At 44.9% G+C, this 243,338-nt stretch overlaps 1 protein-coding gene across 2 annotated transcripts; it reads right to left on the bottom strand.

Moving 5' to 3' along the window:
* Positions 1 to 3,550: 3,550 nt before the first annotated feature.
* HOMER3 (homer scaffold protein 3) lies at positions 3,551 to 128,538 on the bottom strand. Of its 2 annotated transcripts, XM_066604547.1 has the most exons (10): positions 128,102 to 128,538; positions 75,413 to 75,592; positions 60,372 to 60,528; positions 60,154 to 60,285; positions 52,648 to 52,755; positions 49,342 to 49,463; positions 20,886 to 21,042; positions 18,836 to 18,940; positions 17,865 to 17,945; positions 3,551 to 6,445 (listed from the first exon to the last, which is right to left on the bottom strand). In XM_066604547.1, the coding sequence occupies exons 2-10, from the start codon at positions 75,430 to 75,432 to the stop codon at positions 6,257 to 6,259; spliced, it is 1,071 nt and encodes a 356-aa protein (XP_066460644.1). In that variant the 5' UTR covers positions 75,433 to 75,592; positions 128,102 to 128,538; the 3' UTR covers positions 3,551 to 6,256. The 2 variants fall into 2 exon arrangements, with proteins under 2 accessions (XP_066460644.1, XP_066460643.1); XM_066604546.1 differs by lacking the exon at positions 75,413 to 75,592.
* Between the last annotated feature and the right edge of the window lie 114,800 nt (positions 128,539 to 243,338).

Raw genomic sequence — 243,338 nt, 5'->3', positions numbered from 1 at the left:
CTTGTTACCGTCGCAGTCCTGGGTGTAAACAGATCACGGGAGAGATCCTTGTGTTGTCCCCTCATGTACTTATACATGGTTATTTGGTCGCCTCTTAACCTTCTTTTTTCTAGAGTAAATAGTCCCAATTTGGATAGCCTCTCTGGGTATTCCAGTCCCGTCATTCCATGTATTAGTTTAGTCGCTCTTCTTTGAACCCCCTCAAGCACTGTGACATCTTTCCTGAGCACCGGTGTCCAGAATTGTACGCAGTATTCCATGTGAGGTCTGACAAGTGCTTTATATAATGGAAGGATAATGTTCTCGTCCTTCGCCCCTATACCTCTTTTGATGCACCCCAAGACTTTATTTGCCTTTGCAGCGGCTGACTGGCATTGGTTACTCCAGTTTAGTCTATTATCCACTAATACCAGGTCTTGTAAGCACATGGCTGCTGTCCGGTTCTTCACTTTATTTAAAAGAAAAAAAAAAACCTCAGAGCCCAGGTGACTGATCACAGGTACTGTTTGTCTGCTGTCAGGCCATGCATGGTTTAGGACCTGTGATGACATCACCATCATGTGATCAGGATTCGGAGCATGTAACTCACTCACGGACAGGTGGTCGTTTGTAATTTTAATCAAAATACTAATTGCTTTTAAAGGGGTTTTCTCATCAGAGGACTCTTTTTTTTTTTCCTTTCGAAAAGTGCTGGCCAGCTTTATCAGCTGATTGAGCAGGATCCTGAGCACAGCATCCCAAATCTATCAGCTTTTCTTTTTGCTAATTTTAAAGACCCTCAACTATAAGACTACATATAAATAGTAACGTTACCACTTCATGTGCTTACGCTTTATACCGTACACGACTATGGACTGTCGTCTCCGGACCTGTAAGGTGTTTCTCAAGGAAGTCTCGTAAGCAGCACAAGCGTAGAGCTACACCTCAGTCTTCTGCTGCCTCTTATCCATTAGATCCAGTCTGCCCTCTTGTGGACAGCCGTTTATGAAATATTCATGGTCTTGTCGGTTTTACATTTGGAGAAGCTTTCATTTCACAACAAGCTGTTGGTAGTGAAGGAGGTTCACAAACTAAACGCACACATACAATTCAAAGCTGCAAAGCTTTATTAAAATTGACAAAAGCTTCAAAATATCTAAACAGTTCTAAATATAAGAAATGTTGTTGTTCTACTGATAGGAGAGAAGAATAAGGGAGATGACAAACAAAGTTTGTGCTTTTAAAAAAAATCAAACCAATAAATGGATGGCTCAGTGTCAGTATTTCACCTGATGGGGGGGATAGGACGGTTCAACGAACCCTGTAATCCTGTAGTTAAAGCGGTTTTCCAGGCAGTGTCGCTGCCCCTTGTGTAGTGGCCAGCGCTTGTAATTGCAGGCGCAGCCCTCATTGAACTCCAATGGGACCCCAGCCTGCTTCCAGTCCGACGCCTGTGCATCGTGGCACAGACAGTGGGCACTGCCTGGAAAGCCCCTCTAATTCTCTGGCAACATACATATAATGTCCATTGTTTCTCAGTATTGATTTTATCTTTGCATTCCTGAGATGCTGAGACTGGAAATCCAAGTGCTTCTCTGACTTCTGCGGGGGTGCGCAGGAACATTGGCAATACAATGTATTGGCTTAAAACTAAATTATAGTCATTTCTAATGCGTGTAAATTCGGATCCCTCTTGATGAGTGGCTGCACTTAAAGCAGGAACCTCCATTCTTAACACTTATCTACTGGAAACCATCAAGAAGCAGATGAGCTGCTGTTGTCTGAGATAAGGGCTTGACTTTTATTCTAACTCTAATGGCTCACTCACACGGCTGTATTGTATTTCGGTCAAGCATCCAAATTAATACCAGAAGGTGGTGCAGGAGATTCCTCCTGCCTGTGTATCATGCGTATTTACTGCTGCCATAGACTTATATTGGCTGTTTCAGTCTGTATTACGGACCAAAATAGGACATACTGCAATTTTTTTTCATGCGTGTAAGAGAAAAAAAAAAACAAAAAACCACATTTGAGTATTCCAATGCAAGTCTATGGGGTTTCAGTACTGCGGATTAGGACAGTAAAAAATATGCACATAATACGCAGCCAAAATACACTTTGTGAGCCCAAACACACGTGCTTTCCTAAACTGCAGCTCAGCTGTTATAGTCTGACGATATACGACTAATGCTCACATTTAGTAATCGCGTATTAATGAGCGGAGTTAAAGGAAAACGGTAAGCTTTCCTCTGCCGTAAACATTTTGAGGTGTCCTCTAGAGAACGCACTTTCATCTTACAAATCCCCATGCTTCAAGGCTGGTTACACAGCCGATCAGAGACCTGACATGTGCCGATATCTCCTCTGCTGCGGACCCGGCAAAGCATAAGTCACATGGGCTCAGATCTCCCTCTACCCCAATGTATAAAGTAGCCAGAACTCTCCAGAGGATCTCTAAACTGGTGACAGTGGTTTTTTTAATGAGCCCCAAAACCCTGTCCTCATATTACACCATTAATACAGCAGAGGCCCATAGGAAGGATACAAGATCCACCAACAGCAGCATCTTGATTGTTTCCAGAAGATATACAAGCCGTTAGATTACACATCCCCTGACTACATAATCGGCGCTCGGGACACGTGATGCTTCATATAACGGCACCTATTACACATTGGCTGTGGTTCTGGCTGATAATAGGAGGCTCTGTGTCCACGAACTATGAAGGGGGTGTTGCTTGTTTGGTGGCTGCAGCCACGAGTTAGACAGCGTTGTCCCACCATAGTTCGGCCAAGACTCTTAGAGGAAATGTGTGATTCCTGCTGACCAGACCCACAAGTGATGGACGGCGCTGCATCAAAAATCTGCATTTTAAATTGATCAAAATCTGCGGTGTGTTTTCCAGTGTGGCAAATACATTGTGCAGCCAGCTCCACGCAGTCAAACCATGCCCAGCCGTGGTGGCAAGTGGCTGAAATCAGGGGAATAACTGTGTGGCCAATCGCCACAACAACCAGGCGGGGTTTAGCCACCTGCAGCACCGACCCATGTAGCCTTCACACGGCCGTATGCAACATTGTGCACACCTTAGCGGAACTTTGTTTGCACTATGAACGAGGCGTTTTTGTGCACGTCTGCATATTTTACCGCACGCAGGGCATGTTGTTTTTTTTTTAGTGTGGGACACAAACATACAGATGGAAATGCCTAATTCATCTAATGAGCTCCAGCTGTGTTCCTATTCACACATCTGCTGGTGTATTGCATTGACTTCTGTGGGGACCTTTGGTGTGCAGAAAAATAGAACAAGTTCTACTTTTTTTTTTTTTTTTTTTTTGTGGGACCGAAATGCGCATGATATAATATAGAAATGTGAACAAACCCATCGACAGTAATTGTTTGTATTCTCTGCGTATGGTTTAAAGCCGGCCTGAGGCTTACTCTATGAATTCCAACAGTGTTTAGGGTAGATCCACATGAAGTGATTTTATTTTTTAAATTTCACTACAGTATATATATATATATATATATATATATATATATATATATATATATATATATATATATATTTTTTTTTTTTTTTTAAATCCAAAATTGGATCCAACAGGAAGGAGAAGTACAGATATCTACTTGAAATCACAGCTTTTGTGCTCATCCCGTATAAGCTCTTCCTTTATATATCCTACATCACACAAATCCACTTCAGGCTTTGGCTATAAAAAAACAAAACAGTTGCGTTTTTTTTTTTTTAAACGATTGTTTGGAAACCATTTCAAGGCTCAGGCAAAACAGGGACAATGTTATAAGACTGGTATTTCAAATGCTGGTCTTAAGAGTAATTTCCGCTGGTGTACAATGTACCTAATACATTAAAAAGGCCCACCCCTCTTCATGCATTAGGTGCATCCATAGAATTATTCGGCAGGTCTGACCTGGCGTACAATATAAATATGAGAGGTGTTACGAGTCAAAATCCCCTTTGAGATTTGCGACAAGAGAAGTGGGCTGTAATCGAAGCTGACACTTGAACAGTTTACGGACAGAATAATCCGCGTTTGCACTACTGTTATCGTGCTGAGGGCAGATACATTGATGAGAAAAAAGTTTACAGAAGTTATCTGGGACTTTTCTGAGTTTTTTTTTTCTATTGATGACCTGTCCTGGGAGCAGTGCCTGCAATAACAACCGAGGCTTCTGTGCTACAATTAGTTCAATCTGCTTCCTGTGTTTTCCATAGCGACAGCACTGCTGGTAATCAGCGGATCGGTGGGGATCCCAAGCGGTGGACCCCCAACGATCATCTGTTGATGAGTTATCGGGCCAGAATATTCCTACAAACTCTCATGTGCCATTCAGGCTGCGTTAAAGAAGAAAGCAATCTCCTTGTTTATCGGCTGATTGTGTCTCTTAAGTGAGCTTAAAACACTCGCTGGTCGGCCACTTATCTTCCCGAGAAATCAGGAGATTTGCAGATGATCAATGACAACTGTATGGGAACGAACAGCCTTGTGAACAATCGGTGGTCCTCAAAGAGCAGACAATCTGCCCATGTACATGGAGGAAACCAGCACCGACCAGCAGGCTCAATGTCGGTCAGTGGTCGCTAGCATGGGCACATTGTTTGCCTTTATAAACTTGCCATGTGGGCATTGCTCACGGCTTTGTTCAGATGACTGCATTTTATGAGAATGTGGAAGTACCATTCTGACAGGTTTGTCATCATTCCCATGATGGGATTTTGGTCACAATTAGAACGAAGCCCAGCTATAGAGAACTTCAGTATAATCCTGCGCTGCCGTTCGTCACTGGTGTACTCTAACCCATTCACAAGTGTTTCGATAGGTGCAAGCGTTGGGTCCACTCCACCATCTATTGACACAACCGGCGGCTATGTGTAAAGTGCACTAGTCTAGTCTATGGCAGAATGTTGGCACAAGTGGCTTGTTTGCACAATACCTTTTTCACCAGTGATTAACTGAATGTTTTAGAAGCTCATCTCTAGAAAAGACCTCTATATATTCACTAAGCCTCCTACCATCTGATATCTGCACAATAAAGGCGAAGACAGAGGTGCTTGGAAAAACATTTTCCTACTGCTGACTTAAGGCGAGCTCATGACAGATCTACTTCTACAAGTGTATAGGCAACTTCTATTTTATGGTACATGTACTTGAGTGATTATTTTTGACGTATGTGTGCCCCAATCTCTAATATGAATATTTTATGGATCGGGCCAGGAAAGAGACAATCTATCCGCTTACGTATCTTTTCCTACTGTCGTCCATCCGCTATTCACTACAACTGCCTGTCTGTGTGTCTTCGAGATGAGTGTTCTGCACTCAGCTTGATCCAACGCAGAACAGGAGAGCCTGTACATGCTGTAACATTTATGTATATCATACATGTTCCCATCCAAATGACAAGTGATTCATAATGGTAGCTGTTAGTCCTCTGAAGCCACCAACCCCCTACATAGTCATTTAAAAACTGCATTGCAAGCTAGAAGTGATGGCATGTACTAAACTAGTAACTAACAACCGTAACATTCATATAATCGCTTTCTATTCTCCTTGCTGCATTTCATACTATAGCTATAACTAAGGAGGATTATCCCTGAAAGCCAAAGCCGTTGAGATGTATCTGATTATAGTGCAGACAATATCATTATCCTCTACCCTTGTGATGAGAAGTACCTTTAATGAAACTGGCTGGGATACAATACCTGTGTCTATGTATGTCCCCCTTGTCGGAGAATAGTAACAGTCCAGTTAGAGATCTGATTAAGGCATTGACTTAGCTGGTCCCAGATTTTATGGGATTTTGTGTTGGTTTTTGCCCTGAAATGCACAGTGAATGTATCCTATCAATATCTCTCACCGCAGGGAATATTAATCGTATTGCATGGACATACATATAACCTGGCGAACAGTCCACATGTTGCTTTTGGTTTTGTCTCATGGCTTATGTTCCTAGTTATAAATTGGTACAAACTGCAGAGAAAACTAAAAAAATTCTATTTTCAATTAGATTTGCAGCGGACGTATAGGTAATAGCAAGTAAATCTGCTGGACTTGGACCTGGTTCTCTACCTCTACAGCTGCCGGAGCTTAGACATCTAACATTATTTACGGACACAAAGCCGGTAAATAGAATGAGAAGTGGTGACTGTTATACTCCGGGTGCATCTGCCCCTCGTTAGGGGTTACGAGTGGCCCAGCTGCCATCCCACTAGATATTCACTTATAATCAATCGTTGTACTCGGAAGCCTCCGCCAACCTTCAGTTTCCTTCTAAGAGCTGGGAAAGCCCCAAACGCAATTCATTGAGCTGACAGATTTTGATATCCAGCTCGTCTCCAGCTCTGCTGATTTCTTCCCGTATCCTGTCTCTCTCCAAGTGTGTATCTTTCATGTTCTGCTCCGCCTTCTGCAGTTCTTTCTCCAGTTCCTGGTTTCGATCCTCGAGCTCCTGCCAAACCACACAGTAAAATGAAGATTCAGTGATATTGTACAGGGCTTGACTTACAGAGTAACACAGCAAGGTTGAAAGGACACAAGTCTAGTTCTATCTACTATCAATGGGGAGAAAAAGGCAAACCTGAAACATAAACCTTTATTAGATACAATTAAAACTAACCAAGCCTCATCCATCCAAGTAAGTCACCCCAGCGATAATACATTGTGTAGCTGATCAGTACAATAGCTGAGATATGTGCATGCTTATACTGGGATGCCAATATTAATCCCTTATGGACTAGGCACAGTAAATGTACAGCACTTGGTCCTGGGCTTTAATCCTGTCTCATAGTAATTAGCTGTCGGAGGCTGTTCTGTATATGTATATATCAGTATACAGGACAGAGCTCTGATGTCAGAGGTTGTTCTGCATATATATATTACAGGACAGCGCTCTGATGTCGGAGGTTGTTCTGTATATGTATATTACAGTATACAGGACAGAGCTCTGATGTCGGAGGCTGTTCTATATATGTAACAGTATACAGGACAGAGCTATGATGTCGGAGGCTGTTCTGTGTATGTATATTACAGTATACAGGACAGAGCTCTGATGTTGGAGGTTGTTCTGTATATGTATGTTACAGTATACAGGACAGCGCTATGATGTCGGAGGTTGTTCTGTATATGTATATTACAGGACAGAGCTCTGATGTCGGAGGTTGTTCTGTATATGTATGTTACAGTATACAGGACAGCGCTATGATGTCGGAGGCTGTTCTGTATATGTATATTACAGTATACAGGACAGAGCTCTGATGTCTGAGGCTGTTCTGCATATGTATATTACAGTATACAGGACAGAGCTCTGATGTCTGAGGCTGTTCTGCATATGTATATTACAGGACAGAGCTCTGATGTCAGAGGTTGTTCTGTATATGTATATTACAGTATACAGGACAGAGCTCTGATGTCGGAGGCTGTTCTGTATATGTATATTACAGTATACAGGACAGAGCTCTGATGTCTGAGCCTGTTCTATATATGTATATTACAGTATACAGGACAGAGCTCTGATGTTGGAGGTTGTTCTGTATATGTATGTTACAGTATACAGGACAGAGCTCTCATGTTGAAGGTTGTTCTGCATATGTATATTTCAGTATGCAGGACAGAGCTCTGATGTCGGAGGTTGTTCTGCATATGTATATTACAGTATACAGGACAGAGCTCTGATGTTGGAGGCTGTTCTGTGCATGTATATTACAGTATACAGGACAGAGCTCTGATGTCGGAGTTGTTCTGCATATATATTACAGTATACAGGACAGAGCTCTGATGTCGGAGGTTGTTCTGTATATGTATATTACAGGACAGAGCTCTGATGTCGGAGGTTGTTCTGTATATGTATATTACAGTATACAGGACAGAGCTCTGATGTCGAAGGTTGTTCTGTATATGTATATTACAGGACAGAGCTCTGATGTCGAAGGTTGTTCTGTATATTACAGGACAGAGCTCTGATGTCGAAGGTTGTTCTGTATATGTATATTACAGGACAGAGCTCTGATGTCAAAGGTTGTTCTGCATATGTATATTACAGGACAGAGCTATGGATGTCGGAGGCTGTTCTGTATATGTATATTACAGTATACAGGACAGAGCTCTGATGTCGGAGGAGGTTCTGCATATGTATATTACAGTATACAGGACAGAGCTCTGATGTCGGAGGCTGTTCTGTATATGTATATTACAGTATACAGGACAGAGCTCTGATGTCAGAGGCTGTTCTGTATATGTATATTACAGTATACAGGACAGAGCTCTGATGTCGGAGGTTGTTCTGTATATGTATATTACAGGACAGAGCTCTGATGTCGGAGGCTGTTCTGTATATGTATATTACAGTATACAGGACAGAGCTCTGATGTCGGAGGTTGTTCTGTATATGTATATTACAGTATACAGGACAGAGCTCTGATGTCGGAGGTTGTTCTGTATATGCATATTACAGGACAGAGCTCTGATGTCGGAGGTTGTTCTGTATATGTATATTACAGGACAGAGCTCTGATGTCGGAGGCTGTTCTGTATATGTATATTACAGTATACAGGACAGAGCTCTGATGTCGAAGGTTGTTCTGCATATGTATATTACAGGACAGCGCTCTGATGTCGGAGGCTGTTCTATATATATATATTACAGTATACAGGACAGAGCTCTGATGTCGGAGGTTCTGTATATGTATATTACAGTATACAGGACAGAGCTCTGATGTCGAAGGTTGTTCTGCATATGTATATTACAGGACAGCGCTCTGATGTCGGAGGCTGTTTTATATATATATATATTTATATATATATATATATATATATATATATATATTACAGTATACAGGACAGAGCTCTGATGTCGGAGGTTGTTCTGTATATGTATGTTACAGTATACAGGACAGCGCTATGATGTCGGAGGCTGTTCTGTATATGTATGTTACAGTATACAGGACAGCGCTATGATGTCGGAGGCTGTTCTGTATATGTATATTACAGTATACAGGACAGAGCTCTGATGTCTGAGGCTGTTCTGCATATGTATATTACAGTATACAGGACAGAGCTCTGATGTCTGAGGCTGTTCTGCATATGTATATTACAGGACAGAGCTCTGATGTCAGAGGTTGTTCTGTATATGTATATTACAGTATAGAGGACAGAGCTCTGATGTTGGAGGAGGTTCTGTATATGTATATTACAGTATAGAAGACAGAGCTCTGATTTAGGAGGTTGTTCTGTATACGTATATTACAGTATACAGGACAGAGTTCTGATGTCGGAGGTTGTTCTGTATATGTATATTACAGTATACAGGACAGAGCTCTGATGTCGAAGGTTGTTCTGTATATGTATATTACAGGACAGAGCTATGATGTCGGAGGCTGTTCTGTATATTACAGTATACAGCACAGAGCTCTGATGTCGGAGGTTGTTCTGTATATGTATATTACAGTATACAGGACAGAGCTCTGATGTCGGAGGCTGTTCTGTATATGTATATTACAGTATACAGGACAGAGCTCTGATGTCTGAGCCTGTTCTATATATGTATATTACAGTATACAGGACAGAGCTCTGATGTTGGAGGTTGTTCTGTATATGTATGTTACAGTATACAGGACAGAGCTCTCATGTTGAAGGTTGTTCTGCATATGTATATTTCAGTATGCAGGACAGAGCTCTGATGTCGGAGGTTGTTCTGCATATGTATATTACAGTATACAGGACAGAGCTCTGATGTTGGAGGCTGTTCTGTGCATGTATATTACAGTATACAGGACAGAGCTCTGATGTCGGAGTTGTTCTGCATATATATTACAGTATACAGGACAGAGCTCTGATGTCGGAGGTTGTTCTGCATATGTATATTACAGGACAGAGCTCTGATGTCGGAGGCTGTTCTGTATATGTATATTACAGTATACAGGACAGAGCTCTGATGTTGGAGGCTGTTCTGTGCATGTATATTACAGTATACAGGACAGAGCTCTGAGGTCGGAGTTGTTCTGCATATATATTACAGTATACAGGACAGAGCTCTGATGTCGGAGGTTGTTCTGCATATGTATATTACAGGACAGAGCTCTGATGTCGGAGGCTGTTCTGTATATGTATATTACAGTATACAGGACAGAGCTCTGATGTTGGAGGCTGTTCTGTGCATGTATATTACAGTATACAGGACAGAGCTCTGATGTCGGAGTTGTTCTGCATATATATTACAGTATACAGGACAGAGCTCTGATGTCGGAGGTTGTTCTGCATATGTATATTACAGGACAGAGCTCTGATGTCGGAGGCTGTTCTGTATATGTATATTACAGTATACAGGACAGAGCTCTGATGTTGGAGGCTGTTCTGTGCATGTATATTACAGTATACAGGACAGAGCTCTGATGTCGGAGTTGTTCTGCATATATATTACAGTATACAGGACAGAGCTCTGATGTCGGAGGTTGTTCTGCATATGTATATTACAGGACAGAGCTCTGATGTCGGAGGCTGTTCTGTATATGTATATTACAGTATACAGGACAGAGCTCTGATGTCGGAGGCTGTTCTGTATATGTATATTACAGTATACAGGACAGAGCTCTGATGTCTGAGGCTGTTCTATATATGTATGTTACAGTATACAGGACAGAGCTCTGATGTCTGAGGCTGTTCTATATATGTATATTATAGTATACAGGACAGAGCTCTGATGTCGGAGGTTGTTCTGTATATGTATATTACAGTATAGAGGACAGAGCTCTGATGTTGGAGGTTGTTCTGTATATGTATATTACAGTATACAGGACAGAGCTCTGATGTCGAAGGTTGTTCTGTATATGTATATTACAGGACAGAGCTATGATGTCGGAGGCTGTTCTGTATATGTATATTACAGTATACAGGACAGCGCTCTGATGTCGGAGGTTGTTCTGTATATGTATATTACAGTATACAGGACAGAGCTCTGATGTCGGAGGTTGTTCTGCATATATATAACAGTATAGAGGACAGAGCTCTGATGTGGGAGGTTATACTGCATATGTATATTACAGTATACAGGACAGAGCTCTGATGTCGGAGGTTGTTCTGCATATATATAACAGTATAGAGGACAGAGCTCTGATGTGGGAGGTTATACTGCATATGTATATTACAGTATACAGGACAGCGCTCTGATGTCGGAGGTTGTTCTGTATATGTATATTACAGTATACAGGACAGAGCTCTGATGTCGGAGGTTGTTCTGCATATATATAACAGTATAGAGGACAGAGCTCTGATGTGGGAGGTTATACTGCATATGTATATTACAGTATACAGGACAGAGCTCTGATGTCGGAGGTTGTTCTGCATATGTATGTTACAGTATACAGGACAGAGCTCCGATGTCGGAGGTTGTTCTGCATATATATTACAGTATACAGGACAGAGCACTGATGTCGAAGGTTGTTCTGTCTACATATATTACAGTATACAGGACAGAGCTCTGATGTCGGAGGCTGTTCTGTATATGTATATTACAGTATACAGGACAGAGCTCTGATGTCGGAGGTTGTTCTGTATATGTATGTTACAGTATACAGGACAGAGCTCCATCGAGCACCTTCTCCATCTATCATTACAGAAAGTAGAAATGAAATTATTAGAAAGTCTTATTATATAAATGTATGTTATATCCATATATTTACACGTGATCTTTCTGATATGTAAGACTCATAATTCATAATTACATATTTAAAAATTGCTAATAAAATCCTCATTTAAGTTCACTTTTATGTGTTTGTTGGGTAATTCCAAGGAATCCACAATGCACTCTCTCATCCAAAATAAATAAGATTGTCGGTGGTAGGGAAATTGCATTGGAAAGGGTTAAGGGGTCTCTGGACCCCTTAAAAAGGCTTTCCAGGGAGAATACTATTGATGACCCATCCCTAGGATGGGTCATCAATACTTGATCAGCTGGGGTGCATCACTTGAGACCCCGACCGATCAGCTGAGCGGGCGCATGCTGTCAGCACCGCACATACAGAGGTCAGACCTGAAGCAGCAGAAATCTCGGCGCCGACCTCTGTGTAGTGGCCGACGCTTGTAACTGCAGGCAAAGCTTGCGTTGATTTCAATGAGAGCCGTGCCTGCAGTTGCAAGCGCCTGTCACTACACAGACATTAGTGCGAAGACTTCCGCTACTTCATCTCCGACCTCTGTATCGGTTAGGGTTTGGATCAACTAGCGATGACATATCCTGAGGAGAGGCCATCAGTGGTATTCTCCCTGAAGAACCCCTTTAATATTATAATCCCAGTATAAGACCTCTTTCACACAGGAGTGTTGTGATTTTCAGTGGTCCACATCGCGGGTGAAAGTCGCATGAATGAGAGAAAGTCGCAGCTAAATCTCACGTTTGCTTGCCAATTCACATGGCCTGATGCGGCGTATATACTCTGCAGGCCGGAATTATGTCGGCCAGGGGCAGAGTGTTTAGAGATTCTAAACTCTCTTTCCCCCTCCATTTGCCGGCTGATCGCAGCAATAGAAGCCTATGGGAGCTGCTGGCAAAGGGAGGGAGTTGAGCAGCTGGAGCTGCTACTAAAGTCCCTATGCCTCCCCTTACTGGCAGCTCCAAAAGGCTTCTATGGGAGCTACTGGCGGTTAAAAGATAGAGCAAAACCTATCTTTCTCAGCCATGTGTAAAACTGGCCGGCCAGCCGATTTGACACGCTGTAAAATCGCTCATTTGAACAGATGCATTGGAATCCAAAGCTTCAGATGGTCTTGACTTTCATCGCAAGTTTTATCGCGGCAAAACAGCCGTTGGAGTGAATAAGGCCTGAGGATGCACATATTATATAATATCAGCTGTTGGACGGATCAGCATTGACAGATGAGGCTTGGTTAGTTTTATGGTATCTAGCCTTTTTCTGTGATTTGTTTTTGTTTTTGTCTCATGTACGGTCTTCCTATATTTATTTTGACTTTTCCGACAGTCGCTTAGGGTACTTTTACACGTAGTGAATATCGTTTGTCCGAGGGAATGAGCCAACGATGGCACAGTTTGCTTGTTCATTCAGGCGGTTAGTTTAAGCAGATAAATTGCTTATTTCACTTTTTTTACAGGATTGTTCAGTTTGCTGTAATTTTGACTGAGAAGGACTAAACCATTGTTGTTTAAACGAACTATTAGCGAACGAGCCAACGATGATTTTTATGCTAGCATGAAATTAATGATGAAGATGAGCGAACCAATTATCGCTCGTTGCACAATCGCTGGCCGCACAGGCTTGTGTGTCATTGCCAACATTTTGAACTAAATTCGCTGGGCAATGGGTAGCGGGTGAAGGGACTGGGAGAGGGAAGAGGCAGAGGTGGAACGATAAAGGATCAGCTGTGGTGGTACAAAATATGGATGCTACATGAGGGACAATAGTACAAAGCCCTTCTTTCACCCAATCCTATGTGTTCTACAGACTGAGTGATTACTACACATCATGTTGGCTTTCTCCTCATAGCAACTGATCTTCGCAAAGTAGTTGATAAAATGAAAACGGAGCTCCAATTAATTGCTGGCATCTGTAATATACACACATTTTATTGTCTGAATCAGGGCCCCAAATGTATAGAACTCCCCCCAGATCTACTGACCCAGACTATGGTGATAGAATTCCGGTACAGTATTTCCACAGGAGGTCTGGCAATTGTGGGCATTTTATGGCCGGCTCAAAGTGGTCTTAGATATTTTTGATAAATGGACCCATTATTATATGTGTGAAGACTTCTAAAAAAAAGCTCTTATTTTGGTGAAGAACATCGTGCAAATGGTATCAGCATGTTCCTTTATTTGTGCAAATGGTATCAGCATGTTCCTTTATTTGTGCAAATGGAACAAGGAACAAGAGGTCTGCAGCACCACCTATTGCCTTCCAATAGGTGGCACTTCAAAGGTATTGTTACATCTTGCCCCTGGAATATTCCCCAAAAATAAGACAGTGTCTTATATAAATTTTTGCTCTAAAAGATTTAACTTTTTTACATGTATCGCTGCCTGGACACTATTTATATTGTCTTTTTTATTGAATGTAACAAAATCTCAATTTTGGAGTAGGGCCTATACTTCAGGCGACCTCAAAACTCCTGGAAAATCATTCTGCACCCTCAAAAATTCAGAAAAATCATACTAGGCTTATTTTCAGGGTAGGTCTTATTTTCAGGGAAAAGGGATAGATAGCCTTATAGGTCTCCTCCCACTCCCACGCCTTAGGCTTCCTACACGCAGCAAAGTGCGATATTGGGCATAAAACCTGTGCATGTGCAATGTACCGGGGGGTGGAGGTGTTTTTTTTTTTTTTGTGAAAAAAGACGCCCCCCATCATTTTACTTAGGTTGAAGTCCTCCGGTGCAGTTTTCAGTTGCATCAGAGGATTGACAAAGTGTTTCTCATTATTTTCAATGGGAATGCAAGCCTCGCACATTTGCGCACATCAAACGGCATCCGATGTGTTTTCCTGTCCCATTGAAAACAACGGGCGATGTGTTCCGAGGGAATGCCGAACGATGGGAGATGCCGCAATTTATTCCTGCACCACAATGCAGGAAAAAAAAAAATGTTCGTATACATGACCCTATTCAAAAAATTTGTGCGGGATTTGTATTCCCACGTGATTTTCACAGCCGTGTGAATGCTGGGCTCACGTGGCCGTAACCCTTAAAACGCTGTGGGGTTCAAGCAGCATTTTATAGCTCTGCCACGTAGGGTGACGAAATTGTACTGAGTATGACAGCGTATCTCACACACGCTGTCGCACACAGTTCACCTAATTTTATTTTTGCCCTGCGTTGTCACTTTGTAATTTAGGATGTGCATAGCGAATAATGGGCTCTATCGTGCGTGTATACGAGGCAAAATAGAACATGTTGTGTTTTTTTTTGCGCTCGCGTATTACGCAATTTTGGACACACTAATGTGACTGGAACTATGTAAGGTAATGTAATTGATGACATGCGAGTTAGAGCTTGGTCACACAAGCGTAGATCCGCGCAGAAAAAAACTGCACCACAGGTGAAGACGGATCGCCGCTTGTGTGACTGAGCCCTTACCATGTAGCACACGGGCTTGTCAGCCCAGTCTAAGGAGGAACGGTATGCTTCCTGAACCTTCTTTTGTGAAAATCCACCTTGCATATGATTAAAAATAAGGATTTGCAGGCTGCGATTAAATAAATGGCAGCTATTTGGACAGTCCCTCAGGAGGGCAGATGCACCTACATACGGGACCTATCATTTTTGCAGCATGAGGCCATGATTTTTCGCATTCCTTCAAGCTCCTCCAGGACACATACATATCTCTCCTATCTCAAGGTCTTCAGCAGTGCAGCCTTTTAGAGAGATCTCGGTGCAGAGGAAATACGGTATACTGCTCCCCCCGTATCCACTGACTTTTCCCTCCCAACAAGCTAGAATAACAGGGAGCCAACTGTGTATCCTTCAACAAAGCAGCAGGGCAAAGCATCTCCATGGCAACCGGCGGCACGCTGACAAAGAGAATCCACACTGACAAATACCCACATGTACCTATAGTGTATAGCATGCAAGAACGCGCTATACGTATCTACTTATATATCTCTTATACATTGCTACTGTCTTCCAAGGCAATTTATAAGGATGCACAAACACTTAGAAGGAATCACACGTGCATTCCCCCATTCATTCCTTAGCCCTTTCCAATCCAATTTGTATCCTTGTTTTCTAGGGGGCTTACTCTTTTTCTGCTGTTATACAACAGCGCTATATGCTGGCTAAAGCCAGTACTGCATGAGGTGACACATTGGATAGGCTCCGACAGCAGAGAGGCTGGCAATATACAGTAAGAGAGCCCTGACGGACGTCTTCCAACATCGGAGCTGTACAGCCTTAAATCATAATGTCTTCACACGTCAGACAGCGGATTGGAAAGGGTTAATAGAGGAAAAAACACCGTAATTGCCAAAACAAGCGCTGCGTCCTGCAAACTCTATTTTTAGGCTAATTTCATAAAATTTACGTTGCGTAAAAATTTTTTGAACCAAAATCTGCAATGAAATCTGAAGATGGTTTTGGCGCAGATTTTCAGTATATTTCACTCATTGCAATGAAATGAATGAAACTGGCAGTGAAAGTCCGTGGCGTACCCACAACAGATAGGGCGTGCTGCGGATGTGAAAACCTGCAACATAATCAGAATCCACTAAAGATTGTTTTCCGCTGTAAGTGAATGAGATTTGCTAATATCCGATTCACTAATATTGTCCAATACTCAATTGCGGAAATTCGGTGCAGATTCTGCAACTAAAATTCAACAACTAGTAGGCAATATCTCAAACCGGCCTCACTGACTGATATTGGTAGTGACATCAGTATGCCACTAGCAGTACTTGTGCCCCAAGCCCAGGGAAGGTGAGCAGCATAGGGGACACCTACCTTCTGTGTGTAAATGATAGGTGGTTAGGGCAAAAACACAGGGGTGCATGTGATAATACGCTCGCCGCTACGGAGAGTGTTAGCGTATGAACCATAGTTTTTTCTTTTTACTATTCCAACTCCATGCTATTGCGCACGGTTTGGAGGATAGGTCCTGCTCTATCTTTCTTGCTCATAGTATTAACGCGCGAGAATCCCGATAGTGAAAACTAAACCATAGAAATCAATAGTTTGATTTTGGCCCGTTATGTGGCCGTGATATTTATGGCCACATAACAGGACTAAGACACGTCCATCTGTTTAAGCCCATAGTGTGTCAATCAAGAAAAAAAATGATCATCTCACTTACTTGCCGTAACGTATCCCTGCCATGAATTATATGAATGGTATACAGAACTGTTCTGGCTACAGATGCCATGGCATTGGTAAAGATGGCCATGCAGATTAGTGTAAACATCGCCGCATGTTCAATTTTTGTGAGAGTCTTGCAGAAGCCGGGAACATGCAGATTGTGGTCTCCCACATGGCCCACGGACAGAGTATCTGTGTGCTGTGCGATGTGCATTGCGCCCGAGAATGTCAGATGCAACTCGCTCTCTCTTGTATGAACGTGAGAAAAATCTCGCAAGGTTTGTGCGTTGTGAGACGCACAAATCTTCCACGACTATGAACCTCAATCTTTTGAATGGGGTCATACACATGAGCAATTTTTTTCCCGCACTGTGGGAAAATATTATGGCACGTCCAATCTTTGGGCATGCTCTTGCATCACCCATTGTTCTCAATAGGGCCAGCATCTCACCATGAGCTAGGTGCGCGCGGTCCGATACAAGGTCTCCCATTGAAAACATCGGAAGGCACTCTGCGAATCTCAGCCGCGGCAGAGGATCCTTGCTTCCCAGAAGTGACGCGAGGTGTTTTTTTTTTTCCAAAGACCTCTCACGTCTGCAGCAAAATCGCATGTTGGTGAGCACGAGTGGAATGAGCCTTAAGTAGATTTCCAAACCTGAGAGCATTGTAGTCCAGATTTATTAGCCAGGTGTTGCTTGGGTCTGACAGTATAAAGAGTGCTGGGGTAAGATGGCCAAATTCCTTAAAAGGCACAAACCTCTTTACAAATTAGGCACATCTTTTGGCTGTCCTGTTTGTACAGCAGAAAATCCAATCCCCACCAGCTATGAGCCAGTTCCTGGCGTGAATTATAGTAAATCATCAGGCCAAGGGAAGCTATAAAAAAGTGTGCACCAAAACTTGTGACTCTTATGCCCGATATCTGGAGCAAGAGCTTTAAAAGGAATTCTCCTTTTAAGTTTTTGCTGTTGATGAACGTTCTTGTAAATGCCTATATGACTTCTTATAAAGACAGCTGTGCTGAACCAAAACACCTGGGTTAAACCCAGCATAAGGGGTCATCATCATTGGACATTTTCTTACTTGGAGTTTCTGTAGTAGCTCATCTCTTTCACTCTCCAGTTCTGTAAGGTCGGGTCTCTGTCCTTTCAAATGAAGGATCTCCTATAGCCAAAGCAAAAAATAAACCCATGAATATATTGTGTAACTGTTGGGGTCTGTTCAGCTTAGGTTTCAGGCTCTATCCCAGAGGTTCTGTCTGCATCCCCGAAAAAGAGATTCAGACGGAACCCTGGAATGGAACAATAAGGTCTCCGTTTCACTAAGTCTCCATTCGATTCTGGCATAACTACTGAATCACATGTTTAGGAATACAGATGGAACCTGAAACACAGTCTGCACACAGGCTGCTGTATATAATGGGACTATATAGCTTTTAAAAAAAAAAATTCTTATATAATAATAGTACAAGTAACTGTAAGAAGCTTAGACAAATGCAAAGATAAAAGTGCCCCTTTCTCCACTTAAAAGCCACTTCTTCACCCCTGCACTTATCACTCACTCTGAATGTGCTGATAGTTCATAGTTCATGAGCTGCAGTTCATAGAAGTCTATGGAGAAAGGAGGAGGAACTACTGGAGGGAGCCAGAAGCAGAAAGAGACGCTGCAGCAGTGGCTAGTGAGTGTTTTATTTCACCTTAGCGCTGAATTCACAGTTACAGTAGTGCTGTATAATGCTCTCCATGCAGCTGTGCTATAGAGCTAGAGGAGCAGGAACTCCCCTTTTCTATGTTCACTGTGTATGGGACACATTATAACTGCTAGTCTCTTTACGCTCCCTAAGCGGAGTTCAAGGAAAATTGAAAATTAGAGATTGAGCCTACAGAAGGAGAAATGGCTAAAAATGCAGGATATAAGTCATAAAATGGACAGAAATAGTATTCCTCATGTATATACACATGACAGCCTATTTTGAAAAGTCATCTGAAAATATACTGAAGGCTAAATTAAATGTAATTGCACAAATCATTTAACTATACAACCCCCTTAATTACCTCTTCTTTGTTCTTCAGCAGCGTCTCAAGCTCTTGCAGTCGCTGAGAAAGTTCATTTTCCGGATCTGTGCCACTCGTTGTAGAATGAGTCTCCAGTTCTGTAACCTGCACAACGGGGACAACAAATTATGCTTTTGTTCATTGCCTGTAAAACGTTCTCAATAAAACTGAGCAAATATGGTTAGATAGAGCGGTGTTCAATTAAGGAAGAATAGAACTGCAAGACGCATAACAAAAGTGAAATAAGACGGTGGAGAAAGTTTTGGCAGATGACAGTTGCATGAAGCATCACCATTAGAGATGAGCGAGCGTACTCGCTAAGGGCAAATACTTCAGCAAGTATTGCCTTTTGTGAGTAACTGCCCACTCGTCTCAAAAGATTCGGGTGCCAGCGGGGAGGAACGGGGGGGGGGGGGGGGGAGGAGATCTCTCTCTCACTCCCGCAACTCACCGCTCACCCCCCCCCCCCAACCCCCCCCCCCCCCCCCGTCATCTGAATCTTTTGAGACGAGCGGGCAGGTACTCGCAAAAGGCAATACTCGCTCGAGTATTTGCCCTTAGCGAGTACGCTCGCTCATCTCTAATCACCATCGTTTTCTACAGAACTAGTCACGAAAGCCAGAAAATACTGGACTGTAGGCACAACCCTTATAATATATGGCACATTTAGACAACGGGATTAACACAATTCTTCTTTATGTTTCTGCAGGGGAGCTAACCACACTTTGGAGGCAAGAAGAAGTGACGGTTAGCTCCCCTGCAAGAACATCATCGTACTCTATCCAGCCGTTTCTGAAGAAGGGTCTGTGTCCACGAAACGTGTCCTATGTGCTGGCTCTTAAGCGAGTAACTAATAAAGGGAATACACTGATTCATCTTTGTGTAAAAGTGCCTAATATTATTTGGGTTGTGCCTATGGTCCATTATTTTCTGCCTTTCATGACTAGCACTTTCATGCCCTGTTGCCCACCTTAGCTGTATTTGGAATGGCGGCACCCTACTAACTAGGTCTCAAAAACTACTTTACAGATTGGATCACATCCCTAATAGTAGTTCCTCCACACTTTGCTTCCTTTTCTTCCACTTCCTAGAGAGGACCTTGCATGTAGTATGTAAATCACCCATTTTCTCCACTCCCATTTCAAACTAGTACTTTCTCTAGTAAATTGCACATTTCCTATTACTGCTGAGTCATGAGCGGCACTTCTGCTTTCACAGCGAGGGCAGTTCTATGCTTTAAACAAATGAAATCTCAGTACATTTTTCAGTACACAAATAACATTTTACGACTTCTTGTGTTAAGCATCGGCAAAATGGGAGAGAAATGGTTTGGAATCACAATGCTAAGTACTTTTACCAACATGACATTGAAAACAAAATCTCAAAGCCTAATTGAAGTCCTGCACAGGTTGACGGCTAATTGTATTGGTTGAGCTAGTTGCCTTTCCGCTATTTCTGCAGTTTTTTTTTTATTATGAGCACTTGTCAAAATACAGGTTGTAGTTTGCAAAACGTACAATTACTCCAGATATACGACACCGTGGTCTTAAAAAGTCACCCCTTGTATGAAGGGAAGATAAGTGAATCTTGAGTCTTTTAATGGGTTTTCCAGGGAAACATGATTGATGACCTACCGTCAGGATGGGTCATCAATAGTTGACGTGCTGGGTTCCACCACTAAGGACCCCAGTTGATCAAGTGCTCGCTGTCGCACCACAATACACAGTGGAAGCTGCTGCTCCGACTCCTGTGTAGTGGCCGGCACTTGTAAGTGCAGGCAAAGCTCTAATTAAACTCAATGACAGCTGTACCTGCAGTTGCAAGCACCGGCCCCTGCACAGGGGTTGGAGCAGCAGCTTCCACTTCGTACCCCTGTATGTAGTGGCGCTAACAGCAGGCGCTCGATCAGCTTTTCATCCGGGGTCAACGCAGCCGATCAACTATTGCTGACCTATCCTCAGGATAGGTCATAAATAGGACTTCCTTGGAAAACTCCTTTAACATATATTTGCAGCATAACTTATACAATGTAAGCATTAGACGTCCATACCCTTTGTCGTAACCTTTCGGCCTCCTCCTGATATCCGGCAAGCTGCTTTTTCCACTTCTCCACATTGGCATTTGCTTCCCGCAAAGCAGCTACTAACTTATTGTTGTTGTCCTGAAGACTGAAAAACTCAGCTTCCCACTGCACCTCACACACGGATCTGCGGAAGAGATTCATTCCAAGATGATGTGTGTCTACAGTATAACATACTCAATAAAGGCATTCTCACTGTCTATTCAGATAGATGGCAGTCAAGCAACTCAATTTAGATATGTGCAGGGTAATGTAATTCTTTCATTATTATATGCTATAAAGACCTTCTTCAACCACAAAGCCCTTTCTTTCTGTTGCTCCAAGAGTACAGCTGGCAGGGTGATATGTTATAAGAAATACACCAAGCAAGTCACGATGAGAACCATATCAATCTGCCATTATATATGCACTATACTATACAAAGACTCCTGCACATGCCATACAGCTGGGATGGTGAGAAAAGGAAGAAGCTTTGCAAGCGGTTGCCAACGGTCTGCATGTCTGTGGATTGCAGTCATGATAACGTCTCCTATAGCCAGTATAGGGATATCCATTCTACATCTAGTTATAAATACTAGTAGATCTCTCAGTTAAGGGTGGCATCAGAATATGACCTATTATATAAATCACATTTTGTGCTAAACATATTTTTTAAGAATTTTTGATGACTTTTTTTTTTTAAACTTTTGATCACAATTTGTCTTTTTTCAAAAAATCCTGAAATTCAGTTTTTTTTCCCACTGACTACAGAGCCTAATGCTAGTCTGTCACTTTGTGATCTGCAGAGAACTTTTCAGCAGTCATCCCACTAACATCAAAGGCAGGATTACACCGAGAGGTAACAACTGTATGTAGATGAATAACACAGGATCCACCATTCACAAGAGGCGATCATCACACCTCACCTTATGTTCCTCCCTGCACAGGTCACAGGACATGTCTAGAACAGTCTCCTATGCAAGTCAACGGGTCCCCTAACGTCCATTGTATGTTATGACCCATGAGGCTGCAGTAAAGATTATCTGTACATTCTCTTTCGGCGGCTTCAGATGAGTGTATCCGCACGTGTTTTTGCGTATGTAAAAAATGCACGTGCAATACTCAGAGAATGCAACCCATTGATGTCAATGGAAATGCAAACCAGCTTCTCTGCAGTCAGTCCAATGCAAGGACTGGCTGGAAACCACAACAGATGAACAGGAAACCGGAGTAAGCCCAGCATCAGGTAAAAACCTTTTTTCTTTATTGAAATATGCAGACAGACATAAAGGAACAAGAAGCCATCTTACATGTTTCCGGCATAGGTCTGTGATGAAGGGCAATATGTTTGCCTGAAACATGTAAGACGGCACATGCTTCTTGTTCCTCTATGTCTGTATGGATTTTTCAATAAGGAGAGCGCTTTTTACTTGACGCTGGACTTACTCTGTTTTTCTGCGCATTGATGTCAATGGATTTGTTCACATTTACGAATTCTGCATGCATATTTGGGCGTGTGCTAAAAGTTTACCATGCTGTATGGGAGGTGCGCACACAACACACTGCGCAATTCTGTGAAAAAGAGAAGACATCTGGACCTCATTAGGCTAAATAGCCCCTGAAATCACAGAATGTGTTCCTTCAAACAGTAAGGGCTGTCACTAGACAAGCAGATACATTTATTTGTGCATATGCTCAGGAAAGTCGTCTGCCCCCATAGTCACGCACAGACAACAGAATACATTAAAGGAGATTTCCCGCGCCGAAACGGGTTTTTTTTTTTTTTTAAACCCCCCCCCCCCCCGTTCGGCGCGAGACAACCCCGATGCAGGGGTTAAAAAAACCACCCGCACAGCGCTTACCTGAATCCCGGCGGTCCGGCGTCTTCATACTCACCTGCTGAAGATGGCCGCCGGGATCCTCTGTCTTCATGGACCGCAGGGCTTCTGTGCGGTCCATTGCCGATTCCAGCCTCCTGATTGGCTGGAATCGGCACGTGACGGGGCGGAGCTACACGGAGCTACACGGAGCCCCATAGAGAAGAGGAGAAGACCCGGACTGCGCAAGCGCGGCTAATTTGGCCATCGGAGGGCGAAAATTAGTCGGCACCATGGAGACGAGGACGCCAGCAACGGAGCAGGTAAGTATAAAACTTTTTATAACTTCTGTATGGCTCATAATTAATGCACAATGTACATTACAAAGTGCATTATTATGGCCATGCAGAAGTGTATAGACCCACTTGCTGCCTCGGGACATCTCCTTTAAATTCTACAAATCAGAAAGTAAAAGCAGATTAGAAGAATGGAAAATGTTTCACCATCTGGTTTCAATTAATGCAAAAAAATGTTAGCGATCTAGTCACTGTAATCAAAGGTCATAAAGACTGACTATAGAAAACAATAGATTGAGAGCATAATGTCCCTGCGCTGAGCACAACTTTAGACCGGATGGTCTACCATTAGTGAGAAGTGTCACTGAAGGATAACGTGGCAGCAGAGCTGTCATATATGGTTGTAAGGCAGACTTCCTGATTCTCTAATGCATAATTCTAAGCTCTCTGCTCCGTCTTCTCACAGTTCTGGGTGAAGAAAAAAAAGCCTGAATGTGAATGAGTCATTAGGCTTTTTTCACATTTGCATTCCAGGCTCCATTAAAAGCCTCCTTTGGCAGTTCCATCACTAGTTGGTAACAATAGCACAGCATGCGGCGCTTTCGTGCTATGAAAATAACAAACTTTGATGGGAAACTGACAGACCCTGTAATAAGTCAATGGGGTCTATTAGGCACCGTCTGGATGTCATGTGACAGATCCAACACAGCATAGTGGCTTTCGTTATGAACAGAAGTCACAATGCCAATGTAAATAGAGCTTCATTCTAAATATGACTTGAACAGAATGTTAACCATCCACATAAGTGATTAACGTTTGAAAAATGTACGGTTATACAACATGCTATTGTTTGACCCGTTGTTTGTGAAGTGGTACTGTGGGGTGTTACTGCGGTACCCTCCAGCATAGGGGCAATGTACTTTGGGACTTACACTCGGGTGCAGGGGAACAAGTAGGAGGGGAAACTGGAAGTTCAGGGCCTCTGCTGGGCTCGGTACCTATTTGAGAAGGTGGAAGTCTCCTAGATATTCCAGTACCGATGACAAGGTCTGAATAATAAACAAGTGCTGAATAATAAAACACCTTTGCATCTGCAGTCATTTTGCATATATAACCCTAGCTGGTTCTGGTGTATCTTGTCTCCACCAGAAATATGGGTGGAAACGTGCAGAATGACAGGTAGCGCACCTAAGTTGTGGATTGGCTGACGTTCTGCTGGAGGGCACAGAGGGCCAGAGCTTCCCTGCGCTGCTACCTTGTGGCTTGGTACTGGTGTATCTTGTCTCCACCAGAAATATGGGTGGAGACCTGCAGAGTGACAGGTAGCACCCCCAAGTTGTGGATTGGCTGACGTTCTGCTTGAGGGCACACAGGGGCCGGAGCTTCCCTGCACCTTGCAGCTTCCTTGACTGGAGGAGATGTCCACAGCGTTATTGAGACCGGAGCAGAGGTGATCCTATCTTCAGCGGAGAAGGCCAGCACAGGAGCGCCGACAGGACAAGGCAGAGCGCCAGGGTGAGTGACAGCGCTGCAGGAGGACTACAGCACAGCGGTGGCTCACACCTCAGTCCCCCGACGGCTCTCTATCGCTGATCCTGCTGCATTCTGCTGCCTATAGTTACTGTGTGTTGGGTCAGGCGGCGCAATTGCCTTGCAGAGGGATAAATCCATACAGGTGATCCAGACAGTCCATCAGCCAATCAGAAGCCAGGGGCGTGACAGAGGTGTCAACTCCAGCTAAGCTCTGTCAGCCCCTAGCTTCCAGTGTCAACAAGATACACCAGTACAACCCTAGCTGTCATATATTGGGTACCTATACAAATATCCTAGTTGTACAGTAACTGGCTGTATTAAAGACCTCAGACTGCTGTTATGGTGCCAGAACAATACTGCAGCTTTGGTAAAATGTACAGTACTTTATCCTAGTTTCCATCTTGACTAATACAGTATGAGGCCGTTGCCTTTGTATTACAGGGTTTATCAAAATAATGCAAACGCCTAGATGAGCATTATCGATCCTAGATGTTTCCATTAATTTGATAAATCTCTGTACATACTATACATTTTAATGTAACCAAATACGGTATAAAAATAGATCCTATATATTGTAATGCAACCCCATATATAGATCCCATACATTACAACGTAGTGCGTATTGTTACTATGCATCCTAATGTTGTATAGGAATGCTATATATTGTAATGTAACTATAAATGACATATATACAGATGTTATACCTTGTATAAGAGATACTGTGTGGCGGAAGTACAGAATGATTTAGAAGGGTGCTGCCAGCCTGGGGCGCTGAAGGGTCAGCGGTAGAGATGAGCAAACGTGCTCGTTTAGGGCAATTACTCGAACGAGCATCGCTTTTTTCGAGTAACTGCCTACTTGGGCAAAAAGATTTGGGGGGGATGGGAGGCGGCGGGGTGAAGCGGAGGGGAGCAGGTGGGAACAAGGGGGAGCTCTCTCTCCCCCCGCTGCCCCCCGAAAACCCCCGCTCACCCCCGGCGCCCCCCCGAATCTTTTCACCCGATTAGGCAGTTACTCGAAAAAAGCGATGCTCAATTGAGTAATTGCTCTAAACGAGCACGTTCGCTCATCTGTAGTCAGCGGTCGAATTACATGGTTTATAAACATACAGGTTAATATCAAGACCATCTTTATTTTCCTACATATCACTAAAATTGTTAAACCCTGTAACATAATTCATGCCTTAAATACACCAATATAGGGTTAAGCATTCCTGACTCCTAGACCAGAAATCTCATTTTTGATCAAAGGGCAGGCAACATATTTATGTACAGCAGGCAAAAAAACGGAAGAAAGCCCCCCCTTCCCCCCAGAAAGTGAAATGGGAGATGATTAGGCCTTCTAATCTTTTCCATAATTGCAAGTGATTTACTGAGGTCTCTGCATACTAATCTCCCCCACTGTAATCAGAAGATCACTGTCAGCCGGTAGTCATGAAGTTACACGGACAATCTGTGAAGCCAATCTTCGGAGACGGTTGATACTTGAGCGCTATGTTATTAGCTGCTATTGTAATGTTTAAAATGGGTTAATATTCAAAGGGAAATGTGCAGAGCCTCTACAGATACGAAAAGACTAAAATGTGTCGCCGAGTTCTCTGTAATTACGGAGTATTTTAATTGGCTTGTGGCAGATGGATGGGGGAACTAAGCCTTGAATCTGGGTTATACTAACACGTTTTCAGTAATGTTATATTATCTGTGTCACTGTAAATCTACAGTTATTAATTTCAGGAATGTTTAATCTGTGGTGTGCCAAAACCGCTAATGTAAAGCAATATACACTGACTGTCCATACTGATGCACAATGTATGTGAACCTTCTACACCTTCTACATTGTTTATAGAAGGACCACATTGTTACAATCTGTATGCCCATTATAAGGCGCGTTATTATACCAGTAGTATATATGGGGGGGGGGGGGGGGTAGAAAGAATGGAAACACCTAGGATTGCTCGTGCTCATTTACGTGTTTCCATAATTTCGACAAACAGGGCACAGAATTATCTGGAAGACCCACATGTCATTAAAAGCCATTTTTAATTAAACCGGGTCCTTAATTATCATAAATGGTGACAATGATTACTAAACAGCACAAATACAAATCTGCAGTCGGTATTTTTGGCCTTCCTGCTATGGTGTCTGAAATACTTGCAGGTCATAGAGGTCATATTCCCGTATGGCAGGTAAGGCAAATGCTGTTTAAATTGACTGCATGTTATAAACTTTTAGTTCAGTCATATCTGCCATGGAAATCATATAGATCTGCTGTGAATGTCACTTATTGCACTTTAAAGAGAAAATTCACATGATTTACCTTGACACTGGCGTGCATAGGACATTTTGTAGATGCCATTTAGTGAAAGTGCAAAAGCCTAGAGGACCACCCTACTTCCATTGTACCTACATGTGATATCATTAGGACTCTACTGCTGCGTGCCAACTGCGGTCTGGAGGGGGGATCCGGGTTGACGTCATGTCAGCCTCAGCCTATATGACTGTAGAACAGTGCATGCCCCCTGACATTAAACGCTTTGCGCCAACATGAGCACACATCTGCCTATGTAGGGTTTGATTTGTCAGAGGACATCAACTATTTATCTACTTGGTGGAATTTTAGTCGGGTCAGTGTTCATCTAGTGTCAAAATCTATCAGAAAAGTTTGTGGTGTTATCACTTATTGGTTAGCATTATCACCTCTGCCTTATACTGATGTGTCACCCCCAAAGCTGCCCCAGGTTCCGGACGTGCGGCTGCCCTCGTCAGGGTGATTGCCCCACTTTAAGGTAGTGTTTTTCTCCTATTAGTATGTATGGGTGAGTTTCCCCCATTCTTCTCATTTGTTTTGATAATCATACTTCTAGTTCTCTGTGTTACTGATTGAGTGTATATTCAGGACAACTATTATGTCCAATGCGGGCGAGGTGTTTGGTGTCCGGCTGGGACGTAACAGAATAACCAGACAGATAAATTCTATGAAGTAGTCTTCGAATTTGGTGTTGGTCATGAATCCAGTTAAAATGCTTGCTAATCCGCTTCAGGCTCCCTCACTTGAAGTTGCGGAAATCAAACAAGCCGTTAGGTTGGTTTCCAATAAGGAATTCGTAGCGGAGCCTAAAGTATATCTGCCTGACCGCTTTTCAGGGAAAAGACAGAATATTGTCTCCTTTTATGAATATTGCAAACTATATTTGAACCCCTTCATGACACACATATGGCTATAGGCTGGACAAATATCTGTCTGGGATGATTTAGTGAATCCTGCACTGAGCAGGGTGTTGGGCCCGATGACCCTGGAGGTCCCTTCCAACTCTACCATTCTATGATTCTATATACGTCCTAACTGTAGTTAGCACATATATAGCTGTCCACTATACCCACCGGCAACAGCTGTGATCAGAGAGAACTCTGATCGTGGTTAACCCTTTAAATGAGGCTGTCAGTTCTGACAGCGGCATTTAAATGCCCCAATCCGAAACCCCCCGCCGTTCAGGTGTCATGGCAGCTTGTGGACTTTTGAAAGTCCCCAGGGCTGCTATGATCGTTTGCCTATTAAAGACATGCATGTGGCCTGTGTTTAATATCCAGACTGTTAAAATACAGTATAATGCAATACCTTCGTATTGCATTATACACTGTATAAGTGACAAAAAGATCGCAGGTCCCCATATGGAACTAATAAAAAATGAAATAAAAGAATAAATCTTTTTTTAATTTATTATAAAAATAAAAAATATTAAAAAAGTGAAAAAAAAGAAAAACCTTTACCCAGTCATTGTAAAAAAAAATCCAAGAATTGGTGTTGTTGCTGTGGTTGAAGTTGCACAACATTGTTGTTGGTTGAGATCTGCGGGAATTATTGGTAAGTGGAATCATGGTTGTTGGCATAATTGTATGTCTGTAAATATAGTCACTACATTTTACCAAATTTTAAGATTTTTTTGGACATATTTTCTAAAGAAAGAGCTGATAAACTGGCTCCGCACCGGTTATGTGATTGCGCAATTAATCTTGAGTCTAAACTACCAAAAAATTGTATTCATAAGTTGTTTGGACCTGAAAGACAGGCTTTAACCCCTTAACGCCACAGAATGTAAGTTGTAGTTAACACATTAAGATGTGGATGGTGTGGCCTTCGAAGTGAGCCTGCGCCATCCCGCAGCGGGAGATAGCTGTGCCTGCTAGCTGGGCTCCTGTTGCAACAATGAGGATCAATGAAAACACCGCCCCCCTGCCCCTTTAACGTCTTATATGCCATGATCAATGTACATCGCAGCATGTAAAGGGTTGACAGTAAGAGCATGCTTTCTGTGATATCATTGGCCCTCGCAATGTAATCATGGAGGGCCACTGGGTTGCTAAGGCAATCGGACGCCGTACACTGGTGTCTGGGCCTGCCATGGCCTGTGATTGCTATTGTGAGTGATTGCAGTGTGAATGCACTGTAGTATAGAAGAACTGGTAGATTCCAAGGACCTCTCAGAGGGCCCCCGCAGGTTATTCATCTGTCTGGTGGAGTTCTGCACAGCACAGCGTCCTCCTGGCAGTGGTAGGTGTCTTCTGTTTTCGCAAAGATAAACAGGAGTAGTAGTGTGCGATAGGACAACATCCGTAAATGGTGGTCAAACCAAATATTGATTTGATTTTTATCTTTCTTTTGCTTATTCACTTGTTAAATGATAAAAATTAACATTTCTATTTTTGAAAGCATTCTTAAGGCCCATTTAGACACAATGATTCTCGCTCAAAATTCGCTCAAAAACGTCTTTTGAGCGATAACTGTTGCGTCTAAATGCACGGACATCGTGCAGTTTTCCTGCACGATTCGTTCCTCACTCAATTCTAGTTTTCTAAAATAGAGTGATGAATTCTTATCAGCGGTGCAGGCTGTTATCACAGTCGGCAGCGCTGGTAAGATTCTTTCAGCTCAAGTCCCGCTGGTAATTCACAGCTGAAGGACCGAGAACAATGCAGCTGTTTGCTTATGCAAAACAGCTGTATTCTTCGCTGAGCGATAGCGGCGGTGTCCCATTCCGCCTGCATAGATCTTTAGTAGCTCCTTAGCTACTATAGACAATGCAAAGATGATCGCTCAAAACTGTCACTCAAACTATCGTTTGAGCGATTTTTCAGCGATCATCTATCAGTGTCTTACTTCTCATTTTTTCCCCAGACCTGCATATAACGTTTGCACAGTACTATATATAAGCATTAAATGGATACACAAGAAGTCGGGGACAAAATACAAGGCAAGATGGAAGGCTCATCTTGTACATGAGCCACTGATAAATTAAAAGGCTGTGTCAGTTCTCCTAACATGTCTCTTTTAGTGAAAACTTATAAGGGACCTTTCACACGGGACTGAATTAGTCAGCGCAGACATAATGTTAGCCCTATGAATTCCAAACCTTCAAAAATCACGTCTTTACTTTAAAACCGCACGTAAAGACTTCAAAACTGCTGCGGAATTAAGGCCGTCTTGCGCGTTGCAGATCAGTATAAAATATCCAACGCTTTCAAAACCTTTTTAGCTTCAAAATCTGAGACATCATCTCTCAACTTTTAGAGAGCTACATCTCTTTTACATAGAGTACAATAATGGTGTTGTTAAAACTATAGTAACTTTAAGGGTACAGTCACAAGGGATGTACAGGGAGTGGACAAAAATATAGAAACACCATACGAAATGCATGAGAATTTAATCATTAGTGCTGAGCTGCCCTTTTGTCCCCTGCTCGGCAGAGAGCTTTCTTGGCAAATTTGTGTTGACTTTACCTCTTGCCCTGCTCTGGGTGGTTTGGGGAGCCAGCTGGTAACAGCAGCTAAGTGGCTCAAAACCCTGGCCAGTGGAGCCTTGTTCCTCGGGCAGATGTTCACTTCTGCCTGGCAGCATCTGTGTCATATTACCTCACACTTAAAATCGGTCTCTACATGTCTTATTGAAATATGCCTTATAATCCAATGTAACGTAAGGCATTTCGTATGGTGTTTCCATGTTTTTTCCCACCCCCTGTAAATGCTGCAGGTTTTCCACAGCAAAACCTTTAAAGGGGTTGTCCCGCGCCGAAACGGGTTTTTTTTTTTTTCAACAGCCCCCCCGTTCGGCGCGAGACAACCCCGATGCAGGGGTTAAACAGGACAGCGCTTACCTGAATCCCCGCGCTCCGGTGACTTCTTACTTACCTGCTGAAGATGGCCGCCAGGATCTTCTCCCTCGGTGGACCGCAGGGCTTCTGTGCGGTCCATTGCCAATTCCAGCCTCCTGATTGGCTGGAATCGGCACGTGACGGGGCGGAGCTACAAGGAGTCGCTCTCCGGCACGAGCGGCCCCATTCAGAAAAGAAGAAGACCCGGACTGCGCAAGCGCGTCTAATCTGGCGATTAGACGCTGAAAATTAGACGGCTCCATGGAAACGAGGACGCTAGCAACGGAACAGGTAAGTGAAAAATTTCTGATAACTTCTGTATGGCTCATAATTAATGCACAATGTACATTACAAAGTGCATTAATATGGCCATACAGAAGTGTATAGACCCACTTGCTGCCGCGGGACAACCCCTTTAAGGATTTCACTCTGTAATTTACATACACTGCGGATGTAATATCCTCAGCATGTCAATTGTTTGCTGCGGATTTCACCCTGTGCATTGCAAAAGATGGAATCTCCAACAAACCCATGACAAAATCCACACAATTATGTGTCTGCGCATTGCACTGTTCTATTTTGCACACGCAGAGCCTGTTTATACCTGCAAGGCAACACCCACCCACCCCCTTCCTGCTGTGATTTAAAGTTATTTAGCCTAATGAGGTCCAGATGTGCTCTTTTACCTGTAGTTTTGCACTGTTTTTCAAGCATTCCCCTGCATATTTCGTGTGCATTTGTGCAACCTCTCCCCCCCCCCCCCCCCTCTATAGACTTCTATGAGGTCTTTGGTACGCAAATTCACACAAAGTAGAGCATGTCCTATTTTTTGCACAAGAGAGGTGCGAATGCAAAAATGGGAACAATTGCGAATGCAAACAAGTACTTGTGTCCAGCTTGGAACATTTACTGAGGTTGAGCAGACACAGAAAGACTCTTCCATCGGAAACGGCAGGTGGCGCTATTCAAACATTACTCCTGGAATATCAGAGGACAGAAACTGTTTTTGGTAAGTGTAAATACAAAAACTGTTTAGAATTATGGGCTGTATTGAACTATAAACAACATTTTTCAGTGGTAATGACTTTAACCACTTCTCGACCTCCCAGTGTAATTTTACGTTGCTGCTTGCTGGGCTGTGCACAGCAACGATGCAAATTTATATTCTACACTCAGTGAAAAATTGCATCCCACCGAAAACCCAAAACAGGCTGTTACTAACAATCAGGACTTGATTGGTTCACGGCCTGATAACGCCATCAGGCTTCTTTCACATGAGCGCATATCAGACGGACGGATTTCAATGCATCAGATCACATGGGCGTATTTGTGAGACATAAATACGCCCGTCCAGGCCAATACAGCAAGGGGCGTTTTTACATCAGACCCAAAACATAGTTCTGGCAGCGGCCGAAGGGGGGAGGGAGTTTAGCAGCGTGGCTGCTGAACTCCCTCCCTCTGTTCCCCCCCCCCCCCCCCATCCCATGCAGGCTCACCTCTCTTCCTCCCCACTTGCTATGTGCAATACGAGGGGGCTGGAGGGGGCGGAGCCAAGTGCCGGTCCTCCCCGCCTCCTCCCATTGATGTTATGGGCAAGGGGCAAAATGGGGGCAGAGCTAAGTGCCCGCCCTGTTCCACCCCTTGTCCATAGCCATCAGTGGGAGGAGGCGGGGCGGACTGGCGCTTAGCTCCACCCCCGCTCCACTCCCTCCCATTGCACAGAACGAGCGTGGAGGAAGAGAGGTGATCCTGCGATGGGGAGGTAAGGGAAATGGGCGATGGCCTGGTGAGCTCGGCACATTTACGCCGGGCTTACCGGGCCATCTGAACGGGCGCACAAACGTTTGATTTGTGCGGCCGTTCACCAAATTTTTCTCAACCGATGTAGTGTATATCAACTGGCCGTGAAAACAGACAGACGATATGCGTTTGTGGGAAAGAAGCCTCAGAGTGACAATCACTTGTAGCACTGGCTGGGAAAGTTTGTTGTAGAAAACTTTCCCAGCAACTCAGCACTGTAACAGCTCCTCTCTCCCCCTCTCTCCTGTCAATGTGAGATCGGAGGAGAGAAAAACTGAAGCATTGGAAACACCACACATTAACCTAAAAAACCCTTCTATTACAATCACTATTTAGGTGATTATATAGTGTAGAGTTCATTTTTAATAATTTATCTAAAAATAAATTAAATCATAAGGATATGTTCACACTTTCACGCCTCTGAGGGTCTTCCTTTATTCCCCCCCCTCCTTTTTTTTCTTTTTTCTCTTTTTCATTTGTTTTTTTAGCTATCCTTTGTTTTCTTTGATCTCTCTGATATTGGTTTCTAGTTCTATTTTTACAGTTTAAGTTATTTTAAAATGGAATTATTGAGGCAAGCACACGGAAGTGTTGGATCTGGGGGCCCGGTATCATGCTATAACATCATCTATGCAGAGGGTCATTTTCCAGATGTACTGGTGGTTTTGATTGCGGTCCTGCGTGACCTGCTATGAACCGGACGACCCATCCCTACTTTTTTTTTTCTCCTACTTTTATTCCGAATGTGTAATTAAAGTTGAAAATTCCAATAAAATATATTAAACATAAGGATATGTTCACATGAAGCAGATATTGGTGTGGATCAGCACCCAAATCGGTAGCATATTTTGCACTGCAAATTGTGATGCAGATCTACACTAAAATCTGCATCAAAGGCCACACCATTTGATGCATTGATATTCCATGTTTTTAAATGAAGAAGTTAAATCTTTTCCAAATCCACGTCAACATCGACGTCAGAATCCGTACCAATGGTGTAATGTGGAATTTGGCGTGGAGTTTTCACTACGAAAAAGCTGCACCGATTTTGCTACATGTGAATACACCCTTACATCAATTAATTTAATTTATTCATCAATACCATTTATAAAAATTAGAAATGAAATGGAAGTGAAGAGCAATATATCTCAACATGTAAAAAATTAAATATTAAACCCTTAAGGACGCGGTCCTTATTTAAAATTATTTTCAGACTAAAGAGTTTACCTGCACACTGAATGGCCACTTAGAAGCACCTGCCCGGGCGTGGCCAGCGCATGGAGGAGTGAGGACGCTTCCTTGATACCCCCCACGGCACCTACCCGCTTACAGACTCCAGACACCAGCACAAATCACCAGCAAACCCTCAGATTCGGGGATGGGCAGACGCAGGACAGCGGCAGAGGACAGCAGCTGTGGAACGATGGAGCGCTTCCTCAGCAGCCCGCGCTCGGTCCCTGGCAGAACAAAGATGGCGCCGGAACGCCATGTGAAGGAGACCCCAGCGGCTCAGGTAGGAGCGGCGAACACCTCCGCGGCAGGCAGCAGCTCAGCAGAGGCAGAGGGATTCCCCTCACAGAGTCTCCAAACCTCCAAAAACGGCGCCAGCAGCAGTCCCAAGGCTTCTTCCAGCGCCCAGGGTTGGGCACATGTGAGTAACAGCAGCGGCTCTGCTACACCGCAGCCTCACACATCTTCCCCTCCACATGACCAGCAGGGACTCACATCAGAGGGGAGTTGTAGTCCTCCCTGGGACATGCACCAATCTCCCCCAGACTATCCAAAAACGACCTCAAAAAAAGTCAGAAGGGTGCTGCCTGCTATGTCCCCATATGACACAGGGGAGGACACATGGAAAACCCACATACTGGAAATCCCTACTAGAAATGAGCTAAGTGCCCTATTCTCTAGATTCGAAGCCTCTAACAAGCAAACCATGGAGGCCATCCACACAGAAGTACACCAAATAGGTCACAGGCTGCACCAAGTAGAGGAGGTGCAGGAAGAGACGGCGGCCATCTTGGAGTCTCAGATGAGCAATACAAACCCAGGCAGACCAGATCGCCACTCTCACTATGCATTTAGATGACTTAGAGAACAGAAATCGGAGAAATAATATACGCATTAGAGGCCTCCCTGAGGAAGTGGAAGGGAACCAACTAGAACCGTGGGCGCAAAATCTTTTTATGCGTTTACTGGGCAGACCACCTGAACGCCCTGTCGAAATAGACAGGATTCACAGAGCATTGGGCCCCAGAACAACCGATCCCAACCGCCCACGGGACATTATATGCAGGATACACTTTTTCCGTGATAAAGATACAATAATTCGCAAAGCGAGGGAACAAACAGAACTTTTAGGCCTCATGTCCACGGGGAAAATCGGGCCCGCTACGGATTCTACATGTAGAATCTGCAGCGGGTCCCTCCTGCCCCGCGGACATGAGAGCTGAAAATGCAAATAAATGAGAATAAACTTACCTCCGATCCGCTCCGTTTCTTCTCTTCGCGGCGGCGTCATCTTCTCTCGTCGCGGCCGGATCTTCATTCTTCGGCTCGGCGGATGTGCACGATGACGTCGGAGACGTGCCCCGCGCATGCGCCGGGCCGAAGCAAAATGATCCGGCCGCGGCTGAGAGAGGATGGCGCGGCGCCGAAGAGAAAAACCGGAGCGGGTAAGTAAAATGTGATTTTTGTGTCCCGCGGATCCGGACGGCTTCCATAGGCTTCAATAGAAGCCCGCGGGAGCCGTCCCCGCGGGAGACCCGCATGAAAATGGAGCATGGTCCGGATTTTTTCATGCTCCATTTTTTTTTAAATCACTTTTATTGACGATCCGCGGGTATTTATCTACCCGCGGGTGGTCAATGCATCCCTATGGGGTGCGGATCCGCGCGCGGGAGAAGAGTTAAAATCCGCTGCGGATTTTAATTCTTCTTTTCCCCGTGGACATGAGCCCTTATCATACAAAGGCAAAATTATCATCATTTTACAGGACCTGGCTCGCCACACCTTGCAGCTAAGAAAAGCTCTGGGTCCCCTCTTATCGGCACTCAAAGAGAAGGGGATACAATACCGCTGGGGATTCCCGTTTTCTTTATCAGCTAAAAAAAGATGGCAGATCAGCAGTCTTCCGTTCACTGGGCGACCTGCCCAAATTTTTAGGAACATTTGAGTTACCATTAATTGCACTTCCTGATTGGCCTACGGCCCCCAACTTGCTCACACAAACCACGCAAGAGCAGTGGCAGATAACACAATCTCGGAGACAGAGAGAGAGTCGCAAAGGAGGAGATCGCACGACCTGAAAAAAGACCTTAAAGGGGTTCCATGAAACGGAACTTTTGTTGGACGTTCACGTGCACGGCCTGACGGGTTCGGTCTCTGACTAACCAGCTCGGAAGCGTAACTCTCCTCCAGGCTCGGAGGGTTTGGCCCCTAGAGGGCAAGAAGTTTCAAAGTTACTAAAGTTCTTGGGATGTCGGTGCTTGGGGTTCAATGTTTTCCCTATCGGAGACCTCATCGAGGTCACATTGTTATATATTTGTTGGGTGGGTGCAGCCCGGAGGGGGCCTCCACTCCCTTGTTGTGCTTCCACTCTTCCTATCGGGTGACAAGTCGCTCAAAGGAGTGCGACATCTCGCTGGAGTCTCGGTTTCACCACATTATGGCTGCTAGTCCACATTTAACTCTCTCTTTTCCTTCTTTGTTCTCTTCTTTCACCCCCCCAGTCTTCCCTTTTCCCTACCTTATGTCTGACCGACTCCTGAAGTACACCCCATGGAAACCACCTGATGGCTAACCTCACAGTTGGCTCCTTCAACGTGAGGGGCCTAAACAAACCAGCCAAAAGGGGGCAGATATTAGACTACCTACACAAACAAGGTATAATGATCGCACTAATCCAAGAGACCTATTTTGAAGAAGGAAGTATACCCAGCTGCAGACATCACCACTACACGACGTGGTATCACTGCCCCCACCCGCGGAAAAAAGCGGGAGGCACTTCTATAGCTTTCCACAAACAGCTACCGTACAGATTTCTTTCGTTGGAGGCCGACCCTGAGGGGCGCTACCTATTTGTAAAAATCCAGCTGGGCGTAGAGACCTTTACCATCGCTAATGTTTATTCTCCTAACCAGTCACAGGTCCGCTTTGGGATCCGAGTGTTGGGGGCCCTGGCGTCCTTCGCAGATGGCTCTGCTATAATTTTAGGAGGCGACTTCAACGCAGCTATGAACCCCAGCCTCGACTCGTCAGGGGGTAAGTCCAGTATTTCACCCACAGCGACACGTAGACTAGCGAGAGAACTGACGAACCTACGGTTAGTAGACATGGCGCATACTACATCCAAAAGTCAGGGACTACAGCTATCACTCACCAGTACATAACAGTTACCATGGACTACTTGTTCATCTCGCATAGACTTTTAGATAGGAACCCTAGGTGCTCCATAGGGGCATTCCTGTGGTCAGACCATGCTCCGGTCTGGGGATCCTTAGATTGGGGTCAGAGAGATAGAACAAACAGCAGCTGGAGGCTAAATGACAACCTCCTAAATGACGGAGCTTGCCTACAAGAGATCCAACAGGCAATAGAGCAATTTAAAACAGATCAAATGGGAAGCACTCAAGTGCGTGTTACGGGGTATTTTTATTTCCCATGGGGCACTGGAGAAACTAGTTGCTAAATTGGGTCTCCTGGAGTCAACCAACAAGGCTGCCCCATCGGATGAGAGAACAGTGGAGATTTCTGATGTCCGCGGTCAGATTCTGCAAATACTAGACCAAAGAGAGACAGAGCCAAAGGGAGCTTCTATGAGTATGGGAACAAATGTAGCAGGGGGCTGGCAAGCGCCCTTAACCCAAAATCCCCACAGACATACATCTTTTCCATCCAATCACGTAACGGGGTACAAGTACACACCAATGCAGAAATCTTAGACAGTTTTTACTCATACCACCATAAACTATATAATCTACAGAACGACCACATGAGGGCAACTGACGAGGCAGTAGCATCACAAGACGCCTATTTAATACAGAATAGCCCTAAACGCATTCCTGAGGCGGATCGGTGCTCATTAGAGGAAGACTTCTCCCTAGGGGAATTAACTGATACAATCAAGACCCTCAAAATAGGCAAGAGCCCCGGGCCTGACGGCTTTACGCCGCGCTTCTTTAAAATATGTGGAGAAGCATTGTCTCCGATAATGTTAGATGCCTTTAATACTGTTTCGGGCGAGTGCCCATTCCCCCCACAGGCCCTACAGGCCACCATAACAGTCATTCCTAAACCAGGAAAAGATCCCCTGGCCTGTGGCAGTTACAGGCCTATTTCATTGCTAAACATCGACACCAAGATCTACTCTAGCATGTTAGCGGCCCGTTAGAGACCAGGTGGGATTTGTCCCCGGGAGGGAGGCAGGGGATAACACAATCAGAACTCTGGCTATGGTGTCCAGGGCGCGCCGCTTCGGGGACCCACTGTGCCTGCTATCCGTGGATGCTGAGAAAGCATTCGACAGGGTGAACTGGAGGTTTCTAGAAGCGGCTCTGCGGATGGTAGGCATAGGCCCACGCTTCTTGGACAGGGTTCTGGCGCTGTACAATGGCCCTGTCGCTAGGGTACGGGTCAACGGGCGGCTATCCCAGCCAATCAAGATTAACAACGGCACCAGACAGGGGTGTCCCCTGTCTCCCTTCCTTTACATATTAGTAATGAAGACACTGGCGAGGGCGTTGAGAGCTAACCACGACATACAGGGGGTCAGGGTAGGCAGAACGGAACACAAAGTCGCGCTATATGCAGATGACCTCCTGGTGTATATCACCAACCCTAGAGTAGCTCTCCCATGCATACTGAAGGAATTCGAAATATTTGGTAGGCTGTCCAACGTTAAAGTCAATCTCAATAAATCAGAGATATTAAATGTAACATTGCCCGAGAAAGAAACAGATTCACTACAATCAGCGTTTCCCTTCGCATGGAGAGAGGATGGAATTAGGTACCTGGGGACGGTTATCACGGCAAATCCCGATAAGCTCTTTGAAAAAAACTACACTCCGCTGATCATGGCTCTCAAAAAGGACCTAGACAAATGGAAGTCTCTTCCATTGTCCTGGTTTGGGAGAATAAATACAATTAAAATGAATTCCCTCCCCAGGTTCCTTTCAAACAGTCCCCATAAAAACATCTTTCAAACAGTCTCCATAAAATTAGCAGGAGCATTTCTCACATGGATTCGACGGTTAGTCATGAGATTTATATGGGGCAACCACAGACCCAGGAGGAACTGGAGGGCCCTTTCCAGCCCCAAGACAAGCGGCGGGATAGGAGTCCCTAATTTCTTCCTATACCATAGGGCATCCCTAACTAAATGCGTGCTTGACCTGCTTCATAGCAAAAGGCGCAAAAGATGGGTAGAAGCTGAGCATGACGCGACGCCGACCGAGGTACAAGGGTGCATTTGGATCCCGGGAAGGGGCGGACACAGAGACTTGGGTATGTCTCTTTTCATAGAAAATCTGCTCAGCACCTGGATCGGCCCTGCTGGTAAATCAGAATTGATCACTTCTCCGGGTTCGCTCACCCCTCTGGTGGGTAACCCAGGTGCAGCAACGTTCTTAAGGGGATCCTCTTTAATAGTGGGAACGACAGACTCGGTCCCCAGAATCCGAGACATTATGACAGGCACGAGACTAAAGACCCTACAGGAGATCCTAGATGGAAGGGACCCCCCGGCCGGAGCATTGGATTTACAACTATGTCACTATGTGAGGTCCTTGGGTAGCTTACAACGGTTAGGGAGGACAACTACAACCTTTGAGAAGATTTGTTTGTCAAACCCTGACCCCCCAATAACTATTTCCTCAATATATAAACTACTACTAGAGAGGGACACGTCAGGAGGGAACAGGAAGCTAGAAATGACCTGGGGAAAAAGAACTGGGGACAGATTTATCAGTGCAAGAATGGGAGAAGGCCTATGTCCTGACCCATAAATCGAACATTTCCAGCAGACTTCAGGAACTTAACTACAAGATCCTGACCTGATGGTACAGGACCCCGGCGGGACTAGGCAAAATATACCCCCAACACTCGGATCTCTGCTGGTGGTGTCTCTGCGAACCAGGGACCGTTGTCCACATATGGTGGTCTTGCACACAAATTCAACCATTGTGGCGCGAGGTAAAGGCTTTATATCTAGCTACTTGTAAAGGCTCGACCAGCTTTACCCCTGAACTGGCATTGCTTTCTATGTTTCCGGGGTCACTGTCTGGTACAAAAAGCTCCCTGCTGCGTTTTTTCATATTAGCAGTCAGGCAGATCATTCCTAGAAAATGGAAATCCACGACGCCCCCAACACGAGTAATGTGGTTGGAAGCCACGGACAACTTAAAACAAATGGAGGAATTGTGTGCTAAAGACGAGATGCGTTACTCTAAATTCTATAACACCTGGGCGGTGTGGTTGCAGTTTCGGGTCTCACCTGGTTTAGAGGCCTGGCTACGTGACGGCACTGCCGCTACTTAGCCGGCAAGGATACTCCTACCACCAAGGCCAACTTGCCCTACCTAACGGAGGAACTGGGCCGCGAGGTGTGCTCAGACTGGACAAACTTCCCTAACCCTACCTCTTACCTTTCCCCTTCATTCACTCTTTTTTTTAAATTCGTTTTATTTTGAAAAAAAAAAAAAATTGTGTTGTATAATACAGAATGAAAAGAAACTTTGTTAGGTACATCCTTATCCACATGTACATTTTCCGTAATTATACCACTACAAATCTTGTTAACAGTACTTCTTGAGTTTTTTAGTAACAATAAACTTTAAAACTTTTTCTTCTTAACTGTTTCTGCTCTGTCTTGTTTCGGTCTTGGTAGAAAAACGGGAGGTGTCAGTCTGCTGGCGTTTGTTTGGGAGGGGGGGCAGGAGGGGGGGGGGGGTTATGTGTCGGGCTTCGAGGCTCATTTCATAGGCAAAGTAGAGTGGGAGTCCAGCCAAGTCCCCCATACCTTCCGAAACCTGGCCGGGCATCCTCGGTTTTGATATACGATCTTCTCGTAGGAGATTATGGTATTTACTTGTTGCATCCAGTATAGAACCGAGGGGACTTCCGCGGCCATCCACTTCATGGCTATTGCCTTGCGGGCCAGGAATAGCACTCTTTCGAGAAAAGTACGAGTGTGGTGTGGCCACACCTCCTCCTCCAACAGACTAAACAGCGCCACCCTTGCGTCCAAATCGATAATCAGTGGGGGTGGTAGTAGTGAATTTATCAGGTCAATAACTTCCGCCCAGTACTCATTGATTAGGGGGCATTCCCAAATTAGATGCCAGAAGTTCGCCTCTGGTTGGCGACATCTGTGACATGTGTTTGAAGGTGCGTTGCCCATTTTGTATAGACGGCTGGGGGTAAGGTAGGCCTGGTGCGTTATATACAGCTGGATTAATTTATTGTTCACGGCGGGGGAAACTGTCAAATGGGATTCGGAGATGTCCTGCCACTCCTCGGGTGTGAGGGATGGAATAGACTGTTTCCATTTGTCGTATGCTGGGGGCGGGTTAGAGGATATTTTAGCCGAGAGGAGGTGCGTATATAGGGCCGAGATTAGCCCCCCAGGCCCCTGAGATTTGAGGATGCCAATTGTGGGGAACTTGGATATATGTGTTGAGGTGAGCGGAAATTGGGAGTTCAGAGCGTGTCGTAGCTGAAAGAATCTGAATAGCTGGAGATGCGGGGACTGCAACCTGTCGCATAGCTGCGTGAATGTAGGGAATATATCATCCACGTATATATCGCTTAGTGTATGTACCCCTTGGGCCATCCAGTATTGAGGATCTGGGACTGATTGTAGGGCGGTGAGACCAGGGTTGTTCCAGAGATGAAGTTCAGGTATTACATCTTGGTATCTCTGCAGTGTCTTCACCTCCCTCCACACACCAAGAGCCAATTTATGGAGTGGGACTATGTCGGCGGAGTTAGTGTATTGCGGGAATTCTAGAAAGTTTAAGAGGTTGTTACCTTTTACTTGTTTCGCAAGCTGTTTATCTGCTATGGTCAATTCTCTGTTCAAGACCCAGGTCCGTATGTTTCTCAATTGTCCTGCTAGGTAGTAAAGTCGCAGGTCCGGGAGGGCCATTCCCGCTTGTTCTTTGGGCCTTTGTAATGTTGACAGACTTAGTTTGGAGCGGGAGGAATTCCATATAAATGAGATGATAAGGGAGTTCAATGATTGGAAGAAGCGCTTAGGAACGGGTACTGGCATGTGCTGTAGAACATATAAGCATTTGGGTTGGATGGCCATTTTAATAAGATTTATGCGCCCAGCCACAGAAAGCGGCAATTTGGTCCATCTTTTCAACTTGTGTTTTATATTGTCCAGCAACGGGTCTATGTTTTCTGCTATGGCTTTATTGTGGTCATATGGCATAAGCATCCCCAGATATTTAAATGTTTGAACCGGTTTTAGTCCGTATCTAGCAACGCAGGGATCATTTCCGGGGTTAGGGTCTGTGTACAGGATTGTCGACTTAGACCAGTTGACATATAGCCCTGAGAAATTGGAGAATCTGTCTATGTGGGTCATGGCTTGGGAAAAAGAGTTTATTGGGTCGGATAAGAAAAGGATTGTGTCATCCGCATATAGTCCCACTTTGCTCTCGAGGTCTGCCCACCTAATACCGTTTACATTGGGGGTGCTTCTCAATCGGATCGCCAGTGCCTCCATGGCTATGGCAAATAGGGCCGGGGATAGAGGGCATCCTTGTCGGGTGCCTCTCGCCAGTTGAAATTCAGGTGACGGGATGCCGTTTACCACTACATTTGCACTTGGGGATTTATATATGGTTTTAACCCATTGCTGGAATTTGGGCCCGAATCCAAAGCGAACCAGACAGGCCTCAAGGAAGGCCCACTCTAGCGAGTCGAAGGCCTTTGCCATGTCGAGTGAGACTGGGGCCCAAGGCATATTGTATTGCTTACCTAGTTGAATGGCCGTTTGGGCTCTACGGATGTTTATTGTTGTAGATTTCCCAGGCATAAAACCCGTCTGGTCCGGATGGATAATGGACAAAATTACCTGATTTAGTCTAGTAGCCAGGATTTTAGTTAGAATTTTGTAATCAGCGTTTACCAATGAGATTGGGCGATAAGAGCTACATTCTATAGGGTCTTTCCCGGGTTTCTGTATCACTACTATGGAGGCTTTGTAGAATGAAGGTGGGAGGGTTTCATCCGTTTGGGCTTGGTTCAATGTCTCAAGTAGCAGTGGGGTTAGTTGTTCGCTGTATTTACGGTATGTCTCTATTGGGAGGCCGTCCGGACCTGGCGACTTGTTAGGAGCCATATCCTGAATTATTTGTTGGACCTCCTCCAGCGTAATTGGAGCTTCCAAAAGCTCAACCTGTTCTGCGGAGAGGGTTGGGAAGTTTAGGTCATCCAAGTAGCCCAGGATATCTGCCACTGTGTTCTGGGAGGAAGAACTGTATAAATTAGTGTAGAAGTCTTTAAAGCAGTTTGTAATAGACAGAGCGTCGGTTACCTCCACCCCGCATTGGTTCCTAATCTTAAGGACCGTGTTGGCGCCGCCTTCTCGTCTGATGAGGTTCGCAAGTAGATGACTGGACTGGTTCCCAAATTCGAAGTAATGTTGTTTAGTGAAGAATAGTTTGCGCTTGGCTTTAGAATGAATTTGATGTTTATGGAGTCTGACTAGGCTAAGCCAGGCTGATTTATTGGCGTCCGTGGGGTTAGAGGTATACGTTTTTTCTGCCTCCATTGTTTGGTTTTCTAATTCTCTGTCGGCCTGGGCTGTCGACTTTTTAATGTGTGAGATGGCTGACCTGAGGAATCCTCTAACGTAAGCCTTTAGAGTATCCCATTTCAGGGCGGGGTGGGTATTATCACTGTGGGCCTCTAGGAATAGGGATATATGGAAAGGTGTTTGGTCGTCCGATCCGATCAGCTTTAACCAGAAAGGGTGGAGCTTCCAGGTGGGTACTATGTTGTGTTGAGGGAATTTCAAAGTTAATAGTATGGGGCTGTGGTCAGATATGCCCCGTGGGCAATGCGTAATATTGGAGAGGTATATTGCTAGTTCTGCGGAGCTAAATATGTAGTCGATCCTTGCTAGCGCATTGTGTCCCGGGGAGTGACAAGTAAACTCCCGCGCGTCAGGGTGTTTAAACCGCCAGAGATCGATCCAGCCGACACTTTCAGTTAGCTGTCTTAGGGAGGAGCTATGAGTAGGGGCCGTACTAGGGGGTATATGGAACCTGTCTTTGGCCGGATCCATTACTGAATTGAAATCACCCAAACAGATCACCCTCGCCAATGGGTATTGATGGGCGTATGTTATGGCGGATTGTAGAAGGTGAAGGTTATTGTGGGGCGGGTTGTAGATAGATAGGATAACGTAGGGTTTAGAATCTATTTCGCCAAATATGAATATGAACCTTCCTTCGGGATCCCTACGGGTGTTAATAGGGTTCCAACGCAGCGACCTGTGGATAAGTACAGAAACGCCCCTGGAGGAGGAGGTGTGGAAGGAGTGGGCCATCCACTGTACCCATGGCTTTGCAAGTGTATCGGCCTTCTCTTTGATAAGATGGGTCTCTTGCAGGCTTATGATATGCGGGTTAATTTGCCTGATATATGAGAAAACGACTCTCTGTTTAAGCGCGGTGCCGAGGCCCCGGACGTTCCAGCTAAGGCATTTTAAAGACATTACTGACTATGTGGACATATAGTTCAGGTGTTGCCTCTGTGCCCGTGGGGTGAGGAAAGGGGAAAAGGGTTAAGAAGTACAAAGGGGGAAATTGTGTTAGTGCAGACTTACTAGAAATGCTATTAAAGAGCAGATTACAACAATTTAAACATTCAATCTTTGACATCTTGCTTAATTTCGGCATAAATGTCAAAAACATACAGAAAATGAAAAAACGGTTTAGCTACAATCTATTTAGAAGTAGCAGGTGTTATACTGGCGGGAGGGGAGATATCCCGGTGGCCTGGAGAGGGCTATGGGTGTCCGCCAGGTCCCGATAGTAGTTTAAAGATACCGCAACTTTACATTTCACCGTCTGTAGGTCAGAGGGGTATCAATCGCATGAATTATAATTGGGTTCAAAGTCCTGTTTTAAGTGCGGCGGGGTTAGTCGTCTTTTGGTGGTGCTGGGTGCATGTCCAACCATTCCATAGCTTCGGTGGGAGATTGGAGGAAAACCACCTTTCCTTGGGTTACGATGCGCAGACGGGCTGGATATGCCATTGAATAAGGGATATTTCGGCAGAAAAATCAGGGAATATGGAGATTGTTGCGTTGTTGTGTTTTAATTGGCCCTTTAGTCTAGCTTGGCGGAGCGCGGCGTCCCGATCTCTACAATTCAAGATCCTTATTAGAAAGGGGCGCGGAGGAGCTCCCGGCTGTGGTGGTTTTGCTGGGACCCGGTGGGCTCTTTCCACTGTGAAATGAGTAGAGAAGGCTTCGTCGCTCAGTAGAGACTTCAGCCAGTTCTCGGCGAATGTTTCTGGGTGGGAGCCTTCTGATTTCTCGGGTAGGCCTATTATGCGCAGGTTATTGCGGCGTGACCGGTTTTCCAGGTCGTCCGTTATGGACTGGCAGAATTCTGCTACCCGTATGGCTTTTTTAACTGCCGCAGAGAGTGGGCGTAGGGAGTCTTCTGCATTGGAGATGCGGTCCTCCATTTCCTGCATTCTGCCTCTCATGTTCTGTAAGTCTTGTCTTAGCAACAAGACGTCAGATTTTATCTCTTCTATTTTGTTGGTAAGGGAGGATTTACAGGAATTGATTGCCTCTAAGAGCTGTCGCATGGTCGGCTCAGGGGGTTGCCCCGTTTCATCTTCGGGCTCTCATGTCTGGGTAGGTCGCGTCGCTCGCGGGGTGTGTTCAGAGGTTTCGGTGCGGGCAAACTCTTTTAATTTTTCCGCTGCCGAGCCGCTTTTGGCGCGTGTACTCATGGTGAGGGATGTTGGTTGGTATGGTGGTTTACGGGGGTGGTGGCTCCTCCTCCCTTCCCACCTGAGTTTTAAGGAGTTATTGTCTATGGAATTGTAGTGATTATGCGTTGTGTAGACTGTTGGGAAATAGAGGTCTTCGTCTTTCCCCCCCGCTTTGCTTTATATAGTATACGGGTTCTCAAGAACTGTTGTCTGTGGGATGTGCCGGATGGTGCTATCAACAGCTAGATGCGTCTCGCACAGGATTTAGATGTTGTTGGGTATAGAGTCCTTATAGTAATGCGGTTATAATGGCCGTTAGGAGGCAGAGGTCTTTGTATGTTGATGAAGTTTAGATGTTGTTAGCTATCAAGTTCTTATAATTATGCGGTTGCAATGACTGTTAGAGGGTAGAGGTTCCGCAGCCTGGGCCGCAACTATGCAAGGTTCATCCCGATCCGGACCGGTTGTGGTAGAAGGGCGAAGGGATAGGGAACTTTGCTGCTTGTGGGTTCCGTTACTTGTCGGGTGAATAGGTTGTATATTAAAGCAATCTGTGGCTCTTGGCGAGTGTGTTGTCTCCCTGCCTCCACCGGATACTCACTGTTGTGCTGCCGGCTCCGCAGGGCCGGGTTCCGAAAGTTGGATTCTGCAGGTCAGAGTCCCCGAGGCTGCCGGTCTTCTCAGATCTGCCACGGCAACGCTGGGCGCAGATGGATGATGGGTGATGCAGTCGGAGCTCCCGGCAGGTTGATGGACGTCCCACTGGCGGCTGTGTTCAGGGTTGGCGTTCAGGGAGACGTCCAGCGCCGCTAGCAGGCGGCAGGAGGAGACCGCAGGGCGGCAAGGCAGCCGGGTGAGCCGCAGGTGTTGCGCGGTCCTCACCGCTGAGGGAAAGGTCCGGGGAACAGGAGACGAGCGGCACCCCTCTCCCGAAAGGGGACTGACCTCCGGTGGGCTGCAGAGGACCTCCGGTGCACGGGAGGCAGGCGGCGGAATAGATCGCGGACCCGGCCGGGGATCACACGCCAGGAGACTCACCGGAGGTTGCGGAATAGGCCCGTCAGACCGCGGGGTCCGGACCAGCACAGCCCGTCTCGGCGCGAGAGAAGTCACGGGAAGGCGGCAGCAGGGGATCGCGAGACAGCGGGGCAGCCACGGCTCGTCCTCCGATCTCGGGGGGTAAGTCTCACCGTCCCACGGGCCGGGGTCCGGCACGGGGGGGGGGGGGGGGGCGGCGGGGGACCGCGGTCCGACGGCGGCAGCAGGAGGAAGAGGAGGGAGGAGGGATAGATTCAGGCGAGGCGGCCGGGTCCCAGGGAGGTTCCACCGGGCGAGGTACGTCGGAGTGAGGGTGGGTGAACTCACGGGTCCGGCACGGTTTCGCAGGCGGGGGGCCGGAGGGGCCGGCGTCTGACTGAGCGCAGGAAAGTGATAGGGTGTTGGCGCCGTTCCTCTCTCCCCTCGGCCCGCGCACTTGTTGTAGGTATCAGGGGACTCTGGTTACCCCCAGCTGCGGTCCAACTCTCCCCCCGGGTTCCGAGGGTCCTTAGGCGGTGTTTTGGGTTTCAAAAGTTTTGTTTAGGCCAGGATTTTACAGGATTTTAAGTTGTCCCCTGGGGAGCTCTCCTTAGGTGCGACTCACCATGTTGGTCGCTAGCCACGCCCCCCCCCTTCATTCACTCTTGTTTCCTTTCCTTTACTTCTTCTTCGCTTCTGGACTTTTTCACCTTCCAAAAATTCCAGATACTCCTAAGTTCATTTCTAAACTCCCCAAATAACGGGACGATTAATGATCAAGTTTCTGGGGAATGTGATTTATGATTTGCTACGTTATGTTTTGTTCTTTTCAAAACCTGCACAGGAAGCCGGACAGCTGTGGAATTTGCTAAGAATTAAGATGGTTACTATGACTGTAACATGTCCATTTCTATGACTGTACCGTACTTTCTGACGCAGCCAATAAAATACTTTTGAACCATAAAATTATTTTCAGTTTTTTCTCCCCACTCTTAAAAAGTCATAACTGTTTTACTTATCCATGGACGTCGCTGTCGGAGGGCTTGTTGTTTTTTGCAGGATGAGTTGTATTTTATAATGGTACTATTTAATGTACCATATAATGTACTGAAAAAAATTCTAAATGGACTGAAATGGGAAAAAAACTAAATTCTGCCATCTTTGGGGGGGATCTTGTTTTTACCGTGTACACACTATGGCAAAATTACATGATAACTTTAATTTATGGGTCACAATTCACAGAGTGCAGAAAGTCTAGACAAAATAGAAGCCCTTACAGACTAGACTCTTTAAAATAATTGATAATAATCTTTATTAGAAAAAGGACTAAAAAAAGTAGACACAAGGGCTAGACCACTGGGGCGAAGATCCGTAAAAAGAAAGTTGGACCTCCAAATCCCAGTAACAAACACACATGTACACAAAACTCAGACATACATAATACGAGAGACTTGGCTTTCTAATTGCGGTCCAAGATAAGACCTATAGCATGGGTTGTACGATTAAACCCGCTGTATATCCGGTTTCCCACCGCTCCGTGGTGCGTGCAAAGATAGGACCTTACCTATCTTTGGTGTGTGCTTTCCATAGAGTCCTATGGGAGCTGGATAACACACACTGCACACCTCGGATCGTCTGAACGGGATTATTCAAATAGCTGGAATTCACTTGTTTACGTGATCTTTAGTGCAGTAGAGGCGCGATCTTCTTCTATACTGTGCTAAAAACTGCACTTGTCTGCATGAGAGAGATACCAAGTGTTTTGGGGTTTTTGTTATTAAGATTTATCTATTATAAATATGGAAAAATGGTCTTTTAAAACTTCTATTACCTTTATAAAATATTTTAGGTTCCCATGGGGGATATGAACTTGCAATAGTTTGATCGCTCTTGCAGTATGATGTAATACCATAGTATTACATTATAGTGTGATCTGACAGGCAGTCCATCAAGCAACACCACTGGCCCCGATCGGTGTATTTAAATTCAGCTGTCAGAAAGCACAGGCTTGGTCTTGAGGAAATGCTTGGGGAGTTGAAAATTGGTTTGCATTTGCTGGAGTGTGCACAATATCCTACACCACCCATTCATAGGCTTCCTTTACACGAGCACATATCAGCCGGCTGATATATGCTGTGATCCTATGCATTGTATTCCAATGCATCAGATCACATGGCTGTATTCCTGAGATGTAAAAGCACCCATCCAGGCCAATATACCGCCGGGCGTTTTAACGTCGGGCCCAAAAGATAGTCCTGGAACTATCTTTTGGTCCGGAATAAGTCGACCGCTGCATGAGCTCCTATGGGAGCCCATGGCAGCGGCCGCAGGCAGGAGGAGGTTTAGCAGCCAAGCTGCTAAACTCCATCCCTCTGCTCTCCTTTCCCCGTGCAGGCTCACCATTCTTCTCCTCCCCGCCTGATCTCTGCAATGGGAGGGGGCAGAGCTAAGCGCCAGTCTGCCTCTTCCCATTGCTGGCCATTAACAAGGGGTGGAACGTGGGAGGTGGGACGGGACGGCGCTTAGCTCCGCCCCTGCCCATTGCAAAGAACGAGTGGGTAGAAGAGGACAGGTGAGCCTGCGATGGGGAGGGGAAATTTGCGAGGGCATGGTGAGCTCAGTGCATATAAACCGGGCCCCATGCCATGTGAACGGGCGCACAAATGTTAGATTTGTACGCCATTCACAAGCTTCTACGCCCCAGATGGAAGCGTATGTTGGCCGGCCGTGAAAACGCATGTGTGAAAGAAGCCTAACAATGGAAGAGTGAATAGCTATAGGCACAGATGCAGGAGGAATCACATTCTTAAAAAAAACGTACATTATGTAGGTAGCTGATATTCTATTATACCCATATGTATATGTGTATTTACCCTTCTGACAACATCTTCTTCACCCGTTCTCGTTCTGTACTGAGCTCCATCTCTGCACTCTGGCTTCTGAAGAGCTTGTCATCTCCTGGTCCGTTAGCACTAATAATCGGAGAAGGTACTATCTAGGGAGAATACAGAGCGATCAATGAAAAGCAAACGATTCTCCTTCTTCGTTTAGTTGTTGGCGTGTGTTCAGACCGAATGGTTATCGATCACTTTCACTCATTTGAATGAATTTTTAAAATGATAATCATTACCTCTAAAAGCACCCCCAGGCCTTATTCATCCGACCCTATATACGCAGATATTTACCCACGTTAAAAAAATCGCGACCACCTGAAGCATTGGATTCCAATGTATTCATTCGGATTAACAATTTCGAGTCCTGTATAAAAATCACGCAGGAAAAAATAGCACATTGGTGACCGTTTTCCTACGCCACGCCCAATATACACAGGAAGCTCCCATAGACTTCTATGGGAGCTGAAAAAAAAGGGAAAGGGAAGAAAGTTTACCTGCGTTCATTGCTGGGAATAGAAGACAGCTGGCTCAATTTAAGCATTAGTAGTCATTCTGAAGATTTCTGCCAATCGCTGGATTTTAGAGCAGCAGCGTATTTTTTTCCCCAATACACCGCAGTCGCCCGTGTGAACAGCAGAAAATACGCAGCTAAGATTTGGACTCGATCGCGGCAATTCTTCATTCATGCAATTTAATGGCACATGCGGGCGACCGTAAAAACGCATACGATTATGTAAAAGAGCCCTTACGGTTGTGACATTTCAGTAGGCCTCAGTAAAACTGCATAAATGAGGACATTATAGGGTTAAAAAGTTTCTCCAGAAATAGGCTTAGTTAGCCCAGTCAGGAGTGGTAAGTGGCTGCAGGCACAGAGAAGCTAAATTAAGTGCTTCACATGGACTTCACAGCTGAGCCAAAGACATTAGGGAAAGGAATTGACAGGCAAGGCTGTGAGAAATTGATTAGTCTGTGTACTTAAATATGTAAAAAATGGACGCCTCCCCTACTTCTCCCCGCAGTCTCATGTGGCCTGTTCTGCAGCAATGTGACATCCTCTCATTTCATGAAAAATAACATTTGCTAGCTATTTCTACACAAAATAAGCTACTGCATCTAACATTACCTTATAATAATCTCTATGGCAGTAGCCAGACATAATTAATATTCTAATTAGTAGTAAATACTAGAATAATTATCATTAATTACATCATCTGCAATATTCTCCTTCAAACCAATGCCTTGTGGTAATCAGCAGGTCTTAAAATAACAGTTTAAAAAAAAAGTATATATATATATATATATATATATATATATATATATATATATACACACACATACATACACACACATACACATATATATATAGTGTGTGTGTGTGTATGTGTATATATATATATATATATATATATATATATATATATTTCAAGTGATTAATGGAGTTCGATTAAACGGCATCTTTTCCTGTTCATTTAGCTCTGTTCGTGTTTGCGGTTCCAAGGCAATAATCATGTAACAGCTTGTGTAAAACCAACAGAGTTTTTCTCCCATCTGTTCAATGCCCCGAGATGGCAGTGGTTAATCCAGTAGGCTTCTCCAGCGTCTGGCACAGGGTATAATGCCTCAATGCTAGGATATGACACTGCCAAACTGTGGCATTGCCAGTGTCCGTTGCTCTAGCGTTCTTGTAAGCAGTTTAGGTGGGTGTGGGAAGTACAGGCAAAGACAGGAGAAGAAGGAGAGAAATAGGAGATAAGAAGCAAGGAAATATAGTAATACAAAAATATGTAGAATAATAGAGAAAAATAAGGAATTGGGGCCAGTGAAAACAAAGAGAAACTAAAAATGGTGATTCTGACATACTGCTTGTGCAATCCATAAAAAGTGTTAGCATCCAACTGCATGTCCATAATAACTTCTAGGGCTTCTCGGATGTAGATGTTCCATGCAAAACATTCAGCCTCTATATAAGCTGAAGTAGTAAAAACAAGGAGATAGAGCAAGTAGAGATAAGGTGAAGGGGTTCCCACAAGGATAGGTGATGAATGATCGCTTGAGCCCCCCAGGGACACTAGAATGGTGGCTCTGAGACCCCTGGCTTGTTCTTACCGCACAACAGCATTAACCCTTTACAATCTAATTTGTATCCTGGTTTTCCTAGGGGGCTTACTCTTTTTCTGCCGTTATACAATGGCACTATCTGCTGGCTAAAGCCAGTACTGCATGAGGTGACACGTTGGATAGGCTCCGACAGCAGAGAGGCTGGCAATATACAGTAAGAGAACCCCAATGGACGTCTTCCAACATCGGAGCTGTACAGCCTTAAATCATAATGTCTTCAGATGTCAGACTATGCATTGGAAAGGGTTAAGGAGGGGTTTGAATGGAGCAGCAGGACTGATCTGTTGTGCCCTCGGTCTAGTGGGGGTCCAAAAAACAAGACATTTATAACCTATCCACAGGGTAAGTCCCTTGTGGGACCGCTTTAATGATTCTGACACGACAATGTTACCTTGTGCAAAACATACCTCCCCTGTGAAGCTGAAATGGCAATTCTCAGTGGGCAATGACTTATATGCCAAGCAAAGAATGTAGAGAAAAATCATGCTCATGTACAGCAATTATGGTTAGGGTGCTACAACACAAGTTCTAGCGTTAGCCGCTACTGTGAGTGCAGGTGCCACCCGCCAATTAGTGCAGTTACAGCTCGCTAATAGTGCTAATAGAGCTCACAGGTGTCACCTGACAATTGTTGGGAAACGTGCTAACATTAACGCCCGTGTAATAGCAAGTACATTGTCCTGATAATTACCCAGAGTAACTACGCCCAGTGACATCAATAGCCTTTCTGTTTAATGCTCTGGATACTATCTATTGCAGGGTCACCCATTTAAAGAGAAGCTGTCATCTCTGCTAATATGTCAGTTTTGGTAAATAATTGCATTCCAAAAATATTAGAATTCTGAAGTCTTTTTTGAGCTTTGCCTTGTCTTGCACACTCTGTTATTCCTCCTAGAAACTTAAGAATAAATTGATCACCGGGTGTTACCATTTCCCTCGTCAGCACTGATTGGACAGTGTCAGCATGGAGGGGCACCCTCTAACTTGTAATACCCTGTTAGCGATTAATTCTTATATTTCTAGGAGGAATAACAGAGGAACAACACAGTGCAGAGCTTTAAGAAAAGATACTACATGGTGGGGAATATGTGTAGTTACTAAAACAGAGGTGTCAGGAGAGGTGAGGGTCCCCTTTACTTTCCAACCCCCCTACAGAAGGTGCCTTACCTGCGGGGCAATGATATTAAGAGCTGGATTGGTCAGTTCCGTTTTATCCTGAGATTTCTCCCTTGCCAGCCGGGCGGCCTCTCTCACTTCTTGGAACTTCTCGGCAAACTAAAGGCAGGACAGAGTGATGAAAACTTTCTGCTACTTTCAGTGTAAAAGATTCAAAATCATTTTCTATAACACATTTTCTAGTGATTTCAGGTAATTTATTTAACCCCTTAACGACATGGTCTACTTTGGCTTTAGGGACCAATAAGGGACAAAGCCTTATTGTCCAATCTGTCACTTTATGTGGTAATAACTTTTGAATTGTTTTACTTATCTACTCAATTCTGAGACTGTTTTTTCGTGACAAATCATACTTTATGTTATTGGTGAATTTTCATCAATAAATTTTTTCTTTACTGATAAAAAAAAATCTAAAATTTGCTGAAAATTTGTAAAAATTTGCAATTTTTAAACTTCATATATCACAAAATAGTTAATAATTAACATTTATCACACTTTATATTGCAACCTTTCTATAAGGGCTCCACAAAGTATGTAAGTTTAGTAGTAATTCTTCACATTTTTTAGCAAATTTCACAAGCTGATTTTTTAAGGCCCAATTCAGTTCTGACTTGGATTTTAAGAGCCTCTATATAAGAAAACCCCCATGAATCACCCTACTTTAAAAACATAAGTTAGGAAGTTTATTAACGCTTTAGATGCTTCACAGGTATTTTAAAAAATTCCATCATAAGTTAGAACAGTTCCATTTTTTTGGCAGATTCTCAATTTAACACCATTTCTATAGCACAGCAGGAGTTGGCAGAGAAACCAAACTCAGAATTTATTGCCCTAAGGGTGCTGCGGTTTTCGGCCGGACGCCTAACGGCCACAGCGCAACCGAAAATCGCATGAACGAGAAGCAGCCGTAACCAAGTCATGGAAGCATCTCCTATTCATGCGCCCATTCGGACGGCTGAATGCGGCGTGTGTACGCCGCACCCGAAATACCGTCGGGCAAAGGTAGTGAGTTTAGCCCTGCTAAACTCCCTCCCCCTCTCCGCCCCTTGCCAGCTGTCTGCAATGGGAGGGGCTGAGATGAGAGCTAGTTTTCTAAACTCCCGCCTCTTCCCTTTGCCAACAGCCGGCAAGAGGCAGAGAGGGGGAGGGAAGTGGAAGGGAGTTTAGTAGAGATGCTGCTAGACTCCATCGCACCTATCTTTTTCAGCAGCTCCCACAGGCTCCCATAGGAGTCTATGGGACCAACTGCTGTAATCCGTCCGGAAGATAGTTCCAAAACTATCTTTTCGACCTGGCATAAAAAAGGCCGAATGGCTCAGAAGGCAGGGGGCGCTATTTGGCTTTTGGAATGCAGATTTTGCTGCCATGATGTGTTTGCAACCCCTGAGGTACCAGTACATGCAATACCCCCAAAAACTTACCCCATTTCATAAAGTAGACCCCTCAGGGAATTTATCGAGGGGTATAGTGAGCGCGTTCATCCCACGTGTGTTTTGTGAATTTCAATTTGAAAACAAAAAAAAATTCTAATTTTTCCAGTAATATGTAGGTTTAGCCCCAGATTTTAAACTTTTTTCCCAGGAGCAAAAAACACACCATGATCTGTTACCCAATTTCTCCTGCACACGGAAATGCCCTATATGTGGACATAAACTGCTACCTGGACACATCACAGGGCTCAGAAGCGAATAACCGGAGCATGGCTTCATGTATAAGCTGTGTGGAGTACATCAGGGTAAATCATATAACAGCGGATCAACGCAATAATACAGTTAAGATTCCCGGGACGTGCGGTGTATTTTGAATCAATTTTTCATGCACAGGCGGGTTTTGTGGGGCGCGATTCACAGTGATACATGGCGTCCTTCCTTATCCCTCATTTGTCACAGTCTGTACATTTTTGGGTCCTTCCTTTCTTACCAGTGGAGGGAATTACACTAGAAATTTGTTGCCCTGGTATTATATGTGTGGCCTCGTATTATATTAGGGCCTTGATCATTTCCTTCTGGAATTCAGGACAGGTGCCCCTTTGGGCAGTTTTTTATACCACACCCTTGTATTTCAAATGGCATTGTATTCTGGCTTGGTGGGTTTCTGTACTGGTACCTCGCACTGGGCAGGGGGTACTGCTATGACCGTGTATTGTACTCACTATACGGACATCCCTCTTGTCCTTACACTTGGCACACAACACGTTGTTGCTGCATAGTGCCCGGCTCTAACACCCCTTCTGAGAATTTGCCCAAACAGCGACTTAGGGGGGGCTTTTCTGTTTATTTCTAACAGTGCCACATGCCGCAGTTTTTCTGGAATCGGGGAACACTAGTGTAATTATCCAGGTAGAGGTGGTAACCTGATTCATTAGCGGGGGAACGAATTCCCATACAACTTTTCCTATAATCCCCGGTAATGGAACTTATAGGTGTATCCTGATGTGATCTCTCACCGCTTGTACATTTCAACGCCATACTGTGCCATCCCAGAAGATTGGAAAAGGGCAAAAAAGGGAAGAAGGTGGATTTCTAAATTAGATGAAATGGAATCGAATTAACTGCAATTTGGCTATTTGGAGGAGCATGTTCTTATGTGGTCATGGTACAGAAATAAGGTCGTTACCTATATTATGGGGGTCAGTATGATTATGGCAATCCGGAATTTACATAGTATCTATGTTAAACTACTTAAAATACCTTTTTTATTTTTTAAAGATCCACTCTTTTTCTTTTTTCATCCATTATGTAGCGATCCGCAAGTGCATATAAGTGAGCTACTGTTACCTTGGTTAGTTGTTTCTCCTCAGACGGTCATATGATCTCAGTGATGACAAGCTCAGATCTACTTGAGTTCATATGTGAAATTTACATTCAATTACTCAATCTGTGTTATGCTGCTGCATTAATGCTAACACAGAAACTACTTGAAGGGGTACACAGAACTCCTGTCACAGTTACTGATGATCATCATACAGCTCCTGTCACACAGGTATAATAGAGGAGATCACAGCTCATTCTCCTGATTGTATACTTATCGTCTGTAGCTTATTTAGGTTAATACAGAAGGTAATGATAATTAAACTTCCCGAAGCAGGCAGAAATGGTATAGCCTCCTAGCTAATGCTGTGCTGATGTATCACGGGATTATCTGAAAGTGAAAGTACAACATTCTCACTTTCAAGATAGTGCCTCATAAGCATCAGACAGGTATGTGTCAAAGCACCCTAAGACCGGTTTCACACGGCCGAGAATCTGGCGCGAGTTTGGTGCGTTGTGGGACTCACAAAACTTGTGTGAATATGAACCCCGTTCTTTTGAATGCAGTCAAATACATGAGTGAAAGAATCGTGGCGTGTCCAATCTTCTCGCATTCCACGCATTGCCCATTGTTCTCAGTGGGACAGTAGAACACATCGCACGGAATGAGTGCAATGTGAAGTTTCCCATTGAAAATAATGGTAAACACTTTCCCATCATCTAACACAGCCGAAAGCTGCGCCGAAGGATCGCTACTTCACAGAAGTGATGGGAGGCGTTTTTGACGCCTTGCATCTGCATGAAAACGCCTGTTGGCGAGTGCGATACCGTGCTCACCCATGTGGAGGTAGCGGCTTTTAAGAACACAGCGCATTTGCTGCTGATTTAATTAAATAAAGGGAATTCATAGATGACTAAAGACGGTTCCGGAGACGACGTCTAACACATCTGTCAGAGATTCAGAGTTAATATCTTACATACCAGACAATAGAACATCTTTTACAGAAGCTGGTGGACCAAAGTGTAACACCAAACGTCTGCCGTACTGTCAACGACTCGTAAAGCCACTCGGAGTCCAACTTATCAATTATTGCCTCATTGCACGAAGGGGACAGTCGTTTTACTGCATAAACTTGCATTCCATTTTAACACAAAAGCTATAGTTTTATGCACCAAATATCTATTGACAGGGAGGGCCGCGCTTTCTCTGATTTGGATATTGGATGGTCATTTTGGATACGCACTATCTTTAGCCTTTGAATTTTGAGACATTTTTATCCTTTGTGCAGCGAATCTATTGAATGGGTGATATGAATGATTAAATGGGTTTTCTGGGACTAAAATATTGATGACCTATTCTCAGGAAAGGTCATCAATATTAGATCAATCAGCTGCTTGAAGAGGTGGCAGGACTTCGGTGAGCAATGTGGCTTCTGAACTGAATAGCAATTGTAGCGCCGTACATTTTGTAGCTGCGTTGCCTGCTATTGCAGCTCATTCCCATTCACTTCAAAGAGACTGACCTGCCCATAGACCATGCCACCCATGGATGTGATCTTACAGGACTAAGAAAAGCTGCAGCATTTGCTCATGCACCCCTTCAAACAGCTGATTAGCGGGGATGCAGGGAGTTAGCAGCTCACCAATCTGATATTGATATCCTACCTTGATGATAGGTCATCAGCACAAGTTAAGCCTTTATTCACATGTCCGTATATCGCCCGGCCAATATACGGTGTCTCTTTCTGCAGGGGGAGGAGGCGGGCCAGGAGCAGTGCACTGAGCTCCCGCCCCTTCGCCGCCCTCTCTCTGCCACTCGCCACTGCTTGCAATGGGAGGGGCAGGGGTGGAGCTACGTTCTGCTCCTCCCATTGCAAATTGTGGGGAGGGGTGGGTGCTCAGTGCATTGCTCCCGGTCCTACTCCTCCCCCTGCAGAAAGGGACACCGTATATTGGCCGGGCGATATATGGACATGTGAATAAGCCCTCAGTCTCAGAAAACTACTTTATATAACTTTTCCTTAAATCTTTGTCCACATTTAGGATATAGTGAATGGGATTTTATCAAATCTCATTCATACAGTGCTATTACAAAGCACATGGTTCCCAGGGCATCCTACAACATTAATACGCCCCATTGGTTGCGATTTTGCAGTATTTTACCACTTCTTCGGTTTGCTTCAAAGGAGAAAATATAAAAGCTTCAGAAATTAAACAAAAACAAAAGTTTGAGAAACATTTTCCTTGAGCGGTTACTTTTTACAACGCTCTTTATGAGCGGGAATAGAACAACATAAAGAATGAAAGAGATTTACATTTCTATGTACAGAACTTTATGCTTTGTTACTTGCAGACTTGTGCGCTCATGAACGGGTCGTTGGTTCTCTATGTCGCAATTAATCTACTTTAAAACCATCCTTGCACAGAAGAACATCTCTGGTCAGCCAGCAGTAACTAAGAATCCGTTTGAACTCCACTAGTCATGCATACGCAGTGAGGGCTCGTCACACGAGGGAATTTGCGCAGCTAACAAGCGCAAAAAAATTTGTGACATTTAGAACCAATGGTTTCCTACAGAAACGTTCAGACGAAGGAATTTTAGCCACGCAAACATAATTGCACCTAAAAAGATAGGACATCAGCGACTGAAATTCCCCGCTGCGCGAAAATATAGGTCTAGACCCATCTATGGTGCGCAAAACGTAAAACCCCTATGGGAGCTGCAAAAAAGGGACCTAATCGCACAAAAAGTCTGCACACAAAAAAATTGCGGCTAACTCCGCTAAAAACCACGTGAATGGACGATTTCCCTGCATCAAATGCCAAGCTTCACTGGTGTTTAAATCGCCCATTCACACAGCGGCGTGTTGCAGAAAAAATTTGCCACTGTTCAAATTTCCCTGAGTCCGTAGCAATCCTCCTAATGGCTTCTAATTAGAGATGAGCGAGCGTACCTGCTAAAGCAAACTACTGGAGCGAGTAGTGCCATATGCGAGCACCTGCCCGCTCGTCTCTAAAGATTCGAGTGCCGGCGGGGGAGAGCGGTGAGTTGCGGGAGTGAGCAGGGAGGAGCGGGTGGGAGAGAGTGAGGGAGAGATTCCCCCCCCCCCCCCGTTCCTCCCCACTCTTCTCCGCCGCTAGACCACCCCTGCCAGCACCCAAATCTTTAGAGACAAGCGGGCAGGTACTCGCATAAGGCACTACTCGCTCGAGTAGCCTGCCTTAGCGAGTACGCTCGCTCATCTCTACTTCTAGTGTCTAAACTACAGACACCGGTCTTCTTTCCCAGCGTTGGACGCAGCTAAACTCCCTCTCCCTCCCATTTTTTTTCCTGCTCCCATAGAAGTCTATGGACACTCCTGCATTCTGTGCACCAAAGATAGGTCAAGACCTATAGTTTAGTGCAGCAGCGAATTTCAGTCGCTGAATTTCAGTTCCTGACGTTCTTTTATTTTAGTTGCGATTTATTTTTTTTGTGCGGCTAAAATTCCTTTGTCTTTATAGGAATCCATTGGTTCGAATAGTCGCGATTTTGCACGTGCAAGGTAACTGCGCAAATTCCCTCGTGTGATTGAGGCTTAATGTGTAACCTCTTACCCAGGAGGCACAGTGAAATACATTTGTTCTTCCATTGCATATTTGAAGCAAAGAAACTGAAATAAATTGATCATTCCCCCCCCCCCCCCTTTTGATTTCAATGGGTCTTTAAAAAAAAAATAATCCTGAATGATATCCATTGGCTTCAGTTCTGTCTTGCTTTAGTTTTTTTTACTGGAACAAATAGCGCAGCAGCACTGCATTAGGGTCAGTTCAGGGTTTTCCGTCTCTGCTGCATTTTTGGAGGCGAGGAACTGAGATAAGACAGTAAAAATCAGACTCATTTTTTTCTCCATTGATTTCAATGAAGTTTCAGAAAAACGGAAATCAAACAAAAAGGCTTCTGTTCCCTTCCATTCAGTTCAGTTTTTTTTTAAATCGCATTGAAATCAATGGGGAAAAAAAATAAATGTTTTTTTTTTCTCTTTATATAAGTCTCTCTCCTACAAAAACTGAGCAGAGAGATGAAAACCCTGATCTGAGCCCTAAGGGCTAATGCCCACGTGCAGAATTCTGCTGTGTGAAATGAACCTCGGCATGTTCTAAATGCAGCGGGAATACGCGCATCTTGTTTCCATTGTAGTCAATGGAAGTCGGCCTTCACGCTATACTTCCGCTGTAGCACGAATACGCTTCCTTGCCCACCGCTGGCGCGTCATATGACACTGCCGGCGCGTCATACGCTGTACTGCACCTGCGCGCCGGCGTGTCATGCGGGACTTCGCACAGCGGATCCGGGAGGTAAGTATGGGATCTTTAGGGGGCGCCGTGACAGACTCTACTGCGGAATTCCGCTGGCAGAGTCGGTCACGGCTGTGGGCATGAGGCCTAAAGCAGATGTAATCGTATCTTTATTTGTTCCCATAAAAACAAACTGAAGCAAAATGGAATTAATACAAACAAAATCATTTGGGTTTTATGATAACCCATTGAAATCAAAGGGGAAAAAAGTTTATTTTAGTTCTACTTCTGTTTCTCTGCTTCAAAAATGGAACAGACAGACGGAAATCCAAAACTGAGTGTGAACAAGCCCCTAAGCGCACTTCAGTAATAGATGATAGGGTGCTGGCCAATTATGGTAATTGTGTACCTGCTTATGGGGGTTTGCAGACTTCATACCTGAAAGTATTTTTTTGTATTCTTCATTTACCTGGCTCAGGTTCTGTTCCGAGGCAAAGCCCAGACCGTATACGGTGTTTGCCCGACTGTCAGCCCACTGTCCGAATTTCTGCGAAGTTTTGGTAAAGGTCATGTTTGGTGTAATAGTGCTGTTGATGATCGCCTGGAAAATACATTAGTCCCATTCAGGTAAAAAATAAATAACTAATCCACCCTGCATTTTCCATCACGTGTCACAATGTGCCTCACCTTGGTGCCGCCCACACTAATAATCCGATACACGTTTCTTGTGGCATCGTAGAAGTAAGATACAGTAGCAGCATGCTTACTGGCTGGAATCCAGTTCTTTTTGGTGACAGGATCAATTTGAAAAACATGGGCTCGGGTGCTGAAAATGGGTTGTTCCCTAGAAAAGAGATGGGTACTATTTTTAACTATACTTTGAGAAACTCTACTACAGCAACATGTATGTGACAATGCAACCACAAAAACAAGGATTAGAGATATATTAAGAGAATTAACATAAGAGAAACAAATCCCAAAATTATAATACTAACTTTAAAAAAAATATTTATAGAATTTCGGAATTCATCATATTAAAAGTGGTAATACGCAAACTCTTAAAGTTACAGGGTAGGACCATTGGGCACACAAGTGCCTGACAGCTGTCTCTGCGACTATTATCGCTCCTCTGCTGTTACACAGAAGTGGTAGTCGTTCTGTACTTGCAGGTGGAGTGTCCGGATATCGCTTCCAGCCGCCCGCCTCCATTCACAGTAAACAGGCAGTCGTTCACAGATGAACAACTGCATATGTACAAAGGCTGACAGTTGCTTGGCTTTTGATGATGATGATTATTCGTTCAGTCGCACCCGACCTTCGGTCAGTCTATGGATCAATGTTCACCACGTATTCCTGTCTTTCACGGCTTCTTTCAGTTTGGCAATTGACATTTTGGTGGTGCCCTTGATTGTATCCGGCCATCTTGTTCTTTGTCGTCCTGATCTTCTCTTTCCGCTGACTTTGCCGAGCATCAGTACTGTTTCCAGTGAGTTCGTGCGCATCACGTGGCCAAAAAAGATACCCGCTGTTTCACCATTTTGCCCTCTAGTGATATTTTTGGTTTGACGTGATCGAACACTACCTTGTTCATTGTTCGGGCATTCCAAGGTATCCGTAGCATTCTCCTCCAGCACTATAGTTCAAACACATCAATCTTTCTTCTATCGTTTTTTTCTGAGCGTCCAACATTCACAACCATACATGATTATGGGAAAGACGATTGCATTGACCAGTCTGGTTTTTGTTGCAATGCTAATATCCTTGCTTTTCCAGATCTTTCCACACCTTGCATTGCATTCCTACTAAGTGTAATCCGTCTCTTGATCTCAGCACCAGATTGCCCGTTGCGATCGATTTTGGATCCAAGGAAGATGAAATCTTGGCCCGACTCGACTTCTTCGCTGTTATCTTTTATGTTTACTGTACCGTTGCTTACCGCGGTCATGACTTTCGCTTTCTTGTTGTTGGAGGTACAGTCCCATGCGTTCGATTTCCATTTGCACTCGTTGGATAGGGTATTTCACTTTCCGCAAGCAGGGTGGTCTCATCTGCATATCGGAGGTTGTTGACATTTCTGCCAACGATTTTTGACTCCGATTTCTGATTCGTCCAGATTGCATCGCCTCATGTTCACTTCTGCATACAGACTGAAAAGGACTGTATGCCTTTCTTGATTCCGAACCAATCCGTGTTTCCATAAGCTGCCCTGACTGTTGCTTCTTGGTTATTGTAAAGCGACCTTATAAGCTGTTCAATATGTTCTGGGACGCCCATGTGCTTCAGACACTTCCAAAGCTTGTCATGTTCGACACAACCAAATGCCTTACTGTAGTCGATGAAACACAGGTACACATCCTTCTTCAGAACATCTTGAAACCCTAGTCTGCTTTAAAATCTTTGCCTGGGAGACGCCTTGCGTCTTGTTGCTGTGCTCTTGCCATGGTGTATAACCAGTGACATGAAACGGTCTTCCATAACCTCACCTTTGTAGCAGAGTTTGTCTGCTCCTCACCCAGTTTTAAGCCTCCTACACAGCTGTTTCTGTTTCATTTAATGACTTATTTCAAAATGCTGATCTTTAGCAACAATAATCCTGCAAATCCCTAGAAGAATTTATGCTGCTTTGAAGGTCAGCAGTGGCCACACCAAATATTGGTTTGACTTTGATTCCTCTTTTGTTCATTCAATTTACATTTTCAATTACATAATTGACAAAACAAACTATTAACATATATATAACATATACAAATAAAATACACACACACATATATATTACACACACATATAAATTAATTTCATTTCAAATATAGGAATCTGCATTTCTATAAGGCAGGTCTGTCACATATTTGGTTTGCTGAATAATAAACAGTTTTCTTCAAATCCAATTCCGGATGGAAATCCACTATGAGGATATCTCAGCAGGGGAGCGACTTCCACTGGGCAGTTGTCATTGTGAAATAACATTCTAATTTGAGTGGCATTCTGCCCTATTATTTTAAAAGAGCTTTGCTGCACGCTGGGTTACAAGACCGTAAGAGCACAGTTGTCAGAAGCTGCTGGGAGACCTGGCAATGACATTTAGAAATGAAAAAGCTGCAGTTTGAAGTTCCAACAAGAATAATACATGTATTCCTCATACACGACTGAATATTCCCGAGTGTAATGCTAAATATGATATCACTTATAACTGAATAACATGAGAAAAACGTAACCGTGACATTTCACAGAACCGCTATTACTGCGGATTGGTCAGCAGGTCACCTAGCCAATTATATTTCTTTGTATACAGTCTGGTCTCTATGAATATCCCTCTGTACATAGTGGTGCAGTATCAAGCTTTAAAGAGAACCGGTTACGTCCCCAAAGCACTATAAACTAAGTTATGTTGCTGTTAGGAGACCTGACAAAGTGTCGGGTGTGCGATCCAGTCTGCACGGCGCAAGGAAATCTAACTCTTTCAAAATCCCGAGCGCACGCACAGGACTCCGTAGAGAGTATAAAAGATGGATAATGTATTAAAAATACATGACCTGTAATTTCAGGTGTGTACATGAGGAGTAGCACCATTTCTGGCCATTACATGACTTGTATATAGAACTGTTTGCATTTTTTTTGTCTCTAGGGTCTTTCTCTAATTGTCAGTTTTCACTAAGCTGGTGGGTGGAGACCAGCTGCTATGTCGTCTCCCATACACTGCACACAAAAAGCAGAGAGGATTCCTTTCTCCTATCTCTCATATACAGAGAAGGAGCAGCAGCATGGAAGACATTATGTAGAAGTAATGAGTACTGTAGATGTGATTCCTATACATAAGAGACACTAAAACACTATGAGCTGCAGTTCCCACACTGTGTATATCTCTCTGATTCTGCCTCATTAGGCTCCTCCTTTTACCTCTTCTCTTGGACAGAATGGACAGCATGTAATCTGATCTATCAGAGAGCTGTTAGTCCATCTTGTCTATTAAAATTGATTTTAACAGGTTTTCAGAGTGAGTGAACATTTTGGAGGGGCGGGGTGGGTGGAAGGTAGCTGGTAAGTAAAGAATTTAGCATTTTTCTCTGATATGTTACAAAGTGTCTTGTGTTCACCTGTACTATTGATTTAAGCTAGCTGCACACAGGCAGGTTGGATTTCGCATGCGGAATCCCGCAGCAGAATACGACCCTGTGCGCAGCCGACATCCACGCGTACCTGCTTTTCTGAAACCTTCTCTATATTGCGAATCGTCCGCACGGGCCGTCAGACATGCACTGTACAGATTTTTTTTAAAAATCTCTGCGGCCTTAAGGCTCACATCCATGGGCAGATCGGATATTACATTCGGAGCCCTGTCTGGGTCTTCTTTTTTCTCTACTGCAGATGTGGGTGGAATTGCCGGCGCGCATGCGCAGTACAGTTTGTTTTCTTTCAAACCCCTGCTTTCCCGCGGAATCCGCGGACCATCCGCAATGTCAATGGAAGCCGTCCATGCGGGAACTGCACTGAAATGGAGCATGCTGTGATCTGATTTCCGCACCCAAAGATCCTCAAATCAAATCCGAATGCTTTAATTCAGTTGTGGACGCCCATGTGTCAGATTCCGCAATTCAAATTCGCCCGTGGACATTAGGCCTTATGCAAAGTTTGTTGAAAGTACAGTGACCATTAAACTTCTCGGACTGCAGTGCCCAAATATATACCATCCCCATGACATGCAATTTACAGTAAACTATTTGCCTATGAAGAAAAAGGTGCTTTGGCCCTCCTTAGCCATTAGGCCAACCTCTGAATCTAGCATATATACTTGACCAAGTCACATGACTAGAGACATGAAATTCTCTCCTTGAGTGGAAGTCAAGCATACATGTGCATCATGGTGACTGCTTCAGCAGGGAGCATTATGCCCTAATTATTTTGCTTTCTCCTTAGAGAAAGTTATTTCTCAATCAAGAGAAATTTTCTGCAAACATAAGGAAAGCCGCTCATGTTGTGTGCAGCGGGATGGTTGCAGTGTGTGCTCAGACTAATCCGTTGCCCCCCCACCATGTTCTCTTTACCTACTACAACACCCCCATTCCTCCCTCCATTGTATTTAGTGCATTACTCTAAGTACTCTGAGCCTGCAGGTAGGTAAAGGGATCCACAGACAGCTGGAAGGTGAGGAAGATGCCACTTCCCGTAATGAGATATATTAAAAGTGCAAAACTGAGTCTCACATAATGAGTTAAGTTAACAATATGACAAAATATGAAAAATATTTTGGTTAGTCAGGTGCATCACAAATGAAAGTCAAAGGGTGTATACCCATCTCACAGGATAGGGGATAACTTGCAGATCAGTGGGGGACAATGACTGGAACAGATCAATGGCTGGAATTCCCACCAATCCCGAATGAATAGGCCGCTGGAGAATGCCGAATGTCTAAACTCGTTTCTCTCTGGCAAGTTCTATTGCATTTAATAGAACAGTAGCACGCATGCACGACCAAAGCTGTCAAATAGTTCAGGACTCCTTGGGGGTGATACCTCAGGTTTGGTGGGGGGCCCAGTGGTCACACACCCACAATCAGCAATTTATCCCCTATCCTGTGGGAATGCTAAGATGCAAATGTCTCTTTAAGACCCTTTACATGGGCAGATAATCAGACATGAAGGTTCATGCAAATGTTGCTTTGCTTGTTCATCAGCTCATGTGTCCATGATCGGCTGACGAATGGCATCTTTCTTAGGCCCCCTGCACACGGGCGGAAATTCCGCGGTGGGCTTTCCCACAAAATTTCCGCCCGTGGAAGCTGCCATAGGATTGCATTAGAGAAATCACACGTGGACAAACAAATTACGGCATGCTCTATTTCTGTGTGGGTCTCGCAGGGGTCCGCACAGAAATGTCCCTCCCAAACCGCTGGCTCCGCTCTGCGCATGCGCCGGCTGGACGGCAGCTGGCACATCAGAGAGCCGGAGACGCAGGAGCAGGTGAGAGCCGCACAAGTCCCTGCAGGGGCGCCTGCAGGCAGTCTTACAGACATAATGCTCACTCATCGGCAGTACACTCCCCGGTGTAAGCAGGGGGTACTGCTGCCGATAAGTGCTATCTGTAGGGGGACGTACAATCGTTCCTCACAATACTAGCAATCGTCTGCTGCATGTTAACGCTAGGAAGGAGTGCGAACTAAAATGCTATTTCTTGATTGATGTGCGTTATAATGGGCAGATGCTCAGTATGTAAAAGGGGGGCTTAGAAGAAGCCTAGAAGAATCAGAGGTAATCTATTAAAGTATATTGTTCTACTAATTGCTCACTTTCCAATTAGCCTGTTTTTTTCTGGAGGGTGTGGTGCATCAAGATTTTTACCTCTGCATTATGTGACCCAAATGAAGAGACGGCTGATTAATCTGACCCAAACCAAAGCTTTTCTTAATTGGGTCTTGGAGAAAGTCCAAGTGAGACACAGATCCTCCCTGGTTAATTATGCCTGGGTCAGGGAGGAATATTACTTCTTCTAGCTGTGAAGTGCAAAACTGTATATTCCAGGAAAACAAAGTAATCTGAAATGCTGAATTGCTTGTTACATTTTAACCATCCAACAGGCTGCAATTTATATTATTTAATATGATTATTTAACCCCTTAGGGACCAAACACGTTAAATATACATAACTTGGTCCTGGGCCTTAATCCCGGCCGAGAGCAGAATTACAGCATGGGATTAAAGCCTCTGCAATCAAGCAAGAGCAAGTCTAGTCTTCGGCTGTCAGGCACAGCCAAGGACTCGGAGGAGAAGGGGGAAACAGTTTTTAACCACTTCTCATTTCCAGGCTGTACAGTGCTCAATGAGCGCTATTTACTAAAGAGTATTACTTCCACTATGCGACCCGGCAATCATGTGACTGCCGGGTGTTCCCTGTTACAGAAAAGCTGCAGGGTCCTAGCAGACCCAGATCAGCTCTGCAAGTGACTACTGTCACTACAGGGGACGTTTTCCCTGTAACTTGGACTCCTATGGAAGCGGTTCCTATGGATGCCCCAGTTGCTATGGAAAAGTGTGTAATAGGAAAAAATAGCAATGTGAATGACCCCCAGAGGTCTTATATGACATCATGGGGACATAGATGATACAAAAGAATTGTTACTAAAATAAGTAAAGAAGAATTTACAGAATAAAATAAAAATAAATACATAAAAAAGAAAATGACCCACCGCCAACATCAACCAAAACCAGCGCTGCATGCGCCCTGTAATCCAAAACTATACATATTATATATCAAAACATCCAAAACAAAATTAAGAACCCATTCATGTACTTTATTTTAGCATAAATATACTAATTTTAAAAATAAAGAACTATAAGGGCTCTTCCACACTGGCGATAGATTTTCCTGCAATGCGAGCATGATATTGAAACCAATGAGGGGCGGGGCAGGGTAGGAGGGGTTCTCATAGTGATTCTTCTCTATCCAAGTAAGGAGACAGGGCTAGAGGGATCTGGCCCCCTCCACTCTCGGGGAAGCCATGGGAAAACCCTCTAGCCCCGCCCCCATCTTTTCAAATATGGGAAGATATGTAAGAGGTCCCCTGTGGCTCCATCCCCCTCTCTCTCCTCACTGTGGGGGATTCCAAAGCTCTTTTGCGATCTTCTTCTATTGATTTCAATGGGGCCGGCACTGCTGCTGCCGGCCCCATTTAAAACATTGGGCGATATAGCAGATTTTTTTATCGCAACTTGGAGTGAGTGAACACTTCGCAAATGTGAATTAAACCTCTGAAAATCATTGGTTTTACTTCACCATCACATGAAAATCTACCACCAGTGTGCAAGAGCCCTAACAAAAAAAAATGAAAAAAAAGTCAGTGAAAAAAGATTTTAAAAAATTGCCCTATGTGTCACGGGAAAAAACGCAGCAAAAATAATTTTGGTAGCGGAAGAAAAAAAAAATAGGTCAGTAGAACCACCACATGGGTAAAATCCCCAAAAAAGTGTCTGGTCCTTAAGGGTGCTGTCTGGCTACTTTTTGAAATGTTAATGTCAGGTGCTGATGTGGTAAAATAACTAAACAAGCAGTACTTACGCATCCTCGGCCCCAACGTTCCAGAGCCGCAGCCACGCTGGTCTCTGACAGCGGAAGTCAGGTGACCGTTGCCAATCAGAGGCTGCAGCATCACTATTCAGAACCCCTGGCATCCTGGATGCGAGTGCTGCTGCCAGGAGAACTGATTGGCAGGCAGCAGCCACCTGACTTCCACTGTCAAAACATGCTGGGAGAACTGCAGAGCTGCAACGCTGGATCACTGGGACTGAGGATGGGTAAGTATTACTGAATTTGTTAATTTAAGACATACAGCTGCCATTTAGATTTCAAAAAGTAACTGGACAACCCCTTTAAGACAACAGGCAGTGAATAAAAAAACGGAGGGAACAGAATTCCTCTGCAGTCTCTGAGTTATACAATAATAGATAAAGCAAGTGTTTTTAACAAAGATGTAGTAATTCACTTTTGCTCACCTAAAACTTTTTACATGTCTTAACCCCTTTAGTGGCATCCTCAGAAAATCTCTGGGGCTTGCTGCACTGATCATGCAGTTAAACCCCGGAAGATTTCTGTGGACAGCTCTAGTGCTGAAATGCTGGCCAGGACACACAGTTATTGTGCCACTGTACAGGTTTGCCACTTCGAATTACCTCAAGAAAATCTCTGGGACTTGCTACGCTGACATGGTAATAATAAACCTGCCACTGAAGGGGTTAATACATAGAGCTTCACCTAGAAATAAACAAGAAAAAAATGGTAATTGTCTGCTGTATGTTCAGCTCCCGCCTTTCCAGTCAGAAAGCTGCTTGTGGACCCGCTTTGCCGCACACTTATTTGGATTAGCAGTAGATCTGGACGAAGAGTTGAAGAACTCTAGTTTTCACCTTTCAGCCCTCCAATTGGGGTCTCTAAGCCATTCCTCGTGGAAGTAGTCTCAGTTGTCTGGCAGTTGGTGCTACACAAGGCCAAGGCACGGTACCTGAGGGAAGGGCTGGGGGTTTGGTCAAAAATTAAAATCACAATTTTTTAAACTTATGGACAATTGTCAGTTTTAATCATGATTTTCTTTCCTTTTTTTTGGCAAAATGAACTGCAAAAAATACTGAAACACCCCCTACACTCGACAGAAACTGCTCTTACAAGGGTGCCAAACGACCTCCTGACAGCCAAATCGAGGGGCGATTACTCCCTACTAGAGATGAGCGAGTATACTGCCTAAGGGCAATTGCTCGAGCGAGCATTGCCCTTAGCGAATACCTGCCTGCTCGAGACAAAATGTTCGGGTGCCGGCGCGGGGGAGCGGTGAGTAGCAGCAGTCAGCAGGGGGGAGCGGGGGGGAGAGAGGGAGAGAGAGATCTCCCCTCCGTTCCTCCCCGCTCTCCCCCGCAGCACCCTGCCCGCTGCCGGCACCCGAATCTTTTGTCTTGAGCGGGCAGGTACTCGCTAAGGGCAATGCTTGCTCGAGCAATTGCCCTTAGCGAGTATACTCGCTCATCACTACTCCCTACTGATCCTCCTCGACCTCTCCGCAGCAATTGACCCTGTTGACCACAAACTCCTCCTCAGTATGCTTCACTCCATCGGTCTAAAGGACACTGCTCACTCCTGGTTCTCCTCCTATCTCTCTGACCGCTTCTTCAGCATCTCCTTTGCTGGCTCTACCTCCCCTCCTCTTCCCCTTGCTGTTGGGATCCCCCAGGGCTCGGTCCTTGGCCCGCTCCTCTTCTCCATCTACACAGCCCCTATTGGACAAACCACCAGGAGATTTGGCCTCCAATACCACCTCCCCACTGACGACACCCAGTTATACACCTCTTCCCATGACATCTCTGCACATTTCTTCCAAAACATCACCGACTGTCTGTCCGCTGTCTCTAACACTATGTCCTCTCTCTACCTAAAACTAAACCTCTCTAAAACGGACCTACTGGCGTTTCCACCCTCTACTAACCAACCTCCTCCTGACATCTCCATCTCAGTGCGTGGGACCTCCATTACTACCAGACGGCACGCCCGCTGCCTTGAGGTCATATTTAACGCTGACCTCTTCTTTACCCCCTACATCCAATCTCTGGCCTGAACATGTCAGCTGCATCTCAAGAACATCGCAAGAATCCACCCCTTTTCTCACTGTTGCCCTCATCCACTCTCGGCTCGATTATTGCAACTCGTTGCTGATCGGCCTCCCCTGCACCAGACTCTACCCCCTCCAATCCATCCTGAATGCGGCAGCCAGACTCATCTTCTTGTCCAGTCGCTACTTGGACGCCTCTGCCATGTTCCAGTCACTGCACTGGCTGCCCGTCAAATACAGAATACAATTTCAACTCACTACCCTCATCCACAGCACCACGCCGCCCTACATTGCCTCCCTCATCTCAATCCATTACCCAGTCTCTGCCCTCCACTCTGTTAAGGAAATCAGACTGAGTGCCCCTTTAATTTGAACCTCTCATTCCCACCTCCAAGACTTCTCCAGAGCAGCACCAGTCCTCTGGAACGCACTACCAAAGGCTATCCGGGCAATCCAGGACTCACAAAACTTCAGGCCTGCTCTAAAAACGTACCTCTTCAGGAAGGCATACCATATCTCCTAAACCAAACCCCTCTGATAACATGCTCCCTGACCTACTAACTGCAATCCGTGCTCACAACCATCAACTGCCCCTGCAGCCATACCGTTTCTGCAGTCACACGGCTAAATGTCTGACCATTGTTTATGTGTATAGTATCCGTCACTCTCCACCTTGCCATACTGTGCACATCTCCAGCCCTTTACCTTCTTTATCATCCCATTTCTTGTAGTATATAAGCTCGTTGGAGCAGGACCCTCACCCCTACTGTTTCCTTCAATTGATTACTATATGTAACCGTGGTTCTGTAATTCTTGTACTTTTGTCTTTCTGTATTCCCCGTCTTTGTAAGTGCTGCAGAATATGTTTGCACTATACAAATAAAGATTATTATTATTGTTATTATTATTAATAAAACTCAGTTAAAAAGGGTTTTCCTGGACATAAAAAAAAGGTAGATGAGCTTAAAATTAAGAAAATTTGAATATCCGTCTATCTCAGCAGCTTCCCGTCTAGGGCTGCAGACCCGCCACATGGAACACGGAAGAAGTGGCAGCCACTCACAGCCTTCAGCCATAGAAGAATCGCCACTGAGGCCTGTGATTGGCTAAGCGGTGCACAATGAACGGCACGTGACTGCCACTTTTTCTACATTCTGCGTGTCAGGCGCTGGACGGGGAGCCGATGGGGTAGGTGAACATTCAACTTTTCTTCATTCTGAATCTGTTTAACTTTTGTTATGTCCCAGTAAGCTCCTTTTTAGACTGGCGTCGCTGCATTCCACGACCCGTAACACTTTATTCTTCACTAAGTGTCTATCGTGAGATCAGTTTTAGTTTCTATTGGTAGAATTTTGAAGTACTTTTGACTTTTTGATCGCTATTTTTGTTTTTAAGAGACGGATGAAAAAAATAGAGCAATTCTGGCATTTAAAAAAAAAAAAAAATTTTTTATGCCATTCACCTTGCGGGATAAGTGATATTTTTATAGTACTGGTTATTACGGTTATTACCAACATGGTGTTGCCTATTTTTTATTTCTCTACTGGTTTACATTTTTTTTAAACTTTATTATATTTTATTAAAGTTTTTGTACGTTATTTAACACTGAGTAGTCCCTTGACAGGGTTAAATCCGCATGTTCATCCATGGCTAAATACACAGCAGAGACACATGGCTTAGCTGTGGATTTCTGGCATTGTTTTAGAAGTGGAATACGCATATAAACTCCATGTTGGCTGCCGACATGAACATACCCTTTCCCAGCCCTACAAGAAAGGTTCATTTCCCAGCATGTAATGAGATGCTGGTCAGGCGCGCTGCAGGAAGAGGACATCATTAGCCGGGCATGGCACTCTCCATGACTCCTGAACACATACAGCACCTCAATTTACTACTAATAGCAATCTCAATAAGCCCCATAACCGGCTTATGATTTCTCCCTTGTTCTGCACCTTCGCACGATGTATCACATTACTGAACCTAACCAGCCATCTCGTTGGTTCACTTCTTGCCGTGAGGGTGCAATATGCACAAAACTCGCACGAATATGAAATCCATTCTTTTGAATAGATTCATTCACACAAAAGATTTTTTTCTGCTGCTAGGGGAAAATAAATCGCAGTGTGTTCCATCCCTGGGTGTTCCGTAAAAACTTGTTTCTCCCATTGTTTTCAATGAGACCTGCAAAAACATTGCATATTATACGATGTACATGCAAGTGCAATCCTTCATGCTTGTGAGAATCACAATTTCACAGAAGCGATGTGATTTTTAATCAAAAACGCTTTCCACCGCTGTGAAAATCGTACAATGGCAATCGCAATATCAGTCTGAGTTTGTCACCCGTGTGAATGTAGCCTTAAGGGCCCCTGCACACGAGTGTTTTTCACGTGCGTTTTTTAACATTACAAAGTCCCATTGACACTTGCAAAAAATGCAGTGATATTGCGTGAAAAAAAGCACGCAAGAAAATGACAGTTTTTATGTTCAGTTCCAAAACCAGGAGTGGAGAGAAAGTATAATGGAAACATTTGCATGTCTTCCCTATTTTGGACCCACTCCTGCATAAAAACTGTGAAAGCGGCTTTAATGTAAGAAATCGACTAACGCGACTCATGCCGAGAGCCGCCCAGCCTACTTACTAGTGTGAGTGATAGCGCTGGGCTGGATGACAGTGATACACCTGCAGTGCTTGACGTTTCCACTTGTCTATAATGAATTCCATTGGATTTCTGTCATGGTGCCCATCATTGTACTGAAGGAACGGCTCACCATGCTGCCCTATTTTTTCCGGCATTTATGACAGAAACCCTGGACAGAGGCTCTTCACTGAAATGTGAAGACAGCCTAACATTCCTTAAGGTCTTCTTCCCATCTGCATCAGAGGTTCTATTCAGAGTATTTGTTGCAGACTTTTTTTTTTTGTAAAACACCATAAACAAAACCTGACAGACCCTATTATAGCCAATGGGAGTCATCAGGTCATACAATGACCCAGGACCACTGTTACTTCTATTGTTCTGCTGCTATAACAGATCAGATGTCACGACGTCAAGGGTTAAACATCTTCCTTCTGCTGTTTAGCTGAAGAGCTGGCTCGCTGATGGCCATCCCAGTCAGCCAATCAGTAACTTTCTGGGAGTTGTTTAGTTAATGAGTAGAGATGAGTGAACGTACTCGTTTAGGACAATTACTCGAACTAGCATCACTTTTTTTGAGTAACTGCCTACTCGGGCGAAAAGATTCAGTGGGCGCCAGGGGGTGGCAGAGTGGAGCGGGAGGTAGCAGGGGAGAAGAGGGGGAGCTCTCTCTCCCTCCCACCCCCCCCCCCGCAACCCCCGCTCACCCCCCGAATCTTTTCGCCCGAGTAGGCAGTTACTCGAAAAAAGCGATGCTAGTTCGAGTAATTGTCCTAAACGAGCACGTTCGCTCATCTCTATTAATGAGCTGCTGGGATGATTGAAAACCCAGTCAGCCAGTCAGTTTTGCTCTAAAGGTATTTAAGCTGACCCCTCCTTGCAGAGGGTGCTGGTTATTCTTCTGTCTGAAGGTGTTCTGGTCCAATTAGTGGATTCTGCTTCTGACTACATATCTACTTATTATTTCTTCATCTGAGGTGTTTGTACGTCATTGCCCTGTACACTGCTGGTATCATATTGTGTGCCATCTAACCTTTGCCACAATTCCCTGTCACCATCTAGGGAAAGTTAGGGTTGCCCCAGGTAACAGTATGTTAGGCTGAACGAAGACAATATCCATCTAGTTCAGCTTGTTTCAACCTCCTTGTTGGTCCAGAGGAAGGCTCATTTGGAGGGGAAAAAATCCTTTCTGGCTCCATAATGGCAGCTAGGGTAAACCCTGGATCAAAATTTGGGATCAACAACCCCGCTAATAGGTTCCTGATATGGGGTCATTCTCATCAGGGCAAGCACCCCGCTTGTGGTGGGGACCTCTCATGTCTGAGGATTTAGGGTCAGTTTCTCTGTCTTCCCTCATTTTACATTTATTTATCACAAAGTTAGTGTATTTTGTGAGCTTTACACTCGTACTACAATTGGGGCTGTAATATATTTGTATTTATGTGGTCAGGATCCATACATGTGGGGGTATGGTTGGCAATGACTCTTCAAAGTCTTTATGGATTAAAAATTGTACAAATTTTGCTTTATTTTGTCTAACAAAGTAAAGCAAATTTGTACAGACACTTAAATCATATACTGTAATGAAACAGAAAATAAGTACCTGCCCATCTGTGCTCTAACTACACAACAACGGGTTTCCTCACTTATACATTAGCTATATAAGCCATAACATCCAAGCAGTAAACTTCCCACATGTCTTTCTCTCTGACCTAATCTGCACTGACCACTACTAACCTACTCACCATTCCATAAAAATCCACGCCAAGTAAAAAAAAAGAAACCTCGCTTTTCTGGAGTTTTTATCTCACCCTTTTCAACAAACTAGGTGAGATATATAAACCTCTTTTACTTTACATATCGTATTTTTGGACTATAGGACGCACTTTCTCAGCAAGAAAAAAATGTTATACCAAAAAGTCTCTGCGTCTTATAGTCTGAAGTCTGTCTTCTTGTGATGTCTGTAGTGGCTGCCTGCCCCTTTCCTCATGCTATGGCACTAATTCGTTAATAATTTGACGTACCTGATGTATACAATCACTGATTGGAGCAGTTGAGCAGCCCTGGACAGTATCCCTCCTCTGACCCATGACTTCCTGTCATGGGCAGTTAGGGGATAATCATGGAGGCTGCCCTTTCAAGCTCATTAAATCCCTTCTCCTTGTCCAGCTGTCAGGTTAGAAAAAATGGCAGTCACACTTTGCTATGGGGTGCTTGCTTAATATAGCGGGATAAGCTTTAAAGGTCCCTCTTAATTAAGCAATTAACCTGTATGCTACAGGACACAGTGGGACTGCGCTCCACGTACTCCAGGAGGGACCACAGTGTCAGAATTATACTGATAAGGGTAAAAACACATGGGTGTCTGCGCACCTATGCCTGCCGCTACGGAGCGTAGTCGAGCATGACCTGGGGTTTTTTGCTTTCTTTTTTATTGGGCCACTCAAACCCTGTGTCATAGAGTTCGAGTTTAGAAAAAAACTGCGGGAAGATATGTCCTGCCCTATCTTTGTCGCACGTAGTTTTAACTAAACAGAATAACGCTAGTGCAAATTAAAACTATTGAATTCAAGAGTTTTGTTCGGCCCATTACACAGCCATGATTACTGGAATTACGATATATGTAAGAGATGGACCTACACAGCTTTATATCCACTGTTGTCTTTATAACCATAAGAGTCCGGATGCTACAATAATAGTCATGTTGTGGCTTCTACAGCGATATCTCCATTTGGGGGCCTCCAAACATTCACTGTATCCCTTTTTTGTCTTGGCTTTTCATTACTATAAAATATTCTTCCCTTTTTTCCCAAACCAGGTGCACCTTATAGTCTACAAAATATGGTATATGTCATTTTATACTTCAGACCAGCCAAGGCTTTGTTCTTCAACAAAGAAGTGAGAGCTGTTATCAGAAAGAACAATGAATTGTAGTATCATGTTAAGAAATTAGTAAGGATCAATACTGCTGTATAGGTAAAGAATGAAGGACTGAAGAGAAAACCATACCTGTTAGTAGTTGAAGACATTTGTGAAGTAAAGATTGTGGAAGAAGAATGACAAGGTAGAAAATAAGAAAGAGGTCACGGTTTTCTTGACAGATGTGAACCAGCATATGTTACAATAGCTCCTTCCTTAGGCTCCACAAGGGTAATGTCTGGCCTTCTCAGAGCCCAAAGTATTCATTTCCTGAAGAGATAGGAAGCAGATGTCACTTGTCTAGGCTAAACAATAGGAAGCCCTCGACTTCTATAATTAGGGCAGACTTCATATGTTCTATTAATATCAGCACACGTGTTAGGAAGTTAATTATAGGACGCATATCCATCTAATAGGGTTGATGTTGTAAATATAGAAGTATGAACACTTACTACAATTAGTTCGTCAGACATGAGGATACAATGGTCAACGGTTCTGTAGCTCAGCTATATACATTATATATACATTATAAACATACCCTGTTCTACAAGAGTCCACGGGGAATGTTTTGTAATATCGCTTGGCATGTTGGTACAGTGATACAGGGTAGTGCATTGTATTCCCCAAGACACCGGCTATTTCTTAAGAAATGCAGCGTTGCTACTGAACTGCAACAGGTTCTGCATGAAAAAGTTTGTGAAAACTTTTGGAAGTCAGTCACAGCGTGTCTTGAAAACCAAGATAGTTTTTCTGACATATACTTCGTATTTGTGAACCAAAATGCAATCCGCTTCATACATTTAACATGAAATTATTGTAGAAAGGTGCTGTCCCAAGGTGTCCAAACTACAAACAGTAGGAAAGCCAGGCACTAGATAGATGTCAAATATAGCAGTATAAGGTGGGCTTCACGCAAGCGTAATTCGCTGTGTGCCGCCCGCATGAGACAGCTGTGCGGCAATCAGCAAATACGCAATGACATGTGCGCTAACAATGCAGTACATGTCAGTGTGATGTCCAATGCTACTCTATGGTCTCCTGCACACGGGCGGAAATTTTGCAGCGGGACTTCCCACAGAATTTCGCCCGTGCCCACCTGCATAGGATTACATTGCAAAACGCAATCCTATGCACACAGCCGCCATCTGTCTCCGTGAAAACACACGCGGAAAACAAATCACGGCATGTTCTATTTCTGTGCAGGTCTCGCAGAGGCCCGCACAGAAATGTCAGTAGTGACATGCCGGCTCCTCTCTGCGCATGCGCCGGCTGTCTGGAATCCGGCACACAGCGCTGAGAGGAGACGCCGGAAGCGGGTAAGCCGCAGGCTTCTACAGGGGCATGGCACCGCATCCTCGCAGCGGGATCCAACCCGGCCGACTGCAGGCGGCCTATCTCAGGAAAGCATAGGAGCGTGCGGGGACTCTAAGCCAGAGATATATAGCATTCTAGGATTTCATTCAGTAATTAGATGTAAAAAGTTGTTTAAATGCAGGAACTCGGAGAAAAAGCCTGTGAGTCCTGCTTCCCCTACCCACCCTCTGCTGTCTGACAACTCTACCTGCACACCAGATGCCAATCACTGTGTGTGCGCGGGAAGGAGGACTCGCAGGCTTTCTCTCTGATTCCCAGCAGTACTTAAAGGGGTTGTCCCGCGGCAGCAAGTGGGTCTATACACTTCTGTATGGCCATATTAATGCACTTTGTAATGTACATTGTGCATTAATTATGAGCCATACAGAAGTTATAAAAAGTTTTTCACTTACCTGCTCCGCTGCTGGCGTCCTCGTCTCCATGGTTGCCGTCTAATTTTCGCCGTCTAATGGCCAAATTAGACGCGCTTGCGCAGTCCGGGTCTTCTGCTTTTCTGAATGGGGCTCCGTGTAGCTCCGCCCCGTCATGTGCCGATTCCAGCCAATCAGGAGGCTGGAATCGGCAATGGACTGCACAGAAGAGCTGCGGTCCACGGAGGAAGAAGATACCGGTAAGTATAGAAGTCACCGGAGCGCGGGGATTCAGGTAAGCGCTGAGCGGTTTTTTTTTTAAGTCCCTGCATCGGGGTTGTCTCGCGCCGAACGGGGGGGGGGGGGGGGGGGGTTGAAAAAAAAAAAAAAACCCCGTTTCGGCGCGGGACAACCCCTTTAAGTAATTCAGTATTAGCATATAAAAAGTTGTTTAAGTAATAACTTGGTTGCTTAGTTTTTCAGGTCAAGTGACCCCACATCTATGAGAACAGAAGATGTACATTTCACATAATTATCAATACACCCCACAGAAGAGGAATCCGACGTGACAAGTTGTTTAGACATATGTTTGTTTCAATGAGATCTACCTGCAGATCAGAATCCTCTGAGCCATTTGCAGTATCATGGAGAGGACCCTACATGAAGGCGGTATTAGACCAAAGGTCACCACATCAGCCTACTCATCAAGTATATCAAGTATTTAATTACTGCTGGACTTGACTGTCAGCTCCATGTGTGAGTCTGACCGGCTGTTCAGCTAGTAAGCAGTTTACTTGCTCACTTCTCATTTTACTAGAAAAATCATATACAGCAGGTATGTTATACTAGTAATGGGTATATTTTAGAAGTAACATGTTAACTTGTGCCTGTACTTCAGACTTAACCCCTTAAGAAATGTGTAGTCCAGGCAGCATTGAGATGAGTAAAAAATAAATTCTTTATTCCTCCATTTAAAATGATAATCAGCGATGTTCGGCCCGTCCAATGGGTCTGGGTCTTTATCAAGCTTGATAAAGACCCATTGGACGGGTCGAAACGTTGCTGGTTATCATTTTAAATGGAGGAATAAAGAACTAATTGTTTACTCATCTCATGATCCGGACCCTGGCCGGGCTTTGCGTCTATTTTCCTTCTTGCCTACAACAGGATTTACAAAGACACCAGGGGGCTGGATTGGCCCCTAGTTGCTGCTGTGTGCCTTCTATTTAACCCCTTAAGGACCAAGCACAGTAAATTTACGGTGCTTGGCCCTGGGCTTTAACCCCCTGCTGATAGTAAAAATATGGGATTAAAGCCTGTGCTCCTGCAATCTAGCTGGAGCAGGTCGGGTCCTCGGCTGTTAAACACTTCCGAGGACCCAGAGGAGAAGGCAGAATTGGTTTTAAACCACTTCTGCTTTCTCCTTTACAGGTTACATAGCACTCAATAAATGCGAAAGTGTTCCTTTCGCTATTCGACCCAGCGTTCACGTGACCATTGGGTGCCCCTTGCTACAGCAGAGCTGCAGGGTCCTACCAGACCTAGATCAGTCCTGCCAGTGACTACTCTCAATACCAAGGGATGTTTTTCCCTGTAAATAGGGCGCCAATGGATGCGTCTCCTATGGACATCCCAGTTACAGTGGAAAAGTATGGAATTTAAAAAAAAAAAGACAATGTGAATGACTCCTGAAGGTCTTATATGATGTTATGGTGGCATATATATAAATTAAGAAAAAATAGTTACAAAAAAAAAGTTTTAAAAAATTACAGAATAAAATAAAGCAATAAAAAAGAACAGAAAAAATAAATAATATATAAATAAATAAAAGAAAAAAAAATCACTGCCAACAAAGACCATCACCACACGCACCTTGTAATCTGAGACTAAACAAAAGATACATCAAATCGTCCAGGAAAAAAAAAACTCCCTCTCCACTTATCAGACTTACATAACTGATCACTCACTCTAAATTCTCACTGATAAACCCTATCTCCAGAGAAGAGATGGATTTTCATCTTCACTAAAAGATCAAGCTACAGCTATCTATCTATGAGATATCCTCTATGTAGTGGAGGAGGGAAGGGAAAAGATGAAGCAGCTGCAGAAATTGAGAAAGAGGCGGAGAGTCTCACATAGAGATGCTGCTGCATGCTCTAGTAAGTGTTTCACCTCTGTGCTGGATCCATAACTAGAATGCTCAGTACTGCTGTATAATGTCCTCCATACTGCTGGTCAGGGTGTGGTACAGAGAGATGGAAGCAGGGGTATTAGTGTATCCTGACGCCACCAGGAATTCCTGGTGGAGTCAAGATTGACAAGGTGGTGACGCCCCCTCAACCCAATGGGCTGCAGTGGTACTTACTTCTCAGGTCCTGCAAGGCCATCTTTCTCATGTTTTGTCGCTGGAGCGGCCATCCGGGGTCAGAGAGGCTGCTGCATATTGTGAGATGTCGCTGGGGAAACTTCCGTCAGGCAGCAGACAGCCCCCTGCACATAGGTGTCCGCCCTCACCCACCACTGAGGTGGCTGCAGTATTGGGAGCTGCCACCGATTGAGCGGGCGGCACCCAGCAGAGAGACGCCTGATGCAAGACACTGCAGTCCGTGAGCCCCCTGCACGGAGGACGCAGCCGGTGCCCCGTACGGGGTAGTCAGTGGACGGACAGCAGTGAGCCACGGCCGCAGCATTCAGAGCTGCCACCTGTCGAGCACCCGGCACCCAGCAGACAGACGCCCGGCGCAAGACACAGCAGTCCATCGTCTCCCTGCACGGAGCACGCAGCCGGCGCCCCGTACGGAGGAGTCAGGGGACAGACGGCAGTAAGCCGGGGGGGGGGGGTAAGCATGCCTGAAAAGATGGCCACCCTGCAGCACACTGTGCATTGATTTGTGTGTGGCCTGCACACAGAAATCAATCCACACTGTGCTGCTAGAACCTTACTACGTTGGCCCTATTGGGAGCTGGGGGTGTGAGAGGGGCGTTACTCCTGTCAAACCCCTAGCTTCCGGTGGCATCAAGAAACACTAATACTGGAAGCAGGATCCCCTCCTCTCTGTGTGCTATATATGGAAGACATCGTTGGAGCTAGTCTTCTGCTCCTATACTCTCATCCTCTAGCCATAGATTTCAATGGACAGAAAACTGTAATCTGATAGGAAATAACTTGCTGATCAGTGTGGGACTCACTGCTGAGACCAATGTCCATCTTGAGAATGAGGATCCGGTGTCCCCCTCTGCCTGTTACTGCAGGGTCGCTTGTCTTCACGCATCAGAATGAATTTAGCACTGGCCAAGCATGCACAGTCTCAATGGAGATTACGGAAATACTTCAGCTCTTGCTGCTCAGGTATCTCCATAGTTCCACTGAAAGTGAACGAAGCGTCAGCGCACTCGAGCAAACTGCACCCCATTCAGTCTCCTCCTCACTGTGGGGGTGCAGTAAGCCTACAGTGCGGAGCAAGGGGGACACGGGACACCCATTCTCGAGATCGGTGATCGAGATGGTGAGACCCACACCGATCAGTAAGTTATCCCCTATCTTGTTTTTCACACAATTTTTTATTCTTGCTCCCTTAACAATAATGGACAGTATTGCACAAAAACAGGACATGACGCAATTTTTCTACTTCGGACTCTCGGTTTGAGAGAAAAACCACCCATGTGTATAAACTCATACAAAACAATGGGTCATTTTCTCGTGCGCGTTCTGTCCATACTGTAATCGGATGTAACCCGCGTGAGGAAACCACACATGTAAATACAGCCTAAATCAACACAAGGAATCAACCCCTATGAAAACACTGAAATCTGAAGAACTTTGATGCATACATTTATACGCCTACATATAGATCAATATTTAAAATGTTTGTAAACATCTACTCAAAAGATACCCCAGGAACGAACGGCATTCAAAGGACAGAAGAACTCTGAAGCGGGAGAAAGAATCCAAGACAGAATCCGTTTCCTTCTGCATGGATATGAATGCTCTGTAAGGAACAGCAAGCTGTAATTGCAGCCCAGCATGAATTTATCCAAACATCTCCCCATCCATTATTAATGCTGCGGGATTCCCATTCTGTCTGCTAAGGCTGCGCTCTAACTATGTGCACCGCCACTGATCGCAGAGAGACGGGTGTATTTCTGAGCAGTATATTGTGCTAGTAGTGATGGGAGCATACACCGACATATACTCATTTCTACACTATTTTAAGTAATTCTGCACTCACTGAAAAGTGTGCATTACATGAACTGCTCAGTGAACACACTAGCTGTGTCCCTAGAGAAATCTTCAAAGCCAAGCTTTTGCCAGAGGGGCTTGCAACATATCCTTAGTAAATGTAGCAAAGAAAAGGTTAACTCGGGATTTTCAAATTGGATGTTCCCCCCCTCCCTCCCGATGGCTCCCGTCTTTCTCCCTCGCATGGTTGCTCTTCTGTGCTATGATTCTCTCTGATGTGCAGTTACTCTTCCTTCCCTGACTACTTCTGAGTAAATCCAGTTACTGACCCCATTCAGCATTTAACCCGTTATCTGCCAGACAACGCTCAGGAAGACTGCTGATTCATAGACGACAGAAAATTACTGTGTCAGTCTGAAACATATTAATGCCCAATACAATGAGCCATCCTGATTATTTCCGTCCTGAGGTGTATGACGCGTCATTAGTTCCTTGGGTCATACAGCTGAGGTAGCCTAGATGTCTATCCTACCCATATGGTTTATGAGCAGAAGGCCAGGAAAGATCCCAGTCTTGCGTTCCTCCTGGAAGTTGAGACCTATTCTTGGTTGTCTTGCATGCGCCTCGTTTAAAATATGTCCACAGATTCCTAATGTTAAGGAATGGTAAATAAGGCTCTAATAAGTCTGAGTCAGAACTCTATGTAGTTTCCTCAAATAATTTAATGCATACTTGACTTTTCCGAATAAGCTCTTGTGTGTACATGGGAAACAACGTTATTTCTCCCCATTATATGACTTGTATTCTGCATTTACCACCAGTTTTCCCTCTGCAGGCTTTATATCTTTCAATTCTCTCTGAGCTGATGGGAGGAGTCTGTTTCTATGCTGTCTTCTATAGACTGTGTACAGAGAGAAATATTATCAAGTAGAACAGAGTGCAGCAGTACTAAGTAGTGTAGATGTGATTTCAGTAGCTGAAAATCATGGTTACCAATAGACATGTCTATGAGTCACTGCCTCTCTCCCCCATAATCATCACCCTCCTCCCCTTCCGTTTCTCTTCTCTCCATAGACCTCTTTGGACAGAACGAGTCAGAATTTTTCACCACTTCCTTTTCCTAATCCCATTACCTCTGTCTGTAGAGATGTGCATGACTTTATAACATGCAGTGGGTAGCTGAGTAGAAGGGAAAAATGTCATATTAGGCAATTAATGAGATTTGCACTGTTGCTAGTTATCATATAGCTGCAATATCTGCATACATAGATTCTGAAATATGTTTTGGACCGTGGCTTTACTTTTGTTTAACTTCAGGTACTTCACGGATTGTGGGACATTGGATATTTGGTTGAATCCATTCTACCCTTTATCTATACAATAATGTCAGTGCCACTAACCGTAACACAACCACAAAGTATAGTAGAAGTACCCAATATCTAAAGGGGTTGTCTCATGAAGACAACCTCTTATAACAAAAGAGCCCTCCTAGCAATTAACTGATCTAACCCCTGAAAATCAGCTATTATAGGTAGCAGAAGCAACATCTAGCCGGATAGGAGACGGACGCTGCAGGGGAAATGTAGTATTATATGCTGGTAATTCCAATGGCCAACAATATAATACATGAATGAATATAATACATCAGCTTGTGAGCGGCTCCCTGTTCTGGCTCAGAGGAGTGTCTATAAAAATATAAGTAAGAAGTATGATCCCTCATACCATTGCAGACAATAAGAGGGGCAAAGTATCCACATTCAGTTAGACAGTTGGCTGTGGATGCAGAATGTTTGCTTGAGCGCCCTAGTCATCACTGAAGCAAGCACAGCGCCATCTAGCTGTGTTGCGGTTTCTGGTACTACATTTTAGGAATAGGGATTATTTGAAGAATAGAAAAGTAATGTTATTTCCTGGAAAACATGTTTATTTGCAGATTAGAGATGAGCGAGCATGCTCGTTTAAGCCTGATGCTCGATCGAGCATTGATTTTTTCGAGTAACTGATTACTCGACCTAGCGCCATGCGGGGTGGTGGTGGAGGGGGAAGAGAGCGAGAGAGAGCATGCTCGCTCATCTCTATTGCAGATACATATTGAGCAGGACTAAAGCCATGTAAGCAGTATCATGTCATCACCCTTTGCTTGCTGATCATCTTTCATTTGTTACACATCACAACACTTATAGTACTCCTTGTAGGAACTCCTGGGTTTACTGCCTGAGGTGTTATATTGAGCACTCGGCAACCTGCGTTTTACCCGCAGATGTGAGGTGATTTTCAGGCAAATACGCCTCGCATCTGTGAAGTTCCAATCCTCTAGTGCAACTTTCACATGCGATAGAGGATGGGAAGTGTTTCCCATTGATTTCAATGGGTAACCTCGCACCACAGTCGCATGCACATTGCATAGCATGCGAAAGCCATGCTGTGCATTAAAGGTCCCATTGAAATCAATGGTCGATGCGTTCCAAGGAATGCGATACAATAGAGCATGCCACGATTTTTTCACACTCGTACATATGGCTTCATTCAGAAGAATTCAACGTCTCACAATGCACAAATCTCGTGCGAGTTTCTTGACTGTGTGAAAGCAGCCTAAAGAGTATAACTACAGAATAAAGTTGTTAATGCACCTAGGAAATACAACCATCGTACTGACTACGGTATGTTCCAAGATATCAGACATAAACCTATCTATAAGGGCTAATGCCCACGGATGGATTATCGCTATGCAATTCAAAGCCTGCCACGATTTTCACAGCAAATGTCCGTTAAAAGATTCTCCCCTGCCCATGAGCGGAAATCAACTGCGATTTTCCGCTCGCGGGGGAGAAACGCAGCATGCCGCCCAGAGAAGTGAGTATGGGGTCTCTTGGGGGAGCCGAGTCTTATTCCACTGCGAGATTTCGCTGTTGGAATCTGACCCGGCCGTGGGCATGAGGCCTAAGTAAGCTGACAATCATGTCAATTTAGTGGCAGCTTTTGTAGTACAGAGAGCTGACTATTTTGTTCAAGGAGCTACAAAAGTAACATACCTTATTTAAAAGGGGCTCTTTCTGCTGGAGCACGCTGTCCTTTCTGCAGACATGGTGTTATAGAGCCGGAGGAGCCGAGCAGATGGATATATAGTTTATGGGGAAAGATTTAGTGTAACTTGTGTTTTATTCCTTTATATCTTTGCACATTCTGATTGGAACAGTCCAGTGGGCGGAGCTATCAGCGACCAACAGCCTCCCCTGTATACGTGTACATACAGCGATATCGGTCAGTCACTGATAGGACCGCCCACTGGACAGCTAAGCTCAGAGATATAAATGAATATAATACAAGTTATACATTAAGCTATACATTAATCTGCTCAGCTCCCCCTGCCCTATAACATCATGTATGCAGTTCGGACAGCATTTACAAGCTGACAGCTTCCCTCTTAAACTTTAAAGCATTAAAGAGAACCTGCTACCATTTTTTTAAAATAATAAATAATGTTTCTAAAAAAAAAATAATCATCATTTCACTGGCGCACAATGTATGCAAATGACCCTGCACCCTGCAAGAGTTAGCTCCAAGCTTCTAAGTGAGGCTGTACTCACACGAGTGTCATTTTTTTATGCCATTTCCTTGCTATTTATACGTGTGTACAAAATGCAAGTTCTTTTTGCACGTTTTTCACTGCTTTGCACATCCTGTTTTTTTCGGGTTTTTTTTCATGCAGCCCCCCGAGTAACCTGCAATAAAATAGCATTGAATTGGCATGACAATTGCATGGCATGCAGGTACGATGCATTTTTTAAAATATCAGAAGCGATTGTGGCTGTGACTTACAGAAAGCCGTATACAGCAATAATACAGCCCTTATCACTAAACCATGTTCTTTCAGTCAGCGGGAATGTGAGAGGATATTCTGGTGGAGAGTATGGAAAAGTGTATAGAGTCGGGTCGTTTGCATACAGTGCAATAAACGGTAATTGCTTCGCTTTTTTAATACTTGTATTCTTTAAATACATTTTATTTTAAAAAATGGTATTTGTCTTCTTCGAAGAACAATTTAAAATCCCCCAAATAATTGCTATGGAGCTAAAATAGCAAATTGAAACAGGAGCTCTGTCCCTCACCCAGTCCCATCTATATACGTTATTCCCAAATCCCTTATGGACTCCATTGGTAGAAACAAATCCTCAGGGAGACCGTGTGATTTCCCAACGTGGATTTGTCGTCGGGTACAACACCGTTCAGCCTCTCGGTTACCTTAGTTACATCACTGATGTTTTTGTTATTGCCGTTTGCCGTTTCTGACGTTATTTAGAACAATTCAATTTTTGTTATACTAAGGGAGAAGGTGAAATGTGTCATTTAGCCCTCTCTGCCTCTAACTCCTCCGTAACCCGTAAGCGCTGATCACTCTGCATGGTTTGATGCAAACAGACGTTTCTTATCACTACGCTGGCACAAAATTTATTCTCCAACTGGGACTCGCCAAAGTTATGGTGTAAAAAAATGCTACTTTTGTGCAAGCCCTGTGCAACTTTTGGGCATTCATCCACCGTCTTTGCCATTTTGTAAAAACTAGACAGAGATTAGCGGGAGAAGTCAGGGCCGCCCACAGTTTATCAAATTCACTATGCTACAGACTGGCGTAAATGATAGCAGAAGATTATGTTATTCTATGGCAGGTAACATCTGGCGTAGACTTCATGAGGATGTGCATTGGTGGCCCAACATACGACAAATGCCCTGAGAGGTTTGCTCCTCTTAATACATGTGTCACACCTTACTCCAGCGGCGTATAAATGTGCCTCATAATCCCTAATGCAGAACACACCTTTGACGTAATCAGTCCTAAAATTCATTGAATGAAGAGCAGCTTGTAGTGTGGATAAAACGAATTTGCTAATGTACAGATGCAGTTACTCCACTGACCCCTGTGCCCTGCAGACAAGATACATAGAATCATAGAATGGTAGAGTTAGAAGGGACCTCCAGGGTCATCAGGTCCAACCCCCTACTCAGTGCAGGATTTACTAAATCATCCCAGACAGATGTCTGCCCAGCCTTTGTTTGAACACTTCCATTGAAGGAAAACTCACCACCTCCCGTGGTAACCTGTTCCACTCATTGATCGCCCTCACTGTAATATCTAATCTGTGTCTCCTCCCTTTCAGTTTCATCCCATTGCTTCTAGTCTTTCCTTGTGCAGATGAGAATAGGGCTGATCCCTCTGCACTGTGACAGCCCTTCAGATATTTGTAGACCGTTATTAAGTCTCCTCTCAGCCTTCTTTTTTGCAAGCTAAACATTCCCAGATCCTTTAACCGTTCCTCATAGGACATGATTTGCAGACCGCTCACCATCTTGGTAACTCTTTTCTGAACTTGCTCCAGTTTGTATATGTCTTTTTTAAAGACAAATACTGGACACAGTATTCCAGATGAGGTCTGACTAAGGAAGAGTAGAGGGGGATAAACTAAACTAAACTTTAGTAAAGCAAAATTTGATCAGCTTAGAACTACTAATCGGTAACATTAATTGGGACAACATCCTCAAAAATATCAGTACAGAGGAGAAATGGGAAAAGTTTAAAAGGATCCTAATCACCTCATGTGAGCAGTTCATTCCCTTTAAAAATAAAAGAATCTCAACTAAAAGGAAACCAATGTGGCTTGACAAGACTGTAAGAGGGGCAATGAACGAAAAAAAAGAAAGCGTTCAAACTACTAAAGCAACAAGGCAGCGAAGAAGTGCTAAAATCGTACAGGGAAAAAAACTAAATATGCAAAGATAGGATCAAAATTGCCAAGGAGGAAGCAGAAAGACTGATCGCCACAGAGAGCAAAAACAACCTAAAACTATTTTTCAACTATATTAACAGCAAAAGGATTTGCAGGGAGAGCACTGGCCCTTTAACAAATTATGCAGGAGAAATCATTGAAGATGATGGAGGGAAGGCAAATCTATTAACCAGTTTCTTTTCAAGAGTATTCACAAACGAAAAGGAAATGCCACACAAGATACAGGGGAATAAAATAAACCCCTCGCAAAATATGTCATACCTAATGCAAGGGGAAGTGCGGAACCGATTAAAGAAGATTAAAATCAATAAATCGCCAGGCCCAGATGGAACTAAGTGATGAGTTAGCTAGGCCGCTATACCTAATATTTCTAGACACTATCAAGACCGGTGTTGTACGATTGGATAGGCGCATTGCCAACGTGGTTCCAATTTACAAAAAGGGGACCAAAAGTGAGCCTGGTAACTACAGGCCGGTAAGTCTCACTTCAGTAACGGGAAAAATTTTCGAGGAGATTCTGAGAGACGCCATCGATGAGCACCTCAAGGAGAACGAGGGAATAACTCCTCACCAGCATGGATTCAGGAAGGGTCGCTCATGTCAGACAAATCTGATCAGTTTCTACGATGAAGTAAGCTCTAAGCTGGACCTGGGAGAATCTATTGATCTCGTATATCTGGACTTCTCTAAAGCCTTTGACACCGTGCCGCATAATAGGCTAATACACAAAATGAGACAGCTCGGACTGGGTAAAAAACGTGTGTAATTGGGTAAAAAATTGGCTCAATGATAGAAAGCAGAGGGTGGTAGTAAATGGTTCGTACTCTGATTGGGCCACCGTCACTAGTGGGGGCCACAGGGTTCAGTATTAGGCCCCATTCTGTTCAATATATTTATCAACGACCTGATAGAGGGGCTGCACAGCAAAATTTCAATATTTGCAGATGACACAAAATTATACAATATAATTAATGCAACGGAGGACAATGTGCGGCTACAAATGGACCTGGATAAGCTGGGGGCTTGGGCAGAAAAATGGCAAATGAAGTTCAATGTTGATAAATGTAAGGTTATGCACATGGGCAACAAAAACGGATGTCACCAATATACACTTAATGGGGCACTGCTAGGGAAAAGTGATATGGAAAAAGACCTGGGGGTATTAGTGGATAGTAGACTGAACTGGAGTAACCAATGACAATCAGCTGCTGCAAAGGCAAATAAAGTTTTGGGATGCATTAAAAGAGGTATAGGGGCGAAGGACGAGAACATTATCCTCCCATTATATAAGGCACTTGTCAGGCCCCACATGGAATACTGTGTATAGTTCTGGTCACCGGAAAGATGTTACGATATTGGAGGGGGTTCAAAGAAGAGCGACTAAGCTAGTACATGGAATGACGGGACTAGAATACCCAGAGAGGCTATCAAAATTGGGACTATTTACTCTAGAAAAAAGAAGGTTAAGGGGCGACCAAATAACCAAGGATCTCTCCCAGGATCTGTTTATACCCAGGACTACGACGGTAACAAGAGGACATCCGCTAGGCTTAGAAGAATGCAGGTTTCATCACTAACATAGAAAAGGTTTCTTTACTGTTAGAGCAGTTAGACTGTGGAACTCTCTGCCTGAGGACGTAGTGATGGCAAAATCCATAGAGGAGTTTAAAAGGGGACTAAATGTCTTTCTGGAGGAAGGATATTATAGGTTATAAATCCTAGATTAATTGTTAATCCGAGTATACAGGCAGGTAGGAACTATTAGGGTTTGATCCAGGGAACAGTCTGATTGCCATTAGGGAGTCGGGAAGGAATTTTTTCCCCAAAAGGGCTAATTGGCTTCTGCTCTTGGGTTTTTTTTTGCCTTCCTCTGGATTAACAAAACAGGAGGCTAACAGGCTGGACTAGATGGACATTGTCTTCATTCAGCCTTACGAACTATGTTAAGACTATGTTAAGATAATGGCCTCACATGAGCTAGACTCTATGCTTCTCTTATCACATCCCAGAATTGTATTTTCCTTTTTGGCTGCTGCATCACATTGTTGACTCGTGTTCAGTCTATGATCTATACATATAATGCCATCGCTGTTTCCTGGGGTCTATTTTAATTGTTCATAGCAGAATGCTCAGTAGACAAACTTCCCCAAAATTTTGTTTGTTGACTTCCACAATAGCTACCCTTATATATCCCTAAAACCTTTTTTATATCTGCAGATCTAGAAGTCCCTTCATTTTTTATTTCAGATGCATTAGAGCATTACAATTGCATAGACTATGTTTAAAGCAACCCTCCTGTACCTGCTGTACAGTGCGCATAAGTACACATCATTCATCTAAGACACTCCATTGATTGCCAGTGCTGTTCATGTGAGCAATATGGGCCAATCAGAGCAGCATGTACTGTCAACTAAGGATGTATACTGTTGTAATGCACAGCAGGGAAGCAGTACGGTCATCTTTGTTTGTCCAGGATCGGAGGCTACAAGACAATGGTCCACAGAGGAAAGCTCTGCAGCTGGTAAAGCAAACATGAAGCTCAACTCTGAACCATTATTTTAAAACCTTTCCCATTTAATTTAAATCAGCATAAAATTTATAGCTTTTAGAAATAAACCCTTTTGTTATTTTGTACTGATTTTAGTTTTATTATCTATTATCATTCAAGCCAAAATTCAGACTAAGTTTCCAGGCAGAACGTTTGTAAAATTACGGCTCAGCTGTTCGGTCATTTGTCGACAGCTAAATGCCAATTCACTGCAATCTATTTCATGATTTTGAAAGCATCTATGAATAAAGAATCCAGACCTAAAAAATAGGAGAACACATAATAAGTAAAATGCTTTAAGCGTGTAAATTTGAAGCGGTGGTGAATAGAGCTTTACACGCCTTCCATTAAAAGGCGAGTTACATTGCAGCGCCGACTTATGCAGCTGGAAATCCCCGATGTAAATGGTGCCCCATTAATGGCCCCGGTGCTCCATTGAGAATATTTACAAAGGAGTATGGTTTAGATATAGGGACTGTCTAACGTGAAAAAAAATACAATATATGATTTTTTTATGTAAGCCATTAGGAAATTTGAGTTAGTGGGGGCACTCTACTAAATATCTTCAGGATCCTAACCTATTATAGCTTTAGTGGAAAGTGTTTAGAAAGAGCATCTCTTGCCCTGCAGGATCATATTTTATACTGATCTACACTAAATTGACAACCCATCCATTTAGGTAGGTTCTTATTGTGTAATGCTCCGTTTCTCCACTGGTGGCACTGCAGAGAAACGCTCAGGTTTTCCCCCAGGTTACAGAAGGTCTCTAGGGGTTCCTGCAGGGGGCTGTCTGGGAGCTGCTTATAGTAATATCACCATTCTAAAGGCCCTTTTACACAAAACAATTATTGTTCAAAGGAGTGAAAATGAATGACAATCATTCAGTGTAAACGCAGTGTTACGTGTTGTTCCTGGACCTATAGTGTTCTATGGTTACCATGCTCTATTTTTCTGTGCATTTGTGCACTAAAAGTCTCCAGAGAAGTCAATAGGGGGTGTGCAAATGTACGTGTAATATGCAAGGAGAGGAGTGAAACACAGTGTAAGGGCTTATTCACACGTCCGTATATTAGCCGGGTTTTCACGTCTGGCCGATATACGGTGTTCCTTTCTGCAGGGGGAGGAGGCAGGCCGGGCCAGGAACAGTGCACTGAGCTAAGTTCCACCCCGTCCCCTCCAATTGCAAATAGTGGTGAGGGGCGGAGAGGGCAAAGAGGGGGCGGGAGCTCAGTGCACTGCTCCCGGCCCGGCCTGCCTCCTCCCTCTGCAGAAAGGGACACTGTATATCGGCCGGGCGTGAAAACCCGGCCGATATATAGACGTCTGAGTAAGCCCTAATTGTGATGGGAAAAGAACACATCTGGAACTAATTAGCCATTTAAAAAGCTTTGTTTTCTGCGCACGAATGAACTTGGTTATGTTCACATACAGCGGAAATGTTGCAGAATTTCAAAGCGGAAAATTCCATGGCAAATACCACACCATTCCTGCATAACAAACCATATCAAAATTGGTATAAGCTGCGGATAGCCGCTACAGCCCTCCTCCTCACCTCGCAATACATTGCGCCCCCTCACACGTGATTTGGAAGTGGCATCACCTGACCAGCGGCTCGGTGCTCACTAGAGGCTGACCGGCAATGTATGTGAGATGCCGGGAAGCTGATTTCTGGTTAATATCTACACCGATGGTGCGGATCTTGTTGTGGTTTTTATGTAGAAATGCTGCAAAATTTGCCATAGAAATGTCCGCTGCAAAAACTGAGTATGAACATACCTCCGATTACCTTCATAATCCGTGGCGGCCAAACCGTGGTGCGTAATATAACCCCAGGATTTCAAGGGTTGAATTCCGCAGCATAAATAAACTGTAGATTCAGAATTCGTAGCAATTTTTAAAAACACTGCGGATTCCAGCGGTAAAGTTCTGCACCATGGGAAGGGGATGTCTGAAGCCTCCTCCACATAGCTTGTACTGCGCCGTTTACTGCCTGTGTGAAGGCGGCCTAATAATGTAACTATTTTATAAGCGGTTTTGCCTAGAAATTGTCAGTAGAGATCTCCGGCGCTCCGTTCATCTCGTTAGACTCGTTACCCTTTCAAGGTCTGATAAGAAAAACTCTCCTCCGTTTGCTGGGATTTGAGACGCGCATTTAGAACTGTTCCAATTGCTTCCTAGCGAAAAACAGCCAACATTCACTTAACTATCTGTTATTTAGCAAATGTCAGGCAGCAGCTTTAAGCAAAATGCTATTTTGTCACTTAACCCCTTCAGGGCCAAGCCTATTATGGCAATAAGGAACTAGGGAATTGTGCGTTGCTGCATTCAGAACCATAACTTTTTATTTTTCCATCAATATGACCGTATGAAGTCTTGGTTTTTGCTTTTTTGTTTTTCAAAAGCACCATTTTGGGGTAAATAGAACGTCTTGATAATTGTTTTACATTTTTTGGCAGAGGGAAATGGAAAAAAAAACCAGTAATTCCGCCGGTGTTTAGTTCTTTAAACATATACTGTTCCCCTTTCAGGATAAATAACGTTACCTTAATTCCATGGGTCAATTACAGCAATATCAAATACGTATCATTTTTTAATGTTTTACTACTTTTGCACAATAATAGCACATTTCATAGAGAAAGATAGTTTTTATGTCACTTCACTCACGAGAGCCATAACTGTCTGTTTTTCCATCGATGCAAGTATATGAGGGCTTGTGTTTTGGGGGCCGCTTATATTTTTTAATAAAATCATTCTGGAGTGCATATAACTTAACTTTATTAAAAAAAAATTAAAAATCTGTCATCATATTTAGTGTTTTCAACGTCATTCGGCCTGCATGTTAACGTTATTGTATGGGTCGTGGCGACACATGCATGTGTGTGTTTATGAAAATACTTTTAGGAAAAATATTTTTTCAAATACATTTTGACTGTTCTCAGTAAGAGAAACCAAGTAATCTTGTAGATATGATACCTAATGACGATACATGATGTTAATGCGAGCTCTTAGACCTCACAGGGTCCTTCATCAAGGCAAAATGTATTTATTACACTTTATCTATGTACAATTTTAGCTTCACTATAGCATTTCACAATGTGATCACTGCAGGCCTATAATGCTTTGGTATACTCAGTATATACTTATCATCTACAGGTCTACGCTGACAGGCATTCTATTGGCTGACAGGCATTCTATTCGTTGACAGGCATTCTATTCGTCCATTCCTTTTGCATGGACAGATAGCCATGGTAGCCCATTGGCACCCATGACCACTCTTCCCCTGTCCAACTATCCATAGATTGTGGATTGCAGAGTCTAGGGGGTTAAACAGCCCGGACCAGAGTAATCTGGCACCTACTGCTGACAGCGCAGACACAGTTCCTGTACCCATACCATTCACTGGGTTTACCATTATGAATTACTGCGGACAGAAGACTGCAATTAGGAAATAATAGTATCCAGGAAGGAGTTAAATCCTAAAAGAATTGACTTGCAACAGCCAAGACTCTTAATATGGGAGTGATGGGCCAGAGTAAAGGCCCATTTAGACACAATGATTATCGCTCAAAATTCACTCAGAAGCCATCTGTTGAGCGATAATCGTTGTGTCTAAATGCAAGTTAGAAATCACCGATGACTGTTATCAGCGCCGCACGATTATTTTGTCAGCGGTCGGCGCTGATAGTATTCTTTCAGCTGGTATCCTGCTGGCAGTTCTCAGCGGGACACCAGCTAAAAGCTCAGTGAACAATGCAGCTGTTTGCATATACAGAACAGCTGCTTTGTTCTCAGCGCTATCGCTGCGGTATCCCACTCCGCCTGCATTAACTCTTAAGTAGCTAATTACCTACTTAGAGTTATGCAAAGATGATCACTCAAAACTGACATTCAAACTGTCGTTTGAGTGATTTTTGAGCGATTATCTTTCAGTGTAAATGGGCCTTAAGCCATGATCAGTAAGACTTTTCCCTGCAGCATACAGACGATTGGCTTTCTCTGTACTACATGGCTGGTTTGAGTCCACAAGACTGCAAGCCAGTCTCAAATGGAGGACCCCTTCTATGACGTCCACATGGCCCATTAGGGCATATGGACGAGGGTTGCCTGAGAACCCCTTTTACATTTGTGAACAACTGCAGGTATGTTTAGTGCAGGAAGAATAATTCTCTGTTTTTCCTTTTTGAGGTTGGGTCTCAAAGAAAAATGACAATCTTTCACGTAAAAACTTTTGGAAAGCTCTTTTCCTTCTTCAACCTGGCTAAGAAATAGTAGACAAAGCAAAATACTCCAAAAATACTGTGTGGTAAGAAGCAACTTTATGTAATTGGCCTGCAGCTCAGTGACGGACAGCTCTCACTAACGCTACCTTGGCCAATCTGCACAGCCGTGTGACAAAACAGAGGGACAAGCATTCCCAAAAAGTGCAGCATTGCTCCACTAGCCATATTAATAAAGAACGCTGCTTTGCAATAGAACACTGATGTCTTTGGTCACACGACTATGTCGCTATACTCCCTTACATCCTACGGTATTTTGGCTCCCTTTCACTGATCAGACACTCTAATAGAACACGTTGCCTCCAAATATAAAGTGAAATCTTCCGTTCCTTTCTTCCTACGTTACAAAACCTGCAGCGTTCATAGCGATAAAAGTGAGCATATGACATGCCCTCTGTCACCACGCAAAAGCCAAGCACCTACCAAGCTGTTAGCGTCCCTTCATCCAAGTACATTGAGGCGTCTGTGAAAACATGCAATCATTTTGCTAGACTGGCTGTATAAGAAATACTGTAAGAGCAATAACAATAATGACATGACTAGATAATCCCACTTTTTGGGTGGTGAACTCCCGAAAAACAACACTTTTTTTGTATACAGATGTTATCTGCTGGGTAATAGGAGAATATGACATGTATGTTTTTTTGTGGTATTTTTTGTCATGTGTTTTGGCTTTGGCGCTTCTTTGTGATAAATAAAAACAGTGAAATGTGAAAAAAAGCCACCCAAAAAAACACCTCTAAAATATTTATGTACCTGTTATAAAATCCCTGTGTGACCTACACTTAATTCACTTTAAGCCTGCAGTACTCAAAATGTCCAATAGAAAAAAAAAACACGTCATTCTGAACATAAGGGCTTTCACATGGATGTCGTTTTCGCGCAAAATAGGCGCGTCAAAAAATCGTGTCTATTAGAACCAACGGTTTCCTATAGAAGAGTTCAGATGATGGAATTTAGCTACGTCCAACTCTTGGAAAAGAATATCGGTGTCTGTAGTTTCGATGGTATAATCAGCAGGGGTCCCAAGTGGCGGACCCCCACCTATCAGATATTCTGTGGACAGACCATCCGTTTTTAAAGCTGGGATATCCCCTGTCAAAGTATGTAGTTCTCAATGTCACCCACAATGGATGGACAAAGAGCGGGGAGCAATTATTTAACTTATTGGATGTGCAGATGTTATTCGTTCAAGACATATTTTACTAAAATGTGTAGTTTTTATGAAAAATCTGATTAATATGGGCTCATGAAATATAGACAGCAAGGTTTCAGTACTGCCAAGTCTTTGTCCCTCTCCTGTCCTTAGTTCAGTGCCAATGTAACACTAAGATAAAGAAATGAATGATCAGAAGGAATGGTTACTGGGGACATACTGCCTGAGATTTCCATGCCAACATGAACCCACATTGAGGCCATGTGGCTCCGAACGCCTGGCGCCCCCTAGGACCTCTGTATTCTTCTGAATATGGTACGAGGCAACATACAGTTGAGCAAGATATGACTGATCTTCCAATAGACTCCATGAGCATCAAAACATTGTATAGAAAATGGGCTACAGCTACAGTCCATTGTGATACGGACTGTGAATTTGGGATCGGTACATGTAGCTACAAACTAGTCTGCCTCCTTTAATCATTTCTGGGCAATTTCTATTGAGAACCTATACTAAGGATAGGTCATTAATAGTTGATAGCTAGGGTCGCAGTTTAGGACCCCGACCAATCGGCTGTGAGTGCACTTGCTGTCGGTGCCACAACACAGTGTACGTTATTAAGCAGATGGTTCTGACCCCTGTGTACTGGCAGGCCCTGGTAATTACCAGTGCAACTCCTATTAGAACTAATGACAGATGCGCCTGCAATTTCCAGCGCGGCCCACTACACAGGGGTCCGAGCGACCTACTTCTACTGTGGCACTTACAGCGGGGGCCTGATCAGCTAATCGGCCGGGGTCCTGTGTGGCAGACCTTAGCCAATCAGCTGTTAATGCCCTCTGCGGAGGATAGGTCATCAGTGTAAGTTGCCTGGAAAACCCTAGCTCTTCCTAAATATTCTTAAAATAAATGTTGTCGATTATGATCCCAATCTGATATGGAAAAATACCCCCATCTAAGATGTGGCAGGAGATACAGACATTTACACAATTACAAAAAATTAGAGAATCACAAGATATAAGCCGAGCGAAGAAACATATAGATTCTTAGCTAGCTGGGAAAAGGCGGGCTGTCGGATCATTAGTAGCGGACCAGGGATTTCCCGTAGAGACCGGCTAGCCGGTAGATTGTAAACACTTCACTGAGGAAACAGAACATGGAAAGCTGACAGCAGATTAGAATCGCTCTGCGCTCGCTGCCTGCCTTGATGTGGAAAATCACAGGACTGTGCCTGCTGACCGAGGTTTGTGTTGGCCTCTGAAGTAAACAACCATTGGTAAGTGTATGACGAGCCTACTGTATATAGCGTATGACGAGCCTACTGTATATAGCGTATGACAAGCCTACTGTATATAGCGTATGAGAGGCCTACTGTATATAGCATATGACGAGCCTACTGTATATAGTGTATGTCGAGCCTGCTGTATATAGTGTATGAGGAGCCTACTGTATATAGTGTATGAGCCTACTGTATATAGTGAATGGTGAACCTACAGTATATAGTGAATGACGAAACTACTGTATATAGTGTATGGCAAGTCTACTGTATATAGTGTACAGCGAGCTTACTGTATATAGTGTATGAGGAGCCTACTGTATATAGTGTATGGCGAGCCTACTGCATATAGTGTATGGCAAGTCTACAGTATGGCGAGCCTACTGGTCGTTTACCATTTGGAGCGAGTTAGGTCCTTAGGTTCCAGCATGGGGCGGTCCTTGTTGGGACGATCACCGTGCTTGCAGGCAGGACTTCTGGTGTAAGTTGTCTTGTGAGAGTAGGGACCTCTAAGACAATGAGGACCCTTGTCGCAGGCTTAAGTGTCTTGGCCAAAGTAAAAACCAATACCTCTTACCATATCTATTCAAACTGTTTATGCGCGCAGGCATGCTAGGTAAGTGTCTTGGGCTTTCTGTCAGTCTTGGAGTATGTCTACCCATGAGTCCAGTTGGAAGTTCACTATTTGGTGTGGTGTTTTGTGTGTGCGCACGTTTTCCTATCCCAACCCTTCTCTTCACTGTCCCTCTGACTGTGATAGCAGAGCTTGGTTCTGGATCTCCTAGTCACATGTGGCATCTCAAAGCTAAGTATTGCACTTGATATCATTTCCATATTGTTTCCTGTGTTATTGCCTGTCCAACGTAGGGTCAACAATTGGCCGTGGTCGTGGTCAGGTTCATCCTTGTCAGGACGGTTACCTGCGTCTAGGCAGGCCCCTTTCCTGGGTAAAGTTCATTAGGGACAGTGAACCCTGAATCCTTTTATTTAGAGAGCTGGCTGCTAAGCTTTCAGAATCATTTAAGAATGTATATGTTAAAGAGTTATGAGGAAGAGCCCGCTTTGTGAGTCTTGAAACATGCAAAAAGCATTCCCCCTTATTTTCCATCTGCTCCCATGAGGATGTTTTTAAGGATGCTATAATAAAAGCTTTGTTTTTAACTTCCAATGAATGCTGGAAGAATCAATGTTTTGGAATTGGATCTATCCGTGGCCGAGGTGGCTGCCTTTCCTGCACCATGCTGCTTAGGTTCCAGGATGGTGTCCGGTGTGGGTGAGCTGGTTTCACTTTGACCTCATGTCCAGGGGCAGATCTAAGTTGTGGAATCCGCAAATCAATCCCACTCATGGGCATCCGCAAATGAAATAACGCATGCGGATTTGATTTGCAGAGCTTTTGGTCCGGAAGAAGAATCGCAGCGTGCTCTATTTCAGTGCGGATCCCGCAAGTAGGTCAACGACAGATTGGTCTAGGCAATATACCCGTGCGTGCTTATATTTACGCAGTCCATCAAATGCTACCGACCGTGTTTATCAAAAAATATGCAGTTGGTCTACAAATTGAGTCCTACTTTTGCAAGTGAGACGTAGGGCACAAACATGGTGTGAAAGCTACCGTGCTATACAGTTCCTTACTGGCTGAAGCATATGGCGTATTACTCTGCTCCAAATCTGTATTTTCGTACTAACAAATATTTCAGCACAAAGTTCATTAAAAGCTTTAAAAAAATATTTTCACAAAAATGCAATTATTTTTATGCAAACAGCTTCCCATCTGGCACAGCCTTCTTCTACAGAGCAAAACACATCAAGCCGTTTTTCCATGCAGAGTACAGTTATTCCCTGTATGAATGTAGGGCAAACACACATGGAAGCCGCCCTCACTCTGCCATGTTCTGGACTGGCATCCTGTTGGTCAGTGGGTTTAGGCTATGCTGCTGACTCTTTACTCCTTGGCCATGTGTGCAGCAAGCAGAGAGCAAATTTATGGAATTTGATATTAAACTTAGACATTTGAAAAATTGTCAGGAGCCACAAAAGTATACGAAATAGAAGAACAAAACATCCGCACATGAAATGTGGCAGCGGTCCAGCATTGTTTTTCTGGTTCCCGGGAGCTGGTGCAGCGGTCACGTTACTGCTGCAGGAGCGTCTGGGAATAGATCGGCAGTGCTAGGCGGGGCGGCATTCATTAGGTGACTATGTTTATAACCCTTTCATTTTTTACACTCATCAGCCCCTGAGAAATTGTAAAATATTTCAGACAACCTCTTCACTACACCACTAAACTCCTTTAATGACTAAGTCATCTCCAATAAGCCACCTAAACTAAACTAACCGGCTTATAGGAGATGCGGCACTGGTGTGGGCAGCTTCACACAAGTGCATGTGCACAAACACTTGCCCCTGCGCAACATGTTTGCGCATGAACGAGGCTGTTGAAGTAGATTTGCACGTATTACTGTACTTTTTGCACACGTAGGGGCCAGGTTGCACACGCGTGTGACACACCCTGTCCAGTGATTTAATGGCAATTCTTTTCCTCTTGTTTCGTGCAGAGTCACATCCTTCCACTTGCATATTTGCGCACCTTCCGTAGACTTCTATGGGACTTTTGCTGCACAAAACGTAGAAAGGTATGGCAGGTCCTACTTTGTACCATGCATGCTTATGAGGACAAACCCCATGAGGTCAATGGGTTCTATTCCAGGTGTTTAGCGTGTGCAGCTGTTGCATGCGCAAACACCTGCACACACACAGTTGTGTGGCTTAGCCCTTTACCAACCTTCCTAAGGGCTCTCTCACACGAGCATTTGTCTCCCCGCGGGGGAACACACAGTAATAGACAATACATTGCGCAGTGCTGCCTGACGACAAATCCCCATACACTATTTTAACATGTATGCCAAGACAGTGCATGCTGCGTTCCTTTTTGCACACGCAGTTCGCACGCTGTATGCGAGAGGCACTGTTGAAAGTAATGGCAAGTTAGTTATTGCGTATTACATACACACAACCCACATGGGTAATACATGGTAAAAAATGCTCATATAAGAGAACCCTGGGGCCGCCTTTACACGGGTGAGAAAACTGCGCGAGATTTGTGCGTTGTGAGACACACGAATATGAACCCAGCATGTCCTATCTTAGTGCGTGCCCTTGCATCACAGTGCCCATTGCCTTCAATGGGGCCGGCGGCAGCATGCTAGGTGCATCCGATGTGAGGTCTCCCATTGAAAACAATGGGAGAAACTTTGCGGCTGCCAGTCACCTCTTACCTGAAGTGAAAAAAAATCTCCTCACATCTGCAGGGAAAAGGCGCTCCTGTGTGAAGTTACCCTTAGGCTGGGCTCACAAGGGGTGGAATTGAGGCAAAATTTCAATGCAGACTTTCTGCAATTTTAATCCCAGGATTAAGCAGCAAAGTGCACAAGATTTGCAAAAATCTCGTCCACGCGCTGTGGCGATCCATTGCGGCCAAGCCTTGCTAAAAGTGACATGCGGAGCGGAATTGAAAGCTGCAGCATGTCAATTGTATCGCCGTTTCCGCTGCTGGCTCTGTCCTCTCTGTGGGGAGAGGTGGCCACAGCGGAGTACAGGTGGTTTTGAAGCTGCATCTCCGCTGCATAAATCTTGCGGTCTTTCCGTGCGATCCCACTGCGGTCATTCTGTGAGATTTCCGCGGAAATTCCACCTTGTGTGAACCCAGCCTTACTGCTCTCGTGCGGTCCACCCACAAAGCTGCTACGCCATGCATCCTGCGCACTGCTTATGCACATAATGACACGACTAGTTCTCTCAGAAGTTCGTAGTCCGAGGAATGCATGGTGCAGCTACTCTGCAGGCTGACAGCGCAAGTATACGAGAGGTATCCCCAGACTCAGCGCTGCATCTCTTATGAGCCCAATACTTTAGGGCTCGTTGTAGATAATAGAATACCTTTACATCTACTCTGGAGTTATGAGCTAAAATACAGCTAGATGGTGACTCAGCATGAAATTCTGTCACTTCACATTCAATGGCAACTTGGGTCTGTAAACCGGTGAGAAGCAGCGAGGCTGTAACCAGATGAACGCTGTAGCCGGGCTCCTATGGTATCACATGCTGCCAATGCCGCAGCAACAATTCTGCCAGTGTAACGGGGCGCTCAGGACATAACCTATGGAATTAGCAGTGTAACTCACCAGCACAATGCTTTTAAACTTTAAAGGGAGTTTTATTTTTTTTCCCACGATGTAAGAAATAAAAGAAACCGGTTGCTGCGAGATACAAAACCAGTTAGACATTTCCGATGTAAGGAAAGTGAGGTCCAATATTGTATATGGCACCCCGGAATCCTGCCTTATATATCCCGCAACTACATAAGGCCCACGGACCACACAAAGTATCAAGATAGGATATCCACTCCAAATGCAATAATGGCCATATATTGTTATATGAGTAGTCAGAGTAGTAAAGACATCCTGCCACTCGGGACCCCTGTCCATCAACTGATCAGCCAGCAGTCGTGGCAGTGGGCCGGTCATCAGTGGTCACAGCAAGAAGTGGGAGCTCTGCTTCAACTCTCTTTAAAATCAATGGGAGCTTTGCACCTCTCTTACACTTGCTGCTTCTCTTAGGCCTAATGCCCACGACTGGATTTCCGCCGTGTAAAACGCGGTGGAAATCTGTGGCGTTTCACTGCAGCTATTAGGTTCTTTTGATTCTAATAGCTCAATGTACATGCTGTAGAATTCCACCCCGGAATTCCGCAGCATGAAATTATCCGCGGCATGTCCTATTTGCCACAGGCATACGTGCGCGTGAATACGCGCCCCGCTCACCGCATCATGCGGGAGCTCTGCAGTGGATCCGGAAGTAAGTATGGGGTCTTTCAGGGGTGCCGTCACGGACTTCGCTGCGGTATCCTGCCTGCGGAGCCCGTCACGGCTGTGTGCATAAGGCCTCAGGCCGCTTTCATACGGCTGTGAAAATCACGCAAGGTTTGTGTTTTGCAAGAAGCACAAATTGTGCGCAAATATGAACCCTATTCGTTTGAATGGAGTTAACTGCATGAGCAATATGGTGCAGGTAAAATCGTGGCATGCTCTAATTTTATTGCGTTCCCCGGAACACATCTGATTTCAATAGGACCTCTAATGTATCGCATAGCTCTCGCATACTGTGTGATGTGAATGGGAGTGCGATGTAAGGTTTCCCATTGAAGTCACGTGTGAAACTCGTGGGAGAGGATTAGAACTTCACAGATGTGATGCAAGAAGTTATTGCCTGAGAAACTCCTTGCATCCGCAGGTAAATTGCACGTTCATGGCTTAATATTGCGCTCGCCCGTGTCTAGGTAGCTTTGTGGTTGAAACATCATTGGGCGGGAGCCATAACACTGTGTTTAGAGATTTTCATATCTTACATCTGGCTTCAGCATTTTGCCCCCCCACCCCACCCCCTCCCTCCAAAAGAGAGCAATAAAAAACACCACGGAAAATGCGCACGTATTTGCACACATCCAATGATTTCAATGAGCTTTTAGTATAATACGCACCAATATGGGTCATGCCGTATTTTTTCACACAATCGCACATAATGCATGAATAAATACACTCATATAAACAAACCCATTGGGATATATTCAATGCATAGTACGCAGCGCCAATACACCCATGTGAACGAGCCCTGTTTATTACACACATAGGTGAGGCTGTAGTGACACGGGCGAGCATGACGTTGGTCCAAGAAACTCAGACTGATATCGCGCTTATAAAGAAATTTGGTTTTTCTATGACAGTGCGATTGCTGAACATGGTTTTTCACTAGGAAAATGTAAAAAACAATCGCATCACATTGACAGTAAACTCTCATGTACGTAAGGAATAATGGGTGCGTTTCTGGCCAAACTGGAGAAAAACAGAACATGCAGCAATATTTCCATCTGGCAGCATATAGACATGTACAATAATACACTTATTATGGGTTCTATATTTATGTCCGTATTGTGCGTCATGTAACGCACAAAACTCGCACAGGTAACTCTCCCTGTAAATAAGCCCTAAAGCTGAGTTAATTAGTGCTGAGGGCAGAAAAAGGCAGATTTATACAGATCTTCAATGTCTATAAATTTGGCTTCAGCCTCATGCTGGCGGATGCCTTCGGCCGGCTGCACATACACTGGTCAGGTTCTGGATGCGGGATCCCACACCGGATTCAACCCTGTGCCCGGCCGCTACCCCCGCGTACCTGTCTTCTTTCTTCTTTTTCTGTGCTGCATATGGTCCCAAAGGCTCGCCATCGGACATGCACAGCACAGATTTTTTTTTAAACCCCTGCTTTTCCCACATCATCGCTAGGCGATGTCAATTGCGGAAGGGCCGCAGGTCGCCTTCCAGTGACTTCAGTAGAAGCCATTTGTGTGGAATTCGCTGAAAAATAGAGCATGCTGCGATTTGTATTTTATTTGTTTTTTTCCTCCACGAGCGCAATTGATTTCCGCTCATGTGCAAGAAAAAGCGCTTTTCCATAGCATGCTATGGGCAGTATTGTCCGCTCTGGATTCTGCACGGCAAATCTGGTGGTGTGCAGCCGGCCTTCCTCTGGATCTACATTGCAGTAGAATACATTGAGCTGCATGGATGTATTTACCAACTACGTTACTAATACACCCCAGTTTTAAAATGTTCTTTATATTCTCAGCACCTTGTATTTCATCTACAGATGTGCCTCCACTCCACATAAGTACAGTATGATTCTGTAGCTGGAATCTAGTCCCCTGCTATCTGTCTGTGAATGTACTCAGGAGGAGATGAACCCATGGGGGAAATAGCTCTGAAAGAGGATGTAAGCACAGTCACGTACAACACAGTCATTTAGGCTGAAAAAAGACATGTGTCCATCCAGTTCAGCCCATTACCCTTACCCCCCCCCCCCCACACCCCAACGTTGTTCTAGAGGAAGGGGAAAAAAACCCCAAAACAATGAGGTAGAAGCCAATTTTCCTCATTTTAGGAGGAAAATTCCTCCTGACTCCAATCTGGCAATCAGAAAAATCCCCAGATCACCGACCCTTCTGAAATAATCAGTGAATATAACATGTCATTTTGTAATAGTCAAGAAACGCGTTCAGGCCCCTCGTGTACTCTTTTATCGAGTTCACCATCACCACGTCCTTAGGCAGAGAGTTCCATAGCCTCACTGCTCTTACAGTAAAGAACCCCATTCTATGTTACTGTTAAACCTTCTGTCAGGAATCAAATTGGCGACCTCCTGCGCTCCAGTTGGTAGCTCTCGCTATTGAGCTATCCAGTCTGTGGACAGTTCCACTGCCTGACTCTCAGCCTTGTTCCCTGGTCCCAGTTATGCAGTTCTTGCCTCCTGGTCCTGATCCCACCTTTGTTTCCAGATTAGGCGCATTATAAAAACCTGACCCTGCCTCTGCACCAGCGCGTGATTATTGTGCTCCAAGCCTTAATCAAGCTCCAGTTTCCCTTGCTCCTCTACAATTCTACTAAGACCATTTGATACCGACCCTGGCTTCCCTTCTGACTACGCTACTCACTTCATCCACCTGTACTGCAACCAAGACCGACTGATACCGACCCCTGGATTCCCTTCTGACTTCGCTACTCACCTCTTCCACCTCTACTGCAACTGGGACTGTCTGATATCGACCCCTGGCTTCCCTTCTGACTATTTCTGAACTAAATAGCCCCAATTTTGATAACCTCTCTGGGTATTGTAATCCATCCATTCCATTTATTACTTTAGTTGACCGCCTTTGAAACCCGCTCAAGCTCTGATATGACTTTCTTGAGTACCGGTGCCCCAAACTGTCCACAATATTCCATATGTCGGTTGATCAGTGACTTGTAAAGAGGAAGAACAATGTTCTCTTCATGTGCCCCATGATCGTATTTGAGTACATTGTCCCAGTCAATAAGGTTAAGAGCATTACTAAGCTGTTCAAACTGTGCCTTCCTAAAAAGTTTAGTATTTTTTTAGCATCCGATAAAACTCCCTTTTGAAAGACAATTGGAAATTTTTTATATTATGGTCAATATTTCTCAGGTCCCCCCAATCTCCACCCCTGTTATTCTATCACGTCTTTGGGTTAAAATAAGATCCAAAACGGGCGTTCCTCTAGTTGGGTAGGGACTAGTTGGAAAAGATTCTTCATCTCTGGACACAAACTTTTACCTTTTTGAAATCCGCAGGTTTTAGCTTCCTAGTTTATATCCAGATAGTTAAAGTCTCCCCTAATAATTACCTCATTGTCATTTGTGGCTTCATCTATATGCCTCAGTAATAGATTCTGATATATGTGGTGGTCTATAGAAAACTTCTATGAGGATTTTATTGTTATTTTTCCCTCCATATATTTTCACCCATAGAGACTCCACATATTCATCTCTCTCACATATATCTTTCCGTAGTGTGGGCTTTAAACAGGATTTTACATAAAGACACACCCCTTTCTGTTTTCTATGATCCCTTCTAAACAGACTGTAACCCTATGAATTCACCAGCCAGTCACAGCTTTCATCCAACTATGTCTCTGTTATTCCCACTATGTCGTAGTTTTCCTCAGACATCATTACTTCCAGTTCATCAAGCTTATTGTTTAGACTTCTAGTATTAGTCACCATATAGTTTAGGGTTTTTGGGGTTTTTTTTAATATAAAGTGTTTCCTTACTAACTATTCTGCAAGTTCTAATTGTACTAACTCCTCCCATCGCTCCACCCAGTTCCAGGTCACTGTCTACACTGTCTAACCCCTATCTCTCTGGTCGCCCTCCCCCCCCCAGTCCCTAGTTTAAACACTCCTCCAACCTTCTAGCCATCTTCTCCCCCAGCACAGCTGCATCCTCCCCATTAAAGGGGTTTTGTCATTAAAAAGAAAGATTATCTAAAGTTACCTATTCCTTCCCTGTCGGTCTCCTTATCACATCTTCTCCTGGTTGAGCTTCTCCAGTGCCACAGGTCAGCTCACTGCAGGCTGGGCCCAGCTTGTTATGAGGGCTGCTTATCGGCTAGGTCAGTGAAGGTCACATCCCTGTGCTGTAGCTTCACTGCCTAGGAAGGAATTGTAATCTATTTCAGAGACAGCTCACATGAGCAATCTCTGAGGAAGATAGGCAGTCCTCCTGCTGGCCTGTGAGCTGTGACGTAATCTCACAGGAAGGAGAAGAATCAGGCAGCTGGAGGTGAAGTGACCCCCTGGACTACAGGACACAGGAGAAGATAAGGGAGGTGAAGATCTGGTAAGTAGACTGATGGGGGAGGAATAGATAAGTATAGCATTTTTCTTTTTTAGTGACAGAACCCCTTTAAGATGCAACCCGTCCCTACGGTAGAGCCTGTAGCCAACAGCAAAGTCAGCCCAGTTCTCCAGGAACCCAAACCCCTCCTTCTACACCAACTCTGGAGCCACTTGTTTACTTCCCTAATCTCCTGCTGCCTTTCTGGTGTGGCTTGTGGTACAGGTAGTATTTTTACTACTTTGGAGGTTCTCATCTGAAGTTTATGGCTTAGTTTCCTGAAATAATTTTTAAGCACCTTCCACCTAACTCTAACTTCACTCACTTTTGTTTGCTTTATATAGCTCTTATCTGTAAGACTCCTGCTCCTCTGTTTGGAAAGGACACAAGTACCACCAAAGATGTAATTTATTACACCTTAATTTGGTAACCCCACCAATCAGGGTGTAATAATGTCTCACAATATGACCCACCAATATACCCCTTTCAGTACAATGTATTTAATCTCTAGGGGAAAAAACAATATGGCTACAATATATAAATTAAAAGATTACTATGACTTGATATAAAATACAAATAACTAAATATCACGAAGGTAAGGTACTCTAATAATATTTGTTATATACACATAGTCCCCTACTTTTGAACGTTTAAGTTACGAACATCCCAAGATGCGAACAATCTGTCCTGCACAGTATGATGTAATGCTATGGCATTACATCATACTGTGCAGGGAGCGGATAGGCTTCTATCAAGCCTGATAGAAGCCTGTCCGGTCAGATCGCTTGATAGGCACTCTGCATAGGGAGCCCTGGGGCCTTTCAGAAGGCCCCTAGCTGCCTAGCAACCGCACAGCGTCCTGCGATCTTATCGCGGGACACTGTACGGGACTCCTGAACATCGGGTGCCGGCCGTATCGCTCGTCGGAACTGTTAATGCTTTAAATATCGCTGTCTATTCTGACAGCAGCATTTGAAGTGTTAACAGTTCCGATGTGCGGCATGGCTCGTCGGAACTGCTACCGCCGGGTGTCCGCTGTAAGAAACAGCCGGCATCCAACGTTGTATGGAGCGGGATCCACCTGCGATCCCCTCCATACAACCATTTGTTTGGACATACGAACAAATGTACTTGCGAACAGGTTCCTGGAACGGAACCAAGTAGGGGACTATTTGAATTACAGGAACACTGTGTATAGACAAAATATTTAAGTTGCCAACTAACAATCAGATGGATGACTAGAGGAGGTGAATAGTGAATAGGACTGTTTACTACAGAAACAGATAAACTAAATGTTATATAAAAATGAAATTGGATTAGATAAAATGGCTACAGTAAATCTATCCATACACATGAATGGCTAGAATTCGTCCAATCGATTGTCCAATCAGATCGTTCATGCAAACAAGCCTTAACAACATGACACACTAAACTGGCAGATCAGTCAGAAAGTTAAGAAAAAACTGGCTTGCGCATAGAGTCACATGGTCGGCCATATTTGACTGATCACTGTGTCCCAAAAAAAGGGTTGTTTTTTCTGGACAAAGTTTCTGTGTTTCTTACAGACTTTTGAGTGCGAATTCCAAATTTGTGCTCAAATTTTGACTGTCAGGAACAGATTTACAGACAATAATCTTAATAGTAGAATAAAGAAGTGTAGATATAATTGCAATTAAATATGTGTTATAAACGTACTTATACACAGTAAATTCTGAATCAGGTAACCTACAGAGATAAGCAGGAGATAAGATTACCGGGCGGCCGATATGTAATAACAAGGGACCTCCACAAGTGGCATGAAGATATGGGAAGTTAGATGCAATGTTTGCAGGAGTCACGTATTTCTTTCCTATCCACCAGTGTTCTCCCTTGGAACATTCCGGCAGTAATCAGCCGACATCGCAGGCCTCCGTTTTCTTCATCCCATTTTTCGATTGCTCATGTGATAAGTCACTGCATCTCTTCTGGTAGACAATTTAGATAAATGAGGTGGATGGTTTTAATGGTCAATATACTGTAACACAATGGTACAATACTGAATATCTTATTTTCTTCCGATGTCTATAACTTCATTATCTTGCCTGACAGACAGTTTTGGTTTCCGTATTTGGATTCAGCACCCTGAATGTAGGGAAGAACACTGTTTACACAGGAAAATATACCCTGGTAACAGTGTTATGCCGTACACACAATGTACCCGACCACAGGAGAAAAAATACAACCTGGCAGAGCACATTTTTGATAGACTGACAACCATCAGCTACCGCGACCGGGTGAAAATTAGCCATTTCGTTCATCCTCTGTCTCAAGAGTATGGGAAACAAAAAATGGTCAGGGTGCTTATCAGAAGATGCTTAAAGAGTTTTCCAGGCGTCGCCGGCTGTCGATGCCGACATACAGTGGGGTCGGATTGATGGGAGTCCGCTTGCTGGGATATCCATCGACAGTCACAATTGCTGTCCATTGTCACTTATCACTTTCATGAATGGGTAGTGACAGATTGAGTATTTCCATCAATCGTCACAGTCGTTAAAAGGAACCTGTCATCAACTATAAACACCAGAAACTAAGTTATGGTGCTCACAGTTTAGGTGATGTGGAGCCTCTTCTCATACTCACCCAGGCCCGCATTCCTGTGGTTTTTCCCTGGCAAAGTCAGCGCACAGACAGCCTGACTCTTTTTAAAAGGGAGTACGCACATTCCCATTCATCTCCATAGGCGTACGTGTACACGGCCTTCTGAAAAGAGTCAAGCTGGTTGTGCGTGCGTGGAGTTTACCGGGGTCCACAGCATCTACGCTATAAGCACCATAACGTCATAAGTTTATGGTGCCTATGGCAGAAGTGTTAATGGACCCCTATTCTGACTCCCACTGATCACATAGTTCTGCCATTTCCTGTATGTTCATTGCATATTAATTGTACAGTGTACAGAAGGATAATGGTATGGGTGGCGTTATTAACTGTAGTGGGGGTGGATGGTGAGAATAATTCAACTGTATGTAGGTGGCAGCAATTTTTGCCCTACAAGTAATTGTACGACGTGTGGCAAGAGTAATCGAAACTAAATAGCCATATTACTTGTACTGTGTATAGTGGCTTTAAATGAGCAATGGCAGCATAAGGCATTGTTTGGATACTAAATGGTAGCATTGTGGCCAGTACTAACTGAATAATGTATTGGGGGGCTCTAAGTAGGCATTATCTGGGCTGTCTAATTTGGGAGAAAACAGAACTTCCATATTAACTGAGTGACATCAACTTTCTCTTGTATTCCTGTACCTGTACATACACAGATACTGGCTGGGCTAGTTTTATGTATCTTATTTTGTGCAAATAATGGACCCTTGTACAAAAGAAATAATCTTACTACTTGTGTCTCCCCTATTTACTAACTTGCAGCTACAAGCTTACACTGTTGTATAGTGTTCTGTATGATGCTTGTGTCCTACATAGAGATGGATAAGATCTGCTCTGTGCAAAGTGTCTAGACCCATCATGGCAGCTGGTCTCCAACCACCAGTTCATTGAAAGTAAAAAGTATACATACAGCAGAGGGGGAAACCTGGAGAAAAGGCTATATACAAATCTTATAATAGCCAGATAGTGCGTTATTTCTTATGTACATACATATAGCATATATGAATAGCATACATATATAGTACAATATATACTTATTCTATATATTTATGCTTTATGTCATAGTGATGGAAGAGGGATTTGTATGAAAGGATCCTCTCTCATTTGAATTATTTTACCCTTACTATTATTTGTATAATAAATCTGAAAAACAATGTAAATTGTATTTTTAGTTACTTAATCCCCAAAATTTGTTGTGTCCTTTAAAAGCCCGCATTAGTCCAGGCTTCAGATGATCACACTAATGGACAACAAGCAGAACAAAAACATAAACAAATCTGCTGTGTCTCAACTCCAGTCCCAGCTGTCCGATACCAAATCATACCATCCCCTGCCAAATGTGCAACCTCTGCTGATAGGAAATGTAAGATGTCTAGCTGGACACATATTTTATATATATAGTGTAATTAGCGTTATCTTTATTGCACCAAGGACCATAAGACCATGTTCTGTCGAGGTGGATTTTCTGTGTTGATATGCAAGTACAAAACAATGCTAGTCAGAGACCTTAGCAGAACCGCAGTCAATGGGGTCCGCTGGACGCAACTGGGGTCTGTCGTGTGTCAGATGTGTTACAGCGTTGTAGCTTCCATTATAAATGGAAGACCCAGAGCGAATGTGAACAATGCCTTACACAATGGCCATTGCAAACACATAGCAAAAAGGTGCTCTTTGTAACTGGTAACACCACTTTGGGCAAGAAAGGGGGGTCCCAAATATGGGACCTCACTCTGCTATGGCCTCCTGCACACGGGTGTATTTGCATTGCAGAGTCCGCGGCGGGCGTCCGCCTCCGGACTTCACAGCAAATACTGCCCATAGCAATCAATGGCAAACTGCCATTTCAGATAGCCCTGAGGATTTGGTGCAGAATTTACCACGGGTTGTGGTGTGTCTTGCGGGCTAACTTTGCCTCTGTTAAAGTACCCTAAGAGCTTTCATGCCCCTTTTTGTGCCCCTGTATGCCTTATACGAAAAACGTCACTTTTAGTGCACCCCCACATAGTGAAAATGCCCCCTTATGCCCACTCTCAGTAATGTCCCCTGTAGGCTGCCACTCAGTAATAATGTCCTATGTATATTCCTACTCCATAATAATGGCTTCTGTATGTGGTGGTAGGCCACGACTTTAGTAATAATATTCCCTCACTTAAATAATAATGCTGCCTTTCATGCTGTAGAATACCATACATATACCATATTCTTTACTGAATATGGGATTCCAGAGAACAGAACGCAAGGCTGTCACCCCCTGACTGTAAGCCCAGTACGCAGAATTCACACTGGGCTATTTGTGTATCATTAAGCATTCTATTTCCAATTACATTATAAGTATTAGAAGGCTAGGCTCTTAAATAATGGCACCACATTGTAATCATAACTCGGCCACACAGTGGCTACTATGGGTATTATTGTATCTTGTCACCACCAGGAAGCTAGGGGTTTGACAGGGCTTGCATTCCTGAAGGTCCTTGCAGCATCTGTAGTGATATTTGCCTGGCTTGGAGGGTTAGGGGTTAGTTTTCCTGTTAGGCTTAGATTTTTTTCTGTAAATGCTTCCATGTTACAGCTGTAACATGGAAGAATTTAGAGCTAATAATGTAAGCCTACAGAAAAACTAACTCTAACCCTCCAGCCCAGGCAAAAACCACTACAGACACTGCTGCTATCAGTGTCCCCGGAGCAGCCGTCACCCTTCCATCTCCTGCCACCCACAGCTGTGTATTATGGCTTCTAAGTGTCTCTCTTTCTGCTGTGACAGGGAAGCGCCGCTGCAGCAGAACTCAGCTACTCCCATTCACTGAAGCCTCCCTGCGTGCTCCCTCCTCAGCCCCCACCTGTTTATGCCAGTGGCAGCAGCCCCACTGCTTCAGGAGCCGAACGGCCGATCACCTCCCTCCACGCCGGGGAGAGTGACAGCACGGTCAGTAAGGGGAGCAGAGGTGAGAGACTACAGCCGCCGGGGAGAGACAGTGGGGTCAGTAAAGGGGAGATGGGAGCCCGGTGTCTGGTACTGCTCCCCTGCCTCCTCTACCTTCAGTACCTGTCACAGCCGCAGCTGCTGAGAGGCAGATGGGGAGCTGAGTAGCTTTCCCGCCAAAATATCTTCCCAACAGCCGCCGGACAACATTCTTAGTGACTGGCAGGACTTGTTAGGCCGAGGAAGGGGAGGCAGCCACCAGCCAATCAGGTACAGGGGGCGTCACCACCCTGTCAATCTTGTCTCCACCCCTACTTCCTGGTGGTGACAAGATACAATAATACCGCTGCTATGTGAGACCCCACTCTTAGGCCTAATGTCCACGACACGAAGTGCTTTCACTGCGGATGTGATGCAGATATCTGCAGTGGATGCACCGTGGATCATCTATAAAATGCTTAAAACGGATTTTTAAATGCTTATGGGTAACTGTGGATTATGGGGTTTTTCCACGCGCATGTACGCGCATGCACTGCAGATCATCTGCGCGCAAAAAAACCCCGCAACCACAGCTCCAAGCCAGATCAAATCCGCAGACCTAAAAGCATTCGTGGAAGCCCCATTCATTTCAATGCTTGGCTATCCGCAAGTGGACATTGGGCCTTAGGGGGGTTCACATATCATGTATGGACTTTCCTGCATACAAATGTTACTATTCCACTTCAGTATGTACAGTACAATGTGAGTAAATTACATTTTAACAAAGCCTGCTCACTAACAGCAAAAAGAATTCCGCTGCCGATTCGAATCATGTTGAGGATTTTCAAATCTGCAGCACGTTCTATTTGTTGTGGAAAATTCATTACGGGTTTTAATATAATGAATGAAATCCTGCAGCTAAATCCGCACGATAGCCAACAGAATCATGTGCAGATTTGATTACAGACTTTGGCGTGTATTTTTCATGTGTAAATACAGCAAAAACATTTTGCTGCCTGCGAAACCTGCCTTAACTTCATATTATGTAAGCAGTAACCTGTGAAGCTGCCGTCTGTTAATTAATGTCTTTTTTGCGGTGCTCCCGGAAGATAGAAGTCAGCAGATACGTCGTGCGCGTTATTAGGACACATTACACCTTTTTCTCACACTGCTTAAATTTAAACCTTTCACCATCTTTTAACAACACAAGTGTTAGCAAGTCTTCTTGGAGAAGTGGGAAACCAAAGCGGACTGAAGAGATACAAGATCTCATCATCAGAATGATACAAATGTTGCAACAACAGCTGCTTCATCCTATTGCCTATTCTTATAGGGGTTTTAAATGTTTTCCAGATGCACACCTACCCCATATTACACAGGGGACAATAACGCCTGTACAGGTAAGTTACGCTTTGAAAACAGCCTCGTGCGTCTTTCTAAGAATGGCTTCCCACAGACTTATTTGTACACGTATTTGCGCATGTAATACGCAGGGAATAGAACCCATTGTGCGTGTGCAAATAAAAACACAGCATGTTCTATCTTTCTGAGTATTTGCGTACCAAAGCTCCCATAGGAGGGAATAGGTGGGTGTACAAATGCGCACTCAATCCCCACGTAATTGCATATTACGCTGCACAATTTTGCCAAAAGCAAGCACAGCTGGAAGTAATTACGCTGCACAGCCTTTTTATTCATGGCAAGGATGTGTCCCATGCAGATGTGAAAGGTCCCTGTCAGCACGAAAAGTAAAAAAACGTGCGCAAAAAAGGCGCCTTCACAGCACAAAAACATGGCGTTACCGCGTGCCTTTTTGGCATTTGCTCGTGGGAAGCATGAGACTGAATGCAGCAGTGGCATAGCTCAGGCTCCTTTTACACGGAGCTACAAATCGTTGGCACAAATTACACTGTTCATACAGGCAGATAAATATTCTCCATTTTGTTCATAATGATTACTGTTCAAATTCGCAGGATCCAACGATTTTTTTTGTACATTTATCATTCTGTGTAAAAGGGCCTTAAAGCTATCAAAACAGAAAAAACAGTATAATGGACTCTTTCGTCTGATCTTTCATACTTCGGTTTAGCCCGATCACATGTTAGATGGCACATCTCGGCACAGGACCATCTTGCGATATTTTGTCCAGAGAAATGTCTAACACCAAACAGACCCCATTATAGTCAATGGTGTCCGTTCGGTGCCGCTCTGTTACATCATAAGACAGATCCTTTCGGCCAGTGGATTCCGTTTCCCTGATTCCATAATGGAGCAGGAAGACAGAAACCATACTGCATAGTGAGAAAGAAGCCTAACCTTGGATCAAATGAATTCATATGGTTAAGGCCTCATGTCCACGGGAAAAATCAGGCCCGCCGCGGATTCTTCATGTAGAATCCGTAGCGGGTCCCTCCTGCCCCGCGGACATGAGGCCTAAAAATAAGAATAAACTCACCTCTCCGGACGCTGTGGATCTTCCTTCCTTCGCGGCCGGATCTTTTTTCTTCGGCCCGGCAGATGTGCTTGGCACGCCGGCAGCGTGCCGCACGCATGTGCCGGGCACATCTGCCGGGCAGAAGAAAGAAGATCCGGCCGTGAAGGAAGGAAGAACCGCAGCATCCAGAGAGGTGAGTTTAATTCTAGTACGGGTGTTCCGCGGATCCGGACGGCTTCCATAGCCTGCGTGAGCCGTCCCCGCGGGAGACCCGCACTAAAATGGAGCATGTCGCATTTTTTTTCCTGCACGCGGATCTGCGCCTGAAGGGAAAAATGACATCCGCAGGTATTTAACTACCTGCGGGTGTCCAATGCATCCCTATGGGGCGCGGATCAGCGTGCGGGAAAAACGCTGCGGATTTTAAATTAGAATTATGCCAAGGACATGAGGCCTAAAAGTAATTCCAAATGAAAGGGCAGGCAGTACCGTTTTCTGGAAATTAAAGGGTTTTCGGAGAACAAAAAAACTTTGGTGGCAGCTGGGGGAACAGAGTATACAATACAGCTGATCCGGTCTTCTGTCAGACGCCATGGCGGCGGACCACCGAAATGGCAGTCCAGCGCCATGGTGGGTATATTCCTTTTATATAATTTTGGGCACAGAAAGTCCCTATAAGATTAGAGGCTAAACTTCAGTTGCAATCCTCCATTCAATCCAAAACATTTGTCAAATAGTCAGATGAAAGACCTTCCATTCTTTCGGGTACCTTTAGGCCTCCTTCCCACGAACGGATTTCTGCCGCGTAATTCGCGGCGGAAATCCGCTGCGTTGCCCGCAGCTATTAGGTTCTATTGAACCTAAGAGCCCAGGGCTCACGGTGCAGAATTCCACCGCGGAATTCCGCACCGTGAATTCAACCGTCCTCACCCGCGGCATGCTCTAAACAGGGTGACTGCCACCTGAATTCTTGCTGGAAACAGTGAATTTGGGTGATAATCATCCGGTCTACATGTGGCTGTGGACAGAGCAATAGGCAACAAATCATTGTTGGAGCCTGGTTTGTAGCAGAACTAAAATCCAAGTGGCTGTCGAGCCATTTAAACAGGAGTCGTTCAATGTTTGAGCAACTCCTATTAACTGGAAATTGGAGCAGGTGGCCAGAACAATCTCGAGCTCCCTCCGCCTCCATTCACTTGTAAAGCATACCGTGTTCCCCAAAGATAAGACACCCCCTGAAAATAAGACCTAGTAGAGGTTTCGCTGAAGTGCTAAATATAAGGCCTCCCCCTAGCTCTGTCCCTGCTGTGTGAGTCTGCTGTGATGAGCTCCCCCTGGTGGCCGGAAGCTGCAATACCGTCCCTGCTGTACAAGTGGTCCAGGAACTGCTGCGGGCGATCTGAAAATAAGATCTAGTGCATCTTTGGGAGCAAAAATTAATATAAGACACTGTCTTATTTTCGGGGAAACAGGGTAGGAGTGATAGTCAAGCAGTCGTCTGTGGGAGGACACTTATGGGACTGACAGTCATCTGGGGTAAAGGCAGCTTCAGTCCACAAAAGATCTGTCCTTGAAAGAATGTTTCCATAAAGACTGTTCCTCCTTCATCCAATATCACAGAAAGTGTTCTGCCTGTTTGAACAATAGTAACTACCAGAATAGATAAGTGTATTACTGTGACTGCAACACGATCGTTCATAATCATTGGTTGAATAGTTGTTCAACCATATACCTACTTCTAACTAATATATATATATATAGCCACCTATAGGGCTCCTGTCTACGGACAATCTTACATTGCGTTACGGCGATAATCCAGCCGCGAGTAATGCAGTGCACGCTTTCCATAGTGTTGCTACGGAAAGCGCCGGCCCCCTGTCCACAAGCGGAGAATCATAGCGATTCTCTGCTCGCAGGACTCAAATAGCGGCATGCTACAATTTGCTGCGATTCTCCGCGGTCAGCCTATCTGTCAGATAGGCTCACCGCAGAGAACTGACGGTTCTCCCCCCTGGTCCCCGATGGCAGAATATCGCTAGAGATCATCCGCCTTGCCCATGGACAGGGGGCCTTATGAAGCCATCTGAAGCATTGGATTTCAATGCATTCGTTCAGATGGGCAATTTTCTAGAGCCTAAAATCGGCCATCCGGAAAAGATAGCACATAAGCTGCCGATTCCAGTGGCCGCTTTTACACGCCGCTGGAAAAGATAGGTCTTGCCTTATTTTTTGGCCGCAATCAGCCGACGTCTCCCATAGAAGCAAAAGGGAGGGGGAGGGAGTTTAGCACAACTAGCGCTGCTAAACTCCCTTTGCCGGCAGCTCCCATAGGCTTCTATTGCTGCGATCAGCCGGCAAAGGAAAGGGAAGGAAGTTGGCATCACTAAAGTATCTTCCCCTGGCCAACGGAATTCCAGGCTGAGAAGTATATACACTGCACTCAGTCGTGTGAATAAGCGAAAAAACGCAAGATTTAGGCGCGTCTTTCTCTCATTCATGTAAATTTCAGCCGTGATGTGGGGGGCGAAAAATCACAACGCCCATGTGAATAAAGCCTTATGGCCTTATATAATCATTCAGTGTGAACACACCTAACGAATGAACAATGAATGATAATTTGTTCGCTCGTTGTTCATTTTATGCAGGCATGAAAATTGTTTGTTCATTTGCAGTTGGATAGGCTTAAACCAACACATCTCTTCCTTGGTTCTGGGGAATAGCCATAGCCAGCACCTCTATAGCAATCACAAAGACATAATTCTCAAACACATATGCCTCTTCAACTCGAAAGTACTCAAATACATGCAATGATGGTTATCCTGGATCATCTATACTGCACACATCAAACACCCGCAGGACGAACACACCTTGTTTTATGTGGCCCGCTGGCATTCCACACCCAATGGTGGCAGTACAGCCTCTGTGACCGCTGACCTCTCCTCCCCTGGTGTCTGCATGCATCGTCCTGTACGCAGTGGAGACGCCAAGGGGAGAGTTCAGCAGTCATAGACTCAGCAGCAACTGCCGCCAGACTGGAGCCACTGGCTGGGTAAGTGGAATGCCTATAGGGATGCTAAGCGGGCAGAGGCCAATAGGGAAATCACGTTTACAACCGGGACTACTATGGGGGTCACTTATGACTACTGGAGCCAATATAGGAGACACTACTACGATTTGAGCCACTATATGGGTCGCTATTACTACTGGGGCCACTTACTACTGAGGGCATTTTGAAGGACCTTATTACTACTGGGGCCACTATGGGAGTCACTGTTACTGGGGTCACTATTACTACTGGGGCCACTATGGGAGTCACTAATAACTGGGGTCACAATTACTACTGGGGCCACTATGGGAGTCACTATTACTACTGGAGCCACTAAGGGGGTCACTATTATTACTGGGGTCACTATTACTACTGGGGCCACTATGGGAGTCACTATTACTGGGGTCACTATTACTACTGGGGCAACTATGGGAGTCACTATTACTGGGGTCACTATTACTACTGGGGCCACTATGGGAGTCACTATTATTACTGGGGTCACTATGGGGGACCCTATTGCTACTGGGGTCATATGGGAGTTGCTATTACTACTGGGTCCATAGAGGGGGGGAGGTCACTACTACTATGCAGTCTGAGGCTAGTTTCACACAAGCGTTTTATCGTGGCTATTTTGCCAAGATAAAATGCTGTCTGAAAATTGCGACAGTCTGAAGCATTGGATTCCAATACATCCGTTCAGATGGGCGATTTTCTGGCGAGTAAAATCGTCCGTCTGGAAACTATAGCGCATACGGTGTGCATTACGGCCGGCTGCTTCTATGCGCAGCTGGAAAAAAATAGGACTTGTCCTATCTTTTGCGGGAATACACCGGTAGTTCCCATAGACTCTTATCGAAGCCTATGAGAGCCGTCAGAAAGGGGAAGGGGGAGGGAGTTTAGCAGCGGCTTGCGTTGCTATAGTCCCTCCCCATCCCCTTGCCGGCAGCTCCCATAGGCTGGGGCAGAGAGGAAGTTTGGCGCACTAGCTCTGCTAAGCTTCCGCCCCCTCCCTTTGCCGGCAGCCAATAAGGGACGGAGAGGGGAAGGGAGTTTAGCAGAGCTGAACTCTCTCCCCTCGGCCGATGGTATTCGGGGCTGCGGTGTATATATTCCGTCTGAATGGGTGAGAAAACGGGAGATGCGAATTTGTAAAATTCGCAGCGCCCGTGTAAAAGTGCTCGTACCATTACAATCGGCCCTTTGAAGACCGACATAAACTGATGTGGCCCTTGGTGAAAATCGATTTGACACCCCTGATCTATAGGATACATTAATTCAATGCATATAGGTTACACCAAATATGTGCAGTGTGAAAAGGAGGAAGAGTCCACAAAGGTAATTCTAGTTTTAAAGGGAATCATAAGGATGTGATTTTTACAGTCGACGAAATACCAGAACATGATTAACGGACAGCAATATATTCATGTAAAGCTTTTCTCTACTAAAACCATACAGAGCTGCAATCAAGCAACCTTTAATCTCTCTGCAAAGCAATGCATGCAGAGAGCGGAGTCACTTTACCATGGCTATTAATCTGAGTTCTCCTCCAGTGCAAAGTCCTAAGCTGTCATTTTGCCAGGGATATTGACAGCAGTGCTTTGCAAGTGCCAAGCAGGGGTATTCTGATACCATAAGAATGCAGAAGTAAGTGACATGGGGATACATGAGCCCACCTATAAATACATACATGAATCTCTGCACATGACGTGCTGGCCCGTTTAAAGAGCCAGACATCCTCCTGATCACATACTTTCACTGCTGGTGATGTTTAATGTCCCTCGAAAACTCAATGCAGCACATTTATATATAATCAAAGTCAAAAATTGAATATAAATGTGCTCCTATTATGATCACCTTGTATGAATATAAATGTTCCTTCAAAGGTTCTCAGAGCTGGAGATATGTGAGAAAACGTAGGGATCATTGTGGCAGAGATTTCCATGGCTCTCCTGTCAGTAATCCTACTGCAAAACACTACAGCTTCCACCAATATGACATGGCTGATGTACCCAACTGCACAAGAAATAAGAGGATGATGCATAATATTACGCAGATTGTATGACCTATTACTGCATACATGGAAATCTGTTTTTCATCTACAGATTTATTACATCCAACTGCAAGAACACTGTTCAATCTATTCACTGTTTTAACCTAATCCAAACCAGATTGAAGCTGGAGAATAAGGAGAATGGCATCTTATTGCTATGAGTTCAGGAAAACGGCTCATGTCACAAGGTCTTAGCTTGTTACAAAGTATTAAACTTGTTTTGCCTGCTGAAATTTCTTTCCATGCATTCTTTGTACTTGAAAGAATCTGACTTCACTGATATCAATGGAAAAGAGCTCTTAAATCCAACACAAATGTAACAACGGTCCCATGGGTTCTGCTCAACATGACACTCCACAATCCAGTCTAGAGTCTTTGCAGCAAGCAATGTGAAGGTAAGGATCAGTGAGCCGTCAGTACAGCAATACTTTTACACTTGAAACTCTTATTTTGAAACTATTTTATTGCATTAACTAGGAATATGCTAATATGATGTAATTAACAGAATTTCTCCATTTACGGGCAGGAGTGTTCATAATAATGAGGCAGCATATAAATAATATTCCCCTTCTGATGCCCTTCATGTGCCATCAGCAGACTGAAGAGACTAAACACCGTGAAAACCCACTGAGAATGCCAATCACAAAATACAGGCTGCCATACACTGCTTATACTGAACCACCCTAAATATGTCGCAAATCATTCACTTTAGGGCTTATTCAGACATCCGTATATCGGCCGGATTTTCACGCCCGGCCAACATACGCTGTCCCTCTCTGCAGGGGAGGAGGCGGGACGGGAGCAGTGCAATGAGCTCCCGCCCCCTCCTCGCCCCTCACCACTATTTGCAATGGGAGGGGGCAGAACTTAGCTCCGCCCCATCCCACCCCTCCCATTGCAAACAGTGGTGAGGGCCAATGAGGGGACGGCATGTTAAAAAGTTGCATTTAAAATGCTACTATGAGAAGCATTAGATTTCAATTGCTTCATTCAAACGAACGATTTTTTGCCACGTAAAAAACTTGCACTAGAAAAAAATAGGACGTATGCGACCGTTTTTGGTCACTTTTTTTATACGGCGCATGAAAAGATAGGTCTTGCCTTATCTTTTGACGTAATACGCAGCAAGCTCCCATAGACTTCTATAGCAGCAGGAAAAAAAGGGAGGGTTAGGGAGTTACCCTGCGTACTACGCTGGGAAAAGAAGACAGTTTACGCTAATTAAGCATTAATTGTCAATCCTAGCATTTTCTTCTGATCGTTGCTTGCCATCACTTCTGCCTGTTTTTTTAACATACACGCAGAAGCGAACCCGTGCAAATGGCTTTAAATACGCTAATTAAGATTGGGACTTGATCGGGTCAAATCTTCATTAATGCGATTATATGGTGCGTATGGGCAAACGTAAAAAACCGCATACAGTCGTGGGAAGGAGGCATAAGCGACAGGAGCTTGGCTTTAAATGTTTCAAAGTATGTCTTCCTTTTCAAATTAGCAAAATTTACATAATTACAAGATGCACTCAAATAATTGTACTGCTAAAACCTAGAAAGTCCTAGTACTGTGGGTAAACTGTATCCTTACAAAGCTTCCTCACTGTTCTGGGCTTGAATTTCAAAAGTATGTAAATCCTGCCCATAGAATAAGAAACCACGCTGCATGGTAAGATCATATGCCAAGGCTCATGTTGTTGCATCATTATGGCGTTCTGCTCACATGGAATTGCCAAGAGGCTGTAGAAGGTAACAGTGATATAGAAGGCAACAGTGACACTGCGCAGGCAAAAAATCTCACAGATACAAATGCATAATCCTTAGTATCCAAAGTGCTTTGCACAGAATGCCACATGGTAACAGCTTTCTGTCACCAGAGAAGAAAATAAAGCTTTCCTATACAGGAATTTACAGCACTGTGAAATAAACAGAGCAGACAGTACAGGTCCTGGATACAACACTGGGGTCTAGTGCTTGCAGGAGTCCCATGCTGAGTCCCAGTCTACTTGTCATACGCTGCTGTCACATGACAAATTAAAGCCCCTAATAATCATGTGACTGGCTAAAAAGCTGTATATAACAAGAACAACGGGGTCCGTCTCCGCCTTGGACTCCTTGAAGCCAATACTGAAAGCTTTTATAGATGTATCCTCTGACATAGTTTTCCTCTGTGGAGCACCACAATAAATGCTGTGAACTTCCATGCTATATCTACACCAGGCTTCTCTCCGCACGCTACAGAAAGAGCATTATAAAGTCTGAAAAAATACAATAACACCTATGTTGATGGGAAAGAGAACTCTGTGCTGCAAATTATATGTTCTGTAAATTGCCGGAACATAAATTATACACCAAAAAGAAAGACGTCTTGTGACATTTTAAGGCTGCATGACGTTCAGAACTACACAGAGGCTTGTTGGAGAGAAAGGACAAAGGCACCTAGCTACAAAGAACCAACTGGAAAATACATAGCTACCCCCAGTGACCAGGTGCTGCTGGGGAGATATATAGCTACATAGCTACCCCCAGTGACCAGGTGCTGCTGGGGAGATATATAGCTACATAGCTACCCCCAGTGACCAGGTGCTGCTGGGGAGATATATAGCTACATAGCTACCCCCAGTGACCAGGTGCTGCTGGGGAGATATATAGCTACATAGCTACCCCCAGTGACCAGGTGCTGCTGGGGAGATATATAGCTACATAGCTACCCCCAGTGACCAGGTGCTGCTGGGGAGATATATAGCTACATAGCTACCCCCAGTGACCAGGTGCTGCTGGGGAGATATATAGCTACATAGCTACCCCCAGTGACCAGGTGCTGCTGGGGAGATATATCGTCGCCTGGAGGGTGCATAGTCTGCACCCAATGTGCAGCCAGATAAAGGATCAATAATGACACTTGTACACAAAAGTGTTAAGAAATCTATATATGCAGCGTCTTTGTGAAGCGCTTACTGTTCTGCCTAAGGGTCCATTCACATGGGCGAGTGCAAAATCAGTCCAAGATACCTGGACTGATATTGCACTTGTAAAATTGCGATTCTGGATGCAAGAACGATGCGTTTTTGCTTAGGCCTCCTTCACACGGGCGACACTGCATCGCTGCGAGAAAAATCGCAGCAACATCGCATCGCTGCACCGTGCGATATCGCTGCGATTTTCTCACAGCAATACCGCGATTTTGTAGCGCTACAAAGTCGCATGTGACGCTACAAAATTGCGCGACTTTGTAGCTTCACGTGCGAGGATTTTCGGGGGGCTTGAAATATAAGCCCTACCCCGAAAATAAGCTGTAACTAAAGGAGAAAAAAAAAAAAAAAGGATACATCACCTCTTCCGCGCTGTCTGGGGCGCCGCTGCATCTTCTTCCCTGGTTCGGCACTGATCTTCTTCATCTTCTGGCCAGGGATTGAAAAATCCCCGGCTGCTGGAAGCGCTGGCTGTGATTGGCTAAGTGTCAGCCAATCACAGCCTGCGCTTTCAGGAGGCGGGGATTTTTGAATCCCCGGCCAAAAGAGAAGAAGAAGATCAGTGCCGGACCTGGGGAGAAGATGCGGCCGGGCTGACAGTGCGGGAGAGGTGATGTATGTGTTTTGTTTTTCCGGCAGTTAGGGCTTAGATTATAACTTTGACAGTAGCATTTACTACTGTCAAAGTTGTATCCATCACATGCAAACCGCATTTTCATGCGATACAACAGAGAGAAAGGCTCCATAGGGAAACATGGGCTACAAAACCTCATAAGTCACTGGCATATCGCCGGACCTGCGAGGTTTGTGTGTCGTTTTGTAGCATGCTACAAAATATCTCATGTGTGAAGGAACCCATAGGAAAGCATGGGCTTCTCATAGATGCGATTTGTAGCATTGTAGGAACGCTACAAAACCGCGCGACTTTGTCACCCGTGTGAAGGAGACCTTAAAAAATTAATTTTATCGCATCTATGTACTTGCAATTTTCACACTCGTGAAAAAAATAAATAAATGAAAAAAATCCCAAATGCTTGCAATAGTCATCAATGCAAAAGTCATCAAAAATTGCATGACACATATCAAATGACATATGAGTATCATGTGATTATTTAAAAGCTCCCATAGGGAATACAGGGTGATTCCTCGAGAAGAATCACCCCCCAAAAAAGTTATATAGTGATTTTTCAATATCGTAGAACATCGTTTCTATGAATAAACACATTTAAATCAATGTGTAATTTCCAAGCTCGAGTTCTGTCCATATCACTATCGGACAGAACTCGCGCATGAGAGCCGCCTGGGTGAATGCAGATGAAGCGAGAAGGATAGTGAGTGACTTCTTGCTCAGCATAACCAGGCAATCTTTCAACTTTGAACGGATTCCGTAGCAAATGCAGCCCATACCATGCTATGGCAATCCGTGATTTCCTGCCCACGAGTGGAAATCAATTGCAATTTTCCGCTCGCGAGGGAGAAATCGCAGCATGCTGTGATTTTGTGCAGGATACGCACAGTAGGCTTCCATTGAAGCTGTCCGTCCCGCGGCACTTCCACAGCGAACACTGCAGAAGTATCACCGGATACGTGTCATTGAAGGAATGCCAGCACCTACTGCGCATGCGCAACAAAGTGCAGGCGGGCACATCTGCAGCGCTCACAGAAGACGGCGGATAGGTACGTAGAGGTCACCAGCCGGGCACTGGGTCGACTTCCGCTGCGGGAATCCCGTATGTGGGGTCCGACCCGCCCGTGTGCAGGAAGTCTTAGGCACTTGCGCAGCCAGCAGCAGTCCTGTGTAATGTCACACTTATAGAAGGCGGTCTATTGCAAGGTGTGGTGCAACGTGTGAACCCAGCCTTGATAGGGTTAGGCTGCCTGTTCCTGGGCATTGCGGTATCCCACGGTGGGGATCCGCAGCAGGATACCGCCCGGGAGCAGGAGCCAGCAGATGGATCTCCGCTGTCAGCCTATCTGACAGATAGGCTGACCGCGGAGAATCGCAGTAAATTCACAGCATGCTACGAATTGCCGCCCGTAAGCGGAGAATCGCAATGATTCTCTGCTCATGGACGGGGGGGGGGGGGGGAGAAGCGCTCTCCATAGCAACGCTACGGAGAGCTTTCACTGCGTTACCCGCGGCCGGATTATCGCCGTGGGGAACGCAATTCAAACCCGCCCATGGACAGGAGGCCTAAGGCTCTCTTTAGGATGGTTCCTGGATGGGAAGAATATGTGAGACGGAGACCCCCTTGGTCTGCATCTCACATGGCTTCAGCCCGTCAGTTTTTAAAACTGGATAGAAAAGCTCCACGGCGCCAAATATTCTGCATGGAGTACGAAGACCAGAATGGAGCCAATGCTGAGCTCCTAAAATGTAATGTGAAAGAAGCCTCATCATGCAAGATATCTACTTGTTTAATACTTGATCTAATAGTTAATCTACTATTGGTGCTTTATAACCTTTTAAGGCTATAGTCATATCAGCAAGCACGTTATCGTGCTGAAAAACTTGGCCCGATATCGTACTTGCCAACGTGCGTTTTTCATGCAGATGCAAGGCATTTTTGATCCAAAAACACCTTGCATCGCTTCTGTGAAATTGTGATTCTCAAGTGTGTGCTTCACACGCATCAGAGGATCACAAGTGATTTCCATGGATTTCAATGGGAAAAGCACATAATTGAAGTTGCAAGACACATAAATCTCGCACAAATATGAAACCCACTCTTTTGAATGGGTTCATTCACATTAGCAATGTTATCCTGCATGGCATCGTGTTGCTGTGCAGGAATCACAATCGTTCAGTGAACATGGCCCTACAATGCTATCATGTTACATACAAGCCCCTAACTATGCGACTTTCTAAAGAGGCTTTCATCTAAGGCCCCCTGTCCATGGGGGCCATAGCATTGCTATGGAAAGCACCGGCCCCGTGTCCACAAGCAGAGAATCATTGCGATTCTCCGCTCGCGGCCGGCAATTCTAGCCATGCTGCGAATTGCCCCAATTCTCCACGGTCAGCCTAGCTATCAGATTAGGCTGACCGGTGAAGATTCGTCTGCGGCTCCTGCTCCCGGGCGGCGGCTCCCGTGGCAGAGCTCCACCGCGGGATACCGCAACGCCCGTTGACAGGGGGCCTAAAAAGGTAGTGACTCAAAAAGTGGATGCACAGTATCAGCAACACCTGATACCCTACCACACGTGTTTCCGAATAATATAGACATATAGGGGGAGATTTATTAAAATAAAAGCTGCTCTGTGATTGGTTGCTAGGGGCAACCAAGACACTTTTTGTTTTAGACAGTTTCATACATCTTCTCCAAAGTATTGCATCTGTCACTAGAATATAATTCTTGAGGCAGTGTTCCCCAACTCCAGTCCTCAGGGCCCCCCACAGGTCATGTTTTCAGGATATCCTATAGAAAGAACACCTGTGGCAATGTGTGAGGCACTAACAATAATTACATCACCTGTGCAATGCTGGGGAAATCCTGAAAACATGACCTGTTGGAGCGCCTTGATGAATGGAATTGGCAAAGGCCGGGTCACATCTGTGCTGGAACCTCCGTTCGGAAGTTCTGTTGCAGATCCGGCACAAAATACTGTGAGAAAGTGCACAGCGCATGTCAATTTAGATACAGACTTTGTGCGGATTATTTCCGCAGATTGTGGAGCACAAATCTCATCCACTTTGCCTCTACTGTGAATGCTGTGGAATTTCCGTGCGTAGGGTCCCAACGGAAATTCCGCAGCAAATCAACTGCCTAGACCAATGTATAGGCTGCGTGATACGCAGAGAAATAGAGCATGTGCGATCTATCTCTCATGTATATCTAGATGCACACTGACTTTCAATGACTCCATTCACCACGTATCACGCAGTCGTGGGCATGAGCCCTAACAACGTGGGATCCTGCGAGCTAGGACGTACAAAGGATGGTACATGTTTAGCGGGACTTCTCGGAGACCTGACTCGTCCTAAGGCTGCCTGCACATGACCGGGTCGGATTCTGCATACGGGATCCAACCGTGTGCCCGGCCGGTGACTGCCCCGCGTACCTGTCTGCGGTCTTCTTATCTGTATTTGGAATGATGCAGATCCCGCGACCTTTCCACAATGATGATTGCAGAATGGGCGCGGGTCAGACGGCTTCCATTGACTTCAATGGAAACTGTCCGCACTGAATCTGCGAGTGGAAAATCGCAATTGATTTCTGCTTGTGGGGAGGAAAAAAAAGCTTTTCCATAGCCTGCTATGGGCGGTATTTACTGCGGAATTCGGAGGCGGATGCAAATGTAAGTCCGGCCGTGTGCAGGCGGCCTAAGGATCAACCGAATTGAGCAAGAGGGATGGCTGAAGTAATGGACATAACTGAATGAGCGCACTGAAGTCCTGTCATAAAAGCAAGTTATAAGCCATGATATCATTGCTCATAGGATAGAGGCACATATAAGCGGTGCGGTACCAGGACTGCAGACGTAATACAAGAACATAGCAGTGTATATGTACAGCTAGCGGTATAAAGTCTATGAGGGCTGTAAGAAGCCAACAACTCTGAAACTTTCTACCTGTTACCTCAGGGACATATATATATACATACACACACAGGTAGATTGTTGGGAGGTCCACTCCATTACACATTATACATTAGAAGCCCTAGGTGACAGCAGCAGTCCTGTCCTGTCGCCCTCACACGAGGTGAGGGAGCAGTCCTGTCCTGTCGCCCTCACACGAGGTGAGGGAGCAGTCCTGTCCTGTCGCCCTCACACGAGGTGAGGGAGCAGTCCTGTCCTGTCGCCCTCACACGAGGTGAGGGAGCAGTCCTGTCCTGTCGCCCTCACACGAGGTGAGGGAGCAGTCCTGTCCTGTCGCCCTCACACGAGGTGAGGGAGCAGTCCTGTCCCCCTCACACGAGGTGAGGAAGCAGTCCTGTCCCCCTCACACGAGGTGAGGGAGCAGTCCTGTCCCCCTCACACGAGGTGAGGGAGCAGTCCTGTCCCCCTCACACGAAGTGAGGGAGCAGTCCTGTCGTGTCCCCAGCAGCAGTCCTGCCATGTCCCCAGCAGTACCAGTCCTGCCATGTCCCCAGCAGTACCAGTCCTGCCATGTCCCCAGCAGTAGTCCTGTCATGTCCCCAGCAGTACCAGTCCTGCCATGTCCCCAGTACCAGTCCTGCCATGTCCCCAGCAGTACCAGTCCTGCCATGTCCCCAGCAGTACCAGTCCTGCCAAGTCCCCAGCAGTACCAGTCCTGCCAAGTCCCCAGTAGCAGTAGTCCTGCCATGTCCCCAGCAGTAGCAGTCCTGCCATGTCCCCAGCAGTAGCAGTCCTGTCATGTCCCCAGTAGCAGTCCTGCCATGTCTCCAGTAGCAGTCCTGCCATGTCCCCAGCAGTAGCAGTCCTGCCATGTCCCCAGCAGTAGCAGTCCTGCCATGTCCCCAGCGGTACCAGTCCTGCCATGTCCCCAGTAGCAGTCCTGTCATGTCCCCAGTAGCAGTCCTGCCATGTCCATAGCAGTAGTAGTCCTGCCATGTCCCCAGCAGTAGCAGTCCTGCCATGTCCCCAGCAGTAGCAGTCCTGCCATGTCCCCAGCGGTACCAGTCCTTCCATGTCCCCAGTAGCAGTCCTGTCATGTCCCCAGTAGCAGTCCTGCCATGTCCATAGCAGTAGTAGTCCTGCCATGTCCCCAGCAGTAGCAGTCCTGCCATGTCCCCAGTAGTAGTCCTGCCATGTCCCCAGCAGTAGCAGTCCTGCCATGTCCCCAGCAGTAGCAGTCCTGCCATGTCCCCAGCAGTAGTCCTGTCATGTCCCCAGCAGTAGCAGTCCTGCCATGTCCCCAGCAGTAGTCCTGTCATGTCCCCAGCAGTACCAGTCCTGTCAGGTCCCCAGTAGTAGTCCTGCCATGTCCCCAGCAGTACCAGTCCTGCCATGTCCCCAGCAGTACCAGTCCTGCCATGTCCCCAGCAGTACCAGTCCTGCCATGTCCCCAGCAGTAGTAGTCCTGCCATGTCCCCAGCAGTACCAGTCCTGCCATGTCCCCAGCAGTAGTAGTCCTGCCATGTCCCCAGCAGTACCAGTCCTGCCATGTCCCCAGCAGTACCAGTCCTGCCATGTCCCCAGTAGTAGTCCTGCCATGTCCCCAGCAGTAGTCCTGCCATGTCCCCAGCAGTACCAGTTCTGCCATGTCCCCAGCAGTACCAGTCCTGTCATGTCTCCAGTAGCAGTCCTGCCATGTCCCCAGCAGTACCAGTCCTGTCACGTCTCCAGTAGCAGTCCTGCCATGTCCCCAGCAGTACCAGTCCTGTCATGTCTCCAGTAGCAGTCCTGCCATGTCCCCAGCAGTAGTAGTCCTGCCAATTCCCCAGCAGTAGTAGTCCTGTCCCCCTCACATGAGGTGAAGCAGCAGTTCTGTTATGTCCCCAGCAGCAGCCCTGTCATTAGGTAAGATAACGCACGGTTCCCGCGTCCTGTCAGCCATGCCAGCGCCTGACACAGCCGGCTCACTTGTGGCTGCCGCCGGCCCCTCCACAGACATTGCATGCAGTCACTTACGCGCACTCCTTGTCCATGTCCGTCTCTCTCATGTCTCCACTTCTTCCCTCTCTCTCTGTGGTGCCGGATGCTCTCCAAATTTCCTGTGCCTGTCCCGCTCCCCAGACCCGTTAGCTTCCCTCTGGCCACCCCCACTGCTGCCCTGTCTCTTCCCAGACACAAAGGGCTGAGCGAGCAGGACGGAGCGCCGGGAAGCGGCCACCTTGTCGGGGCTGACAGCAACTTTCCGTCACTTTCCCGTCACATCCATGGGAGCGGGACGCCGGCGAAATGAGACCAAATCACGGGGCTGCCGCTAAATGTGTCCCCGAGCGTCCCCGGCCGCGGCTGCTGGTAATGTCCCCGTCCTGCAGGCGGGTGCAGCAGCAGTGAGGTGCCCTGGCACTGCCCAGATAGCCCTCTAGTGATGCCCTGCTCCCTTTGTTCTTCCTTCTTCATCCAGCTGCCCCATCCTATCAGATTCAGCTCCTATGTTTTCCGCTCCTCACTTTATTTCCAGTCTCTTTGGAGGCGGATGTCTCCCTCTGCTGCCAGAGAAAATGACATTTTTACGCTTTTCCTCATTTTTTTAATCCTTTTCTTTGAGACGTAAGATAAGAGGAGTGGGAGACGCCTGGCGTGTACGATGAGGTCTCCGGCGTGTACGATGAGGTCTCCGGCGTGTACGATGAGGTCTCCGGCGTGTACGATGAGGTCTCCGGCGTGTGCGATGAGGTCTCCGGCGTGTGCGATGAGGTCTCCGGCGTGTGCGATGAGGTCTCCGGCGTGTGCGATGAGGTCTCCGGCGTGTGCGATGAGGTCTCCGGCGGACCTTCTGGCCTTTTTGGAACGCAAAACCGCATTTGAGATGGATGTTTTTTGCACGTGCAAAATATACGATGCGCTGAGAATAGAACGCATTGATTTCAACGGGTTCGTTCGCATTAACGATTTTTTTCGTGCACATTTTGGGCGTGCGCAAAGAAATAGGACCTGCTCTATTTCCCTTCGTATTTGCGCTATGAACGGGGTTGATTTGCGTGGGTGTATGCGTATCGTACTGCACTGTTTTGCACAGCCCCCCCGCCCTTATTTAAGAGGTGAATAAGGCCCACGTGTGTTCTTTTCCCCCGCAGTTTTCTGCTGTATTTCATGTATCCCCTATTGTGAGCGCATTTGCGCACCACCCATAGACTACTACGGGGCCCTTTGGTTCGCGAATGTGCACACAATAGAGCATGTTTTGGGGGGTTTTGCGCAAACGAGAAATATGCGCGCACAAAATTTGAGTGAATAAACCCAGTGCAATCAATAGGCTGTATTGCGCACGCTAATACGCACACCAATACGCCCGTGTGAAGGAGCCCTAAGGGGGTTTTAAATGGAGCGATCATCGTTCAGATCCCCACAATCTAGCGAGAATCAGAACTATTCTTGTTCCGTGTAACTGCATGCGCCAACTGAAGAACGAGCGAGAAGTTTTTTTGGAATCTTTATTTTTCACATCGCTGCATTCAAAGCACCATAAGTTTTTAACATTTTGCGTGGGCGGAGCTCTGCGAGGGCTTGCTGTTTGTATGACGAGCGGTCGCTTTTATTGGTACCATTTTAGGATGCATATAGCTTTTTTGATCACTTTTTTGCGTCTTTTGTGACTCAAGATAAAAAAGGCAGGATGAATAGCACGCTCGATTTATTGTACCGGTCGTTACAGATACAATACCAAATAGGTGGGATTTTTTTAAATTTTCAATTTTTTTATATAAACAGGGAAAAGTGCACAAAAAGGGTTGGGGTTTTTTAATGTTACTTTACACTTTTAGCTTATATTTTGTATATCCCTGTAGGGGACGTGAACCGTAACAGCTAGGCTTGTTATGATAATGCACTGCAATACCTTATCGCTTACAATAGCAATCATAGGCCATGGCAGGCCCAGACACCGGGGCCCACCGCGATTACATTGCAGAGGGCTAATGACATCACAGAGGGAGCACACTCTGTGAACCCTCTGCATGCCGCGATGTACATTGATGGGGGTTAGGCCTCGTTCACACAGGCGACATGGCATCGCCGTGAGAAGATCACAGCAATATTGCATCGCTGGTCTGTGTGGTATCGCTGCGGTTTCTCATGGTGATACTGCGACTTTGTAGCACCACATGCGAGGATTTTTTTGTGGCGGGGGGCTTGAAATATAACAATATCCCCAAAATAAGCCGTAGCCAAAGAAAAGAAAATGTTTAATGTATACATCACCTAGTAGTGCTGTCCGTGACTCCACTGCAGCTTCCTCCTGTACCTGGCACTGGTCATCTTCTTCTCTTCTGGCTGGGGATTGAAAAATCCCCGCCTTCTGAAAGTGCTGGCTGTGATTGGCTGATGCTTAGCCAATCAGAGGCAGCGCTTTCAGGAGGCGGGGATTTTTAATCCCCAGCCAGAAAATGATGAAGAGAAACAGTGCCAGGACCCTGGGAGAAGACGGGCCAGGCTGACAGCGTTTCTAAGGTGATGTATACTGTTTTTTTTATTTTTTCTTGCAGCTAGGGCTTAGATTTGACTTTGACAATAGGATTTCCTACTGTCAAAGTTGCATCACACCGCACGAAAATCATGTTTCTGTGCGTTGCAACAAAGAGGAAGGCTCCATAGGGAAACATGGGCTACAAAACCTCACGACTCACGGGCACATCGCCGGACCCGCAAGCTTTTTGTGTCGGGTTCTTGCATGCTACAAAACATCACGTGTGAAGGAACCCGTAGGAAAGCACGGGCTTCACATACGTGCGATTTGTAGAATTGTCGCAATGCGTCAAAATCACGCGACTTTGTCGCAGTGTGAAGAAGGCCTTAAAATTGCTGTTGCGACCAGGCTATCTGTCATAGTCGACTCCCGCTGTGGGATGGTACATGCTGTAGCATTAAGGGGTTAAACACTACTAAGATCATGGGTCCCCCAGTGTACTAGGCTGACAGCACCTGCGGTACTCTACTATTTCTTCACTTGCTCATCTGTACCCCATTCTCGCACTCCTCTTGGCCCCCCATCTGGGACACTCTGCCCGATTTTTCTCCACTTGTCTGTTGTGGATTTTGTCAGGATCCTGAAATGGATTTAGCACCTCAATCCTGAACAGGATCTGTTAGCATTTTGGAAGCAATGTACAAAAGCGGGTTATTTTGTGCTCCGAACAATCTACACGGAATACTGAATGAGCACGAATTTACAAAATCCACATCATATTTATTATTATTTTAGACTGTGAAGGGCCATTACACGGGAAGATTATTCTTCAGAGTGTTTCAAATTCCAGCGCTCCTGCAGCAATTTGAACAATAGTCGTCCTGTGTAAATGCCTGCAGAAGACTAAGGCCTCATGTCCACGGGGAAAATCAGGCCCGCTTCGGATTCTCCATGGAAAATCCACAGCGGGTCCCTCCTGCCCCGCGGACATGAGGGCTGAAAATAGAATAAACTCACCTGCTGCGGGACGTGTGTGTCTTCCCTTCTACCTGGCCGGATCTTCTTTCTTCGGCCCGGCGGATGTGCACGGCACGCCGGCTGCATGCCGCGCGCATGCGCTGGGTACATGCGCCGTGCCGAAGCAAGAAGATCTGTCCGGGAAGAAGGGAAGACGGGCACGGCCCGCAGCAGGTGAGTATATTCTGATTTTAGGTCTCCCGCGGATCGGGCGGCTTCCATAGGCTTCAATAGAAGCCTGCGGGAGCCCTGCACCAAATGGAGCATGTCCGGATATTTTCCTGCACGCGGATCCGCATCTGCAGGGAAAAATGACATCCGCAGGTATTTAACTACCTGCGGGTGTCTAATGCATCCCAATGGGGCGCGGATCCACGTGCAGGAAAAACGCTGCGGATTTTAAGGCCTCATGTCCACGGGTAAAAGAAGAATTAAAATCCGCAGTGGATTTTAACTCTTCTCCTGCCCGCGGATCCGCATCCCATAGGGATGCATTGACCACCCGCGGGTAGATAAATACCCGCGGATGGTCAATAAAAGTGATTTAAAAAAAAATGGAGCATGAAAAAATCTGGACCATGCTCCATTTTCGTGCGCGTCTCCCGCGGGCTTCTATTGAAGCCTATGAAAGCCTTCCGGATCCGCGGGAGACCAAAATTGGAATGTACTCACCTGCTCCGGATCTTCCTTTCGCGGCTTCATCTTCTCTCCGTCGCGGCCGGATCTTTTTTCTTCGGGCCGGCGCATGCGCGGGGCACGCAACTAACGTGCCCTGCGCATCCTCGGGGCCGAAGAAAGAAGATCCGGCCACGACGGAGAGAAGATGAAGCCGCGGCGAAGGGAAGATCCGGAGCGGGCGAGAGGTGAGTTAATTCTTATTTTTATGCCTCATGTCCGCGGGGCAGGAGGGACCCGCTGCGGATTCTCCATGGAGAATCCGTAGCGGGCCTGATTTTCCCCGTGGACATGAGGCCTAAATCAGAATTTGTTAGTGGACATGAGGCCTAAACGCTGAGCCCTTCAGTGTAAACATGAGTTCGCTTTTGAATGACTGTCTGTATAAGGCCTCATGTCCACTTGAAAAATACAATCCGCGCAGAATCTGTCGCGAATTTCCGTGGCGGATTTGCATTAAATGTTTTTTTTTGCATGCATGCAGATATCCGCACACATTGCTATCAATGTGATAGCAATGTTGCCGATCCGCGCGGAATCCTCGCTAGAATGGAGCATGCCGCGTTTTTTCTCCCGCGCGTGAAAACCGCAATTCTTTTAAAATGCCATCCACGGGTGCAAAAATCAATTTAATGGACCGCGAATGGCCAATGATTCCCTATGGGCAAAATCCGCTGCGGATTACGCAGCAGAAATCCGAAGACCCCCTGCACACGGGGGAAAATTCTGCTGCGGGATTTCCCGCAGAATTTCCACCCGTGCCCGCCTGCATAGGATTGCATAACAATACACGCGGAAAACAAATAGCGGCATGTTCTATTTCTGCGCGGGTCTGATCCCGCTGCGAGAGTTCTCGCAGGGGATCCAACCCGGCCATCTGCAGGCGGCCTAACTCAGCAAACTCATACTCTTTGGCAGTAAAGTTTGAAGTCCAAAACATCTCTCAGCGCAAAAGTAGAACTTTAATATTCTTACCGGAATGTCCTATAACTTGAAAGTTTAACTGAGCAACAGTATATTTTTTCTCATGGAAATGATGGTTACAGCAATAAATTGGCACACCTTATTGTAGATTTATATTTACTAATCCAATCCCTTAGATGTTGCATTGTTTTACCAATATAAACTGCATGGACACTTTATGACATAAATAAAATTCACTGAATCGCAAGAAAAGTAGCCTCTAAGCCTAAGGGCTCATGCCCATGGCCGTGACGGGCTCCGCAAGTGGAATACTCTCCCCCCCCCCCCCCCTCCAAAGACCCCATACCCACTTCGGGATCTGCTGCCTAGCGTCCGTATGACACGGCCAGCAGTGGGTGGGTCGTGTATTCACGCTATACTTCTGCTGTGCTACAGTGGAAGTATAGCGTGACGGGCGGCTTCTATTGACTACAATGGAAGCCATCTGCACGTATTCCCGCGGCAAATAGGACATGCCGCAGGTAATTTCACGCTGCAGAATTCCGTGATGGAATTCAGCAGCGTTTACATTGAGCTATTAGGTTCAATAGAACCTAATAGCTGCAGTGAAACGCTGCAGATTTCACGCGGCGAAAATCCGGCTGTGGGCATTAGCCCTAAATGGTTTACCAGTATGTGGGTGAAAAAACGATCCCCTCTAATAATGTTGGAATATTGATTACAATGCAAACAAGGAAAAGTACCATTCTTCCTAGCTGCCTTGAACAGCTGATGTGGCAGTTTGATTTCAATACGCTGGTCTGCTTTGAGTAAATAATCTCGCAGATTATTCAATCTCTTGTTAAAAATAAGCATCTGAAAAGCAAATTCTTCTATATATAAGGACATACATTCTATAAAAAAAAATATTTATGCAAATGTAGTGACCTGGACTGGCACTACAGAATAGAAGTACTTTACCTGCATGTCTAGAGCAACTGTTCTATCTCCCAGTTCATTCAACAAAGGGTAGTTATGCTGGATTCCATTTATGGATGTCTAGGCACTGTCGTAAATCCGTTAGTTTGAGCTGATCTGTGACAAGTACTAAGGAAAACCTGAGCACAGTGTTTCAGGAATGGCAAAACTATTAATGGGGTTGATAAGGGATATTTCTCATTAGTTCTCTCTCTATAGCTCTTCCTTAGCTCAGATGCTGCCTCCTCAAAGTTGGTTTATCTGTGTATAAAGTGTTAGGGTGCGGGCAGACGAGCGTAGGCGTATTTACGTTCGCACGAGCGCAACGTATAATCGCCCGAGCGATCGTTTTTCACCGATCACGACCAGAGCTAGAAAGCGTATTTTCGTTTGTTCCTACTTTGCAAACGGTCTTTTCGGCGATCGAATATGCGTTGGCGCGTATTTCGGTCGCATATGTTCCGTTTTTTTTCGAATTGCCGTTTTTACGCGCCGTAAAATCGCCCATGTGAACGAATACATTCGAAACCATTGCCTCAGATGGTCACGTATATACGTTTGGTCGCAAAAACGCGCCGTTTATGCGCTCGTCTGCCCGCACCCTTAAACTGTATATATGCAATTTCTGGTGTTTAATATTGAAGCAGACAACCACGTGTCTGAAAGTAAATGGTGTGCCTGTCATTTACCTACATATGTGTGTTAGGCTATTAGCTATTAGCTGTGCTCAGCTCCTTTGTTCTCCACGGAGGAAACAATGCTAAAACTGATAGCTAAAAATCAATTGAGCTTGATTTTAACCCCTTCCCGCTCCATGACGTACCGGTACGTCATGGGAGCCTGGAACTTCGCGCAAAATGCCATATCGGTACGTCATCGGGATAGCGCGAGATCATGACTGACCTCGCACTATCCCGCAGCGGGAGCCGGCTGTCAGTCACAGCCGGCGTCCCGCTGCAACAGCGGGGGGGCATCGGAGATGCGCCCCCCGTTGTTAACCCCTTCCCTGCCGCGATCTAAGTAGATCGCGGCAGGGAAAGAGTTCACAGAGGGAGCGCGCTCCCTCTGTGTCTCCGGCCGGCCTGTCACCATGGCAAGAGGACACCAGACACTGGCGTCCTGTATTGCCTATGCCTATGATCGCTGTATAAGCGATAAGGCATGGCAGAGCAGTAGCTCTGCCATGCCTTATGACAGCGATCATAGGCACAGTGCTGCAAGTGCCTCAGAGGGACTCAAATTGTGTAAAAAAAAAAGAAAAATGTAAAAAAACCCCCTTTTTTATGCTTTTTCTAATATTAGCATAAAAAAAGGTAAAAAAAAAATTAAACCCCACATATTGGGTATTGATGTGTCCGTAACAATGTGTACAAAAGTTGAACACGCTTTTTATTTTGTACAACAAAAAGCGTTAAAAAAAACGCTAAAAAACAGAGGCAAAATGCTAATTTTTAGCATTTTGCCTCACAAAAAATGCAATAAAAGTGATCAAAAAAGCCGTACATTCCCCAAAATGGTACCAATAAAAACTACAGCTCGTCTTGCAAACAATAAGCCCTTATACAGCTCCGTTACAGGACTTTGAATGCAGCTATACAGAAAAAACAAAGATTTCCAAAAAAAAAGGCTTTTTATTGCAAAAAAGTGTAAAAACCTAATAAAAATATAAGAATTTTGGTATCGTTGTAACCATACCGACCCGCAGAAAAAAATTTGTGTGTCATTTATGCTGCATGATTAACGAATTTATGCGTTTTCTCTCCCTGGTATCATAAAAAAAATAAAAGTTTTATGATATTGTCTATGTACCCAAAAGTGGCATCGATAAAAACTACACCTCGCCACGCAAAAAACAAGCCCTTATACAGCCGCGTCGACGGAAAAATAAAAAAGTTATGGCTTTTGAAAAATGGAGATGGAAAAATACCAAAAATCGCTTGATACTCAACGCCGAAATAGGCCATGTCATTAAGGGGTTAATAATCAGCGAAAAGAGCCTGAAATGCGGGTGCCTCGCGCCCATTTACATGCACCGATTATCACTAAAACGATCGCCGATGAGCGAAGTTTTAGCGATAATCGGCCAGTGTAAATGGGCCTTAAGCGTTTGTTTACACCTCTCTCTATTTGATACAATATTATAAATCCTTTTAAATTGGGATCTAGGAATTACATTTTAAAGGAAAGAGATGGGAACTAGAGAAATAGAAAACACTATTCCTGTCTGTTGCATTTTTGAACAAATCAGTTGACAAATACCCCTCATCATTCTACATGACCATAGCATCTAAAAAAGGATTTTATCCTGACTAGCCGATTAAATTTATTTTCACTCCAGACAAACCTATATCTCCAAAGTAGTGATCAAGGGTCTCCTGTGGCCCCTTCCATAGGCAGAACACATCATCTATAAATCTATGCCAAAGTTTTGCATGCTGTAAAAATAATGGATGTTTATAAACATACTGTTCCTCAAACATAGATATTGTATGCATTTGCATATAGGAGGGTCCATGTTCGACCCCATCACTGTGCCCAGCTTCTCATAGTTACCATAAAGTATTTATCAAAGAGAACGATCTTCAATAAATCCATCAAAATTTTAACTCCAGCAAGTTTATTTTTTTATGGATTTATTTTTTTTTTAATCATTCAATTTTTATTAGCATCATAAAGAAAAGAAGAACATACATTTTAACAATATAGTAGATTTCCGTACATTCTGAAACAGTTCTTACAGTAACATAGATGATTTATTATTCGTAGCTGTAGTCTTGTATGTTCGCTTTATTAACTTAGAGATATTTTTTAATTATATTTCAGCAAATAGTACCTTAATGGTAGTTATGTAATATAACAGCAGTCTTTAAACTGCTTTGAGACTAAAGTGGAAAGTAAAACCTGTGGGGGTTTAACAGTTTAGTGAGAAAACGTATAACAGAGAGAAGACGTCATGTTGAGTGGTTTTTAAGCCACATATTCCATACCGAATCATATTTTACTGTGGTGTTGTTTCTGAGGGCCATAACTCTTTCAAAAATGCTGTGTTCAGAAACCAGGTGAACTAGGTCTTTGATTGTTGGTATTTCGTTTGACCTCCATCGTCTTGCTATAAGCAGTTTTGCTGCTAAAAGAATGTGGGCCACCAATTGCCTAACTGGGGGACTTAGGTGAGTTAATTTTAGGAGTAGGAGAGCCGTACCTGGGAGTTTTGGTATATTTAATTTTGTTGTATTGTTGAGTAGAATGAAGACATCTCTCCAGAAGGAGGAAATCCGGGGACATAGCCAGAATATATGTAGAAGAGAGCCTTCTTTCCCGCATTCCCTCCAGCATAATGCCTCTCTGGACAGGCGGAGGGTTTTAAGTTTAAGTGGTGTAAAGTACCATCTTGTTGTTAGCTTTATGTGTGTTTCCAGCATGTTTGCACCCCTGGTAGCCCTATTTGCCCATTTAAAGGCGTCTGTCCAGTCTTCGATTGATATTTCAGTTCCCAGATCCTTCTCCCAACTCAAGAGATGGCATTTCTTTCCTGTTTTTAAGTTTCCCGCTAGGTGATCATAGTAGAATCTGGTTTTTGAAGTTTTTGTTTGCCAGATTCCTTCAAGGCCTTTGGAAATCGTCCAAGGTACAGTTAAATTTTGTACTTGGTACGTTTGTAGGAATGTCTTAATTTGGAGGTATTTGAATACGTCCTCCTCAGGTATTTTGAATTCTTTCATTAGGGATCCAAAGGGTTTTATAGTGTTTCTGGTATATAGATCTGAAATGAGTTTTATTCCCTTTTTGATCCATGGAAGCAGCTGGAGGTCTGCGATAAAATACCCCAAACAGTCAATAGGGATCTTTTTCAAGCTTAAGGATTTAGCTTTATCTAAGGATAAAGTCAGTTCCTTCCATGCTTGTAATGTTGCCGACATGGTTAGGGGTAAGGGAGGGAGATTTACCCTTGAACGTAATTGGGGGGAGGAGGTGGCGAGGATATTTGCATATACCAGGGAGTTTAAAGGTTTAGGGTTGATCTCTTCTGCTTCTAAACTAGGCCAGCTAATCGTTGTTGGTCTCGTTACCCAAGCTGTTGATTGGTTTAAGATAATAGCATTCCTGTATGCACTGAGATTTGGAAGGCCATCCCCTCCTTGTGAATTGTTAAGAGCTAGGGTTGATAAGGAGACTCTTGGCGGTTTATTATCCCAAATGTAGTTGGCCAGTTGTTTTTGGAGTTTTTGGATGACCGTTTTTGGGGTAGGAATAGGCAGAGTTCTGAAATAGTACATGAGTTTTGGGAGAATCTTCATCTTGTAAAGTACGATTCGTCCCAACCAGGTGGTCTGTTGTTTTTTTTAAATTATCCAGGTCGCATTGTATGGTTTTCAGAATAGAAAGGTAGTTTAGAGAGGCTAGTTCCTTCAGGGGAAAGCATAACTGGATCCCCAAGTAGGGAATACTTTTGGACTGCCACTGGAATGGGAATTCTCGCTGTAGTTCCGATTTTAATTTTTCGTTTACATGGATGCTTAGGATCTGTGACTTGCTAGTGTTTAGTTTATAGAAGGAGACCTTTGAGAATTGAGATAGAATTGAGTATGCTGCACGTAGGGAGGTTGTTGGTTTTGTTAAAGTTAGCAGGACATCATCTGCAAATAAATTAATTTTATGCTGTCGGGTTTTTGTATGTATGCCATGAATGTGAGGATGTATCCTGATATGCTCTGCAAGGGGTTCCATCATTAATGTAAAAATTAACGGGGATAGTGGACACCCTTGACGGGTGCCATTTGTAATATTAAAGGGATCAGATAGTGTACCATCGACTAAAATTCTGGCTTTGGGGGTCGAATATAGGGCTTTAATTGCTTGTATAATTTGACCTGTAAATCCGAATTTTTCAAGGACTGAGAAAAGATAGCCCCAATGGAGTCTATCAAAAGCCTTTTCGGCATCTAAGGCTAATAGTAAAGATGGAGAATGGGAAGAGTCTATTTTATTAAGAAGATTTAGTACCCTACGGGTGCCATCAGGGGCCTGCCTTCCTTTGGTGAATCCGACTTGGTCGGAATGTATTAGCTCGGGGAGGATCGTAAGTAGTCTATGGGCTATTATTTTTGCGTATATCTACGTGTCGGAATTTAGTAGTGAGATTGGACGGAAATTAGCGGGTGACGTGGGGTCTTTGCCCGGTTTAGGTATGGTGACAACTGTGGCTTCCAGCATTTCTTCTGGGAGTTTGCTATGTAATATTGCTAAGTTAAAGGCGGGAACCATGTGAGGCACAAGGTGGGTTGAGAATTGTTTGTAATATTCATTTGAATATCCGTCGGGGCCTGGGGATTTTTGGGTTTTTAGCATTGAAATTGCTTCCGATGTTTCTGCTGTTGTTATAGGTTTATTTAGTTGGTCTATTTGATCTTTAGAGAGAGTTGGGAGGTTGAGGTCTCGGAGGAAGGACGATATTTTTTGGGGAGTCGGTTGGGGGGTAGATATATCGTCTTTGAGGTTATAGAGTTTTGCGTAATATAGTCGAAAAGTCTCAGCTATCTGTTTTGGGTGAGAGATTTTCTCTTTTTTGTCGTCTAGGCTATATACAAATGGAATTTTGGCCTTTTGGGTTTTCTTTTTAACTAAGTTTGCCATTGTTTTAGATGGTTTGTTTATTGAGGTGTAATAATTTATGCGAGAAGTTCTAATTGCTTTATCGTAATTTTCCATAAGAAGTTTGCGTAGTTTTTGTCTAAGTGTAAAGAGTTTTTCATGGGCCTCGTTTGTGGGGAGGTCTCAGATACTTTGTTCAGCTAGCGAGATTTGTGAGAGGGTTTCGTTAACTTGTGTTGTTTTTTCCCTTTTTTGTTTAGCACTCATTTTAATAAGAATTCCCCTGATAAATGCCTTGTGAGCATTCCAGACGGATATCGGTGACATTTCTTGGGTTGCGTTAATTTGAAAGAATTCCTCTAGGGCTTTCGCTATGTCTTTGGAGTTTTGGGGGTCTCTCATCAGAAAGGTGTTATTTCTCCAGGTTCTTGGTCCTGTTCTGTATCCATTCCATTGGAACGTGGCAGAGATTGAGGCATGATCTGACCAGGTAGCTTGGTTAATTTTTGCCTTAGTAACATATGGTAGGGACCATCTGTCCACGAGGATCAAATCAATTCTCGAAAAAATTTTGTGGCGGGGGGAATAGAATGTGTACTCCCTGGCGGAGGCGTTCAAGCATCTAAATGTATCATATAATGCCTCTTTTTGGATCCATGGCTGCAGGGAAGGGGTGTTCCTGACTGAGTGTGATGTTGAGTCTATAAGTTTATCTGGGATAATATTGAAATCCCCGCACAAGATCATTCTACCTATCCCCTGCCTCCTCAGCTTTTTTATAGTTTTGTTTAAGAAGCGAATCTGTGCATTATTGGGTGCATAAACATTTAAAATTGTAAAGGGAGTGGAGTTTAGTTTTCCAGATAGGATTATATATCTCCCTTTAGGATCAATTTCTTGATGTGAAACTTCTAAGGACACAGTGTCTCTGAAGGCGATTAGTACACCTGCTTTTTTATTGGGTGCACAGGCCATATAAATATTAGGGTATTTTTTGTGCGAAATTTTTGGGGAAGCCGAGGAGGCAAAGTGGGTCTCTTGGACACAAAGTATGTCCGCATGGTTGGACAAGGCCTCCCTCCATAAGGATGAACGCTTAAATGGAGAGTTCAGCCCGTTAGCATTGATGGAGAGGAGTTCAAGCTCCATGCGGAATACTTGTTTTGTTGGGATATGGCATGGAATACAACATGTGTCTTCTCAGAACAGTGGGGACAAAAAAAACATGCATCATCTTATGCAATAACATTAACATGTGTATCACACAAAAGAAGTAAAGAAACAAGTCCTTACAGATTTTGGTCTTGTTCATCTGTGGGGGGTGGAAAGTTCACTTAGGTGGAGCCTTCCTCCAGACTCTCATCGTTGGCAGTAAGAGCTTTCGTCGTTTCAGCGGTTTGGGTTGCGTGGAGGTCGATTCCTCTCCTCTTCTCTGGTTCTCCTGGAGGGGGGCGAGGTTGCAATTTGAAGAAGTTGAATGTTCCACGATTTCAGGAGAGCAGCCGCATCTTCTGGTTTCAAAAGAATGTGGTTTACGCCATCTCTTTGGATTATCAGTTTCGGGGGGAAACCCCATTTGTATGGGATTTTTTCTTGTCGAAGTGTGCTGGTTACAGCCGAGAATTTCTTTCTGGCTTGTAGGGTGACTTGTGATAAGTCCGTATATAGGTGGATATTGGAATATGGAGCAGGTAGCTGATTAAGTTTTCGGGCCGCTTGCATAGCCGCTTCTTTGATATGGAAAAAATGAATGCGCGCTAGTATGTCTCTTGGCGCTGAATCCGGAATAAATTTGGGCTTAGGCAGTCTATGAGCTCTGTCTATTATCAGATCTGTAGGTGAAGCTTCAGGTATCAGCGCTTGTATTAGTTGTTGAAGATACTTGGTGATTTCCGTTGGAGAGACAGATTCCGGTATACCTCTAAATTTAATATTATTTCGGCGGTTTCTGTCTTCTGCGTCCGCCAGCTTAGTTTTGAGCAATTCTACTTCCTCTGCTAGGGCGTAGTGGGAGTCGATGAGGTCGTTGTGCGAGTGCGTGAGCTCTCCCATTTTGTTTTCTGTGTGGGTGACCCTTTCATCAAACTCCGTTAAGCTTGTTTTCAATGTAGAGGATAGATGATCAAAGTTGGACTGTAGGGAGTCTCTCAGTGCAACTACCATCTCTTTTATAAAGGCTTCTGTTGCTGGCTGTTCTTTTGTAAGCATTGTGGATATACAGTCATTTACAGGAGGCATATTTGTTCTTTCTTCCTGATCTCCTGTTAGTTTTGGGCGCTGCTTAAGAGGGCTAGCAGAGGGGGAGACATATAGTGGGCTTCTATTCTGTGAGGTCGGCGCCATTTTATGGGCTCCGTGTGACTGTCTGTCGGGGAGTCTCTCTTTTGATGTCTGTGGTATCAGAGAGGTTTCGTGTCCCGGATGTCTGTGTGTCTTGCTTACCTTGGAGTCGCCCGGATGGTCTGGTGATAGTTCTCGAGGTGACGAGGATCGGGAGGTTGGAGATTCTCCTTCTTCGTGCAGAGGACGCATCAACGCCGGAGTCACAGTTGCCGCTTCTCGCGGGCCACCGCCACGCGCGGCAAAGAACTACTCCAATCGCCCCGCGTGGGCTCTGGAGGATTTGCGTCGGGACATCAGGGCACAGTTGGAGTGGGCTTATTTTATTCCTTATAGTCAACGAGGGGTTAATAGCCTGTATTTTCTCACCCCTGTTCTCCACCAAGTTGGGGAAGGTAGGCTGGATCTTCGATGTGTTGTTAGACAACAATAGGGTTTTATTTGATGTGACAGGTTTCTCTTTTATCCTTGGTTAAGCAGGGTGCTGGCTAGGAGTCCCTGGTGCATGCATGGGTTATGTGCGGGTGGTAGTGACTTCGCCCAGTTCTGGTATAGCGACAGGGGCTTCAGGGGCTTTCGGGACGTCTGCCACCGGTAGCGCAAGGCTTATATGCGGTAGTTACTTCGCTTTCCTTCGGCACCGCAGGGCTCCAGGCAGGACCTCCGGAGCTACAGTGGCCAGCAATGTAGAATGTACAAGTGAGGTACACTTCTCCTCTGCTTTCGGCACAGCAGGGAGCGTGGTCGTTCCCCCCGGGACAGCGTCGGGCGGCAGCGTGGAGCTCGTTACCGAGTCGATCCCCCCCACCCGTCAGGCGCACCGGCGGGTCGCAACAAGCTGTCTTTATTCGCCTGCTCCAAAAACAGGCTCTCCAAGCGGCTGTAGGACATTTTTTTTCTTTTTTTTTTTTTTTCTTGGAGGGCTGGGGGGGGGGGGCAGGCACGGCAGGGAGACTCAGGCACGGCAGGGAGCAGGGAGCCCGGCAACACGTGGAGGAGCAAAGCCCTCTGTGTTCCTTATCGGCTGTCAGGCAGGTGAAGCACCACCCTCTCCTGCCTCCAGCACAGCAGGGAGTGTGGACGTACTCTCCGGAGCAGCGTCGGGCGGTAGCGCGGGGCTCACCGCTGAGATGTTCTCCTCACCTGCTTCTGATGGAGGAGAGGGATCGCCGGGGACGTCAGGTCGCAGCAGCAGCGAGTATGTGCGGCGTCCTCCACTCTGCTGTCTTTATTCACCCGTTCCAGAGGCAAGCTCCCCCAGCAGCTGCAGGACGATTTTATGTCTTGGAGGGCTACGGGGGGGGGGCTCCGGTTCGCTTCAGCGGAAAGGTTCAGGCACGGCAGGGAGCCCGGCAACACGTGGAGGGGCAAAGTTCTCTGCGCTCTTTATCAGGTGTCGGGCAGGTGAAGCGCCCTTCTCCCCTGCTTTCAGCACAGCAGGGAGTGTGATCGTTCCCTCCGGGGCAGCGTCGGACGGTAGCACAGGGCTCACCTCCAAGACGATCCCCTCACCTGCCTCCGATGGAGAAGAGAGATCGCCGGGGATGTGAGGTATGCCGGCGGACCGCAGCAGGCAGCGAGCAGGTACAGCGTTCTCAGCTCCACTGTCTTCACTCACCGGGATTCAAGGTAGGTTCTTCATGTGAGTGTAAATCACTTTGGTGCCTTTGAAGGGTTACGTGAGGCTCCGGTTAACTCCAGCAGAGCGGTCCGTCCGGGAGGAGGGGGACCAGGCGCGGCGGGAGGCCCGGCAGCACGTGGAGGGGACCAAGTCCTCTAAATACCCCGTTAGCTGTCGGGCAGAGTTGCTTCAGTAGCTCGGTTAGCGGAGAGGAATCTGAGGGTCTCAGAAGGTTGTATAAATGCTTCTTTTTTAGCTTTAAGTTGCTTTAGTGGAAGAAGGCTCACGGAGCTCCAAGATCAAGCAGCCATCTTGGTGCTCGGTTAGGCCACGCCCCCCTTTTTATGGATTTATTGAAAATCATTCACTTTGATAATTATTCTATTCCATCCCGTGTGAGGGGTTCCTAAGGGCCAATGTACACGGGCGGATTTGATTTGCGGAATCCGCGGGGAGCAAACGTGCGGAAGATCTGCAATTCAAGCCGCCCATAGGGAAGCATGGGTGTCTGCACCTGAATTAAAACATGCATATTTGATTTGCAAATCTTTCGGTCCGGAAAACAAATTGCAGCATGCTCCATTTCAGTGCGGTTCCTGCACGGACGGCTCCTATTAATGTCAATGGAAGCTGTCTGATCCGTGGCCAGTCCGCAATTGCATTGTGGGCAGTCCATGGATTCCACGAGAAAGCAGGAATACTAAAAAAATACTGCACTGGCCAGCACTTCCGTACATATCCACAATACAGAAAAAAGAAGACCTGGACAGGTACGTGCGGTCCCCGGCCACGAGCAGGGTCGGATTCTGCAGCAGGCTCCACCCGTGAACATAAGGCCTAAGACACTATGTTCTGTACCATTGGAAACTTCCAAAACATTCTTCAAGTCATCTGCCTGTGAGCTTTCTGAGATCCATCTATCATCCAAGGAAACTCTTCTGACAAGATGCACTTTTACACACATACTACCACATGTCCTCTGGAACAGCTTTTGCAGATGCATACATGAGTTTCCAACATTAGGAGCCTTAATGAGACATAAATGGGATTGCTGGAATAGGTAGTCTGTGTCTCTTATGATCCTTTCTTATCTGGTGGGAAGAAGCGATAGTTCTGAGAATGATCAACCTAAATAATTGTTTTTTAGGAAAGAAAAATAATAGGGCTATGTAGAGAAGCCTCCTTTACAGTACTAGTAGTATTTCCAAGTTTGGGCAGCAGCAACAACCAGCAATAATCTGGAAGGGGTGAGGGAATCCCAACTCCAATTGGTCTGCGCACCACTCAGAATAGGTTTTAGACCAAAACTTTAACGCAACAATCCAGAAATAAATAATCGAGTGGCAACAGTTGTGGATGCAAAAAAACAACCAAAATGTATTCCTCCATAAAAGCTAAGGAAACAACGTTTCGACCCAAGTGGTATTTTTGAAAAAGACCCCTTGGGTCGATAACATTAGCTTTTATGGAAGTACAATTTTTTTTTTTTTTGCATCCACAACTGCTGCCACTCAATTATTTATTTCTAGATTTTTACAATACTGGTGTCACAAAATCTCCTTTTTCAGGGATATGCAAGATTGACTTGAATTTCTCCAGTCATTTTTATGCCATATAAGAATCTCAGACCCTCATCTTGATTATTATTATCCGAAAGGTTTTGGAAATTGAAAGAGCAGAGAATCCACTTAATTTTAAAACTGTGGCTTTTTAAAACAACGTTATTGAGATAAAGTCTAGAATACCTTCTTATTGCTGGAAAAAGCAGAAAGTAATGTAAAATCTTCCTGGTTAGTGGAACAGATAATGTGTGGGGTGAGTGTTCTGAACATAACTTAAGACCAATGCTTCTACAATTGCTACATGATAGACTGGGAGAAAATAAGCTTACAGAAGAATATAAAACCGTCCAGTCCATTTCCTTGTCTTTCCTTGCTGCTTGCTGAAAATCAGCATTTAGTTGCCGAACTTCGTCTTTGTTGCCAACCGCCTTTGCTGCTCTTCTTTTATCGGCTGTTCTGAGGGTTTGCTCAGACAACCAATAACGTCATTTTTCCTGCCTCTTATAGGTGAGATGCTGACTGGCTGCTTCGATACCCGTGGACTGTATTTCGTGCCATAGTTCCTCTGGATGCATTACTGATGTTTCAAGCAGTTTGAATCTGTTTCCTACCTTAATAGTGCATGATTGGGGGATTTTAGAGGTGTAGAATTTTCTCAATAGAGTGCCGTTGTAAATGCTACAGAATTCAGTATTGATCCGAGCTACAAGGAGTTTGCCAACAATGATTACACAGGATGTAATCAACCAGATTTCGATGGAGACCATTGGGAGATGTCCATATATATAGTTGGCGTTTGGGTTGCATAAACCATGTGTTTGTTATCCTGAGACTAGTTTCTGACAGAGCTGTACCAGACAATCACTGGCTTCATTTCTTTCACCAAGCCTGAATATTCCTGTGATGGTTGCTTCTGGCTTGTTCGTAATAAAGGCTACTACATTCCTCTTGATTTCTTTATATCCGGCATAGTGCAATGTGAAGTCATCAGATTGAAAATATCCATTGCTCATTCAATGCAATTCGCTAATCTCAAGAATTCTAATGTCAAGTTTTGTCATTTCGCGTTTCACAATAGCCAATTTCCCTAGACTCATGCCACGCACATCCCATGTTGCTAGTATGTGAGCTTTGGTACAGAGCAGTCCTTTCATCATGAGGTGCATCAGCAGCTGGGCTTCCCGAGGGCGTTCCCCCAGTTGCATCATGAGAAAAACTCTGACTACTTTGACTGAGACCTCGCTCTTACCTGGTCGCATTTAGAGTTTCCCTTGGTCTGGGTGGCCTACCATCGGATACCATATCTACATCATGTGAGAGCTCTTTCCAAGGTGAAGTTTTTACAGGGTAGGCCGCCAGGTCTTTCCGTAACCCTCACTATTTATCCGGGCTTGGGACTGGCATATAGGGATGACTCAAACTAAGCTGTGAGAACACAGTATTTGGACACTGCCTGGTTTAGAATTGGCTAAGGCATACAACAGGGCTGCATTCTTTCACCTTTCTTGTTTAACCTATATGCGAAAGTGATCATGCGAAAAACGGACCTAGATGAATTGAAGACCGTAGTGAAAATAGGTGGCAGAAACAACAATCTCCATTATGCGGATGACACAACTCTGCTTACAGAAACAGAAGCTGGTCTGAAGCAGCTGATATGTGAGATTAAAACTGAAAGTGAAAAAATGGGCCTCTTTTTTTCCCATTTTCATTCCCCCCCCCCTTTAAAAAATCATCACGCTTTTATTTATTCATCGAGGTAGCTATCTAAAAAAATGAAAAAAAAAGCCAAATTCTGCCATATTTGGGTGCGTCTTGTTTCTATGTCATACACACTGCAACAAAAATATCTATGGCTCAATACGAATACTACGATACCAAATTCATATAGTTTTTTTTTGCTGTACTACTTTTATTTTTTTCAAAGATATTTAATTTTCTAGAATTATTTTCTGCTGCGATCTTCTACAACTATAACTTTTTTATTTTTGCGTCGACATAGTTGTGCAACAGCTCATTTTGCGTGGGACATCCTGTAGTTTCCTTGGTATCATTCTGGAGTACATATGACTTTTGATTGCTTTTTCTTAAATTTTTTCTTGGAGATGAAGGGACCAAAAAAGTGTAATTCTGGCATTTAGGTTTTTTTTCCGGACAACGTTCACTGTGGTGGGTAAATAATGAGTTACCTTGATAGATCACACTTTTACAGATGCAGCGATACCAAATATGTATTTTTGTTTTACTATTTAGCTTCTTTTTTGAATATGGTAAAAGGGGGTTTTTTGAAACCTTTTTTTTTTTTTTTAATAATTAGTAAAACTTTTTTAAACTTAGTTTTTACTTGATCGCTCCTGCAATATGATGAAATGCCATAGCATTACATCATAGTGCTGTTAGGCAGACAGTCTATCAAGCCACCCCACAGGCATAGTTTGATAGGCATTCTTCCATGACACCTGCACAGCTCCCAGCGATCTTATCACGGTGGGCCATATGGGGGATTTAAATGCCGCTTCAGATTGACAGAGGCATTTAAGGGTTAACAACTCTGATCAGCTGCGCGGCTTGTTGCTGCTGGGTGTTGTCTGTAAGAAAAAGCTGGCATGGCTTGATAGGCATTCTGCTACGACAGCCCTGGGGCCTTTCAGAAGGCCCCTGTTTGCCATGACACCCACAAGGCCCACCTCAATGAAATCCTGAGAACAGGACCCTGGAACATTGGTTGATAGATTTAAATGCCGCTATCAGAATTGATGGTGGCATTTAAAGGGTTAATCGCTCCAATTTGGAAAATTAGGAAGGTTGGCAAAGCAACTAAGCACAAGTCCAATGCTAAATAGCATAATTAGGGTATATGCACACGGATGATATTTCTGTCCAATTTTTCAACTGAAAAATCGGTCTGAAAATCAGATAGGAATAGTACCTACACATTTGAATAGGTATATGTACATTGTGCTTTTTTTACTTTCCAAAAATTGCAGCATGTATGATTTTTGGCCGAAAATAGCACATGTATATGTGCAATGTCCTGTACAGCACAGACCGGATGTCCATGTGCTGCCTGATGTGAGTTGCACCTGAGAATATCGGGCACAACTTTAAATTTGTCCATGTGTAACTAGCAAGGATCACCTATATGTATTTCAATAATTAAAATTGGATTGTGAAATATTTAGAATTTTTTTAACCCCTTCCCGCGCGGCGGGGTATGTATGAAGAGAGGTTGCGGGGCAACCTCTTTTCATAGAGTGCGGGCGTCAGCTGTTTATTACAGCTGACACCCGCGGGCAATAGCCGCTATCGGCCGTTTGCGGCTATTAACCAATTAAATGCCGCTGTCAATTCTGACAGCGGCATTTAAATCCCCCGCATGGCCCCCTTGCGGTGAGATCGGGGTAGCCGTACAGGTGTCATGGCTGCCAGGGGCCTTCTGAAAGGCCCCAGGACTGCCTTGCCAGACTGCCTATCAAGCCATCCCCGTGGGGTGGCTTGATAGACTGCCTGTTAAATGGCAGTATGACGTAATGCTATAGCATTATGTCATACTGCAGGAGCGATCAAAGCATCGCTGGTTGTAGTCCCCCAGGGGGACTTGAATGTAAAGTAAAAAAAAAGATAAATAAAGTTTTTTTAATTGTAAAAAAAAGAGCCTAAAAGTTTAAATCACCCCCCTTTTGCCATATCTATTATTAAAAAATCTAAATCAAAAAATAAAATTATGCATTTGGTATCGCCGCGTCCGTAGAAGTCTGATCTATCGAAGAAGTGCATTTTTTTTCCCGCATGGTGAACGTCGTCCGAAAAAAAAAATAACGCCAGAAATGCACTTTTTTAGTTACCCTGTCTCCCAGAAAAAAACGCAATAAAAAGCGATCAAAAAGTCGTATGTATTCCAAATTGGTACTAACGGAAACTACAGGACATCCCGAAAAAAATGAGCCTTCGCTCAACTACGTCGACAGAAAAATTAAAAAGTTAGCGCGCGTACAAGATGACGGCAGAAAGTATTTGAAAAAAATTAAATGTCTTAAAAAAAAAAATAAAGAGTAGTGCAGTGAAAAAAAAATACAAGTTTGGTATCGTAGTAATCGTACCGAACAATAGAATAAAGTTATCATGTCGCTTTTGTTGCCGTTTGTGCGCCGTAGAAACAAGACGTACTGAAAGATGGCGGAATGTCTTTTTTTTTTAAATTTTACTCCACTTAGAACTTTTTATAAGCTTTTCAGTACATTATATGGTACTTTAAATAGCACCATTGAAAAATACAACTTGTCCCGTAAAATGCAAGCCCTCATACAGGGACATCGATGGATAAATAAAGGAGTTACGATTTTTTTGAAGGAGGGAGGAAAAAACGAAAATGGAAAAAGAAAAAGGGGCTGTGTCATTAAGGGGTTAATCTAATATTTTCTTATTTTTTTATTCTTTTGTTTGTACATGACTATGGGGGCTTCCATCTTGCTTTAGCTGCAGAGATGAGCTTTACAGCAGCTTTTGGAGACGTGCTTGTGAAAGTAATCATGTAATTTAGGTCGTACTCAAGGGTTATGGCAGCCTTGTCAATTGGGTATTCGATGCATTGGAGAGGAAAACAATGAAAAACACTCAAGTGATGTTTCCAAGCGCTTCTGTTTTATTGTTTCAATGCAAGAGGTTATGAAGTGTGGCATCCCCCACAAAGTAAACAATTCATACTCTACAGCAGTGGTCCCCAACCTTTTTGGCACCAAGGACCGGCTTCAAGCAAGACCATTTTTACAAGACCCGGCAGGGTTGGGCGGGACATAGGCAGGGCTTTGGTTATATGGGGCGGGGTTATGAAGGGGGTTGGAGTTTAGTGCATTCTAATTTATTTATGACATTTAGAATGTCCTGGCAGTACACACATAGGGCAGTATATAATCTATCCCCCCCCAGTAATAGACAGCCCCCACCCCTCAGTAATAGACAGCCCCCACCTCTCAGTAATTAGCAGCCCCTCCCCCTGTAATAAGTAGCCCCTCCCTCGTAATAAGCAGGTCCCTGTCCAGTAATAGGCAGCCCCCCCCCAGTAATAAGCAGCCCCTTCCCCTGTAATAAGTAGCCCCCCCCAGTAATAAGCAGGTCCCCTCCAGTAATAAGCAGGTTCCCCCCCAGTAATAGGCAGGCCCCCCAGTAATAAGCAGCCCCTTCCCCTGTAATAAGTAGCCCCCATCCCCCCCAGTAATAACCAGCCCCCCTCAGTAAGCAACCCCCCCAGTAAGAAGCAGGTCCCCCCCAGTAATAGGCAGCCCCCACCCCCAGTAATAGGCAGCCCCTTCCCCTGTGATAAGTAGCCCCCACCCCCCCACCCCAGTAATAACCAGCCCCCCCAGTAATAAGCATCCCCTTCCCCTGTAATAAGTAGCCCCCACCCCCAGTAATAGGCAGCCCCCCCAGTAATAAGCAGCCCCTCCCCCTGTAATAAGTAGCCCCCCCAGTAATAAGCCCCCCCGTAATAAGCTGGTCCCCCCCATAATAAGCAGGTCCCTGTCCAGTAATAGGCAGCCCCCCCCAGTAATAAGCAGCCCCTTCCCCTGTAATAAGTAGCCCCCCCCAGTAATAAGCAGATCCCCTCTAGTAATAAGCAGGTCCCCCCCACTAATAGGCAGGTCCCCCCCCCCCAGTAATAGGCAGCCCCCCCAGTAATAGGCAGGCCCCCCAGTAATAAGCAGCCCCTTCCCCTGTAATAAGTAGCCCCCATCCCCCCAGTAATAACCAGCCCCCCCCCTCAGTAAGCAACCCCACCAGTAAGAAGCAGGTCCCCCCCAGTAATAGGCAACCCCTTCCCCCAGTAATAGGCAGCCCCTTCCCCTGTGATAAGTAGCCCCCCCCCCAGTAATAACCAGCCCCCCCAGTAATAAGCATCCCCTTCCCCTGTAATAAGTAGCCCCCACCCCCAGTAATAGGCAGCCCCCCCAGTAATAAGCAGCCCCTTCCCCTATAATAAGTAGCCCCCCCCCCAGTAATAAGCAGCCCCCCCAGTAATAAGCAGGTCCCCCCAGTAATAGGCAGCCCCGCGTAATAGGCAGCCCCCCCAGTAATAGGCGCCCCCCCCCCAGTAATAGGCAGCCCCTTCCCCTGTAATAAGTAGCCCACCCCCAGTAATAAACAGCCCCCCCCAGTAATAAGATAAGCAGGTCCCCCCCAGTAATAGGCAGCCCCCCAGTAAAAAGCAGCCCCGCCAGTAGTAAGTAGCCCCCACCCCCCAGTAATAACCAGCCCCCCCAGTAATAGGCAGCCCCGTGTAATAGGCAGCCTCCCCCCCCCCGTAATAGGCAGCCCCTTCCCCTGTTATAAGTAGCCCCCCTTCCCCAGTAATAGGCAGGGCCCCCAGTAATAGGCAGCCCCTTCCCTGTAATAAGTAGCCCCTACCCCCCCAGTAATAGGCAGCACCCCCAGTAATAAGCAGCCCCTTCCCCTGTAATAAGTAGCCCCCCCCAGTAATAAGCAGCCCCTTCCCCTGTAATAAGTAGTCCCACCCCCAGTAATAAGCAGCCCCCCCAGTAATAAGCAGGTCCCCCCCCCCCCCAGTAATAGGCAGCGCCCCCAGTAATAAGCAGCCCCCTTAGTAGTAAGTAGCCCCCACCCCCCCAGTAATAACCATCCCCCCCAGTATCAGGCAGCCCCTTTCCCTGTAATAAGTAGCCCCCGCCCCCCCCCAGTAATAGGCAGCTCCCGCCAGTAATAGGCAGCCCCCCCAGTAATAGGCAGCCCCTTCCCTGTAATAAGTAGCCCCCCCCAGTAATAGGCAGACCTCCATAATAGACAGCCACCCCATAATATGCAGCCCCCTCCCCCAGTAATAGGCAGCCCCCCAGTAGTAAGCAGGCCCCCAACCCATATACTTACCTTCTCCCTGCTGTCGCTCTCTGTCTGCTTGCCCTGACGTCAGTGTGCAGCCCGGAACGCTTCCTCCCCGAGTCCTCTCCTGCAGAACTAATGAGCAGGGGACTCGGGGAGGAGGATCCTGGCTGCACAGTGTGCGCTGGGATCAGCGCGATTACCAGCGGGGAGCTGCAGCGCCCCCGCTGGTAATCGCTTCAGTGGTGAGCGGCGTCGGCATGCCATGGGCCACATAACACGAGGCAGCGGGCCGGATTTGGCCCGCGGGCCTTGTGTTTAGAGCAAAAGTTCCCAGCGGTGCCGCGGACCGGCGCTAAACACCCAACGGCCCGGCCCCGGTCCGCGGCCCGGTGGTTGGGGACCCCTGGTCTACAGTATGTGTGATACTTTATTAGTAAAACATTACAAAGGTTAATTATGACAAAGCTGCATGCTCAGTGCCTGTCTTTTGCACACACATTTTTCCTATGCATACAGCACAAATATTAGGCACACGACACTACTGCATAAGATATAATTCAATACTTTCACATTTTCCTCTCTTTTGAATAATACTTTTACCTAACAGATATATTTCTTGCAGCCCGAATGAAAGAGGAGATCTTAGGAACCTGTTCACCTACTGGGGCTATTTCCCTATTGAATTTTCTTCACCCCATTTCCCATCAGCATTGAGGAAAACTTTCGCTTGTAGGTGGCAGTAGGTATGTATGCATTATGCATCATTATAGGCTGTGGTCTAGAGTGTACCACCCTGGTTACTGTCTTAGTTCCTTTTCTACAAAGCATAAGGAATATTGGGAGGCAGCATAAAGCTATTCTGTACAGTAAATAAGTAGCAAGGAGCAATATTCATATCTGAAATATTGCTTGTATGATTCCCATGAGCTTTCCTCAATGGATTTAAACCAATTAGCAGGATTGCACATGGAGAATTTATCTCTCCACTAGGAGTCTTGTTTTTATGTCCTTTCAACCATTTGTTTTTCATTTCCTCAATTACCTGCACACTTGCTTTGATCTATATATTACCTTTGGGGCCTAAATAGTGGCAGCAGGTGGATATAATTATTTAACACATTCTACCCTGGACAGCTGTAAGGTAATCAAGTGCTATTGTGTGTTGGTTAGTGAATACAATTATCTAGGACTGTACAGCCTGTATTTATCTGATTTACCAGTCCTAACACAGCGAATATCTGATCTAAAATAATCTGTTGCCACTACTTACTTGTCCCATGTTTGCATAAGTATAGAATAGATGAAGAAAAGCTAAAAATCTTAAAGGGGTTGTCCCGCGGCAGCAAGTGGGTCTATACACTTCTGTATGGCCATATTAATGCACTTTGTAATGTACATTGTGCATTAATTATGAGCCATACAGAAGTTATCAAAAGTTATTCACTTACCTGTTCCGTTGCTGGCGTCCTCGTCTCCATGGTTGCCGTCTAATTTTCGCCGTCTAATGGCCAAATTAGACGCGCTTGCGCAGTCCGGGTCTTCTGCTGTCTTCAATGGGGCCGCTCGTGCAGAATGCCGGCTCCGTGTAGCTCCGCCCCGTCACGTGCCGATTCCAGCCAATCAGGAGGCTGGAATCGGCAATGGACCGCACAGAAGCCCTGCGGTCCACAGAGAGAGAGGATCCCGGCGGCCATCTTCAGCAGGTGAGTATGAAGACGCCGGACCGCCGGGATTCGGGTAAGTACTACCCGGTTTGTTTTTGTAACCCCTGCATCGGGGTTGTCTCGCGCCGAACGGGGGGGGGGTGTTAAAAAAAAAACAACCCGTTTTGGCGCGGGACAACCCCTTTAACAATCATAAATACCACATGGGGCTTACCATTGGGCCTTGGGACATTGTCTTCCGCTCTCCTAAAAAGTGTGTGTTTAGGGATACTCATATAGGAGAGACCATTGTGTGGAAGTACAAAGGTGGCAGGTGTAAGCTGAGCAAGGGTACATAACCCTGTGCTGGTCAACAAAAACCACTTGTAGGTCTTATATCCGTATACAATGTAGATACTTGGAGGAAGTGCTAGGATGGTTGAGGACAACAGCTAACCACCAGGCCAAAATGATATCTACTGTCTTTTATTTGGATGTCTTTTCATTGTAATGACTGCAAGACAGATTCGCTGATCTATAGTAATTACAGGTGTAACTGCTTTTAACTATGGTTCTCTTACTATACACTGGGTGTTGTGTGATGAGTTTTCCATGCAAATTTTATGTGATGTGTGGAAAGAATGGCTCTGCTACACTGCTTCTTGTGATCTGGATGCAAGAGCAATTTATCCCATTGAGAAAGCATGTCGCTATGGTCGTTTTATGAGGGCTGAAGTGGAAGTATGCATTTCTACCTTGCTTGGTTGATAACTATTGGTTAAGGCCCAACCAAGCGTTTTCATACCATCCGGCTACTTGCAGCGAGTGTTCTTCCCATTTTAATTTGCTGGAGCTCACTGGCGTGTATGGGCTGTAAGACAGGTCTTTCAATATGAACATATTAAGAGGAGTGGCTATATATGGCATAGTTTTTGAATGAGATTATTGTTAAGGCTTTCAATAAATCAGAGTAACTTAAAAATTGCTGGATATGTACATTGCAAAAACTATGCCAACAAAAGAAAAAGTATCCAGCAGCACCACCGTTTCATCCAATCACGTAGGGAAGTATCGAAAGTGCAGGCTTGCCTCTAGGTCCTGACCTCTAAAAGGATCCCATAAGATGCATACCATATACAAATATGCAAGCAGCACACAGGGAACTGCGCTGGTTAGACTATCGCATCCTCAGATGCCTCTTTATTATGTCCAGAGAAGCGACGTTTTGGCCCACCACAGGCCTTTATTAAGCTTTTTATCAGGCCTGAGGTGGGCCGAAACGTCGCTTCTCTGGACACAATTGTCTCATTACTGTTTTAGCATCAAAATTCACTAGTATTCAATAAGTAAAAATCCAATATATTGAATATACTATGTACTCGTATTCTGCACACATCAAGAATATATATATATTCTTGATGTGTGCACAACACGAGATCATAGTATATTCAATATATTGGGTTTTACTTTTTGGAATACTAGTGAATTATGATGCTAAAACACAAAAGTCTTCACATATACACACAAATTTACAAAAATATCATCTACATTCTATTTGTTATTATGATCAAACAGCAAGATCAGATCCACCAAAAATTACCTAATTCTCTTGTGCAGTAATAACACAGTCCTTACTTACACATCTCACACAGGCAATTCCCCCCTTCTGGAAGGCAATAAAAAACAAAACTTAATTTCAATGTTTTCTTTTCTAACTTTTACATGCTCTGACCATAATGCATAGTGCAAACTATTCTATCTTTTCAACATTGTACATAATACATTCTACAAGCGCCTCTCCTTCTAGAATGTACCTTACCTCCTGGAGCAAGCGATGGAAAAGATTTAACTCTTCCACAATTCAATGCAAGCGGAAGAGGCACAACATGTAAATTTAATATTGTGTCTCCAAATTCTGTAATGACATCACCATGAGGAAATATTGGACTGCTATATATACAACTTTAGGAGAGTCTTTTGATCCTGCTTGTATAACAAACTAACACTGCAAACACAGTCCAGACATTGTTTATTCATTCACATAAAGTACACCGAATACACTGATTGATAATTCAGCAAGTGAAATAGAAACAGAGGATGTATCTTTCCCAAAACAGCAGGCAGAAGAATGTTGCATTTTAGTGATTTTTAAAATAGAGATTGTGACGTCAAAAATTTAAAAAAAAAACAAACTAAAAATTCATAAAAACTGTTTAAAATAAAAATTTGATTTATATAATAAGTAATTTTCTACTAAACCATCAAAGGTGTAATTTGAATACGGTTGAGTGAATTTAGCCTAACTCGACTATGCACTGTGACAGCCCTAGAGATATTTGTAGACAGCTATTAAGTCTCCTCTCAGCCTTCTCTTCTGCAAGCTAAACATTCCCAGATCCTTTAATCGTTCCTCATAGGACATGATTTGCAGACCGCTCACCATCTTGGTTACTCTTCTCTGAATTTGCTCCGGTTTGTCCATGTCTTTTTTTAAAGTGGGGTGCCCAGAACTGAACACAGTATTCCAGTTGAGGTCTGTCTAAGGAAAAGTAAAGGAGAATAATGACCTCACGTGATTTAGACTCTATGTTTCTGTTAATACATCCCAGAATTGTGTTTGCCTTTTTGGCTGCTGCATCACATTGTTGACTCATGTTCAGTCTATGATCTATTAGTATACCCGAGTCTTTTTCACATGTGCTTCTGCTTAGCTCAATTCCTCCCATTCTGTATGTGGTTTCTTCATTTTTCTTGCCCAGATGTAGGACTTTGCATTTCTTCTTGTTAAATACCATTCTGTTAGTCACCGCCCACTGTGCAAGCTTTTCTAGCTCTTTTTGAATACTCTCTCTTTCTTCCCTAGTGTTAGCTATCCCTCCTAGCTTTGTGTCGGTGGCAAATTTGATCAGTTTCCCATCAATTCCCTCCTCCAGATCATTTATAAAAATGTTCAACAACATTGAGCCTAGTACAGAGCCTTGTGGTACCCCACTTAGTATCCTACAATGTAATTTATATGGAGCTTGAGACTTGAATTAATTTAAGTTAGCTAAGTATTCCCTCACCATCTCTCTGCTTACAGATAGCCTGCATTCATTTATTCCTTCAATAGCACAGGGAAAATCAGTTGATGTTCCGTCTACTTTCTGAGAGAAAACAGGTGCAAAATGGAAATTTAAAAGTTCAGCCTTCTTAACATCATTCTTAACCAATTCACTATTCTCATCCTGTAAGCATCCAATAGCATCTTTGACTTTTCTTTTGCTTTTAACATACCCCCAAAATCCTTTTTTATTGCTTTTGGCCTCTGTTGCAAGCCTCAATTCATTATTAGCTTTTCTGACATTTGCCCTACAGTTTCTGCAGACCGCATTACATTCTTCTTTAGATATTCCCCCCTCTTTCCATTTGGTAAACATATTTTTCTTCATTTTTAACATGTGTGCATGTTCTGTGTTAATCCATCCTGGTTTTTTTTAGCTGCTTGCCATTCTTCCTTCTTTTAGGGATTTTTAATGATTGTGCTTTGAGAATCTCATTTCACAATATTTCCCAACCGTCTTGGACATTTCTTTCCTTAAGAACATCCAGCCATTGGATTCTTCCTATCCTCTTTCTGAGTTTATTGAAATCTGCCCTTCTGAAATCCAACCTTGAGGTCTGAGTTTTCTCAGGTCTTCCTACCCTTTTTATCCAAAGTTCAAGGACAGCATGATTACTGCCTCCTAAGGTCCCAGCCACCCTTACTTCCTCAACCATTTCCTCCCTGTTGGTAAGAATTAGGTCCCAGATAGCAGATCCCCTTGTTTTATCTTTGACCTTTTGGAAGATAAAGTTGTTAGCAAGAGTGGATAAGAATTTTCTAGATCCACTGTAGTCGCACTCAAGTCACGTGCGGGGACAGTACGTATGTGACAAGTCATAACAAGTGATTATGAGGACCTAAAGCAACAGGGCCCCGTTCTAAGCTGCAGAACATAAGTTTAGGGACCAAAACACATCCATTTATACACACATACAAACCGTTTATGTAGTGGCCCGAAACACCTATTTCTGGCCCCTCTATAAGTATCATACATGTCATGTCTTTTGTGTAGATGCACTGTGCAAACTGTCTAGTCTCTGGGTATGTGTATTGCACAGCTGCAGCTAATTAAGTATTAATGTCTGAAAGTGGCTAGGATATGTCTGCAAAAGTATCCATGGAATGCTAGACACTATAAATGTGAGTGATTTGCGTGTGCTAGTGAGTCCATCGCAGGGTCTTCACAATCTTCAATGCCAGTAAGAGGAGTGGAGTGACGGCCACAAAAGGGTACCTTCAACCCGCATGTGGTGAAGAGTGATGGAAGAAAAAGAAAGGCACCCTGATACTCCTATCACAGGAACCTTTTGTGAGAACAAGAGCTGAGTGAAGAGAGTGGAGTCTGCCGTGCAACGCGTCAACGTCTGAATCAAGTGTCTGTGGAGAGATCCTACCCCGTCCTCCTCTGGAGAGTTTCCCCTTCCAGGAGCAGTACCTGATGGATAACAGGGACTGCATGACCGATATCATCTTGAGTTTTCCTCCCTAACCTCAAGTTAAACTGGAGTAACCAATGCCAGTCAGCCGCTGCAAAGGCAAATAAAGTCTTGGGGTGCATCAAAAGAGGAATAGGGGCGAAGGACGAGAACATCATCCTCCCACTATATAAGGCACTTGTCAGACCTCACATGGAATACTGCGTACAATTCTGGACACCGGTGCTCAGGAAAGATGTCACAGTGCTTGAGGGGGTTCAAAGAAGAGCGACTAAACTAATACATGGAATGACGGGACTGGAATACCCAGAGAGGCTATCAAAATTGGGACTATTTACTCTAGAAAAAAGAAGGTTAAGAGGCGACCAAATAACCATGTATAAGTACATGAGGGGACAACACATGGATCTCTCCCGCGATCTGTTTACACCCAGGACCACGACGGTAACAAGAGGACATCCGCTACGATTAGAGGAAAGTAGGTTTCATCACCAACACAGAAAGGGGTTCTTTACTGTAAGAGCAGTTAGACTGTGGAACTCTCTACCGGAGGAAGTGGTGATGGCAAAATCCATAGAGGAGTTTAAAAGGGGACTTGATGTCTTTCTGGAGAAGAAGGATATTACAGGATATAAATATTAGGTTAAGTGTCAATCCTGGTATATAGGCAGGTAGGAACTATTAGGGGTTGATCCAGGGAACAGTCTGATTGCCATTAGGGAGTCGGGAAGGAATTTTTTCCCCAAAAGGGCTAATTGACTTCTGGCCTTGGGGTTTTTTGCCTTCCTCTGGATCAACACAGTAGGATAGACAGGCTGGACTAGATGGACAATGTCTTCATTCAGCCTTACATACTATGTTACTATGTTACTATGTTACTGTCTTGCCTGCACTGGTGTGTAATTAAGCTGTAGCCTGTCAAGTTACAAGTTAAGTTTTGCCAGGCCCTGACTGTTCCCAGGGACTAAGGTACTAAAGGTTATTGTGTGTGTAGACTTCCTTCAGTTCTCTGTCGAGGGTCATTCTGGTGAGCAAGGAATGGTGGCATCACGTGACAAATTTAAGTCCACTGCACGTTTATAGGCCATTCCTGTTCCAGGGGTGTCCAGAAGAGGCCTAGTGGTACTTGGGCCGAGGTGGCATGCGTCCCTCCAGGGAGGAGTCTGGTAAGAGCCACCGTGACAAGTGACAGCTGTACCCTCCCAGCGCCTTAGTGCGGGCCTTGTGCCCTTTGGGACACCACATTTATACTTGCTAGGATTAGAGATCACTGTGACAGCTACATGTCACTTGCAGTAAATCAGTTATGAAACCTTTTAATATACGCCTAGTGAAACTAGTTTTACGTGTATTTTAAGTTTACTCAAATTGAGGACAAGGAGTTCACCTAATTTAAAGATATTAATGGTAAAGCCAAATCAACTTTCTCTGTTCATTCAAGCTAATTAAGATGGATAATGATTTTGCTAATGTTAGATGCCTAATTCTCAAGTGGTCCTTACTAATGAAAAGAAAAATGTTTTTGCGTTTCATAAGAAGAGGGCACAATGTACAATAGACGTGGTGTCCACGAAAATTCTTCACTCCTCCACTCTGGGAAGAACTGTTTTGTAAATCACAGTAGTGTTTCAATGTAGAGAAGCCATCCTCGGGAAATAAATGAATTTGTATCCTTTGAAGAGTGTCAGGGTCAAGTTATGTAGGAATCTTAGCACTGAGTAGGCAGCAGGTTTTTTTTTTTTGTTAAAAGGCATGTGAGCTTAGCAAAACATAAGAGGAAAGCTGCTCATTACAAGATGCATTTTAATCTGCAAACTGAGCTAATTTTCCAGATGTTCTGGAGAGTGGAAAGAGGCAAATTTTGCTAAAGTAAAGCAGACAAATAGCCAGCAAAAACTAAAAATAAAAGACTGAATAAGAAAGTCAAATGGTATTAACAGTTTCAGGTATGACTTCATGATAATAATAATCATTGAAATCAGAGATAGTTTTAAAGAAAGTGTGGCCCCAAATACTGAAATACACATTCAAAATATTTAGCAGGCAGCGCATGAAGTGCGGCAGTGCAAAACTGTAGTACCTCCAGGGGTATTGCTAAAGTTTTACAAAACAAATTATTCGTGCACATTTTTAGTTATCAAATACCAGGACTACATATAACCACCATACAGTGACCACTGGCATACCATCGGGGTTCGCAATGGCGACTGGGCCCCTGCGTTGAGGCGGCCCAGAGGCTACTCTCTGCCATATGCAAATGCACATACAGTGCATTATGGGCTGGTCGCACTGTTGGCTGCATGATTGCTGCAGTGCAGCCCTCAGTGCGAGCCGGAGATGAAGACTGCTGAAGCACAGGAGGAGGGAGGCAGACACATGGCACGCATCAGAGCAAGATGATGATGTCATCACCCTGCGCTCTTGCTGACACATTGTACAACGTCTGCATGCCCTGCCAGTGCACAACACTCAGCCAATCTGGGAATTTCTCTCATTATCCAGGCTGACCAATGGCTAGGATTTTAGAGATCGCTAATGACAAGAGATTATGGTGACCAGGCCATTTACAGTTTAACCCTGTTGCTAGGCAGATTAAAGCTACCACTAATGGACACCGTGAATAAGTATTGCGTGTGCACCCAAAACCATTCATTCTCATATACCTACATTTTTTGTAGGACCTTTTTTGGGTCATTACTTACTTTTAACATGTTTCAGAGTTTTGATCTTCCTTCTCTTCTCCAGCCTATACAGATACATTTTTGGAGACCTTCTACTAGTGTTGCATTCCACGCAGCAGTGGTAGTACCACAAAGAAGAATGTCCACGGGCCACAGTTGACATGCAAGAGTGTCCCAGCTGCCAAGAGAAGTTGACCAACGTGTGCTAACTTATTTCTCAAAGCAACAAGTTCTGGATTGGACCAATCATTATATGACTACAGTGGCTTACAACATGTGCCAGGTGCCTCACCAACACCATGGTATTTGCAATATTATTCTATGCGTGTGAGCCCCCTTTCTTTGCAGACACTGTGCCAAAGAAGACAGTAGCAGGAACCTCTGCAAAGGAGCATCAAAAACAAGTGAGTGACTCCGACAGGTGAGTGATTTCTCGCTAACAGCGCTGTTGGTGATCGCATTTACATGGGATGATTATTGCCTGAATTTACTGTTTCCAGCAATAATTGTGGCAATAATCGAACCCTGTAAAGGAACCATTACTTATGGCCACTGCCAGCCACATAATCAGTCAAGAGGTGGCCCACGGACTATTACTTTCACAGAACAGTAATAGCATATGAACAAATGCCTCTTTGCACAGGCCAAAAGCGCCCTACTGTTTGGTTGATCTTTAAAAGGACACTGTCATCACGTTTGATCACCATTAACAACGTTTTTCGGCTCAAATTGTGATAGAATGGGGAGTATGAAATATAGGTCAGCTTGAGCAGATTGATATAGAATTTTATGGTAAAAGATTAAGTATAAATTCCATTGTATTCATTTAAACCTCTGCACATCAGTCAAACAGTCCAATGGGCGGGGCTATCAGTGATTGACAATTATCTGTGTGTGACTGCATATAGGGAAAGCTGTCAATCCCTGTAGGATAGGGATAGGTTCAGGATAGATCAATATTTCTTCCCTGAGAAGCGCCAGAGCTGCTGTCACTGCAGCAAGCAAGATGTGCATCTGAGAAGACGGGAGTGGAAGTAGCTTTATAACTTCGTTCCTATACAAATCTTTATGCAACTGAAGCACTCACGTCTGTCACTCCAGATTATGAAACAAAAGTGTCATAGGTGCTTCAGCTCCCACACATTAGTATGCCAGTAAAGTTAACAAAGAAAAATCCTGATGGTGTCTCTTATGACGCACATCTGGCCTTCTCCATTTTCGGCTCTACAGACTATCTGCTAATCAGCGGGGATGCCAAGCTGTTGGTCCCCAGCAAGAAACTATTGATCACCTATGCTGAAATTAGGCTAACACTATTTTGTGTCTGTGAAATAATTTTTAATAAGCACAGAAACAAAATGTAGGAATTATCTTAATTAAAATTACAATTAATAAGCTATTGGCAGTATTAAGTCCAAACTATTTTGAGTCAAGGTAAAAAAAAACATTTTATTGAAATAAAAAAGAGATTTTGGCAAAAATACATAATCTTGCAACTCACATCAAGGGTCTCCATTCTATTGCAAGTACTTAACTAAACTATAAAAAAAATTAACTAAAAAAAAACATCCTGAAAAAAAAAGTTCTTGTGTCAAGGTCACGGCAAGGAAATGGTGCAGAACATGTTCCATCAGCCCAAAACTCTCATCTGTAACAATGACTAAGGGGGCAGGTGGGCCCGGTGGATCCCTTGTCAGGCCATGGAAGAGACAGATTTTCTGACTGTAGCTGTGTTATGGGAATAATATCATATTCCAAATGAATTCACTGTCTGCTCCAAATTAATTATAATGAGAAGTAGCATGCATGCAATGTAACTGATTCTGACATGTTTGGTACATCAGTACACTTCTGGTTTATTAACATCATAGCGGTACAGATATGGTGAAAATGATGCATCAATTCACATGCATGCCCTCAACATCATAACCACTCATGATTGTATGTAATGACTAATGATTAACATATGTTAGCGCCCTAAGGTGTATGCTACTACCAAACACGTAATTCCTGAGAAACTCAACTAGCATAGACTTTATCAATATCCCTGCCTGGACCAAGCAATCCAAGAGAGAAGATAAGGAGCAGCCCCCCCTTATGAGGGTGGGCATCCCAGGTTTTTCTTGTGAGAAACACATGTAGAGACAGTGCTGTGTCCTGAGAACTGTGTGTAGGACTGCGTTGGAGATACCGCACAAGAACCCAACACACATCGGTGTACAATATTGAACCAGTTAACTAACTGCTAGCTATTTCATGGGAAGATAGATATATGAGGTAAAAAAAAAAAATTATATATATATTTGCCTAGACTGATGTAAGAAAGACATAACAAGGTATATACACAATAGAATACATATATTATTACTATAACAGTCCCTCCTTTAGTTTCTTTAGAGTAGTTAGGAGAACAGCTAGCCAGGTACTTATAAATGCCCTAGTGACATAAGCCGAAATTCCTACACAACTTCCCCAGATCCCACAACTGACGCACCCCTAGCACCCACAAAGAAAAAGTTTCATAGGAAGGCACTGCAAGAAGAGAGGGTTGATCGAAAGCAGATTCAGCTTCAGAGTCAGTAGGCAAGGCATCATCATACATAACAGGGACAGTTTTGTCAATAGTCTTTGACATAAATCCTCGAAGGCACAGAGTAATGCAGCCAATAATAGCAATAGCAGTTAGAATAGTCACTAAAGTTTTAGCAAAAGATGAAATCCAGTGGCTCGATCTGCTGAAAGTATCAGTCCACCAGTCAATAAAGGGGTTGGAGATGCCAGAATTTGCTGCTGGTTCTTTAAAGAGGCTAGTTAGACCCTTAGTTATGGAACCATAGCTGTGAAAAAGATAATAGGGATTGAACAACCTAGGAGAAAGCATATGTTCATCATGGTGGGGAGACTCGTTTGCAATGAGATGCGTGTATCCAATTATATTTGTCCTTCTATCTGAGCATTTGTAGTGGTGGTCAGGAACACTTGTTATGGACCTACAAGTCTGGGTTCTAGAGCTTTGCGGACGTGTCTTTTAGTAACCACCCAACCTCCTAGTTTCACAGAATGAGTTCCTTCTAATCTGTCAGAATCTGGAAAGGAAGCAAACACTCGAGAATATACATTAATTAGGCATTTTGTGAGAGCAACAATATAGTTTGTCAGGCTATCATGCTGCATCTGGAGTTATCGTGGCAAATACAATCCTAACCTTGGGGCCGACCCAAAAAGTACCTCATATGCCCTGAAGCCGATTCTGTTAGGTATGTACCTTACGGAGAAGAGTGGCAGGGGAAGGCACCCGGTCCATGATCTATTTGCCATGGCCTTCTGGATTGTGGTTTTTAAGGTACCATTTAAGCTCTCTGCTCTACTACTGCTTTGTGGATGGTACAGAGCATTAAAAGGCCTATTCTACCTCCAGTGCTTTCCTTACTTTTTGCATCACCTCTCCCATGGAGGGAGTGCCTCGGTCACTCTCCGTTTTCTTTTGTACACTATACCTGTATATCACCTCAAATATCAGTTCTTGGCGGTGTCATTTGTGAGTGGGCAGGCCAGACTGTCTACCCTTAGAACAGGTCTAGGCAGACCAGAACTAACTTGTACCTGCCCACCATCGGCAGTTGGATGTAGTCAACTTGAAGATTCTGGAATGGGTAGTCAGGACGAGGGTTGCACTGCATGGGAGTCTGTACAGACCTACTCACATTGTTTTGTGCACAAATCAGGTAGCCCTGTGTGTATTTAGCTGGCGTGATACTAAATCCTGGTGCAGACACCAGTGACTAGCAACATCTGTCATAGCTGTTTTTGACATGCAGAATCCCGCAGCAGGTCCCTCCTTTCCCGCGGACATGAGGCCTAAAAATAAGAATTACTCACCTGTCCGGACGCTGCAGATCTGCCCTCCGTCACGGCTGGATCTTCTTTCTTCAGCCTGGCGGATGTGCTCAGCACGCCGGCAGCGTGCCGCGTGCATGTGCCATGCACTCTTTTTTTTTTCTTTTTAACTCCTGCTCTCCCGCGCCGGAGAGCAGGAATTATGTTTCGGGTGTGCCGCGGATCCGGACGGCTTCCATAGGCTTCAATAGATGCCTGCGGGAGACCCACACTAAAATGGAGCACACTGCGGGTGTTTTCCCGCACACGCAGCGTTTTTTTTCTCCCTGCCTTCCAAAGAAAATTAATAAAAGTTATGCAATATACTATAAAAGTTATGCAATATATTATATGTCCCCCAAAAATGGTGCCCATAAAAACTACAGTTCACCACACAAAAAAACAAACCCTCATACGGCCAAAATATAAAAAAGGGCTTTTAGTGGAGATGAAAATTCCTCCAAAACCTTAAGTCCAAAATAGGCCATGTCACTAAGGGGTTAAATGATCATTAACCCCTTAGTGACCAAGCCTGTTTGCGCCTTAATGACCAGACCAAATTTTGGAAATCTGACATGTGTCACTTTGACATAGCATAACTCCATAAAGGTTTTCCTTATCCAAGTGATTCTGACATTGTTTTTTCGCCACATGTTGTACTTCATTTAGGTGGTAAAAATAGTCCGATAGAATTTGTGTATATTTATTAAAAGTGCCAAAATTGGGAAAATTTAGAAAAAAAATTCATTTTTTCACATTTTCAACTGCGATATCTCAAATATGTGCAAACATTCTGTACAAATTCTTGATAAGATATATATTTCCATCTGTTTACTTTATTCTGGGTGCACATTAGAAAAAGTTCAGTTTTTTTATTTAACCATTTAAGAGACGTGCAAATTTAACATTGATTTTCAGCATTTTGAGGAACACTTTATTTTCCGGACCAGGCCAAGATTACAAAGGCTCATAGGTGTCAGAATGATAGATACCCCCACAAATGACCCTATTTTAAAAACTACGCCCCTTAATGTATTCACTGAGGAGGGTTGTGAGTATTTTTACCTCACAGATTTTTTTCAGGAATTAATGCAATTTAGAGGAGAAAAAAATAAAATTTCATGTTTTTGCAAATATGCCATTTAAAAGATGGGATTTTTTTTTCTATAATGCACATGAAAATGCGTATTTGCACCCAAAATGGATACCCCCATTTGTCCTGTGTTCAAAAACATACCCATTGTAGCCCTAATCTTCTGTCCATATGCACAAGGGGCCCAAACCGAAAAGAGCAGACGGTGACTTTCAGAACAGTCATTTTGCTTGAAGGCGATTTCAGCCCCATTGCCCAATTGTAAAGCCCTTGATGGACCAAAACGATATAGAACCCCCACAAATGACCCCATTTTGAAAACTAGACCCCTTAACGAATTCATCTAGGGGTGTACTGTGTATTTTGACCCCACGGTTTTTGAATGAATCTAAGCAAAACAAAAGGAAAAAATTACGATTTTCATTTTTTTGGCAATCATGTCACTTTTAAACCCGTTTTTTTGTACAGCACACATATGAATGAAGACTTGTACCACAAAATAGATACCCCTGTTAGTCCCGTGTTCAGAAACATACCCATTGTGGCCCTAAAATTATGTCCGTATTTACAACGGGGCCCAAAACGAAAGGAGCAGCCGGTGGCTTTTAGAACAGACATTTTGCGTAAAGGCGTTTTAGGCCCCATTGCCCACTTGTAGAACCCTTGAGCGGACCCCCACAAATGACCCCATTTTGAAAACTAGACCACTTAACGCATGCACCTAAGGGTTTACTGTATATTTTAACCCCACAGTTTTTGAAGGAATCTGAGCAAAGCAGATGGAAAAAATTACGATTTAAATTTTTTTGGCAGTTGTGTCATTTTAAAAACATTTTTTTTTGTATAGCGTACATAAGAATAAAAAAGTTCACCCCAAAATGGATACCCCTTTTTGTCCCGTTTTCAGAGACATACCCATTGTGGCCTTAATATTATGTCTGTATGCACAACGGGGCTCAAAAGGAAAGGCGCATCAAATTTCAACTGTGTCTTAAATTTTACCTAATCGCCATTATCTATTGGATAACGGCGATCACGTGACCAGGGACCGCTCACTTCGGCCCTCAGTCACTGCTCCAGGCTCTTGGCTACATTTAGTAGCCAGGAGCAAGGAGACTTTGAATTTCCAGGGCCCTCAACAGCTTTTGCGCTTGCGTCCGCCATTTTGCTAATGGGCACATGCGCCAAAGTTGGGGAAAGGTCCGTGGATAAAGATTCTGTCGGGGGACATCACCAGAGGCCTTAGGTAAGTAATTTCACCTCCCCTCACGAATCTGATCTGTGATTGGATGTGAAATTTTCACTTTTTTTACTTTTACGTGATCGCTGTTTTCAATTGGAAAACGGCGATCACGTGACCAGGAACCGCGTTTTGCGGGCCCCGGTGAAATCTCCAGGCTCTCGGCTACATTTGGTAACCAGGAGCAGGGAGATTTTAAATTACCCTGGCAATCTGCGCCTTTTGCACATGCGTCCGCCATCTTGGCGGCGGGCGCGTGCGCCGAAGCCGTGGTGAAGTTCACGGATAAATGCGGTGCCTTGGGTATGTTATTTCATCTCCCCTCACGGATATGATCCGTGAGGGGAGATGAAACTGAAACTTGTTTTTCTTTTTTTTAACTTTTTAAAAACTTTTTTTTACTTTACGTGATCGCTGCTATCCATTGGATAGCAGCGATCATGTGACCAGGAACCGCATACAGCGGCTCCTGGTGACATCCCTCTGCTCTCGGCTACACATGGGAGCTGGGAGCAGAAGAATTTTTAAATTCCCCGGGCCGCGCGCCTTCTGAGCACGCGCCCGACGTATGACATCGGGCGCGCATGTGCAGAAGGCTCCGACGGGACCTGTAGGCTTGGACACCGCCGGTCATCGCAGCGAAGGTGGGTGAGTACTTTCAGCTGCCCCGATGGATCGGATCCATCGGGGCAGCTTAATCTTTCACTTATTTAAAACTTTTTACTAGCTTTTATATGATCACCGGCATTCGGTAAATGCCGGCGATCATGTGACCGGGGAAGGGGACCCGCGGCCCGGAATGGCAGCTCCAGGTTGCCGGCTACCTCCAGGAGCCGGCAGCATGGAGCTGTCACGTCCTCAGCTTGCAGGGCCTTAATCCCTGTAGGAAACATATTTCTACGTCCTCAGGGAATAAGGCCCAGCAAGGGAGGACGTAAAAAGACTATGGGCCGGTCGTTGAGGGGTTAATTACCTGCGGGTTTCCAATGCATCCCTTTGGGGTGCGGATAACGCGTGCGGATGATCCGCTGCGGATCTGTCTCCGTGGACATGAGGCCTAAGTTGAAAAAACCATCAACAGGTGAGGCTAGAATACACTATAGTGCACTACTCATGCATGGGGATTCATAACATGAACCTCATTCCTGTATACTATGACACCCACCCATGAGCACTAGGGCCAATGTGGCTAACGTAAAGCAATTGTAGCGAGAAACGTCCCTCTGTTCATCGTTCAAACTTGGGAGGTATGATTGTTAATGAAATTGTAAAGCTCTACTATTTCTTATCAAATCTTCGATCTATTATGTCTCAGCTTCTTTCGGCACAGCTGCAGCTTCTTCTCCTGGCTAGATGCCTGGCGCTTGTTGGTGAAGGAATGACATTTCAGAAACTCTTTCCGGGGATGTACAGTATAAGGGTACTGCTGACAAGTGAGTTCCTTGCTGGTGGCTCTTGCCACTAAGCAGCAGTCATACATTATTATGTCAAGATTAGTTACATTGAATCTTCTGCCCTACAGAAGATATTTAGGATTTGTTTCTCTTTTTGCTGAAGTCTCATGCTGCTGAACACAATTTTGGTTTGAACTTAACTAGATAGGGGACTTTAAAACATGCAGAATATTTCTGCAAGATGCACCTAAAGGTTTTAAACAGATGAGCATGATATGCTGCGATTTTGCGTGCAGGAACATAACCCATAGTGCAGAGAATAGAACCCATTGATTACAATAAGATCTCTTTTTTTTTTTTGTGGCAGGCACAAAAAAATAGGACCTACCATATCGTGTGCGTGTTTGCGCACCAAAGAGCTCTATAGAGGCCTATAGGAGGTGCATAAACACGCATATCTTCTTGTACGGGTATGTATATTCCCTGTCGGGATTCTCGTGCATTAATATTGCGTGCGAGAAAAAATAGGACTTGCCCTATCTTTTTCACACATAGTTTTCCTCCGTGCGAGAAAGATAAGTCAGGACCTATTTTCCTTCCTTTTTTTCTAACTCGCAGGCAATAGTGCGGAGTTTGAATAGTCAAAGAAACGTTGGTTTATGCGCTTATACACTCCGTAGTGGCGAGCGTATTTGCACATGAACTAGTCTGAAGCCTTTCTTAGGCTTCCTGCACACAGCTGTGCACGATATCGGGCCATTAAACTCGTCCCAATATAGCACTCATGAACATTCGTTGTACCCGTAAATGCAATGTGGTTTCCTGTCCCATTGAAAACAATGGGCGATGAGTTCCGAAGAATGTGAAATTATAGGACATGGCGTGATTTTTTTCCAGCACCGATGCAGGGGGAAAAAAACGCTCAAGTATATGACTCCATTCAAAAGAATGGGGTTCATATTTATGTGAGATTTGTGCATTTATGTGTGATCTTGCAACGCACACATTTTGCACAATTGTCTCGGACTCATGAAAGCGACCTTACAGAAATATGTGTGAAACGTGGCATACAGGCATGTGAGAGAAATATTTTCAGCATCAATCACTGAGTGGATATTGCACTTTTGTCATTTGGAAGAAGAATAATCAATGTTCATCTTCCAACAAATCATGACAACAAACAATAGTTTTGCGTGTAAGCAGGAATTGCCCACAGCTGTAGAAAACAAGAGACACTGCATGACATATGAGCTTTCCTTGTGAAATAGATAAGAATTATATGCGTTTTCACTTTGAGTGCAGCAACGCAAATTATATTCCAAATAAGGAATTTTTATTATGCAAAAGTGGAAAAAATCCTATATATGTATATGTGTGTATGTATATATATATAATTTATCGTGTCGTTTATGCTGCATAATTATATGCTGTAAGAAAAATCAAAAAACGAATAGCAGCTTTTTTTTTCTCCCTGCCTTCCAAAGAAAATTAATAAAAGTTATGCAATATACTATAAAAGTTATGCAATATATTATATGTCCCCCCAAAATGGTGCCCATAAAAACTACAGTTCACCACACAAAAAAACAAACCCTCATACGGCCAAAATATAAAAAAGGGCTTTTAGTGGAGATGAAAATTCCTCCAAAACCTTAGGTCCAAAATAGGCCATGTCACTAAGGGGTTAAATGATCATTAAAGGAGTTGTCCGGCCACACAGGGTAAAAATTTTTATAATGCTGCTGCTTCCCTTTCAGTAAGGATAGTAACAGACAGCATACAGGGGCTCAAACCGGCCAGCAGATCAGCTGCAATGTCAGTTTATTACCTTAGACTGATCTTCTCTGCAGTTTTCAAAGATGGCGCCTCTGTGCTGCCTTCTCACATGCCCTGCGCCCCCCCCTCTTCTGTGTGCGCGCTCCCGATGGTAGTAAGACATGAAAAGGCAGGATTTCCCTCAGCTCACGTCCTAGCCCCGCCCACGACACGCCCACCTCTATTGAACTGCTCTACAGTCTCTCCCCGCCCAGGCCCCGCCCCCTGCTAAAGTAAAGTAAAACATTTCCCCACACACACATGCCCTCATAGTGCCCCTCTCACAATGACCCCCCCCACACTTCTGTCAGCCGGGTCAATGCACATACACATCACTGCACCCCCCCCCCTTCCCCTGCACACATCCATCCATCCATCCATCCATCGATCTCTCCCACTCCACACCCCCCCCCCTTCCCCCGGGACTTCTGACAGCCGGTCCGTGCACACCACACACACATCACTGCACCCCCCCCCGTGCACACATCCATCCATCCATCTCTCCAACATTTCTCCCCTTCTCCCCTACTCCCCTTCTCCCCTTTCACATACTTTTAAAGTCCCGACGGTGTCTTCTTGGCTCTTGTCCAAGCAGCAGCGGCAGGCAGTCACTCACTCCGCTCTGGTATATGAAACCAGGAAGTGAGTGTACTGCGCATGCGCCGACCGGCGGCGCGCGTCCCCTGCGATGATGAGGTAAAGAGCGCGGTCCTGGCAGAAGAAAGAAGGACTGCGCATGCGCGGAAGGGAAGAGGAGCGTTCCAGCGCCGACGAGAGCTGCTGCCGGCCCGACAAGAAATGCAGAAGATTTCTTGTCGTAACCTGGGACGACCGAGGGTCAACACAGGGGGGGGCACCCCTAAAGGTAAGTCCAAAACTTCTGTTTGCTTCATTTTCCATGCACAATGTATATTACAAAGTGCATGGAAATGGGCAAACAGAAGTAATGAGACCTGATGTTTCTGGCCGGACAACCCCTTTAACCCCTTAGTGACCAAGCCTGTTTGCGCCTTAATGACCAGGCCAAATTTTGCAAATCTGACGTGTCACTTTAACATGGAAAAACACCAGACAGGTTTTGCATATCCAAGTGATTCTGACATTGTTTTTTCGCCACATGTTGTACTTCATTTAGGCGGAAAAAAACCCGATAGAATTTGTGTTTATTTAGTAAAAGCGCCAAAATTGAGAAAATTTTGAAAAAATCGTCATTTTTTCACATTTCCAACTGCAATATCTCAAATATGTGCAAACATAATATAGAAATTTTTGCTAAGATTTATATTTCCCCCATTTACTTTATTTTGGGCGCACATTGGAAAAACCTTCGAGTTTTTTTAACCATTTAGGAGACGTACAAATTTAACATTACTTTTCAGCATTTTGAGGAACACTTTGTTTTCCTACACCAAGCCAAGATTGGAAAGGCTCATAGGAGTCAAAATGATAGATACCCCCACAAGTCACCCCATTTTAAAAACTACACCCCTTAACGTATTCACTGAGGGGTGTCATTAGTATTTTAACCCCACAGTTTTTTTTCAGGAGTCAATGCAATTTAGAAGAGAAAAACTAAAATGTTATATTTTTGCAAATATGTCATTTTAAAGACAAAACTTTTTTCTATAATACACATGAAAATGAGGATTTGCACACCAGAATGGATCCCCCTGTTTGTCCCGTGCTCAGAAACATACCCATTGTGGCCCTAGTATTACGTCTGTATACACAATGGGGTCCAAAATGAAAGGAGCAACCGGTGGCTTTCGGAACAGAAATTTTGCTTAAAGGAGATTTAGGCCCTATTGCCCACTTGTAGAGCCAATGAGTGACCACAACGATGGAGAACGCCCACAAGTGACCCCATTTTGAAAAGTAGACCCCTTAACGAATTTATCTAGGGGTACGAAGACTTTTTTGACTTCATAGTTTTTGAATGAATCTAAGTCAAGCAGAAGGAAAAAAATTACGATTTTCATTTTTTGGGTAATTCTGTCATTTTAAAAGCAGTTTTTTTTGTACAGCACATATATGAATGAAGACTTGCACCCCAAAATGGATACCCCTGTTTGTCCCGTGCTCAGAAACATACCCATTGTGGCCCTTTTATTACGTCTGTATGCACAATGGGGCCCAAAATGAAAGGAGCAACCGGTGGCTTTCGGAACAGAAATTTTGCTTGAAGGAGATTTAGTCCCCATTGCCCACTTGTAGAGCCATTGAGTGACCAAAACGATGGAGAACGCCCACAAGTGACCCCATTTTGAAAAGTAGACCCCTTAACGAATTTATCTAGGGGTACGATGACTTTTTTGACTTCATAGTTTTTGAAAAAATTATGATTTTCATTTTTTTGGCAATTGTGTCAATTTAAAAACAGTTTTTTTCTGTACGGTGTACATAGGAATGAAGACGTTCACCCCAAAATGGGTACCCCTGTTTGTCCCGTGTTCAGAAACATCCCCATTGTGGCCCTAATCTACTTAAAGGACACATGGCTAAGCCTATAATGGAAGGAGCACCCGTTGGATTTCAGGGTACAACGGAATAAATTCCAGGCCCCATTGCCCACTTATAGAGCCATTGAGCGGCCAAAACGATAGAGAACCCCCACAAGTGACCCCATTTTGAAAACTAGACCCCTTAACGAATTAATCTAGGGGTGTACTGCGTATTTCGACCCCACAGTATTTGAATGAATCTAAGCAAAGCAGAAGGAAAAAATTACGATTTTCATTTTTTTGGCAATTTTGTCAATTTAAAAACAGTTTTTTTTGTACAGTGTACATAGGAATGAAGACGTTCACCCCAAAATGGATACCCCCGTTTGTCCCGTGTTTAGAAACATAACCATTGTGGCCCTCATCTACTTACAGGACACACGGCTAGGCCCATAATGGAGGAAATGCCCGCTGGATTTCAGGGTACAACTGAATAAATTCAAGGCCCCATTGCCCACTTATATGGAAAACAAATTGACTTCCCAAAAATAACCCCCCCCATCCCCATGTTTTGGCATTCCCTAAATATTAGATAAAAGTAATAATATAAACTGCGTTTTATGTCCGAAGACAGGGGTACAGGGGTAATTACGGAGGCTGGTTGGGATGGTCACATGGGGCAAGAAAACCGGGTATCCCCCCCCCCTCTCTCTCGCTTTTTTGGGAGTATTTCGTGACCTCAGCGCCAGGGATGGGGTGTAAAAAGTGGCGCTGTGAGGCTTTGTAATCTTGCTGCGGTGCGGCGGTCTCAACAAGCTGCTCCTGGAACTGCAGGAAGGCGAGCGTTCCCGGGGCTTCTTGTAAATTATGGATTACAGGTAGCGGTCTGAATAACGCCGAGCTCACACGGCTGTTGGTGGAATCCGCTTGCGGAGGCCTGTAGCGAATCCCAGCTGTGAGCCCGGCTGTGACCCTGCGTACAGCTGCGTAATGTACTGCGCATAACTGCCTACTCACACAGGCGGTCATGCGCAGTACACCGTTGTTTGTTTTTATTTCCCGCGCCGTCGCTTAAAGATGACCCGGGTACCCGCAGCCCGTACACAATGTGTTTGCATATGGGCTGCGGGTATATCCGCGGTCATAGAGCACAATGGGCTCTAGGTAGCGGATATCCGCGGTAAAATATAGCATGCCGTGTTCTGTTTCTGCGAGTGGATTACGTAATTCCGACCCACTAATTGGGGGGAATTGTGTAATCCAATGCATGCGATTGATCCGTGGATTACCGCTGATCAAGCGCATGCAGAGTAATTCCTCTCCGGTCATGTGTGACCGGCCTAATGTTATATCGCTAATTTATCACGTGACCGGGGACCGCTCAACGAGGCCGCCGGTCACTGCTCCAAGCACTCAGCAACCATTGGTCGCTGGGAGCAAGGAGATTTAAAATTTTCTGGGCTCCCCGGCTCCTGCGAATGTGTCCGGCATTTTGCCTGCGGGCGCATGCGCAGCAGCTGGAAGGGTCCATGGAGGATAATCGCATCTGGATTCAAATGCGGAAGCCTCCGAGAAGATGTTTCATCTCCCCCCACCGATCGCATCTGTGAGGGGAGATGAAACTGCCACTTTTTTAAGAACTTTTGCGTGATCGCCATTATGCATTGGATAACGGCGATCACGTGACCACTAACCGCATACCGTGGCTCCCCGTGACATCTCCAGGCTCTTGGCTACCTTTGGTAGCCAGCAGCAGGGAGATTTTAAATTTCTTGGGCAATCTTTCACTTTTGCGCATGCGTCCGCCATCATGCTGACGGGCGCATGCGCTAAAGCTGGGGTAAGGTCCACGGATCAACATCCCACCAGGGAACAAATCCGGGACCTTGGGTACGTAATTTCATCCCCCCTTACGGATGTGAATGGTTTGCTGTCCGCTCTGGGTCAATCTTATGATATCTGAGAGTGGAGGTGTTTCATAGACCAGTTTGAAAGCAGTTTTCCTTCACAACGGCAATGTGCTGTGAAAGACCCTAGAGCTCACCTGTTCTTTTAGCTAACGTAATTGCTAACAGAGAAGTTGTCTTTATAGAAAGAAAGTCATTGTGTACCTTCTTTAGAGGTTCAAAGAGTGGAATGGATAATCCCATTGTTGGATGGGTCTAAGTACTGTAGGTTACATTCTGACTGCACCTTTCATGAACATCTTTTATCAAAGGGCCCTCAAATAACTGTCTGCCCAAGGCTATGTCCACAAGCGACAGATTTACTTTGGTATGTCCACAGTGGAAAATCTTCATCAAAAACCGCACCATTAGGGCGCCCACCCACTGGCGATTTTTTTTCCCTGCGAAATTCGCAGCATTTTTTTCTCTGCAGGGGTCTATGGGACTTGTAATGTTAAAATCGCGATCGCGCAAAATCGCGATTTTTGCGGTAAATTGCGATTTTGCGCGATCGCCATTTTAACATTACAAGTCCCATAGACCCCTGCAGAGAAAAAAATGCTGCGAATTTCGCAGGGAAAAAAAAATCGCCAGTGGGTGGGCGCCCTTAAGAAGAGGTGGAATTCGCAGAGTATCCAGTGATATAATTGACATGCTGCAGATTTTAAATCCACACTGTATGTCAATTTTCGCATGGGTTTTATGAGGATATTTTCTACAAATTTTGACTTGGCTTTTGTAAAATGCTGCAGATTTTCCGTGCGGAGAGTCCACATGGAAGATTGGCAGCAAATCAGCTCCATGTGAACATAGCCTGAAAAGGCTGATATGGCCAAAACTTGAATTTTAAGCATACAGCTACTGAGTCCTTTATCTAATCCATCTTGCAGAAATTCCAGGATATTACTGACTGATGGATCTTCAGCATTAATGTTTTTTCCTACAAACCAGGATGGGAAAACTCTTTTGATTCTGGCATATGTCTTCTTGGTAGAGTTTGGCCTAGAGTGGTCTAATGTTCTCAAGATCACTTAGTAGAGACTGATCAACCACCAGGCTAGCAGGCTGAAGCTCTTGAGAGGAGTGCCCTGGGACACCAGGTTCTGCAAATGGAAAACCTCCATGATTGAACTTGACTCATGTATATGAGCTGGGTGAAGTATAACCTCTTTGGCAAGTATGATATGATGGCCATCACTGAGGCCTGGTCTTGTCTGATTTTCATTAATACCCTCGGTGTCATGGAAACTGGAGGGAAGTTGTAGACCAGCCTGAACCTCCATGGAATAGACAAAGCCGCCACCGCAAGGGGATTGTCCTCCTAGCATAGGGAGCAGAATGTCTCTATTTTGCTGTTAAATTATGTTGCCATGAGTTCTATCTCTGGCATACCCCATCTGGATGTGATCTGATGGAAGATCACTGGATTCAGTAATCATTCTCTTGTCATAGCTGACACACCACAACATTCAGAGTTCCACAAATGTGCACTGCCAATAGATGGGTTAGATTCTTATCTGCCCAAGTCAAAATCCTGTGTGACACGTTCCCCCTGATTGTTGATATATTGAACTACTGTTATGTTGTAACAATTTGGTTCAGGTTTGGAGCTTCTTATTGTGACCAGTGCAGGCCGGTAGTTTAGTAAGGGGAAGCCAGAGATTGGTTCATGGGTAGTATCAGTTGCAGTACAAAGGAGCAGACAGGTAGCACAGTTAGGGGAAGCCAGAGGTCAGATCACTGGTAGTATTGGTTGCAGTACAAAGGAGCAGGCAGGTAGAGGAGTCGGGGGAAGCTAAAGGTCGGTACACAAAAGCATCAATTGTAAAAGGAGGAGCAGGCAGATAGAGGAGCCTGACTACTGTCTGGGAGCACAAAAATCACACAGGGAACAAATGGGAGGACAGGTTTATATAGGGTGTCTAATCAGTGTCTAATCAAGTGAGGAGCAAGTCATGCAGATAGGAACTTGACTGCAGGAGCAGGGACTAGGATAAAGTTCAGCAGGGGAGTTGTACAGGAGGCTGCATAGCTCATTAGGGAGAATTGTTGCTTGGAGCACAGGAGTTCCTGAGTTCAAGCCCTGACAGTAGTCCTCTCCCTTCAGGATGACCTCTGGGTTTTCCCAGGCACAAATTTTAATAATAAAACAGGAATTTTGCACACAAGGATGTATTCCCGATCGTTTGGATATATCTCTTATAAGAAGCCACAATGACTGGAAGGCTGTTTACTCACCTGTGAGCATACCTGTAAATGGAATGAGGAGAAGCAGACCAGCTTAAGGTGGGACTTTACTTATTATTTATGCTATATGTAACGTATCCTCTGCTGGGTATGATTTGGGTCATTAAAGACTTGATCCATAGCAGTAATGAAGGCATTAAGATTATTGAGGAGGTGACTGTTTGTTTCCACATACGGCAAGCCCCGTGCAAGTGCCTTATCTGTGAGAAGGTTGATGATAAATAGCACTGGTAAACAGAGTGGGTTGCATCTGGCAGTGGATATGGCATTGGTTAAGGAATCTAGTAGCATATGGACATGCGAACCTGAACTGCGCAATTCCAGAAGTTGCCTCTGTAAATTGTCTATCTCTTTTTGTAAGTCAGAAACTTGAGTATGCATAAAACTATTTAAAAAATCGGTCTAAAATCAATGACCCTAGGTATAGTAAAAGACTATTCACCAAAACTATGTGATAAAAGTGGAAGTACATAGAAAATATGTATACCTATATAATTATTATCAAATAAACGAAAATCATAGCATAAAATAATATAATAAGAATAAACTTCAATTGTAAAAAGATATTTCAACTATAAAGACAGCTTTGAATGTTGGTTTTCACAATAAAAATGCCACAAAGTATAAATAAAATGAATAATGTAGCTACAAGAAGTGCACACAACAGGAAGGAATGGAGGGAAGAATATTGTCAATACAATGAGTGAAATATAATGGACTTACCAATTGGTGGGTCCCAAAAGGGTTAATCATTAGATCTGTTTGCCTAGAAAGATTAGAAAGATGTTGAGACAAAAACAAGTCCAATGCTATAGGTGGAAGATAGGATTGGAATAATGATGTCAGTTTATCAAGTATTAAGATATCTAGATAGAAAATGAGGGAATGGATGGTGTGAATTATTCAAGTGACAAGCGGAGGTTAATTTGGGATTGTATTATGCCTGCATGGGGAGCAGAAGCTGGAGAAAGGGAAAGGAAAAAGGAGAGGTGGAGATAAAATGAGATTACTATAGGAGTAATTTACCTGTGGAGTGCTGGTCAGCCAGGGCAGGAGAAGTTCTGGTGAGCAGGGAGAGAGTGAGGGTATGTATGCTAGGGGAAAGGGGCGGGGAAGCGGGTCCCTGTATTCTAATAGGTCCTGGATCTAAGGGGGCAGGGAGAGAGAGGATGTGGGGAAAGTGTGGAGTGTGAACTAGAGGATAATGGTATTGGGGCACAAACAACCGGAATGGGTGAAAGATGGAAGGGCAGGGAATTCTGAAAATTAGAATGGCATAAGATTGGACCATTGGCTGCTTAGGTATTAGGGTAAAATTTGCAATGGGGGGAATGTACGGGGGTTAGGAGGGGGGAGTAATATGATAACAGGGCATGCAGGGGGAGGGGGGAAAAAAGGCTTGAAGGGGTGGTGGATAACAGGGACTGGAGTGCGCAATTAACTTTCAAAGATGTTTTCCAGCCTTCATTAAGCCCCATGGATATAAGTGTATTAAGTTTAAAGATCCAAAGCATCTCCCTTCTTTTTAGCATTTCAAATCTGTTGACTGTGTGGGGAGGGACCTGTTCTAAAATAGTGATAGAAAATGACTCAAAATTATTGCTGTGGGCTAACGATGCATGTCTGGAGACGCTATGGTTTAAAAAGCCATTTGTACTGTTGGATCTGTGTTTGTTAATTCTGCATCTCAGGGTTTGGGTGGTGCGACTAACATACTGGAGGTTACAGGAACATTACAGTAGGTATATGACAAAGCTGGAGGAACAGTTGACAAATGATTTTATGGCAAAAGATTCCTTAGTTACGCTTCTGGCGAAGTCACGTTTGTTATGGCACATTATCCACGAAACGCGTGTTCATAAGCTGATCACGTACTTTATTAAATAAAAAGAGAAGTTTTCCAAACCCTTGGTCACTTCCTACTTGCTTTAACCTGGAGTGTTGCGCCTTCTCCACTGCCAGTTTTTTAGTCCTATTCTCTTGCTCTGTCACCCCGACCTAGGTGGTGTGTCATCTGGTCAGGCAGCACCTCCACTATTAAAGTTACCACTTCACTCTCTTCACCACATATGTAGTATCATTGTTCACAACAAACACAACTGTACAGGTTTTGCTCCACCCCTCTTTTTCCTCCTCGTCCACAGGAGAAGCCAGAGGTCGGTTCATGGGTAGTATAGGGTGCAGTAGAAAGGAGCAGGCAGATAGCAGAGTCAGGGGAAGCCAGAGGTCAGTACATAGATGCAACAATTGTAGAAGGAGTAACAGGCAGAGAGGGGAGCTTGATTACAGTCTGGGAGCACAATAATCACACAGGGAGGAAATGAGAGGCCAGGTTTATATAGGGTGTCTAATCAAGGGCGGGGCCAGTCATGTAGACAGGAACTGGACTGCAGGAACAGGAACTAGAATAAGGTTCAACAGGGGAGCTGTCCAGAAGGCTGGATAGCTCAGTAAGGAGAGCTGCTGCTGCTTGGCACACAGAAGTTCCTATGATTGAGCCCAGACATATGTTGTCTGTTCCTATTTTTATTGCCTTTTTTTGATCTGAGATGAGAATTCAAGTAGCACCAGAAGAATTTTTGTGAGTTCCTTCAGATTTAAAGATCTATGTTGTTCCAGGCTTGTCCACTTACTCCGGACTGGTGCTTCTTCCAAATGAGCTCCTCAACCTGATTGGAATGCACCTGTGGTCAACATGGTCTAGTAAAGCTGCACAGTGGACTTACCATCCTTTACACAGCAACATCATTTAAAGGGAGCAAAAGGTTTGCAAACACAGGGTGCACTTTCTGTTTAGCTTTCTTGGGGTATAGTCCCACTGGGCTAAAACCCCTCTTTTAGGGTTTCATATAAAACAGGGCCCAGGTACTACTTTCACTGCCACTGCCAAGTAGATACATTTCCTTTAACAGGGTCCTGACTAATTTATTGGAAATTATAATAGCTTGGGAGCCACCTCTATCCTGGCTTCTCTTGCTGGTGTAAGATAGATTTCCATACAAACTGAGTCTAATATATACACTAAAAAAATTCTGCCTAGTAGTTGGAATTACCTCTCATTTTCCCAGTTCACTATCCAGCCTAGATCTTGTAGGAAAGAAATTGCTAGATGAACATGGTCCATTAGAATCTGGCTTGAATTGGCCATTATTAGCTAGTCATCTAGGTAAAGAATAACAGTTAGACCTTGGATGCTAAAGGCAGCTGTCACAGTCAAGATTACTTCTGTAAACACAAATGGAGCCGATGATATCCTGAATGGGAGGACTGTAAATTGGTAGTGCTATACTACTCTCTTGATTCTGATGGCAGTCCTGAGGTATCTTCTGCAACTGCTGGACATGGAAATAGGCATCTTTGAGATAAAGGGTAATCATAAGATCCCCCTTGGAAAATGGAGGAGACCAACTTTATGGTTTCAATTCGGAATAGTCTTTGTTTGATGTAATGATTGAGAAATCTGAGATCTACTATCAATCTCCAGTCTCTTGTCTGTATCTGAATTAAAACAAAACGCTGAGTAAACGCCTGATCCTCTTTCTGGAGGAGGAACAGGCTCTAATACTCCTTTGATGATATACTGTGTGATGGACTCTTGAGCGCTATTTGTTTTTCTGTAGAAAGAGGCCCAGTCTGTATAAATTTGTTTTCTGGAATCTGGCTAAACTCTATTTTGTAGCCTCTTCAGATTATTTCTGGGACCAAAGGGTCCTGTATCTTCTATTGCCAGATGTGAAAAACAAAGAATCGCACTAAATGACCTTTTGCAAGAAATTGGACAATTGATAGAATGGTGGCTGCACTTCTACGTCAGAAGTCTACCTAAATAAAATTTTGAAGAGTTGTCTGCTCTCCATGGTCGAGCCAAAGGGCTCTTCTGCTGCCATTGCCAAAGCCATAAATCTGGTTAAAAATCTTGTTTGCTGAAAAGATGCATTGCATAGCTAACCCACTGCCAGAGTAAGATGTTTAAAAGTTTTTAACATCTTGGCTCACAGCACGACTGCATCCATGTCATCCTTCAGCTCTCATATAATTTTCTGTAGGTTATGCATCACATCATTTGATGCCAGAGCCACTGTGCACTGAGCAGATGTTGAAGAATAATTCCTTCTAGGAGCACAATCTGCTCTGTGGTCCATCGGGTTCTGTACACTAGACCCATCTTCTGCTGGCGCTACCATGTCTCGAACGTTTGGCTATTGACATATCTACTTTAGGATGTGGTCCCCAGCTTCTATATTCCTCCTCTTCTGACAGAAACAGGGTGCAAAATTTCTTAGATTTAGTAGTAGCTTTCTCCATATTTTTCCATTCCACTACTATTGCCAATTTTAAAACTCCTTGGTGATGGCCAGTATGCCTTTTTACTGACCTCAATAATGGGCTTTTACCCACACATATATCTTTTTAAGATGGTGGCTTAGCTGACTACTGACAACCAGGCTCCTGCTCTAACAGCCAGATGTGGAAAAGCTCTAGATCATGGCAGTTTAACTCCTTATATCCCACAATCAATAGCAACTACAACATTTAAGGATATGACAGCTGGAAGCCTGACAAAAGCTTCCATGTCTGCCATGTAACTCTGCCTATTTGGCCCAGCCTCCGGCAGAGTCTAATAGGCTGCTGTTATGGGCTTAGTAGAATGTACTACATAACTAATGCAGAGTACTATCCAAGCGATCGAACTATTGCAACTTCAAGTCTCCTTGAGGGACTAAAAAATAGTGCAACAACTTTTTTTTAAAGATTTTTTAAAATCCAGTTTAAAAAATTTATGCATTTTTCCACACAAAAATCCTTTTTTAATGGATGAAAAATAAAGTGAAATTAAAAAAAAAAAGCAGCACATAATAATAGGTATCACTGCGTTTATAATGACTCAGACAACGAAAATATTTTGTTATTTATGGTGAACGCCGTAAAAATAATTAAAAAACTAACACCAGAATTGCTACTTTTCTTTTGTTTACCTTTCAAATAACACATTAAAAAGCAATCCAAAAGTCACATGTACCTTGAAATGGTACCAATAAAAATTACAACTTTTCCCACAAAAGTCAAGACCTCACTGAGTTCTATTGCCAGAATATTACCAATGCTAAATCGATTTTAGAATGCAGTGATGCAGATTGAATAGTTTTTCTTTAAAAATATGTTTTTTATTGTGCAAAAGTAGTAAAAAAAACTCAAAGAAATCTACATAAACTTGGTATTGCAGTAATCATGCTGATCCAGATAAGAAAGTTATCATGTTATTTTTAAGGACCAGACACTTTTTAGGGAATTTACCCTTGTGGCGGTTTTACGGCTCTATTTTTTTTCCTTTAGCTATCAAAATAATTTTTGCTGCGTTTTTTTTCCCGTGATATATAGGACTGTTTTTTTATATCTTTCTCACTGACTTTTTTTCTGTTTTTTAGTTTTATTGGGGGTAAAAAGCTAAAGAAAGATTTTTTTAACATTTATAGTTTTTTAAATTATTTTTATATTTACACTAAAATAAAGCATGGGAACGGGTTCCTCTGTTTGTTTCAGACGTTTTGATATATAATATGTATGGTTTTGGTTTACAGGGCGCTTATAGCAACGTTTTTGGTTGGTGTCGGTTTTGGGTTATTTTCTTTCTTATCTATATGTTATTGTTTTATTCTGGAATTTTATTTCACTTATTTATGTAATTGTGTTTTTTACTATCTATGTCCCCCATGACGTCATATAAGACCTCTGGGGAACATTCACATTTTATCTTTTTTTTTTTTTTTCATTTATTTGACACTTTCCCCCTGTAGCTGGGGCATCCATAGGAGCCCCAGTTACAGGGGAAAACAGCCCCCAAAGTCACTGGCAGAGCTATCCAGGGTCTAGTGTGACCCTCCAGCTCTGCAGTAGCAGGGAATCCCGGGAGGTCACATGACCCCCAACCCCCCCCCCCCCGAGCTCCCGTAGTGAAAGTGCATTTTACTTTCACTTTCCCCACACAGGGATCACTGAGCACTGTGTATCGGGGAAGCTGAAGGCAGAAAGGGTTAAACCCCCCCCCCCCCTTCTGCTCTGGGTAATCAGCTGTCATTAACAGCTGATATCCTGTTCTTGCCTCTGATTTAATGCAGAGCCAGGAGACTTAAAGCACTGCCGTAATTTTACTATCTGCGGTGCTCTAAGCCCAGGACCAGTCGCCGTAAATTTACTGTGGCTGGTCCTAAACGGGTTAATGAATGATGATTGCCATTTTCTGAGAAAAACTCGGAAACAATGCGGGGGCACCAGGGTGGAGCGTAGGTTAGCAGGAGAGAACAGGGGGAAGCACTCTCTCTCTTTCCCCCCTACCGCAACCCCACGCTCACCCCCGGTGCCCCCTGAATCCTTTCGCCCGAGTAGGCAGTTACTCGGGAAAAAAAACGATGCTCGATTGCGTAATTGTCCTAAACGAGCACGTTCGCTCATCTTAGTGATCTATCCATTGGTTACCCATAGCTGATTATTGGGAGTATACGCCTGGGAACTCCACTGATATCTGGTAAAAAAGTATGGCTTGATTTTCATAAAGAGATCCTTATAGTCCTACTTGGTTTGGGGACCATAGATGTTAAGTAGCCAAAGCTCATCTCTTCATGAGGACATCCTGGATCAGGCACCTCTCTATTTGTAACTCAATAACCCTGAGCTGTGAGATTATGGATCTTTCTGCCTGAGGATGTGGTGATGGCAAAATCAATGCAGAAGTTTAAGAGGGGACAAGATGCCTTTTTGGAGTGCTAGGACTTTGCAGGATATGGACATTAAATAACCAGAGGGGTTGTTAATCTTGGAATCAAGGAAGGAACTTTCAAATGTTGATCCACACATTACAGTGATCCCTAACTATATCACGGTTTAATGATTGCAGCTTCAGTGCATCACGGATTTTAGGTAGACCATATATAATTCTGTTTTCGTCCTATTGGCTGATAGAATGTGTTCTGTATTGGGTGCTGATTGGCTCACTGATCGTAGCATCGGTTTGTTTGTTCACTTTGGGATTGTTTGGCAGTTCATCCAACAGATTGATTTGTGTAAATATAACGCCGCTACGTTGCAGATTTTCACATATCGTGGGGGTCTCTGGAATGTAAGCCCCGCGATAGATGAGGGATCACTGAATTCTGATTGTCACTATGGAGTCAGGAAGAATTTTTTTCTCGAAATGGGTTAAATTAGCTTCTGTCTCATTGGGGTTTTTTTCCCCTTCCTCTGGATCAAAAAGGGAGGGTGGAAACAGGCTTGGAATCAAGGAAGGAACTTTCAAATGTTGATCCACACATTACAGTGATCCCTAACTATATCACGGTTTAATGATTGCAGCTTCAGTGCATCACGGATTTTAGGTAGACCATATATAATTCTGTTTTCGTCCTATTGGCTGATAGAATGTGTTCTGTATTGGGTGCTGATTGGCTCACTGATCGTAGCATCGGTTTGTTTGTTCACTTTGGGATTGTTTGGCAGTTCATCCAACAGATTGATTTGTGTAAATATAACGCCGCTACGTTGCAGATTTTCACATATCGTGGGGGTCTCTGGAATGTAACCCCCGCGATAGATGAGGGATCACTGAATTCTGATTGTCACTATGGAGTCAGGAAGAATTTTTTTCTCGAAATGGGTTAAATTAGCTTCTGTCTCATTGGGGTTTTTTTCCCCTTCCTCTGGATCAAAAAGGGAGGGTGGAAACAGGCTGAATTGGATGGACATTTGTCTTTTTTCAACATTGCATACTATGTTACTATGAAACCCATTGGCATTCCACTCTCACTCAAAAGCTTTTTACAGTGATTACTGTGGCGTTTTGAATAACGCAGTAATCATGGAATAACGCTCCCATTGATTTCAATGGGGCCTCGCAAACATGCGCCTGATCGCAGCGCTGTATGACGCATTTGAGCGCCGAGTTTTTTGAGCTCTGTATGCTCTATTTTTGACATTTAGTGCACCTCATCACCCATTACCACAAAAACATCCACAACAACACTCAATTAAAAGACTATAAGAAAGCCGAGCAACTCGTAAATGATTTCAAGGGTGCTACGCCTTACCTTGGGTCGGATCCAAACCCATGATATATCCAGCAAGAAGTGTAGAAGGAACATCAATGGCAAGAGTTTAAAAGTTAAAGACACTTTATTCCATCATGGTCCATACATAAAGCAGACAGCAGCAACGTTTCGATCCTCGCGGGGATCTTTGTCAAGCCTGACAAAAATCGCTGCAAGGATCGAAACGTTGCTGCTGTCTGCTTTATGTATGGACCATGATGGAATAAAGTGTCTTTAACTTTTAAACTCTTGCCGTGGATGCTGCCTCCTTCTACACTTCATCACCCATCGCAGAGATTGGGTGCGCTAAAAACGCTGTCGTGTACAGAAACCTGTGGCTGAAAACAAAAGTAAAATCATAGCAAAGCATTGCCATCAAAATCACAGCATTTTGCAGACAGTATGTGTGAGAGTGGCCTCAATGTTATGGTTGTAAATGAGTATTAAAATCTAAATCCAAAATGCCAGCTCACCGCACGGACACAACAACTGTAGGGTGCATGGACAGGTGCAGGCACACCCCACAGCAATTGAAAACAAAAACCTCTGGCACTTCCGTGGATACCAGGATAAAAGCCGTATTTTATTTTGACATCATGGATAAAAACGTCTTCCAAAGAAAAGTTTTTTTGCGCTTACATGTTTCGAACAGAGTTCTTATTCATAGCATCTGCTATTATGCTATGAATAAGAACTCTGTTCGAAGCATGTAAGCGCAAAAATACTTTTTTTGGAAGATGTTTTTATCCATGATGTCAAAATAAAATACGACTTTTATCCTGGTATCCACGGAAGTGCCAGAGGTTTTTGTTTTCTAAATGAACATTAAGAACAATTAAAAAAAATAACATGAGCAAAAATGGACTGAGAGATGCAATTGTCAAAAATAAATCTTCTTGACCTAAAGATAAAAAAAACTTGTAGCCAGTGATGGAATCATATTCACACAGGGAAGAATATTTTACTCTGTTTGATGAGGTCTTCGGTGTAGATCTCCCGTAGTCTCTACAACAATACATCTATGAAATATAGAAGAAAATGTATAATTCAAATGTTTTTCACAATCCTGTCAGCATATATAGGTTGCACTTCTCTATTGTCTCCATGCTGATAGCAAACAATTGCATAAAAGGATGAAAATGCAAAGTAATTTTGGGCCCCACTGGAGAGATGTGCTGCATGAATAATAGCGCAAATCCACAGAGGGATTGTATTGATTATATACTTTAGAAATCATGTGGGGATAAAGTGTGGTAATGTATATTTTTGCCTTTGTCTAATATATTTTTCAGATCACATTCTTATTTTAAAGAAACAGTTTGTAGTCTTCACATGCCGTTTTACTGGTTTGCAATTTACATTCATTGCAGAAAAATTAACAAAAATCCGTCAAAAATATGCATGTAAAAATGGAGCACCTTTTCTGCTTCAAAAATGAAGTTTGTGTGGCAATATAGGGAAGGAGAGAACTTGAGGAAGAACTTAAGGTGAGTGACATTCATTTGAAGGCCAAAGTCAAAGTAAACAAAGAGTTTCACTCTGAGACCTTAGTCAGACGGGCGTTTTTTCGCGCGATTTGCGGATCGCATGACGGATGCGCATCCGCAAATCGCGTGACCGGTGCGTGCAAGTCGCCCGCAAATCGCCCGAAAATCTGCTCCTAGCCGCGTTTCATTAGAAACGGGCTGGAGCTGTCCAGCGCATTGCATTCAATAGAGACGGCAATAGAGCCGCCTCCATTTAAAGCAATGCGCTGCGGGCGAGCCCGGGATGAATTGTCGGTAAGGGCTTAAATATATAAGCCCTTCCCTGCAATTCATCCTAAAATGTGTTAAAATAAAAAAAAATTGTATACTCACCTTCTCCCGGCAGCCGGAGCTCCACACGGCCGTCCTGCAGTGGGTGTGAAGGGGGTGTGAGTCAGACCTGCCCCCTGATTGGCTCAGCGCTGAGCCAATCAGAGACATGCCTCACTCACACCTATTCATGAATTCATGAATGGATGTGAGTCAGACCTGCCCCTGATTGGCTCAGCGCTAAGAGGCAGCAGTCACTCACCCATTCATGAATTCATGAATGGGTGTGTAAGTGAAACCGGCCTCTGATTGGTCAGGGCTGTGACCAATCAGAGGCAGATCATTCAGCAGGCGGGGATTTTAAAGCCCCGCCGGCTGAATAGTGCCGAGAAGCAGTTCAGGAGAACTGACAGCGGCCGCGGCTGGACTCCGGCTGCAGCGGAAAGGTGAGTATACAAATTTTTTTTATTTTAACACATTTTAGGATGAATTGCAGGGAAGGGCTTATATATTTAACCCCTTCCCGACAATTCACCCCGCGCACGCCGGCAGCCCATTGCTTTCAATGGAGCGGCTGTATTGCCGCTCCATTGAATTCAATGGGCAAACATCGTTCTTCTCTGCCACAGCTGTTACAGCTGTGGCAGAGAAGAATGATTTGTCTTCTATATGTTCTCAATGGGGTCGGCGCTGCTGCCGCCGGCCCCATTGAGCGCATATACAGAAGAGAACAGGAATCGCAGATCGCAGATAGGTGCGATCTGCGATTTTTTTGTTCTATAATTTATCGGACGAGCGCATAAAAAGCGCTCATGTGTCCGATACCATTGCAAAGCAATGGTTTTATAAAATCGCCGGACGCATGCGCATGCGCAAATCGCGGCTAAAAACGCCCGTCTGACTAAGGCCTGAAAGTGAAAAGTTTAAACAGAGCATGTTAGAAGAAGCAAATTGAGGGGACTTGCAGAAGAAGCTTCCAGGCTGCATGTGCAGCGTCCCATAGGGAGACCCCGGACACCTGAGATATGTGGGGATCTGGGAGGGTAAAGTGCTGACTTGCCACGGTGGCACTTATGCTCTATACCGGAGAGACACACGCAGCCAAGGCCAGAGTAATGCTGAGTCTTCCCCGGACACCCCTAGGATAGGGATGCCTAATAATGGGGTTAAGAGGGATAACTGAAGTCACACGTAACGCCATTGCTCCTATGCACACCGGTATGACCCTCGCCGATAAGTAATTCAGCCACAGACAGTTCTTGAGTACCACAGGTCTCTGGAAACGGTCAGAGCCCAGCATAAACTTTATTTGAATGAACAACAGACAGTACAAGGCAGTTCAATAGTAGACTTCACAGTACAGGCAAATAAATAGACTTTAGAAATTAGTACCTCCATGCGCTCTCACAGACTTGTGGACATGAGTGTGTGAACAGAGATTAGAAGCTTTCAGTACCTCCACCCAGCCTTGAAGACGCTTGGGTGGGACAAATAAAGGGTGTACCTCTACGCGACTTCAGATGGCCACATAGGAAAATTACCAGTATAGATAGTAATTCTGCACTGGCCTTGGTTAAACACAGATTAGAATTTACAAATCCTCTCTCTTGGGGCTCACTCTCCTTACATCCAGGTCACAAGCTGTAAGGAAATCTCTCCTCCTCTTCTATCTTCACAACATGAAGGGTGAAGGTGCCCCCATGTGGCTCTGTACTTTAGACTCTCTTTTCTGGCAAGGACGATGGAACTCCTATTCCTTTCCAGCTTGCAATCACTCACTTTTATAAACTCTCTCTTATTACATGACAGGACATAACTGATACATTTACATGTAGCCTCCAAACTCTGCAAACGCTTAACCCTTCACTTGCTGCAGCTGTGCAACACACATACTGGAAATAACAAGACAGCTTTGCACAGTGCATCCACATAAGACACACATGTATGACATTTATGGAGGGGACCAGGATGAAGTACTAGGTCACTAGTCACTACATATGTTCTTCTAGTAGAGGCTGAAATAGCAAAAGTTATTGGCAGAAGAAGAAGACAGAGGGCAGAAGCAGGAAGGATCCTGAAAGAAAAGCTGGCTACCACTACTAGGGTCATACAGTTAACAGCCAAAAATATAAATTTGTCAGCAGCAATATTTGATGCATGCCCACAGAAGGATCTGACGCAGATCCAGGATACAATAAGCATAAATCACAGACAAGCAGCATTAATGGTACAAACTCATTATTCCTCAACAGCCCATCATTAGCAACGTTTCAATTCCGATATGGAATCTCTATCAGGCTGATACTACACCCATAGTACACATATTAAATACAAAACAGCAACGAATCACAGACATAAATATAATTAAAACCTCCCCCAATGCAGGTGAAAATCATACCAATCCTTAGGACAGGTGGACGAGGGGCAAGTGGCAGTCATCAGATCGAGCTCAGCTCCATAGAACTCCATAACAGTGTGTAATGCGCTATATCACACATGCGCATGATTTCAGAATATCTTGCAAGCGTTATCTGTATATATAATCAAACGTGATGTCATAGCGGCATTTACTGTGCCATATCACACATGCGCGGGATTACCCAATACCCTGCAGGCACTGCCTGTGTACATAATCAACAAGGATATCATTGGAGCAACTACTAGTATACAGAGTATGCGCGAGAGATCAAAAAAGTCATGTGAATTCCACACTGTATGTGTATCTATCAGCGAGAGTATCAGACGCATAAGAAATTGCATTTTGTCCTGCATTAATGTTTTGAAATATAATGTAAACCACAATAATTCAAACTGTATATTATATAGAGAGTCTTCATTGATCTCAGATGAATCACTGTCAGAAACATCCCGTGTTCATATGTCAAATGGATGACAAACATAACCTCAATGGATGTATGTTTAAAATTAGAGTTTAAATACTGGGACGTTACCTCACTGAAGAACTCACCACCAGGCTCCCTATGTCAACACATACAGGAATATATTCCATATATAAGGGACAAGAGAAGTCTAGATCATATATCCTATTGCACGTCACTATAAGCTGAAGCCCGCTGGCGAATCATGAGATGTATATGAAATACATGACAGACCCTCTCATATAATGACATTCGCATCATACTGGGCATTCAGATTGTCTCAAAACTCAAAACATTTTTGGTCTAAAGTCAAAAACCAGTAATATAAAAAATACACATCTCCATGACATGAAAAAATTGTTAAAAATATATAGAATGAGAAAACCTCAACTATTCTTACTAGTACTAAATGTTTACCATATTTATCATGGCCGAAAATCTATTTATACAACACCTCAAAAATATCAAGAACAAACAGTTGCCATGGTAAGAATAAATATATGGGGTATTATTACATAAGGTTTATCTATGTAAAAAAAGCATTTGCATACAGCTTTAGAATGTCTATTTATAAAGGTATAGACCCCTCACTCCAAAAGAAATTAACCTACCCGCCCCCCCCCCCCCCCCATTATATGGAGAATTTAATTACCATTGTATACCCAGAAATACTATATTCAACAGGAATTGAGCATAATAATTGTATTAATTCAGTCACAAAAAACATAGAAGTTCCTTAAGCAATGGACTATTGTGTATCAATATTATATGTATATGATTATTTAGCCCTCTCTGGGCTCACTTTCAAAGAATTTGGATGAGAAGCCGAGCAGGATCACAAATAACGCCATGTGCCATCTCGTACATTCTGTCAGTAAAAAGCCTGCACATAAAAGAGAGAAAGAATGTTAAAAACATGGATATTCTAAACCCTAAATATCCTATGCATTTAAAAAGAGGCAAACTGCAGCAGGATATCACACTAGAGAAAGAGCATGTATTATATTCAAGATTTAAACCATAAGGAGAGAGTATCTAGATCATATATCCACTTGAACTCTTTTCTCTCAAGTAATTTCCTTATACAGCGGGCAGTATTGTGCCCTATTCATATATTAACCCCTTAAAGATACGCCCCCCCCCCTTTTTTCCCCTCATGTCAGTTTTTACCTCCTTCCTCCCCCCTCTTAAAAAATAATAACTTTTTTATTTAGCCATCAATGTCGCTGTATGAAGGCTTGTTTTTTGCGGGACGAGTTGTATTTTTCAATGTTGCTATTTAATGTACCATGTAATGTACTGAAAAACTTTTAAAAAATTCGAAATGGAGTAAAAATAAAAAAAAAACATTCCACCATCTTTCAGTGCGTCTTGTTTCTACGGTACACAAAGAGCAACAAAAACGACATGATAACCTTATTCTATGGGTCGATTACTACGATACCAAACTTCTATAGTTTTTTATTCTACTGTACTACTCTTTTTTTTCATAGATATGTAATTTTTTAAAGTTTTTTTCTGTCACCATCTTCTACGCACAATAATTTTTTTCTTTTTCCATTGATGTAGTTGTGCGAGGGCTCATTTTTTGTGGGATGGCCTGTACTTTACATTAATATCAATTCGGAATACATACGACTTTTTGATCGCTTTTTATTGCTTTTTATCCGGGAGACAGGGTGACTGAAAGTGCATTTCTGGCGGGGTAAATAATGTGCTACTTTTAGAGATTGGACTTTTACGGACGCGGCGATACCAAATATGTATTTTTCTTTTATGATTTAGGTTTTTAAATTGTAGATATGGCAAAAAGGGGGGTGATTTAAACTTTTATTACTTTTTTTTTACAATTAATAAAACTTTATTGATCTAACTTTCACTTTTCTTTTAAGCCCCTCTGGGGGACTACAACAAGCGATGCTTTGATCGCTCCTGCAGTATGACGTAATGCTATAGCATTACGTCATACTGCAATTTGACAGGCAGTCTATCAAGTCACCCCACAGAGATGGCTTGATAGGCAGTCTCCTAAGGCAGCTCTGGGGTCTTTCAGAAGGCTCTGGCTGCCATGACACCTGCACGGCTCCCCTGATCTCAGCAGAGGGGCAATACGGGACCCTGTTCAGGGGATTTAAATGCCCTGTCAGGAATGAAAGCGGCATTTAAAGGGTTAATAGCCGCAATCGGCCACGCAGCTGACTGCAGTTATTGCACACGGGTATCAGCTTTAATAAACATGTGACACCCGCAACCTCTCTTCATACATACCCCGACGCTCCAGGGCGTAAATGTACGTCCTGGAGCATCAAGCGGTTATGGTTGGGACCACACCTGTATTCCATCATAGGCATAGTTTTGAATTCCTCCACATGTGGACAGTTTTTAGTTAGAAGAGGCCAATAATTTGCCTAAGAATATTAGACACCTTACTACTTAAAGGCCTGTAAGTTGATACAAAAAGTATACGGGAAGATCCTGTTGTTCTATAAGTTTTTATGGACTATGGATCGTGCTTTTTTAGATGATGATGTTGAAATCAATTCTGACAGGTACCCTCTGGTTAAAAATTTTTGATACATCTGGTTTACTCTCAAATCAACCTGTTAGTCATTGACGATGTGGCGCACTATGAGGAGCTGGCTCCACGTTAAGGACTCCAGCATCCTACGAAGGTGGCAGCTGTTGAACAAATGTAAATTATTCCTGTCCATTGTTCACCTCTGCATGAAAGGTGAGCAAGTCATCTTATGAGCCATCCCATATTACAAAGATATCATCTATATATCTCCACCACCTTTGGACCTTGTGCCAGAATGGGGAGGTATCCATAGACATTGGTGGTCCACATAGACATTGGTGTAATTCGGGACCACATTCAACCCCATTGCAGTTCCCTGGCATTGGCGATAAAAGATGAAAAAATTGTTATGTAGTATAAACTCCAACAATGTCAAGATGAATTGTATACACTCATTTGAGAATTGTGAAGAGATCAACGGTTATGTATTGTCTCTAGGCCCTTAATGTGCATGATGTTGGTATATAGTGAGACTACATCAAATGACACAAGGATCACATCATTAGCCATTGTCCCTTTTAATTGCATGCGCATGGAGGGGTGTGTCCGGCTAATGGCAGAGTAGGTCGCATTCAGAACGAGCTCCTGCGCCATCCACCCGACCAGCAGCTCCGAGGCACCCAGCGGCAGCAAAAACTTACCCCCGGACACAGCAACATGAGCAGGAGGCAGTCGCGCCCACCGGGCCTCGCGGTGAGCGGAAGAAAAGGCGCTATGGAGAAGTTTCTCGGCGCCCCGGCAGAAGCGCCGGTAAAATCCAAGATGGCGCCCGTTCTCGCAAGAGTTCGGGCGCCGAAGGCAGATGTCCCAGCGCCGGCTCCTGCATGTGAGGAGCAGCGGAACAGAGCGCTAACAGCAGAGAGAAGGGGACAAGACCAACAGACCGACAGAGGAGAGAGGGAGAAGGAAAGCTCCAGGAGCGGGTCAGACATGGAGGGGGAAGAGCCGGCAACCCCCCCGGGCAGGGGACTCGTGAGTAGTGAGGGCAGCAGCCCATGCATTCCACACAAAACACTCTCCCCCTCAGCCACAGACCCCACAGAAGGCGGGAACGGCAGCCCACATATATGGCCACAGACCCCTGAACCCCACACTGCAAGCTCTGCAACAAAAAAGAAAAAAGGGATACAAATCCAGCAGGCAGAGGACAAAGAGGAGGCATGGAAATGCCGTATAATGTCCATACCCACAAAATCAGAGCTGGACAGTCTATTCCAGAGACTTGAAACGTCCAATAAGCAGGTCATGGAGCAGATACATGCAGACATGCAGCACTTAGGCCATAGAATTCTACAGGTGGAGGAGACACAGGAGATTACGTGCAAACACTGGCAGCTAACAGGCCAGTAGTTCACCTGTTCAGCATGCGCAGCGGCTTAATGCTGCACAGGGTCCGTGAGATGAACCTCCTCTTTTTCTTATCTTTCTACCTAACCTCATCCTCCCTCCCAGCCCCTCTACCCTACCCCACCATCAGAAGCCTACACAGGCCTCATCCCCCCACAGACCAACCCACAAGCGAGCCTCTCAGAACCAAAATCAGATGGCCTACTTAAATTTCTGCTCCTACAACACACGGGGGCTGAACAAACCAGCTAAGAGAGGACAAATTCTTGACCACCTACACAAAAAAAGAACCATGTTAGTCCTCTTACAGGAAACGCATTTTCAGGAAACGAAAATACCTAGATGCAAACACCGTCACTACACCACCTGGTTCCATAGCCCTCACCCAACTAAAAAAGCGGGTGGCACCTCAATTGACATCCATAAATGCCTGCCCCACAAATTGATGTCTTCTGAAATAGATAAAAAAGGAAGATTTATATTTATAAAGATCTTGGTGAACAATGAAGTTCTAACAGTGGCAAATGCTTACTTTCCTAACCAGGGTCAATTACTGTTTGGCATCCGAATGTTGGGGGCACTGGCGAAGTTCGCAGACGGATCTAACATCATCCTCGGAGGCGACTTTAATCTAAGCATGGATCCAGCACATGACTCGTCAGGGGGTAAGTCGGGGGTCTCCCCCTCAAACACACGCAAACTCAAGTCAGAACTAGCAAACCTCAGACTCATAGACTTATGGAGAACACTACACCCAGGGAAGAAAGATTATAGCTATCACTCATATGCACACAACAGTTATCACAGACTGGACTATCTATATATAACACATGGGCTATTAGACAGGTCCCCCTCCTCAACAATAGGCAAGTTTATATGGTCGGACCATGCTCCAGTCTGGGGATCTTTGAGGGCAGGCAGAAGAGATAGTACGTCTTTTAATTGGTGACTGAATGATAACCTGTTGGAAGACGTAGTATGTAAACAAGAGATACAACAGACAATAGAAGACTTCAGTGCAAACCACGAAACAGACCCCACACCAGCCCCCATTAAATGGGAGGCACTAAAGTGCATCCTATCCGGCGGATAATATAGCGGCAGAAATATCTTCCAAACGGACAGAAATACTCCGCGTACTAGATCAGGCCTCACTATGTCAACGGGACAAACTACGGGGAAAATTCTACGAATTCGGAGATAAGTGCGGTAGAGGACTAGCGAGGGCCCTAAATCCCAGAACGCAACAATTGCACATATTTGCAATCAACAAACCAGGGGAGGGGCTAATACATCATAACACCGGCATCTTGGAGAGCTTTCAAAAGTTCTATCAGGACCTATATAATCTAGAGGAAGGAAGGGGAGCACAGGGACAAGAACTAAATGAGGAGAGGAAACCATACATCGCAGCCACCCACCCCTAACTCGGTTTCGGATCTCGACAAGCAGGCCCTCGAAAGCGATTTCACACTGCAGGAACTAAAAGAGGCGATATCTTCGCTAAAGATATGCAAGAGCCCGGGCCCGGATGGCTTTACGCCCCACTTTTTCAAAACACTTAGAGATCAACTGGCCCCCATAATATTAGATGCCTTTAATGCCATCTCTAGGGCATGCCCTTTCCCGAAACAGGCCCTACAGGCGGTGATCACGGTCCTACCCAAACCCGGGAAAGACCCTACTCAATGCGGAAGCTATAGGCCGATTTCGTTATTGAATGCCGATACGAAACTATTCTCCAAGATGCTCGCGGTTCGCCTCCAGCCCCTTATCCCCACCCTGAGACCAAGTGGGATTTGTACCTGGCAGGGAAGCCGGAGACAATACAATAAGAACATTGTCACTCCTGTGCAGAGCTCAGAGCTCGAGAGAACAATTATGTCTCTTAACGGTCGACGCGGAAAAAGCGTTTGACAGGGTGGGATGGGGGTTCCTGGAGGCGGCCCTGAAGCAAATCGGGCTGGGTCTGAGATTTCTTGGGTGGGTAATGGCACTGTACACAGACCCCCACGCGAGAATTAGGGTTAATGGCAGACTATCCCAGCAGCTCAAGATCAAAAATGGTACACGTCAGGGTTGCCCGCTGTCCCCTTTTCTATATATCATTGTTATGGAGACACTGGCAAAAGCCTTATACGCTGATGATTTGCTAATGTACATAACTAACCCTAGAATAGCCCTTCCTAACATCCTAAAAGAATTCCATCAATTTGGCCGACTCTCAAACTTTAAAATAAATCGGAGTAAATCTGAGATTCTCAACATAAACATCCCGGAGGAGGAAGTAGAAGCCATTAGACCCGCATTCCCATTCTCCTGGAGCAAACACAGTATCAAATACCTGGGAATCACGATCACACCTGACATAGCTGACCTTTTCCAAAAAAACTATAAACCCCTTCTAACCAAACTAGAAGAAGATATGGAAAAATGGCGTACAGTACCCCTTTCCTGGTTCGGTAAAATTAGCACGGTCAAAATGAATATCCTCCCCAGACTTTTGTATGCCCTTCAAACCGTACCGATACGATTACCGGGGGCTTTCCTTAATCAGATTAGGAACATAATGATGCGTTTCATCTGGGGCGGCAGACAACCTAGACGCAACTGGAGGGTACTCACCGGCCCTCGGGAGCGGGGCGGGATGGGAATCCCGAATATAGCATTATATTACAAGGCCACCTTAGCAAGACGCGTCTTAGACCTAACACAAAGGAATCCTCAAAAACAGTGGGTGACGATGGAGCAGGAGGCAATACCATAGAAGGGTCAGGGACTACTAAGGCTACCGGGACATTCAGGCTTTAGAAATATGGGACTGTCACCATTCATAGAAAATATCTTAGCGGCCTGGATAGGTCCGGCTTCTAAAGCAAAACTAATAGCAAGACCGGGCCCCATGACACCCTTGGTGGGCAACAAGGACATTCCATTATTTTTCAAAGGTTCATCTCTCACAGATTTAATGACAGCCACGCACCCTACAGAGATCCCGAGGGTCAAAGATATGCTGGGGACAGAGGGCCTTAGGCCTTTGGGGGAGGTGACAGGAGAGGGAGGACCCCCGACTGCAGCGTGGTACCAATACCACCAATTGTGCCACTACATAAGATCCCTGGGAAAACTTGAGGACATAAACACCCCATTGACACCATTTGAGAATCAATTCGTCTTTAATCAGACGAAGAACAAAAAATCTCAGATCTATACAAATTCTTGCTTGATGAGGAAACAAAAGATAGGGGGAAGGACCTAGAAAGGAGATGGGAGAAAGAACTGGGAACCACACTCACAGAAGAGTCATGGAGGAAAGCATACATACTGACATTTAAAATAAACATATCAAGCAAATTACAAGAACTAAATTACAAAGTCCTAACGAGATGGTACAGGACACCGGAGAGATTGGCCAGATTCTGCCCCCAACATTCGGATGTCTGCTGGAGATGTAAGTCAGAAAAAGGTACGCTTACCCATATATGGTGGTCATGCGCGCTGATAGGCCCTCTATGGCAGGAGGTGGGTACTCTGTATGCTTGGGTCAGTGGCAACCAGATTCACTTAACCCCGGAACTTACACTATTGTCTATGTTTCCTGGATCATTGGCGCAGGCCAAGAACTCATTATTAAGATTTTTCATCCTAGCAGTATGACAGGTAATCCCCAGAAAATGGAACTCCACATCCCCACCCTCCCGGATAATGTGGATGGAAGCCCTAGACAGCATAAGGCATCTAGAAGAACTATGTGCTAGAGATGAGCTGAGATATAATAAGTTTCTATCAGTCTGGCTCGACTGGAACCAGCGCCGAGATTCACAGGAGGTGATCACATGGCTGGCGAATGGAACCGCCCTGCTACCCCCGGGTACGCCAACAAGTGGTTGCTACGGGCTCCCAAGAATAGGGGAGCCACCTATACACAAACAGAAGCTGACTAGGTCGGTCCCTTCCCCCCCACCCCCTATACACACCCCTTATATTTCCCTATACCCCACTCCCCCCCTCTCTCTCTTTTTCCCCCAACTTTCTCTTACTCTCATCTTCGTTCCTTATTGAAACCTTTCTTAAAGTATATATTATTGAGCCGGTTCACATTACAGACAATTAGAGTGAAACCGTATGATAAGCAGTTATGCTATTTACATGTTCCCTTACCCTCCGGTTTAGAGAGATTGAGTGATTTCAGTACATAACTGCAGGCGATGGTTCTCACCCCGGCAACCGGAGAGAAGCTTACAGAAGATACATGGACACTCGAGGAGAATCAAAGACTAGAGCTCAACAACAGTTTTCTTAGTAACAATTTTGATTTATTTGATAAACGAAGTTATTGTATACAAGATAAAACTAATAAATATATTTTGAACCATAATTGCATGTGCATCAGCGACAAACTTCCTCAAAACATGATCTAGAAATTAGGAGGGATTATTAAGTAGAGACCCCCCTTCTTCAATATGATTGGTCTACCTGGGGGATTCTCAAAGTTTTTATCAATTGTTCATATACCATGGTATCATTCAATTGTCTCATAACTTCACTATGGTAATATGAGGTGTTCATTATAACTAGAGATGAGCGAACGTACTCGTAATGAGTACTTACGCACCCGAGTACCGCCATTTTCGAGTACTTCAGTACTCGCGCGTAAAGATTCGGGGGGCGGGGAGAGGCGCGGCGGTGCGGGGGGTAGCAGCGGGGAACAGGGGGGAGCCCTCTCTCTCTCCCTCTCCCCCCCACTCCCCGCTGCAACCCCCCGCGCCGCCACGGCGCCCCCCGAATTTTTTCGCCCGAGTACGGAAGTACTCGAAAATCGCGGTATTCGGGCGAAAAAGGGGCGGGGCCGAGCACGTTCGCTCATCTCTAATTATAACGCCTTTATTGGCTAGCTTGATCATAATGGATTCACATGCACTGAGACTTTTAATGGCCTCAGTTTCCATTCCATTCAGATTTGATCTGTGTGGACGGTCAAACCTCAGGGACCTCAAACGGCGTATGTCCCCTTTAACCAATTTAATATATGTTTCACTTGAAGGATCCAATACTGTTGTGCAGTCCAACTCCCCTCGAGGAAAAATGGTTGAAGTCAGAGGCTGAAAATGCCTTGAAAGAGAAGGTAGCTGAGAACAACCTCAAGAGATTAGCAAAACATGAAGTGAATCAACGAAAAGCACTGAAAAAACAAACTGTGCAATAGAAGCAAGATATAGAAAAGAAAATTCTGGTCTTGGAACAAACCTCTGATTGTGAGAGAGAAAGGCAAAAGAAATAGATTCAAAATTAGAACTGTAGTGGCCCATAGGGTCCTCCAGAATACTCACACTCATTTGCCCTGTCACCCCTGTCTATTTGCTTCAGGAGGTATAGAAGGTGCTATATGTCAGGGAAACCTAGTTCCCCCTTCTTCCTAAACTAGAAGCTTAGAGCTTGGCCACAGCTGATTGCCTATTGGCTGTATATCATGGCTCCACTGATTGGTGGGAGAGCCCAGGGCAGGAAACACTGTAGAGAGCAAGGAGGCATAAGAGGGGGAGAGAAGAAAGTGCAGGAAGAGAGGGGAGTCTGCACTGAGTCGTCATTGGAGGAGGTCATGTGTGAGGAGTAGAGATGAGCGAATATACTCGTTTTGAGTAATTACTCGATCGAGCACCGCGATTTTCGAGTACTTCCGTACGCGGGTGAAAAGATTCGGGGGGCGCCAGGAGGCGTGGTGAAGCAGGGGGTGGCAGCGGGGAACAGGGGGAGCTCTCTCTCCCTCTCCCTCCCACTCACCCACGGCGCCCCCCAAATCTTTTCACCCAAGTACGGAAGTACTTGAAAATCGCGGCGCTCGGGCGAAAAAGGGGCGTGTCTGAGTAGGTTCGCTCATCTCTAGTCAGGAGTGCAGCAGAGCATGCAGTGATTTACAAAGTCATCCAGGGAGGCGAGGTCTTTTCTGCTCCCAAGTTAAACTAACCCGCTGAAATCAAAACCAGGAATAGTTCAGAGGCCATCTAAAACTTAAATCCAACACCTTCATCTTTCACTTCCAGTAACCCCCTCAGATTATAACCACTACTGTGGGGATTTATTACTGATTAACCTCTAGAGAAATAGAGAGAGAGAGTGTTGAAGAAAATTGTATGTTATTTTCAAGTTTACTATTTTCAGCGTGATCATCAACTGCATCATTATCAGTGCTGCTAAAACATCTTTAATACTGCATTACTTTTAAAAGTGAATTCTGTTCATTGCCAAGCTTAAAGGGGTTGTCCCGCGCCGAAAGGTTTTTTTTTTTTTTGCATAGGCCCCCCGTTCAGCGCAGGACAAACCCATGGGATGTGTTGAAATTAAAAAATAAATTTAACTTACCCGAATCCCCTGTCTGCAACTTCTTCCTTCTTTTCCTCCAAGATGGCCACCGGGATCTTCACCCACGATGCACCGCGGGTCTTCTCCCATGGTGCACCGTGGGCTCTGTGCGGTCCATTGCCGATTCCAGCCTCCTGATTGGCTGGAATCGGCACACGTGACGGGGCGGAGCTACGCGATGACGCGTAGACGGGGGCGGAACCAGAACGCCGCTCGTGCCCCTACCGACCAGAAGGGAGAAGACCCTTCTGCGCAAGTGCGTCTAATCGGGCAATTAGACGCTGAAATTAGACGGCACCATGGAGACGGGGACGCCAGCGCAGGGAAGGTGAGTATATAACTTCTGTATGGCTCATATTTAATGCACGATGTATATTACAAAGTGCATTAATATGGCCATACAGAAGTGTATAACCCCACTTGCTGCCGCGGGACAACCCCTTTAAGTAAAACTGCGTACTTCCATTTTAGTAAGAAAAGCTAACTGGTCTTGTGTCAAATTTTTCTCCCATCACCAACTTAGAGTTCAGATGGAATACTGGCTTTACGTGACAAACCACCGTTCAATTTATACTCGTTTTTATACGTTTTTTGTGCCACTGTTGCTGCCACCTTCAGGAGAGATTGCAGAGCCACCCGTGACAACCATCTTCTAATCTTCGTGGTCTCCCCTCTTTGGCACGCTCTGCTCGGTCGTTGCAAAAAGGCTTCAACACTGAAATGGAAGCTTTGGTTAGCTCCAAGGAGGATGCTGAAATGAATGTTTATTAAATAGAAAAGTTTAAGAGAGCATTGGAGTAGCAAGTGGAAGAAGTAGGGACTCATTTCAAGGAACTAGAGCTGAATTACAAGGCAAAGAAAATGAGAATTGCCTCCATAAATCACGGGCGCACAGCACTTTTTTACAGCCGACATCCGGGGGCAACAGCCCTAATAAGCCGTGCGGCTGATCAGTTGTTAACCCTTTAAGTGCCACTGTCAATCTGACAGCGGCATTTAAATCCCCCGAACGGCCCACCGTGATGAGATCGCTGGGAGCCGTGCAGGTGTCATGGTAGCTGGGGGTCTTCTGAAAGGCCCCAGGGCTGTTAAGGCAGAATGCCTATTAAACCATGCCCGTGGGATGGGATAGACTGCCTGCCTGATAGCAGTATGATATAATGCTTTGGTATTACATCATACTGCGGGAGAGATCAAAGCATCACAATTTGTTGTCCCCTGGACTAAAAAAAAAGAAAGGAAAAATTAGATCAATAAAGTTTTACTGATTATTTTTAAAAAAGTAATAACAGTTTAAAAAAAAACACCTTTTGCCATATTTATAATAAAATAATCTAAATAATATATTACATATTTGGTATCGCTGGGTCCATTAAAAAATTCTGATATATCAAAGTAACGCAATATTTTGCCGTACGATGAATGTCATCAGAAAAAAATATTAAAGAACATTAGAAATGCGCTTTTTTGGGTCACTCTGTCTTCAAGACAAAATGCAATAAAAAGTAATCAAAAAGTCGTATGTATTCCAACATGGTACCAACGCAAACTACAGGACGTCTGAGAAAAAAATGAGCCCTCGCACAACTATGTCGACAAAAAAATCGTGGGATTTTCCGCACAAATTAGAACATGCTGTGATTCTCCCCTGTGAGCGGAAAATCACAGTTGATTTCCGCTCGTGGGCAGGGGAGAATCGTTTAACCTAGCATGTCTATGGATGGACATTGCTGCGAAATTCGTGGTGGGCATCTGGACATGAATTCAGCAGTGATAATCCATCTGTGGGCACTGCGCCTTAGAGGGAGAAGTTTACTATGGAAACAAAAATAGAGAAAAAGCCTTCTAATAATTGCACATATTGCAGGTGCAAATGAAGGATTGACAAGGAACGATGGAAAAAACACTAAAGAATATAGGGATGACATTTTGAGTTAATATAAGGAAAAAGGACAAACTGAGAACTCTGAAGGTAGAGATGATCCATACGCGGGAGTTTGCTGTTGCAGAACGTACCAAAAGACAAGCCCAACAGGAAAGCGATGAACTTGCAGGCAAAATTGCAAATAATTGGTTATGCAGATGAAAAGGGGAAGGAGAAGCTTCTTGTACAGACGGAGGCGGAGCATGAGCATTAACCAGAACAGTCATTAGCCCCTCCTTCTAAGAAGTCCTGTTGTAAGCCATTAAGAAATGCCAGTCACTCTAATACTGTTATTCCAGTGGAGAATCAAAGTGCAGAAGCATGTGTAGACACCATGGTGCAGGAAGTTAAGACGGGTCAGAAACAGAAAGAGAGTAGAGCAGACAAATATGATTATGTTATGGTGCAAAGCTAAACATCTCTGGAAGAACTCTCCAGTAAGGTTAAAATCTCTATTCAGATGATTATGGTGCACTTTAAAAAAATAAAGTGGGAAAACCGCTTTAAAAAGAATATTTCAATTGTAGTTTTGACGTTCTTTACATTTTTCTTTTTTCTTTCTTCCTTTTTAATTAAAGGCTAGGGGAATTGAACTTTGGATACATTCATAGAATACACTGTAATACTTCTGCATTGCACTATATTTTACCAGCCTAATAGATGCTGTCTCTAATAGGTTTTCACAGATGTCAGACCAGAAGTCATTGCTAAGTCTCTGGTTGTCATAGCAACCCATTGGCAACCCAAAATCATGGAGCCCCCTCGTCTGTAAACACTTAGATGGTAAGCATTGACTGCAGTGTCTAAAGAATTAAGTGGTCGAGATTTATTGGCCGAGTTAAGTGGCCGAGATTCATTGGTTTCTCCAATTCAAGCTGTTAGAGTGGATATCCAGCTAACATTAAACAGCCAAGCTTCTGCTCTATGTGTCAGGCTTACGCCAATGTGCCATAAAAAGACTTTATCAGAAGGCCCCTTACTGACTGTTGTATAAATACGTATTTGCAGTCAGTAAAGGGAACCTGTCACCTGCCTAAGGCCGCCTGCAGACGGCCGGGTCGGATCCGGCAGCGAGTATTCTCGCCGCGGGACCCGACCCGAGCGCCTGCAGGGAGCCGCGCATACTCACCCGCGCCCCGCAGCTCCGGATCTCTCATGTGCTGGCTGCCGGCCAGCCGGCGCATGCGCAGACCGGAGCCGGCTGCCGGTGAGTGACGTTTCTGTGCGGGGCTCTGCGAGCCCTGCACAGAAATAGAACGTGCTGAGGTTTGTTTGCCTGCGCGAGATTTCGCGCGGACAAACCGCAGCCGTCTGCTTAGGATTGCGTTTGTTAACGCAATCCTATGGCAGCTTCCAAATTCTGCGGGAAATTCCGCCCATCTGCAGGCGGCCTAAAGCACCATAAATTAAAGCAAGGTGGCAGGAAACCAGGTGTGGTATTTTTTATACTCGCCCAATGCCTGTTTCCTGCGGTGCCCATTGCTAAAGTTTGCGTGCCAGAAGCAAATCTGACTCTTTTCAGAGTCCCATACCTGAGCTCTCCTATACAAGCCTATGTGAAAGCGCACAGGACTCTGAAGAGAGTCAGATTTTTGTCTGGTGTGTGGACTTTAGCGGTGGGCACTGTGGTAACCAGGAATGGGTGAATATAAAATCTACAGCACCCAGCCACCTGTCACCTTGCCTAACAGAAACATAAGTTAGTTTATGGTGTTTTAGACTGGTGACAGGTTCACTTTAAGGGGTTATATAGAGTCCCCCAGACCAAGAGGGCAATAAATGGCAAACAGGTTCAGAATTCAGTGTCTCCTCATTGCCCCTTTATTGCCTGTCTCTTCAGTGTCCCCTTTCTAACCAATTGCCTTTCATTGCCTCTTTAGTACATTTCTGTTACTAACGGGTGCTAAAGAGACAATAAATCGGAATCAAACGTGGCACAGAAAACACTGTTATAATGTCTCCATACACTGCACACACAGAGAAAGAACAGATAAAAAGAAGATTCTGCTGCCCTATCTCTATCACTCATATACAGAAATGCAGCAGACATTACAGAGAAGTACTGAGCAGTGTAGATACAATCCTAGTTGCTTTGAGACTATAAAACACTTACTACTAGCTGGAGCAGCATGTCTGTGTATTCTCTTTGCTTCTCCCTTACTCAGCTCTCTCTCCATCCTTCACTCGCCATTACTATGCACAGCATGTAATCTGATCTGTCAGTAAGCTGTTAGTCCATAACTCCCAACCATTCTGGATCCAGAGGGATAGTACTGGTTTTGAACCAGTGTTCTGCTGTCTCTTGGCAATTTGCAGAATTTTCTGGGCTACTGTTACTCCCCTGTCACCATGCTTCCTTTTGACATCCCTTACCTCAGCCTGTCCCGCTAACTATGTCTGCCCCACTTGTATGCGCTCTGGTCAGATCAGCACATGCATTGAGTGACTGACTCCTCCTCTGACCCTTGACAACTTGTTTAAAGGGGTTTTGTCATTTAAAAAAAAAATCTAAACTTACCTATTCCTTCCCTGTCTGTCTCCTTATCACATCTTCTCCTTGTTGAGCTTCTCCAGTGCCCCAGGTCAGCTCACTGCAGGCTGGGCCCAGCTTGTTATGAGGGCTGCTTATCACAAATGCCTTCCGGCTGGGTCAGTGAAGGTCACATCCCTGTGCTGTAGCTTCACTGTCTAGGAAGGAATTGTAATCTATTTCAGAGACAGCTCGCATGAGCAATCTCTGAAGAAGATAGGCAGTCCTCCTGCTGGCCTGTGAGCTGTGACGTAATGTACATTGGAAGACTGCCAACCAAATGTACATAACCTCACAGGAAGGAGAAGAATCAGGCAGCTGGAGGTGAAGTGACCCCCTGGACTGCAGGAGACAGGAGAAGATAAGGCAGGTGAAGATCTGGTAAGTAGACTGATGGGGCAGGAATAGATAAGTAGAGCATTTTTCTTTTTTAGTAACAGAACCCCTTTAACTGCGACAGCACCTCTGCCCGCTCTGTGATCATACAGTGCAGTTTTTAGGGAAAATAGCACCAGTGGATTGATATCTATGCTGAACTTCTCAGTTATGGTCCTGTTACATGGGACAACTGTCAGGCATTTCAGCACCCGACAGTTGTCCCAGGGATGATTGCTTCTGTGCTTTCAAACAGGAACAATGATCACTCTGTGAATGGAGGCCGAATGGTCTGGAGATCACAGGCCAGCATTTGATTTTCATGTCTGCACTAATTGAACGGTGAACGATAAATGAACGAATTACAATTCATCGCTCAGTCGCTGGCAGTGTTTACACAGATTAACACAAATAGGGCAAGAACCTGAACGATAATCGTCCCCTAAGGTAAAGGTCTGCAGCTTCTTCTGATTATTTTCCCTTCACTATACTTGTATAAATCATAGCTTGAGCTTTTTCCACTGATAGTTTAACATTCTTCTCGTGTCTATTTGGTCTTTTTCTTCTCACATGGAAATCATGACGCTTGTGAATATTTTACAGAAAATACAATAGTTCCAAGTTGCTCATCAATTAATCACAATGACTAATTACTCTACTTGGGAATGGGCAGAGATTTTTAGATAAACTATTTCAGAATGAGAAGGCCCTACGACAGCACAATGCTTACCATATAATCATAAGTTGGATAGAAAGCATTTGTTCCGCACACATAGAATGTAGAATTACTGAGCTTCTGAAGAAAAAGGATGTAATTTCTGTATTCTGCCTACACAGTAAAAAAGAAAGACTACTTTTGGGGTTTCATTTCAAAACATCAGACAGGCATTCATTTACACAGAAACTCATATGCTAAATACACAATATCTAACAGTTTCATATAGTTATCAGAACATAATCTGTCAGAGCAATGCAAGAAACTAAGGAACTGATCAAGTTATACCTGAACTGATTAGTAATCCCATACTGCGCATCTGTGTGGAGGTTCCATTTGTAGTTTTCATCATAGGTTTTGGTTAAAATCCCCGACAAAATAGTGCAAGTTAGAGTTGTGGCGTGATTAGATGAGATGAACGGTCTTGCTAAGTGATTCCACCCTTGGCCTATAGTGACCTCTTTTTCCGCTTGTGTAGAGCTTGTTGACCACTAGACGCCTCTACGAGGCAGAGAAGAGATTTCACCGCGTTACCAGAATCTGAGAAGGAGCGCATTATTGGGATGCAAAAAAGCTAAATGGTGATATCGACAAATTTCCAGCCACTTGGCTGTTCTGACTAGACTGTTAGGGAGTATTGAGACCAGTGGATGTATGAGGGCACACAAGATGACCGGGCTCAGGACCTCCTACAGACCACCAGTAGAGATGAGCTTCTGACTAGACTGTTAGGAGGTGTTGGGACCAGTGGATGGGAGCACACAAGGTGACCGGGCTCAGGACGCCCCCTACAGACCACCAGTGAGCGGATTGTCTAATCGTCTGACAAACAGCAGCACCAACTGTCCCATTGTCCGTCATCCAGAGACAGGTGGCGCCATTGTTTCACCCTTGTGTCTGTCGAAACCATTTCCACCCTTTGTGGCATCACTGCTACCTCACATCTCTACCTGTGACGTCGTCACCAGTAACTTTATCATCAGTTCAAGGGCTTTAACCCCTTCCCACTATATGACGTACATTTACGTCATGCAGCATTGGGGTTTGTATGAAGAGAGATCGCTGACATCCATAGGAAATAGCTATTGTGGCTATTAACCCTTTAAATGCCGCTGTCAATTCTGTCCCCTATGTGGCATTACATCATACTAAAGGAGCGATCAAAGCATCACATGTTGTGGTCCCATGGGGGGGGGGGGCTAAAGAAAAAAAAGGAAAACTCAGATCAATAAAGTTTTACTAATTGTAAAAAATAAAAAAAGTTATAAAAGTTTAAATTACCCCCCAAATCTAAATCATAAAACAAAAATACATATTTGGTATTGCCGCGTCTGTAAAAGTCCGATCTATCAATTTAGCGCATTACTTATACACGGTTAACGTTGTCTGGAAAAAAAAAAAAAAAAAGAGCACCAGAAACGTACTTTTTTAGTCACCCTGTCTCCCAGAAAAAAAATGCAATAAAAAGCGATCAAAAATTCATATGTATTCCAAAATGCTACCAACGTAAAATACAGGATGTCAAAAAATTAGCCCTCGCACAACTATGTCAATGGAAAAATGTTATTGCGCGCAGAAAACAATTAAAAAAATTAAATTAACATTTTTTAAAATGTAGTACAGCAAAAGCAAGTTTAGTATTGTAGTAATCGTACTGTACTACTGACCCATTGAATAAAGTTATCATGTCATTTTTGTTGCAGTTTATGCGTCGTAGAAAGATGGCGGAAAGAAGACGCACTGAAAGCTGGCGGAATGTTGTTTTTTTTTCATTTTAATTCAATTAGAATTTTTAAAAAGTTTTTCAGTATATTACATGGTACATTACATAGTACCATTGAAAAATACAACTTGTCCCGCAAAGAACAAGCCCTCATACAGCGACGTCGATGGATAAATAAAGGAGTTACGATTTTTTAAAAGGGGGGAGGAAAAAATGTAAAATGGGAAGAAAAAAAAAGGGCCTAGTCATTAACAGGTTAAAGAAATTCTATCACTAACTTTTTGCACTCCTCTCAGAGGGAAACATAAAGCTGCATTTACACTGTAAATATCGCATAAGTTTTGCGCATTGTGAGACGCACGAAAATAGAACCCATTTTTTGCAATGGGTCCATTTACATGAGTGACTTTTTGTCTTGCAGCAATGCTGCCAGACGGAGAAATCGCAGCGTGTCTTATTTTCTTGCGAGTCTCTCACAAGAATAGTACATGTAAATGGGGTGTCCGTGTTCTGTGTGATGCAAGTCGCGCTCAAGAATCGCAGGCCCGACTCACTCACCCATGTAAATACAGCCTTGGAGCTTATTTAGACGACCGTATATCGGCTCGGTTTTCACGCGGAGCCGATATACGGTGTCCTTGTCTGCAGGAGGGGGGAGCTCCCGCCCCCTCTACGCCCCTTGCCACTATTTGCAATAGGAGGGGGCAAGACAGGGGCGGAGCTAAGTCCCCCCCCGCTTAACTCCGCCCCATCCTGCCCCTCCCATTGCAAATAGTGGCGAGGGGGCGGGAGCTCAGTTCCTGCTCCTGGCTCTTCCATCCCGCCCCCTTCCCCTGCAGACAAGGACATCGTATATTGGCTCGGTGTGAAAACCACTGCAGGATGTGTGGAGAAGTGAGTAAATAATTTTTATTTTTTTTTACCAGCTAGGGATGGTTTTCAGGGAAGGGCTTATATTTCAACCCCTCACCGAAAATCATCGCTGCAGGGGTTGCCTGCAACCCACTGCTTTCAATGGGGCCACAGCAATGCCGACCCCATCGAAAGCAATGGGATAGCATCCTGGACTTCTGCCACAGCTGTCACAGCTGTGGCAGAAGTCCGCGATATACTCCCTATGTTTTCAATAAGCCTAGCGCTGCTGCCACTGGCCCCATTAAAAACATTGCAGATTTTTTCTCTGCGCTGTGTGGCTGCAGTGAAAAAACGCAAATGAGTATGAAACCATTGAAAATCATTGGTTTCATAATCATCGCTGTCGCATCACAGGAAAAACTATCGCTATTAGGTAGGCACCCTCACTGTGAATGGGTGATGTCAGAATCTGAGCCTGTGCCATCCATAGCAAGTGTTAGCTGTATACTTACCTGCCGCTCTGCTGCAACTGCTAGGATTAAAGAGAGTACTAAACCTCCCTGTTTTACTCTTAAACGCCGTGTTCAATAGTTATCACAATAGCGCCTTCTGTTATCCTACAGCATGATTGTGTAGTCCCATTGGGTAGTCATGGCAGTTGGAAGCCTATTGAAGTCCCAGTTTACACTATACATATGCTATTAATTAAATGAGTTCTTCACTTTGGACAATCCTTATATATTAGAAAGGTCTCATGACAACAAGTTTATTACATAGCGTACCTCTGCTTCACACCTGAAATTTCCCAGCATTCATTGCAGTAAACTCTAAAATGTTACCTAAAGGTGGAGATGCCCTTTTAAGAACTGTGCAGAGTAAATCGATGTGTCATTCTTGGTTTGGATAATTGTGTAAGATTGCTATCATTATTGTTATTATGTCAAAAATTTGCAGCACATGCCAGTGGTTTAATCTGGTTTAGGAGAAGAAAAAATGAAATTGCAAATTAATTACATTTTATTAGAGAAAAAATCAATGCTGTCTGTATCTGTAAACCACTACTTCATTAGCTCACATTCTCTTGTTTGAATAAACCTTGGGCAGATCGCCGAGCCGATATCAGAGTGGACATACTGATTGTTTAAAAGCATTAATTTTTTTGGCTAAAGTAACATCTAGTACTAGGGATGAAGTGGAACTTTCCATCCTCTCATCTGGGGATAATAAAAGAGAATTGAGCTGGAAGAATTTCAGACTAATGTATGCAATTGTTTCAGACTTGGTGGTTAATAAGGCTTTATGAGTCTCATGGATGAATATGTAGAAATATTTAGTTTGAGAATTAAAAACAGTTGATCTCTTATCTTAAAGGCATTTTTCCATCAGTAAAAATATATTACTGTTACATTCAACAATGCAATTTAAAAAAATGCTTTTTTAGGGGGCGTGGCTTGCTGATGGCAGCATGAGCAGCTTCCTTGCTGAGTTCTTGAAATCCCCAGTCAATATAACTTTCACAGATCCTGGCAGCACCCCAATTTGTCACCACAACAACTCGCCCCATGGGAAAAAGGGAGGGCTCCTGTACTCCTCAAGCGACTCAGGACGGAGACTGCATAGATTAGAGCAGTTTCCCCACTCTACACCAAGTCCCAGCAGGTGATTTGTGGTTCCCATGATGGAATTGATGGCTGCAGACCCCAACAGAAACCCCAGCGGCAGTGCTGGACACCCCCATGCCGGCCATGACTATAGCGGGTGTCAGCGGGGTAACTACAATAGGCGTAGTGGTAATACCCAGTACTGAGGCACCTCCACACCCACTGCCATATGAAGACTCTTTCCCCTATCCCTTGCACAGCTTCCATAACAACATGGGCCAAAGATAATAAATAATCTTTATTTGTATAGTGCCAACTTATTCTGCAGAGCTAACAGAGCAGGAGGACTGGCACAGACGCTGCTGCGATGTGCCTCCAGGTATGGCAGGCAGTAGCTCTTCTCATTCCCTAATGAGTGGCCTTTTTTAAGATGCTGGCAGCAGGTCCCCATGGGGTTAGGGATCAGGGACTACAGCGCCCATCGTCCTTTTAGCATCATAATACATTGAAGGTTAGGATTTGGACTTATACCAACTAGGTCTTAAATCGACAGGCATTTTCTAATGCTTGAAGCTTCCTACAGGTGAGATATATTAATCTTACAGAAAGTCATCCAACACATGGCCCACAGTTGCAGCCGTTGAGGATACCCAAGAGTGAATTTTGCAACCCCTAGACTCACATAGGCATGCTATGCAGGTAGATAATTGTTGCAGCTATTTCAGGCAGCTCCACGTAACTCCCATTGATGTTTATTGGAGTTTTAGAAACAGCCTAGTGATACCTATGCCCGATCACTCCCGACTAATCGCATTCAGCCAGACCGGGAGTGATGGAGGCCAAAACTATAGACAGCTTGCTCCCCGCAACTGTTGTAAAGCTCTTCCAGCAGGCGGGGATTTAAAAATCCCCGCCTCCTGAAAGGGTTGTGCTGATTGGCTGAGCGCTCAGCCATTCATTCAGTATATAATTTTTTATTTTTTGTTTTACCAGCTAGGGATGATTTTCAGGGAAGGGCTTATATTTCAAGCCCTTCCCCGAAAGCATCGCTGCGGGGTTTTCCTGCAACCCACTGCTTTCAATGGGGCCGCAGCAGGGCTGACCTCATCGAAAGCAATGGGATAGCATCCTGGACTTCTGCCACAGCTGGGGCAGAAGTCCGCGATATACTCCCTATGTTTTCAATGGGGCTGGTGCTGCTGCCGGCCCCATTGAAAGCATTTAGTGATATCGCAGAGTTTTCTTTGTGCTGCAAGGTGTGTGTTTTCACTCGCTCTCGCAGTGTAAGAAAAAATAAACAAAAACAATAGTGTGTAGGCACCCTGACTGGTGTGGACTGACCACTCGAAAGATTTATAGCTCCGGAAGACGGATCTAAGAAGAGCCCAAATGGGTAAACGGGGTTGGGTATAAAAAAAAAAAAGCTGCAATATAGACAGTAGGGCCACTATGCAGCCTGCCCCGCTGACTTTACTGCATGACATGTCCTCTTTAAATAAAAGAAGTGAAATGTTATGGTTCCCAAAATGCTAGAGCAATTTCATGGGAACATTTTGTATCATTCAAATACTAAAAGAGCTTCAGGAAAAAACAAGACTGAAGCCAACAAATTCTGAAGCTCTAATAAGTACCTTAAGCCTAAATGTCATTTATTAAACAGGAAGATGTGCTTACCATTCATCTGCTTTGCCACAAGTCTGGCTCTTCTTCACTATCAAGCCCATCTTATAATGAAGAATTTGTGGAGTGGTGTGAGCTGAGAAATTAATAAGAAATTTATTAGGGGCTCAGGTATTACAGCTAATTAAATTGAAAGGGGTGTGGCTTATCGCAACAACACATTTCCATGTACCTAGGAATATGGACATCATAGAGCCGGATACCCTTTATGAGCCGGAGAGAGCTATTAACCAACAGCATGCACTACGGCCGATGTCATATGGGCATAAGTGTATTTACAAATGCATTTGCGCAATGGGCGTTGCCTATTTGGAAGCGCATGTGCGTATTTTACTGTACTTTTTATGCATTCAAATCATGTACAAAAAAGCATGCAACACTGCCCTTATTCTTTGAACTGGGTAACTCAGTAAATTGGTTCAATATGTGCTATATTCATGCACAAATGCGCAGGAATAGAAATAGAGCATACTGCAGAATTCTTTGCACAAAGAAACTATGCGCACAAAATACGCTTATGTGATTGAAGCCTTTGAAATCAATTGGTTCTATTCACTGCGTATTGTAAGCGCAAAATACTGTGCAAATATGTTTGCATGAATCCAGTCTTACCTTGGCCGAACCAGTCACTACATATATTACATGCTTGACTATTTATGTGCTTGGGAGCATGTAATATTACACATAGGCGTAGCGTGAGGGGTAGCAGGGGTTGCCATTGCGACCCAGCCCTTGCTCTGTGGGGACCCAGAAGCCCACCATATTCAAAATGCACACTTGTGCATTCTGTAGAAGGTGAAGCAGTGCAACCGGCATTCACTGGGAGCCGCATGATTGGTGCAGCCGGGGTGTGTGGCTGCTGCAGGGCAGGGGAGGCGAGGCTGACATACCAACGCAGAGAACACTGCAGCCATGACTCCTCTCGAGTTACTTCTCTTCCCATAGCAGCGTGTCGGCAGCCACCAGTGAGACGTCCCGGGAACAAAGAGGCTGCTATCTGGTTCTGTAAACATTCTTTGCTGTAGTAAACTCGCGATTGGCTCCTCCCACAGGCTGGTCACATGACTGGCCACATGAGTATGACATCATTAGAGGTACTTGACAGTGACAGCAGACCCACCCGGCTCAGGTAGTTTACGTTTGCAGAAGAATTGAGATTTTTTGCTTTTTTTTTAGACCCTTTCCGATTGCTGAACAAATAACTAGTATTATTTTCCGGCTCAGCTAATTTCCTGTAATATTATCCCCTTTCTGCCACAGGGCATAACTGTATGTCCTGGCAGGGAGGTACTTAACGCAACAGGACGTACACTTACGCCCTGGGGATAGTGAGGGACCAGAAGAGATCCCGTGCTATCCGTCAGAAAGAGCCGGCTATCACCGATAGCCGGCCTCACCTTGCAACAGCCGGAGTGCATCGGGACAGCAACCCCCACTGTTAACACCTTCCCGCTGTGATGCATTACAATCTCGCGATGTAATTGCAGAGAGCCCGACTGGTTGCCATGGCAACAAGACACCAGATCCTGCTTTGCCATTGCCTATGATCGCTATAACAAGGGATAGGGCATTGCAGGGCAAAAGTCCTGCAATGCGTTATCATAGTGATGAAAGCTGCTGTTGTACAAGTCCCCTACAGGGAAATAAAAAGTGTTTAAAGAGAAATGTAAAACAAAAATGTAAAAAAAACCAACATTTTTTTTGTGCTTTTTCCCATATTAGCATAAAAAAATAAAAATTCCACATATTTGCTGTCGCCGCATCCATAACAACGCGTACAATAAGTTGAACACACTTTTTATCCTGCACGACAAAAAGCATTTTAAAAAATGAGGCAAAATGCTAATTTTTTTTCATTTTGCCTCGCAAAAGACGCAATAAAAGTGATCAAAAAATCCATATATACACCAAAATTGTACGAGTAAAAACTACTGCTCGTCTTGCAAAAAACAATCCCTCACAGAGCTCCTCCGATGGAAAAATAAAAAAGTTATAGGACATTGAATGCAGCGATTTAGAAAAAGAAAATTTCTAAAAAAGGGTTTTTATTGCGGAAGTCTAAAACCCTAAAAAAATAAAATAAAAAAAGTTTTGGTATCATTGTAATCATACCGACCTACAGAAAAAATGTATTGTTTCATTTATGCTGCATGATTAACGCTGTAAGAACTCCCCCCCCCCCCCCCCCAAAAAAAAATGTATGGCAGCATTGATGCTTTTTTGTCTCCCTGCTATCATAAAAAAAATAATGAAAGTTTTACAATATAGTCTATGTACCCAAAGATTGCTGTATTAAAACCTACAGTTCACCACGCAAAAAACAAGCCCTTATACGGCCGTGTCAACGGAAAACTAAAGTTATGGATATTGAAAAATGGAGATGAAAATCCGCCAAAAATCATTGCCCAAAAAAACTATGCCCAAAATAGGCCATGTTTTTAAGGGGTTAAGTTTATACTGTATATTTTTGTTTTTATGTTTTCCCTTTTTTTTTTATACACTAAACAACCGCTTTTTTTAAATTTGTATTTTTTTAGATGTGCTTTTCAGTTGCTGCATTCCAGGAGACATTATGTTTTTCATTTTTCCATGTGCTTGTTTTTCTTTTTTTTATTTTTGCGGGATAAACTCTAGTACCCTGTTGTACCACCTCCAGTTTGGATACAAGATGTGATACATGTGGGCATGGAGGCTGTAGTACCCTGTTGTACCGCCTCTACCTTGTATGCAAGATATGATACAGGCGGGCATGGAGGCTCCAGTACTCTGTTGTACCTCCTCTAGCTTGTATACAAGATGTGATACAGGCAGGCATGGAGGCTCTAGTACCCTGTTGTACCGCTTCTAGCTTGGATACAAGATGGGATACAGGTGGGCATGGAGGCTCTAGTACCCTGTTGTACCACCTCTAGCTTGGATACAGGACGTTATATGGTTGGCATGGAGGCTCTAGTACCCTGTTGTACCGCCTATAGCTTGGATACAAGATGTAATACGGATGGGCATGGAGGCTCTAGTATCCTGTTGTATCTCCTCTAGCTTGTATACAAGATGTGATACGGGGGGCAATGGAGGCATACAGGTTCCATATGGTATTATATGTCCACATTTGCTGTAACTGAGATCATGCAAACTCGTAGGCTGTGGGAGTTGGTGTCCCAGATGGTCCCATACATGTTCTATTGGTGATGAATCTGGTGACCGGGCAGCCAAGGAAGTGTGACAAGGTTGTGGAGGCATTCCTGTGAACCCCTTGTGTGTGCGGCCAACATTGGTGTACCATGAGAGGTTGTAATGGTGACCGGGTCCCTCAGCAAATGGAGGCCCATGGGCCCCCTGCCAGGTGCTGCTTCACCGCTGCGGCCCATTGGCCACCTATCAGCCACAGTCTGACCGCCGTGGCCCGCGGGCCTACACTCTAAACGGGGAGGGCCGTTACCAGGGGAGCAGGCTGCAGACTCCCCGGGCGTGGATTCCTCCCACTGAGAGACTGCAGTTGTGATTGGTCACAACTGCAGTCTACCAGTGCGACTGTCAGACGCAGCATTGGTACTGCTAGTAGTGTACTGACAGTGTCGGGGAGTGCAGGAGCCCGGAGGAGGGGGTAAATATTATAATCTTTCCCTCTATCTATCTGTTTATCTCTGGTATACTGGTTTATATCTGGTATATTTTGCATTTCATCTGTTTGCATCGGTACATTCATTTCTGCATCATCCCACTCCAAGCTGAACTCCTGCTATCTCCCTGTGCTTAAAACATCTGTGCTGCTTGCTTGCTGTGAATTGTGTATTTTGCATTTCATCTGCTTGCATCAGTAAATGAAACTTTACTTTTAGTCATTTCTGCCATCCACCTCCCCCAAATGGCATCTTTCACCCATCCTTGCTGAGATGCTTTCCTTATCTAAGGACAGCAATAAAATTCACTCCCCGCCCCCCTTGGTTATTAGGTTTGCAATGCTAAAGTCAGCTGGCTAGTCAATTGGAACCTGATTAGCCACTCCCAGCTGTTTCCTAGTGGTACCTTAAACTTTCACTATAATATCAGTGTAAGCATGCATGCCACGCATATTTGAGCTGTATGAAGTATGGCTGGATGAAGTATGATACAGTTTGACCATGGGAGTTCGACAGGGCAGGAGACAGGTAGGCCTCAAACTCTGCCTAAATACTTTACACTTCAAAGCTATGGCTAATGCTGTCACTTCTGTTCTCATTCTTGCTCTCAGTTTCAGAACTTCTTTCAGGTGCCAACCTCTGGGACACACTATTCACATTAGCCCCTCTCTCCTGTCCTCACCTATGCACAACTTGCATGCACTCTTTACCTTCTTGCTTAGCCTCAAAGCCCCTAATGCCACTAACAAAAATAACAGTCATCCTCATATATCTCCTAATCATCTGCTAACCCTCTCTATCCTGCTGCTACTAGCTGCTGGGGATATCTCTCCCAATCCTGGCCCACCCTCCACTGCTCCTAGCTATCACCCCCTACCCGACTCACTAATAAAATCCCCAAGCCCAACAGCTAGCCCATGCATTCCCTCCCCTGACTCCTTTAAATGTGCGCTGTAGAACTGCCAGTCAGCATGTAATAAACTCCCCACCATCAACAACTTTTTTACTGCTCAATCTTTAAGTCTGCTCGCTCTCACAGAAACGTGGATACAGCAGTCTGACACGGCCCCCCCTGCTGCACTGTCTTACAATGGCCTGCAGTTGTCTCATACCCTGAGACCAGATGACAGGCGTGGCGGAGGAGTAGATGCTCTTCTCTCCCCGAAATGTACCTTCCAGGTCATCCCCCCCTGTACCCTCACTCACTTTTCCATCGTTTGAGGTACATACGCTACGGCTTTTCCGCCAGCTGTCCATGCGAGTAGCAGTTATCTACCGCCTCCCAGGTGCTGCTCGCCTGTTTTTGGACCACTTTGCTGCCTGGCTCCCCCACTTCCTATCCTGTGAAATTCCAACCCTCATCTTAGGTGATTTTAACATCCCCACTAATCCCCACCCTAACTCCCCATCTGCCTCTCAGCTTCTTTCGCTCACCTCCTCTCTTGGTCTCTCTCAACTCACAGCCTCTCCCACTCACAGGGATGGCAATACTTTTGATCTGGCCTTCCTCCGTCTCTGTTCTGCTACCAACTTCACTAACTCCCCTCTCCCGCTCTCAGATCATAACCTCCTCTCTTTCTCTGTCACGCTCCCTAACATCTCTCCAGACCCACCTACCTACCATACCTACAGGAACCTTAAGGCCATTCACACCCAGGACTTTGCTGAATCCCTACAGTCCTCTCTGTCCCCTAGCTCTCTCCTCGCCTGCCCCAACCTGGCTGCAGCTCACTATAACACCGCTCTCAAACATGCCCTGGATGAAGCGGCGCCCCCCATGACCCGAGCCATCCGATGTAGAACGCGGCAACCCTGGCTCACGCCTCAAACGCGCTTCATCCGGCGGTGCTCTAGAAGTGCTGAACGGCTGTGGAGGAAATCGCGAACATCCGCAGACTTCCTCCACTACAAATTCATGCTCAGAACTTACAACCTCGCCCTCCACCATGCCAAACAAGTCTATTTCACCTCTCTAGTCTCCTCACTATCGCACAACCCTAAACGGCTCTTTGATACTTTTCACTCCCTTCTCAGCCCTAAACTGCAGCCCCTGGTGATGGATCTCAGTGCTGAAGAGCTGGCTGCTTACTTCAAAAAGAAAATTGATGACTTCCATCAGGAAATAACTTCGCAATCCCAGACTAGCTCTGACCCTAGTCTTGTCAGCACTGCATCTGGCTCCTGATCACTGTCTGTACTCAGACCAGCGACAGAGTCTCCAAATTGCTCTTCTCTGCTCGCCTCACTACCTGCGATAGCGACCCCCTCCCCTCACACCTCCTCCGTTCCTTCTCCCCAGTGGTCATCTCCCATCTCACCACTATATTCAACCTCTCTCTGACCTCTGGCATCTTTCCCTCTTCTTTCAAACACGCCATCATATCCCCACTGCTAAAGAAGCCGACTCTGGACGCGACTGATGATGCCAACTACCGACCCATCTCAAACCTGCCCTTCATCTCCAAACTACTAGAACGCCGGGTTTACTCCCGCCTTGTAAGCCATCTATCAGAGCACTCTCTCCTAGACCCCCTACAGTCTGGTTTCCAACCTCAACACTTGACAGAAACTGCCCTTACTAGGGTATCCAATGACCTACTGACAGCCAAATCGAGGGGCAATTACTCCCTACTGATCCTCCTAGACCTTTCCGCAGCATTTGACACTATTGACCACAAACTCCTCCTCAGTATGCTACGCTCCATTGGCCTAAAGGACACTGCTCTCTCCTGGTTCTCCTCCTACCTATCTGACCGCTCTTTTAGTGTCTCCTGTGCTGGCTCTACCTCCCCTCCTCTTCCCCTTGCTGTTGGGGTCCCCCAGGGCTCGGTCCTCGGCCCCCTTCTTTTCTCTATCTACACAGCCCCTATTGGACAAACCATCAGGAGATTTGGCCTCCAATACCACCTGTATGCTGACGACACCCAGCTATACACCTCTTCCCGTGACATCTCTGCACTTTTCCTCCAAAAACATCACCGACTGTCTGTCCCCTGCCTCTAACACTATGTCCTCTCTCTACCTAAAACTAAACCTCTCTAAAACTGACTTACTGGTATTTCCACCCTCCACTAACTGACCTCATCCTGACCTCTCCATCTCAGTGTGTGGCGCCACCATAACTCCTAGACAACATGCCCGCTGCCTTGGAGTCATATTCAATTCTGATCTCTCTTTTACTCCCTACATCGAATCTCTCGCCCGAACATGTCGGCTGCACCTCAAGAGCATCGCAAGAATCCGCTCTTTTCTGACTGTTGACACGTTAAAAACGCTTACTGTTGCCCTCATCCACTCCCGACTCGATTATTGCAACTCGTTGCTGATCGGCCTCCCCTGCACCAGACTCTACCCTCTCCAATCCATCCTGAATGTGGCAGCCAGGGTTATCTATTTGTCCAGCCGCTACTCGGACGCCTCTGCCCTGTGGCGGTCACTGCACTGGCTGCCCGTTAAATACAGAATTCAATTTAAATTCACTACCTTCATCCACAAAGCCCTCCACAGCGCAGCGCCCCCCTATATCGCCTCCCTCATCTCAATCCATCAACCAGCCCGGGCTCTCCGCTCTGCTAACGAAACCAAACTGAGCGCCCCTTTAATTCGAACTTCTCATTCCCACCCCCAAGAATTCTCCAGAGCAGCACCGGTCCTCTGGAACACACTACCAAAGGCTACCTGAGCAATCCAGGACTCGCAGAACTTCAGGCGTGCTCTAAAAATGCACCTCTTCAGGGAGGCATACCGCATTCCCTAAACAAACCCCTCTGTACTCCGCCTGATAACATGCTCCTTGACCTATTGACTGCAATCCCTGCTAGCCATCATAAACCGCTCCTGCAGTCATACTGTTTCTGCCGTCACACGGCTAAATGTCTGACCATTGTCTATGTGTATAACATCGCTCACTCTCCACCTCGCCATACCGTGCACATCTCCAGCCCCCCATACCGTGCACATCTCCACCCTCCCATACCGTGCACATCTCCACCCCGCCATACCGTGCACATCTCCAGCCCTTTACCTTCTGTATCACCCCATTACTTGTAGTATGTAAGCTTGTTGGAGCAGGATACACACCCCTATTGTTTCCATCAACTGATTACTATGTAACCGTGGTTCTGTAATGTTTGTATTGTCTTTCTGTATCCCCGTCTATGTAAGCGCTGCGGAATATGTTGGCACTATACAAATAAAGTTTACTATTATTATTACATCTCCCTGTATATAATTGCACTCTTTGCACACAAATAAAAAACGCATCAAAAACACATCCGGTTTTTAATAGTCTTTGTAGTTTCTTAAAACAGTTTGTGGTCTTTGAATACCGCATGCAGGTTTTTTAATGTGCTTTTCTTAATGGTGATTTAAAAGTACAAAAAAACCGTGAACATACCCTAAGGCTGCTTTAAGACGTGCATTTAGAAAGCAGTTTTAATGCACCCCATTATTGTGATGGGTGGGGAGGTGCGTTAGAAAACACAAAAACAGGACAGACAGCTCTCGAAAATCACTGCGTTAGAAACACCGCTTCCGAGCTCACGTCTGAATAATCGCATTCAAATCAATGGGAGCAGAGCAGTGTACTGCAATAAAAAGCGGTGTGTGTGTGTGTGTGTGTGTGTGGGAGAGTGTCCTAAGGGGCTACAAATAAATTTTCATGTAGTGCAGGAAACGCGTTAATGGGGCTAATTCATGTATGGAAATTCGTTTTGCAGCGGTATGCAGCACGATTTAGGTATGGGTACGCGGTGAGAAAGCGGGAGGGGGGGGGGGGGTTCCGAGCTGAACTTTTGCACCCAGGCCCCTGAGCCTTTAGGTACACCACGGATATTACACTTCTACTGTAGTGTCTGTTACAAGGGGTTGAAGTGGCCAATGACAACTCAAACATCTGATTGTGCTGAGGGTCTCAGGTGCTGGACTCTAATTTGATGAGACAATCCTTTAACTTATTTAATAGGCTTTGGGTAAAACAGAAAGCAAAATCTGTTCAGTAGGTAGAATACGGTTATCTGTATCATCACAAGCTGCAGAATTAAAAAAAAATATATAATATATATTTACCTTGATGCATTGACAACTGAATAAAGCTACTCGGACTTTTAGGCCACTTTCAGAGAAACGTATTTTTAATCCGCATTTGATCCGTGTTTTACAAACCACAATATGAAGTTAATGAAACATGAATCTTCTTAAATGGATGTATTTTTTAGAGTCATGTTTAAAAGAAAAGCAGCATGTGCTACTTTTGTCCTGCTCATTGCCAGGGAAACTGTCCACCTCTGCTATTGAGCGGAGGCAGCCGACGCTTGCACACTTGTAACTCCATCTGTAATCTTCATCTGGGTGGACGAGATCTCAGGAACACATGCACAATAGTTCCTGGCCCGGCCTCCGCTACCACTATATTCTGCTATTTCTTTTAATTGATGGGTTTCTGGGCAGCGTGAACATTAAAAAATAGCAGAGCACATGGTAGCGGTGGCCGTGAGCTAGTGCACATGCACTCCTGAGATCTCGTCCATCCAGACAGGACCAGTATTGGGGGGGGGGGGGAGAGAAGTGGGCAATTGGCCAGGGCCTCCAGCCCCAAGGAGGCCACCAGGCAAACTGAGGCACACACCACATGTACAAGTGAACAGATAAGTCACTATAAACATCTCAGCATAAAGGGGGCTCCAATTAGTGAATTCTGCTATGTAATTGCTTTAAAGGGAATTTGTCACCTACTTTTAGCCCTAGGACTTAAGCTTATTGACTGAAAGTATGTGAGCCACTGAGTTCAGGAATATAAGTGTTATACTTACCTTCCCCGTCATTCCCCCATTGTCATCGCTGACAGACGCTGCTCAATGCATTGAGCGATGCAAGTTAAGTAGTCCACCCCTTCTAATTGTGGGGGAACAATAATAATCTTTATTTCTATAGCGCCTAACGTATTTCGCAGCGCTTACAAAAACAGGGGGATACGGAAAGACAAAAGTACAAAAATCATGGTTACATAGTAATCAGTTGATGGAAACAGTAGGGGTGAGGGTCCTGCAGGGGGCAGTTGATGATGGCTAGCAGGGTTGCAGTCACTAGGACAGGGAGCATGTTATCAGGCGGAGTACAGAGGGGTTTGGTTTAAGGGATATGGTATGCCTCCCTAAAGAGGTGCGTTTTTAGAGCACACCTGAAGTTTTGTGAGTCAGGGATTGCACGGATAGTTTTGGGTAGCATGTTCCAGAGGACTAGTGCTGCTCTGGAGAAGTCTTGGAGTCGGGAATGACAGGTTTGAATTAAAGAATCACCCACTCTGGTTTTGTTAGCAGAGTGGAGGGCCCAGGCTGGGTGGTGGATTGAGATGAGAGAGGCAACGTAGTACGGAGCAGTGCTATGGAGAGCTTTATGAATGCAGGTAGTGAGTTTAAATTGAATTCTATATTTGACGGGCAGCCAGTGGAGTGACAGGCACAGGACAGAGGCATCTAAGTAGCGGCTGTAGAGAAAAATGAGCCTGCCTGCCGCATTCAGGATGGATTGGAGGGGGTAGAGTCTGGAGCAGTGGTTGCCGATCAGCAGCGAGTTGCAAAAGTCGAAGTGAGAGTGGATGAGGGCAACAGTGAGCGTTTTTAGTGTGTCCACGGTGAGGAAAGGGCATATTCTTGAGGTGCAGCTGACATGTTCCGACCAGAGATTGGATGTAAGGGGTAAAGGAGAGATCAGAGTCAAATATAACCCCAAGGCAGTGGGCGTGCTGTCTGGGAGTTATGGTGGTACCACACACTGAGATGGAGATGTCAGGATGAGGTCGGTTAGTAGAGGAGGGAAACACCAGTAGATCAGTTTTTGAGAGGTTCAGTTTTAGGTAGAGAAGATATAGTGTTAGAGACAGTGGACAGACAGTCGGTCAGGGTTTTGGAAGAAAGGTGCAGAGATGTCATGGAAAGAGTTGTAGAACTGGGTGTCGTCAGTGTAGAGGTGGTATTGGAGGCCAAATCTCCTGATGGTTTGTCCAATAGGGGCTGTGTAGATGAAGAAAAGGAAGGAGCCAAGGACTGAACCCTGGGGGATCCTAACACCAAGGGTAAGAGGAGGGGAGGTGGAGCAAGCAAAGGAGACACTGAATGAGCAGTCAGATAGGTAGGAGGAGAACCAGGAGAGAGCAGTGTCCTTTAGACTGATGGAGTGAAGCATACTGAGGAGAAGTTTGTGGTCAACAGTGTGAAATGCTGCGGAGAGATAAAGGAGGATCAATAGAGAGTAGCTACCCCTCGGAAGTCAGACTGTAGGGGGTCAAGAATAGAGTTTTCTGATAGACAGCTTATAAGGTGGGAGTAAACCAGGCATTCTAGCAGTTTGGAGACGAAGGGGAGGTGGGAGATGGGTCGGTAGTTGGCAGCATCAGTCGAGTCAAGAGTCAGGTTTCTTTAGCAGTGGGGATATGATGGCATGTTTGAAAAAGGGAAAAATGCCAGAGGTCAGAGAGAGGTTGAATATAGTAGTGAGATGGGAGATAACCACCAGGGAGAGGGAGCGGAGGAGGTGTGAGGGGAGGGGGTAGCTAGCGCAGGTGGTGGGGCAGGCTGAGGAAAGCAATCTGGAGACTTCTTCCTATGTCGTTTATCTGAGTACAGACAGCGAGTAGGGTCTGTTACTGACAAGACTAGGGTCGGGGCTAGTCTGATATTGGGAAGTTATTTCCTGCTGGATGTCGTCGATTTTCTTTTTGAAGTAGGCAGACAGCTTTTCAGCATGGAGATCCATCACTGGGGGCTGCAGTTTAGGGCTAAAAAGGGAGTGAAAGGTATCAAAGAGACATTTGGGTTGTGAGATAGTGAGGAGACGGGGAGAGGTGAAGCAGACTTGATTGGCATGGTGGAGGGCTAGGTTGTAGGTTCTGAGCATGAATTTCTAATGGAAAAATTCCGCGGACGTTTGCGACTTTCTCCACAGCCGTTTACCACATCTAGCACCACCGGATAAAGCGCGTTTGAGGCATGAGCCAGGGTTGCCGAGGTCTGCATAGGATGGCTTGGGTCAGAGGGGACGCCGCTTAATCCAGGGCATGTTTGAGAGTGGTGTTGTAGTGTGCGGCAGCCAGGTTGGGGCAGGAGAGAGAGAGATATGGGACAAAGAGGACTGTAGGGACTCAGCAAAGTATTGCGTGTGAACTGCCTGAAGTTTTCTGTATATAGAGTAGGTAGGAGGGTCTGGGGAGATACTAGGAAGCTTGACAGAGAAAGAAAGGAGGTTACGGTCAGAGAGCGGGAGAGGGGAGTTAGAGAAGTTGGAGGCAGGGGAGAGACAGAGTAAGACCAGATCCAGAGTATTGCCATCCCTGTGAATGGGAGAGGCTGTGAGTTGTGAGAGATCAAGGGGGGAGGTGAGTGATTGATGCTGAGAGGCAGATGGGGAGGTGACTTGGTAGGTACATTTCGGGGAGAGAAGAGCATGAACTTTACGCCTGTCATCCGGTCTTGGGGTATGAGAGAACTGCAGGCCGTTGTAAGACAGTGCAGCAGGGGAGGCCATGTCAGACTGCTGTATCCATGTTTCTGTGAGAGCTAGCAGGTTTAGAGATTTTGCAGTAAAAAAGTCGTGGATGGTGGGGAGTTTATTGCATGCTGATTGGCACATTTAAAGGAGTCAGGGGAGGGTATGCATGGGCTAGCAGTAGGGCTTGAGGGGTGTCTAAGTGAGTTAGGTAGGGGGTAATAGTTGGGAACAGTGGAGGGTAGGCCAGGATTGGGAGAGATATTCTCTGGTGCGGTATTAGTGTATCTTGACGCCACCAAAACGCCCCTGCACAGAACGGCCTCTGCAAGTACTCAGTTATGCGCAGTACATTACGCGGCATTGAAATCAATGGGAAACACTTCAGATCCTCTATCACGCGAGAGGATTGGAATTTCACAGATGCATTGTAAGGCGTTTTTGCCTGAAAGCCGCCTCACATCGTAAATCACACATTCACAAGCGCGATATCGGGTCAAGGTTCATGGCCCGATAAGGCGCTTGGCTGTGTGTAGGTAACTTAAGCCTGGAAAAGTGAGGAAGATACATGCATATGTATGTATGTGTGCATGTATCTGTGTGTAACTGTATGTGTGTGTCTATATGTATTTATATTGTGCTTGTACACGCTCTGTGGAAAAAAAAATCCTGCCCCTAGAAGTTGTCATTTTGCTACAAAACTCAGCATGCAGATACATTTTTAAGTGATTAGAGTTGTGGTGATTAGATGAACGATCTTGTTACCTGAGGCCCCGAAAGTGGTTTCCCCTTGGCCTATAAAAGGCTCTCGGAGGCTCCTTGTTTGTAGTGACCTCTTCTTCCGCTTGTGTAGAGCTTGTTGGTCTAAACTAGATGGTCGGATCGACAAATTGTCCCTACCCGGGCCGTTCTGACCAGACTGTTAGGAGGTGTTGGGACTAGTGGATACATGAGGACACACAAGGCAATTGTGCTCAGGACGCCCTCAACAGACCACCAGTAGACAGGATTGTCTGACAAGTACAAGCAGCTCCAACTGTTTCATTGTCTGCCATCCAGACACAGGTGGCACCATTCCATGAGGTTGGCTGAAGGACATTTGGACTCACGGTGCCCATTATGTGTACTGCCTTAGACACTCACCCACCATCACCTCTCTTTGCAGTTGTGTCATGAACAACGAAACCAGACTGCTATGGAGTGGAACTGGGTGGTTTTGAGTACCAAAGCCAGGTTTAATTTTGGAATTGACAACAACAGGGTTTGTGTCTGGAGACCTAGTGGTGAGCGCCTCCATGCCCACCCATATCACATCTTGCATCCAAGCTAGAGGCAGTACAGCAGCATATATGTCTGCCCACATCACATCTCGTATCTAAGCTAGAGGCAGCACAACAGGGTACTAGAGCCTCCATGTATGTCCGGTATCACATTTTGTATCCAAGCTAGAGGCGGTACAACAGGATACTAGAGCATCCATCTCCACCCATATCACATTTTGTATCCAATCTAGAGGGGGCACAACAGAGTACTAGAGCCTCCATCCCTGTCTGTATCACATCTGGTATCCAAGCTAGAAACTGTACAAGGTACTAGAGCCTCCATCCCCAACCGTATCACATCTTGTATCCAAGCCAGAGGCAGTACAACAGGGTACTAGAGCCTCCATGTCCGCTCGTATCATATCTTGTATTCAAGCTAGAGACGGTACAACAGGGTACTAGAGCATCCATGCCCACCTGTATTACATTTTGTATCCAATCTAGAGGGGGCACAACAGGGTACTAGAGCCTCCATGCCCGCTCGTATCATATCTTGTATTCAAGCTAGAGGGGGCACAACAGGGTACCAGAGCCTCCCTTTATGTGGTCAGTTTTCCACAAGTTATCATTTTACTCCTATATTGTAAACACTTATGTCAAGGTTACAATCACACAGAACATTTCATCCGAATCCGAAAACACCTTCTAGGTGATGCATTTTTTTCTACATTGAGTGTATGTGTGTGCATAAATTGCCTCTATGTAGGCATGTGCCTGAATGTGTGTGTATACACATACATACATACATACATACATATACACACATTCAGGTACATGCCTACATAGAGGCAATTTATGCACACACATACACATGCACGTGTGTATATGTTGTAGCTGTATAAGTGTATATACAGTATATGTTTGTGTATATATGCCTATGTGTATGTGTATCTGCGCCTGTATATGTGTGTATATAAGGTACTGAAAAAACACCAGTCCTACTTCTAAAAGCAGATAGATGATGAGGAATGCGCCACAGGGTCCGTTTCTGAATTCTTAACCATCAATATCCAATCCCTTGGGTTGTAGGGAGAGCTGCAGGATATACAGAGGGCTTCTCTTACACAGAGAGCCCCCCAAGAAAGAGAACAATATACTGTCAGAAAAAGAGGGGCCTGCGCTGCCGGGTATTGTGGTATAACGAATGCAGTGAAATCTGTCTAGTGGATACAGGATCAGCAGTAAACAGTCACGTACTTGGTAGGAGGGGGTATGATGTCCAAACTCTCCCTCCTCAGAGTGAGGACTCGAAATTTGTACAGGGAAAGTACACTCGGATCCACGGAGGTAAATTCCAGTACTTTAATATAGAAGGCAACGCGTTTCGGTGCCCATTGGCTTGAGAAAGGTGCCACCAGATTGTTAGGTGGTGTTTGAATGAGCGAATGCATAAGGTTACACAAGGTGTAATTATAGGTACTGTCACACGTTATTTTAAATAAAAATTTGTAATAAAAGTTATATTTTAATAACACTATAAATGAATTCATCAATTTTTGGGTGCTTTTCAGTGAATTTTGAGGTTGCAGTCCATCAATTATTCTGTGCTTGCCAATTGGCATGATTGGACAACTGCGACAAATCTGACACGATCACCCTTAATCAGCTATGGTGACAGTCAGTGCCATCTACTGCCTATAACATGGTGTTGAGTTGGAAGTTTTTTTATGTGTTTTGTGTGAGTCTGTCTTTGTCAGCCCAAGATTTTAACTAGTATCAATAAAAGATTATTTTAGGTGTTTGTAACTGTGAAGGGCTGTCACAAAGACCAGGATCATCAAACATTGGCATGTATTGTCTTCCTGGTGCTTGAGTTAAACGTATCGTGGATCAGTTTAACAGACTACTAGAAAGGGCTGGTGAGGACCAAGCCGTTATTGACAAAGTTAGATGTAGGTGGAAGGTCCTTAAAAGCAATTTCAGGGACCTAGTAAGTAAGCTTAGGACAATGATCTCCAAAGTAGAGGGAAGTAGTCTATTTTCTGTAAGAGCAGTGAGACTATGGGACTGACTGAGCACATGGTGATGGCAAAATTGCTAAGAATTCAAGAGGGGCCTGGATGCCTTTCTTAAGTGTAACAATATTACCTGTTATGTTGTCAGCTTACTTTAGAAGGATCGTCGATCCAGAGAGTTATTCCGATTGCCAGATTTGGAGTCAAGGAGGATTTTTCCCCTCATGATTTTTTTGTCTTCTTCTAGATCAACATTGCAGGATAATAGGCTGAACTGGGTGGACAGGGTTCTTTTTCAGCCTTAAATACTATTTTACTATCTTAGAATACATTTTGACAGACTATGACTCAAGTGAGGAGAAAAGCAGAAAGAAATATTTGGCCTCAGGTGATCAGAGGCATGATAGAATGATTTTCCACAGCGAGCTACAGAGCAGTCACCTCTCATGTCAAGTAGGAAAGCTGTTGAAAATCTGAATTCCACTCCATCAAAAGGGGGGCTTTAAATTGGATGACTGTCGGGTGTCCATGTGAAGCCACCCTAAGGCTCTGTTGATCCCTCTGTCAGATACTCAGTTCAAAGCCTCTGTCCCAAATACTGAAGAGAATAATGAACAAAAACTATTGTTACGTAAAATGCAGAACAGCATTATGAAAGTCTGATGGACCCCATTATAGTCCTATCACAAAGTCAAACAATGAAAAACCCCAGCATAGGTGTGAAAAAAGCCTAAGACATTAAATGTCCAGGATCATAGTTATCTCCAAGAGTAGATTTTTGTGAGAGCACCTTGAAGTCACCTAGCATGTTAAAAAATGATATTGTAAACGCCATCATTTTAATTTCCTCTCCACTTTCTAGCATGGTTGCTAAGGCAATAAATATGTCTTTTCATTAAAGCTTGAAAGTGTAATTACATCCTTTGCCTGGAGCATCAAACTTACCCACAGTTAAAAGTTTTGATCACCCTTTGAAGCTGATACCAAGGGGATATGAAATTAAAATGCCCTCTACAACTGCACAGCATTTCATATTCTAAAGTCACTGTACTTAGATCTTTTGAAAGTATGAAATAGACAATAAGACAACAAGACATTTTGAACTACACACTGTCAGAAACAATCCTGCCCCTAGAAGGAATTGTCGTTTTGCAGCAAAACTTGGCATGTAGTTCCATCTCAGGCAGATATGCACATGATTAGAGTTGTGCTGTGATTAGATAAGTAGTCTTGTCACCTGAAACCCTAAAAGTGGTTCCCCCCTTGGCCTATAGAAAGGCTCTTGGGGGCCCCTTGTGTGTTATGGACCTCTTTTTCCACTTGTGTGGAGCTTGTTGACCACTAGACCCCTCTATGACACAATAGAAGAGATTTCACCCAGTTAACAGTTTGAGAGGGGGCGCATTATTGGAATGTAAGAAGCTGGATGATCACATCAAATAAATTGCCCACCACCTGGTCCGTTCTGACCAGATTGTTAGGAGGTGTTTGAATGAGCAGATGCGTAAGGTCACACAAGGTGACTGGGCTCAGGACGCCATTGACAGACCAGCAATAGAAAGGATTGTCTGACAAGCATGAGCAGCTCCAACTGTTTTGCTATCTGCCATCCGAGACAGGTGGCACAATCGTTACAGGCCCCTGGGTCTGTTGGAACCATTTGCAGGCACTTTGCTAAAAGACACTTGATTTCAGGGTGCTCCTTACATATACTGACTTTTACATCCACCGTCGCCTCCATTTGCAGTGGTGTCGTGAACAAAACTGGACTGCTATGAAGTGCAACCAGGTTGTCTTCAGCAATGAATCCAGCTTTAGTTTGGGCACCGACGACAGCAGTGTTTGTCTCTGGAGACCTAGGGGTGAACGCCTCAATCCTGCCTTTGCTATGAAGCGCACACTGCCCCCTCAGCTGGCGTGATGGACTGGAGGGCTAGAGCATATGACAGTCGGTCACCTCTAGTAGTAGTATGAAGGACAATGACAACTCATTGTTCAGTTTTCTGCATAAATTTACTCGGATGATTGTTGTTCAAATTCCCACACTACTGACTATGAATGATAATCGTATTGTGTAAAAGGGCCATAAGGGTCCAGCAGTGTCCCCCACTGGCTCACCTCCCCTTGGTGAGGGAGTGCTCCAGCCAGGAGCTCACCATAGTAACATAGTATGTAAAGGTGAAAGACGACAATGACTATCCCGTTCAGCGTGTTTTCATCCCCCTTTGTCGATCCAGAGGAAGGCAGCCCCCCTTCCCTTCCCCCCACAATGAGTTAGAAGCCCATTTTGGGGGGGGGGAAAATCCTTCCCAACTCCATAGTGGCAGTCAAAATGGTATAAAACAGATCATGGGAGAGATCCATGTATTATCCCCTAATGTATTTATACATAGTTATTTGGTCGCTCCTTAATCACCTTTTTTCTAGGGTAAATAAACTGTTTTGATAGCCTCTCTGGGTATTCAAGTCCTCTCATTCTGTTTACTAATCTAGTTGCTAGTCTTCGAATGCTCTCAAGCACTGCAATGTCTTTCCTTAGTACTGGTGTCCAGAATTGTACAGTCTTCCATATGAGACCTGACAAGTGCCTCATATAGTGAAAGAATGATGTTCTTGCCGATATACCTCCTTTAAATGTACCCCAAGACTTTATTTGCCTTTGCAGCAGCTGACTGGCATTGATTGCTCTAGTTAAGACTACAGTTAACTAGTAACCCCAGTCTTTTTCCATATCACTTTTCCCTAGCAGTACCACATTTTGTGTATAGTGGTGACATCCATTTCTCCTGCCCATGTGCATAACCTTACATTTATCGATGTTGAACTTCATTTGCCATTTTTCTACCCAAGCCCCCAGCCTATCCAGGTTCATTTGCAGCTGTGTATTGTCCTCCATTGTATTATCTTGTATAATTTCGTATCACCCGCAAATATCAATATTTTACAGTGCAGTCCTATCAGATCATTGATAAATATATTGAACAGAACAGGGTCTAATACTGAACCCTGTGGCACCCCACTAGCAACAGTGGCCCAATCAGAGTACGAACCATTTATTACCCCCCTCTGTTTTCTATCTCGGACCAGTTCTTTACCCAGCTACACATGTTTTTGCCTAGACCAAACTATCGCATGTTATATGTCAACCTTTTATGCGTCAGGGTATCAAATGCTTTAGAGAAATCCAGATATGCAAGACCAATAGACTCTCACAGGTCTAGCTTAGAACTTACTTAGTTGTAGAAGCTGATCAAATTGGTATGACATGATCAACCCCTCATGAACCCATGGTGATGAGTTAAACTGTTGATCTCCATGGGATATTCCAGGATGGCTTCTCTCAGAAACCCCTTTAATATTTTTATAATTATTGAAGTAGGACTTACCAGCCTGTAGTTACCAGGCTCTCTTCTTGACCCCCTTTTTGTATATTGGAATCACATTAGCAATATGCCAATCCAGTGGTTCAACACTGGTCTCAATAGAGTCCCTAAATATCCACGTGGGAAAAAAATCCACAACCCCACCTCCCAGCCTCTTCCCCACCTGATTTTAAACTTCAAATTTGCAAAAACATTTGTGGATGCATTGCGGATCACTCACTCTCATAGAGATGAATGGAGCCCATCCGCGCGTCATCTGTGGTAAAATAGTGCGTGCTGAGATTTTTTTTTCATGCATGCCATCCACAAATCAAATCTGCAAGTGTTAAATTAAGTGTGGATGCCCCATGCTTCTCTATGGGCTGCTTGAACTGCGGATCGTCCACATGGGTGCCCCGCATGGGTTCCGCAATTCAATTTTTCCGTGGACATGAGGCCTAAGACAGGTGATATTTAGTGGGGGGATTCATTTTATCCCCTTCCATCTCGTGTAACTTATCTCGTGTAATTTATTTATTTTTCGTTTGTAAATACACTTAAGAAAAAACTATTTTACAGATTCGCCTTCTCATCTTTTAGGGTTTCTCCTACATTATTTGTTAAAGTGCCAGTGCTTTCAGTGCAAGTCCATTTACCGTTTATATAATAGAAAAATAGTTTAGGGTTCTTTTTGCTTTCTTTGGCAATCAGTCTCTCTCTGCCTCTTTCTTGGCAGTTTTGATCATTTCCTTACATAGTTTTTTTTTCTTATGTTTTAAAGCGCTTCTTTACTGCCTTCTTGGTTTAGTAATTTAAATGCTTTCTTTTTTCCACTTATTGCCCCCCTTGCAGTCTTGTTGAGCCCCATTAGTTTCCCTCTATTAGAATTTCTTTTGTTTTTGAAGGATATAAACAGCTCACAGGAGGTATTTAGGATGTTTTTTAAACTTCTCCCATTTGTCGCCTGTACTGTTTAGGGCATCTAATATTGCAAAGAGTAATTCTGAAGTGATCAAATTTTGCCTTACTAAAGCTCCGTTTTTTTGTCGCTCCCTGGTAAGGCTTCCTATTGAATGACAACTGGAAATTAATTATATTGTGGTCAATATTTCTCAAGTGTCCCCAAACCTGCATCCATGTGATTCTGTTCGGTTTGTTGGTTAATTATAAGTCCAGAATGGCCTTTTCTCTAGTTGGCTCCCATAGAAGTTGGGTAAGGTAGTTAAGTTCTTGAGAACAATTAAAGATATCGCCCTTATGAGATTTGTAAGTTTCATCTTTCCATATTATATCTGGATACTTAAAGCCTCCCATAATAATTACTTCATTGCAATTTGACACCTCTTCTATTTGTCTTATTAGTAAGTTTTCACTTTTCTCTGTTATTTTTGGTGGCCTATAAAAAAGTCCTATCAGGAATTTATTAGTCTTTCCTACCTGTATTTCCACCCATAGAGATTCCATGTGTTCATCTCCTACACCTATATCTTAGCCTTGGCATTAAGTAGGATTTAACATACAGACATACTCCCCATCCCCCTTTCTGGATCCCACAGTCTCTTTTGAAGAGATTGTAACCCGGCAAGTTCACCACCCAATCGCATTTATCATGAAGCGATGTTTCTGTTATGCCTACTAGATCGTAGTTTTCTTTAGACATTCTTACTTCAAGCTCACCCATGTTACTGACCAGACTTCTTGCATTCGCTGCCATACAATTTATACAGTTGTGGTTATTATTATCCAACCTTCTAGCCATCTTCTCCCCCAGCACAGCTGCACCCTTCCCATTGAGATGCAGCCCATCCCCACAGTAGAGCTTGTAGCCAACAGCAAAATCAGCCCAGTTCTCCAGGAACCCAAACCCTTCCTTCCTACACCAACTCTTGTTTACCTCCCTAATCTCCCGCTGCCTTTCTGGTGTGGCTTGCGGTACAGGTATTTCCAAGAAAACTACCTTGGAGGACCTTGCCCTAAGCTTAGAACCTAGCTCCCTGAAATCATTTTTAAGGGTCCTCCATCGATCTCTGACTTTGGAATTGGTGCCACTGTGCACATGACCGTTGGATCCTCACCAGTCACTCTCAGTAATCTGTCAACCCGAGCTCGAGCACCAGGAAGGCAACACCACGTTTGACAATCCCGGTCTTTGTGGCAGACTGCTCTTTCTATTTTCCTAATAATTGAGTCCCCACCATTAGGACCTGTTTAGCTTGCCCTGTGCTCCCCTTACCCTTCTGATTGAAGCGGCCAGAGGGTATGTTGTGCTGAACAGTGATAATCCTGTAATGGCACCCCCTTCATCTGCCAACTTTGTAAACTTATTGGGGTGTGCCAGTTCAGGACTAGCCTTCCTGGATCTCTTCCTGCTACCCCTTCTGTTAACCATCTAGCTTCCTGCTCATCCTGTTCTCCCAAACTACCATCCACCCCCACATCTACCCTGGTACCCGATGACGTCACACAGCAGGTGCAGCTTTAGCGTTGAGACCTTCCCCTCTGCTCCTCTCACCGGCAACCCCTCTCTGGCTGGCTGCCCCTCTGGGACCTGCTCCACTGCTCCTCTCTCTCATTGGCATCTGCTTTTTCTGGCCGGTTGCCAGAGAGTTCCAGGACCTGCTCTTCTCCCAGCTCCTTTCTCCCCTCTGAATGGCTCCTCCAGGAGCTCCCCTGCCATTCTCTTGGTGGCATCAGATGCATTCCTGCTCCACAGGTTCCCGCCTGACCGAATTAGGGGGGAACGCTATAGCTGGTGGCCCAGAGAGGAGTTAGGACTGCGTTTTCCCTCCACCTGTGAGGGAACAGGGTGATCTAGTGCCAGCCCTGAATTCCCAACCTAAAAGGGGGAAAAAATGTAATTGAAGACCGGCAGAACAGGAGGTCTGTTTCCTATGGACACTAAGCTAAAAATGAGTTAGCTCAGTGTGTGTAGGAGTGACATAGCTGGTGGGTGGAACTAATGCTCTCTTGTGATTAGTGTCCACCTCCTAGTGGTAGCAGTTATACCCAAGATCTTGCTGTGTTCCCAAATGGCACAGACTAGAAACTCATTACCCCAATTATGACCATGACCCCAGTATGCAATAGGATTCCAATACAGGTCTCAGAAATGAGAAAGCACCAGTGTTGGACTGGGGTACATAGGGCCCAACAGTGGAATTTAGCAGGCCCAACTTCCATCCATACAATAGCAATTTACTTTTTATTGCTGAATTATCACAGAATTCAATTGAGCAGTTGGCAATACCCTAAAACACACTTTCTTCCATGTTGCTCAGACACTTAATAGGGTTTTCCGAGACATTAAAAAAAATTGAGAGAAATTGAATACTCACCTATACTGGTGGCTCCCCATCCAGACCTGTGCCCCAAGTGCATTCCACATGAAACCCAGAAGAAACAGCAGATGGTCACGTGTCATTCATTGCATTGTGCATGCGACCTCTTAGCCACTCACAGGCTTCAGCAGTGGTTCTTCAAGGGCCAGTGAAGCCAGTAAATGCCTCAGGGGTCATGTGTTCAAGGCATGAGATGTGACTGCCAGCTGTTTCGTCAGGATTCCATGTGGCAGACATCGGGGCTACAATGCTGTACAGGAAGCCACTGGAATAGGTGAGTATTCAATTTCTCTTTATTTTAAAGCCCTTATAACTTTTTTTTTATGTCCCAGAAAACCCATTTAATACAGCAATATAGCTAACAGGAATGCTAAATGAGAAGATAGACAGAATGTATATCTGTAGTAATAGAATCAAGTTTACTGCAAAGATACAGTAAAAAGAAAACAAGCTTACTAACAAGAGATATGATTAGAGATGAGCGAGCACCAAAATGCTCGGGTGCTCATTACTCGGGACGAAATTTTCGCGATGCTCGAGGGTTCGTTTCGAGTAACGAACCCCATTGAAGTCAATGGGCGACCCGAGCATTTTTGTATATCACCGATGCTCGCTAAGGTTTCCATTTGTGAAAATCTGGGTAATTCAAGAAAGTGAAGGGAACAACACAGAAACAGATAGGGCAGGCGAGGGGCTACATGTTGGGCTGCATCTCAAATTCCCAGGTCCCACTATTAAGCCACAATAGCGGCAAGAGTGGCCGCCCCCCTCCAAACAATTTTTACTTCTGAAAAGCCCTCATTAGCAATGCATACCGTAGCTAAGCACCACACTACCTCCAACAAAGCACAATCACTGCCTGCATGACACTCCGCTGCCACTTCTCCTGGGTTATATGCTGCCCAACCCCCCCCCCCCCCGCACGACCCAGTGTCCACAGCGCACACCAAAGTGTCCCTGCGCAGCCTTCAGCTGCCCTCATGCCACACCACCCTCATGTTTATTTATAAGTGCGTCTGCCATGAGGAGGAACCGCAGGCACACACTGCAGAGGGTTGGCACGGCTGGGCAGCGACCCTCTTTAAAAGGGGTGGGGCGATAGCCCACAATGCTGTACAGAAGCAATGAGAAATATAATCCTGTGCCACCGCCATCAGGAGCTGCACACGTGGGCATAGCAATGGGGAACCTATGTGCCACACACTATTCATTCTGTCAAGGTGTCTGCATGCCCCAGTCAGACCGCGGTTTTTTATAAATAGTCACAGGCAGGTACAACTCCGCAATGGGAATTCCGTGTGCACCCGCAGCATGGGTGGCTCCCTGGAACCCACCGGCTGTACATAAATGTATCCCATTGCAGTGCCCTGGACAGCAGAGCTAACGTCAGATTAAATGCAGGTGGGCTTCGGCCTACACTGCATGCCCCAACCTGACCGGGGTTTTTAATTCATAGACACAGGCAGGTACAACTCCCTATTGTGAAGTCCCTGTGGACCGACAGCATGGGTGGGTGCCTTGAAGCCACCGGCGGTACATAAATATATCCCATTGCATTGCCCATCACAGCTGAGGTAATGTCATGTTTAATGCAGGTGAGCTTCGGCCCACACTGCATGCCCCAGTCAGACTGGGGTTCTTTATAAGTAGACACAGGCAGGTACAACTCCCTATTGTGAAGTCCGTGTGGACCGACAGCATGGGAGGGTCCCAGGAAGCCACAGGCGGTACATAAATAAATCCCACTGCATTGCCCAGCACAGCTGAGGTAATGTCATGTTTAATGCAGGTGGGCTTCGGCCCACACTGCATGCCCCAGTCAGACTGGGGTTCTTTAGAAGTGGACACATGCAGTTACAACTCCGTGTGGACCGACAGCATGGGTGGCTCCCTGGAACCCACCGGCGGTACATAAATATATCCCATTGCATTGCCCATCACAGCTGAAGTAATGTCATGTTTAATGCAGGTGGGCTTCGGCCCACACTGCATGCCCCAGTCAGACTGGGGTTCTTTAGAAGTGGACACATGCAGTTACAACTCCGTGTGGACCGACAGCATGGGTGGGTGCCAGGAAGCCACCGGCGGTACATAAATATATCCCATTGCAGTGCCCAGCACAGCTGATGTAACGTCAGCTTTAATGCAGGTGGGCAAAAAATTTATTGGATTACACTGTAGGCGAGGGCCCCAAAAAATTGGTGTACCAACAGTACTAATGTACGTCAGAAAAATTGCCCATGCGCAACCAAGAGGGCAGGTGAAACCCATTAATCGCTTTGGTTAATGTGGCTTAATTTGTAACTAGGCCTGGAGGCAGCCCAGTTAAAATAAAAATTGGTTCAGGCGCAAGTTTCAACGCTTTAATGAGCATTGAAACGTATAAAAATTATTTACAAAAATTATATGACTGAGCCTTGTGGGCCTAAGAAAAATTGTCCGTTCGGTGTGATTACGTGAGGTTTCAGGAGGAGGAGGATGAATATTATACACAGATTGATGAAGCTAAAAGGTCCACGTTTTTGATGGTGATAGAGATCAATGCTTCCATCCGCGGGTGCAGCCTACGTATTGTTTAGGTATCGCTGCTGTCCGATGGTGGAGAAGAGAAGTCTGGGGAAATCCAGGCTTTGTTCATCTTGATGAGTGTAAGCCTGTCGGCACTGTCGGTTGACAGGCGGGTACGCTTATCTGTGATGATTCCCCCAGCCGCACTAAACACCCTCTCTGACAAGACGCTAGCCGCAGGACAAGCAAGCACCTCCAGGGCATACAGCGCGAGTTCAGGCCACGTGTCCAGCTTCGACACCCAGTAATTGTAGGGGGCAGAGGCGTCACGGAGGACGGTCGTGCGATCGGCTACGTACTCCCTCACCATCCTTTTACAGTGCTCCCGCCGACTCAGCCTTGACTGGGGAGCGGTGACACAGTCTTGCTGGGGAGCCATAAAGCTGGCCAGGCCCTTAAAGACTGTTGCACTGTCTGGGCTGTACATGCTGCTCGATCTACGCACCTCCCCTGCTACCTGGCCCTCGGAACTGCGCCTTCGGCCACTAGCGCTGTCGGATGGGAATTTTACCATCAGTTTGTCCGCCAGGGTCCTGTGGTATAGCATCACTCTCGAACCCCTTTCCTCTTCGGGTATGAGAGTGGAAAGGTTCTCCTTATACCGTGGGTCGAGCAGTGTGTACACCCAGTAATCCGTAGTGGCCAGAATGCGTGTAACGTGAGGGTCACGAGAAAGGCATCCTAACATGAAGTCAGCCATGTGTGCCAGGATACCTGTACGCAACACATGGCTGTCCTCACTAGGAAGATCACTTTCAGGATCCAGTGGGCCAAGCTGGTATTTCACTATAGCTCTACGCTGGTCATAGAGCCTGGCCAACATGTGGAGCGTAGAGTTCCACCGTGTGGGCACGTTGCACAGCAGTCGGTGCACTGGCAGATTAAACCGATGTTGCAGGGTGCGCAGGGTGGCAGCGTCCGTGTGGGACTTGCGGAAATGTGCGCAGAGCCGGCGCACATTTCCGAGCAGGTCTGACAAGCGTGGGTAGCTTTTCAGAAAGCGCTGAACCACCAAATTAAAGACGTGGGCCATGCATGGCACGTGAGTGAGGCTGCCGAGCTGCAGAGCCGCCACCAGGTTACGGCCGTTGTCACACACGACCATGCCCCGTTGGAGGCTCAGTGGCGCAAGCCAGCGGTCGGTTTGCTCTTTCAGACCCTGCAGCAGTTCGTGGGCTGTGTGCCTCTTCTCTCCTAAGCTGAGTAGTTTCAGCACGGCCTGCTGATGCTTGCCCACCGCTGTGCTGCCGTGCCACGCGACACCGACTGCTGGCGACGTGCTGCTGCTGACACATCTTGATTGCGAGACAGAGGTTGCGTAGGAGGAGGGTGGTTTAGTGGAGGAAGCATACACCGCCGCAGATACCACCACCGAGCTGGGGCCCGCAATTCTGGGGGTGGGTAGGACGTGAGCGGTCCCAGGCTCTGACTCTGTCCCAGCCTCCACTAAATTCACCCAATGTGCCGTCAGGGAGATATAGTGGCCCTGCCCGCCTGTGCTTGTCCACGTGTCCGTTGTTAAGTGGACCTTGGCAGTAACCGCGTTGGTGAGGGCGCGTACAATGTTGCGGGAGACGTGGTCGTGCAGGGCTGGGACGGCACATCGGGAAAAGTAGTGGCGACTGGGAACTGAGTAGCGCGGGGCTGCCGCGGCCATCATGCCTTTGAAAGCCTCTGTTTCCACAACCCTATACGGCAGCATCTCCAGGCTGATAAATTTGGCTATGTGCACGTTTAACGCTTGAGCGTGCGGGTGCGTGGCGGCGTACTTGCGCTTGCGCTCCAACACTTGCGCTAGCGACGGCTGGACGGTGCGCTGAGAGACATTGGTGGATGGGGCCGAGGACAGCGGAGGTGAGGGTGTGGGTGCAGGCCAAGAGACGGTAGTGCCTGTGTCCTGAGAGGGGGGTTGGATCTCAGTGGCAGGTTGGGGTACAGGGGGAGAGGCAGCGGTGCAAACCGGAGGCGGTGAACGGCCTTCGTCCCACCTTGTGGGGTGCTTGGCCATCATATGTCTGCGCATGCTGGTGGTGGTGAGGCTGGTGGTGGTGGCTCCCTGGCTGATCTTGGCGTGACAAAAGGTTGATCACCACTGCTCGTCAGTCGTCTGCACTCTCAGTGAAAAACTGCCAGACCTTTGAGCACCTCGGCCTCTGCAGGGTGGCATGGCGCGAGGGGGCGCTTTGGGAAACAGTTGGTGGATTATTCGGTCTGGCCCTGCCTCTACCCCTGGCCACCGCACTGTCTCTTCCAACCTGCCCTGCTGCTGCACTTGCCTCCCCCTCTGAAGACCTGTCCTCAGTAGGCGTAGCAAACCAGGTGGGGTCAGTCACCTCATCGTCCTGCTGCTCTTCCTCCGAATCCTCTGTGCGCTCCTCCCTCGGACTTACTCCAATTACTACTACCTGAGTGATAGATAACTGTGTCTCATCGTCATCATCCTCCTCACCCACTGAAAGCTCTTGAGACAGTTGCCAGAAGTCCCCAGCCTCATCCCCCGGGAACTTTCCAAAGGTTGGGCATCGGTCACGACAAACTCCTCCAGTGGGAGAGGATTCGGAACCATTGCTGCCCTGATCTGGATTATGGTTTTCTCCAGCAGGTTTCGCGGTATTTTGTAGCTTCCAAATTGTATAGAAGCAGTATGCGCACACTGACCAGGTCAAACACGAGGTATCAGTCTCATGCTCAAAATGGCTGTCTGGGCAGAAACACCCAGACAGCCCCCTTTTATTTGGAAAGCATACAATGGGCGTGCAACAGGTTACATCAGTAACATATAGTATTCTCATTTGTCGGATCATATAAAATCCCCACTCCTTCCTGCCCACCTTCTCTCAAGTCCAATGTATTAGCAAGTCTTACGTACTTTCAGTTTTGAGCACATGTTTGTATCTCTTTGTTGTGAGCTGGATTATGGAGAAGTTTCTGTGTGGAGGATGGGAAAGGACTGGGAAAACACTCAGTATTGAATACAAGCAATAACAACACTGTGATTTAACTCTTTCCTTATGCAGCAGAGTTCCACATTAGGCTGAAGTCATAAAACACACATAATACGTCTAATTTAGTACAAATCGATAGACATTTTATACTAACTAATCATCATGTCTATCACAGCCCATTCTGGGCAGGGGCCCGAGAACAGTTCCTGGGAGTCTGCCTGCTCCTCAGAATGTGTCATTGTAATGGAGTGAGGAGGCTGGGAGGAAGGAGGAGCAGCAGCCAGAGGATTCAGAGTTGCAGCAGTGGACGGCGCAGAATTCTGGGTGGTCGATAGATTGCTGGATGCACTTTCTGCCATCCACGACAGGACCTGCTCACACTGCTCATTTTCTAATAAAGGTCTACCACGTGGACCCATTAATTGTGAGATGAATGTGGGGACGCCTGAAACGTGCCTCTCTCCTAATCCCGCAGCAGTCGGCTGCGATACACCTGGATCAGGAGCTCGGCCTGTGCCCACACCCTGACTTGGGCCTCCGCGTCCTCGCCCGCGTCCACGTCCTCTAGGCCTACCCCTACCCCTCAGCATGCTGTATTACCAGTAGTGCAGAAACAGAACGCTGTAATTAAATGTGCCGCTTATTGGCCTGTGGTTGGAGGCTGACTTCCTTCGCTTACGGAACGCACAGCAGTGGCAGGAAAGAATTTTGCGCAAGCCTGCTGTAACACTTAGCTGGCTGCGTATGAATTAGGACAACTACTCCCAGCAGAGACACAGTACAGTCAGGACGGTCACAGGCAGCCCAAATAGATTTTTTTTCCCAAATTTGTTTGGAAAAGCCCACTGCCTATATAGACTGGATATGTCTTTCACTGTCCCTGCCTCCCCACCACTACTGGCCGTGGACTATGTAAAATTACTGCAGGACGCAATGCTCTGCACGGCCGATATACAAAAAAAAAAGTGCAACACTGCAAAAAGCAGCCTCAACAGTACTGCACACAGTCAGATGTGGCCCTAAGAAGGACCGTTGGGGTTCTTGAAGCCTAAAATAACTCCTAATGCTCTCCCTATAGCAGCTCCGGCATCAGCAGCACTTTCCCTGATCTCTGTCAGAATGCATCTGTGGCGAGCCGCGGGAGGGGCCAATTTATATACTCGGGTGACACCTGATCTCGCCAGCCACTCACTGCAGGGGGGTGGTATAGGGCTTGAACGTCGCAGGGGGAAGTTGTAATCCCTTCCCTGTCTTTCTATTGGCCAGAAAGGCGTGCTAACGTCTCAGAGATGAAAGTGAAAGTAACTCGAACATCGCGTGGTGCTCGCCTCTAGTAACGAGCATCTCGAACACGCTAATACTCGAACGAGTATCAAGCTCGGACGAGTACGTTCGCTCATCTCTAGATATGATACTAGAACCAAAACTTCATAGACACGTTACTAGAAGCAAGCTTGCTGCATAGATACAGTACCAAAGTTCATCTTGCTACATAAATTTGGTACCAGAACTATGCTTACTGCATAGATAGATATGAGAACAAACAAGGATTATGCTCGTCTCTATCAGAAGATAAATATATCCACTACAGGTACTGTATATAGGTGGGGAAAAAATTCTTCAAAAAGCAGGAGATAGCTGGCATACAGTTGTGTCCCCTTATTTTGTAGTACATGTTGATACAGTTGAAAACATGGTGCACATCTAGACAAAACTGCAGTTTTAGAAAATACAACCCAGAGATCTGAATACATTTTTACATGTAAATAGAGTACGGCCACAAGAAGCAGACCTGCTGAGGATTTTTTGTGCATCTACAGGAAATCTGTAGCTGTAAAAATGCACCAAAATGTGTTTTTTTTTGTCACAGGTAGTGGCCAGAATGCGTGTAACGCGAGGGTCACGAGAAAGGCATCCTAACATGAAGTCAGCCATGTGTGCCAGGGTACCTGTACGCAACACATGGCTGTCCTCACTAGGAAGATCACTTTCAGGATCCTCCTCCTCCGGCCATACACGCTGAAAGGATGACAGGCAAGCAGCATGGGTACCCTCAGCAGTGGGCCAAGCTGTCTCTTCCCCCTCCTCCTCATCCTCCTCATGCTCCTCCTCCTCAACGCGCTGAGATATAGACAGGAGGGTGCTCTGACTATCCAGTGACATACTGTTTTCCCCCGCTTCTGTTTCCGAACGCAAAGCGTCTGCCTTTATGCTTTGCAGGGAACTTCTCAAGAGGCATAGCAGAGGAATGGTGACGCTAATGATTGCAGCATCGCCGCTCACCATCTGGGTAGACTCCTCAAAGTTTCCAAGGACCTGGCAGATGTCTGCCAACCAGGCCCACTCTTCTGTAAAGAATTGAGGAGGCTGACTCCCACTGCGCCGCCCATGTTGGAGTTGGTATTCCACTATAGCTCTACGCTGCTCATAGAGCCTGGCCAACATGTGGAGCGTAGAGTTCCACCGTGTGGGCACGTTGCACAGCAGTCGGTGCACTGGCAGATGAAACCAATGTTGCAGGGTGCGCAGGGTGGCAGCGTCCGTGTGGGACTTGCGGAAATGTGCGCAGAGCCGACGCACCTTTCCGAGCAGGTCTGACAAGCGTGGGTAGCTTTTCAGAAAGCGCTGACCCACCAAATTAAAGATGTGGACCAGGCATGGCACGTGAGTGAGGCTGCCGAGCTGCAGAGCCGCCACCAGGTTACGGCCGTTGTCACACACGACCATGCCCGGTTGGAGGCTCAGCGGCGCAAGGCAGCAGTCGGTCTGCTCTGTCAGACCCTGCAGCAGTTCGTGGGCCGTGTGCCTCTTCTCTCCTAAGCTGAGTAGTTTCAGCACGGTCTGCTGATGCTTGCCCACCGCTGTGCTGCCGTGCCGCGCGACACCGACTGCTGGCGCTGACACATCTTGATTGCGAGACAGAGATTGCGTAGGAGGAGGAGGAGGAGGGTGGTTTAGTGGAGGAAGCATACACCGCCGCAGATACCACCACCGAGTTGGGGCCCGCAATTCTGGGGGTGGGTAGGACGTGAGCGGTCCCAGGCTCTGACTCTGTCCCAGCCTCCACTAAATTCACCCAATGTGCCGTCAGGGAGATATAGTGGCCCTGCCCGCCTGTGCTTGTCCACGTGTCCGTTGTTAAGTGGACCTTGGCAGTAACTGCGTTGGTGAGGGCGCGTACAATGTTGCGGGAGACGTGGTCGTGCAGGGCTGGGACGGCACATTGGGAAAAGTAGTGGCGACTGGGAACTGAGTAGCGCGGGGCTGCCGCCGCCATCATGCCTTTGAAAGCCTCCGTTTCCACAACCCTATACGGCAGCATCTCCAGGCTGATAAATTTGGCTATGTGCACGTTTAACGCTTCAGCGTGCGGGTGCGTGGCGGCGTACTTGCGCTTGCGCTCCAACACTTGCGCTAGCGACGGCTGGACGGTGCGCTGAGAGACATTGGTGGATGGGGCCGAGGACAGCGGAGGTGAGGGTGTGGGTGCAGGCCAGGAGACGGTAGTGCCTGTGTCCTGAGAGGGGGGTTGGATCTCAGTGGCAGGTTGGGGTACAGGGGGAGAGGCAGCGGTGCAAACCGGAGGCGGTGAACGGCCTTCGTCCCACCTTGTGGGGTGCTTGGCCATCATATGTCTGCGCATGCTGGTGGTGGTGAGGCTGGTGGTGGTGGCTCCCCGGCTGATCTTGGCGCGACAAAAGGTTGATCACCACTGTTCATCGGTCGTCTGCACTCTCAGTGAAAAACTGCCAGACCTTTGAGCACCTCTGCCTCTGCAGGGTGGCATGGCGCGAGGGGGAGCTTTGGGAAACAGTTGGTGGATTATTCGGTCTGGCCCTGCCTCTACCCCTGGCCACCGCACTGTCTCTTCCAACCTGCCCTGCTGCTGCACTTGCCTCCCCCTCTGAAGACCTGTCCTCAGTAGGCGTAGCAAACCAGGTGGGGTCAGTCACCTCATCGTCCTGCTGCTCTTCCTCCGAATCCTCTGTGCGCTCCTCCCTCGGACTTACTCCAATTACTACTACCTGAGTGATAGATAACTGTGTCTCATCGTCATCATCCTCCTCACCCACTGAAAGCTCTTGAGACAGTTGCCGGAAGTCCCCAGCCTCATCCCCCGGGAACTTTCCTAAGGTTGGGCATCAGTCACGACAAACTCCTCCAGTGGGAGAGGATTCGGAACCATTGCTGCCCATTCTGGGCAGGGGCCCGAGAACAGTTCCTGGGAGTCTGCCTGCTCCTCGGAATGTGTCATTGTAATGAAGTGAGGAGGCTGGGAGGAAGGAGGAGCAGCAGTCAGAGGATTCAGAGTTGCAGCAGTGGACGGCGCAGAATTCTGGGTG

Source organism: Eleutherodactylus coqui, chromosome 5, assembly GCF_035609145.1.
Source record: "Eleutherodactylus coqui strain aEleCoq1 chromosome 5, aEleCoq1.hap1, whole genome shotgun sequence".
NCBI classification, from domain to species: domain Eukaryota; kingdom Metazoa; phylum Chordata; class Amphibia; order Anura; family Eleutherodactylidae; genus Eleutherodactylus; species Eleutherodactylus coqui.
This window is presented reverse-complemented; position numbering and strand designations above follow the sequence as displayed.

Excerpts from the sequence above, each read along its gene's own strand:
- HOMER3 (XM_066604546.1), bottom strand. The coding sequence starts at position 128,133 with ATGAGAGAGACGGACATGGACAAGGAGTGCGC. Across the intron at positions 52,756-60,153 it reads CGGAACAGAACCTGAGCCAG|TTTGCCGAGAAGTTCCAAGA; the intron begins GTAAATGAAGAA and ends TCCTGCCTTTAG. Across the intron at positions 18,941-20,885 it reads CCGAAAGGTTACGACAAAGG|GTTACAGAACTGGAGACTCA; the intron begins GTATGGACGTCT and ends CCCGTTGTGCAG.